This window comes from Oncorhynchus gorbuscha, linkage group LG02, assembly GCF_021184085.1.
Source record: "Oncorhynchus gorbuscha isolate QuinsamMale2020 ecotype Even-year linkage group LG02, OgorEven_v1.0, whole genome shotgun sequence".
In the NCBI taxonomy this organism is placed as follows: domain Eukaryota; kingdom Metazoa; phylum Chordata; class Actinopteri; order Salmoniformes; family Salmonidae; genus Oncorhynchus; species Oncorhynchus gorbuscha.
This window is the reverse complement of record NC_060174.1, coordinates 702,877-956,081: the sequence shown is the minus strand read 5'-3', so window position 1 is coordinate 956,081 and position 253,205 is coordinate 702,877. Positions and strand designations below refer to the sequence as shown.

General features: G+C 47.0%; 3 protein-coding genes across 4 annotated transcripts; 2 read left to right on the top strand and 1 right to left on the bottom strand.

The window, feature by feature from the left end:
- Nucleotides 1–10,678: 10,678 nt before the first annotated feature.
- Nucleotides 10,679–161,654, bottom strand: slc9a7 (solute carrier family 9 member 7). The gene is made up of 16 exons (XM_046299492.1): nt 161,316–161,654; nt 149,716–149,918; nt 146,461–146,538; nt 137,590–137,666; nt 137,402–137,514; nt 137,107–137,212; nt 127,832–127,973; nt 127,242–127,347; nt 124,329–124,417; nt 97,974–98,087; nt 84,392–84,503; nt 81,121–81,274; nt 42,143–42,206; nt 35,148–35,227; nt 32,207–32,312; nt 10,679–11,290 (listed from the first exon to the last, which is right to left on the bottom strand). Exons 1-16 carry the CDS (start codon nt 161,611–161,613, stop codon nt 11,072–11,074), a joined length of 2,061 nt encoding a protein of 686 aa, XP_046155448.1. The 5' UTR covers nt 161,614–161,654; the 3' UTR covers nt 10,679–11,071.
- A 4,723-nt stretch (nt 161,655–166,377) lies between these two features.
- rp2 (RP2 activator of ARL3 GTPase) lies at nt 166,378–190,695 on the top strand. 2 transcript variants are annotated; one of them, XM_046292149.1, is made up of 5 exons: nt 166,378–166,743; nt 177,464–178,132; nt 187,077–187,191; nt 187,634–187,719; nt 188,968–190,695. In XM_046292149.1, the coding sequence occupies exons 1-5, from the start codon at nt 166,576–166,578 to the stop codon at nt 189,049–189,051; spliced, it is 1,122 nt and encodes a 373-aa protein (XP_046148105.1). In that variant the 5' UTR covers nt 166,378–166,575; the 3' UTR covers nt 189,052–190,695. The 2 variants fall into 2 exon arrangements, with proteins under 2 accessions (XP_046148105.1, XP_046148114.1); XM_046292158.1 differs by lacking the exon at nt 166,378–166,743 and adding an exon at nt 176,504–176,633.
- Nucleotides 190,696–207,665: 16,970 nt separating this feature from the next.
- On the top strand, nt 207,666–238,090 carry jade3 (jade family PHD finger 3). The gene is made up of 11 exons (XM_046299480.1): nt 207,666–208,399; nt 217,389–217,448; nt 219,818–219,900; nt 220,068–220,225; nt 220,326–220,516; nt 221,640–221,851; nt 225,168–225,335; nt 227,923–228,039; nt 228,722–229,258; nt 235,489–235,606; nt 236,830–238,090. Exons 2-11 carry the CDS (start codon nt 217,400–217,402, stop codon nt 237,744–237,746), a joined length of 2,550 nt encoding a protein of 849 aa, XP_046155436.1. The 5' UTR covers nt 207,666–208,399; nt 217,389–217,399; the 3' UTR covers nt 237,747–238,090.
- The last annotated feature ends 15,115 nt before the right edge of the window (nt 238,091–253,205 follow it).

Below are 253,205 nucleotides of genomic sequence, written 5' to 3'. Positions count from 1 at the left end.
TGTATTACAACGTCATGACAGAGCCCATGACTGGAGACCAAATGTATTACAACGTCATACAGAGCCCATAGACTGAGACCAAATGTATTACAACGTCATGACAGAGCCCATAGACCAAATGTATTACAACGTCATGAGACCAAACTGTGTATTACAACGTCATGACAGAGCCCATAGACCAAATGTATTACAACGTCATGACAGAGCCCAAGACTGGAGACCAAATGTATTACAACGTCAGAGCCCATGACAGTAGCCAGAGCCCATAGACTGGAGACCAAATGTATTACAACGTCATGACAGAGCCCATAGACTGGAGACCAAATGTATTACAACGTCATGACAGAGCCCATAGACTGTATTACAACGAGACAGAGCAAATGTATTACAACGTCATGACAGAGCCCATAGACTGGTAGACCAAATGTATTACAACGTCATGACAAATGTAGCCAGAGCCCATAGACTGGAGACCAAATGTATTACAACGTCATGACAGAGCCCATAGACTGGAGACCAAATGTATTACAACGTCATGACAGAGCCCATAGACTGGAGACCAAATGTATTACAACGTCATGACAGAGCCCATAGACCAAATGTATTACAACGTCATGACAGAGCCCATAGACTGGAGACCAAATGTATTACAACGTCATGACAGAGCCCATAGACTGGAGACCAAATGTATTACAACGTCATGACAGAGCCCATAGACCAAATGTATTACAACGTCATGACAGAGCCCATAGACTGGACCAAGAGCCCATATTACAACGTCAACAGAGCCCATAGACTGGAGACCAAATGTATTACAACGTCATGACAGAGCCCATAGACTGGAGACCAAATGTATTACAACGTCATGACAGAGCCCATAGACTGGAGACCAAATGTATTACAACGTCATGACAGAGCCCATAGACTGGAGACCAAATGTATTACAACGTCATGACAGAGCCCATAGACTGGAGACAAATGTATTACAACGTCATGACAGAGCCCATAGACTGGAGACCAAATGTATTACAACGTCATGACAGAGCCCATAGACCAAATGTATTACAACGTCATGACAGAGCCCATAGACCAAATGTATTACAACGTCATGACAGAGCCCATAGACTGGAGACCAAATGTATTACAACGTCATGACAGAGCCCATAGACTGGAGACAAATGTATTACAACGTCATGACAGAGCCCATAGACTGGAGACCAAATGTATTACAACGTCATGACAGAGCCCATAGACTGGAGACCAAATGTATTACAACGTCATGACAGAGCCCATAGACTGGAGACAAATGTATTACAACGTCATGACAGAGCCCATAGACTGGAGACCAAATGTATTACAACGTCATGACAGAGCCCATAGACCCAAATGTATTACAACGACTGACCAAACTGAGACAGAGCCCATAGACCAAATGTATTACAACGTCATGACAGAGCCCATAGACTGTATTACAACGTCAGACAGAGCAAAATGTATTACAACGTGACAGAGCCCATAGACCAAATGTATTACAACGTCATGACAGAGCCCATAGACTGGAGACCAAATGTATTACAGACCAAATGTCAACGTCATGACAGAGCCCATGACAGACCAAATGCAACGTCATGACAGAGCCCATAGACTGGAGACCAAATGTATTACAACGTCATGACAGAGCCCATAGACTGGAGACCAAATGTATTACAACGTCATGACAGAGCCCATAGACTGGAGACCAAATGTATTACAACGTCATGACAGGGCAGAGCCCATAGACTGGAGACCAAATGTATTACAACGTCATGACAGAGCCCATAGACATGACAGAGCCCATAGACTGGAGACCAAATGTATTACAACGTCATGACAGAGCCCATAGACCAAATGTATTACAACGTCATGACAGAGCCCATAGACTGGAGACCAAATGTATTACAACGTCATGACAGAGCCCATAGACTGGAGACCAAATGTATTGACAACGACCAAATCATGACAGAGCCCATAGACTGGAGACCAAATGTATTACAACGTCATGACAGAGCCCATAGACTGGAGACCAAATGTATTACAACGTCATGACAGAGCCCATAGACTGGAGACCAAATGTATTACAACGTCATGACAGAGCCCATAGACTGGAGACCAAATGTATTACAACGTCATGACAGAGCCCATAGACTGGACAGAGCCCATAGACCAAATGTATTACAACGTCATGACAGAGCCCATAGACTGGAGACCAAATGTATTACAACGTCATGACAGAGCCCAGACTGGAGACCAAATGTATTACAACGTCATGACAGAGCCCATGTAGACATGACAGAGCCCATAGACTGGAGACCAAATGTATTACAACGTCATGACAGAGCCCATAGACTGGAGACCAAATGTATTACAACGTCATGACAGAGCCCAGAGCCAAATGTATTACAACGTCATGACAGAGCCCATAGACTGGAGACCAAATGTATTACAACGTCATGACAGAGCCCATAGACTGGAGACCAAATGTATTACAAATGACAGAGAGCCCATAGACCAAATGTATTACAACGTCATGACAGAGCCCATAGACTGGAGACCAAATGTATTACAACGTCATGACAGAGCCCATAGACTGGAGACCAAATGTATTACAACGTCATGACAGAGCCCATAGACTGGAGACCAAATGTATTACAACGTCATGACAGAGCCCATAGACTGGAGACCAAATGTATTACAACGTCAGACCAAATGTATTACAACGTCATGACAGAGCCCATAGACCAAATGTATTACAACGTCATGACAGAGCCCATAGACCAAATGTATTACAACGTCATGACAGAGCCCATAGACTGGAGACCAAATGTATTACAACGTTATGAGACACTTTCTAAATCATGAACTTAATGAGGAGACTGAAAGGCAAGAGGACAGATGTCAGATAGACGTCACCTTCGGAGTGGCTGTGACAAAATGAGAAAGAGGTGGACAGCAAATGGTGCTGAAAGTAATTACTTTCAACAATTGTCTTCATTTGAATTAGACTTCACCAACAAGAAGAGGGCTTGGTTCGACTCCCCCCCCCCCAAAAAGAGGTAGGCCTACCTGTTTGACCGACGCAATTATCCATAGATGTCAGTCTAGCCTTCCAATACAGTGACCATGCACTCCTTAAACACCTGTGTGTCTGGGAAGGGCTGGTGTTGAGTGAGGGCATGCCATTCACTTTGTTAACTAAAAAGGCTTGTTAGCTTTATATTCTGAAATAACTATTTGGATAACATAAAGTGTTCTAGAACAATGCTGAACTCTGATGCCTTATGCAAGAAACAAGCTTTAAAATGCCCAAAGACTCTGATGCCTTATGGGAATGTAAGGATTCGTCTCTATGACATTCTGATTGCTGAGCTGCGGCCTTCAATACTCCAGGAGATAAACAATTGTCTTTGCTATTCTAACCCTATTCATTTCTTTCTTTCTGAAAAGAGAACATGTTTAAACCCAGGCAGCTTTTAGGGAAGCACTGGTTTCTGGGTTAAGCAACGGACAAGTAGACAGCAGTTGAAGCTTTAAATTTTTCTGCGTCGGTCGAGCCTCTGTCTGGGTGGAAAGGTCACTTTTGAGTCCTATGTCATGTTTTGTCATTGATTATCATGTCTTGTCCCTGTGCTTCCCCTTCTATTCGTTTCCCTCTGCTGGTCTTATTAGGTTCTTTCCCTCTTTCTATCCCTCTCTCTCCCCCTCCCTCTCTCACTCTCTCGCTCTCTCTTCTCTCTATCGTTCCGTTCCTGCTCCCAGCTGTTCCTATTCCCCTAATCAATCATTTAGTCTTCCCACACCTGTTCCCGATCCTTTTGCCTGATTAGAGTCCCTATTTCTCTCCTTGTTTTCCGTTCCTGCCCTGTCGGATCCTTGTCTATTATTCACCGTGCTGTGTCTATGTATTGCCCTGTCGTGTCGTGTTTCCCTCAGATGCTGCGTGGTGAGCAGGTGTCTGAGTCTGCTACGTTCAAGTGCCTTCCCGAGGCAACCTGCAGTTCTTGATCAAGTCTCCAGTCTGTTCTCGTCATTACGAGTAGTATTATGCCTTTTGTTTGTAAAGTAACTTTACTGGATTAAAAACTCTGTTTTCGCCAAGTCGCTTTTGGGTCCTCATTCACCTGCATAACATCCTATGCTTAGATTCATCACGATGTATAATATTTCATTATTTGCAAAACAGCAACCGTTTTGTTGTAAACAAGACTCTGTAAAGGGGTGTGGGTAACTGGTGGCAGTGAAACAAGACTCTGTAAAAGGGTGTGTAACTGGTGGCAGTGAAACAAGACTCTGTAAAGGGGTGTGTAACTGGTGCCAGTGAAACAAGACTCTGTAAAGGCGTGTGTTGCAGTGAAACACGACTCTGTAAAGCGGTGTGTAACTGGTGGCAGTGAAACAAGACTCTGTAAAGGGGTGTGTTGCAGTGAAACAAGACTCTGTAAAGGGGTGTGTAACCAGTGGCAGTGAAACAAGACTCTGTAAAGGGGTGTGTAACTGGTGGCAGTGAAACAAGACTCTGTAAAGGGGTGTGATGCAGTGAAACACGACTCTGTAAAGGGGTGTGTAACTGGTGGCAGTGAAACAAGACTCTGTAAAGGGGTGTGTTGCAGTGAAACAAGACTCTGTAAAGGGGTGTGTTGCAGTGAAACAAGACTCTGTAAAGGGGTGTGTAACTGGTGGCAGTGAAACAAGACTCTGTAAAAGGGTGTGTAACTGGTGGCAGTGAAACAAGACTCTGTAAAGGGGTGTGTAACTGGTGGCAGTGAAACAAGACTCTGTAAAGGGGTGTGTTGCAGTGAAACAAGACTCTGTAAAGGGGTGTGTAACTGGTGGCAGTGAAACAAGACTCTGTAAAGGGGTGTGTAACTGGTGGCAGTGAAACAAGACTCTGTAAAAGGGTGTGTAACTGGTGGCAGTGAAACAAGACTCTGTAAAGGGGTGTGTAACTGGTGGCAGTGAAACAAGACTCTGTAAAGGGGTGTGTTGCAGTGAAACAAGACTCTGTAAAGGGGTGTGTAACTGGTGGCAGTGAAACAAGACTCTGTAAAGGGGTGTGTAACTGGTGGCAGTGAAACAAGACTCTGTAAAGGGGTGTGTTGCAGTGAAACAAGACTCTGTAAAGGGGTGTGTAACTGGTGGCAGTGAAACAAGACTCTGTAAAGGGGTGTGTAACTGGTGGCAGTGAAACAAGACTCTGTAAAAGGGTGTGTAACTGGTGGCAGTGAAACAAGACTCTGTAAAGGGGTGTGTAACTGGTGGCAGTGAAACAAGACTCTGTAAAGGGGTGTGTTGCAGTGAAACAAGACTCTGTAAAGGGTGTGTAACTGGTGGCAGTGAAACAAGACTCTGTAAAGGGGTGTGTAACTGGTGGCAGTGAAACAAGACTCTGTAAAAGGGTGTGTAACTGGTGGCAGTGAAACAAGACTCTGTAAAGGGGTGTGTAACTGGTGGCAGTGAAACAAGACTCTGTAAAGGGGTGTGTTGCAGTGAAACACGACTCTGTAAAGGGGTGTGTAACTGGTGGCAGTGAAACAAGACTCTGTAAAGGGGTGTGTAACTGGTGGCAGTGAAACAAGACTCTGTAAAGGGGTGTGTTGCAGTGAAACAAGACTCTGTAAAGGGGTGTGTAACTGGTGGCAGTGAAACAAGACTCTATAAAGGGGTGTGTTGCAGTGAAACAAGACTCTGTAAAGGGGTGTGTAACCGGTGGCAGTGAAACAAGACTCTGTAAAGGGGTGTGTAACTGGTGGCAGTGAAACAAGACTCTGTAAAGGGGTGTGTAACTGGTGGCAGTGAAACAAGACTCTGTAAAGGGGTGTGTAACAAGACTCTGTAAAGGGGTGGGTAACTGGTGGCAGTGAAACAAGACTCTGTAAAGGGGTGTGTAACTGGTGGCAGGGAAGTCAGCCGCAGGAGGGCAGAACTCGGTAATAACCAGGAGCAGTTTAATTTCAACGGCATAAAGAAATAACCAACATGGATACAAAACCCAGCGTGCACCAGTCAACATGTGCACAAGCACTTACAGCAAACAATCCCACACAAGGAAATGGGGGGAACAGAGGGTTAAATACACAACATGTAATGAGGGAATGAGAACCAGGTGTGTGGGAAAACAAGACAAAACAAATGGAAAATGAAAAGTGGATCGACGATGGCTAGAAGCCCGGTGACCCGACCGCCACCCGAACAAGGAGAGGAACCGACTTCGGGAGGAAGTCGTGACAGACACACTGTTTTCACATTTGAGAAATATGGCAAGGCCCGTTTCTCTGTCCATTCTTCCCTGAAACTTATATTTTCATAATTCACCTTTCTTTTGAGACTTTTTCATAGGACATTTTATCTTGATTGCAAGCTGTTTTTCCCCAATCAATGCACAAAGATATATAAAAAAAAAAAATTTAATATAGACATTAGTGATTTTATCAGTGTAATCAGAGTGAAAGTATTAGGATATGTTATTGACACTGGACTGATAATAGAGCCTACTAACCAGATGTGTTTACGTATTGTTTATTATGTAGCAGAGGCCTATGAATGGGCTGTTATTATGATGTAGCAGAGGCCTATGAATGGGCTGTTATTATGATGTAGCAGAGGCCTATGAATGGACTGTTATGATGTAGCAGAGGCCTATGAATGGGCTGTTATTATGATGTAGCAGAGGCCTATGAATGGGCTGTTATGATGTAGCAGAGGCCTATGAATGGGCTGTTATGATGTAGCAGAGGCCTATGAATGGGCTGTTATGATGTAGCAGAGGCCTATGAATGGGCTGTTATTATGTAGCAGAGGCCTATGAATGGGCTGTTATGATGATGTAGCAGAGGCCTATGAATGGGCTGTTATGATGTAGCAGAGGCCTATGAATGGGCTGTTATGATGATGTAGCAGAGGCCTATGAATGGGCTGTTATTATGTAACAGAGGCCTATGAATGGGCTGTTATGATGTAGCAGAGGCCTATGAATGGGCTGTTATTATGATGTAACAGAGGCCTATGAATGGGCTGTTATGATGTAGCAGAGGCCTATGAATGGGCTGTTATGATGTAGCAGAGGCCTATGAATGGGCTGTTATGATGATGTAGCAGAGGCCTATGAATGGGCTGTTATTATGTAACAGAGGCCTATGAATGGGCTGTTATGATGTATGAGGCCTATGAATGGGCTGTTAGCAGAGGCCTATGAATGGGCTGTTATGATGTAACAGAGGCCTATGAATGGGCTGTTATGATGATGTAACAGAGGCCTATGAATGGCTGTTATGATGTAGCAGAGGCCTATGAATGGGCTGTTATTATGATGTAACAGAGGCCTATGAATGGGCTGTTATGATGTAGCAGAGGCCTATGAATGGGCTGTTAATGGGGCCTATGAATGGGCTGTTATTATGATGTAACAGAGGCCTATGAATGGGCTGTTATGATGATGATGTAGCAGAGGCCTATGAATGGGCTGTTATGATGATGTAGCAGAATGGGCTGTTATGAGCCTATGAATGGGCTGTTATGATGATGTAACAGAGGCCTATGAATGGGCTGTTATGATGATGTAGCAGAGGCCTATGAATGGACTGTTATTATGATGTAGCAGAGGCCTATGAATGGGCTGTTATGATGTATGCAGAGGCCTATGAATGGACTGTTATTATGATGTAACAGAGGCCTATGAATGGGCTGTTATTATGATGTAGCAGAGGCCTATGAATGGGCTGTTGAATGGGCTGTTATGATGTAGCAGAGGCCTATGAATGGACTGTTATTATGATGTAACAGAGGCCTATGAATGGGCTGTTATTATGATGTAACAGAGGCCTATGAATGGGCTGTTATTATGATGTAGCAGAGGCCTATGAATGGGCTGTTATTATGATGTAACAGAGGCCTATGAATGGGCTGTTATGATGTAGCAGAGGCCTATGAATGGGCTGTTATGATGTAACAGAGGCCTATGAATGGGCTGTTATGATGTAGCAGAGGCCTATGAATGGGCTGTTATGATGTAGCAGAGGCCTATGAATGGGCTGTTATTATGATGTAGCAGAGGCCTATGAATGGGCTGTTATTATGTAGCAGAGGCCTATGAATGGGCTGTTATTATGTAGCAGAGGCCTATGAATGGGCTGTTATGATGAATGCAGAGGCCTATGAATGGGCTGTTATTATGTAGCAGAGGCCTATGAATGGGCTGTTATTATGATGTAGCAGAGGCCTATGAATGGGCTGTTATTATGATGTAGCAGAGGCCTATGAATGGGCTGTTATGATGATGTAGCAGAGGCCTATGAATGGGCTGTTATGATGATGTAGCAGAGGCCTATGAATGGACTGTTATGTTGTAGCAGAGGCCTATGAATGGGCTGTTATTATGTAGCAGAGGCCTATGAATGGGCTGTTATGATGTAGCAGAGGCCTATGAATGGGCTGTTATGATGTGAGGCCTATGAATGGGCTGTTATGATGTAGAGGCCTATGAATGGGCTGTTATGATGTAACAGAGGCCTATGAATGGGCTGTTATGATGAGAGGCCTATGAATGGGCTGCTGTTATGATGTAACAGAGGCCTATGAATGGTTATGATGTAGCAGAGGCCTATGAATGGGCTGTTAGATGTAGCAGAGGCCTATGAATGGGCTGTTATGAATGGGCTGTTATGATGATGTAGCAGAGGCCTATGAATGGGCTGTTATGATGTAGCATATGAATAGGCTGTTAGAGGCCTATGAATGGGCTGGGCTGTTATGATGTAGCAGAGGCCTATGAATGGGCTGTTATGATGATGTAGCAGAGGCCTATGAATGGGCTGTTATTATGTAACAGAGGCCTATGAATGGGCTGTTATGATGTAGCAGAGGCCTATGAATGGGCTGTTATTATGATGTAACAGAGGCCTATGAATGGGCTGTTATGATGTAGCAGAGGCCTATGAATGGGCTGTTATGATGTAGCAGAGGCCTATGAATGGGCTGCTATGATGATGTAGCAGAGGCCTATGAATGGGCTGTTATTATGTAACAGAGGCCTATGAATGGGCTGTTATGATGTAGCAGAGGCCTATGAATGGGCTGTTATTATGATGTAGCAGAGGCCTATGAATGGACTGTTATGATGATGTAACAGAGGCCTATGAATGGGCTGTTATGATGTAGCAGAGGCCTATGAATGGGCTGTTATGATGTAGCAGAGGCCTATGAATGAGCTGTTATGATGTAGCAGAGGCCTATGAATGGGCTGTTATTATGATGTAGCAGAGGCCTATGAATGAGCTGTTATGATGTAGCAGAGGCCTATGAATGGGCTGTTATTATGATGTAGCAGAGGCCTATGAATGGGCTGTTATTATGATGTAACAGAGGCCTATGAATGGGCTGTTATGATGTAGCAGAGGCCTATGAATGGGCTGTTATGATGATGTAGCAGAGGCCTATGAATGGGCTGTTATGATGATGTAGCAGAGGCCTATGAATGGGCTGTTATGATGATGTAGCAGAGGCCTATGAATGGGCTGTTATGATGATGTAGCAGAGGCCTATGAATGGGCTGTTATGATGATGTAGCAGAGGCCTATGAATGGACTGTTATTATGATGTAGCAGAGGCCTATGAATGGGCTGTTATGATGTAGCAGAGGCCTATGAATGGACTGTTATTATGATGTAACAGAGGCCTATGAATGGGCTGTTATTATGATGTAGCAGAGGCCTATGAATGGGCTGTTATGATGTAGCAGAGGCCTATGAATGGGCTGTTATGATGTAGCAGAGGCCTATGAATGGACTGTTATTATGATGTAACAGAGGCCTATGAATGGGCTGTTATGATGTAGCAGAGGCCTATGAATGGGCTGTTATGATGTAACAGAGGCCTATGAATGGGCTGTTATGATGTAGCAGAGGCCTATGAATGGGCTGCTATGATGTAGCAGAGGCCTATGAATGGGCTGTTATTATGATGTAGCAGAGGCCTATGAATGGGCTGTTATTATGTAGCAGAGGCCTATGAATGGGCTGTTATTATGTAGCAGAGGCCTATGAATGGGCTGTTATTATGTAGCAGAGGCCTATGAATGGGCTGTTATGATGTAGCAGAGGCCTATGAATGGGCTGTTATTATGTAGCAGAGGCCTATGAATGGGCTGTTATTATGATGTAGCAGAGGCCTATGAATGGGCTGTTATTATGATGTAGCAGAGGCCTATGAATGGGCTGTTATGATGATGTAGCAGAGGCCTATGAATGGGCTGTTATGATGATGTAGCAGAGGCCTATGAATGGACTGTTATGTTGTAGCAGAGGCCTATGAATGGGCTGTTATTATGTAGCAGAGGCCTATGAATGGGCTGTTATGATGTAGCAGAGGCCTATGAATGGGCTGCTATGATGTAGCAGAGGCCTATGAATGGGCTGTTATGATGTAGCAGAGGCCTATGAATGGGCTGTTATGATGTAACAGAGGCCTATGAATGGGCTGTTATGATGTAGCAGAGGCCTATGAATGGGCTGCTATTATGATGTAACAGAGGCCTATGAATGGGCTGTTATGATGTAGCAGAGGCCTATGAATGGGCTGTTATTATGATGAGAGGCCTATGAATGGGCTGTTATGATGTAGCAGAGGCCTATGAATGGGCTGTTATGATGTAGCAGAGGCCTATGAATGGGCTGTTATGATGTAGCAGAGGCCTATGAATGGGCTGTTATTATGATGTAGCAGAGGCCTATGAATGGGCTGTTATTATGATGTAGCAGAGGCCTATGAATGGGCTGCTATTATGTTGTTCTATGTTGACTATTAGCAGAGAAAAGGCCAAACCCATTGCAGACCCCTAAAACTATGCTTGTTTAGCTTCAATTTATTGTTTTGGGTGCATACACAGGAGGTCCCATACCAGGAAGTAATGACATCTAATATCAGCCCTGTTTTAAACAAAAAGCTTTCCTCCAACCCTCGCTCTCCTATTCTCCTCCTCTCCTCCCATAGTCTGGTGTGTGTGGGCTGGAGGGCGAGGGTTCACGGGGTCATGGTGTAGGGGTCAGGCGTTGTCTTCGATGGGAAAGACGAGGCGTGTGCTGCGGGACAGGAATTCCTGGTCCATCTCTCTCTTTAGTGCCTCTTCAGATGTGCTGCTGCTCCTCTTCCCGTTGACCCCCCAGCCCCCCGCCCCTCCACTGGATACTCCTTTAGCCGTGATGGCCGTGTCGTCGTCATTCAGGATCAGGTCGGAGTCGTCGTCTCTCAGCTGCTCATGGTTCTGGAAGATGGGAACAGAGACATGAATAGTTCGGCTATAAAAGTCAACTGACATTTACTCCTGAGGTGTTGACTTGTTGCACCCTCTACAACTACTGTGATTATTATTATTTGACCCTGCTGGTCATTTATGAACATTTGAACATCTTGGCCATGTTTTGTTATAATCTCCACCCGGCACAGCCAGAAGAGGACCGGCCACCCCTCAGAGCCTGGTTCCGCTCTAGGTTTCTAGGAGAGTGCTAGAGCAGAGCTAGAGCAGAGCTAGAGCAGAGCTAGAGCAGAGCTAGAGCAGAGCTAGAGCAGAGTTAGAGCAGAGTTAGAGCAGAGCTAGAGCAGAGCTAGAGCAGAGTTAGAGCAGAGTTAGAGCAGAGTTAGAGCAGAGTTAGAGCAGAGTTAGAGCAGAGTTAGAGCAGAGTTAGAGCAGAGTTAGAGCAGAGTTAGAGCAGAGCTAGAGCAGAGTTAGAGCAGAGCTAGAGCAGAGCTAGAGCAGAGCTAGAGCAGAGCTAGAGCAGAGCTAGTTCGTACGGAGAAAGCAACAGTCGATGTACACTGAGTTTACGAAACATTAGGAACACCTTCCTAATATTGAGTTGCACCCTTTGTCTTCAGAATAGCCTCCATTTGTCGGGGCATGGACTCTACGGGGTGTCCAGCGCTCCACAGGGATGCTGGTCCATGTGGACTCTACGGGGTGTCCAGCGCTCCACAGGGATGCTGGACCATGTTGACTCTACGGGGTGTCCAGCGCTCCACAGAGATGCTGGTCCATGTCGACTCCAATGCTTCCCACAGTTGTGTCAAGTTGTCTGGATGTCCTTTGGGTGGTGGACCATTCTTGATACACGCGGGAAACTGTTGAGTGTGAAAAACCCAGCAGCGTTGCAGTTCTTGACACAAACCGGTGCACCTGGCACCATACCCTGTTCAAAAGGCACTTAAATATTTTATCTTGCTATTCACCCTCTGAATGGCACACACACAATCCATGTGTAGTTGTCTCAAGGCTTAAAAAATCTTCTTTAACCTGTCTCCTCCCCTTCATCTACACTGATTGAAGTGGATTTAACAAGTGACATCAATAAGGGATCATATCTTTCACCTGGTCGGTCTGTCATGGAAAGAGCAGGTGTTCCCAATGTTTTGTCAATGTAGCTACATCGTAATGATCAATGTTTCCTTCCATCATACTGTGACATATAAAGCTCTGATCGGGTTGGACCGCCAATCAATGCCACTGGTCCCCAGGGTGTAGGGAGTGTGTGTGTGTGTGTGTTGAGTTTATATAGTGTCGGTGGACTCAGATTACAGCCTGGTGAAACGGATCAAAGTTAGTAATCGGGATTACATCATCTGGCGGCAGGGAAGCCTAGTGGTTAGAGCGTTGGACTAGTAACCGAAAGGTTGCAAGATCAAATCCCTGAGCTGACAAAGTACAAATCTGTCGTTCTACCCCAGAATAAGGTTCCCCTGTAGGCTGTCATTGAAAATAAGAATTTGTTCTTAACTGATTTGACTAGTTAAATAAAGGTTAAACAAAAAACAATCTGGATGAGTGACCGAATCAACATTTATCTGGAATGAGATAACCCTAAAGGAAAGCTCTACATCCACTGGTCAGTGGACAGGATGTACTAGGTATTTATCTGGAATGAGAGGAAAGCTCTACATCCAACAGTCAGTGACAGGATGTACTTGGTATTTATCTGGAATGAGAGGAAAGCTCTACATCCAACAGTCAGTGAACAGGATGTACTTGGGAATCAGTCAGTGGACAGGATGTACTTGGTATTTATCTGGAATGAGATAACCCTAAAGGAAAACTCTACATCCAACAGTCAGTGGACAGGATGTACTTGGTATTTATCTGGAATGAGATAACCCTAAAGGAAAGCTCTACATCCAACAGTCAGTGGACAGGATGTACTTGCTATTTATCTGGAATGAGAGGAAAGCTCTACATCCAACAGTCAGTGGACAGGATGTACTTGCTATTTATCTGGAATGAGAGGAAAGCTCTACATCCAACAGTCAGTGGACAGGATGTACTTGGTATTTATCTGGAATGAGAGGAAAGCTCTTACATCCCACAGTCAGTGGACAGGATGTACTTGGTATTTATCTGGAATGAGATAACCCTAAAGGAAAGCTCTACATCCCACAGTCAGTGGACAGGATGTACTTGGTATTTATCTGGAATGAGAGGAAAGCTCTACATCCCACAGTCAGTGGACAGGATGTACTTGCTATTTATCTGGAATGAGAGGAAAGCTCTACATCCCACAGTCAGTGGACAGGATGTACTTGCTATTTATCTGGAATGAGAGGAAAGCTCTACATCCAGTCAGTGGACAGGTTGTACTTGCTATTTATCTGGAATGAGAGGAAAGCTCTACATCCCACAGTCAGTGGACAGGATGTACTTGCTATTTATCTGGAATGAGATAACCCTAAAGGAAAGCTCTACATCCCACAGTCAGTGGACAGGATGTACTTGCTATTTATCTGGAATGAGAGGAAAGCTCTACATCCCACAGTCAGTGGACAGGATGTACTTGCTATTTATCTGGAATGAGAGGAAAGCTCTACATCCCACAGTCAGTGGACAGGATGTACTTGCTATTTATCTGGAATGAGAGGAAAGCTCTACATCCAGTCAGTGGACAGGTTGTACTTGCTATTTATCTGGAATGAGAGGAAAGCTCTACATCCCACAGTCAGTGGACAGGATGTACTTGGTATTTATCTGGAATGAGATAACCCTAAAGGAAAGCTCTACATCCAACAGTCAGTGGACAGGATGTACTTGGTATTTATCTGGAATGAGATAACCCTAAAGGAAAGCTCTACATCCCACAGTCAGTGGACAGGATGTACTTGGTATTTATCTGGAATGAGAGGAAAGCTCTACATCCCACAGTCAGTGGACAGGATGTACTTGCTATTTATCTGGAATGAGAGGAAAGCTCTACATCCCACAGTCAGTGGACAGGATGTACTTGCTATTTATCTGGAATGAGAGGAAAGCTCTACATCCCACAGTCAGTGGACAGGATGTACTTGCTATTTATCTGGAATGAGAGGAAAGCTCTACATCCCACAGTCAGTGGACAGGATGTACTTGCTATTTATCTGGAATGAGAGGAAAGCTCTACATCCAACAGTCAGTGGACAGGATGTACTTGGTATTTATCTGGAATGAGATAACCCTAAAGGAAAGCTCTACATGCCACAGTCAGTGGACAGGATGTACTTGGTATTTATCTGGAATGAGATAACCCTAAAGGAAAGCTCTACATCCAACAGTCAGTGGACAGGATGTACTTGGTATTTATCTGGAATGAGGTAACCCTAAAGGAAAGCTCTACATCAACAGTCAGTGGACAGGATGTACTTGGTATTTATCTGGAATGAGATAACCCTAAAGGAAAGCTCTACATCCAACAGTCAGTGGACAGGATGTACTTGGTATTTATCTGGAATGAGAGGAAAGCTCTACATCCCACAGTCAGTGGACAGGATGTACTTGGTATTTATCTGGAATGAGATAACCCTAAAGGAAAGCTCTACATCCAACAGTCAGTGGACAGGATGTACTTGGTATTTATCTGGAATGAGGTAACCCTAAAGGAAAGCTCTACATCAACAGTCAGTGGACAGGATGTACTTGGTATTTATCTGGAATGAGATAACCCTAAAGGAAAGCTCTACATCCAACAGTCAGTGGACAGGATGTACTTGGTATTTATCTGGAATGAGAGGAAAGCTCTACATCCCACAGTCAGTGGACAGGATGTACTTGGTATTTATCTGGAATGAGAGGAAAGCTCTACATCCCACAGTCAGTGGACAGGATGTACTTGGTATTTATCTGGAATGAGAGGAAAGCTCTACATCCAACAGTCAGTGGACAGGATGTACTTGGTATTTATCTGGAATGAGAGGAAAGCTCTACATCCCACAGTCAGTGGACAGGATGTACTTGGTATTTATCTGGAATGAGATAACCCTAAAGGAAAGCTCTACATCCAACAGTCAGTGGACAGGATGTACTTGGTATTTATCTGGAATGAGATAACCCTAAAGGAAAGCTCTACATCCCACAGTCAGTGGACAGGATGTACTTGGTATTTATCTGGAATGAGATAACCCTAAAGGAAAGCTCTACATCCCACAGTCAGTGGACAGGATGTACTTGGTATTTATCTGGAATGAGATAACCCTAAAGGAAAGCTCTACATCCCACAGTCAGTGGACAGGATGTACTTGGTATTTATCTGGAATGAGAGGAAAGCTCTACATCCAACAGTCAGTGGACAGGATGTACTTGCTATTTATCTGGAATGAGAGGAAAGCTCTACATCCCACAGTCAGTGGACAGGATGTACTTGCTATTTATCTGGAATGAGAGGAAAGCTCTACATCCAACAGTCAGTGGACAGGATGTACTTGGTATTTATCTGGAATGAGATAACCCTAAAGGAAAGCTCTACATCCAACAGTCAGTGGACAGGATGTACTTGGTATTTATCTGGAATGAGATAACCCTAAAGGAAAGCTCTACATCCAACAGTCAGTGGACAGGATGTACTTGGTTTTATCTGGAATGAGAGGAAAGCTCTACATCCCACAGTCAGTGGACAGGATGTACTTGCTATTTATCTGGAATGAGAGGAAAGCTCTACATCCAACAGTCAGTGGACAGGATGTACTTGGTATTTATCTGGAATGAGAGGAAAGCTCTACATCCCACAGTCAGTGGACAGGATGTACTTGGTATTTATCTGGAATGAGATAACCCTAAAGGAAAGCTCTACATCCAACAGTCAGTGGACAGGATGTACTTGGTATTTATCTGGAATGAGATAACCCTAAAGGAAAGCTCTACATCCCACAGTCAGTGGACAGGATGTACTTGGTATTTATCTGGAATGAGATAACCCTAAAGGAAAGCTCTACATCCCACAGTCAGTGGACAGGATGTACTTGGTATTTATCTGGAATGAGAGGAAAGCTCTACATCCCACAGTCAGTGGACAGGATGTACTTGGTATTTATCTGGAATGAGAGGAAAGCTCTACATCCCACAGTCAGTGGACAGGATGTACTTGGTATTTATCTGGAATGAGAGGAAAGCTCTACATCCCACAGTCAGTGGACAGGATGTACTTGGTATTTATCTGGAATGAGAACCCTAAAGGAAAGCTCTACATCCAACAGTCAGTGGACAGGATGTACTTGGTATTTATCTGGAATGAGAGGAAAGCTCTACATCCAACAGTCAGTGGACAGGATGTATTTGGTATTTATCTGGAATGAGATAACCCTAAAGGAAAGCTCTACATCCAACAGTCAGTGGACAGGATGTACTTGGTATTTATCTGGAATGAGAGGAAAGCTCTACATCCAACAGTCAGTGGACAGGATGTACTTGGTATTTATCTGGAATGAGAGGAAAGCTCTACATCCCACAGTCAGTGGACAGGATGTACTTGGTATTTATCTGGAATGAGATAACCCTAAAGGAAAGCTCTACATCCAACAGTCAGTGGACAGGATGTACTTGGTATTTATCTGGAATGAGATAACCCTAAAGGAAAGCTCTACATCCCACAGTCAGTGGACAGGATGTACTTGGTATTTATCTGGAATGAGATAACCCTAAAGGAAAGCTCTACATCCCACAGTCAGTGGACAGGATGTACTTGGTATTTATCTGGAATGAGAGGAAAGCTCTACATCCCACAGTCAGTGGACAGGATGTACTTGGTATTTATCTGGAATGAGATAACCCTAAAGGAAAGCTCTACATCCACAGTCAGTGGACAGGATGTACTTGGTATTTATCTGGAATGAGAGGAAAGCTCTACATCCCACAGTCAGTGGACAGGATGTACTTGGTATTTATCTGGAATGAGATAACCCTAAAGGAAAGCTCTACATCCAACAGTCAGTGGACAGGATGTACTTGGTATTTATCTGGAATGAGATAACCCTAAAGGAAAGCTCTACATCCAACAGTCAGTGGACAGGATGTACTTGGTATTTATCTGGAATGAGAGGAAAGCTCTACATCCCACAGTCAGTGGACAGGATGTACTTGGTATTTATCTGGAATGAGAGGAAAGCTCTACATCCCACAGTCAGTGGACAGGATGTACTTGGTATTTATCTGGAATGAGAGGAAAGCTCTACATCCCACAGTCAGTGGACAGGATGTACTTGGTATTTATCTGGAATGAGAACCCATCCCAAGTCAGTGGACAGGATGTACTCTTTATCTGGAATCCAACCCAGTCAGTGGACAGGATGTACTTGGTATTTATCTGGAATGAGAGGAAAGCTCTACATCCAACAGTCAGTGGACAGGATGTATTTGGTATTTATCTGGAATGAGATAACCCTAAAGGAAAGCTCTACATCCAACAGTCAGTGGACAGGATGTACTTGGTATTTATCTGGAATGAGAGGAAAGCTCTACATCCAACAGTCAGTGGACAGGATGTACTTGCTATTTATCTGGAATGAGAGGAAAGCTCTACATCCCAGTCAGTGGACAGGATGTACTTGGTATTTATCTGGAATGAGATAACCCTAAAGGAAAGCTCTACATCCCACAGTCAGTGGACAGGATGTACTTGGTATTTATCTGGAATGAGAGGAAAGCTCTACATCCACTGGTCAGTGGACAGGATGTACTTGGTATTTATCTGGAATGAGGTAACCCTAAAGGAAAGCTCTACATCAACCGGTTCTCCCCATTAAGCAGCGGGTCGGTGTCAGAGGCCGAGTCTTCTCTGGTCTCTACTCCTCCCGTTACGGGGTCTGAGACGCCGAAGCTTCCCACCATTAGCTCTGACAAATTGAAAACTCTAGTCATTGGCGACTCCATTACCCGCAGTATTAGACTTAAAGCGAATCATCCAGCGATCATACACTGTTTACCCGGGGGCAGGGCTACCGACGTTAAGGCTAATCTGAAGATGGTGCTGGCTAAAGCTAAAACTGGCGAGTGTAGAGAGTATAGAGATATTGTTATCCACGTTAGCACCAACGATGTTAGGATGAAACAGTCAGAGATCACCAAGCGCAACATAGCTTCTGCGTGCATATCAGCTAGAAAGATGTGTCGGCATCGAGTAATTGTCTCTGGCCCCTCCCAGTTAGGGGAGTGATGAGCTCTACAGCAGAGTCTCACAACTCAATCGCTGGTTGAAAACTGTTTTCTGCCCCTCCCAAAAGATAGAATTTGTAGATAATTGGCCCTCTTTCTGGGACTCGCCCACAAACAGGACCAAGCCTGACCTGCTGAGGAGTGACGGACTCCATCCTAGCTGGAGGGGTGCTCTCATCTTATCTGCCAACATAGACAGGGCTCTAACTCCTCTAGCTCCACAATGAAATAGGGTGCAGGCCAGGCAGCAGGCTATTAGCCAGCCTGCCAGCATAGTGGAGTCTGCCACTAGCATAGTTAGTGTAGTCAGCTTAGCTATCACCATTGAGACCGTGTCTGTGCCTCGACCTGGGTTGGGCAAAACTAAACATGGCGGTGTTTGCCTTAGCAATCTCACTAGGATAAAGACCACCTCCATTCCTGTCATTACTGAAAGAGATCATGATACCTCACATCTCAAAATAGGGCTACTTAATGTTAGATCCCTTACTTCAAAGGCAATTATAGTCAATGAACTAATCACTGATCATAATCTTGATGTGATTGGCCTGACTGAAACATGGCTTAAGCCTGATGAATTTACTGTGTTAAATGAGGCCTCACCTCCTGGCTACACTAGTGACCATATCCCCCGTGCATCCCGCAAAGGCGGAGGTGTTGCTAACATTTACGATAGCAAATTTCAATTTACAAAAAGAAAATGACGTTTCGTCTTTTGAGCTTCTAGTCATGAAATCTATGCAGCCTACTCAATCACTTTTTATAGCTACTGTTTACAGGCCTCCTGGGCCATATACAGCGTTTCTCACTGAGTTCCCTGAATTCCTATCAGACCTTGTAGTCATTGCAGATAATATTCTAATCTTTGGTGACTTTAATATTCACATGGAAAAGTCCACAGACCCACTCCAAAAGGCTTTTGGAGCCATCATCGACTCAGTGGGTTTTGTCCAACATGTCTCTGGACCCACTCACTCTCACAGTCATACGCTGGACCTAGTTTTGTCCCATGGAATAAATGTTGTGGATCTTAATGTTTTTCCTCATAATCCTGGACTATCAGACCACCATTTTATTACGTTTGCAATTGCAACAAATAATCTGCTCAGACCCCAACCAAGGAACATCAAAAGTCGTGCTATAAATTCACAGACAACACAAAGATTCCTTGATGCCCTTCCAGACTCCCTCTGCCTACCCAAGGACGCCAGAGGACAAAAATCCGTTAACCACCTAACTGAGGATCTCAATTTAACCTTGCGCAATACCCTAGATGCAGTTGCACCCCTAAAAACTAAAAAAATGTCTCATAAGAAACTAGCTCCATGGTACACAGAAAATACCCGAGCTCTGAAGCAAGCTTCCAGAAAATTGAACGGAAATGGCGCCACACCAAACTGGAAGTCTTCCGACTAGCTTGGAAGGATGGTACCGTGCAGTACCGAAGAGCCCTTACTGCTGCTCGATCGTCCTATTTTTCTAACTTAATTGAGGAAAATAAGAACAATCCGAAATTCCTTTTTGATACTGTGGCAAAGCTAACTAAAAAGCAGCATTCCCCAAGAGAGGATGACTTGCACTTTAGCAGTGATAAATTCATGAACTTCTTTGAGGAAAAGATTATGATTATTAGAAAGCAAATTACGGACTCCTCTTTAAACCTGCGTATTCCTCCAAACCTCAGTTGTCCTGAGTCTGCACAACTCTGCCAGGACCTAGGATCAAGAGAGACGCTCAAGTGTTTTAGTACTATATCTCTTGACACAATGATGAAAATAATCATGGCCTCTAAACCTTCAAGCTGTATACTGGACCCTATTCCAACTAAACTACTGAAAGAGCTGCTTCCTGTGCTTGGCCCTCCTATGTTGAACATAATAAACGGCTCTCTATCCACTGGATGTGTACCAAACTCACTAAAAGTGGCAGTAATAAAGCCTCTCTTGAAAAAGCCAAACCTTGACCCAGAAAATATAAAAAACTATCGGCCTATATCAAATCTTCCATTCCTCTCAAAGATTTTAGAGGGCTGTTGCGCAGCAACTCACTGCCTTCCTGAAGACAAACAATGTATACGAAATGCTTCAGTCTGGTTTTAGACCCCATCATAGCACTGAGACGGCACTTGTGAAGGTGGTAAATGACATTTTGATGGCATCGGACCGAGGCTCTGCATCTGTCCTCGTGCTCCTAGACCTTAGTGCTGCTTTTGATACCATCGATCACCACATTCTTTTGGAGAGATTGGAAACCCAAATTGGTCTACACGGACATGTTCTGGCCTGGTTTGGGTCTTATCTGTCGGAAAGATATCAGTTTGTCTCTGTGAATGGTTTGTCCTCTGACAAATCAACTGTACATTTCGGTGTTCCTCAAGGTTCTGTTTTAGGACCACTATTGTTTTCACTATATATTTTACCTCTTGGGGATGTTATTCGAAAACATAATGTAAACTTTCACTGCTATGCGGATGACACACAGCTGTACATTTCAATGAAACACGGTGAAGCACCAAAATTGCCCTCGCTAGAAGCATGTGTTTCAGACATAAGGAAGTGGATGGCTGCAAACTTTCTACTATTAAACTCGGACAAAACAGAGATGCTTGTTCTAGGTCCCAAGAAACAAAGAGATCTTCTGTTGAATCTGACAATTAATCTTAATGGTTGTACAGTCGTCTCAAATAAAACTGTGAAGGACCTCGGCGTTACTCTGGACCCTGATCTCTCTTTTGAAGAACATATCAAGACCATTTCGAGGACAGCTTTTTTCCATCTACGTAACATTGCAAAAATCAGAAACTTTCTGTCCAAAAATGATGCAGAAAAATTAATCCATGCTTTTGTCACTTCTAGGTTAGACTACTGCAATGCTCTATTTTCCGGCTACCCGGATAAAGCACTAAATAAACTTCAGTTAGTGCTAAATACGGCTGCTAGAATCCTGACTAGAACCAAAAAATTTGATCATATTACTCCAGTGCTAGCCTCTCTACACTGGCTTCCTGTCAAAGCAAGGGCTGATTTCAAGGTTTTACTGCTAACCTACAAAGCATTACATGGGCTTGCTCCTACCTACCTCTCTGATTTGGTCCTGCCGTACATACCTATACGTACGCTACGGTCACAAGACGCAGGCCTCCTAATTGTCCCTAGAATTTCTAAGCAAACAGCTGGAGGCAGGGCTTTCTCCTATAGAGCTCCATTTTTATGGAACGGTCTGCCTACCCATGTCAGAGACGCAAACTCGGTCTCAACCTTTAAGTCTTTACTGAAGACTCATCTCTTCAGTGGGTCATATGATTGAGTGTAGTCTGGCCCAGGAGTGGGAAGGTGAACGGAAAGGCTCTGGAGCAACGAACCGCCCTTGCTGTCTCTGCCTGGCCGGTTCCCCTTTTTCCACTGGGATTCTCTGCCTCTAACCCTGTTACGGGGGCTGAGTCACTGGCTTGCTGGGGCTCTCTCGTGCCGTCCCTGGGGGGGTGCGTCACCTGGGTGGGTTGATTCACTGTTGTGGTCGGCCTGTCTGGGTTTCCCCCTTTGGGTTGTACCGTGTCGGAGATCTTTGTGGGCTATACTCGGCCTTGTCTCAGGATGGTAAGTTGGTGGTTGTAGATTTCCCTCTAGTGGTGTGGGGGCTGTGCTTTGGCAAGTGGGTGGGGTTATATCCTTCCTGTTTGGCCCTGTCCGGGGGTGTCCTCGGATGGGGCCACAGTGTCTCCTGACCCCTCCTGTCTCAGCCTCCAGTATTTATGCTGCAGTAGTTTATGTGTCGGGGGGCTAGGGTCAGTTTGTTTATCTGGAGTACTTCTCCTGTCCTATTCGGTGTCCTGTGTAAATCTAAGTGTGCGTTCTCTAATTCTCTCCTTCTCTCCTTCTTTCTCTCTCTCGGAGGACCTGAGCCCTAGAACCATGCCCCAGGACTACCTGACATGATGACTCCTTGCTGTCCCCAGTCCACCTGGCCATGCTGCTGCTCCAGTTTCAACTGGCCTGGGCCCTAGGACCATGTCCCAGGACTACCTGACATGAGGACTCCTTGCTGTCCCCAGTCCACCTGGCCATGCTCCTGCTCCAGTTTCAACTGTTCTGCCTTACTATTATTCAACCATGCTGGTCATTTATGAACATTTGAACATCTTGGCCACGTTCTGTTATAATCTCCACCCGGCACAGCCAGAAGAGGACTGGCCACCCCACATATGCTCTCTCTAATTCTCTCTTTCTTTCTCTCTCTCGGAGGACCTGAGCCCTAGGACCGTGCCCCAGGACTACCTGACATGATGGCTCCTTGCTGTCCCCAGTCCACCTGACTGTGCTGCTGCTCCAGTTTCAACTGTTCTGCCTTATTATTATTTGACCATGCTGGTCATTTATGAACATTTGAACATCTTGGTCATTTTCTGTTATAATCTCTACCCGGCACAGCCAGAAGAGGACTGGCCACCCCACATAGCCCGGTTCCTCTCTAGGTTTCTTCCTAGGTTTTGGCCTTTCTAGGGAGTTTTTCCTAGCCACCGTGCTTTTACACCTGCATTGTTTGCTGTTTGGGGTTTTAGGCTGGGTTTCTGTACAGCACTTTGAGATATCAGCTGATGTACGAAGGGCTATATAAATAAATTTGATTTGATTTGATTTGGACAGGATGTACTTGGTATTTATCTGGAATGAGATAACCCTAAAGGAAAGCTCTACATCCCACAGTCAGTGGACAGGATGTACTTGGTATTTATCTGGAATGAGAGGAAAGCTCTACATCCAACAGTCAGTGGACAGGATGTACTTGCTATTTATCTGGAATGAGAGGAAAGCTCTACATCCAACAGTCAGTGGACAGGATGTACTTGGTATTTATCTGGAATGAGAGGAAAGCTCTACATCCCACAGTCAGTGGACAGGATGTACTTGGTATTTATCTGGAATGAGATAACCCTAAAGGAAAGCTCTACATCCAACAGTCAGTGGACAGGATGTACTTGGTATTTATCTGGAATGAGAGGAAAGCTCTTACATCCCACAGTCAGTGGACAGGATGTACTTGCTATTTATCTGGAATGAGAGGAAAGCTCTACATCCCACAGTCAGTAGACAGGATGTACTTGGTATTTATCTGGAATGAGAGGAAAGCTCTACATCCCACAGTCAGTGGACAGGATGTACTTGCTATTTATCTGGAATGAGAGGAAAGCTCTACATCCAACAGTCAGTGGACAGGATGTACTTGGGAATGATTTATCTGGAATGAGATTTATCTGGAATGAGCTCTACATCCCACAGTCAGTGGACAGGATGTACTTGGTATTTATCTGGAATGAGAGGAAAGCTCTACATCCCACAGTCAGTGGACAGGATGTACTTGCTATTTATCTGGAATGAGAGGAAAGCTCTACATCCCACAGTCAGTGGACAGGATGCACTTGGTATTTATCTGGAATGAGAGGAAAGCTCTACATCCCACAGTCAGTGGACAGGATGTACTTGGTATTTATCTGGAATGAGATAACCCTAAAGGAAAGCTCTACATCCCACAGTCAGTGGACAGGATGTACTTGGTATTTATCTGGAATGAAAGGAAAGCTCTACATCCCACAGTCAGTGGACAGGATGTACTTGCTATTTATCTGGAATGAGAGGAAAGCTCTACATCCCACAGTCAGTGGACAGGATGTACTTGGTATTTATCTGGAATGAGATAACCCTAAAGGAAAGCTCTACATCACACAGTCAGTGGACAGGATGTACTTGGTATTTATCTGGAATGAGAGGACAGCTCTACATCCACTGGTCAGTGGACAGGATGTACTTGCTATTTATCTGGAATGAGAGGAAAGCTCTACATCCCACAGTCAGTGGACAGGATGTACTTGCTATTTATCTGGAATGAGAGGAAAGCTCTACATCCCACAGTCAGTGGACAGGATGTACTTGCTATTTATCTGGAATGAGAGGAAAGCTCTACATCCCACAGTCAGTGGACAGGATGTACTTGGTATTTATCTGGAATGAGAACCCTAAAGGAAAGCTCTACATCCCACAGTCAGTGGACAGGATGTACTTGGTATTTATCTGGAATGAAAGGAAAGCTCTACATCCCACAGTCAGTGGACAGGATGTACTTGCTATTTATCTGGAATGAGAGGAAAGCTCTACATCCCACAGTCAGTGGACAGGATGTACTTGGTATTTATCTGGAATGAGATAACGCTAAAGGAAAGCTCTACATCCCACAGTCAGTGGACAGGATGTACTTGGTATTTATCTGGAATGAGAGGAAAGCTCTACCTGGCCATGCTCCCCTGCTCAGTTTCAACTGTTCATCCCACAGTCAGTGGACAGGATGTACTTGCTATTTATCTGGAATGAGAGGAAAGCTCTACATCCCACAGTCAGTGGACAGGATGTACTTGGTATTTATCTGGAATGAGAGGAAAGCTCTACATCCACTGGTCAGTGGACAGGATGTACTTGCTATTTATCTGGAATGAGAGGAAAGCTCTACATCCAACAGTCAGTGGACAGGATGTACTTGGTATTTATCTGGAATGAGAGGAAAGCGCTACATCCCACAGTCAGTGGACAGGATGTACTTGGTATTTATCTGGAATGAGAGGAAAGCTCTACATCCCACAGTCAGTGGACAGGATGTACTTGGTATTTATCTGGAATGAGAGGAAAGCTCTACATCCCACAGTCAGTGGACAGGATGTACTTGGTATTTATCTGGAATGAGAGGAAAGCTCTACATCCCACAGTCAGTGGACAGGATGTACTTGGTATTTATCTGGAATGAGAGGAAAGCTCTACATCCACTGGTCAGTGGACAGGATGTACTTGCTATTTATCTGGAATGAGAGGAAAGCTCTACATCCAACAGTCAGTGGACAGGATGTACTTGGTATTTATCTGGAATGAGAGGAAAGCTCTACATCCCACAGTCAGTGGACAGGATGTACTTGGTATTTATCTGGAATGAGAGGAAAGCTCTACATCCCACAGTCAGTGGACAGGATGTACTTGGTATTTATCTGGAATGAGAGGAAAGCTCTACATCCCACAGTCAGTGGACAGGATGTACTTGGTATTTATCTGGAATGAGAGGAAAGCTCTACATCCACTGGTCAGTGGACAGGATGTACTTGCTATTTATCTGGAATGAGAGGAAAGCTCTACATCCAACAGTCAGTGGACAGGATGTACTTGGTATTTATCTGGAATGAGAGGAAAGCTCTACATCCCACAGTCAGTGGACAGGATGTACTTGGTATTTATCTGGAATGAGAGGAAAGCTCTACATCCCACAGTCAGTGGACAGGATGTACTTGGTATTTATCTGGAATGAGAGGAAAGCTCTACATCCCACAGTCAGTGGACAGGATGTACTTGGTATTTATCTGGAATGAGAGGAAAGCTCTACATCCCACAGTCAGTGGACAGGATGTACTTGGTATTTATCTGGAATGAGAGGAAAGCTCTACATCCACTGGTCAGTGGACAGGATGTACTTGGTATTTATCTGGAATGAGAGGAAAGCTCTACATCCACTGGTCAGTGGACAGGATGTACTTGGTATTTATCTGGAATGAGAGGAAAGCTCTACATCCCACAGTCAGTGGACAGGATGTACTTGGTATTTATCATTCAGACGAACAGCAGAGAAGCAAAACACGACTTGTTTTGGATTTAACTGTTGATTGTTCCATTAATGTTAACAGTTAAATACTAACGATAATCTACAACATCTTGAGCATAAAAACATTATTAATAAGGACATTTCAGACGGTGTGAAAGGTAAAAACATTTAAAAAATCAAGGCTGTAGAAGTTGTAGAAGCTCTCCCATAGGTTATTTAGCTAAGGGAAGCAAAATGGGAGGGGTCCAGTACTGGCGTAATGCAGATTCTCTGGACCCCTCCCCACAAGGTCGGAGTTCGGGCAACTTCAGATACATGTTTATTGGTAGGCCTATTAGGTTGTCGATTCCGGGACTAAAATGACAGGTGTGGTGGTTTTTGCTCGTGCACATAACTACATTACCAGAGCTCCCCCCAATAAAACTTCTCATCCGAAAAAGGGCTTTAGTCTTGAATGATGCCGAGATATACCAGACAGAAGGGTCTGTTGATATTACAACCACACAACTCAAACACCGGTTCACCAGGATGAAGAAAATCTCAAAATGCTTTTTTTGAACCTTCATGAACGGTTGTTAGCTGAAGATGATCATCTGCCAATGTGTTGTCTGTCCAGTATCCAGTATGGTATGGTCCAGATAACCTGTCCCCAGAGATTCCTATACAGTTTCTCTCTATAACGTGTTGGGGCCGGCAATTAAGGAGAATGAGGCTCAATGTTACAGAACTACTGTATTTGAAGCATCACTCCCTTCTGCCCAGTTTCCCAGATATTACTGTAATACATTACTGTAAGTAATAACTGTACTGCGTACTGGTGGCAGAGAGGGCGCAGTGTATAATAAAAATCACCGTAAACAGAAACAATCAATACAATGGTTATAAAACCAGTCGCACGCCAGAATAAACAGCACAAGCACATACAATAAACAATTCCGGACATGGACATGGGGCGGGGGGGGGGCAGAGGGTTAAATACACAACATGTAATGATGGAATTGAAACCAGGTGTGTGGGAAGACAAGACAAAACAAATGGAAAATGAAAAATAGATCAATGATGGCTAGAAGACCGGCGACGCTGACCGCCACCCGAACAAGGAGAGGAACCAACTTTGGCGGAAGTCGTTACTACGGCAATCAAGCTGTTTTTACCATCCCTGTAACTGTTGCAGAGAAATAGGAAAAACTCAACTAAAACTCATAGAGGTACCTAAGATGGAAGCATTAGGCTCTGGGTGCGAGACTGGTATGTTCTGTTGAACACCTTAGTAAACTCCACTCACTGGCATCGTCCTTAACCACAGCATATCCCCTTACTTTCAATCAGTTGAGTTATTTATTTTCCTACAGATGAGAGGAGCCAGAACACTAGAGGGCTGATGGATACTAAAGCCCTGCTGATTCTATTGGGGAGACTAAGATAATAAATATCCCACAGCAGAGAGGAGCCAGAACAGTAAAGGATGTTGTTATGGTTGTTATGGTGATACTAGTTATCAAAGTGCAGCTGCCTCTACTCTTAAACCCCTAGATGGTGTTTTTCATAGAGCCCTTCATTTTATTACAGGAAACCTGAACAGGCCTGCCACTGTTGTGTCATCGGCAAATGTAATGATGGTGTTGGAGTCGTGCCTGGCCGTGCAGTCATGAGTGAACAGGGAGTACAGGAGGGGACTGAGCACGCACCCCGGGGGGGGCCCCAGTGTTGAGGATCAGCATGGCAGACGTGTTGTTGCCTACCCTTACCACCTGGGGGCGGCCCGTCAGGAAGTCCAGGATCCATGTGCAGAGGGAGGTGTTAAATCCCAGGGACCTTAAGCTTATTGATGAGCTTTGAGGGCACTATGGTGTTGAACGCTGAGCTGTAGTCAATGAAGCATTCTCACATAGGTGTTCCTTTTGTCCAGGTGGGAAAAGGCAGCGTGGAGTGCAATGGAGATTGTATCGTCTGTTAGACTACAAAGGGAAGCACAGCCGAGAGCCTAATGGTTTGCAAGCCGACGAGCGTCAGAGCCGGTGTAGTACGATTCAATCTTAGTCCTTTATTGACGCTTGGCCTCTTTGATGTTTCTGCAGAGAGCATAGAGGGATTTCTTATAAGCTTCCAGGTTAGAGTCTAGCCTTAAGCTCAGTGCGGATGTTGCCTGTAATCCATGGCTTCTGGTTGGGGTATGTACGTACACTCACTGTGGGGAAGAAGTCGTCGATGCACTTATTGATGAAGCCAGTGACTGATGTGATGTATTCCTCAATGTCATCGGAAGAATCCCGGAATCCAGTCTGTGCTGTAAAACAGTCCTGTAGCTTAGCATCTGCTTCATCTGACCACTTTTTTATAAACCAAGTAACTGGTGCTTCCTGCTTTAGTTTTTGCTTGTAAGCAGGAATCAGGAGAATATAATTATGGTCAGATTTGTCAAATGGAGGGCGAGGGAGAGCTTTGTATGCATCTCTGTGTGTGGCGTAAAGGTGATCTAGAATTGTTTTCCCTCTGGTTGCACATTTAACATGCTGATAGAAATTTGGTAAAATGGATTTAAGTTTCCCTGCATTAAAGTCCCTGGCTAGTAGGAGGGCCGCCTCTGGGTGAGCGGTTTCTTGTTTGCTTATGGAAGAATTCAGCTCATTCAATGCTGTCTTAGTACCAGCCTCTGGTCCTTCTGTAGCTCAGTTGGTAGAGCATGACGCTTGTAACGCCAGGGTAGTGGGTTCGATTCCCGGGACCACCCATACGTAGAATGTATGCACACATGACTGTAAGTCGCTTTGGATAAAAGCGTCTGCTAAATGGCATATATTATATATTACTGTGGTGGTATGTAAACAGCTACAAAGAATACAGATGAAAACTCTCTCGGTAGGTAGTGTGGTCTACAGAATATGATCTACATAATCAGTCTCTGGGTGTAAAATAAAAAGTGGTTCATGTGAACCTAACTCACAGCTAAAACATGTAAAGAAAGAAATCCAGTGTTATTTGTTGCCTAGACTTTACTGCAAACGACACTCAAGTCGCAGGAGGTACCACTGATTGAGTGCGCTGTGCACTAGGATTCAGTGGGTCCGCACCATGATACATGCTGGCGGTCTGACCCTTGGATCTGAGGTTCTGCCTCTCTCTACTGTTGCTCTGCACCGGTTCTTGATGGTAGCGCTGGACCAGTCTGCTTGACAGTCTCTGCTGCTGAGCCTAGTCTTGAAGCCACCGTGGCAGATTGTAGGGATTAAGGCTTTCGGAGTGTAGTTGACCCTTCAGCTGTAAGGACACTATGAAGCCACCGTGGCAGATAGTAGGGATTAAGGCTTTCGGAGTGTAGTTGACCCTTCAGCTGTAAGGACACTATGAAGCCACCGTGGCAGATAGTAGGGATTAAGGCTTTCGGAGTGTAGTTGACCCTTCAGCTGTAAGGACACTATGAAGCCATCTCGAAGATACTTCGGCAGCTTGCTGAGAAGTCTCAATATTAGAATAGCAGTTCAACTCATAGCAATAAGGACCTTCCAAGGATAGCAACATCCTTGAAAGCAGATGGACTCAGAGCAAAGCTCTGGAACCCTGACACGGAACACAAACCGGTTGTGCGCCATCGTGCATAAATGTTTTTTGTCCACCCCACACCAAACGCGATCACGACACGCAGGTTAAAATATCAAAATAAACTCTGAACCAATTATATTAATTTGGGGACAGGTCGAAAAGCATTAAATAGTTATGGCAATTTAGCTAGCTAGCAAATGCTATCTAATTTGTCTTTTTTAGCTAGCTTGCTGTTCCTAGCTAAATTGTCCTGGGATATAAACATTGAGGTGTTATTTTACCTGAAATGCAAAGTCCTCTACTCCACCAATTAATCCACACATAAAACGGTCAAACGAATCGTTTCTAGTCATCTCTCCTCCTTCCAGGCTTTTTCTTCTCTTGACTTCATGTTGCGATTGACAACTTTCATAAATTAGGTGCATTACCGGCACCGACCTCGTTCGTCTTTCAATCACCCAAGTGGGTATAACCAATGAGGAGTTGGCACGTAGGTACCTACTTCTATAAACCAATGAGGAGATGGGAGAGGCAGGACTTGCAGCGCGATCTGCGTCACAAATATAAATTATTTCTATTTTAGCCCTTGGCAACGCAGATGCTCGTTGGTGCGCGCGAGCATTGTGGGAGCAATAATTAAATAACATAGATTTCTAGATTTATTTTGCAAAGCTTGCGCACGGGACGCGAGCGGTGTTGTCAGGCTGTGAGAGTCACCAACCTTCACACCTTGGGCTCACTTTGAGCGAGCTGATGCAGTTTGACATACTGGAGCACCTGAATGATAGCTGTGTATTGAGTGAGCTGATGAGGTTGGCCATACTGGAGCCTGAATGATAGCTGTGTATTGAGTGAGCTGAAGAGGTTGGCCATACTGGAGCTTGAATGATAGCTATGTATTGAGTGAGCTGATGAGGTTGGCCATACTGGAGCCTGAATGATAGCTGTGTATTGAGTGAGCTGATGAGGTTGGCCATACTGGAGCACCTGAATGATAGCTGTGTATTGAGTGAGCTGATGAGGTTGGCCATACTGGAGCCTGAATGATAGCTGTGTATTGAGGGAGCTGATGAGGTTGGCCATACTGGAGCCTGAATGATAGCTGTGTATTGAGGGAGCTGATGAGGTTGGCCATACTGGAGCCTGAATGATAGCTGTGTATTGAGGGAGCTGATGAGGTTGGCCATACTAGAGCCTGAATGATAGCTGTGTATTGAGTGAGCTGATGAGGTTGGCCATACTGGAGCACCTGAATGATAGCTGTGTATTGAGTGAGCTGATGAGGTTGGCCATACTGGAGCACCTGAATGATAGCTGTGTATTGAGTGAGCTGATGAGGTTGGCCATACTGGAGCCTGAATGATAGCTGTGTATTGAGATCAATTCAAGTTTTGTTTGTCACATGTACAAATAATTAACCAACAATGTAGAGAAATAAACTAAAGTTTAAAAAAATATCGAATTAATCAAAAAGTAACAAGAAATGTACATAACAATAACGAGGCTATATACAGGGGGTACTGGTACCTAGTCAATATGCGGGGGTATCAAATCAAATTGTATTTGTCACATACACATGGTTAGCAGATGTTAATGTGAGTGTAGAGAAATGCTTGTGCTTCTAGTTCCGACAATGCAGTGATAACCAACAAGTAATCTAACTAACAATTCCAAAACTACTGTCTTATACACAGTGTAAGGGGATAAGGAACATGTACATAAGGATATATGAATGAGTGATGGTACAGAGCAGCATACAGTAGATGGTATCGAGTACAGTATATACATATGAGATGAGTGTGTAGACAAAGTAAACAAAGTGGCATAGTTAAAGTGGCTAGTGATACATGTATTACATAAGGATGCAGTCGATGATGTAGAGTACAGTATATACGTATGCATATGAGATGAATAATGTAGGGTAAGTAACATTATATAAGGTAGCATTGTTTAAAGTGGCTAGTGATATATTTTACATCATTTCCCATCAATTCCCATTATTAAAGTGGCTGGAGTTGGGTCAGTGTCAATGACAGTGTGTTGGCAGCAGCCACTCAATGTTAGTGGTGGCTGTTTAACAGTCTGATGGCCTTGAGATAGAAGCTGTTTTTCAGTCTCTGGTTAAAGGTCATTCGTGAAGTGACTAGATACTAAACAGTGAGTAGCAGCAGTGTAAAAACAAAGGGGGGGTTCAATATAAATAGTCCTGCTAGCCTGCTGTCCTGCACACTGAGCTGGTTAACTACCGACATTTAATCTTTTCATAACAAATAGGAGAATGAGTCAGGTGCTGATTGCATTAGTCACCGTAGATGTTGTAATGGTAATAACATGTGAAACCAGAGCGTGTGACATTTCTGCTTTGTTCCTCTTTGACAGTAAAGTATATATACATAAACAAATGCTGTTCGTACTCAATATATCTAAGTTGATTTGATAAGGGGCATGTAAACATTATGAGACTAGGTGGGGTACACTGTACATGCATTTGTTATGCATTTTTTGTGTGCGTGTTGCGTCTGTGAATGCATATGATTGTGATTGTATACACTGTGTGCAGTGTCCAGTACTCACCTCGTAGGCCTGAGGGCTGGTGAAGCATCGTGCCAGGGGACCACAGCAGGATGGCAGGGTCGTGGTGAGAGGAGGACCACTGTGAGTCAACATGGGCTTCAGGTAGCTGGCACCCTTAAGGAAGACAAAGACCTTTCCATACTGATATTACCCAAGAAACTCTAACAGTGATTTCTGGATTAGCTCGAGATTAATCTGAGAAGGTGTAAAAGTCTAGTGGGATGTCAGAATATCAGTTTTCACGTTGACAAATTGATAGTAGTTAGCATAATGAGGGCTGCGTGTGTTGCTGTGTAGGCAAGGCCTTCTGCTAAACCACTGGGTTCAGGGAGAGGAGGAGGGAGCGAGAGAGGAGGGGGGAGTGGGGGAGGAGGAGGAGGGAGCGAGAGAGGAGGGGGGGAGCGGGGGAGGAGGAGGAGGGAGCGAGAGAGGAGGGGGAGCGGGGGAGGAGGAGGAGGGAGCGAGAGAGGAGGGGGGAGCGGGGGGAGGAGGAGGAGGGAGCGAGAGAGGAGGAGGAGGGAGCGGGGAGAGGGGAGCGGGGAGGAGGCGGGAGCGGGGAGGAGGCGGGAGCGGGAGAGGAGCGGGAGAGGAGGCGGGAGCGGGAGAGGAGGCGGGAGCGGGAGAGGAGGTGGGAGCGGGAGAGGGGCGGGAGCGGGAGAGGGGGCGGGAGGGGGAGGAGGAGGGAGGGGAGGGAGGAGGAGGAGGGAGCGGGAGAGGAGGAGGAGGGAGCGGGAGAGGAGGAGGAGGGAGCGGGAGAGGAGGAGGAGGGAGCGGGAGAGGAGGAGGAGGGAGCGGGAGAGGAGGAGGAGGGAGCGGGAGAGGAGGAGGAGGGAGCGGGAGAGGAGGAGGAGGGAGCGGGAGAGGAGGAGGAGGGAGCGGGAGAGGAGGAGAAGGAAGGGGTAGAAGGGGAAGAAAGAGAACAAACCCACTCTGTTGTAACAGAAGGAAACACCTTGTCCCAGTGTGGGTATTTAAGAGTATCTCAGCGGTTACGGAAGGGTATTTAGCTAGCCCGTCTCAGCGGTTACGGAAGGGTATCTAGCTAGCCCGTCTCAGTGGGTATTGAAGGCTACTCAGCTAGCCTGTCTCAGTGGGTATTGAAGGCTACACAGCTAGCCTGTCTCAGTGGGTATTGAAGGCTACACAGCTAGCCTGTCTCAGTGGGTATTGAAGGCTCCACAGCTAGCCCGTCTCAGAGGGTATTGAAGGGTATAGTGGCTAGCACAGCCCACGGGTCTCCTATCCATGGACAAAGAGACAATGGGAGTGCGACAGGGAGGATAAAGGAAGTCTAATCAAATTTTACAGCAGGTGTAGTAGACCTTACAGTGAAATACTTACTTACAAGCACTTAACAAACAATGCAGTTAAGAAAAATAAGTGTTAAGTAAAAAATAGATGAGTAAAAAAAATAAAGTGAGAGGGGGGAGGAAGTGAGTAAAGACAAAAGGGAGGGAGGGGAGGAAGAGAGTGAAGACAAAAGTGGAGGGAGGGGAGGAAGAGAGTGAAGACAAAAGGGAGGGAGGGGAGGAAGAGAGTGAAGACAAAAAGGGAGGGAGGGGAGGAAGAGAGTGAAGACAAGGGAGGGAGGGGAGGGGGGGGATGGGAAGGAGAAGGGAGGGAGAGAGGGAGGGGAGGAAGAGAGTGAGGGGAGGAGGGGAGGAAGAGAGAGAGGGAGGAGAGGGAGTGAGAGAGGAGAGGGGGAGAGGGAGTGAGAGAGGGAGAGGAGGAGAGGGAGTGAGAGAGGGAGTGAGAGAGGGAGTGAGAGAGGGAGTGAGAGAGGAAGGGGAGGAGAGGGAGTGAGAGAGGAAGGGGAGGAGAGGGAGTGAGAGAGGAAGGGGAGGAGAGGGAGTGAGAGGGAGGGGAGGAGAGGGAGTGAGAGAGGGAGGGGAGGAGAGGGAGTGAGAGAGGGAGGGGAGGAGAGGGAGTGAGAGAGGGAGGGAGGGGAGGAGAGGGAGTGAGAGAGGGAGTGAGGGGATGAGGATTAAGGGAGTGAGAGAGGGAGGGGAGGAGAGGGAGAGGAGGAGAGGGAGGGGAGGAGAGGAGAGGGAGAGGAGGAGAGGGAGGGGAGGAGAGGGAGTGAGAGAGGGAGTGAGAGGGAGTGAGAGAGGGAGTGAGAGAGGGAGGGGAGGGAGTGAGAGAAGGGGTGAGGGAGGAGGGAATGAGGATTAAGGGAGTGAGAGAAGGGGTGAGGGAGGAGGGAATGAGGATTAAGGGAGTGAGAGAAGGGGTGAGGGAGGAGGGAATGAGGATTAAGGGAGTGAGAGGGAGGGGAGGAGAGGGAGGGGAGGAGAGGGAGGGGAGGAGAGGGAGGGGAGGGGAGGAGAGGGAGTGAGGGGAGGAGAGGGAGTGAGAGTGAGAGAGAGTGAGAGAGGGAGTGAGAGAGGGAGTGAGAGAGGGAGGGGAGGGAGTGAGAGAAGGGGTGAGGGAGGAGGGAATGAGGATTAAGGGAGTGAGAGAAGGGGTGAGGGAGGAGGGAATGAGGATTAAGGGAGTGAGAGAAGGGGTGAGGGAGGAGGGAATGAGGATTAAGGGAGTGAGAGAAGGGGTGAGGGAGGAGGGAATGAGGATTAAGGGAGTGAGAGAGGGGAGGAGAGGGAGGGGAGGAGAGGGAGTGAGAGAGGGAGTGAGAGAGGGAGTGAGAGGGGGAGTGAGAGAGGGAGTGAGAGGGAGTGAGAGAGGGAGTGAGAGAAGGTGTGAGGGAGGAGGGAATGAGGATTAAGGGATAGAGAGGGAGGGGAGGAGAGGGAGTGAGGATTAAGGGAGTGAGAGAAGGGGTGAGGGAGGAGGGAATGTTAATTTCAGCATTTGTCCCTCAAGTACCTCTCCACAGCCACAGAATTTCCCCCATATCAGCATAGTGGAAAGGTCAGAAAGTTGAGATCAACCAATCAGTGGAGTTCTCTGAGTGTCTTGGTGAAACAACATATTAAAAGGATACTTGTGATCGAAGGTGTACCACAGCCTGAAGAGCCAGGCGCTCTCCTGCTTGGTTTTACTGACTTCTGGCATGGTCCCGTCCTACAGAAAGACATTTACACAACATCCATCATGTTCACACCATCAACCACCATCCTGTGGATCAACTGGGGCCCTCAAATCCAACTCTGGCGCTCAAAGCCAGTTCCACTGCGTGTTTTTCATTCTTCCCCTCTAATCAGGGACTGATTTAGTAGATGCAATTATTTATCAGGAAGAACAAAAAAACCAGCAGGCTCTGGACCTTATAGGGTAAGAGTTGAATATCCCTGCACTTGTTGGAGTTGAATATCCCTGCACTTGTTGGAGTTGAATATCCCTGCACTTGTTGGAGTTGAATATCCCTGCACTTGTTGGAGTTGAATACCCCTGCACTTGTTGGAGTTGAATACCCCTGCACTTGTTGGAGTTGAATATCCCTGCACTTGTTGGAGTTGAATACCCCTGCACTTGTTGGAGTTGAATACCCCTGCACTTGTTGGAGTTGAATACCCCTGCACTTGTTGGAGTTGAATACCCCTGCACTTGTTGGAGTTGAATATCCCTGCACTTGTTGGAGTTGAATATCCCTGCACTTGTTGGAGTTGAATATCCCTGCACTTGTTGGAGTTGAATATCCCTGCACTTGTTGGATTTGAGAGTTGAATATCCCTGCACTTGTTGGATTTGAGAGTTGAATATCCCTGCACTTGTTGGATTTGAGAGTTGAATATCCCTGCACTTGTTGGATTTGAGTTGAATATCCCTGCACTTGTTGGATTTGAGAGTTGAATATCCCTGCACTTGTTGGATTTGAGAGTTGAATATCCCTGCACTTGTTGGATTTGAGAGTTGAATATCCCTGCACTTGTTGGATTTGAGAGTTGAATATCCCTGCACTTGTTGGATTTGAGAGTTGAATATCCCTGCACTTGTTGGATTTGAGAGTTGAATATCCCTGCACTTGTTGGATTTGAGAGTTGAATATCCCTGCACTTGTTGGATTTGAGAGTTGAATATCCCTGCACTTGTTGGATTTGAGAGTTGAATATCCCTGCACTTGTTGGATTTGAGAGTTGAATATCCCTGCACTTGTTGGATTTGAGAGTTGAATATCCCTGCACTTGTTGGATTTGAGAGTTGAATATCCCTGCACTTGTTGGATTTGAGAGTTGAATATCCCTGCACTTGTTGGATTTGAGAGTTGAATATCCCTGCACTTGTTGGATTTGAGAGTTGAATATCCCTGCACTTGTTGGATTTGAGAGTTGAATATCCCTGCACTTGTTGGATTTGAGAGTTGAATATCCCTGCACTTGTTGGATTTGAGAGTTGAATATCCCTGCACTTGTTGGATTTGAGAGTTGAATATCCCTGCACTTGTTGGATTTGAGAGTTGAATATCCCTGCACTTGTTGGATTTGAGAGTTGAATATCCCTGCACTTGTTGGATGGATCATCAGTGATCCTGAATCCATGACAATGTTGACAGTATTCACACCCCTCTTTCCGTTGTGGAAGACCACTTAGCAGAGGACAGGACACATTGAACAGGAGAGAATGGGAAGGGGTCAGTCTATTGGCAGGATGGTAAAGCAGAGAGAGGTGTTGTCCCAAATGACCAATACACCAGGGGTAGACAACCCTGTTCCTGGACCCTACACACCAGGGGTAGACAACCCTGTTCCTGGACCCTACACACCAGGGGTAGACAACCCTGTTCCTGGACCCTACACACCAGGGGTAGACAACCCTGTTCCTGGACCCTACACACCAGGGGTAGACAACCCTGTTCCTGGACCCTACACACCAGGGGTAGACAACCCTGTTCCTGGACCCTACACAGTGTTAAAGTGCTAGACAGTCGCCAATAGGCTGTACCCTGACACAGTTTTAGACAGTAGCCAATAGGCTGTACCCTGACACAGTTTTAGACAGTAGCCAATAGGCTGTACCCTGACAGTTTTAGACAGTAGCCAATAGGCTGTACCCTGACAGTTTTAGACAGTAGCCAATAGGCTGTACCCTGACAGTTTTAGACAGTAGCCAATAGGCTGTACCCTGACAGTTTTAGACAGTAGCCAATAGGCTGTACCCTGACAGTTTTAGACAGTAGCCAATAGGCTGTACCCTGACAGTTTTAGACAGTAGCCAATAGGCTGTACCCTGACAGTTTTAGACAGTAGCCAATAGGCTGTACCCTGACAGTTTTAGACAGTAGCCAATAGGCTGTACCCTGACAGTTTTAGACAGTAGCCAATAGGCTGTACCCTGACAGTTTTAGACAGTAGCCAATAGGCTGTACCCTGACAGTTTTAGACAGTAGCCAATAGGCTGTACCCTGACAGTTTTAGACAGTAGCCAATAGGCTGTACCCTGACAGTTTTAGACAGTAGCCAATAGGCTGTACCCTGACAGTTTTAGACAGTAGCCAATAGGCTGTACCCTGACAGTTTTAGACAGTAGCCAATAGGCTGTACCCTGACAGTTTTAGACAGTAGCCAATAGGCTGTACCCTGACAGTTTTAGACAGTAGCCAATAGGCTGTACCCTGACAGTTTTAGACAGTAGCCAATAGGCTGTACCCTGACAGTTTTAGACAGTAGCCAATAGGCTGTACCCTGACAGTTTAGACAGTAGCCAATAGGCTGTATCCTTACAGTGTTAGACAATAGCCAATAGGCTGTACCCTGACAGTTTTAGACAGTAACCAATAGGCTGTATCCTGACAGTGTTAGACAATAGCCAATAGGCTCTACCCTGACAGTTTAGACAGTAGCCAATAGGCTGTATCCTTACAGTGTTAGACAATAGCCAATAGGCTGTACCCTGACAGTTTTAGACAGTAGCCAATAGGCTGTACCCTGACAGTGTTAGACAATAGCCAATAGGCTCTACCCTGACAGTTTTAGACAGTAGCCAATAGGCTGTACCCTGACAGTTTTAGACAATAGCCAATAGGCTGTACCCTGACAGTGTTAGACAATAGCCAATAGGCTGTACCCTGACAGTTTTAGACAATAGCCAATAGGCTGTATCCTTACAGTGTTAGACAATAGCCAATAGGCTGTATCCTTACAGTGTTAGACAATAGCCAATAGGCTGTATCCTGACGGTGTTTAGACAGTAGCCAATAGGCTGTACCCTGACAGTGTTAGACAATAGCCAATAGGCTGTATCCTGACGGTGTTAAGACAGTAACCAATAGGCTGTATCCTTACAGTGTTAGACAATAGCCAATAGGCTGTACCCTGACAGTGTTAGACAGTAACCAATAGGCTGTATCCTTACAATGTTAGACAGTAGCCAATAGGCTATTTGAGCATAATGTAGGCCTACCAACAAAACCAATGGAGCAAATCCCATAACATTTTCACATGGAAATACATTTTGTGGCAATTCACATGTCCACACAAAGTGTTATGTTTGGGGCAAATCCAATACAACACATTACTGAGTACCACTCTCCAATACAACACTGAGTACCACTCTCCAATACAACACTGAGTATCAAATCAAATTTATTTATATAGCCCTTCGTACATCAGCTGATATCTCAAAGTGCTGTACAGAAACCCAGCCTAAAACCCCAAACAGCAAACAATGCAGGTGTAAAAGCACGGTGGCTAGGAAAAACTCCCTAGAAAGAGAGTACCACTCTCCAATACAACACATTACCGAGTACCACTCTCCATTACAACACATTACTGAGTACCACTCTCCATTACAACACTGAGTACCACTCTCCATTACAACACTGAGTACCACTCTCCATTACAACACATTACTGAGTACCACTCTTCAATACAACACATTACTGAGTACCACTCTTCAATACAACACATTACTGAGTACCACCTTCCAATACAACCCATTACTGAGTACCACTCTCCAATACAACACATTACTGAGTACCACTCTTCAATACAACACATTACTGAGTACCACCTTCCAATACAACCCATTACTGAGTACCACCCTCCAATACAACCCATTACTGAGTACCACTCTCCAATCCAATACAACCCATTACTGAGTACCACTCTCCAATCCAATACAACACATTACCGAGTACCACTCTCCAATCCAACACATTACAGAGTACCACTCTCCAATACAACCCATTACCGAGTACCACTCTCCAATACAACCCATTACCGAGTACCACTCTCCAATACAACCCATTACCGAGTACCACTCTCCAATACAACCCATTACAGAGTACCACTCTCCAATACAACCCATTACCGAGTACCACTCTCCAATACAACCCATTACCGAGTACCACTCTCCAATACAACCCATTACCGAGTACCACTCTCCAATACAACCCATTACCGAGTACCACTCTCCAATACAACCCATTACCGAGTACCACTCTCCAATACAACCCATTACCGAGTACCACTCTCCAATACAACCCATTACCGAGTACCACTCTCCAATACAACACATTACCGAGTACCACTCTCCAATACAACACATTACCGAGTACCACTCTTCAATACAACACATTACCGAGTACCACTCTTCAATACAACACATTACCGAGTACCACTCTCCAATACAACACATTACCGAGTACCACTCTCCAATACAACACATTACCGAGTACCACTCTCCATATTTTCAAGAACAGTGGTGGCTTCTCATGTTATGGGTATGCTTGTAATAGCTCCATTCCTTTTCTTTTTTTTATCCTGAAAAACTCACCAGTCGTTAACTAAGCACAGGATAAATCCTAGAGGAAAACCTGGTTCAGTCTGCTTTCCACCAGACACTGGGAGATTAATTCACCTTTCAACAGGACAATAAACTAAAACACAAGGCCGAATCTACACTGGAGTTGCTTAACAAGAAGACAGTGAATGTTCCCGAGTTTTGACTTAAATCTGCTTGAAAATCTATGGCAAGACTTGAAAATTGTTTTCTAGCAATGATCAACAACCAATCTGATTAACTGTTCAGCAGTCTTGGACCTAGTGCTTCGGTACCGCTTGAGGTAGCAGAGAGGACAGTCTATGACTTGGGTGACTGGAGTCCTTGACAATTTTTGGGCTTTCCTCTGACACTGCCTAGTATATATAGGTCCTGGACGGCAGGAAGTTTGTCCCCAGGGATGTACTGGGCAGTACGCACTACCCTCTGTAGCGCCTTAGTGTCAGTTGCCGAGCAGCTGCCATACCAGGCGGTGATGCAACCGGTCAGGATGCTCTCAATGGTGCAGCTGTAGAACCTTTTGAGGATCTGAGGACCCATGTCAAATCTTTTCAGTCTCCCGAGGGGGAATAGGTGTTGTCGTGCCCTCTTCACAACTGTCTTGGTGTGTTTGGACCATGATAGTTTGTTGGTGATGTGGACACCAAGGAACTTGGCCCCCATTAACATCGGTCGACGTCAATGGGGGCCTGCTTGGCCGCCCTCCTCCTATAGTCCACGATCAGCTCCTTTGTCTTGTAGTGAGTGTTTTGTAGTCGGAGGCGCTCCAGGGCTGTTGAAAGAGCCAAGACACACAGGAAACAACTTCGACTGGTTTCAGTCTTACCCTGATAGGCCATGAACCCTGAACCAACCACAACATCCGGCAACCAGTAGAAGAGGAAGTGACATCAAAGTTGACTGATGAAGAGGAGTCTCTTTCCCCTGATGCCAGAACAGTTTATATCTCTCCAGTGGAGGGCAGGGGAGAAGTCTTAAACTTCCTCTTGAGAGTTGTAATGGTAGAAAGCACAAGGTGATGCATCACCAGTTCCTCTTAGAGAGATATTTATAACTTGTCAGAAATGTCCAGATCAACCCGCCTACAGATCAGTTAGGTTTTTTTAGCACATAGATATTGTTGTATTTTTCTTGTCACTCAAATATCCCATGAATACACATGAGACAGGGCAAAAATGTATAGAATGCCAAGAAAATGTGCTTTAAAACAGAAAATTATTCTTTATATCACAATGACAAGATGTGTAGAATTGCAGAGGTAATAAACTTTAACAAAATGTTCTCCACCCAAAAAAAGGAAACAGATGTGTCAAGAACAGGGCTTGAATAACCAGAGGGAACAGGGCTTGAATAACCAGAGGGAACAGGGCTTGAATAACCAGAGGGAACAGGGCTTGAATAACCAGAGGGAACAGGGCTTGAATAACCAGAGGGAACAGGGCTTGAATAACCAGAGGGAACAGGGCTTGAATAACCAGAGGGAACAGGGCTTGAATAACCAGAGGGAACAGGGCTTGAATAACCAGAGGGAACAGGGCTTGAATAACCAGAGGGAACAGGGCTTGAATAACCAGAGGGAACAGGGCTTGAATAACCAGAGGGAACAGGGCTTGAATAACCAGAGGGAACAGGGCTTGAATAACCAGAGGGAACAGGGCTTGAATAACCAGAGGGAACAGGGCTTGAATAACCAGAGGGAACAGGGCTTGAATAACCAGAGGGAACAGGGCTTGAATAACCAGAGGGAACAATGGCTTGAATAACCAGAGGGAACAGGGCTTGAATAACCAGAGGGAACAGGGCTTGAATAACCAGAGGGAACAGGGCTTGAATAACCAGAGGGAACAGGGCTTGAATAACCAGAGGGAACAGGGCTTGAATAACCAGTAGAGGGGACAATGGGACACACAGAGATAAACAGATGGGCTCTGGTCTAAAGTAGTGCACTATAAAGGGAATAGGGTTCTGGTCTAAAGTAGTGCACTATATAGGGAATAGGGCTCTTGTCTAAAGTAGTGCACTATATAGGGAATAGGGCTCTGGTCTAAAGTAGTGCACTATATAGGGAATAGGGTTCTGGTCTAAAGTAGTGCACTATATAGGGAATAGGGCTCTGGTCAAACCATAGACTTACCCCTATAAAGAGAATAGGGTTCTGGTCTAAAGTAGTGCAGGTCTTGATCTGGAATAGGGCTCTGGTCTAAAGTAGGGCACTATATAGGGAATAGGGTGCCATTGAGGACAGAACCATAGACTTACCCCTTGAAAGAGCAGGAAGTTATCTCCACATTGTTGCAGGTCTTGATCTGGATCCACTCCGACCCTGTAAAGAGGTCAGGACAGGTTAAAGATATCCACTCTGACCCTGTAGAGAGGTCAGGACAGGTTAGGATATCCACTCAGACCCTGTAGAGGTCAGGACAGGTTAAAGATATCCACTCTGACCCTGTAGAGGTCAGGACAGGTTAGGATATCCACTCTGACCCTGTAGAGAGGTCAGGACAGGTTAAAGATATCCACTCCGACCCTGTAGAGGTCAGGACAGGTTAAAGATATCCACTCTGACCCTGTAGAGAGGTCAGGACAGGTCAAAGATATCCACTCTGACCCTGTAGAGAGGCCAGGACAGGTTAGGATATCCACTCTGACCCTGTAGAGAGGTCAGGACAGGTTAGGATATCCACTCCGACCCTGTAGAGAGTTCAGGACAGGTTAAAGATATCCACTCCGACCCTGTAGAGGTCAGGACAGGTCAAAGATATCCACTCTGACCCTGTAGAGAGGCCAGAACAGGTTAAAGATAGTTTGGAACCACCAAGACTCTTCCTAGAGTTGGCCTCCCGGCCAAACTGAGCAATTGGGGGAGAAGGGCCTTGGCCAGGGAGGTGACCAAGAACCCGATGGTCACTCTGACAGAGCTTCAGAGTTCCTCTGTGGAGATGGGAGAACCTTCCAGAAGGACAACCATCTCTGCAGTACTCCACCAATCAGGGCTTTATGGTAGTGGCCAGACAGAAGCCACTCAGTAAAAAGCACATGACAGCCCACTTAGAATTTGTCAAAAGGCACCTAAAGACCATGATAAACTACAGTCCAGTAGAGTCCAGTAGAGTCCAGTCCAGTAGAGTCCAGTCCAGTAGAGTCCAGTCCAGTCCAGTCCAGTCCAGTCCAGTCGAGTCCAGTAGAGTCTAGTCCAGTTCAGTAGTCCAGTCCAGTAGAGTCCAGTCCAGTCCTGTAGAGTCCAGTCCTGTAGAGTCCAGTCCTGTAGAGTCCAGTCCTGTAGAGTCCAGTCCTGTAGAGTCCAGTCCTGTAGAGTCCAGTCCTGTAGAGTCCAGTCCTGTAGAGTCCAGTCCTGTAGAGTCCAGTCCTGTAGAGTCCAGTCCTGTCCAGTCCTGTAGAGTCCTGTAGAGTCCAGTCCTGTAGAGTCCAGTCCAGTTGTCCAGTACAGTATAGTAGTCCAGTAGAGTCCAGTACATTAGTCCAGTCCAGTACAAAAGTCCAGTACAGTACAAAAGTCCAGTACAGTCCAGTACAGTATAGTCCAGTACAGTAGAGTCTAGTACAGTAGAGTCCAGTAAAGTCCAGTTCGGTACAGTCCAGTACAGTAGGAACCAGTCCAGTCGAGTAGCGACCAGTAGAGTAGCATTCAGTCCAGTAGAGTCCAGTCCAGTAGAGGCCGGTACATTACAGTAGGAACTAGTCCAGTACATTACAGTAGGAATCAGTCCAGTAGAGTCCAGCAGAGTCCAGTCCAGTAGAGGCTGGTACATTACAGTAGGAATCAGTCCAGTACAGTAGGAATTAGTCCAGTACAGTAGGAATTAGTCCAGTACAGTAGGAATCAGTCCAGTAGAGTCCAGCAGAGTCCAGTCTAGTAGAGTACATTAGGAATCAATACAGTCTAGTAGAGTAGAGTCCAGTACAGTAGGAGTGAGTCCAGTCCAGTAGAGTTTAGAATAGTCCCGTCCACTACAGTAGAGTACAGTAGAGTCCAGTTCAGTACAGTAGAAACCAGTACAGTCCAGTAGAGTAGAGTCCAGTACAGTAAGAGTCAGTTCAGTCCAGAAGAGTCCAGTCCAGTAGAGGCTGGTACATTACAGTAGGAATCAGTCCAGTATTGTACAGTCCAGTAGAGTCCAGTCCAGTCCAGTAGAGTACAGTAGGAATCAATACAGTCCAGTAGAGTCCAGTCCAGTTGTCCAGTCCAGTAGAGTCCAGTCCAGTCCAGTTGTCCAGTCCAGTAGAGTCCAGTCCAGTACAGTCCAGTAGAGTCCAGTCCAGCCCATATAAACCCAGTCACATCCCATATAAACCCAGTCACACTAACACATCTCATGTAAACCCAGTCACACTAACACATCTCATGTAAACCCAGTCACATCCCATATAAACCCAGTCACACTAACACATCTCATGTAAACCCAGTCACACTATCACATCCCATATAAACCCAGTCACACTAACACATCTCATGTAAACCCAGTCACACTAACACATCCCATATAAACCCAGTCACACTAACACATCCCATATAAACCCAGTCACACTAACACATCTCATGTAAACCCAGTCACAACCCAATATAAACCCAGTCACATCCCATATAAACCCAGTCACATCCCATATAAACCCAGTCACATCCCATATAAACCCAGTCACATCCCATATAAACCCAGTCACAGCCCATATAAACCCAGTCACACTAACACATCTCATGTAAACCCAGTCACATCCCATATAAACCCAGTCACATCCCATATAAACCCAGTCACATCCCATATAAACCCAGTCACACTAACACATCCCATATAAACCCAGTCACACTAACACATCCCATATAAACCCAGTCACACTAACACATCCCATATAAACCCAGTCACATCCCATATAAACCCAGTCACAGCCCATATAAACCCAGTCACATCCCATATAAACCCAGTCACAGCCCATATAAACCCAGTCACATCTCATATAAACCCAGTCACACTAACACATCTCATGTAAACCCAGTCACACTAACACATCCCATATAAACCCAGTCACATCCCATATAAACCCAGTCACATCCCATATAAACCCAGTCACACTATCACATCCCATATAAACCCAGTCACACTAACACATCTCATATAAACCCAGTCACACTATCACATCCCATATAAACCCAGTCACACTATCACATCCCATATAAACCCAGTCACATCTCATATAAACCCAGTCACATCCCATATAAACCCAGTCACAGCCCATATAAACCCAGTCACATCCCATATAAACCCAGTCACACTAACACATCCCATATAAACCCAGTCACACTAACACATCTCATATAAACCCAGTCACACTATCACATCCCATATAAACCCAGTCACATCCCATATAAACCCAGTCACAGCCCATATAAACCCAGTCACACTAACACATCCCATATAAACCCAGTCACACTAACACATCCCATATAAACCCAGTCACACTAACACTATCACATCCCATATAAACCCAGTCACACTATCACATCCCATATAAACCCAGTCACACTATCACATCCCATATAAACCCAGTCACACTAACACATCCCATATAAACCCAGTCACACTATCACATCCCATATAAACCCAGTCACACTATCACATCCCATATAAACCCAGTCACACTATCACATCCCATATAAACCCAGTCACACTATCACATCCCATATAAACCCAGTCACACTAACACATCCCATATAAACCCAGTCACACTATCACATCCCATATAAACCCAGTCACACTATCACATCCCATATAAACCCAGTCACACTATCACATCCCATATAAACCCAGTCACACTAACACATCTCATATAAACCCAGTCACACTATCACATCCCATATAAACCCAGTCACACTATCACATCCCATATAAACCTAGTCACATCCCATATAAACCCAGTCACATCCCATATAAACCCAGTCACACTATCACATCCCATATAAACCCAGTCACACTATCACATCCCATATAAACCCAGTCACATCTCATATAAACCCAGTCACATCTCATATAAACCCAGTCACAGCCCATATAAACCCAGTCACATCCCATATAAACCCAGTCACACTAACACATCCCATATAAACCCAGTCACACTAACACATCTCATATAAACCCAGTCACACTATCACATCCCATATAAACCCAGTCACATCCCATATAAACCCAGTCACAGCCCATATAAACCCAGTCACACTAACACATCCCATATAAACCCAGTCACACTAACACATCCCATATAAACCCAGTCACACTATCACATCCCATATAAACCCAGTCACACTATCACATCCCATATAAACCCAGTCACACTATCACATCCCATATAAACCCAGTCACACTAACACATCCCATATAAACCCAGTCACACTATCACATCCCATATAAACCCAGTCACACTATCACATCCCATATAAACCCAGTCACACTATCACATCCCATATAACCCAGTCACACTATCACATCCCATATAAACCCAGTCACACTAACACATCCCATATAAACCCAGTCACACTATCACATCCCATATAAACCCAGTCACACTATCACATCCCATATAAACCCAGTCACACTATCACATCCCATATAAACCCAGTCACACTAACACATCTCATATAAACCCAGTCACACTATCACATCCCATATAAACCCAGTCACACTATCACATCCCATATAAACCTAGTCACATCCCATATAAACCCAGTCACATCCCATATAAACCCAGTCACAGCCCATATAAACCCAGTCACACTAACACATCCCATATAAACCCATAACTGGCTGACTGACTGGTGTTAGTGGATATTATGCTCAGTGGGCAGACTGACTGACTGACTGGTGTTAGTAGATATTATGCTCAGTGGGTAGACTGACTGACTGACTGGTGGTAGTGGATATTATGCTCAGTGGGTAGACTGACTGACTGGTGTTAGTGGATATTATGCTCAGTGGGTAGACTGACTGACTGACTGGTGTTAGTGGATATTATGCTCAGTGGGTAGACTGACTGACTGACTGGTGTTAGTGGATATTATGCTCAGTGGGTAGACTGACTGACTGACTGGTGTTAGTGGATATTATGCTCAGTGGGGTAGACTGACTGACTGACTGGTGTTAGTGGATATTATGCTCAGTGGGTAGACTGACTGACTGGTGTTAGTGGATATTATGCTCAGTGGGTAGACTGACTGACTGGTGTTAGTGGATATTATGCTCAGTGGGTAGACTGACTGACTGGTGTTAGTGGATATTATGCTCAGTGGGTAGACTGACTGACTGGTGTTAGTGGATATTATGCTCAGTGGGTAGACTGACTGACTGGTGTTAGTGGATATTATGCTCAGTGGGTAGACTGACTGACTGGTGTTAGTGGATAGTATGCTCAGTGGGGTAGACTGACTGACTGGTGTTAGTGGATATTATGCTCAGTGGGGTAGACTGACTGACTGGTGTTAGTGGATATTATGCTCAGTGGGGTAGACTGACTGACTGGTGTTAGTGGATATTATGCTCAGTGGGTAGACTGACTGACTGGTGTTAGTGGATAGTATGCTCAGTGGGCAGACTGACTGACTGGTGTTAGTGGATATTATGCTCAGTGGGTAGACTGACTGACTGGTGTTAGTGGATATTATGCTCAGTGGGTAGACTGACTGACTGGTGTTAGTGGATAGTATGCTCAGTGGGTAGACTGACTGACTGACTGGTGTTAGTGGATAGTATGCTCAGTGGGTAGACTGACTGACTGGTGTTAGTGGATATTATGCTCAGTGGGTAGACTGACTGACTGGTGTTAGTGGATATTATGCTCAGTGGGTAGACTGACTGACTGACTGGTGTTAGTGGATATTATGCTCAGTGGGCAGACTGACTGACTGACTGGTGTTAGTAGATATTATGCTCAGTGGGTAGACTGACTGACTGACTGGTGGTAGTGGATATTATGCTCAGTGGGTAGACTGACTGACTGGTGTTAGTGGATATTATGCTCAGTGGGTAGACTGACTGACTGACTGGTGTTAGTGGATATTATGCTCAGTGGGTAGACTGACTGACTGACTGGTGTTAGTGGATATTATGCTCAGTGGGTAGACTGACTGACTGACTGGTGTTAGTGGATATTATGCTCAGTGGGGTAGACTGACTGACTGACTGGTGTTAGTGGATATTATGCTCAGTGGGTAGACTGACTGACTGGTGTTAGTGGATATTATGCTCAGTGGGTAGACTGACTGACTGGTGTTAGTGGATATTATGCTCAGTGGGTAGACTGACTGACTGGTGTTAGTGGATATTATGCTCAGTGGGTAGACTGACTGACTGGTGTTAGTGGATATTATGCTCAGTGGGTAGACTGACTGACTGGTGTTAGTGGATATTATGCTCAGTGGGTAGACTGACTGACTGGTGTTAGTGGATAGTATGCTCAGTGGGGTAGACTGACTGACTGGTGTTAGTGGATATTATGCTCAGTGGGTAGACTGACTGACTGGTGTTAGTGGATATTATGCTCAGTGGGTAGACTGACTGACTGGTGTTAGTGGATATTATGCTCAGTGGGTAGACTGACTGACTGGTGTTAGTGGATAGTATGCTCAGTGGGCAGACTGACTGACTGGTGTTAGTGGATATTATGCTCAGTGGGTAGACTGACTGACTGGTGTTAGTGGATATTATGCTCAGTGGGTAGACTGACTGACTGGTGTTAGTGGATAGTATGCTCAGTGGGTAGACTGACTGACTGACTGGTGTTAGTGGATAGTATGCTCAGTGGGTAGACTGACTGACTGGTGTTAGTGGATATTATGCTCAGTGGGTAGACTGACTGACTGGTGTTAGTGGATATTATGCTCAGTGGGCAGACTGACTGACTGGTGTTAGTGGATATTATGCTCAGTGGGTAGACTGACTGACTGACTGGTGTTAGTGGATATTATGCTCAGTGGGTAGACTGACTGACTGGTGTTAGTGGATAGTATGCTCAGTGGGTAGACTGACTGACTGGTGTTAGTGGATATTATGCTCAGTGGGTAGACTGACTGACTGGTGTTAGTGGATATTATGCTCAGTGGGCAGACTGACTGACTGGTGTTAGTGGATATTATGCTCAGTGGGTAGACTGACTGACTGACTGACTGGTGTTAGTGGATATTATGCTCAGTGGGTAGACTGACTGACTGGTGTTAGTGGATATTATGCTCAGTGGGTAGACTGACTGACTGGTGTTAGTGGATATTATGCTCAGTGGGTAGACTGACTGACTGGTGTTAGTGGATATTATGCTCAGTGGGTAGACTGACTGACTGGTGTTAGTGGATATTATGCTCAGTGGGTAGACTGACTGACTGGTGTTAGTGGATATTATGCTCAGTGGGTAGACTGACTGACTGGTGTTAGTGGATAGTATGCTCAGTGGGTAGACTGACTGACTGGTGTTAGTGGATATTATGCTCAGTGGGGTAGACTGACTGACTGGTGTTAGTGGATATTATGCTCAGTGGGTAGACTGACTGACTGGTGTTAGTGGATATTATGCTCAGTGGGTAGACTGACTGACTGGTGTTAGTGGATATTATGCTCAGTGGGCAGACTGACTGACTGGTGTTAGTGGATATTATGCTCAGTGGGGTAGACTGACTGACTGGTGTTAGTGGATATTATGCTCAGTGGGTAGACTGACTGACTGGTGGTAGTGGATAGTATGCTCAGTGGGTAGACTGACTGACTGACTGGTGTTAGTGGATATTATGCTCAGTGGGTAGACTGACTGACTGACTGGTGTTAGTGGATATTATGCTCAGTGGGTAGACTGACTGACTGGTGTTAGTGGATAGTATGCTCAGTGGGTAGACTGACTGACTGACTGGTGTTAGTGGATAGTATGCTCAGTGGGTAGACTGACTGACTGGTGTTAGTGGATATTATGCTCAGTGGGTAGACTGACTGACTGGTGTTAGTGGATATTATGCTCAGTGGGTAGACTGACTGACTGGTGTTAGTGGATATTATGCTCAGTGGGCAGACTGACTGACTGGTGTTAGTGGATATTATGCTCAGTGGGTAGACTGACTGACTGACTGGTGTTAGTGGATATTATGCTCAGTGGGTAGACTGACTGACTGACTGGTGTTAGTGGATATTATGCTCAGTGGGTAGACTGACTGACTGGTGTTAGTGGATATTATGCTCAGTGGGTAGACTGACTGACTGACTGGTGTTAGTGGATATTATGCTCAGTGGGTAGACTGACTGACTGGTGTTAGTGGATATTATGCTCAGTGGGTAGACTGACTGACTGGTGTTAGTGGATATTATGCTCAGTGGGTAGACTGACTGACTGGTGTTAGTGGATATTATGCTCAGTGGGTAGACTGACTGACTGGTGTTAGTGGATATTATGCTCAGTGGGTAGACTGACTGACTGACTGGTGTTAGTGGATATTATGCTCAGTGGGTAGACTGACTGACTGACTGACTGGTGTTAGTGGATATTATGCTCAGTGGGTAGACTGACTGACTGACTGGTGTTAGTGGATATTATGCTCAGTGGGTAGACTGACTGACTGGTGTTAGTGGATATTATGCTCAGTGGGTAGACTGACTGACTGACTGACTGGTGTTAGTGGATTTTATGCTCAGTGGGTAGACTGACTGACTGACTGGTGTTAGTGGATAGTATGCTCAGTGGGTAGACTGACTGACTGACTGGTGTTAGTGGATAGTATGCTCAGTGGGTAGACTGACTGACTGGTGTTAGTGGATATTATGCTCAGTGGGTAGACTGACTGACTGACTGACTGGTGTTAGTGGATAGTATGCTCAGTGGGGTAGACTGACTGACTGGTGTTAGTGGATAGTATGCTCAGTGGGTAGACTGACTGACTGACTGGTGTTAGTGGATAGTATGCTCAGTGGGTAGACTGACTGACTGACTGGTGTTAGTGGATAGTATGCTCAGTGGGTAGACTGACTGACTGACTGACTGGTGTTAGTGGATAGTATGCTCAGTGGGGTAGACTGACTGACTGGTGTTAGTGGATATTATGCTCAGTGGGTAGACTGACTGACTGGTGTTAGTGGATATTATGCTCAGTGGGCAGACTGACTGACTGGTGTTAGTGGATATTATGCTCAGTGGGTAGACTGACTGACTGACTGGTGTTAGTGGATATTATGCTCAGTGGGTAGACTGACTGACTGGTGTTAGTGGATATTATGCTCAGTGGGCAGACTGACTGACTGGTGTTAGTGGATATTATGCTCAGTGGGTAGACTGACTGACTGACTGGTGTTAGTGGATATTATGCTCAGTGGGTAGACTGACTGACTGGTGTTAGTGGATATTATGCTCAGTGGGTAGACTGACTGACTGACTGTGTTAGTGGATAGTATGCTCAGTGGGTAGACTGACTGACTGACTGGTGTTAGTGGATATTATGCTCAGTGGGTAGACTGACTGACTGACTGGTGTTAGTGGATATTATGCTCAGTGGGTAGACTGACTGACTGACTGTGTTAGTGGATATTATGCTCAGTGGGACTGACTGACTGACTGGTGTTAGTGGATAGTATGCTCAGTGGGTAGACTGACTGACTGACTGGTGTTAGACTGGACTATTATGCTCAGTGGGGGTAGACTGACTGACTGGTGTTAGTGGATATTATGCTCAGTGGGTAGACTGACTGACTGACTGGTGTTAGTGGATAGTATGCTCAGTGGGTAGACTGACTGACTGGTGTTAGTGGATAGTATGCTCAGTGGGTAGACTGACTGACTGACTGGTGTTAGTGGATAGTATGCTCAGTGGGTAGACTGACTGACTGACTGGTGTTAGTGGATAGTATGCTCAGTGGGTAGACTGACTGACTGACTGGTGTTAGTGGATAGTATGCTCAGTGGGGTAGACTGACTGACTGGTGTTAGTGGATAGTATGCTCAGTGGGTAGACTGACTGACTGACTGGTGTTAGTGGATAGTATGCTCAGTGGGTAGACTGACTGACTGGTGTTAGTGGATAGTATGCTCAGTGGGTAGACTGACTGACTGACTGACTGGTGTTAGTGGATATTATGCTCAGTGGGTAGACTGACTGACTGACTGGTGTTAGTGGATATTATGCTCAGTGGGTAGACTGACTGACTGACTGGTGTTAGTGGATATTATGCTCAGTGGGTAGACTGACTGACTGGTGTTAGTGGATATTATGCTCAGTGGGTAGACTGACTGACTGACTGGTGTTAGTGGATATTATGCTCAGTGGGTAGACTGACTGACTGGTGTTAGTGGATATTATGCTCAGTGGGTAGACTGACTGACTGACTGGTGTTAGTGGATATTATGCTCAGTGGGTAGACTGACTGACTGACTGGTGTTAGTGGATAGTATGCTCAGTGGGTAGACTGACTGACTGACTGACTGGTGTTAGTGGATATTATGCTCAGTGGGTAGACTGACTGACTGGTGTTAGTGGATATTATGCTCAGTGGGTAGACTGACTGACTGACTGGTGTTAGTGGATAGTATGCTCAGTGGGTAGACTGACTGACTGACTGGTGTTAGTGGATAGTATGCTCAGTGGGTAGACTGACTGACTGACTGGTGTTAGTGGATAGTATGCTCAGTGGGTAGACTGACTGACTGGTGTTAGTGGATATTATGCTCAGTGGGTAGACTGACTGACTGACTGACTGACTGGTGTTAGTGGATAGTATGCTCAGTGGGGTAGACTGACTGACTGGTGTTAGTGGATAGTATGCTCAGTGGGTAGACTGACTGACTGACTGTGGTGTAGTGGATAGTATGCTCAGTGGGTAGACTGACTGACTGGTGACTGGTGTTAGTGGATAGTATGCTCAGTGGGTAGACTGACTGACTGACTGGTGTTAGTGGATAGTATGCTCAGTGGGGTAGACTGACTGACTGGTGTTAGTGGATAGTATGCTCAGTGGGGTAGACTGACTGACTGACTGGTGTTAGTGGATAGTATGCTCAGTGGGGTAGACTGACTGACTGGTGTTAGTGGATAGTATGCTCAGTGGGTAGACTGACTGACTGACTGTGTTAGTGGATAGTATGCTCAGTGGGTAGACTGACTGACTGGTGTTAGTGGATAGTATGCTCAGTGGGTAGACTGACTGACTGGTGTTAGTGGATAGTATGCTCAGTGGGTAGACTGACTGACTGGTGTTGGTGTTAGTGGATATTATGCTCAGTGGGTAGACTGACTGACTGACTGGTGTTAGTGGATATTATGCTCAGTGGGTAGACTGACTGACTGGTGTTAGTGGATATTATGCTCAGTGGGTAGACTGACTGACTGGTGTTAGTGGATATTATGCTCAGTGGGTAGACTGACTGACTGGTGTTAGTGGATATTATGCTCAGTGGGTAGACTGACTGACTGGTGTTAGTGGATAGTATGCTCAGTGGGTAGACTGACTGACTGGTGTTAGTGGATATTATGCTCAGTGGGTAGACTGACTGACTGGTGTTAGTGGATATTATGCTCAGTGGGGTAGACTGACTGACTGGTGTTAGTGGATAGTATGCTCAGTGGGCAGACTGACTGACTGGTGTTAGTGGATATTATGCTCAGTGGGGTAGACTGACTGACTGGTGTTAGTGGATATTATGCTCAGTGGGTAGACTGACTGACTGGTGGTAGTGGATAGTATGCTCAGTGGGTAGACTGACTGACTGGTGTTAGTGGATATTATGCTCAGTGGGTAGACTGACTGACTGGTGTTAGTGGATATTATGCTCAGTGGGTAGACTGACTGACTGGTGTTAGTGGATAGTATGCTCAGTGGGTAGACTGACTGACTGGTGTTAGTGGATAGTATGCTCAGTGGGTAGACTGACTGACTGGTGTTAGTGGATAGTATGCTCAGTGGGTAGACTGACTGACTGACTGGTGTTAGTGGATAGTATGCTCAGTGGGTAGACTGACTGACTGGTGTTAGTGGATAGTATGCTCAGTGGGGTAGACTGACTGACTGGTGTTAGTGGATAGTATGCTCAGTGGGTAGACTGACTGACTGACTGGTGTTAGTGAATATTATGCTCAGTGGGGTAGACTGACTGACTGGTGTTAGTGGATATTATGCTCAGTGGGTAGACTGACTGACTGGTGTTAGTGGATATTATGCTCAGTGGGTAGACTGACTGACTGGTGTTAGTGGATATTATGCTCAGTGGGCAGACTGACTGACTGGTGTTAGTGGATATTATGCTCAGTGGGTAGACTGACTGACTGACTGACTGGTGTTAGTGGATATTATGCTCAGTGGGTAGACTGACTGACTGGTGTTAGTGGATATTATGCTCAGTGGGTAGACTGACTGACTGGTGTTAGTGGATATTATGCTCAGTGGGTAGACTGACTGACTGACTGGTGTTAGTGGATATTATGCTCAGTGGGTAGACTGACTGACTGACTGGTGTTAGTGGATATTATGCTCAGTGGGTAGACTGACTGACTGACTGGTGTTAGTGGATAGTATGCTCAGTGGGTAGACTGACTGACTGACTGGTGTTAGTGGATATTATGCTCAGTGGGTAGACTGACTGACTGACTGGTGTTAGTGGATAGTATGCTCAGTGGGTAGACTGACTGACTGGTGTTAGTGGATATTATGCTCAGTGGGTAGACTGACTGACTGACTGGTGTTAGTGGATATTATGCTCAGTGGGTAGACTGACTGACTGACTGACTGGTGTTAGTGGATATTATGCTCAGTGGGTAGACTGACTGACTGGTGTTAGTGGATATTATGCTCAGTGGGTAGACTGACTGACTGACTGGGTGTTAGTGGATTTTATGCTCAGTGGGTAGACTGACTGACTGACTGGTGTTAGTGGATAGTATGCTCAGTGGGTAGACTGACTGACTGGTGTTAGTGGATATTATGCTCAGTGGGTAGACTGACTGACTGGTGTTAGTGGATATTATGCTCAGTGGGTAGACTGACTGACTGACTGACTGGTGTTAGTGGATATTATGCTCAGTGGGTAGACTGACTGACTGACTGGTGTTAGTGGATAGTATGCTCAGTGGGTAGACTGACTGACTGACTGGTGTTAGTGGATAGTATGCTCAGTGGGTAGACTGACTGACTGGTGTTAGTGGATATTATGCTCAGTGGGTAGACTGACTGACTGGTGTTAGTGGATAGTATGCTCAGTGGGTAGACTGACTGACTGACTGGTGTTAGTGGATAGTATGCTCAGTGGGTAGACTGACTGACTGGTGTTAGTGGATAGTATGCTCAGTGGGTAGACTGACTGACTGACTGACTGGTGTTAGTGGATATTATGCTCAGTGGGTAGACTGACTGACTGACTGACTGGTGTTAGTGGATATTATGCTCAGTGGGGTAGACTGACTGACTGACTGGTGTTAGTGGATAGTATGCTCAGTGGGTAGACTGACTGACTGACTGGTGTTAGTGGATAGTATGCTCAGTGGGTAGACTGACTGACTGACTGACTGGTGTTAGTGGATAGTATGCTCAGTGGGGTAGACTGACTGACTGACTGGTGTTAGTGGATAGTATGCTCAGTGGGTAGACTGACTGACTGACTGGTGTTAGTGGATAGTATGCTCAGTGGGTAGACTGACTGACTGACTGACTGGTGTTAGTGGATAGTATGCTCAGTGGGTAGACTGACTGACTGGTGTTAGTGGATAGTATGCTCAGTGGGTAGACTGACTGACTGACTGACTGACGTTAGTGGATAGTATGCTCAGTGGGTAGACTGACTGACTGGTGTTAGTGGATATTATGCTCAGTGGGTAGACTGACTGACTGGTGTTAGTGGATATTATGCTCAGTGGGTAGACTGACTGACTGGTGTTAGTGGATATTATGCTCAGTGGGTAGACTGACTGACTGGTGTTAGTGGATATTATGCTCAGTGGGTAGACTGACTGACTGGTGTTAGTGGATATTATGCTCAGTGGGTAGACTGACTGACTGGTGTTAGTGGATAGTATGCTCAGTGGGTAGACTGACTGACTGGTGTTAGTGGATAGTATGCTCAGTGGGTAGACTGACTGACTGACTGGTGTTAGTGGATAGTATGCTCAGTGGGTAGACTGACTGACTGGTGTTAGTGGATAGTATGCTCAGTGGGGTAGACTGACTGACTGGTGTTAGTGGATAGTATGCTCAGTGGGTAGACTGACTGACTGACTGGTGTTAGTGAATATTATGCTCAGTGGGGTAGACTGACTGACTGAGTGGATATTATGCTCAGTGGGTTAGACTGGATGTTAGTGGATATATGCTCAGTGGGTAGACTGACTGACTGGTGTTAGTGGATATTATGCTCAGTGGGTAGACTGACTGACTGGGTGTTAGTGGATATTATGCTCAGTGGGCAGACTGACTGACTGGTGTTAGTGGATATTATGCTCAGTGGGTAGACTGACTGACTGACTGGTGTTAGTGGATATTATGCTCAGTGGGTAGACTGACTGACTGGTGTTAGTGGATATTATGCTCAGTGGGTAGACTGACTGACTGACTGGTGTTAGTGGATATTATGCTCAGTGGGTAGACTGACTGACTGACTGGTGTTAGTGGATATTATGCTCAGTGGGTAGACTGACTGACTGACTGGTGTTAGTGGATATTATGCTCAGTGGGTAGACTGACTGACTGACTGGTGTTAGTGGATATTATGCTCAGTGGGTAGACTGACTGACTGACTGGTGTTAGTGGATATATGCTCAGTGGGGACTAGACTGACTGACTGGTGTTAGTGGATAGTATGCTCAGTGGGTAGACTGACTGACTGACTGGTGTTAGTGGATATTATGCTCAGTGGGTAGACTGACTGACTGACTGGTGTTAGTGGATATTATGCTCAGTGGGTAGACTAGACTGACTGACTGGTGTTAGTGGATATTATGCTCAGTGGGTAGACTGACTGACTGGTGTTAGTGGATATTATGCTCAGTGGGTAGACTGACTGACTGACTGGGTGTTAGTGGATAGTATGCTGGGTAGACAGTGGGGTAGACTGACTGACTGGGTGTTAGTGGATAGTATGCTCAGTGGGTAGACTGACTGACTGGTGTTAGTGGATATTATGCTCAGTGGGTACTGACTGGTGTTAGTGGATAGTATGCTCAGTGGGTAGACTGACTGACTGACTGGTGTTAGTGGATAGTATGCTCAGTGGGTAGACTGACTGACTGACTGGTGTTAGTGGATAGTATGCTCAGTGGGTAGACTGACTGACTGACTGACTGGTGTTAGTGGATAGTATGCTCAGTGGGTAGACTGACTGACTGACTGGTGTTAGTGGATAGTATGCTCAGTGGGTAGACTGACTGACTGACTGGTGTTAGTGGATAGTATGCTCAGTGGGTAGACTGACTGGTGTTACTGACTGACTGGTGTTAGTGGATAGTATGCTCAGTGGGGTAGACTGACTGACTGACTGGTGTTAGTGGATAGTATGCTCAGTGGGTAGACTGACTGACTGACTGACTGGTGTTAGTGGATAGTATGCTCAGTGGGGTAGACTGACTGACTGACTGGTGTTAGTGGATAGTATGCTCAGTGGGTAGACTGACTGACTGACTGACTGGTGTTAGTGGATATTATGCTCAGTGGGTAGACTGACTGACTGACTGGTGTTAGTGGATATTATGCTCAGTGGGTAGACTGACTGACTGGTGTTAGTGGATATTATGCTCAGTGGGTAGACTGACTGACTGGTGTTAGTGGATATTATGCTCAGTGGGTAGACTGACTGACTGACTGGTGTTAGTGGATAGTATGCTCAGTGGGTAGACTGACTGACTGACTGGTGTTAGTGGATATTATGCTCAGTGGGTAGACTGACTGACTGGTGTTAGTGGATATTATGCTCAGTGGGTAGACTGACTGACTGGTGTTAGTGGATATTATGCTCAGTGGGTAGACTGACTGACTGACTGGTGTTAGTGGATAGTATGCTCAGTGGGTAGACTGACTGACTGACTGGTGTTAGTGGATAGTATGCTCAGTGGGTAGACTGACTGACTGGTGTTAGTGGATATTATGCTCAGTGGGTAGACTGACTGACTGGTGTTAGTGGATAGTATGCTCAGTGGGTAGACTGACTGACTGACTGGTGTTAGTGGATATTATGCTCAGTGGGTAGACTGACTGACTGGTGTTAGTGGATATTATGCTCAGTGGGTAGACTGACTGACTGGTGTTAGTGGATATTATGCTCAGTGGGTAGACTGACTGACTGACTGACTGGTGTTAGTGGATATTATGCTCAGTGGGTAGACTGACTGACTGGTGTTAGTGGATATTATGCTCAGTGGGTAGACTGACTGACTGACTGACTGGTGTTAGTGGATATTATGCTCAGTGGGTAGACTGACTGACTGGTGTTAGTGGATATATGCTCAGTGGGTAGACTGACTGACTGACTGGTGTTAGTGGATAGTATGCTCAGTGGGTAGACTGACTGACTGGTGTTAGTGGATATTATGCTCAGTGGGTAGACTGACTGACTGGTGTTAGTGGATAGTATGCTCAGTGGGTAGACTGACTGACTGACTGGTGTTAGTGGATATTATGCTCAGTGGGGTAGACTGACTGACTGGTGTTAGTGGATATTATGCTCAGTGGGTAGACTGACTGACTGGTGTTAGTGGATAGTATGCTCAGTGGGTAGACTGACTGACTGGTGTTAGTGGATATTATGCTCAGTGGGTAGACTGACTGACTGACTGGTGTTAGTGGATATTATGCTCAGTGGGTAGATAGACTGACTGACTGGTGTTAGTGGATATTATGCTCAGTGGGTAGACTGACTGACTGGTGTTAGTGGATATTATGCTCAGTGGGTAGACTGACTGACTGGTGTTAGTGGATATTATGCTCAGTGGGTAGACTGACTGACTGACTGGTGTTAGTGGATATTATGCTCAGTGGGTAGACTGACTGACTGGTGTTAGTGGATATTATGCTCAGTGGGTAGACTGACTGACTGGTGTTAGTGGATATTATGCTCAGTGGGTAGACTGACTGACTGACTGGTGTTAGTGGATATTATGCTCAGTGGGTAGACTGACTGACTGACTGGTGTTAGTGGATAGTATGCTCAGTGGGTAGACTGACTGACTGGTGGTGGATATTATGCTCAGTGGGTAGACTAGTGGATAGTATGCTCAGTGGGTAGACTGACTGACTGACTGGTGTTAGTGGATATTATGCTCAGTGGGTAGACTGACTGACTGGTGTTAGTGGATATTATGCTCAGTGGGTAGACTGACTGACTGGTGTTAGTGGATATTATGCTCAGTGGGTAGACTGACTGACTGGTGTTAGTGGATATTATGCTCAGTGGGTAGACTGACTGACTGACTGGTGTTAGTGGATATTATGCTCAGTGGGTAGACTGACTGGGTGTTAGTGGATAGTATGCTCAGTGGGTAGACTGACTGACTGGTGTTAGTGGATATTATGCTCAGTGGGTAGACTGACTGACTGACTGGGTGACTGACTGACTGGTGTTAGTGGATAGTATGCTCAGTGGGTAGACTGACTGACTGACTGACTGGTGTTAGTGGATAGTATGCTCAGTGGGTAGACTAGACTGACTGACTGGTGTTAGTGGATAGTATGCTCAGTGGGTAGACTGACTGACTGGTGTTAGTGGATATTATGCTCAGTGGGTAGACTGACTGACTGACTGTGTTAGTGGATATTATGCTCAGTGGGTAGACTGACTGACTGACTGGTGTTAGTGGATATTATGCTCAGTGGGTAGACTGACTGACTGACTGTTGTTAGTGGATATTATGCTCAGTGGGTAGACTGACTGACTGGTGTTAGTGGATAGTATGCTCAGTGGGTAGACTGACTGACTGGTGTTAGTGGATATTATGCTCAGTGGGTAGACTGACTGACTGGTGTTAGTGGATATTATGCTCAGTGGGTAGACTGACTGACTGACTGGTGTTAGTGGATATTATGCTCAGTGGGTAGACTGACTGACTGGTGTTAGTGGATATTATGCTCAGTGGGTAGACTGACTGACTGGTGCTTAGACTGACTGACTGGTGTGGATATTATGCTCAGTGGGTAGACTGACTGACTGACTGGTGTTAGTGGATATTATGCTCAGTGGGTAGACTGACTGACTGGTGAGTGGATATGACTGACTGTGTTAGTGGATAGTATGCTCAGTGGGTAGACTGACTGACTGGGTGTTAGTGGATATTATGCTCAGTGGGTAGACTGACTGACTGACTGGTGTTAGTGGATAGTATGCTCAGTGGGTAGACTGACTGACTGACTGACTGACTGGTGTTAGTGGATATTATGCTCAGTGGGGTAGACTGACTGACTGGTGTTAGTGGATAGTATGCTCAGTGGGTAGACTGACTGACTGACTGACTGGTGTTAGTGGATATTATGCTCAGTGGGTAGACTGACTGACTGGTGTTAGTGGATAGTATGCTCAGTGGGTAGACTGACTGACTGGTGTTAGTGGATATTATGCTCAGTGGGTAGACTGACTGACTGGTGTTAGTGGATAGTATGCTCAGTGGGTAGACTGACTGACTGGTGTTAGTGGATAGTATGCTCAGTGGGTAGACTGACTGACTGACTGACTGGTGTTAGTGGATATTATGCTCAGTGGGTAGACTGACTGACTGACTGGTGTTAGTGGATAGTATGCTCAGTGGGTAGACTGACTGACTGACTGGTGTTAGTGGATATTATGCTCAGTGGGTAGACTGACTGACTGGTGTTAGTGGATATTATGCTCAGTGGGTAGACTGACTGACTGGTGTTAGTGGATATTATGCTCAGTGGGTAGACTGACTGACTGACTGGGGTGTTAGTGGATATTATGCTCAGTGGGTAGACTGACTGACTGTTACTGGGGTGTTAGTGGATATTATGCTCAGTGGGTAGACTGACTGACTGGTGTTAGTGGATATTATGCTCAGTGGGTAGACTGACTGACTGGTGTTAGTGGATATTATGCTCAGTGGGTAGACTGACTGACTGGTGTTAGTGGATATTATGCTCAGTGGGTCTGACTGACTGACTGGATATTATGCTGACTGACTGACTGGTGTTAGTGGATATTATGCTCAGTGGGTAGACTGACTGACTGGTGTTAGTGGATATTATGCTCAGTGGGTAGACTGACTGACTGGTGTTAGTGGATATTATGCTCAGTGGGCAGACTGACTGGTGTTAGTGGATAGTATGCTCAGTGGGTAGACTGACTGACTGGTGTTAGTGGATATTATGCTCAGTGGGTAGACTGACTGACTGGTGTTAGTGGATATTATGCTCAGTGGGTAGACTGACTGACTGGTGTTAGTGGATATTATGCTCAGTGGGTAGACTGACTGACTGACTGACTGGTGTTAGTGGATATTATGCTCAGTGGGTAGACTGACTGACTGGTGTTAGTGGATATTATGCTCAGTGGGTAGACTGACTGACTGGTGTTAGTGGATAGTATGCTCAGTGGGTAGACTGACTGACTGACTGACTGTGTTAGTGGATATTATGCTCAGTGGGTAGACTGACTGACTGGTGTTAGTGGATATTATGCTCAGTGGGTAGACTGACTGACTGGTGTTAGTGGATATTATGCTCAGTGGGTAGACTGACTGACTGGTGTTAGTGGATATTATGCTCAGTGGGTAGACTGACTGACTGACTGGTGGTTAGTGGATAGTATGCTCAGTGGGTAGACTGACTGACTGACTGGTGTTAGTGGATATTATGCTCAGTGGGTAGACTGACTGACTGGTGTTAGTGGATATTATGCTCAGTGGGTAGACTGACTGACTGGTGTTAGTGGATATTATGCTCAGTGGGTAGACTGACTGACTGACTGGTGTTAGTGGATATTATGCTCAGTGGGTAGACTGACTGACTGACTGGTGTTAGTGGATATTATGCTCAGTGGGTAGACTGACTGACTGACTGGTGTTAGTGGATAGTATGCTCAGTGGGTAGACTGACTGACTGGTGTTAGTGGATATTATGCTCAGTGGGTAGACTGACTGACTGACTGGTGTTAGTGGATATTATGCTCAGTGGGTAGACTGACTGACTGACTGGTGTTAGTGGATATTATGCTCAGTGGGTAGACTGACTGACTGGGTGTTAGTGATATTATGCTGGGTAGACTGACTGACTGACTGGTGTTAGTGGATATTATGCTCAGTGGGTAGACTGACTGACTGGTGTTAGTGGATATTATGCTCAGTGGGTAGACTGACTGACTGGTGTTAGTGGATATTATGCTATGCTGACACTGACTGGGTTAGACTGTGGGTAGACTGACTGACTGGTGTTAGTGGATATTATGCTCAGTGGGTAGACTGACTGACTGGTGTTAGTGGATATTATGCTCAGTGGGTAGACTGACTGACTGACTGACTGTTAGTGGATATTATGCTCAGTGGGTAGACTGACTGACTGGTGTTAGTGGATATTATGCTCAGTGGGTAGACTGACTGACTGACTGGTGTTAGTGGATAGTATGCTCAGTGGGTAGACTGACTGACTGACTGGTGTTAGTGGATAGTATGCTCAGTGGGTAGACTGACTGACTGGTGTTAGTGGATAGTATGCTCAGTGGGTAGACTGACTGACTGGTGTTAGTGGATATGCTCAGTGGGTAGACTGTGGATGACTGGTGCTCAGTGGGTAGACTGAGACTGACTGACTGGTGTTAGTGGATAGATGCTCAGTGGGTGACTGACTGACTGACTGGTGTTAGTGGATAGATGCTCAGTGGGTAGACTGACTGACTGACTGTGTTAGTGGATATTATGCTCAGTGGGTAGACTGACTGACTGGTGTTAGTGGATAGTATGCTCAGTGGGTAGACTGACTGACTGGTGTTAGTGGATAGTATGCTCAGTGGGTAGACTGACTGACTGACTGGTGTTAGTGGATATTATGCTCAGTGGGTAGACTGACTGACTGTGGTGTTAGTGGATAGTATGCTCAGTGGGTAGACTGACTGACTGGTGTTAGTGGATATTATGCTCAGTGGGTAGACTGACTGACTGGTGTTAGTGGATATTATGCTCAGTGGGTAGACTGACTGACTGGGTGTTAGTGGATATTATGCTCAGTGGGTAGACTGACTGACTGGTGTTAGTGGATATTATGCTCAGTGGGTAGACTGACTGACTGGTGGTAGTGGATAGTATGCTCAGTGGGTAGACTGACTGACTGACTGGTGTTAGTGGATATTATGCTCAGTGGGTAGACTGACTGACTGGTGTTAGTGGATATTATGCTCAGTGGGTAGACTGACTGACTGGTGTTAGTGGATATTATGCTCAGTGGGTAGACTGACTGACTGGTGTTAGTGGATATTATGCTCAGTGGGTAGACTGACTGACTGGTGTTAGTGGATATTATGCTCAGTGGGTAGACTGACTGACTGGTGTTAGTGGATATTATGCTCAGTGGGTAGACTGACTGACTGGTGTTAGTGGATATTATGCTCAGTGGGTAGACTGACTGACTGGTGTTAGTGGATATTATGCTCAGTGGGTAGACTGACTGACTGGTGTTAGTGGATAGTATGCTCAGTGGGTAGACTGACTGACTGGTGTTAGTGGATATTATGCTCAGTGGGTAGACTGACTGACTGGTGTTAGTGGATAGTATGCTCAGTGGGTAGACTGACTGACTGGTGTTAGTGGATATTATGCTCAGTGGGTAGACTGACTGACTGGTGTTAGTGGATAGTATGCTCAGTGGGTAGACTGACTGACTGACTGACTGGTGTTAGTGGATATATTATGCTCAGTGGGTAGACTGACTGACTGGTGTTAGTGGATATTATGCTCAGTGGGTAGACTGACTGACTGGTGTTAGTGGATATTATGCTCAGTGGGTAGACTAGACTGACTGACTGGTGTTAGTGGATATTATGCTCAGTGGGTAGACTGACTGACTGGTGGTAGTGGATATTATGCTCAGTGGGTAGACTGACTGACTGGTGTTAGTGGATATTATGCTCAGTGGGTAGACTGACTGACTGGTGTTAGTGGATATTATGCTCAGTGGGTAGACTGACTGACTGGTGTTAGTGGATATTATGCTCAGTGGGTAGACTGACTGACTGACTGGTGTTAGTGGATATTATGCTCAGTGGGTAGACTGACTGACTGGTGTTAGTGGATATTATGCTCAGTGGGTAGACTGACTGACTGGTGTTAGTGGATATTATGCTCAGTGGGTAGACTGACTGACTGACTGGTGTTAGTGGATATTATGCTCAGTGGGTAGACTGACTGACTGGTGTTAGTGGATAGTATGCTCAGTGGGGTAGACTGACTGACTGGTGTTAGTGGATATTATGCTCAGTGGGTAGACTGACTGACTGGTGTTAGTGGATAGTATGCTCAGTGGGTAGACTGACTGACTGGTGTTAGTGGATATTATGCTCAGTGGGTAGACTGACTGACTGGTGTTAGTGGATATTATGCTCAGTGGGTAGACTGACTGACTGGTGTTAGTGGATAGTATGCTCAGTGGGTAGACTGACTGACTGGTGTTAGTGGATAGTATGCTCAGTGGGTAGACTGACTGACTGGTGTTAGTGGATAGTATGCTCAGTGGGTAGACTGACTGACTGACTGGTGTTAGTGGATAGTATGCTCAGTGGGTAGACTGACTGACTGGTGTTAGTGGATATTATGCTCAGTGGGTAGACTGACTGACTGGTGTTAGTGGATATTATGCTCAGTGGGTAGACTGACTGACTGACTGTGTTTAGTGGATAGTATGCTCAGTGGGTAGACTGACTGACTGGGTGTTAGTGGATAGTATGCTCAGTGGGTAGACTGACTGACTGGTGTTAGTGGATAGTATGCTCAGTGGGTAGACTGACTGACTGGTGTTAGTGGATATTATGCTCAGTGGGTAGACTGACTGACTGGTGTTAGTGGATATTATGCTCAGTGGGTAGACTGACTGACTGACTGACTGGTGTTAGTGGATATTATGCTCAGTGGGTAGACTGACTGACTGGTGTTAGTGGATATTATGCTCAGTGGGTAGACTGACTGACTGACTGGTGTTAGTGGATAGTATGCTCAGTGGGTAGACTGACTGACTGACTGGTGTTAGTGGATATTATGCTCAGTGGGTAGACTGACTGACTGGTGTTAGTGGATATTATGCTCAGTGGGTAGACTGACTGACTGGTGTTAGTGGATAGTATGCTCAGTGGGTAGACTGACTGACTGGTGTTAGTGGATATTATGCTCAGTGGGTAGACTGACTGACTGACTGTGTTAGTGGATATTATGCTCAGTGGGTAGACTGACTGACTGGTGTTAGTGGATATTATGCTCAGTGGGTAGACTGACTGACTGGTGTTAGTGGATATTATGCTCAGTGGGTAGACTGACTGACTGGTGTTAGTGGATATTATGCTCAGTGGGTAGACTGACTGACTGGTGTTAGTGGATATTATGCTCAGTGGGTAGACTGACTGACTGGTGTTAGTGGATATTATGCTCAGTGGGTAGACTGACTGACTGGTGTTAGTGGATATTATGCTCAGTGGGTAGACTGACTGACTGGTGTTAGTGGATATTATGCTCAGTGGGTAGACTGACTGACTGGTGTTAGTGGATATTATGCTCAGTGGGTAGACTGACTGACTGACTGTGTTAGTGGATATTATGCTCAGTGGGTAGACTGACTGACTGGTGTTAGTGGATATTATGCTCAGTGGGTAGACTGACTGACTGGTGTTAGTGGATAGTATGCTCAGTGGGTAGACTGACTGACTGGTGTTAGTGGATATTATGCTCAGTGGGGTAGACTGACTGACTGGTGTTAGTGGATATTATGCTCAGTGGGTAGACTGACTGACTGGTGTTAGTGGATAGTATGCTCAGTGGGTAGACTGACTGACTGACTGGTGTTAGTGGATAGTATGCTCAGTGGGTAGACTGACTGACTGACTGGTGTTAGTGGATAGTATGCTCAGTGGGTAGACTGACTGACTGGTGTTAGTGGATATTATGCTCAGTGGGTAGACTGACTGACTGACTGGTGTTAGTGGATATTATGCTCAGTGGGTAGACTGACTGACTGGTGTTAGTGGATATTATGCTCAGTGGGTAGACTGACTGACTGGTGTTAGTGGATATTATGCTCAGTGGGTAGACTGACTGACTGGTGTTAGTGGATATTATGCTCAGTGGGTAGACTGACTGACTGGTGTTAGTGGATATTATGCTCAGTGGGTAGACTGACTGACTGGTGTTAGTGGATATTATGCTCAGTGGGTAGACTGACTGACTGGTGTTAGTGGATATTATGCTCAGTGGGTAGACTGACTGACTGGTGTTAGTGGATATTATGCTCAGTGGGTAGACTGACTGACTGACTGGTGTTAGTGGATATTATGCTCAGTGGGTAGACTGACTGACTGGTGTTAGTGGATATTATGCTCAGTGGGTAGACTGACTGACTGGTGTTAGTGGATAGTATGCTCAGTGGGTAGACTGACTGACTGGTGTTAGTGGATATTATGCTCAGTGGGTAGACTGACTGACTGACTGGTGTTAGTGGATAGTATGCTCAGTGGGTAGACTGACTGACTGGTGTTAGTGGATATTATGCTCAGTGGGTAGACTGACTGACTGGTGTTAGTGGATATTATGCTCAGTGGGTAGACTGACTGACTGGTGTTAGTGGATATATGCTCAGTGGGTAGACTGACTGACTGGTGTTAGTGGATATTATGCTCAGTGGGTAGACTGACTGACTGGTGTTAGTGGATATTATGCTCAGTGGGTAGACTGACTGACTGGTGTTAGTGGATATTATGCTCAGTGGGTAGACTGACTGACTGACTGTGTTAGTGGATATTATGCTCAGTGGGTAGACTGACTGACTGGTGTTAGTGGATATTATGCTCAGTGGGGTAGACTGACTGACTGGTTAGTGGATATTATGCTCAGTGGGTAGACTGACTGACTGGTGTTAGTGGATATTATGCTCAGTGGGTAGACTGACTGACTGACTGATATTATGCTGACTGACTGACTGGTGTTAGTGGATATTATGCTCAGTGGGTAGACTGACTGACTGACTGGTGTTAGTGGATATTATGCTCAGTGGGTAGACTGACTGACTGGTGTTAGTGGATATTATGCTCAGTGGGTAGACTGACTGACTGGTGGTGTTAGTGGATATTATGCTCAGTGGGTAGACTGACTGACTGACTGGTGTTAGTGGATATTATGCTCATGGGTAGACTGACTGACTGGTGGTGGATAGCTCTGAGACTGACTGACTGGTGTTAGTGGATATTATGCTCAGTGGGTAGACTGACTGACTGGTGTTAGTGGATATTATGCTCAGTGGGTAGACTGACTGGTGTTAGTGGATAGTATGCTCAGTGGGTAGACTGACTGACTGGTGTTAGTGGATATTATGCTCAGTGGGTAGACTGACTGACTGGTGTTAGTGGATAGTATGCTCAGTGGGTAGACTGACTGACTGGTGTTAGTGGATAGTATGCTCAGTGGGTAGACTGACTGACTGGTGTTAGTGGATATTATGCTCAGTGGGTAGACTGACTGACTGGTGTTAGTGGATATTATGCTCAGTGGGTAGACTGACTGACTGGGTGTTAGTGGATAGTATGCTCAGTGGGTAGACTGACTGACTGACTGGTGTTAGTGGATATTATGCTCAGTGGGTAGACTGACTGACTGGGTGTTAGTGGATATTATGCTCAGTGGGTAGACTGACTGACTGGTGTTAGTGGATATTATGCTCAGTGGGTAGACTGACTGACTGACTGGTGTTAGTGGATATTATGCTCAGTGGGTAGACTGACTGACTGGTGTTAGTGGATATTATGCTCAGTGGGTAGACTGACTGACTGGTGTTAGTGGATATTATGCTCAGTGGGTAGACTGACTGACTGACTGGTGTTAGTGGATATATGCTCAGTGGGTAGACTGACTGACTGGTGTTAGTGGATAGTATGCTCAGTGGGTAGACTGACTGACTGGTGGTGTTAGTGGATAGTATGCTCAGTGGGTAGACTGACTGACTGACTGTGTTAGTGGATAGTATGCTCAGTGGGTAGACTGACTGACTGGTGTTAGTGGATATTATGCTCAGTGGGTAGACTGACTGACTGACTGGTGTTAGTGGATAGTATGCTCAGTGGGTAGACTGACTGACTGACTGGTGTTAGTGGATAGTATGCTCAGTGGGTAGACTGACTGACTGGTGTTAGTGGATAGTATGCTCAGTGGGACTAGACTGACTGACTGACTGTGTTAGTGGATATTATGCTCAGTGGGTAGACTGACTGACTGACTGGTGTTAGTGGATATTATGCTCAGTGGGTAGACTGACTGACTGGTGTTAGTGGATATTATGCTCAGTGGGTAGACTGACTGACTGACTGTGTTAGTGGATATTATGCTCAGTGGGTAGACTGACTGACTGGTGTTAGTGGATATTATGCTCAGTGGGTAGACTGACTGACTGGTGTTAGTGGATAGTATGCTCAGTGGGTAGACTGACTGACTGGTGTTAGTGGATAGTATGCTCAGTGGGTAGACTGACTGACTGACTGGTGTTAGTGGATAGTATGCTCAGTGGGTAGACTGACTGACTGGTGTTAGTGGATATTATGCTCAGTGGGTAGACTGACTGACTGGGTGTTAGTGGATATTATGCTCAGTGGGTAGACTGACTGACTGGTGTTAGTGGATATTATGCTCAGTGGGTAGACTGACTGACTGGTGTTAGTGGATATTATGCTCAGTGGGTAGACTGACTGACTGGTGTTAGTGGATATTATGCTCAGTGGGTAGACTGACTGACTGGTGTTAGTGGATATTATGCTCAGTGGGTAGACTGACTGACTGACTGGTGTTAGTGGATATTATGCTCAGTGGGTAGACTGACTGACTGGTGTTAGTGGATATTATGCTCAGTGGGTAGACTGACTGACTGGTGTTAGTGGATATTATGCTCAGTGGGTAGACTGACTGACTGGTGTTAGTGGATATTATGCTCAGTGGGTAGACTGACTGACTGACTGGTGTTAGTGGATATTATGCTCAGTGGGTAGACTAGACTGACTGACTGGTGTTAGTGGATATTATGCTCAGTGGGTAGACTGACTGACTGACTGGTGTTAGTGGATAGTATGCTCAGTGGGTAGACTGACTGACTGACTGGTGTTAGTGGATATTATGCTCAGTGGGTAGACTGACTGACTGACTGGTGTTAGTGGATATTATGCTCAGTGGGTAGACTGACTGACTGGTGTTAGTGGATATTATGCTCAGTGGGTAGACTGACTGACTGACTGGTGGTTTAGTGGATATTATGCTCAGTGGGTAGACTGACTGACTGGTGTTAGTGGATATTATGCTCAGTGGGTAGACTGACTGACTGGTGTTAGTGGATAGTATGCTCAGTGGGTAGACTGACTGACTGGTGTTAGTGGATATTATGCTCAGTGGGTAGACTGACTGACTGACTGGTGTTAGTGGATATTATGCTCAGTGGGTAGACTGACTGACTGGTGTTAGTGGATAGTATGCTCAGTGGGTAGACTGACTGACTGGTGTTAGTGGATATTATGCTCAGTGGGTAGACTGACTGACTGACTGGTGTTAGTGGATATTATGCTCAGTGGGTAGACTGACTGACTGGTGTTAGTGGATATTATGCTCAGTGGGTAGACTGACTGACTGACTGGTGTTAGTGGATATTATGCTCAGTGGGTAGACTGACTGACTGACTGGTGTTAGTGGATAGTATGCTCAGTGGGTAGACTGACTGACTGGTGTTAGTGGATAGTATGCTCAGTGGGTAGACTGACTGACTGGTGTTAGTGGATAGTATGCTCAGTGGGTAGACTGACTGACTGACTGGTGTTAGTGGATAGTATGCTCAGTGGGTAGACTGACTGACTGGTGTTAGTGGATAGTATGCTCAGTGGGTAGACTGACTGACTGACTGGTGTTAGTGGATATTATGCTCAGTGGGTAGACTGACTGACTGACTGGTGTTAGTGGATAGTATGCTCAGTGGGTAGACTGACTGACTGACTGACTGGTGTTAGTGGATAGTATGCTCAGTGGGTAGACTGAGACTGACTGACTGGTGTTAGTGGATAGTATGCTCAGTGGGTAGACTGACTGACTGGTGTTAGTGGATAGTATGCTCAGTGGGTAGACTGACTGACTGACTGGTGTTAGTGGATAGTATGCTCAGTGGGTAGACTGACTGACTGACTGGTGTTAGTGGATAGTATGCTCAGTGGGTAGACTGACTGACTGGTGTTAGTGGATATTATGCTCAGTGGGTAGACTGACTGACTGACTGACTGGTGTTAGTGGATAGTATGCTCAGTGGGTAGACTGACTGACTGACTGACTGGTGTTAGTGGATATTATGCTCAGTGGGTAGACTGACTGACTGGTGTTAGTGGATATTATGCTCAGTGGGTAGACTGACTGACTGGTGTTAGTGGATATTATGCTCAGTGGGTAGACTGACTGACTGGTGTTAGTGGATATTATGCTCAGTGGGTAGACTGACTGACTGGTGTTAGTGGATATTATGCTCAGTGGGTAGACTGACTGACTGGTGTTAGTGGATATTATGCTCAGTGGGTAGACTGACTGACTGGTGTTAGTGGATATTATGCTCAGTGGGTAGACTGACTGACTGACTGGTGTTAGTGGATATTATGCTCAGTGGGTAGACTGACTGACTGGTGTTAGTGGATATTATGCTCAGTGGGTAGACTGACTGACTGGTGTTAGTGGATATTATGCTCAGTGGGTAGACTGACTGACTGGTGTTAGTGGATATTATGCTCAGTGGGTAGACTGACTGACTGGTGTTAGTGGATATTATGCTCAGTGGGTAGACTGACTGACTGACTGGTGTTAGTGGATATTATGCTCAGTGGGTAGACTGACTGACTGGTGTTAGTGGATATTATGCTCAGTGGGTAGACTGACTGACTGGTGTTAGTGGATATTATGCTCAGTGGGTAGACTGACTGACTGGTGTTAGTGGATATTATGCTCAGTGGGTAGACTGACTGACTGGTGTTAGTGGATATTATGCTCAGTGGGTAGACTGACTGACTGGTGTTAGTGGATAGTATGCTCAGTGGGTAGACTGACTGACTGACTGGTGTTAGTGGATATTATGCTCAGTGGGTAGACTGACTGACTGGTGTTAGTGGATATTATGCTCAGTGGGTAGACTGACTGACTGGTGTTAGTGGATATTATGCTCAGTGGGTAGACTGACTGACTGGTGTTAGTGGATATTATGCTCAGTGGGGTAGACTGACTGACTGGTGTTAGTGGATATTATGCTCAGTGGGGTAGACTGACTGACTGGTGTTAGTGGATATTATGCTCAGTGGGTAGACTGACTGACTGACTGGTGTTAGTGGATAGTATGCTCAGTGGGGTAGACTGACTGACTGGTGTTAGTGGATATTATGCTCAGTGGGTAGACTGACTGACTGACTGACTGGTGTTAGTGGATATTATGCTCAGTGGGTAGACTGACTGACTGGTGTTAGTGGATATTATGCTCAGTGGGTAGACTGACTGACTGACTGTGTTAGTGGATATTATGCTCAGTGGGTAGACTGACTGACTGGTGTTAGTGGATATTATGCTCAGTGGGTAGACTGACTGACTGGTGTTAGTGGATATTATGCTCAGTGGGTAGACTGACTGACTGACTGGTGTTAGTGGATATTATGCTCAGTGGGTAGACTGACTGACTGGGTGTTAGTGGATATTATGCTCAGTGGGTAGACTGACTGACTGGTGTTAGTGGATATTATGCTCAGTGGGTAGACTGACTGACTGGTGTTAGTGGATATTATGCTCAGTGGGTAGACTGACTGACTGGTGTTAGTGGATATTATGCTCAGTGGGTAGACTGACTGACTGGTGTTAGTGGATATTATGCTCAGTGGGTAGACTGACTGACTGGTGTTAGTGGATATTATGCTCAGTGGGTAGACTGACTGACTGGTGTTAGTGGATATTATGCTCAGTGGGTAGACTGACTGACTGACTGGTGTTAGTGGATAGTATGCTCAGTGGGTAGACTGACTGACTGGTGTTAGTGGATATTATGCTCAGTGGGTAGACTGACTGACTGGTGTTAGTGGATATTATGCTCAGTGGGTAGACTGACTGACTGGTGTTAGTGGATATTATGCTGTGGGTAGACTGACTGACTGGTGTTAGTGGATATTATGCTCAGTGGGTAGACTGACTGACTGGTGTTAGTGGATATTATGCTCAGTGGGTAGACTGACTGACTGACTGGTGTTAGTGGATATTATGCTCAGTGGGTAGACTGACTGACTGGTGTTAGTGGATAGTATGCTCAGTGGGTAGACTGACTGACTGGTGTTAGTGGATATTATGCTCAGTGGGTAGACTGACTGACTGGTGTTAGTGGATATTATGCTCAGTGGGTAGACTGACTGACTGACTGTGTTAGTGGATATTATGCTCAGTGGGTAGACTGACTGACTGGTGTTAGTGGATATTATGCTCAGTGGGTAGACTGACTGACTGGTGTTAGTGGATATTATGCTCAGTGGGTAGACTGACTGACTGGTGTTAGTGGATATTATGCTCAGTGGGTAGACTGACTGACTGGTGTTAGTGGATATTATGCTCAGTGGGTAGACTGACTGACTGGTGTTAGTGGATATTATGCTCAGTGGGTAGACTGACTGACTGGTGTTAGTGGATATTATGCTCAGTGGGTAGACTGACTGACTGGTGTTAGTGGATATTATGCTCAGTGGGTAGACTGACTGACTGGTGTTAGTGGATATTATGCTGTGGGTAGACTGACTGACTGGTGTTAGTGGATATTATGCTCAGTGGGTAGACTGACTGACTGGTGTTAGTGGATATTATGCTCAGTGGGTAGACTGACTGACTGGTGTTAGTGGATATTATGCTCAGTGGGTAGACTGACTGACTGGTGTTAGTGGATATTATGCTCAGTGGGTAGACTGACTGACTGGTGTTAGTGGATATTATGCTCAGTGGGTAGACTGACTGACTGGTGTTAGTGGATATTATGCTCAGTGGGTAGACTGACTGACTGGGTGTTAGTGGATATTATGCTCAGTGGGTAGACTGACTGACTGGTGTTAGTGGATATTATGCTCAGTGGGTAGACTGACTGACTGGTGTTAGTGGATATTATGCTCAGTGGGTAGACTGACTGACTGGTGTTAGTGGATATTATGCTCAGTGGGTAGACTGACTGACTGGTGTTAGTGGATATTATGCTCAGTGGGTAGACTGACTGACTGACTGGTGTTAGTGGATATTATGCTCAGTGGGTAGACTGACTGACTGGTGTTAGTGGATATTATGCTCAGTGGGTAGACTGACTGACTGGTGTTAGTGGATATTATGCTCAGTGGGTAGACTGACTGACTGGTGTTAGTGGATATTATGCTGTGTGTGACTGGTGAGTGGATATTATGCTCAGTGGGTAGACTGACTGACTGGTGTTAGTGGATATTATGCTCAGTGGGTAGACTGACTGACTGGTGTTAGTGGATATTATGCTCAGTGGGTAGACTGACTGACTGGTGTTAGTGGATATTATGCTCAGTGGGTAGACTGACTGACTGGTGTTAGTGGATATTATGCTCAGTGGGTAGACTGACTGACTGGTGTTAGTGGATATTATGCTCAGTGGGTAGACTGACTGACTGGTGTTAGTGGATATTATGCTCAGTGGGTAGACTGACTGACTGGTGTTAGTGGATATTATGCTCAGTGGGTAGACTGACTGACTGGTGTTAGTGGATATTATGCTCAGTGGGTAGACTGACTGACTGACTGACTGTGTTAGTGGATATTATGCTCAGTGGGTAGACTGACTGACTGACTGGGGTGTTAGTGGATATTATGCTCAGTGGGTAGACTGACTGACTGGTGTTAGTGGATATTATGCTCAGTGGGTAGACTGACTGACTGGTGTTAGTGGATATTATGCTCAGTGGGTAGACTGACTGACTGGTGTTAGTGGATATTATGCTCAGTGGGTAGACTGACTGACTGGTGTTAGTGGATATTATGCTCAGTGGGTAGACTGACTGACTGGTGTTAGTGGATATTATGCTCAGTGGGTAGACTGACTGACTGGTGTTAGTGGATATTATGCTCAGTGGGTAGACTGACTGACTGGGTGTTAGTGGATATTATGCTCAGTGGGTAGACTGACTGACTGGTGTTAGTGGATATTATGCTCAGTGGGTAGACTGACTGACTGACTGGTGTTAGTGGATATTATGCTCAGTGGGTAGACTGACTGACTGGTGTTAGTGGATATTATGCTCAGTGGGTAGACTGACTGACTGACTGGTGTTAGTGGATATTATGCTCAGTGGGTAGACTGACTGACTGGTGTTAGTGGATATTATGCTCAGTGGGTAGACTGACTGACTGACTGGTGTTAGTGGATATTATGCTCAGTGGGTAGACTGACTGACTGGTGTTAGTGGATATTATGCTCAGTGGGTAGACTGACTGACTGACTGGTGTTAGTGGATATTATGCTCAGTGGGTAGACTGACTGACTGGTGTTAGTGGATATTATGCTCAGTGGGTAGACTGACTGACTGACTGGTGTTAGTGGATATTATGCTCAGTGGGTAGACTGACTGACTGACTGGTGTTAGTGGATATTATGCTCAGTGGGTAGACTGACTGGTGTTACTGTGGGTAGACTGACTGGTGTTAGTGGATATTATGCTCAGTGGGTAGACTGACTGACTGGTGTTAGTGGATATTATGCTCAGTGGGTAGACTGACTGACTGGTGTTTAGTGGATATTATGCTCAGTGGGTAGACTGACTGACTGGTGTTAGTGGATATTATGCTCAGTGGGTAGACTGACTGACTGGGTGTTAGTGGATATTATGCTCAGTGGGTACTGACTGACTGACTGGTGTTAGTGGATATTATGCTCAGTGGGTAGACTGACTGACTGGTGTTAGTGGATATTATGCTCAGTGGGTAGACTGACTGACTGACTGGTGTTAGTGGATATTATGCTCAGTGGGTAGACTGACTGACTGACTGACTGGTGTTAGTGGATATTATGCTCAGTGGGTAGACTGACTGACTGGTGTTAGTGGATATTATGCTCAGTGGGTAGACTGACTGACTGACTGGTGTTAGTGGATATTATGCTCAGTGGGTAGACTGACTGACTGGTGTTAGTGGATATTATGCTCAGTGGGTAGACTGACTGACTGACTGACTGGTGTTAGTGGATATTATGCTCAGTGGGTAGACTGACTGACTGGTGTTAGTGGATATTATGCTCAGTGGGTAGACTGACTGACTGACTGGTGTTAGTGGATATTATGCTCAGTGGGTAGACTGACTGACTGGTGTTACTGGACTGACTGACTGGTGTTAGTGGATATTATGCTCAGTGGGTAGACTGACTGACTGGGTGTTAGTGGATATTATGCTCAGTGGGTAGACTGACTGACTGGTGTTAGTGGATATTATGCTCAGTGGGTAGACTGACTGACTGGTGTTAGTGGATGCTCAGTGGGTAGACTGACTGACTGGTGTTAGTGGATATTATGCTCAGTGGGTAGACTGACTGACTGGTGTTAGTGGATATTATGCTCAGTGGGGTAGACTGACTGACTGACTGGTGTTAGTGGATATTATGCTCAGTGGGTAGACTGACTGACTGACTGACTGACTGGGTGTTAGTGGATATTATGCTCAGTGGGTAGACTGACTGACTGACTGACTGGTGTTAGTGGATATTATGCTCAGTGGGCAGACTGACTGACTGGTGTTAGTGGATATTATGCTCAGTGGGCAGACTGACTGACTGGTGTTAGTGGATATTATGCTCAGTGGGTAGACTGACTGACTGACTGGTATTAGTGGATATTATGCTCAGTGGGCAGACTGACTGACTGGTGTTAGTGGATAGTATGCTCAGTGGGTAGACTGACTGACTGGTGTTAGTGGATATTATGCTCAGTTAGCTGATGTGTAATAGTAATATAGAGAGACAGACAGACATGAGGGCCGACTGTGATGATGAAAGACAGAGAGCTATAATCTTTATAATCACTCAGCTTAGTAAAGCATTAATTGGCATCCCATCTCATATACATACGAGTTTGTGTTTTGGGTAGTGCACTACACATGCACTGATCCCATCCTGGCAGGAAGACAGACACAGCAGCTGGAGCTGACCTGAGGAGGACACTGAGAGGATCAGTCTGGTCGAGGCTACCCTAGGGACACGGCACTGCTGCCAGACCCTGAGCTCACCTAAATGATTTATTTTTATTTTTATAGTTATATCGTTCAATTTTGTTCGTTTTGTCTAAATCTAAGTGCGTCGTCGCAAGTTTAAAAGTGTATTGTTCGTGGCATGTGTGACGACCTTAATCCTAATCACTGTATTATGAAAACGTTAGAATCACTACCAGAGGTTGTATTGTATTACAACCTGTAATTAAAATGGATTTGGGGGGTTTTGTATCATTTGATTTACACAACATGCCTATCACTTTGAAGATGCATTTTTTATTATTATTATGAAACAAACGAGGAGAAGACAAAAAAACAGAAAACTTGAGCGTAACTATTCACCCCCCAAAGTCAATTATTTGCAGAGCCAACTTTTGCGGCAATTACAGCTGCACGTCTCTTGGTGTATAAGCTTGGCACCATCTGGCCACTGGCCACACTCCTTACCCCGAACCCTACCGACAGCAGACTCCCCTACCGACAGCAGACTCCCCTACCGACAGCAGACTCCCCTACCGACAGCAGACTCCCCTACCGACAGCAGACTCCCCTACCGACAGCAGACTCCCCTACCGACAGCAGACTCCCCTACCGACAGCAGACTCCCCTACCGACAGCAGACTCCCCTACCGACAGCAGACTCCCTACCGACAGCAGACTCCCTACCGACAGCAGACTCCCCTACCGACAGCAGACTCCCCCCTACCGACAGCAGACTCCCTACCGACAGCAGACTCCCCAACCGACAGCAGACTCCCCAACCCTACCGACAGCAGACTCCCCTACCCTACCGACAGCAGACTCCCCAACCCAACCCTACCGACAGCAGACTCCCCTACCCTACCGACAGCAGACTCCCCAACCCAACCCTACCGACAGCAGACTCCCCAACCCAACCCTACCGACAGCAGACTCCCCAACCCAACCCTACCGACAGCAGACTCCCCAACCCAACCCTACCGACAGCAGACTCCCCAACCCAACCCTACCGACAGCAGACTCCCCTACCCTACCGACAGCAGACTCCCCTACCCTACCGACAGCAGACTCCCTACCCTACCGACAGCAGACTCCCCCCTACCCTACCGACAGCAGACTCCCTACCCTACCGACAGCAGACTCCCCCTACCCTACCGACAGCAGACTCCCCAACCCAACCGACAGCAGACTCCCCAACCCAACCCTACCGACAGCAGACTCCCCAACCCTACCGACAGCAGACTCCCCAACCCTACCGACAGCAGACTCCCCAACCCTACCGACAGCAGACTCCCCTACCCTACCGACAGCAGACTCCCCAACCCAACCCTACCGACAGCAGACTCCCCAACCCAACCCTACCGACAGCAGACTCCCCAACCCTACCGACAGCAGACTCCCCTACCCTACCCTACCGACAGCAGACTCCCCTACCCTACCCTACCGACAGCAGACTCCCCTACCCTACCCTACCGACAGCAGACTCCCCTACCCTACCCTACCGACAGCAGACTCCCCAACCCTACCGACAGCAGACTCCCAACCCTACCGACAGCAGACTCCCCTACCCTACCGACAGCAGACTCCCCCTACCCTACCGACAGCAGACTCCCCAACCCTACCGACAGCAGACTCCCCTACCCTAGACAGCAGACTCCCTACCCTACCGACAGCAGACTCCCTACCCTACCGACAGCAGACTCCCTAACCGACAGCAGACTCCCCTACCCTACCGACAGCAGACTCCCCTACCCTACCGACAGCAGACTCCCCTACCCTACCGACAGCAGACTCCCCTACCCTACCGACAGCAGACTCCCCTACCCTACCCTACCGACAGCAGACTCCCCTACCCTACCCTACCGACAGCAGACTCCCCTACCCTACCCTACCGACAGCAGACTCCCTACTCCCTGGACCGACAGCAGACTCCCACCCTACCGACAGCAGACTCCCCTACCCTACCGGCAGACTCCCCTACCCTACCGACAGGTTTAGAAACTCCCCTACCCTACCGACAGCAGACTCCCCTACCCTACCGACAGCAGACTCCCCTACCCTACCGACAGCAGACTCCCCTACCCTACCGACAGCAGACTCCCTGCGTGTGACGAGAGGCAGGAGGCCTGCTATCAGTGACTGTCAAACACACACAGATCCATGACCCAGAACAGACTGGCTTCTCTCCTCCAAACACATGCTATAGTCCCTTTTGGCACGACTCTGGGCACTATAGTGATGGGTTTAAGTGAACCGGGTTAACCCTACAGACTTCTCAGATTAACCAAAAGACATTACAGTATGAATATAGGCTAAAACTACTTCTCCATTAGATGTTATGGCAAAGTTGGCTAGCTAAGCTCATGCCTAGAAACATCATTGGGTCTAGAGGTTGCCTCGCAACAAACTTCACATTTTGCAGGCCTTCAAATCAAAGGCACGGATGATAAAGTCGTTTTTAACGAAAAATGAAAATGTGTCAGTTTTACATTCACAAGCATGTTCAACTACTTAAGACATTTGCTCCAATCTAGGCCGTCTCTTTCGATTTCGAGAAAATGTATAACTCAGGAAGAATGATTGACTTCTCTCATGGACTTCTTAAAGTCCAAACCCCAGCCTGGTCTGTTTGACATGCCTTCTTGGGAGTCTCACCATGTTGCTCCTCTCAGGTTTAGAAACTGTGGATTAACCCCGTCTGTACACCACACAGAGACAGCATTAGTCATTCAAATGAGCAGCTGCCAACACACATCACTACCCATAATCCTCTTTACTCTGATCAATATGGACCAGGGCCTGGCCAGACCATACTGGATGACAGACATGCAGATAGTCATGTTAGATAAGCTCTTCAAACAACTCACTCTGACAGTGAGTTTGACATCACAGGTAGTATGTCCATTCCCAGAGCAGCAGGTAGAGTCACCTGGCCCGACATCCCTAATATTAGAAGATGGTACTACAGCCCTCTAGGTGGTGCTGCAGCCCTCTAGGTGGAGCTGCAGCCCTCTAGGTGGAGCTGCAGCCCTCTAGGTGGAGCTGCAGCCCTCTAGGTGGAGCTGCAGCCCTCTAGGTGGAGCTGCAGCCCTCTAGGTGGAGCTGCAGCCCTCTAGGTGGAGCTGCAGCCCTCTAGGTGGAGCTGCAGCCCTCTAGGTGGAGCTGCAGCCCTCTAGGTGGAGCTGCAGCCCTCTAGGTGGAGCTGCAGCCCTCTAGGTGGAGCTGCAGCCCTCTAGGTGGTGCTGCAGCCCTCTAGGTGGTGCTGCAGCCCTCTAGGTGGTGCTGCAGCCCTCTAGGTGGTGCTACAGCCCTCTAGGTGGTGCTACAGCCCTCTAGGTGGTGCTACAGCCCTCTAGGTGGTGCTACAGCCCTCTAGGTGGTGCTACAGCCCTCTAGGTGGTGCTACAGCCCTCTAGGTGGTACTACAGCCCTCTAGGTGGTACTACAGCCCTCTAGGTGGAGCTGCATTCAGGTATGACAGACTTCTGGCTGAACACTGTCCTGCACAGGAGCACCTTTCCACTCTCCCAGCAGTTCCCATGGTGACAGTTAGGGGGAACTACAGTGGTGGATGGATAAAGAGGTAAAGATTTGGGCCAATGTGTGAAGCTGCTGTAGGGCTCTCTGGCCCCACCTTCTGGGTAACACCACACAGACCGTCTCACCCTCACCAAACCACACCGACCGTCTCACCCTCACCAAACCACACAGACCGTCTAGTGCACTATAAAGGGAATAGGGCTCTGGTCTAAAGTAGTGCACTATAAAGGGAATAGGGCTCTGGTCTAAAGTAGTGCACTATAAAGGGAATAGGGCTCTGGTCTAAAGTAGTGCACTATAAAGGGAATAGGGCTCTGGTCTAAAGTAGTGCACTATAAAGGGAATAGGGCTCTGGTCTAAAGTAGTGCACTATAAAGGGAATAGGGCTCTGGTCTAAAGTAGTGCACTATAAAGGGAATAGGGCTCTGGTCTAAAGTAGTGCACTATAAAGGGAATAGGGCTCTGGTCTAAAGTAGTGCACTATATAGGGAATAGGGCTCTGGTCTAAAGCAGTGCACTACATAGGGAATAGGGCTCTGGTCTAAAGCAGTGCACTACATAGGGAATAGGGCTCTGGTCTAAAGTAGTGCACTACATAGGGAATAGGGCTCTGGTCTAAAGTAGTGCACTATATAGGGAATAGGGCTCTGGTCTAAAGCAGTGCACTACATAGGGAATAGGGCTCTGGTCTAAAGCAGTGCACTATAAAGGGAATAGGGCTCTGGTCTAAAGTAGTGCACTATATAGGGAATAGGGCTCTGGTCTAAAGTAGTGCACTATAAAGGGAATAGGGCTCTGGTCTAAAGTAGTGCACTATATAGGGAATAGGGCCCTGGTCTATAGTAGTGCACTATATAGGGAATAGAGCTCTGGTCTAAAGTAGTGCACTATATAGGGAATAGGGCTCTGGTCTAAAGTAGTGCACTATATAGGGAATAGGGCTCTGGTCTAAAGTAGTGTACTATATAGGGAATAGGGCTCTGGTCTAAAGTAGTGCACTATATAGGGAATAGGGCTCTGGTCTAAAGTAGTGCACTATATAGGAAATAGGGTTCTGGTCAAATGTAGTGCACTATATAGGGAATAGGGCTCTGGTCTAAAGTAGTGCACTATATAGGGAATAGGGTGCCATTTGGGACGCAGCTGGACAGGAATAGAAGTGAAGGAGAGAGGTTATTCTGTGTGTAGCCATGACAACGTGGGGGTGGTCCCTCCTCCAAACACACACATCTATCTAACCTTATGTGCAGCCATGACAACATGGGGGTGGTCCCTCCTCCAAACACCCAGACATCTAACTAACCTTATGTGTAGCCATGACAACATGGGGGTGGTCCCTCCTCCAAACACCCAGACGGTGAAGAAGACGATGAGGAGGGTGGTGGTGAACGTCATCTGACGGGCGTAGGTAGCTGTGTCCCGGATTGCCAGGGCAAACGCCATTGCCCCCCGCAGGCCTGGAGAGGAACACACAAGCAAATCACTCAATCAAGCGTATTTTTAAAGCCCCTTTATACATCAGCAGTTGTCAAAGTCCTTCAGAGTAAATCCACCTAGCTAGTGACGTCTGGAGAGGAACCCACGGTAGAACCACCTAGCTAGTGACGTCTGGAGAGGAACCCACAGTAAAACCACCTAGCTAGTGACGCCTGGAGAGGAACCCACGGTAGAACCACCTAGCTAGTGACGTCTGGAGAGGAACCCACAGTAAAACCACCTAGCTAGTGACGCCTGGAGAGGAACCCACGGTAGAACCACCTAGCTAGTGACGTCTGGAGAGGAACCCACAGTAAAACCACCTAGCTAGTGACGTCTGGAGAAGAACCCACAGTAAAACCACCTAGCTAGTGACGCCTGGAGAGGAACCCACGGTAGAACCACCTAGCTAGTGACGTCTGGAGAGGAACCCACAGTAAAACCACCTAGCTAGTGACGCCTGGAGAGGAACCCACGGTAGAACCACCTAGCTAGTGACGTCTGGAGAGGAACCCACAGTAAAACCACCTAGCTAGTGACGTCTGGAGAAGAACCCACAGTAAAACCACCTAGCTAGTGACGTCTGGAGAGGAACCCACAGTAAAACCACCTAGCTAGTGACGTCTGGAGAAGAACCCACAGTAAAACCACCTAGCTAGTGACGTCTGGAGAGGAACCCACGGTAAAACCACCTAGCTAGTGACGTCTGGAGAGGAACCCACGGTAGAACCACCTAGCTAGTGACGTCTGGAGAGGAACCCACAGTAAAACCACCTAGCTAGTGATGTCTGGAGAGGAACCCACAGTAAAACCACCTAGCTAGTGATGTCTGGAGAGGAACCCACAGTAAAACCACCTAGCTAGTGATGTCTGGAGAGGAACCCACAGTAAAACCACCTAGCTAGTGACGTCTGGAGAGGAACCCACGGTAAAACCACCTAGCTAGTGACGTCTGGAGAGGAACCCACAGTAAAACCACCTAGCTAGTGACGTCTGGAGAGGAACCCACGGTAGAACCACCTAGCTAGTGATGTCTGGAGAGGAACCCACGGTAAAACCACCTAGCTAGTGACGTCTGGAGAGGAACCCACGGTAGAACCACCTAGCTAGTGATGTCTGGAGAGGAACCCACGGTAACACCACCTAGCTAGTGACGTCTGGAGAGGAACCCACGGTAAAACCACCTAGCTAGGTGGAAAGGAACCCACAGTAAAACCACCTAGCTAGGTGGAGAGGAACCCACAGTAAAACCACCTAGCTAGTGACGTCTGGAGAGGAACCCACAGTAACACCACCTAGCTAGTGACGTCTGGAGAGGAACCCACGGTAAAACCACCTAGCTAGGTGGAGAGGAACCCACAGTAAAACCACCTAGCTAGTGACGTCTGGAGAGGAACCCACGGTAAAACCACCTAGCTAGTGATGTCTGGAGAGGAACCCACGGTAAAACCACCTAGCTAGTGACGTCTGGAGAGGAACCCACAGTAAAACCACCTAGCTATGTGGAGAGGAACCCACAGTAAAACCACCTAGCTAGTGACGTCTGGAGAGGAACCCACGGTAGAACCACCTAGCTAGTGATGTCTGGAGAGGAACCCACAGTAAAACCACCTAGCTAGTGACGTCTGGAGAGGAACCCACAGTAGAACCACCTAGCTAGTGACGTCTGGAGAGGAACCCACGGTAAAACCACCTAGCTAGTGACGTCTGGAGAGGAACCCACAGTAAAACCACCTAGCTAGTGACGTCTGGAGAGGAACCCACAGTAAAACCACCTAGCTAGGTGGAGAGGAACCCACAGTAAAACCACCTAGCTAGGTGGAGAGGAACCCACAGTAAAACCACCTAGCTAGTGACGTCTGGAGAGGAACCCACAGTAAAACCACCTAGCTAGTGACGTCTGGAGAGGAACCCACGGTAAAACCACCTAGCTAGTGATGTCTGGAGAGGAACCCACGGTAGAACCACCTAGCTAGTGACGTCTGGAGAGGAACCCACGGTAGAACCACCTAGCTAGTGACGTCTGGAGAGGAACCCACAGTAGAACCACCTAGCTAGTGACGTCTGGAGAGGAACCCACAGTAGAACCACCTAGCTAGTGACGTCTGGAGAGGAACCCACGGTAAAACCACCTAGCTAGTGAAGTCTGGAGAGGAACCCACAGTAAAACCACCTAGCTAGTGACGTCTGGAGAGGAACCCACAGTAAAACCACCTAGCTAGGTGGAGAGGAACCCACAGTAAAACCACCTAGCTAGTGACGTCTGGAGAGGAACCCACAGTAAAACCACCTAGCTAGGTGGAGAGGAACCCACAGTAAAACCACCTAGCTAGTGATGTCTGGAGAGGAACCCACAGTAAAACCACCTAGCTAGTGACGTCTGGAGAGGAACCCACAGTAAATCCACCTAGCTAGTGATATCTGGAGAGGAACCCACGGTAGAACCACCTAGCTAGTGACGTCTAGAGAGGAACCCAGGTCTAGATGTAGTGGGGCTAATATACTGTTTCCTCTCGGGGGAGGGGGGCAGGTCTAGATGTAGTGGGGCTAATATACTGTTTCCTCTCGGGGGGGGCAGCTCTAGATGTAGTGGGGCTAATATACTGTTTCCTCTCGGGGGGGGCAGGTCTAGATGTAGTGGGGCTAATATACTGCTTCCTCTCGGGGGGGGAAAAAATTCAGGTCTAGATGTAGTGGGCTAATATACTGTTTCCTCTCGGGGGGGCAGCTCTAGATGTAGTGGGGCTAATATACTGTTTCCTCTCGGGGTGGGGGCAGGTCTAGATGTAGTGGGGCTAATATACTGTTTCCTCTCTCTGGGGGGCAGGTCTAGATGTAGTGGGGCTAATATACTGTTTCCTCTCGGGGGGGGCAGGTCTAGATGTAGTGGGGCTAATATACTGTTTCCTCTCGGGGTGGGGGCAGGTCTAGATGTAGTGGGGCTAATATACTGTTTCCTCTCGGGGGGGGCAGCTCTAGATGTAGTGGGGCTAATATACTGTTTCCTCTCGGGGGGGGGGGGCAGCTCTAGATGTAGCCATCACTGGTCTACACCACAGAAATCACTGGTCTACACCACAGACATCACTGGTCTATACCTGCAAACATCATCATGTGTTGTAAGTTGCCCCTGATCTTGTGTCTGCGTCCCAGGTTGAGCAGGAAGGAGAGGGGGTAGATGTTGGAGGCACGGCCTATGAAGATGGCCAGCTGACGGACAGTGTTGAGGAAAGAAGTCGGTTTACATAAAGGACAAACTCTGTCACAACGTGAAGAACACCCCACAGCCCTGTTTACCTTGAACTAGCACCACTGACAGAACTATCCACTCTTAAAGGGGAATGGAAACACTATCCACTCTTAAAGGGGAATGGAAACACTATCCACTCTTAAAGGGGAATGGAAACACTATCCACTCTTAAAGGGGAATGGAAACACTATCCACTCTTAAAGGGGAATGGAAACACTATCCACTCTTAAAGGGGAATGGAAACACTATCCACTCTTAAAGGGGATGAAACCATCCTGTTACAATGGTAAGTATAAGGTCATACTGAAAACTAGCTCCCATGATGCAATTCCTTTGGCTTCCACAGGGTGTCAGCAGTCTATGTTCAAGGTTTCAGGCTTGTAACTTCAAAAATGAATAAGAAACATCAGTTTTAGAACAGGAACACGGTCTTGGAAATTCGTGTTGGCGTGCGCTATGAAGACAGGACCTGCTAAAATCAGTTTCCGTAAGAAATATTATAGTTTGATTACATTTTAGGGTATCTGAGGATTAATTGGAAACATATTTTGACTTGTTGAAACAAAGTTTATGGGTAGATTTTTTGATTCCTTTCTCTGAATGTTGAACGAGTGGATTACTCAAATCGATGGCGCAAACTAAACAGACTTTTTGGGATATAAAGAAGGATTTTATCTAACAAAACGACACTGCATGTTATAGCTGGGACCCTTTGGATGACAAATCAGAGGAAGATATTCAAAAAGTGAATATTTAAATCGCTATTTGTGAATTTATAAAACTTGTGCCGGTGGAAAAATATTTGATGTGGGGCGCCGTCCTCAAACAAATGCATGGCATGCATTCGCTGTAAAGCCTACTGTAAATCAGACAGTGCAGTTAGATTAACAAGCATTTAAGCCTTCAACTGATGAGACACTTCTATGTACCTAAATGTTTAATATCCATAATTGTTATGATTATTTATTTGAATTGTGCCCCCTCCAGTTTCCCCGGAAGTGGTCCCACTAGAGGGACGCCAATCCCTAAGAATTAAGAGGAAGGACGTGTCAGCTCGAGCTAGCAGGATCTGCAGCCAGCACTTTGTGGAGGAAGGGCACTTTTTATTTACAGATGCGGAAAACCTTTGTGCTTGGTGTGTTTGCAACAAGTTTCGGGAGTTTCCGAATGGAAAAATATGACTGCTTGCCCCTCCATTTTCACAGAGCCGAGAAGTTCGAGGGTTATGGTGTGTAGGGGACTTACCGAACCCCGACCATCAATATTAACGAATACGCTGACTTGGGAGTCATGCAAATTTATTGCATTTTCCGCCCGGACTGAACGGAGGCGATGACACGAGTCAATGGACGTTAAACCGGTCATGACTGTTGCTGACTGAACAGAGGCGATGACACGAGTCAATGGACGTACAAGCCCTAAACCGGTTTCATGACTGTTGCTGACTGAACAGAGGCGATGACACGAGTCAATGGACGTTAAACCGGTCATGACTTTCTTTGATCTGCTGACTGAACAGAGGCGATGACACGAGTCAATGGACGTTAAACCGGTCATGACTGTTGCTGACTGAACAGAGGCGATGACACGAGTCAATGGACGTCAAACCGGTCATGACTGTTGCTGACTGAACAGAGGCGATGACACGAGTCAATGGACGTTAAACCGGTCATGACTGTTGCTGACTGAACAGAGGCGATGACACGAGTCAATGGACGTCAAACCGGTCATGACTGTTGCTGAGCCCTCGGAGTGTGGTGTCAGGAAAATAACCTCACACTCAACGTCAACAAAACTAAGGAGATGATTGTGGACTTCAGGAAACAGCAGAGGGAACACCCCCCTATCCACATCGATGGAACAGTAGTGGAGAGGGTAGCTAGTTTTAAGTTCCTCGGCATACACATCACAGACAAACTGAATTGGTCCACTCACACTGACAGCGTCGTGAAGAAGGCGCAGCAGCGCCTATTCAACCTCAGGAGGCTGAAGAAATTCGGCTTGTCACCAAAAGCACTCACAAACTTCTACAGATGCACAATCGAGAGCATCCTGGCGGGCTGTATCACCGCCTGGTACGGCAACTGCTCCGCCCTCAACCGTAAGGCTCTCCAGAGGGTAGTGAGGACTGCACAACGCATCACCGGGGGCAAACTACCTGCCCTCCAGGACACCTACACCACCCGTTGTTACAGGAAGGCCATAAAGATCATCAAGGACATCAACCACCCGAACCACTGCCTGTTCACCCCGCTATCATCCAGAAGGCGAGGTCAGTACAGGTGCATCAAAGCTGGGACCGAGAGACTGAAAAACAGCTTCTATCTCAAGGCCATCAGACTGTTAAATAGCCACCACTAACATTGAGTGGCTGCTGCCAACACACTGTCATTGACACTGACCCAACTCCAGCCATTTTAATAATGGAAATTGATGGGAAATGATGTAAATATATCACTAGCCACTTTAAACAATGCTACCTTATATAATGTTACTTACCCTACATTATTCATCTCATATGCATATGTATATACTGTACTCTACAACATCGACTGCATCCTTATGTAACACATGTATCACTAGCCACTTTAACTATGCCACTTTGTTTACTTTGTCTACACACTCATCTCATATGTATATACTGTACTCGATACCATCTACTGTATGCTGCTCTGTACCATCACTCATTCATATATCCTTATGTACATGTTCCTTATCCCCTTACACTGTGTATAAGACAGTAGTTTTGGAATTGTTAGTTAGATTACTTGTTGGTTATCACTGCATTGTCGGAACTAGAAGCACAAGCATTTCGCTACACTCGCATTAACATCTGCTAACCATGTGTATGTGACAAATAAAATTTGATTTGATTTGATTTGACTGAACAGAGGCGATGACGCGAGTCAATGGACGTCAAACCGGTCATGACTGTTGTTGACTAGGCGTTAGACACTGAACATTTTTGTTGCAACTCTAGTTAAAGGTAACAAGCAAATTGTGTCTGATGTGTTTTGTGTAACACCTCAGTAACTAGCGTTAGCAAGCAACTGCAACTACAAATGCAACACAGTTCCTCCGTATAGCCCTGTTACTAGGTAGTCACTCTGTAGCCCTGTTACTAGGTAGTCACTCTGTAGCCCTGTTACTAGGTAGTCACTCTGTAGCCCTGTTACTAGGTAGTCACTCTGTAGCCCTGTTACTAGGTAGTCACTCTGTAGCCCTGTTACTAGGTAGTCACTCTGTAGCCCTGTTACTAGGTAGTCACTCTGTAGCCCTGTTACTAGGTAGTCACTCTGTAGCCCTGTTACTAGGTAGTCACTCTGTAGCCCTGTTACTAGGTAGTCACTCTGTAGCCCTGTTACTAGGTAGTCACTCTGTAGCCCTGTTACTAGGTAGTCACTCTGTAGCCCTGTTACTAGGTAGTCACTCTGTAGCCCTGTTACTAGGTAGTCACTCTGTAGCCCTGTTACTAGGTAGTCACTCTGTAGCCCTGTTACTAGGTAGTCACTCTGTAGCCCTGTTACTAGGTAGTCACTCTGTAGCCCTGTTACTAGGTAGTCACTCTGTAGCCCTGTTACTAGGTAGTCACTCTGTAGCCCTGTTACTAGGTAGTCACTCTGTAGCCCTGTTACTAGGTAGTCACTCTGTAGCCCTGTTACTAGGTAGTCACTCTGTAGCCCTGTTACTAGGTAGTCACTCTGTAGCCCTGTTACTAGGTAGTCACTCTGTAGCCCTGTTACTAGGTAGTCACTCTGTAGCCCTGTTACTAGGTAGTCACTCTGTAGCCCTGTTACTAGGTAATCACTCTGTAATACATTTTGTTTTAATGTTTTGTTAGCTCCACCTTACTTTGCTAGACTGAAGTTGACATAGCTAATGTTTACTGGAAAAAATAAATGTCCCTGTAATGACAACATATATTTGGGTTCAGTTGTTTTAACAAAACGTCTGTTTGTTTCCAGGCATCTTCATCCCTGGGGAGAATGTTCAGGAGGCAGAGGAGGTACAAGCATATCCCATGTTATTTCAAGACACAATCTGTCATCTCTGAGGCCATTTTGGATATAAACTGGACAATATACAGTGATTCTTGAAAATACCTATTGCCTAATAGATGCCTTAATTATTTACCAACAGGAAAGAAGGGTTAGTACAGCATTCCAAACGGACCCCTGGGTGCCAGAGTGTTACTGTGCTGCGTGGAGAAGAGCTCCACCGGGACCCTCACTAAACAGGTCCACCGGGAGCCTCACTAAACAGGTCCACCGGGACCCTCACTAAACAGGTCCACCGGGAGCCTCACTAAACAGGTCCACCGGGAGCCTCACTAAACAGGTCCACCGGGAGCCTCACTAAACAGGTCCACCGGGAGCCTCACTAAACAGGTCCACCGGGAGCCTCACTAAACAGGTCCACCGGGAGCCTCACTAAACAGGTCCACTAAAACAGGTCCACCGGGAGCCTCACTAAACAGGTCCACCGGGAGCCTCACTAAAGAGATCCACCGGGAGCCTCACTAAAGAGATCCACCGGGAGCCTCACTAAAGAGATCCACCGGGAGCCTCACTAAAGAGATCCACCGGGACCCTCACTAAACAGATCCACCGGGACCCTCACTAAACAGGTCCACCGGGACCCTCACTAAACAGGTCCACCGGGACCCTCACTAAACAGGTCCACCGGGACCCTCACTAAACAGGTCCACCGGGACCCTCACTAAACAGGTCCACCGGGACCCTCACTAAACAGGTCCACCGGGACCCTCACTAAACAGGTCCACCGGGACCCTCACTAAACAGGTCCACCGGGACCCTCACTAAACAGGTCCACCGGGACCCTCACTAAAGAGATCCACCGGGAGCCTCATTAAAGAGATCCACTGGGAGCCTCACTAAAGAGATCCACTGGGAGCCTCACTAAAGAGATCCACTGGGAGCCTCACTAAAGAGATCCACTGGGAGCCTCACTAAAGAGATCCACTGGGAGCCTCACTAAAGAGCTCGGGGCCCAGCCAGATTGATCTCACGACCATCAGTATACAACGGAGTCCTGCTAATATCCTCCATAGATGGAGCTGATGGAGAGAGAGATCAGTGACGACCAGAACTACACCGCAGATGGAAATGACGGAGAGAGAGATCAGTGAAGAACAGAACTACACCACAGATGGAGCTGATGGAGAGTGATCAGTGAAGAACAGAACTACACCACAGATGAAGCTGACGGAGAGAGAGATCAGTGAAGACCAGCACTACACCACAGATGGAGCTGATGGAGAGTGATCAGTGAAGAACAGAACTACACCACAGATGAAGCTGATGGAGAGAGAGATCAGTGAAGACCAGCACTACATCCACAGATGAAGCTGACGGAGAGAGAGATCAGTGAAGAACAGAACTACACCACAGATGGAGCTGATGGAGAGTGATCAGTGAAGAACAGAACTACACCACAGATGAAGCTGATGGAGAGAGAGATCAGTGAAGACCAGCACTACATCCACAGATGAAGCTGACGGAGAGAGAGATCAGTGAAGACCAGAACTACACCGCAGATGAAGCTGACGGAGAGAGAGATCAGTGAAGACCAGAGAGAGAGAACTCGCTGTAAAGAACCTGAGAGATCAGAATCAATCATCACAGTCTTAGCGAAGGTATATTATCGAAGAGAATGTGTAAAATTCTAAATGTGTAGTCTTTGATCGCAAGCTGAAGGAGTTGTTCAATGTCTGCCATGAGCCTGGATGTCGAGCAGGTGTGATCAGTTGAAAATAAATGGTTTTGCCATCACCAAGGAGACAGTGTGTTGTGGGCCACAGGAGGAAGTGGGAAGGTTGTTAGCAGGGAATCTGTTGGTGCCATCAGCGGTCTTCCTTACTGGCTGCTCATGAGCAGTGACCTGTGACCCATTGCCAAAGGTGTGAGGAAACAGCTGGTGGCCATCGGAAAACAAAACCATAAGAAAATTAGTCTGATACTGAAACTAAATGTCTGTAACCTTTATTTAACTAGGAAAGTCAGTAAAGAACAAATTCTTGTTTACAGTGACAGCCTACCTTGGGAACAGTGGGTTAACTGCCTCGTTCAGGGACAGATTTATACCTCGTCAGCTCGGGGATACGTTTTAGCAACCTATCGGTTACCGGCCCAATGCTCTAACCACTAGGCTACCTGCTGGTTACCTACCCAACGCTCTAACCACTAGGCTACCTGCTGGTTACCAGTCCAACGCTCTAACCACTAGGCTACCTGCTGGTTACCTAGTCCAACGCTCTAACCACTAGGCTACCTGCTGGTTACCAGTCCAACGCTCTAACCACTAGGCTACCTGCTGGTTACCAGTCCAACGCTCTAACCACTAGGCTACCTGCTGGTTACCGGTCCAACGCTCTAACCACTAGGCTACCTGCTGGTTACCTACCCAACGCTCTAACCACTCGGCTACCTGCTCTAACCACTCGGCTACCTGCTCTAACCACTCGGCTACCTGCTCTAACCACTCGGCTACCTGCTCTAACCACTCGGCTACCTGCTGGTTACCGGCCCAATGCTCTAACCACTAGGCTACCTGTTGGTTACTAACCCAATGCTCTAACCACTAGGCTACCTGCTGGTTACTGGCCCAATGCTCTAACCACTAGGCTACCTGCTAGTTACTGGCCCAACGCTCTAACCACTAGGCTACCTGCTAGTTCCTGGCCCAACGCTCTAACCACTAGGCTACCTGCTGGTTACTGGCCCAACGCTCTAACCACTAGGCTACCTGCTGGTTACCGGCCCAACGCTCTAACCACTAGGCTACCTGCTGGTTACCTACCCAACGCTCTAACCACTAGGCTACCTGCTGGTTACCTACCCAACGCTCTAACCACTAGGCTACCTGCTGGTTACCTACCCAACGCTCTAACCACTAGGCTACCTGCTCTAACCACTAGGCTACCTGCTCTAACCACTAGGCTACCTGCTGGTTACCGGCCCAATGCTCTAACCACTAGGCTACCTGCTGGTTACTGACCCAATGCTCTAACCACTAGGCTACCTGCTGGTTACTGACCCAAAGCTCTAACCACTAGGCTACCTGCTGGTTACTGGCCCAATTCTATAACCACTAGGCTACCTGCTCTAACCACTAGGCTACCTGCTGGTTACCGGCCCAATGTTCTAACCACTAGGCTACCTGCTCTAACCACTAGGCTACCTGCTCTAACCACTAGGCTACCTGCTGGTTACCGGCCCAATGCTCTAACCACTTCGGCTACCTGCTGGTTACCGGCCCAACGCTCTAACCACTAGGCTACCTGCTGGTTACTGGCCCAATGCTCTAACCACTAGGCTATCTGCTCTAACCACTAGGCTACCTGCTGGTTACCGGCCCAATACTCTAACCACTAGGCTACCGGCTGGTTACTGGCCCAAAGCTCTAACCACTAGATGACCTGCTGGTTACCGGCCCAATGCTCTAATCACTAGGCTACCTACTCTAACCACTAGGCTACCGGCTGGTTACTGGCCCAATGCTCAAACCACTAGGCTACCTGCTGGTTACCGGCCCAACGCTCTAACCACTAGGCTACCTGCTCTAACCATGAGGCTACCTGCTGGTTACCGGCCCAATGCTCTAACCACTAGGATACCTGCTATAACCACTAGGCTACCTGCTGGTTACCGGCCTAATGCTCTAACCACTAGGCTACCGGCTGGTTAGTGGCCCAATGCTCAAACCACTAGGCTACTTGCTGGTTACCGGCCCAACGCTCTAACCACTAGGCTACATGCTCTAACCATGCTGCTACCTGCTGGTTACCGGCCCAACGCTCTAACCACTAAGCTACCAGCTGGTTACCTACCCAACGCTCTAACCACTAGGCTACCTGCTGGTTACCGGCCCAACGCTCTAACCACTAGGCTACCTGCTGGTTACTGGCCCAATGCTCTAACCACTAGGCTATCTGCTCTAACCACTAGGCTACCTGCTGGTTACCGGCCCAATACTCTAACCACTAGGCTACCGGCTGGTTACTGGCCCAAAGCTCTAACCACTAGATGACCTGCTGGTTACCGGCCCAATGCTCTAATCACTAGGCTACCTACTCTAACCACTAGGCTACCGGCTGGTTACTTCCTAGCTAGTCCAACGGCCCAATGCTCAAACCACTAGGCTACCTGCTGGTTACCGGCCCAACGCTCTAACCACTAGGCTACCTGCTCTAACCATGAGGCTACCTGCTGGTTACCGGCCCAATGCTCTAACCACTAGGATACCTGCTATAACCACTAGGCTACCTGCTGGTTACCGGCCTAATGCTCTAACCACTAGGCTACCGGCTGGTTAGTGGCCCAATGCTCAAACCACTAGGCTACTTGCTGGTTACCGGCCCAACGCTCTAACCACTAGGCTACATGCTCTAACCATGCTGCTACCTGCTGGTTACCGGCCCAACGCTCTAACCACTAAGCTACCAGCTGGTTACCTACCCAACGCTCTAACCACTAGGCTACCTGCTGGTTACCGGCCCAACGCTCTAACCACTAGGCTACCTGCTGGTTACCTACCCAACGCTCTAACCACTAGGCTACCTGCTGGTTACTAGTCCAACGCTCTAACCACTAGGCTACCTGCTGGTTACTAGTCCAACGCTCTAACCACTAAGCTACCTGCTGGTTACCGGCCCAATGCTCTAACCACTAGGATACCTGCTATAACCACTAGGCTACCTGCTGGTTACCGGCCCAATGCTCTAACCACTAGGCTACCGGCTGGTTACTGGCCCAATGCTCAAACCACTAGGCTACTTGCTGGTTACCGGCCCAACGCTCTAACCACTAGGCTACCTGCTCTAACCATGCTGCTACCTGCTGGTTACCGGCCCAACGCTCTAACCACTAGGCTACCTGCTGGTTACCTACCCAACGCTCTAACCACTAGGCTACCTGCTGGTTACCGGCCCAACGGTCTAACCACTAGGCTACCTGCTGGTTACCTACCCAACGCTCTAACCACTAGGCTACCTGCTGGTTACTAGTCCAACGCTCTAACCACTAAGCTACCTAAGCTACCTGCTGGTTACCAGCCCAATGCTCTAACCACTAGGATACCTGCTATAACCACTAGGCTACCTGCTTGTTACCGGCCCACTGGCTACCGGCTGGTTACTGGCCCATGCTCAAACCACTAGGCTACTTGCTGGTTACCGGCCCAACGCTCTAACCACTAGGCTACCTGCTCTAACCATGCTGCTACCTGCTGGTTACCGGCCCAACGCTCTAACCACTAGGCTACCTGCTGGTTACCTACCCAACGCTCTAACCACTAGGCTACCTGCTGGTTACCGGCCCAACGCTCTAACCACTAGGCTACCTGCTGGTTACCTAGCCAACGCTCTAACCACTAGGCTACCTGCTGGTTACCTAGCCAACGCTCTAACCACTAGGCTACCTGCTGGTTACCTAGCCAACGCTCTAACCACTAGGCTACCTGCTGGTTACCGGCCCAACGCTCTAACCACTAGGCTACCTGCTGGTTACCTAGCCAACGCTCTAACCACTAGGCTACCTGCTGGTTACCTAGCCAACGCTCTAACCACTAGGCTACCTGCTGGTTACCTAGCCAACGCTCTAACCACTTCGGCTACCTGCTGGTTACCGGCCCAACGCTCTAACCACTTCGGCTACCTGCTGGTTACCGGCCCAACGCTCTAACCACTTCGGCTACCTGCTGGTTACCGGCCCAACGCTCTAACCACTTCGGCTACCTGCTGGTTACCGGCCCAACGCTCTAACCACTAGGCTACCTGCTGGTTACCGGCCCAACACACTAACCACTAGGCTACCTGCTGGTTACCGGCCCAACGCTCTAACCACTAGGCTACCTGCTGGTTACTGACACAACGCTCTAACCACTAGGCTACCTGCTGGTTACTAGTCCAACACACTAACCACTAGGCTACCTGCTGGTTACCGGCCCAATGCTCTAACCACTAGGCTACCTGCTGGTTACCGGCCCAATGCTCTAACCACTAGGCTACCTGCTGGTTACCGGCCCAACGCTCTAACCACTAGGCTATCTGCTCTAACCACTAGGCTACCTGCTCTAACCACTAGGCTACCTGCTGGTTACTGGCCCAATGCGCTAACCACTAGGCTACCTGCTGGTTACTGGCCCAAAGCTCATCACCATCCATCCATCCATCCAGACAGGATGTAATGCATCACCATCCATCCAGACAGGATGTAATGCATCACCATCCATCCAGACAGGATGTAATGCATCACCATCCATCCAGACAGGATGTAATGCATCACCATCCATCCAGACAGGATGTAATGCATCACCATCCATCCAGACAGGATGTAATGCATCACCATCCATCCAGACAGGATGTAATGCATCACCATCCATCCAGACAGGATGTAATGCATCACCATCCATCCAGACAGGATGTAATACATCACCATCCATCCAGACAGGATGTAATACATCACCATCCATCCAGACAGACAGACGGGATGTAATACATCACCATCCATCCAGACAGACAGACGGGATGTAATACATCACCATCCATCCAGACAGACGGGATGTAATACATCACCATCCATCCAGACAGACGGGATGTAATACATCACCATCCATCCAGACAGACGGGATGTAATACATCACCATCCATCCATCCATCCATCCAGACAGACAGACAGGATGTAATACATCACCATCCATCCATCCATCCATCCAGACAGACAGACAGGATGTAATGCATCACCATCCATCCAGACAGGATGTAATACATCACCATCCATCCAGACAGGATGTAATACATAACCATCCATCCAGACAGGATGTAATGCATCACCATCCATCCAGACAGGATGTAATGCATCACCATCCATCCAGACAGACAGACAGGATGTAGTACATCACCATCCATCCAGACAGGATGTAATGCATCACCATCCATCCAGACAGACAGACAGGATGTAATACATCACCATCCATCCAGACAGACAGACAGACAGACGGGATGTAATACATCACCATCCATCCAGACAGGATGTAATACATCACCATCCATCCAGACAGGATGTAATACATCACCATCCATCCAGACAGGATGTAATACATCACCATCCATCCAGACAGGATGTAATACATCACCATCCATCCAGACAGGATGTAATGCATCACCATCCATCCAGACAGGATGTAATGCATCACCATCCATCCAGACAGGATGTAATGCATCACCATCCATCCAGACAGGATGTAATGCATCACCATCCATCCAGACAGGATGTAATGCATCACCATCCATCCAGACAGGATGTAATGCATCACCATCCATCCAGACAGGATGTAATGCATCACCATCCATCCAGACAGGATGTAATGCATCACCATCCATCCAGACAGGATGTAATGCATCACCATCCATCCAGACAGGATGTAATGCATCACCATCCATCCAGACAGGATGTAATGCATCACCATCCATCCAGACAGGATGTAATGCATCACCATCCATCCAGACAGGATGTAATGCATCACCATCCATCCAGACAGGATGTAATGCATCACCATCCATCCAGACAGGATGTAATGCATCACCATCCATCCAGACAGGATGTAATGCATCACCATCCATCCATCCATCCATCCAGACAGACAGACGGGATGTAATACATCACCATCCATCCATCCATCCATCCATCCAGACAGACAGACAGACGGGATGTAATACATCACCATCCATCCATCCAGACAGACAGACAGACGGGATGTAATACATCACCATCCATCCATCCATCCAGACAGACAGACAGACAGACAGGATGTAATGCATCACCATCCATCCATCCATCCATCCATCCAGACAGACAGACAGACGGGATGTAATACATCACCATCCATCCATCCAGACAGACAGACAGACAGACAGGATGTAATACATCACCATCCATCCATCCATCCATCCATCCATCCAGACAGACGGGATGTAATACATCACCATCCATCCATCCAGACAGACAGACAGGATGTAATACATCACCATCCATCCATCCATCCAGACAGACAGACAGACGGGATGTAATACATCACCATCCATCCATCCATCCATCCAGACAGACAGACAGGATGTAATACATCACCATCCATCCATCCAGACAGACAGACAGGATGTAATACATCACCATCCAGACATCAAACACATCAACCTCATGCTCTAGCCATTACCTGGCAGCACAAAACGATCGGCTCAAACATGAACGGCTTCAGTAGGTTTATTGAAGCAACAATTTACAGTTAGTTGGCTGGCATTCTAAATCACAGTGTTTCCATTCCCCTTTGTCTCTTTTAAAGAGCAGCATCCTTTGCTGTCCCAGCATGCACGGGTGTTATTTATCCTCTCTGAGCTGGCTGTGGTGTGGTGGTGCGTTAGAGGTAAACAAAGCTCAACACAGGAAGGGAGGATAGAAGACACAGTCTTTAAAGTGCTTTGGAGGTCAGGATAAATCCAGATGAAGCCTCGTCTGTAGGAGGGGACAGAGCAGGTCTAAACAATGGCTAGCCAGGCAGATTTGAACCACTTTGACCCAAACAGAAACAATGGAAATGTATCAACGCATTAAGAAAAAAATACAATAGCCAAATATTGTGGAAGTATTAGGGAAGCTTTGAGGAGCAGTTGTACTAGTTGTCTGAAGTGTATCAATGTTAACAGTCTTGGACAACAAACAGTATAACTGATCAAAGCTTCCCTGATACTTCCACAATATCTGGCTATTGCATTATTTGCTTCAGCGCTGTCTGTAAAGCAGCTCTCTGTTAGCGTTACCTAGACTGACCGTGTGGAAGCAGCCGGGAGGTCACTGTTACCTATACTGACCGTGTGGAAGCAGCAGGGAGGTCACTGTTACCTAGACTGACCGTGTGGAAGCAGCAGGGAGGTTACTGTTACCTAGACTGACCGTGTGGAAGCAGCAGGGAGGTTACCTAGACTGACCGTATGGAAGCAGCAGGGAGGTCACTGTTACCTATACTGACCGTGTGGAAGCAGCAGGGAGGTCACTGTTACCTAGACTGACCGTGTAGAAGCAGCAGGGAGGTCACTGTTACCTAGACTGACCGTGTGGAAGCAGCAGGGAGGTTACCTAGACTGACCGTATGGAAGCAGCAGGGAGGTCACTGTTACCTATACTGACCGTGTGGAAGCAGCAGGGAGGTCACTGTTACCTAGACTGACCGTGTGGAAGCAGCAGGGAGGTCACTGTTACCTAGACTGACCGTGTAGAAGCAGCAGGGAGGTCACTGTTACCTAGACTGACCGTGTAGAAGCAGCAGGGAGGTCACTGTCACCTAAACTGACCGTGTGGAAGCAGCAGGGAGGAGGTGCTGGAGTTATAGAGTAGTCACTGTTCAGGGTTAAAGGATACGAAGGCCCCGGCGATGAAGATGGGGCTGAATACATGGTTCTGGAAGGTGAACAGAGCCAGGCCCATGTAGGAGAAGATGAAGTTCTCTGCTAGGAAGTGAAGGACCTCAAACAGCTGAAACACAGAGAGATTAATTCATTACATACTCACACACACATCCAAGTCAACAAAGCTGAGAAGGCTAATCTTTATGTTTAATCCCTTTTATATTCTGAGGTTTCTCCTCAACCAGGTAGCTTTAAAAGGATGCCAGTCAGTCAGTTAATACCAGGCCTAGCGAAAACAGAAACGTAAAACTTCCTCACACTCTTGCGAGTAGGGGAATGTGGTAAGATGGGTCACTCATAATATCAGAGAACCAGGGTTAAGCAAGAAACCGTAAGTTCTCTTTCAATGATTAGTTTAGACATCTCACAGTGGGGTATGGCCAGAGGCTCTCCGAAGCCAGACAGTCCAAACGTATCGACCCTCAGAGGCCCCGACACTGAGGACGTGCCAATGAAGGGACAGGGACGTCTGGTCAGTATGAGAGGATGCCAAACAAGCCGCATCGCAAATCTCCTGCAAGGAGATTCCCTTGAACATTGCCTAAGATGTAGCCATGGAGTGAGCCCTGCTTATAACCCCTTGCTGTTATAGGCCAATATTATAGCATCCACAATACAATGTGATAACTGTTGATGAGAAAGGGGCCTCCCCTTGCAGGGAGGCGCCCAGGACACAAAAAATTGGTCATTCGTCTGCAAAGCTCAACGCGCGTACTGGACACAAACAATGGAGATGCTCCACTACCACAGAATCTAAAGCAGAGATGTGATTGGTCACATACACGTGTTCAGCAGATGTGATTGGTCACATACACGTGTTCAGCAGATGTGATTGGTCACATACACGTGTTCAGCAGATGTGATTGGTCACATACACGTGTTCAGCAGATGTGATTGGTCACATACACGTGTTCAGCAGATGTGATTGGTCACATACACGTGTTCAGCAGATGTGATTGGTCACATACACGTGTTCAGCAGATGTGATTGGTCACATACACGTGTTCAGCAGATGTGATTGGTCACATACACGTGTTCAGCAGATGTTATTGCTGGTGTAGCTAAATGCTTGTGTTTCTTGCTCCAACAGTGCAGTAATATCGAACAAAAGACACAAATCTAAAGTAAAGAATATATAAATATTTGGACGAACAACGTCGGAGCGGCAGAGACTAAAATACAACACAGTATATATATATATATATATAGCCAGGGCTTTGTTATGGCCACTCCAATACCTTGACTTTGTTGTCCTTAAGTAATTTGCCACAACTTTGGAAGTATGCTTGTGGTCATTGTCCATTTGCAAGACCCATTTGCGACCAAGCTTCAACTTCCTGACTGATGTCTTGAAATGTTGCTTCAATATATCCACATCATTTTCCTGCCTCATGTGCCATCAAATTCTGTGAAGTGCACCAATCCCTCCAGCAGCAAAGCACCCCCACAACATGATGTTGCCACACCCGTGCTTCACGGTTGGGATGGTGTTCTTCGACTTGCAAGCCTCCCCCTTTTTCCTCCAAACATAACGATGGTCATTATGGCCAAACAGTTCTATTTTTGTTTCATCAGACCAGAGGACGTTTCTCCAAAAAGTACGATCTTTGTTTCAAACCGTAGTCTGGCTTTTTTATGGCGGTTTTGGAGCAGTGGCCTCTTCCTTGCTGACCGGCCTTTCAGGTTATGTCGATATAGGACTCATTTGACTGTGGATATAGCTACTTTTGTACCCGTTTCCTCCAGCATCTTAACAAGGTTTGCTGTTGATCTGGGATTGATTTGTACTTTTTGCACCAAAGTATGTTCATCTCTAGGAGACAGAATGAGTCTCCTTCCTGAGCGTTATGACGGCTGCGTGGTCCCATGGTGTTTATACTTGCGTACTATTGTTTGTACAGATGAACGTGGTACCTTCAGCCATTTGGAAATTGCCCCCAAGGTCTACAATTATTTTTCTGAGGTCTTGGCTGATTTCTTTTGATTTTCCCATGAGGTCAAGCAGAGGCACTAAGTTTGAAGGTAGGCCTTGAAATACATCCACAGGTACACCTCCAATTGACTCAAATGATGTCAATTAGCCTATCAGAAGCTTCTAAAGCCATCATTTTCTGGAATTGTCCAAGCTGTTTAAAGGCACAGTCAACTTAGTGTATGTGAACTTCTGACCCACTGGAATTGTGATACAGTGAATTATAAGTGAAATAATCTGTCTGTAAACAATTGTTGGAAAAATGACTTAGGACATCTACTTTGTGCATGACACAACTAACTTGCCAAAAGTATAGTTTGTTAAGATATTTGTGGAGTGGTTGAAAAACTAGTTTTAATGACTCCAACCTAAGTGTATGTAATCTTCCGACTTCAACTGTACGTGCGGGGTCATATGGGGAACACATCATGGATGCACTCATTAATGAAGCCAATGACTGATCTGACTCCTCAACGCCATCAGAGGAATCCCGGAACATATTCCAGTCTGGGAACACGTAAACATAAGTCTTCTTCTCCGTTAATGAAGCCAATGACTGATCTGACTCCTCAACGCCATCAGAGGAATCCCGAACATATTCCAGTCTGGGAACACGTAAACATAAGTCTTCTTCTCCGTTAATGAAGCCAATGACTGATCTGACTCCTCAACGCCATCAGAGGAATCCCGGAACATATTCCAGTCTGGGAACACGTAAACATAAGTCTTCTTCTCCGTTAATGAAGCCAATGACTGATCTGACTCCTCAACGCCATCAGAGGAATCCCGAACATATTCCAGTCTGGGAACACGTAAACATAAGTCTTCTTCTCCGTTAATGAAGCCAATGACTGATCTGACTCCTCAACGCCATCAGAGGAATCCCGGAACATATTCCAGTCTGGGAACACGTAAACATAAGTCTTCTTCTCCGTTAATGAAGCCAATGACTGATCTGACTCCTCAACGCCATCAGAGGAATCCGGAACATATTCCAGTCTGGGAACACGTAAACATAAGTCTTCTTCTCCGTTAATGAAGCCAATGACTGATCTGACTCCTCAACGCCATCAGAGGAATCCCGGAACATATTCCAGTCTGGGAACACGTAAACATAAGTCTTCTTCTCCGTTAATGAAGCCAATGACTGATCTGACTCCTCAACGCCATCAGAGGAATCCCGGAACATATTCCAGTCTGGGAACACGTAAACATAAGTCTTCTTCTCCGTTAATGAAGCCAATGACTGATCTGACTCCTCAACGCCATCAGAGGAATCCCGGAACATATTCCAGTCTGGGAACACGTAAACATAAGTCTTCTTCTCCGTTAATGAAGCCAATGACTGATCTGACTCCTCAACGCCATCAGAGGAATCCCGGAACATATTCCAGTCTGGGAACACGTAAACATAAGTCTTCTTCTCCGTTAATGAAGCCAATGACTGATCTGACTCCTCAACGCCATCAGAGGAATCCCGGAACATATTCCAGTCTGGGAACACGTAAACATAAGTCTTCTTCTCCGTTAATGAAGCCAATGACTGATCTGACTCCTCAACGCCATCAGAGGAATCCCGGAACATATTCCAGTCTGGGAACACGTAAACATAAGTCTTCTTCTCCGTTAATGAAGCCAATGACTGATCTGACTCCTCAACGCCATCAGAGGAATCCCGGAACATATTCCAGTCTGGGAACACGTAAACATAAGTCTTCTTCTCCGTTAATGAAGCCAATGACTGATCTGACTCCTCAACGCCATCAGAGGAATCCCGGAACATATTCCAGTCTGGGAACACGTAAACATAAGTCTTCTTCTCCGTTAATGAAGCCAATGACTGATCTGACTCCTCAACGCCATCAGAGGAATCCCGGAACATATTCCAGTCTGGGAACACGTAAACATAAGTCTTCTTCTCCGTTAATGAAGCCAATGACTGATCTGACTCCTCAACGCCATCAGAGGAATCCCGGAACATATTCCAGTCTGGGAACACGTAAACATAAGTCTTCTTCTCCGTTAATGAAGCCAATGACTGATCTGACTCCAGTCAAACGCCATCAGAGGAATCCCGAACATATTCCAGTCTGGGAACACGTAAACATAAGTCTTCTTCTCCGTTAATGAAGCCAATGACTGATCTGACTCCTCAACGCCATCAGAGGAATCCCGGAACATATTCCAGTCTGGGAACACGTAAACATAAGTCTTCTTCTCCGTTAATGAAGCCAATGACTGATCTGACTCCTCAACGCCATCAGAGGAATCCCGGAACATATTCCAGTCTGGGAACACGTAAACATAAGTCTTCTTCTCCGTTAATGAAGCCAATGACTGATCTGACTCCTCAACGCCATCAGAGGAATCCCGGAACATATTCCAGTCTGGGAACACGTAAACATAAGTCTTCTTCTCCGTTAATGAAGCCAATGACTGATCTGACTCCTCAACGCCATCAGAGGAATCCCGGAACATATTCCAGTCTGGGAACACGTAAACATAAGTCTTCTTCTCCGTTAATGAAGCCAATGACTGATCTGACTCCTCAACGCCATCAGAGGAATCCCGGAACATATTCCAGTCTGGGAACACGTAAACATAAGTCTTCTTCTCCGTTAATGAAGCCAATGACTGATCTGACTCCTCAACGCCATCAGAGGAATCCCGGAACATATTCCAGTCTGGGAACACGTAAACATAAGTCTTCTTCTCCGTTAATGAAGCCAATGACTGATCTGACTCCTCAACGCCATGATAAGTCTTCCATCAGAGGAATCCCGGAACATATTCCAGTCTGGGAACACGTAAACATAAGTCTTCTTCTCCGTTAATGAAGCCAATGACTGATCTGACTCCTCAACGCCATCAGAGGAATCCTCGAACATATTCCAGTCTGGGAACACGTAAACATAAGTCTTCTTCTCCGTTAATGAAGCCAATGACTGATCTGACTCCTCAACGCCATCAGAGGAATCCCGGAACATATTCCAGTCTGGGAACACGTAAACATAAGTCTTCTTCTCCGTTAATGAAGCCAATGACTGATCTGACTCCTCAACGCCATCAGAGGAATCCCGAACATATTCCAGTCTGGGAACACGTAAACATAAGTCTTCTTCTCCGTTAATGAAGCCAATGACTGATCTGACTCCTCAACGCCATCAGAGGAATCCCGGAACATATTCCAGTCTGGGAACACGTAAACATAAGTCTTCTTCTCCGTTAATGAAGCCAATGACTGATCTGACTCCTCAACGCCATCAGAGGAATCCCGGAACATATTCCAGTCTGGGAACACGTAAACATAAGTCTTCTTCTCCGTTAATGAAGCCAATGACTGATCTGACTCCTCAACGCCATCAGAGGAATCCCGGAACATATTCCAGTCTGGGAACACGTAAACATAAGTCTTCTTCTCCGTTAATGAAGCCAATGACTGATCTGACTCCTCAACGCCATCAGAGGAATCCCGGAACATATTCCAGTCTGGGAACACGTAAACATAAGTCTTCTTCTCCGTTAATGAAGCCAATGACTGATCTGACTCCTCAACGCCATCAGAGGAATCCCGAACATATTCCAGTCTGGGAACACGTAAACATAAGTCTTCTTCTCCGTTAATGAAGCCAATGACTGATCTGACTCCTCAACGCCATCAGAGGAATCCCGGAACATATTCCAGTCTGGGAACACGTAAACATAAGTCTTCTTCTCCGTTAATGAAGCCAATGACTGATCTGACTCCTCAACGCCATCAGAGGAATCCCGAACATATTCCAGTCTGGGAACACGTAAACATAAGTCTTCTTCTCCGTTAATGAAGCCAATGACTGATCTGACTCCTCAACGCCATCAGAGGAATCCCGGAACATATTCCAGTCTGGGAACACGTAAACATAAGTCTTCTTCTCCGTTAATGAAGCCAATGACTGATCTGACTCCTCAACGCCATCAGAGGAATCCCGAACATATTCCAGTCTGGGAACACGTAAACATAAGTCTTCTTCTCCGTTAATGAAGCCAATGACTGATCTGACTCCTCAACGCCATCAGAGGAATCCCGGAACATATTCCAGTCTGGGAACACGTAAACATAAGTCTTCTTCTCCGTTAATGAAGCCAATGACTGATCTGACTCCTCAACGCCATCAGAGGAATCCCGGAACATATTCCAGTCTGGGAACACGTAAACATAAGTCTTCTTCTCCGTTAATGAAGCCAATGACTGATCTGACTCCTCAACGCCATCAGAGGAATCCCGGAACATATTCCAGTCTGGGAACACGTAAACATAAGTCTTCTTCTCCGTTAATGAAGCCAATGACTGATCTGACTCCTCAACGCCATCAGAGGAATCCCGAACATATTCCAGTCTGGGAACACGTAAACATAAGTCTTCTTCTCCGTTAATGAAGCCAATGACTGATCTGACTCCTCAACGCCATCAGAGGAATCCCGGAACATATTCCAGTCTGGGAACACGTAAACATAAGTCTTCTTCTCCGTTAATGAAGCCAATGACTGATCTGACTCCTCAACGCCATCAGAGGAATCCCGAACATATTCCAGTCTGGGAACACGTAAACATAAGTCTTCTTCTCCGTTAATGAAGCCAATGACTGATCTGACTCCTCAACGCCATCAGAGGAATCCCGAACATATTCCAGTCTGGGAACACGTAAACATAAGTCTTCTTCTCCGTTAATGAAGCCAATGACTGATCTGACTCCTCAACGCCATCAGAGGAATCCCGGAACATATTCCAGTCTGGGAACACGTAAACATAAGTCTTCTTCTCCGTTAATGAAGCCAATGACTGATCTGACTCCTCAACGCCATCAGAGGAATCCCGGAACATATTCCAGTCTGGGAACACGTAAACATAAGTCTTCTTCTCCGTTAATGAAGCCAATGACTGATCTGACTCCTCAACGCCATCAGAGGAATCCCGGAACATATTCCAGTCTGGGAACACGTAAACATAAGTCTTCTTCTCCGTTAATGAAGCCAATGACTGATCTGACTCCTCAACGCCATCAGAGGAATCCCGGAACATATTCCAGTCTGGGAACACGTAAACATAAGTCTTCTTCTCCGTTAATGAAGCCAATGACTGATCTGACTCCTCAACGCCATCAGAGGAATCCCGGAACATATTCCAGTCTGGGAACACGTAAACATAAGTCTTCTTCTCCGTTAATGAAGCCAATGACTCTGACTCTGATCAGAGGAATCCTATTCAACGCCATCAGAGGAATCCTCAACGCCATCAGAACATATTCCAGTCTGGGAACACGTAAACATAAGTCTTCTTCTCCGTTAATGAAGCCAATGACTGATCTGACTCCTCAACGCCATCAGAGGAATCCCGGAACATATTCCAGTCTGGGAACACGTAAACATAAGTCTTCTTCTCCGTTAATGAAGCCAATGACTGATCTGACTCCTCAACGCCATCAGAGGAATCCCGGAACATATTCCAGTCTGGGAACACGTAAACATAAGTCTTCTTCTCCGTTAATGAAGCCAATGACTGATCTGACTCCTCAACGCCATCAGAGGAATCCCGGAACATATTCCAGTCTGGGAACACGTAAACATAAGTCTTCTTCTCCGTTAATGAAGCCAATGACTGATCTGACTCCTCAACGCCATCAGAGGAATCCCGGAACATATTCCAGTCTGGGAACACGTAAACATAAGTCTTCTTCTCCGTTAATGAAGCCAATGACTGATCTGACTCCTCAACGCCATCAGAGGAATCCCGGAACATATTCCAGTCTGGGAACACGTAAACATAAGTCTTCTTCTCCGTTAATGAAGCCAATGACTGATCTGACTCCTCAACGCCATCAGAGGAATCCCGAACATATTCCAGTCTGGGAACACGTAAACATAAGTCTTCTTCTCCGTTAATGAAGCCAATGACTGATCTGACTCCTCAACGCCATCAGAGGAATCCCGGAACATATTCCAGTCTGGGAACACGTAAACATAAGTCTTCTTCTCCGTTAATGAAGCCAATGACTGATCTGACTCCTCAACGCCATCAGAGGAATCCCGGAACATATTCCAGTCTGGGAACACGTAAACATAAGTCTTCTTCTCCGTTAATGAAGCCAATGACTGATCTGACTCCTCAACGCCATCAGAGGAATCCCGGAACATATTCCAGTCTGGGAACACGTAAACATAAGTCTTCTTCTCCGTTAATGAAGCCAATGACTGATCTGACTCCTCAACGCCATCAGAGGAATCCCGGAACATATTCCAGTCTGGGAACACGTAAACATAAGTCTTCTTCTCCGTTAATGAAGCCAATGACTGATCTGACTCCTCAACGCCATCAGAGGAATCCCGGAACATATTCCAGTCTGGGAACACGTAAACATAAGTCTTCTTCTCCGTTAATGAAGCCAATGACTGATCTGACTCCTCAACGCCATCAGAGGAATCCCGGAACATATTCCAGTCTGGGAACACGTAAACATAAGTCTTCTTCTCCGTTAATGAAGCCAATGACTGATCTGACTCCTCAACGCCATCAGAGGAATCCCGGAACATATTCCAGTCTGGGAACACGTAAACATAAGTCTTCTTCTCCGTTAATGAAGCCAATGACTGATCTGACTCCTCAACGCCATCAGAGGAATCCCGGAACATATTCCAGTCTGGGAACACGTAAACATAAGTCTTCTTCTCCGTTAATGAAGCCAATGACTGATCTGACTCCTCAACGCCATCAGAGGAATCCCGGAACATATTCCAGTCTGGGAACACGTAAACATAAGTCTTCTTCTCCGTTAATGAAGCCAATGACTGATCTGACTCCTCAACGCCATCAGAGGAATCCCGGAACATATTCCAGTCTGGGAACACGTAAACATAAGTCTTCTTCTCCGTTAATGAAGCCAATGACTGATCTGACTCCTCAACGCCATCAGAGGAATCCCGGAACATATTCCAGTCTGGGAACACGTAAACATAAGTCTTCTTCTCCGTTAATGAAGCCAATGACTGATCTGACTCCTCAACGCCATCAGAGGAATCCCGGAACATATTCCAGTCTGGGAACACGTAAACATAAGTCTTCTTCTCCGTTAATGAAGCCAATGACTGATCTGACTCCTCAACGCCATCAGAGGAATCCCGGAACATATTCCAGTCTGGGAACACGTAAACATAAGTCTTCTTCTCCGTTAATGAAGCCAATGACTGATCTGACTCCTCAACGCCATCAGAGGAATCCCGGAACATATTCCAGTCTGGGAACACGTAAACATAAGTCTTCTTCTCCGTTAATGAAGCCAATGACTGATCTGACTCCTCAACGCCATCAGAGGAATCCCGGAACATATTCCAGTCTGGGAACACGTAAACATAAGTCTTCTTCTCCGTTAATGAAGCCAATGACTGATCTGACTCCTCAACGCCATCAGAGGAATCCCGAACATATTCCAGTCTGGGAACACGTAAACATAAGTCTTCTTCTCCGTTAATGAAGCCAATGACTGATCTGACTCCTCAACGCCATCAGAGGAATCCCGAACATATTCCAGTCTGGGAACACGTAAACATAAGTCTTCTTCTCCGTTAATGAAGCCAATGACTGATCTGACTCCTCAACGCCATCAGAGGAATCCCGGAACATATTCCAGTCTGGGAACACGTAAACATAAGTCTTCTTCTCCGTTAATGAAGCCAATGACTGATCTGACTCCTCAACGCCATCAGAGGAATCCCGAACATATTCCAGTCTGGGAACACGTAAACATAAGTCTTCTTCTCCGTTAATGAAGCCAATGACTGATCTGACTCCTCAACGCCATCAGAGGAATCCCGAACATATTCCAGTCTGGGAACACGTAAACATAAGTCTTCTTCTCCGTTAATGAAGCCAATGACTGATCTGACTCCTCAACGCCATCAGAGGAATCCCGGAACATATTCCAGTCTGGGAACACGTAAACATAAGTCTTCTTCTCCGTTAATGAAGCCAATGACTGATCTGACTCCTCAACGCCATCAGAGGAATCCCGGAACATATTCCAGTCTGGGAACACGTAAACATAAGTCTTCTTCTCCGTTAATGAAGCCAATGACTGATCTGACTCCTCAACGCCATCAGAGGAATCCCGGAACATATTCCAGTCTGGGAACACGTAAACATAAGTCTTCTTCTCCGTTAATGAAATCCCGCCCAGTCTGACTGATCTGACTCCTCAACGCCATCAGAGGAATCCCGAACATATTCCAGTCTGGGAACACGTAAACATAAGTCTTCTTCTCCGTTAATGAAGCCAATGACTGATCTGACTCCTCAACGCCATCAGAGGAATCCCGGAACATATTCCAGTCTGGGAACACGTAAACATAAGTCTTCTTCTCCGTTAATGAAGCCAATGACTGATCTGACTCCTCAACGCCATCAGAGGAATCCGGAACATATTCCAGTCTGGGAACACGTAAACATAAGTCTTCTTCTCCGTTAATGAAGCCAATGACTGATCTGACTCCTCAACGCCATCAGAGGAATCCCGGAACATATTCCAGTCTGGGAACACGTAAACATAAGTCTTCTTCTCCGTTAATGAAGCCAATGACTGATCTGACTCCTCAACGCCATCAGAGGAATCCCGGAACATATTCCAGTCTGGGAACACGTAAACATAAGTCTTCTTCTCCGTTAATGAAGCCAATGACTGATCTGACTCCTCAACGCCATCAGAGGAATCCCGGAACATATTCCAGTCTGGGAACACGTAAACATAAGTCTTCTTCTCCGTTAATGAAGCCAATGACTGATCTGACTCCTCAACGCCATCAGAGGAATCCCGGAACATATTCCAGTCTGGGAACACGTAAACATAAGTCTTCTTCTCCGTTAATGAAGCCAATGACTGATCTGACTCCTCAACGCCATCAGAGGAATCCCGGAACATATTCCAGTCTGGGAACACGTAAACATAAGTCTTCTTCTCCGTTAATGAAGCCAATGACTGATCTGACTCCTCAACGCCATCAGAGGAATCCCGAACATATTCCAGTCTGGGAACACGTAAACATAAGTCTTCTTCTCCGTTAATGAAGCCAATGACTGATCTGACTCCTCAACGCCATCAGAGGAATCCCGGAACATATTCCAGTCTGGGAACACGTAAACATAAGTCTTCTTCTCCGTTAATGAAGCCAATGACTGATCTGACTCCTCAACGCCATCAGAGGAATCCCGGAACATATTCCAGTCTGGGAACACGTAAACATAAGTCTTCTTCTCCGTTAATGAAGCCAATGACTGATCTGACTCCTCAACGCCATCAGAGGAATCCCGGAACATATTCCAGTCTGGGAACACGTAAACATAAGTCTTCTTCTCCGTTAATGAAGCCAATGACTGATCTGACTCCTCAACGCCATCAGAGGAATCCCGGAACATATTCCAGTCTGGGAACACGTAAACATAAGTCTTCTTCTCCGTTAATGAAGCCAATGACTGATCTGACTCCTCAACGCCATCAGAGGAATCCCGGAACATATTCCAGTCTGGGAACACGTAAACATAAGTCTTCTTCTCCGTTAATGAAGCCAATGACTGATCTGACTCCTCAACGCCATCAGAGGAATCCCGGAACATATTCCAGTCTGGGAACACGTAAACATAAGTCTTCTTCTCCGTTAATGAAGCCAATGACTGATCTGACTCCTCAACGCCATCAGAGGAATCCCGGAACATATTCCAGTCTGGGAACACGTAAACATAAGTCTTCTTCTCCGTTAATGAAGCCAATGACTGATCTGACTCCTCAACGCCATCAGAGGAATCCCGGAACATATTCCAGTCTGGGAACACGTAAACATAAGTCTTCTTCTCCGTTAATGAAGCCAATGACTGATCTGACTCCTCAACGCCATCAGAGGAATCCCGGAACATATTCCAGTCTGGGAACACGTAAACATAAGTCTTCTTCTCCGTTAATGAAGCCAATGACTGATCTGACTCCTCAACGCCATCAGAGGAATCCCGAACATATTCCAGTCTGGGAACACGTAAACATAAGTCTTCTTCTCCGTTAATGAAGCCAATGACTGATCTGACTCCTCAACGCCATCAGAGGAATCCCGGAACATATTCCAGTCTGGGAACACGTAAACATAAGTCTTCTTCTCCGTTAATGAAGCCAATGACTGATCTGACTCCTCAACGCCATCAGAGGAATCCCGGAACATATTCCAGTCTGGGAACACGTAAACATAAGTCTTCTTCTCCGTTAATGAAGCCAATGACTGATCTGACTCCTCAACGCCATCAGAGGAATCCCGGAACATATTCCAGTCTGGGAACACGTAAACATAAGTCTTCTTCTCCGTTAATGAAGCCAATGACTGATCTGACTCCTCAACGCCATCAGAGGAATCCCGGAACATATTCCAGTCTGGGAACACGTAAACATAAGTCTTCTTCTCCGTTAATGAAGCCAATGACTGATCTGACTCCTCAACGCCATCAGAGGAATCCCGGAACATATTCCAGTCTGGGAACACGTAAACATAAGTCTTCTTCTCCGTTAATGAAGCCAATGACTGATCTGACTCCTCAACGCCATCAGAGGAATCCCGGAACATATTCCAGTCTGGGAACACGTAAACATAAGTCTTCTTCTCCGTTAATGAAGCCAATGACTGATCTGACTCTCAACGCCATCAGAGGAATCCCGGAACATATTCCAGTCTGGGAACACGTAAACATAAGTCTTCTTCTCCGTTAATGAAGCCAATGACTGATCTGACTCCTCAACGCCATCAGAGGAATCCCGAACATATTCCAGTCTGGGAACACGTAAACATAAGTCTTCTTCTCCGTTAATGAAGCCAATGACTGATCTGACTCCTCAACGCCATCAGAGGAATCCCGGAACATATTCCAGTCTGGGAACACGTAAACATAAGTCTTCTTCTCCGTTAATGAAGCCAATGACTGATCTGACTCCTCAACGCCATCAGAGGAATCCCGGAACATATTCCAGTCTGGGAACACGTAAACATAAGTCTTCTTCTCCGTTAATGAAGCCAATGACTGATCTGACTCCTCAACGCCATCAGAGGAATCCCGGAACATATTCCAGTCTGGGAACACGTAAACATAAGTCTTCTTCTCCGTTAATGAAGCCAATGACTGATCTGACTCCTCAACGCCATCAGAGGAATCCCGGAACATATTCCAGTCTGGGAACACGTAAACATAAGTCTTCTTCTCCGTTAATGAAGCCAATGACTGATCTGACTCCTCAACGCCATCAGAGGAATCCCGGAACATATTCCAGTCTGGGAACACGTAAACATAAGTCTTCTTCTCCGTTAATGAAGCCAATGACTGATCTGACTCCTCAACGCCATCAGAGGAATCCCGGAACATATTCCAGTCTGGGAACACGTAAACATAAGTCTTCTTCTCCGTTAATGAAGCCAATGACTGATCTGACTCCTCAACGCCATCAGAGGAATCCCGAACATATTCCAGTCTGGGAACACGTAAACATAAGTCTTCTTCTCCGTTAATGAAGCCAATGACTGATCTGACTCCTCAACGCCATCAGAGGAATCCCGAACATATTCCAGTCTGGGAACACGTAAACATAAGTCTTCTTCTCCGTTAATGAAGCCAATGACTGATCTGACTCCTCAACGCCATCAGAGGAATCCCGGAACATATTCCAGTCTGGGAACACGTAAACATAAGTCTTCTTCTCCGTTAATGAAGCCAATGACTGATCTGACTCCTCAACGCCATCAGAGGAATCCCGGAACATATTCCAGTCTGGGAACACGTAAACATAAGTCTTCTTCTCCCTCGTTAATGAAGCCAATGACTGATCTGACTCCTCAACGCCATCAGAGGAATCCCGGAACATATTCCAGTCTGGGAACACGTAAACATAAGTCTTCTTCTCCGTTAATGAAGCCAATGACTGATCTGACTCCTCAACGCCATCAGAGGAATCCCGGAACATATTCCAGTCTGGGAACACGTAAACATAAGTCTTCTTCTCCGTTAATGAAGCCAATGACTGATCTGACTCCTCAACGCCATCAGAGGAATCCCGGAACATATTCCAGTCTGGGAACACGTAAACATAAGTCTTCTTCTCCGTTAATGAAGCCAATGACTGATCTGACTCCTCAACGCCATCAGAGGAATCCCGGAACATATTCCAGTCTGGGAACACGTAAACATAAGTCTTCTTCTCCGTTAATGAAGCCAATGACTGATCTGACTCCTCAACGCCATCAGAGGAATCCCGGAACATATTCCAGTCTGGGAACACGTAAACATAAGTCTTCTTCTCCGTTAATGAAGCCAATGACTGATCTGACTCCTCAACGCCATCAGAGGAATCCCGGAACATATTCCAGTCTGGGAACACGTAAACATAAGTCTTCTTCTCCGTTAATGAAGCCAATGACTGATCTGACTCCTCAACGCCATCAGAGGAATCCCGGAACATATTCCAGTCTGGGAACACGTAAACATAAGTCTTCTTCTCCGTTAATGAAGCCAATGACTGATCTGACTCCTCAACGCCATCAGAGGAATCCCGGAACATATTCCAGTCTGGGAACACGTAAACATAAGTCTTCTTCTCCGTTAATGAAGCCAATGACTGATCTGACTCCTCAACGCCATCAGAGGAATCCCGGAACATATTCCAGTCTGGGAACACGTAAACATAAGTCTTCTTCTCCGTTAATGAAGCCAATGACTGATCTGACTCCTCAACGCCATCAGAGGAATCCCGGAACATATTCCAGTCTGGGAACACGTAAACATAAGTCTTCTTCTCCGTTAATGAAGCCAATGACTGATCTGACTCCTCAACGCCATCAGAGGAATCCCGGAACATATTCCAGTCTGGGAACACGTAAACATAAGTCTTCTTCTCCGTTAATGAAGCCAATGACTGATCTGACTCCTCAACGCCATCAGAGGAATCCCGGAACATATTCCAGTCTGGGAACACGTAAACATAAGTCTTCTTCTCCGTTAATGAAGCCAATGACTGATCTGACTCCTCAACGCCATCAGAGGAATCCCGGAACATATTCCAGTCTGGGAACACGTAAACATAAGTCTTCTTCTCCGTTAATGAAGCCAATGACTGATCTGACTCCTCAACGCCATCAGAGGAATCCCGGAACATATTCCAGTCTGGGAACACGTAAACATAAGTCTTCTTCTCCGTTAATGAAGCCAATGACTGATCTGACTCCTCAACGCCATCAGAGGAATCCCGAACATATTCCAGTCTGGGAACACGTAAACATAAGTCTTCTTCTCCGTTAATGAAGCCAATGACTGATCTGACTCCTCAACGCCATCAGAGGAATCCCGGAACATATTCCAGTCTGGGAACACGTAAACATAAGTCTTCTTCTCCGTTAATGAAGCCAATGACTGATCTGACTCCTCAACGCCATCAGAGGAATCCCGGAACATATTCCAGTCTGGGAACACGTAAACATAAGTCTTCTTCTCCGTTAATGAAGCCAATGACTGATCTGACTCCTCAACGCCATCAGAGGAATCCCGGAACATATTCCAGTCTGGGAACACGTAAACATAAGTCTTCTTCTCCGTTAATGAAGCCAATGACTGATCTGACTCCTCAACGCCATCAGAGGAATCCCGGAACATATTCCAGTCTGGGAACACGTAAACATAAGTCTTCTTCTCCGTTAATGAAGCCAATGACTGATCTGACTGCCATCAGAGGAATGAACATATTCCAGTCAACACGTAAACGCCATCAGAGGAATCCCGGAACATATTCCAGTCTGGGAACACGTAAACATAAGTCTTCTTCTCCGTTAATGAAGCCAATGACTGATCTGACTCCTCAACGCCATCAGAGGAATCCCGGAACATATTCCAGTCTGGGAACACGTAAACATAAGTCTTCTTCTCCGTTAATGAAGCCAATGACTGATCTGACTCCTCAACGCCATCAGAGGAATCCCGGAACATATTCCAGTCTGGGAACACGTAAACATAAGTCTTCTTCTCCGTTAATGAAGCCAATGACTGATCTGACTCCTCAACGCCATCAGAGGAATCCCGGAACATATTCCAGTCTGGGAACACGTAAACATAAGTCTTCTTCTCCGTTAATGAAGCCAATGACTGATCTGACTCCTCAACGCCATCAGAGGAATCCCGGAACATATTCCAGTCTGGGAACACGTAAACATAAGTCTTCTTCTCCGTTAATGAAGCCAATGACTGATCTGACTCCTCAACGCCATCAGAGGAATCCCGGAACATATTCCAGTCTGGGAACACGTAAACATAAGTCTTCTTCTCCGTTAATGAAGCCAATGACTGATCTGACTCCTCAACGCCATCAGAGGAATCCCGGAACATATTCCAGTCTGGGAACACGTAAACATAAGTCTTCTTCTCCGTTAATGAAGCCAATGACTGATCTGACTCCTCAACGCCATCAGAGGAATCCCGGAACATATTCCAGTCTGGGAACACGTAAACATAAGTCTTCTTCTCCGTTAATGAAGCCAATGACTGATCTGACTCCTCAACGCCATCAGAGGAATCCCGGAACATATTCCAGTCTGGGAACACGTAAACATAAGTCTTCTTCTCCGTTAATGAAGCCAATGACTGATCTGACTCCTCAACGCCATCAGAGGAATCCCGGAACATATTCCAGTCTGGGAACACGTAAACATAAGTCTTCTTCTCCGTTAATGAAGCCAATGACTGATCTGACTCCTCAACGCCATCAGAGGAATCCCGGAACATATTCCAGTCTGGGAACACGTAAACATAAGTCTTCTTCTCCGTTAATGAAGCCAATGACTGATCTGACTCCTCAACGCCATCAGAGGAATCCCGAACATATTCCAGTCTGGGAACACGTAAACATAAGTCTTCTTCTCCGTTAATGAAGCCAATGACTGATCTGACTCCTCAACGCCATCAGAGGAATCCCGAACATATTCCAGTCTGGGAACACGTAAACATAAGTCTTCTTCTCCGTTAATGAAGCCAATGACTGATCTGACTCCTCAACGCCATCAGAGGAATCCCGAACATATTCCAGTCTGGGAACACGTAAACATAAGTCTTCTTCTCCGTTAATGAAGCCAATGACTGATCTGACTCCTCAACGCCATCAGAGGAATCCCGAACATATTCCAGTCTGGGAACACGTAAACATAAGTCTTCTTCTCCGTTAATGAAGCCAATGACTGATCTGACTCCTCAACGCCATCAGAGGAATCCGGAACATATTCCAGTCTGGGAACACGTAAACATAAGTCTTCTTCTCCGTTAATGAAGCCAATGACTGATCTGACTCCTCAACGCCATCAGAGGAATCCCGGAACATATTCCAGTCTGGGAACACGTAAACATAAGTCTTCTTCTCCGTTAATGAAGCCAATGACTGATCTGACTCTCAACGCCATCAGAGGAATCCCGGAACATATTCCAGTCTGGGAACACGTAAACATAAGTCTTCTTCTCCGTTAATGAAGCCAATGACTGATCTGACTCCTCAACGCCATCAGAGGAATCCCGGAACATATTCCAGTCTGGGAACACGTAAACATAAGTCTTCTTCTCCGTTAATGAAGCCAATGACTGATCTGACTCCTCAACGCCATCAGAGGAATCCCGGAACATATTCCAGTCTGGGAACACGTAAACATAAGTCTTCTTCTCCGTTAATGAAGCCAATGACTGATCTGACTCCTCAACGCCATCAGAGGAATCCCGGAACATATTCCAGTCTGGGAACACGTAAACATAAGTCTTCTTCTCCGTTAATGAAGCCAATGACTGATCTGACTCTCAACGCCATCAGAGGAATCCCGGAACATATTCCAGTCTGGGAACACGTAAACATAAGTCTTCTTCTCCGTTAATGAAGCCAATGACTGATCTGACTCCTCAACGCCATCAGAGGAATCCCGGAACATATTCCAGTCTGGGAACACGTAAACATAAGTCTTCTTCTCCGTTAATGAAGCCAATGACTGATCTGACTCCTCAACGCCATCAGAGGAATCCCGGAACATATTCCAGTCTGGGAACACGTAAACATAAGTCTTCTTCTCCGTTAATGAAGCCAATGACTGATCTGACTCCTCAACGCCATCAGAGGAATCCCGGAACATATTCCAGTCTGGGAACACGTAAACATAAGTCTTCTTCTCCGTTAATGAAGCCAATGACTGATCTGACTCCTCAACGCCATCAGAGGAATCCCGGAACATATTCCAGTCTGGGAACACGTAAACATAAGTCTTCTTCTCCGTTAATGAAGCCAATGACTGATCTGACTCCTCAACGCCATCAGAGGAATCCCGGAACATATTCCAGTCTGGGAACACGTAAACATAAGTCTTCTTCTCCGTTAATGAAGCCAATGACTGATCTGACTCCTCAACGCCATCAGAGGAATCCCGAACATATTCCAGTCTGGGAACACGTAAACATAAGTCTTCTTCTCCGTTAATGAAGCCAATGACTGATCTGACTCCTCAACGCCATCAGAGGAATCCCGAACATATTCCAGTCTGGGAACACGTAAACATAAGTCTTCTTCTCCGTTAATGAAGCCAATGACTGATCTGACTCCTCAACGCCATCAGAGGAATCCCGGAACATATTCCAGTCTGGGAACACGTAAACATAAGTCTTCTTCTCCTTCGTTAATGAAGCCAATGACTGATCTGACTCTCAACGCCATCAGAGGAATCCCGGAACATATTCCAGTCTGGGAACACGTAAACATAAGTCTTCTTCTCCGTTAATGAAGCCAATGACTGATCTGACTCCTCAACGCCATCAGAGGAATCCCGGAACATATTCCAGTCTGGGAACACGTAAACATAAGTCTTCTTCTCCGTTAATGAAGCCAATGACTGATCTGACTCTCAACGCCATCAGAGGAATCCCGGAACATATTCCAGTCTGGGAACACGTAAACATAAGTCTTCTTCTCCGTTAATGAAGCCAATGACTGATCTGACTCCTCAACGCCATCAGAGGAATCCCGAACATATTCCAGTCTGGGAACACGTAAACATAAGTCTTCTTCTCCGTTAATGAAGCCAATGACTGATCTGACTCCTCAACGCCATCAGAGGAATCCCGGAACATATTCCAGTCTGGGAACACGTAAACATAAGTCTTCTTCTCCGTTAATGAAGCCAATGACTGATCTGACTCCTCAACGCCATCAGAGGAATCCCGAACATATTCCAGTCTGGGAACACGTAAACATAAGTCTTCTTCTCCGTTAATGAAGCATATTCCAATGACTGATCTGACTCTCAACGCCATCAGAGGAATCCCGGAACATATTCCAGTCTGGGAACACGTAAACATAAGTCTTCTTCTCCGTTAATGAAGCCAATGACTGATCTGACTCCTCAACGCCATCAGAGGAATCCCGAACATATTCCAGTCTGGGAACACGAAACATAAGTCTTCTTCTCCGTTAATGAAGCCAATGACTGATCTGACTCCTCAACGCCATCAGAGGAATCCCGGAACATATTCCAGTCTGGGAACACGTAAACATAAGTCTTCTTCTCCGTTAATGAAGCCAATGACTGATCTGACTCCTCAACGCCATCAGAGGAATCCCGGAACATATTCCAGTCTGGGAACACGTAAACATAAGTCTTCTTCTCCGTTAATGAAGCCAATGACTGATCTGACTCCTCAACGCCATCAGAGGAATCCCGGAACATATTCCAGTCTGGGAACACGTAAACATAAGTCTTCTTCTCCGTTAATGAAGCCAATGACTGATCTGACTCCTCAACGCCATCAGAGGAATCCCGGAACATATTCCAGTCTGGGAACACGTAAACATAAGTCTTCTTCTCCGTTAATGAAGCCAATGACTGATCTGACTCCTCAACGCCATCAGAGGAATCCCGGAACATATTCCAGTCTGGGAACACGTAAACATAAGTCTTCTTCTCCGTTAATGAAGCCAATGACTGATCTGACTCCTCAACGCCATCAGAGGAATCCCGGAACATATTCCAGTCTGGGAACACGTAAACATAAGTCTTCTTCTCCGTTAATGAAGCCAATGACTGATCTGACTCCTCAACGCCATCAGAGGAATCCCGGAACATATTCCAGTCTGGGAACACGTAAACATAAGTCTTCTTCTCCGTTAATGAAGCCAATGACTGATCTGACTCCTCAACGCCATCAGAGGAATCCCGAACATATTCCAGTCTGGGAACACGTAAACATAAGTCTTCTTCTCCGTTAATGAAGCCAATGACTGATCTGACTCCTCAACGCCATCAGAGGAATCCTGAACATATTCCAGTCTGGGAACACGTAAACATAAGTCTTCTTCTCCGTTAATGAAGCCAATGACTGATCTGACTCTCAACGCCATCAGAGGAATCCCGGAACATATTCCAGTCTGGGAACACGTAAACATAAGTCTTCTTCTCCGTTAATGAAGCCAATGACTGATCTGACTCCTCAACGCCATCAGAGGAATCCCGGAACATATTCCAGTCTGGGAACACGTAAACATAAGTCTTCTTCTCCGTTAATGAAGCCAATGACTGATCTGACTCTCAACGCCATCAGAGGAATCCCGGAACATATTCCAGTCTGGGAACACGTAAACATAAGTCTTCTTCTCCGTTAATGAAGCCAATGACTGATCTGACTCCTCAACGCCATCAGAGGAATCCCGGAACATATTCCAGTCTGGGAACACGTAAACATAAGTCTTCTTCTCCGTTAATGAAGCCAATGACTGATCTGACTCCTCAACGCCATCAGAGGAATCCCGGAACATATTCCAGTCTGGGAACACGTAAACATAAGTCTTCTTCTCCGTTAATGAAGCCAATGACTGATCTGACTCCTCAACGCCATCAGAGGAATCCCGGAACATATTCCAGTCTGGGAACACGTAAACATAAGTCTTCTTCTCCGTTAATGAAGCCAATGACTGATCTGACTCCTCAACGCCATCAGAGGAATCCCGGAACATATTCCAGTCTGGGAACACGTAAACATAAGTCTTCTTCTCCGTTAATGAAGCCAATGACTGATCTGACTCCTCAACGCCATCAGAGGAATCCCGGAACATATTCCAGTCTGGGAACACGTAAACATAAGTCTTCTTCTCCGTTAATGAAGCCAATGACTGATCTGACTCCTCAACGCCATCAGAGGAATCCCGGAACATATTCCAGTCTGGGAACACGTAAACATAAGTCTTCTTCTCCGTTAATGAAGCCAATGACTGATCTGACTCCTCAACGCCATCAGAGGAATCCCGGAACATATTCCAGTCTGGGAACACGTAAACATAAGTCTTCTTCTCCGTTAATGAAGCCAATGACTGATCTGACTCCTCAACGCCATCAGAGGAATCCCGGAACATATTCCAGTCTGGGAACACGTAAACATAAGTCTTCTTCTCCGTTAATGAAGCCAATGACTGATCTGACTCCTCAACGCCATCAGAGGAATCCCGGAACATATTCCAGTCTGGGAACACGTAAACATAAGTCTTCTTCTCCGTTAATGAAGCCAATGACTGATCTGACTCCTCAACGCCATCAGAGGAATCCCGGAACATATTCCAGTCTGGGAACACGTAAACATAAGTCTTCTTCTCCGTTAATGAAGCCAATGACTGATCTGACTCCTCAACGCCATCAGAGGAATCCCGGAACATATTCCAGTCTGGGAACACGTAAACATAAGTCTTCTTCTCCGTTAATGAAGCCAATGACTGATCTGACTCCTCAACGCCATCAGAGGAATCCCGAACATATTCCAGTCTGGGAACACGTAAACATAAGTCTTCTTCTCCGTTAATGAAGCCAATGACTGATCTGACTCCTCAACGCCATCAGAGGAATCCCGAACATATTCCAGTCTGGGAACACGTAAACATAAGTCTTCTTCTCCGTTAATGAAGCCAATGACTGATCTGACTCCTCAACGCCATCAGAGGAATCCCGGAACATATTCCAGTCTGGGAACACGTAAACATAAGTCTTCTTCTCCGTTAATGAAGCCAATGACTGATCTGACTCCTCAACGCCATCAGAGGAATCCCGAACATATTCCAGTCTGGGAACACGTAAACATAAGTCTTCTTCTCCGTTAATGAAGCCAATGACTGATCTGACTCCTCAACGCCATCAGAGGAATCCCGGAACATATTCCAGTCTGGGAACACGTAAACATAAGTCTTCTTCTCCGTTAATGAAGCCAATGACTGATCTGACTCCTCAACGCCATCAGAGGAATCCCGGAACATATTCCAGTCTGGGAACACGTAACATAAGTCTTCTTCTCCGTTAATGAAGCCAATGACTGATCTGACTCCTCAACGCCATCAGAGGAATCCCGGAACATATTCCAGTCTGGGAACACGTAAACATAAGTCTTCTTCTCCGTTAATGAAGCCAATGACTGATCTGACTCCTCAACGCCATCAGAGGAATCCCGGAACATATTCCAGTCTGGGAACACGTAAACATAAGTCTTCTTCTCCGTTAATGAAGCCAATGACTGATCTGACTCCTCAACGCCATCAGAGGAATCCCGGAACATATTCCAGTCTGGGAACACGTAAACATAAGTCTTCTTCTCCGTTAATGAAGCCAATGACTGATCTGACTCCTCAACGCCATCAGAGGAATCCCGGAACATATTCCAGTCTGGGAACACGTAAACATAAGTCTTCTTCTCCGTTAATGAAGCCAATGACTGATCTGACTCCTCAACGCCATCAGAGGAATCCCGGAACATATTCCAGTCTGGGAACACGTAAACATAAGTCTTCTTCTCCGTTAATGAAGCCAATGACTGATCTGACTCCTCAACGCCATCAGAGGAATCCCGGAACATATTCCAGTCTGGGAACACGTAAACATAAGTCTTCTTCTCCGTTAATGAAGCCAATGACTGATCTGACTCCTCAACGCCATCAGAGGAATCCCGGAACATATTCCAGTCTGGGAACACGTAAACATAAGTCTTCTTCTCCGTTAATGAAGCCAATGACTGATCTGACTCCTCAACGCCATCAGAGGAATCCCGGAACATATTCCAGTCTGGGAACACGTAAACATAAGTCTTCTTCTCCGTTAATGAAGCCAATGACTGATCTGACTCCTCAACGCCATCAGAGGAATCCCGGAACATATTCCAGTCTGGGAACACGTAAACATAAGTCTTCTTCTCCGTTAATGAAGCCAATGACTGATCTGACTCCTCAACGCCATCAGAGGAATCCCGGAACATATTCCAGTCTGGGAACACGTAAACATAAGTCTTCTTCTCCGTTAATGAAGCCAATGACTGATCTGACTCCTCAACGCCATCAGAGGAATCCCGGAACATATTCCAGTCTGGGAACACGTAAACATAAGTCTTCTTCTCCGTTAATGAAGCCAATGACTGATCTGACTCCTCAACGCCATCAGAGGAATCCCGGAACATATTCCAGTCTGGGAACACGTAAACATAAGTCTTCTTCTCCGTTAATGAAGCCAATGACTGATCTGACTCCTCAACGCCATCAGAGGAATCCCGGAACACGTAAACATAAGTCTTCTTCTCCGTTAATGAAGCCAATGACTGATCTGACTCCTCAACGCCATCAGAGGAATCCCGGAACATATTCCAGTCTGGGAACACGTAAACATAAGTCTTCTTCTCCGGCGCCATCTTAGTAATCGTACTACTGTTGTGTTGCCTACAAACTTAATGATGGTGTTGGAGTCGTGTTTGGCCACGCAGTCGTGGGTGAACAGGGAGTACAGGAGGGGACTGAGCACGCACCCCTGAGGGGCCCCAGTGTTGAGGATCAGCGTAGCAGACGTGTTGTTGCCTACCCTTACCACCTGGGGGCGGCCCGTCAGGATGTGCAGGATCCAGTTGCACAAGCTTAATGATGAGCTTGGAGGGAACTATGGTGTTGAATGCTGAGCTATAGTCAATGAACAGCATTCTTACATGGGTATTCCTCTTGTACAGGGCAGTGTGCAGTGTGGTGGCGATTGCATCATCTGTGGATCTATTGCGGCGGTAAGCAAATTGAAGTGGGTCTAGGGTGTCAGGTAGGGGGGAAGTTCTATGATCCTTGACTTGTCTCTCAAAGCACTTCATAATTACAGAAGTGAGTGCTACAGGGCGATAGTCATTTAGTTCAGTTACCTTTAACTTCTTGGGAACAGGAACAATGGTGGACATCTTGAAGCATGTGGGGACAGCAGACTGGGATAGGGAGAGATTGAATTTGTCCGTAAACACTCCAGCCAGCTGGTCAGTGCATGCTCTGAGGACACGGCTGGGGATGCAGTCTAGGCCGGCAGCCTTGCGTGGGTTAACACACTTTTTCCCCCTCACTCGGACGATGGGCAGTACGAGGCTTAGAGCAGAATAAGTTTTTCACGACTTGGGGATGGAGTCCCCAGTCTGAGTGGCCTTTACAGCTTATTGGACCATCTGTCCCAGTGCAGTTGGCTCTTTACAGCTTATTGGACCATCTGTCCCAGTGCAGTTGGCTCTTTACAGCTTATTGGACCATCTGTCCCCAGTGCAGTTGGCTCTTTACAGCTTATTGGACCATCTGTCCCCAGTGCAGTTGGCTCTTTACAGCTTATTGGACCATCTGCCCCAGTGCAGTTGGCTCTTTACAGCTTATTGGACCATCTGTCCCAGTGCAGTTGGCTCTTTACAGCTTATTGGACCATCTGTCCCAGTGCAGTTGGCTCTTTACAGCTTATTGGACCATCTGTCCCAGTGCAGTTGGCTCTTTACAGCTTATTGGACCATCTATGATAGGATCCAGGAACCCAAGTGATCTGGGTGGATCCTATCCTCTTTATAATGCTGTGTAAGGAACCAGGAACCCAAGTGATCTGGGTGGATCCTATCCTCTTTATAAAACAAGTTGTTTCCAGAAGGTATCAATATTGTCAATAAATGTTAAACCCACAGAGCTGCAATAGTTTTGTTATGGAGGGATAAAAAAAACCTTGGGTTGTGCCGTGGCGGAGATCTTTGTGGGCTATACTCGGCCTCGTCTCAGCATGGTAGGTTGGTGGTTGAAGATATCCCTCTAGTGGTGTGGGGGCTGTCCTTTGGCAAAGTGGGTGGGGTTATATCCTTCCTGTTTGGCCCTGTCCGGGGGTATCATATGGGGCCACAGTGTCTCCTGGCCCCTCCTGTCTCAGCCTCCAGTGTTTACGCTGCAGTAGTTTATGTGTCGGGGGGCTAGGGTCAGTCTGTTATATCTGGAGTACTTCTCCTGTCTTATCCGGTGTCCTGTGTGAATTTAAGTATGCTCCCTCTAATTCTCTCCCTATCCCCTCCTCTCAGAGGACCTGAGCCCTAGGACCATGCCTAAGGGCTACCTCGCCTGATGACTCCTGGCTGCCGCCAGTGCACCTGGTCGTGCTGCTGCTCCAGTTTCAACTGTTCTGCCTGCGGCTATGGAACCCTGACCTGTTCACCGGATGTGCTACCTGTCCCAGATCTGCTGATTTCAACTCTCTAGAGACAGCAGTATCGGTAGAGATGCTCTCAATGATCGGCTATGAAAAGACAACTGACATTTAGTCCTGAGGTGCTGACCTGTTGCACCCTCGACAACCACTGATTATTATTATTTGACCCTGCTGGTCATCTATGAACATTTGAACATCTTGGCCATTTTCTGTTATAATCTCCACCCGGCACAGCCATAAGAGGACTCGCCACCCCTCCTCATAGCCTGGTTCCTCTCTAGGTTTCTTCCTACGTCTTGGCCTTTCTAGGGAGTTTTTCCTAGCCACCGTGCTTCTACACCTGCATTGCTTGCTGTTTGGGGTTTTAGGCTGGGTTTCTGTACAGCACTTTGAGATATCAGCTGATGTAAGAAGGGCTTTATAAATACATTTGATTTGATTTAAAAGTCTGCTGAAATATTCAATGCCACGATTTAGGAGGGCAGAGGGACAGATATTATGGGGTGTTTGTTGGTGTCAAGTAGAGACCCAATCAGTTCTTTAAAATCAATCTTCAACTGTTCTGAGCTGTCCTTCACATTGTCATTGAATCCCACATGAACTATGATAGACTACATTTCCTGATGCTGGTTTAAAATGTTTGGGAGCAGCTTATTGATGTCCTGTGCTCTTGGACCGTTTTTGCGTCAGATTGAACCCTTTACAGCATGACAACCAGGAGAGGAGAGGGGCTGGAGAGGGTTAGTGGTAAGGTTTAGGGCTAGTGTTAGTGTGTAGTATGTAGGGTGTTACCTGCTTGGTGCGCTTGGTGGACTCCTCAGATAGGTTGTTGTATGTGTAGTGGGCCTGAGTGATCCCACAGAACAGCACCGCCACGACACCTGGGACAGAACACACAGAGATAGAACAGCCTAAGAATAACACAGCTAACACACCTGAGGATACAGTCTGCTTCCCACGTGGACCTCTCTGGTCAAAAGCAGTGCACTATAAATGGAACAGGGTGCCATATGGACAGTGCACTATCTAGGAAATAGGGTGCAATTGGGAACACAAATTGCTTATTCCAGTTACTTATAAGTAATAAGTATGCAGCCATTAACAAAATGACTAAAATATGTTAAATCCCCGTGGATTGATAAGGAATTAAAAATATTATGGTAATTACGGTTGACAGGGATAAGACAAAAGGCATTGAATTGCAAATAAGTCTGGCTGCATAACCGATTGGCAAATGTATTGCAAATTGAGAAATCATGTTACTAAACTGAATAAAAAGCATAAACTAAAACTATGAAACAAAGATAAATGACAAAGATTGATAGTTAAAAGATTTGGAGCACCTTAAACTACATTTTGGGCAAAAAGGCAAACTCAGCTCCATCATTCATTGAATCAGATGTCTCATTCACCAGTGATATTGGCAATTACTTAAATTATTTTTTTCATTGGCAAGATTAGCAAACTTAGTGTGAAGGCCCTGAATTTGTCTAAACAGTCTCAGTGCTTCTCCTGCCAATGGGCCGCTTCCCCTATAATTCCCAAATAGACAGCCTCAGCATCTGCTGCGCAAAAGTGGGTTGTGCAAAGAGGAAGTGTTAAACCTTCAGCTTAGAAGCTTGTTCAAACCCAGTTTGTTGTATTTAAAAGTGTGTAAAAGCCGTGTCACAGGATCAACCAGTCTATTGATCTACATGAGTCTATAGTCTATCTATCTATAGTCTATTGATCTACATTAGTCTATAGTCTATCTCTGTATCTACATGTAGTCTATCTATTGATCTACATGAGTCTATAGTCTATCTATCTGTAGTCTATTGATCTACATGAGTCTATAGTCTATCTATCTGTAGTCTATTGATCTACATTAGTCTATAGTCTATCTATCTGTAGTCTATTGATCTACATTAGTCTATAGTCTATCTATCTGTAGTCTATTGATCTACATTAGTCTATAGTCTATCTATCTGTAGTCTATTGATCTACATTAGTCTATAGTCTATCTGTAGTCTATTGATCTACATTAGTCTATAGTCTATCTATCTGTAGTCTATTGATCTACATTAGTCTATAGTCTATCTATCTGTAGTCTATTGATCTACATTAGTCTATAGTCTATCTATCTGTAGTCTATTGATCTACATTAGTCTATAGTCTATCTATCTGTAGTCTATTGATCTACATTAGTCTATAGTCTATCTATCTGTAGTCTATTGATCTACATTAGTCTATAGTCTATCTATCTGTAGTCTATTGATCTACATTACGTCTCCACCGTTACTCCTCCATCTCCTCGGCTGGAGATCTGTTGGCAGATTGGAAGTTCTGACTAGCATTTTTTTGGCAAACGGCATTTCCTTTTGTTTTGGTGTGATTTATAACGTGTTGGTTTGTGTGTTCAGTTGTAGCTGAAGATTTCTGATCCTCCATTGTGTGTGGAACAGATATTTATTGCATTCTGAGTGTATGAATGAGACCGGTTTTTACACGTCACTTTATGGAAGGAACAATTGCGTGACTATGGTCACTGAACTCATTTACCGGGCTGGACTCTTTTTAGGCCTGAGGTACGGGACTTTTGAGGAACCAGAGTTCATTGTGTTGTGACATTATTGCGTGTATTTATACATTTATTTTGGGAATACAGCCAACACAAAAAGAGTTCAAGTTATTTCCAATGTGTTCAGGGTTTATGAACAGTGTACGTCCATAATGACTACTGCGTGATTCCTTTGTATTGGTGTAGACGTGACGAACCAGACGGGACTCAATCCCTCAAACCAAAAGGACAAATCTATATTTTATTTGGTCGACCCTAAAAAACAACAACTCAGAACCGTTACATTAGGCATGACATGCCAGCAACAAACGCTGACACTACACATCCAAGTATAACTGATCAAATTATGGAAGACAAGCATTGTAATTGTAAATTCTGTAAAGTCATCGTGGAAAAGGTGAAAGAATCATTGTTGTCAATTAACAATAACAAGCCACAACTTGGATGGAAAATGACTGAGGATAATAGCAGATGATATTCCCACTCCTATTTGCCACATCTTCAATCTAAACCTACTAGAGAGAGTGTGGCCCTCAGGCCTGGAGGGAAGCGAAAGTCATTTATCCACCCAAGAATAGTAAAGCCTTTTCCTGGCTCAAATAGCCGACCTAAGAGTGTGCAAAGCTGTAAAAGGCAAAAGGTGGCTATTTGAAGAATCTCAAATGTAAAATATATTTTGATTTTATTTAACCCTTTTTTTTTTGGGTTACTACATGATTCCATGTGTGTTATTTGATAGTTTTGATTTCTTCACTATTATTCTACAATGTTAAAAATAAAGAAAAACCCTTGAATGAGTAGGTGTGTCCAAACTTTTGACTGGTAATGTACACATAAGACATGCACGCTCTACACATAGACGTATTGTAGATGTGTGATAGTGGAGCAGTGGCCTGCTAGGCCTAGCTGCGCAGCATCATAATCCTCCTATTCTTTTTCTCTGTGCTCTGCTCCATCTTTAGCAGAATCTGTAAAACATTTACTGCAACCTGTGTGCTGACCATACTGTGTATTCTTCCCAAACAGCACCCTATTCCCTACATAGTGCACTACTTTTGACCAGAGCCATATGCACTTTATAGGGAATAAGCTGCTATTTCGGATGCAAACAGAGCCCCTCGTAACCCCGCCAACCCGGTCCTGACCTGTGAACCCGCAGGCCTCAGCCAATAGGAAGGTGCTCCAGGACATGAGGAAGAAGAGGGCCGTCTCCAGCAGAGGGAAACAGTGCAGTTTGGTGAACTTGGTCACGTAGAGACAGAGTTAGAGAATCAGAACATTTCACAAACACTATTGCCATTGCTTCAGGGGACACTACAATACACTATTGCCATTGCTTCAGGGGACACTACAATACACTATTGCCATTGCTTCAGGGGACACTACAATACACTATTGCCATTGCTTCAGGGGACACTACAATACACTATTGCCATTGCTTCAGGGGACACTACAATACACTATTGCCATTGCTTCAGGGGACACTACAATACACTATTGCCATTGCTTCAGGGGACACTACAATACACTATTGCCAGTGTACTGAATACGCTGTTAGAAATGTAAACAAAAACAAGTTGTGGTAATCTTTCAGGTAAGGATGAGGGCAGTGACCACTTCAGACTAGCTAAAACATGACTCTTTCCACCCAACATCATAAACAAGCAGCACCCTTGTCAGTGATTTTAGTTACTGGATCCCCATGTTGTGTAGTGATGTTTCAGTAGAAGGATATGAGGGCAGTGACCACTCCAGTGATGGCTCCCATGGCGAAGGATCCACTGAAGATGCCCAGGAAAACCCCCACTGACTTGAAGAAGGCTGTGGCATCGAAGGTGTGTGTACTGGCTCCAGCCGGCTGATAGGCTACAATAGACCTGGAACAAAGAAACAGGACACACAACTTCCAGTCAACACTTTCATCCATCAAACGTATTGTGTCTACCATCCTTTCACAGACACACTACGTTTCACAGACACACTACGTTTCACAGACACAATACGTTTCACAGACACAATACGTTTCACAGACACACTACGTTTCACAGACACACTACGTTTCACAGACACACTACGTTTCACAGACACAATACGTTTCACAGACACAATACGTTTCACAGACACACTACGTTTCACAGACACACTACGTTTCACAGACACAATAAGTTTCGCAGGTGGTAGACAATACGTTTCACAGACACAATACGTTTCACAGACACAATACGTTTCACAGGTGGTAGACACAATACGTTTCACAGGTGGTAGACACAATACGTTTCACAGGTGGTAGACACAATACGTTCCACAGGTGGTAGACAATACGTTTCACAGGCAATACGTTTCACAGACAATACGTTTCACACACACAATACGTTTCACAGGGGGTAGACAATACGTTTCACAGGGGGTAGACAATACGTTTCACACACACAATACGTGTCACAGGTGGTAGACACAATACGTGTCACAGGTGGTAGACAATACGTGTCACAGGTGGTAGACAATACGTGTCACAGGTGGTAGACAATACGTGTCACAGGTGGTAGACAATACGTGTCACAGGTGAGACAATACGTGTCACAGGTGGTAGACGATACGTGTCACAGGTGGTAGACGATACGTGTCACAGGTGGTAGACGATACGTGTCACAGGTGGTAGACGATACGTGTCACAGGTGGTAGACGATACGTGTCACAGGTGGTAGACGATACGTGTCACAGGTGGTAGACGATACGTGTCACAGGTGGTAGACGATACGTGTCACAGGTGGTAGACGATACGTGTCACAGGTGGTAGACGATACGTGTCACAGGTGGTAGACGATACGTTTCACAGACACGATACGTTTCACAGACACGATACGTTTCACAGACACGATACGTTTCACAGACACGATACGTTTCACAGACACGATACGTTTCACAGACACGATACGCTTCACAGACACGATACGCTTCACAGACACGATACGTTTCACAGACACGATACGTTTCACAGACACGATACGTTTCACAGACACGATACGTTTCACAGACACGATACGTTTCACAGACACGATACGTTTCACAGACACGATATACGTTTCACAGACACGATACGTTTCACAGACACGATACGTTTCACAGACACGATACGTTTCACAGACACGATACGTTTCACAGACACGATACGTTTCACAGACACGATACGTTTCACAGACACGATACGTTTCACAGACACGATACGTTTCACAGACACGATACGTTTCACAGACACGATACGTTTCACAGACACGATACGTTTCACAGACACGATACGTTTCACAGACACGATACGTTTCACAGACACGATACGTTTCACAGACACGATACGTTTCACAGACACGATACGTTTCACAGACACGATACGTTTCACAGACACGATACGTTTCACAGACACAATACGTTTCACAGGTGGTAGACACAATACGTTACACAGACACAATACGTTTCACAGGTGGTAGACAATACGTTACACAGACACAATAGGTTTCACAGACACAATACGTTACAGACACAATACGTTTCACAGACACAATACGTTTCACAGACACAATACGTTTCACAGGTGGTAGACACAATACGTTACACAGACACAATACGTTTCACAGGTGGTAGACAATACGTTACACAGACACAATAGGTTTCACAGACACAATACGTTACAGACGCAATACGTTTCACAGACACAATACGTTTCACAGACACAATACGTTTCACAGGTGGTAGACACAATACGTTACACAGACACAATACGTTTCACAGGTGGTAGACACAATAAGTTTCACAGACACGATACGTTTCACAGGTGGTAGACACAATACGTTACAGACGCAATACGTTTCACAGACACAATACGTTTCACAGGTGGTAGACACAATACGTTACAGACGCAATACGTTTCACAGACACAATACGTTTCAGACGCAATACGTTTCACAGGTGGTAGACACAATACGTTACAGACGCAATACGTTTCACTGGTGGTAGACACAATACGTTTCACAGACAATACGTTTCACAGGTGGTAGACACGATACGTTACAGACACGATACGTTTCAGACACAATACGTTACACAGACACAATACGTTTCACAGACACAATACGTTTCACAGACACAATACGTTTCACAGACACAATACGTTTCACAGACACAATACGTTTCACAGGTGGTAGACACAATACGTTTCACAGACGCAATACGTTTCACAGGTGGTAGACACAATACGTTTCACAGACGCAATACGTTTCACAGGTGGTAGACACAATACGTTTCACAGACGCAATACGCTTCACAGGTGGTAGACGCAATACGCTTCACAGACGCAATACGCTTCACAGACGCAACGTTTCACAGACGCACACGCTTCACAGACGCAATACGTTTCACAGACGCAATACGTTTCACAGACGCAATACGTTTCACAGACACAATACGTTTCACAGACACACTACGTTTCACAGACACACTACGTTTCACAGACACAATACGTTTCACAGACACAATACGTTTCACAGACACAATACGTTTCACAGACACACTACGTTACTACGTCACATACTACACTGAACTAATATGAACACCTAACATGTACAGTTTTGGTCCCATGTTTCATGAGCTGAAATAAAAGATCCCAGACATGTTTTATAAGTACAAAAAGCTTATGATCATTCCTCCTCTGCCAAAATAATCCATCCACCTGACAGGTGTGGCATATCAAGAAGCTGATTAAAGCAGCATGACCATTACATAGGTGCACCTTGTTCTGGGGACAATAAAAGCCCACTTTAAAATGTGCCGTGGTGTCACACAACAGCTGTCTCAAGTTTTGACAGAGCGTGCAATTGGCATGCTGACTGCAGGAATGTCCACCAGAGCTGTTACCAAAGAACCTAATGTTAATTCTTATTATCATATACTGCCTCCAAAGTCGTTGAAGAAAATTTGGCAGCGCCCAACTGGCCTCAACTGCAGGCCTCGTGTAACTACACCAACCCAGGACCTCCACATCCGGCTCCTTCACCTCAGGCCTCGTGTAACCACGCCAACCCAGGACCTCCGCATCCGGCTCCTTCACCTCGGGCCTCGTGTAACCACGCCAACCCAGGACCTCCACAACCGGCTCCTTCACCTGCGGGATCGTCTGAGGAGTATTTCTGTCTGTAAAAGCCCTTTTGTTGGGGAAAAACTCCCACCCCTGTCCAGCCATGTGAAATCCATAGATTAGGTCCTAAATCATTTATTTACATTGGCTGATTTCTTAATATGAACTGTCACCCAGGAAAATATTTATTATTTCATGTTGCGTTCATATTTTTGTTCAGTATACTATGGCTGACCCAGTAAAACAATACATTACACTGCACCTATCATACTACTATGGCTGACCCAGTAAAACAATACATTTCACTGCACCTATCATACTACTATGGCTGACCCAGTAAAACAATACATTACACTGCACCTATCATACTACTATGGCTGACCCAGTAAAACAATACATTACACTGCACCTATCATACTACTATGGCTGACCCAGTAAAACAATACATTTCACTGCACCTATCATACTACTATGGCTGACCCAGTAAAACAATACATTACACTGCACCTATCATACTACTATGGCTGACCCAGTAAAACAATACATTACACTGCACCTATCATACTACTATGGCTGACCCAGTAAAACAATACATTACACTGCACCTATCATACTACTATGGCTGACCCAGTAAAACAATACATTTCACTGCATCATCCAACATGTGACAATAAAACCTTTTTTAATTGCATCATACACTCTTTCACATAACACCTGATGTGTCATTGCAGCTGCACCACACTAGGCCTTCCAGCAGGGGTAGTAGAGTGCCAGCTCTGTCTCAGCTCCACATCAACAACATTACTGATGTAACACTGTCACCTCAGTGAGGAATCTCTACAACATCAGGGAAAAGGAGGAGAAACTGAGGAACCCTCTGAGACAGACAGAGCGAGAGAGACAGACAGACACAGACAGAGCGCGAGAGACAGACACAGACAGAGCGCGAGAGACAGACACAGACAGAGCGCGAGAGACAGACACAGACAGAGCGCGAGAGACAGACACAGACAGAGCGCGAGAGACAGACACAGACAGAGCGCGAGAGACAGACACAGACAGAGCGCGAGAGACAGACACAGACAGAGCGCGAGAGACAGACACAGACAGAGCGCGAGAGACAGACACAGACAGAGCGCGAGAGACAGACACAGACAGAGCGCGAGAGACAGACACAGACAGAGCGCGAGAGACAGACACAGACAGAGCGCGAGAGACAGACACAGACAGAGCGCGAGAGACAGACACAGACAGAGCGCGAGAGACAGACACAGACAGAGCGCGAGAGACAGACACAGACAGAGCGCGAGAGACAGACACAGACAGAGCGCGAGAGACAGACACAGACAGAGCGCGAGAGACAGACACAGACAGAGCGCGAGAGACAGTACTTCAGTACTTCCAGCGCCGACTGAGATGGCCGCCTCGCTTCGCGTTCCTAGGAAACTATGCAGTTTTTTGTTTTTTTACGTGTTATTTCTTACATTAGTACCCCAGGTCATCTTAGGTTTCATTACATACAGTCGAGAAGAACTACTGAATATAAGATCAGCGTCAACTCACCATCAGTACGACCAAGAATATGTTTTCTGCGACGCGGATCCTGTGTTCTGCCTTACAAACAGGACAACGGAATGGATCGCATGCAGCGACCCAATGAAACGACTCCGAAAAAGAGGGAAACGCGGCGGTGTTCTGGTCAGACTCCGAAAAAGGGCACATCGCGCACCACTTCCCAGTATTCTTCTTGCCAATGTCCAGTCTCTCGACAACAAGGTTGATGAAATCCGAGCAAGGGTGGCATTCCAGAGGGATATCAGAGACTGCAACGTTCTCTGCTTTACGGAGACATGGCTTACTGGGAAAACGCTATCCAGGGCGGTACAGCCAACGGGTTTCTCCACGCATCGCGCCGACAGAAACAAACATCTCTCTGGTAAGAAGAGTGGAGGGGGCGTATGCCTCATGACTAACGGGACATGGTGTGATGAAGGAAACATACAGGAACTCAAATCCTTCTGTTCACCTGATTTAGAATTCCTCACAATCAAATGTAGACCGCATTATCTTCCAAGAGAATTCTCTTCGATTATAATCACAGCCGTATATATCCCCCCCAAGCAGACACATCGATGGCTCTGAACGAACTTTATTTAACTCTTTGCAAACTGGAAAACATTTATCCGGAGGCTGCATTCATTGTAGCTGGGGATTTTAACAAAGCCAATCTGAAAACAAGACTCCCTAAATTTTATCAGCATATCGATTGCGCAACCAGGGGTGGTAAAACCTTGGATCACTGTTACTCTAACTTCCGCGACGCATATAAGGCCCTGCCCCGCCCCTTCGGAAAAGCTGACCACGACTCCATTTTGCTGATCCCTGCCTACAGGCAGAAATTAAAACAAGAGGCTCCCACGCTGAGGTCTGTCCAACGCTGGTCAGACCAAGCTGACTCTACACTCCAAGACTGCTTCCATCACGTGGACTGGGACATGTTTCGTATTGCGTCAGATGGGAATATTGACGAATACGCTGATTCGGTGTGCGAGTTCATTAGAACGTGCGTCGAAGATGTCGTTCCCATAGCAACGATAAAAACATTCCCTAACCAGAAACCGTGGATTGATGGCAGCATTCGCGTGAAACTGAAAGCGAACCACTGCTTTTAATCAGGGCAAGGTGTCTGGCAACATGACTGAATACAAACAGTGCAGCTATTCCTCCGCAAGGCTATTAAACAAGCTAAGCGTCAGTACAGAGACAAAGTGGAATCTCAATTCAATGGCTCAGACACAAGAGGCATGTGGCAGGGTCTACAGTCAATCACGGACTACAAGATGAAATCCAGCCCAGTCACGGACCAGGATGTCTTGCTCCCAGGCAGACTAAATAACTTTTTGCCCGCTTTGAGGACAATACAGTGCCACTGACACGGCCTGCAACGGAAACATGCAGTCTCTCCTTCACTGCAGCCGAGGTGATTAAGACATTTAAACGTGTTAACCCTCGCAAGGCTGCAGGCCCAGACGGCATCCCCAGCCGCGCCCCTCCGAGCATGCGCAGACCAGCTGGCCGGTGTGTTTACGGACATATTCAATCAATCCCTATACCAGTCTGCTGTTCCCACATGCTTCAAGAGGGCCACCATTGTTCCTGTTCCCAAGAAAGCTAAGGTAACTGAGCTAAACGACTACCGCCCCGTAGCACTCACTTCCGTCATCATGAAGTGCTTTGAGAGACTAGTCAAGGACCATATCACCTCCACCCTACCTGACACCCTAGACCCACTCCAATTTGCTTACCGCCCAAATAGGTCCACAGACGATGCAATCTCAACCACACTGCACACTGCCCTAACCCACCTGGACAAGAGGAATACCTATGTGAGAATGCTGTTCATCGACTACAGCTCGGCATTCAACACCATAGTACCCTCCAAGCTCGTCATCAAGCTCGAGACCCTGGGTCTCGACCCCGCCCTGTGCAACTGGGTACTGGACTTCCTGACGGGCCGCCCCAGGTGGTGAGGGTAGGCAACAACATCTCCTCCCCGCTGATCCTCAACACGGGGGCCCCACAAGGGTGCGTTCTGAGCCCTCTCCTGTACTCCCTGTTCACCCACGACTGCGTGGCCACGCACGCCTCCAACTCAATCATCAAGTTTGCGGACGACACAACAGTGGTAGGCTTGATTACCAACAACGACGAGACGGCCTACAGGGAGGAGGTGAGGGCCCTTGGAGTGTGGTGTCAGGAAAATAACCTCACACTCAACGTCAACAAAACTAAGGAGATGATTGTGGACTTCAGGAAACAGCAGAGGGAACACCCCCTATCCACATCGATGGAACAGTAGTGGAGAGGGTAGCTAGTTTTAAGTTCCTCGGCATACACATCACAGACAAACTGAATTGGTCCACTCACACTGACAGCGTCGTGAAGAAGGCGCAGCAGCGCCTATTCAACCTCAGGAGGCTGAAGAAATTCGGCTTGTCACCAAAAGCACTCACAAACTTCTACAGATGCACAATCGAGAGCATCCTGGCGGGCTGTATCACCGCCTGGTACGGCAACTGCTCCGCCCTCAACCGTAAGGCTCTCCAGAGGGTAGTGAGGACTGCACAACGCATCACCGGGGGCAAACTACCTGCCCTCCAGGACACCTACACCACCCGTTGTTACAGGAAGGCCATAAAGATCATCAAGGACATCAACCACCCGAACCACTGCCTGTTCACCCCGCTATCATCCAGAAGGCGAGGTCAGTACAGGTGCATCAAAGCTGGGACCGAGAGACTGAAAAACAGCTTCTATCTCAAGGCCATCAGACTGTTAAATAGCCACCACTAACATTGAGTGGCTGCTGCCAACACACTGTCATTGACACTGACCCAACTCCAGCCATTTTAATAATGGGAATTGATGGGAAATGATGTAAATATATCACTAGCCACTTTAAACAATGCTACCTTATATAATGTTACTTACCCTACATTATTCATCTCATATACATATGTATATACTGTACTCTACAACATCGACTGCATCCTTATGTAACACATGTATCACTAGCCACTTTAACTATGCCACTTTGTTTACTTTGTCTACACACTCATCTCATATGTATATACTGTACTCGATACCATCTACTGTATGCTGCTCTGTACCATCACTCATTCATATATCCTTATGTACATGTTCCTTATCCCCTTACACTGTGTATAAGACTGTAGTTTTGGAATTGTTAGTTAGATTACTTGTTGGTTATCACTGCATTGTCGGAACTAGAAGCACAAGCATTTCGCTACACTCGCATTAACATCTGCTAACCATGTGTATGTGACAAATAAAATTTGATTTGATTTGATTTGAGACAGACAGAGCGCGAGAGACAGACAGACAGAGCGCGAGAGACAGACAGACAGAGCGCGAGAGACAGACAGACAGAGCGCGAGAGACAGACAGACAGAGCGCGAGAGACAGACAGACAGAGCGCGAGAGACAGACAGACAGAGCGCGAGAGACAGACAGACAGAGCGCGAGAGACAGACAGACAGAGCGCGAGAGACAGACAGAGCGCGAGAGACAGACAGAGCGCGAGAGACAGACAGAGACAGACAGAGAGAGACAGACAGAGCGCGAGAGACAGACAGAGCGCGAGAGACAGACAGAGCGCGAGAGACAGACAGAGCGAGAGAGACAGACAGAGCGAGAGAGACAGACAGAGCGAGAGAGACAGACAGAGCGAGAGAGACAGACAGAGCGAGAGAGACAGACAGAGCGAGAGAGACAGACAGAGCGAGAGAGACAGACAGAGCGAGAGAGACAGACAGAGCGAGAGAGACAGACAGAGCGAGAGAGACAGACAGAGCGAGAGAGACAGACAGAGCGAGAGAGACAGACAGAGCGAGAGAGACAGACAGAGCGAGAGAGACAGACAGAGCGAGAGAGACAGACAGAGCGAGAGAGACAGACAGAGCGAGAGAGACAGACAGAGCGAGAGAGACAGACAGAGCGAGAGAGACAGACAGAGCGAGAGAGACAGACAGAGCGAGAGAGACAGACAGAGCGAGAGAGACAGACAGAGCGAGAGAGACAGACAGAGCGAGAGAGACAGACAGAGCGAGAGAGACAGACAGAGCGAGAGAGACAGACAGAGCGAGAGAGACAGACAGAGCGAGAGAGACAGACAGAGCGAGAGAGACAGACAGAGCGAGAGAGACAGACAGAGCGAGAGAGACAGACAGAGCGAGAGAGACAGACAGAGCGAGAGAGACAGACAGAGCGAGAGAGACAGACAGAGCGAGAGAGACAGACAGAGCGAGAGAGACAGACAGAGCGAGAGAGTGCTGGGAGGAGAGAGGAGGAGCACGGTAACTTACGAGGAGAGGACGATGGCCACTGCGTCGTTCATGACACTCTCTCCAAACAGCAGGGCATAAAGATCCACATCTGCATGGAGCTCATTGAAGATGGCCAGCACAGTCACTGAAATACACACACACACACTTAAGAGAGTTGAGGAGCAACGTGTTGCTTGCTAGGATGTACCATGACCATCCTTGTAGTGAACTAGGAGGGATGATATGTTAAGGAAGGACTGCAGAGGTATGCTCCTGGAGACCTGTAGAGAGAGCCCTCCACTGGGATGAGGTGGTGAGGAGCTCCAGTGCCTACCTGGGTCAGTGGCAGAGATGATGGCTCCAAAGAAAAGACAGTCTGTGTAGTAGAACTTGTTAGTCAGCTGCCCTATGAACTGCATCAGCTTCACCACTCCATACATCAGGTTTCTGAAGAGAGGAGAGGACTAGAAGAGCTCCATACCAGACATGATCTAAATCAGTCCCAACAATACGCTGACTCACCCAATGACGAAGCATGAGATAGCTGTTCCTAGGAAGGCATAGGTTATGATGGAGCCCAGGTTCCTGAAGAAGTGTCTCTGGAAAAAGAGAAGGGATATTATAAATCGCTAGGCTACATCATAGAATGTAGAGAGGTCAGTGTGTGATCGACATGGGCATTAAATAAACACTTATTTCTGTGACATTGATGTCAGCCAGCCCCACAAGAGGGCCTCTGTGAGCAGGGAGAGGGTTGCCTGTCATCTCCCCTCACAAGAGGGCCTCTGTGTGCAGGGAGAGGGTTGCCTGTCATCTCCCCTCACAAGAGGGCCTCTGTGTGCAGGGAGAGGGTTGCCTGTCATCTCCCCTCACAAGAGGGCCTCTGTGTGCAGGGAGAGGGTTGCCTGTCATCTCCCCTCACAAGAGGGCCTCTGTGTGCAGGGAGAGGGTTGCCTGTCATCTCCCCTCACAAGAGGGCCTCTGTGTGCAGGGAGAGGGTTGCCTGTCATCTCCCCTCACAAGAGGGCCTCTGTGTGCAGGGAGAGGGTTGCCTGTCATCTCCCCTCACAAGAGGGCCTCTGTGTGCAGGGAGAGGGTTGCCTGTCATCTCCCCTCACAAGAGGGCCTCTGTGTGCAGGGAGAGGGTTGCCTGTCATCTCCCCTCACAAGAGGGCCTCTGTGTGCAGGGAGAGGGTTGCCTGTCATCTCCCCTCACAAGAGGGCCTCTGTGTGCAGGGAGAGGGTTGCCGGTCATCTCCCCTCACAAGAGGGCCTCGGTGAGCAGGGAGAGGGTTGCCTGTCATCTCCCCTCACAAGAGGGCCTCGGTGAGCAGGGAGAGGGTTGCCTGTCATCTCCCCTCACAAGAGGGCCTCGGTGTGCAGGGAGAGGGTTGCCGGTCATCTCCCCTCACAAGAGGGCCTCGGTGTGCAGGGAGAGGGTTGCCGGTCATCTCCCCTCACAAGAGGGCCTCGGTGTGCAGGGAGAGGGTTGCCTGTCATCTCCCCTCACAAGAGGGCCTCGGTGTGCAGGGAGAGGGTTGCCGGTCATCTCCCCTCACAAGAGGGCCTCTGTGTGCAGGGAGAGGGTTGCCGGTCATCTCCCCTCACAAGAGGGCCTCTGTGAGCAGGGAGAGGGTTGCCTGTCATCTCCCCTCACAAGAGGGCCTCTGTGAGCAGGGAGAGGGTTGCCTGTCATCTCCCCTCACAAGAGGGCCTCTGTGAGCAGGGAGAGGGTTGCCTGTCATCTCCTCACAAGAGGGCCTCTGTGAGCAGGGAGAGGGTTGCCTGTCATCTCCTCACAAGAGGGCCTCTGTGAGCAGGGAGAGGGTTGCCTGTCATCTCCCCTCACAAGAGGGCCTCTGTGAGCAGGGAGAGGGTTGCCTGTCATCTCCTCACAAGAGGGCCTCTGTGAGCAGGGAGAGGGTTGCCTGTCATCTCCCCTCACAAGAGGGCCTCTGTGAGCAGGGAGAGGGTTGCATCATCTCCCCTCACAAGAGGGCCTCTGTGTGCAGGGAGAGGGTTGCCGGTCATCTCCCTCACAAGAGGGCCTCTGTGTGCAGGGAGAGGGTTGCCGGTCATCTCCCCTCACAAGAGGGCCTCTGTGTGCAGGGAGAGGGTTGCCGGTCATCTCCCCTCACAAGAGGGCCTCTGTGAGCAGGGAGAGGGTTGCCTGTCATCTCCCCTCACAAGAGGGCCTCGGTGAGCAGGGAGAGGGTTGCCTGTCATCTCCCCTCACAAGAGGGCCTCGGTGAGCAGGGAGAGGGTTGCCTGTCATCTCCCCTCACAAGAGGGCCTCGGTGAGCAGGAGAGGGTTGCCTGTCATCTCCCCTCACAAGAGGGCCTCGGTGAGCAGGGAGAGGGTTGCCGGTCATCTCCCCTCACAAGAGGGCCTCGGTGAGCAGGGAGAGGGTTGCCGGTCATCTCCCCTCACAAGAGGGCCTCGGTGAGCAGGGAGAGGGTTGCCTGTCATCTCCCCTCACAAGAGGGCCTCGGTGAGCAGGGAGAGGGTTGCCTGTCATCTCCCCTCACAAGAGGGCCTCGGTGAGCAGGGAGAGGGTTGCCTGTCATCTCCCCTCACAAGAGGGCCTCGGTGAGCAGGGAGAGGGTTGCCTGTCATCTCCCCTCACAAGAGGGCCTCGGTGAGCAGGGAGAGGGTTGCCGGTCATCTCCCCTCACAAGAGGGCCTCGGTGAGCAGGGAGAGGGTTGCCGGTCATCTCCCCTCACAAGAGGGCCTCGGTGAGCAGGGAGAGGGTTGCCGGTCATCTCCCCTCACAAGAGGGCCTCGGTGAGCAGGGAGAGGGTTGCCGGTCATCTCCCCTCACAAGAGGGCCTCACAAGAGGGCCATCTCCCCTCACAAGAGGGCCTGAGCAGGGAGAGGGTTGCCGGTCATCTCCCCTCACAAGAGGGCCTCTGTGAGCAGGGAGAGGGTTGCCGGTCATCTCCCCTCACAAGAGGGCCTCGGTGAGCAGGAGAGGGTTGCCGGTCATCTCCCCTCACAAGAGGGCCTCGGTGAGCAGGGAGAGGGTTGCCGGTCATCTCCCCTCACAAGAGGGCCTCGGTGTGCAGGGAGAGGGTTGCCGGTCATCTCCCTCACAAGAGGGCCTCGGTGTGCAGGGAGAGGGTTGCCGGTCATCTCCCCTCACAAGAGGGCCTCGGTGTGCAGGGAGAGGGTTGCCGGTCATCTCCCCTCACAAGAGGGCCTCGGTGTGCAGGGAGAGGGTTGCCGGTCATCTCCCCTCACAAGAGGGCCTCGTGTGCAGGGAGAGGGTTGCCGGTCATCTCCCCTCACAAGAGGGCCTCTGTGTGCAGGGAGAGGGTTGCCGGTCATCTCCCCTCACAAGAGGGCCTCTGTGTGCAGGGAGAGGGTTGCCGGTCATCTCCCTCACAAGAGGGCCTCTGTGTGCAGGGAGAGGGTTGCCGGTCATCTCCCCTCACAAGAGGGCCTCTGTGTGCAGGGAGAGGGTTGCCGGTCATCTCCCCTCACAAGAGGGCCTCTGTGTGCAGGGAGAGGGTTGCCGGTCATCTCCCTCACAAGAGGGCCTCTGTGTGCAGGGAGAGGGTTGCATCTCCCCTCACAAGAGGGCCTCTGTGTGCAGGGAGAGGGTTGCCGGTCATCTCCCTCACAAGAGGGCCTCTGTGTGCAGGGAGAGGGTTGCCGGTCATCTCCCCTCACAAGAGGGCCTCTGTGTGCAGGGAGAGGGTTGCCGGTCATCTCCCCTCACAAGAGGGCCTCTGTGTGCAGGGAGAGGGTTGCCGGTCATCTCCCCTCACAAGAGGGCCTCTGTGTGCAGGGAGAGGGTTGCCGGTCATCTCCCCTCACAAGAGGGCCTCTGTGTGCAGGGAGAGGGTTGCCGGTCATCTCCCCTCACAAGAGGGCCTCGGTGAGCAGGGAGAGGGTTGCCGGTCATCTCCTCACAAGAGGGCCTCGGTGAGCAGGGAGAGGGTTGCCGGTCATCTCCCCTCACAAGAGGGCCTCGTGAGCAGGGAGAGGGTTGCCGGTCATCTCCCCTCACAAGAGGGCCTCTGTGTGCAGGGAGAGGGTTGCCGGTCATCTCCCCTCACAAGAGGGCCTCGGTGAGCAGGGAGAGGGTTGCCGGTCATCTCCCCTCACAAGAGGGCCTCGGTGTGCAGGGAGAGGGTTGCCGGTCATCTCCCCTCACAAGAGGGCCTCTGTGTGCAGGGAGAGGGTTGCCGGTCATCTCCCCTCACAAGAGGGCCTCTGTGTGCAGGGAGAGGGTTGCCGGTCATCTCCCCTCACAAGAGGGCCTCTGTGTGCAGGGAGAGGGTTGCCGGTCATCTCCCCTCACAAGAGGGCCTCTGTGTGCAGGGAGAGGGTTGCCGGTCATCTCCCCTCACAAGAGGGCCTCTGTGTGCAGGGAGAGGGTTGCCGGTCATCTCCCCTCACAAGAGGGCCTCTGTGTGCAGGGAGAGGGTTGCCATCTCCCCTCACAAGAGGGCCTCATCTCCTCCCCTCACAAGAGGGCCTCTGTGTGCAGGGAGAGGGTTGCCGGTCATCTCCCCTCACAAGAGGGCCTCTGTGTGCAGGGAGAGGGTTGCCGGTCATCTCCCCTCACAAGAGGGCCTCTGTGTGCAGGGAGAGGGTTGCCGGTCATCTCCCCTCACAAGAGGGCCTCTGTGTGCAGGGAGAGGGTTGCCGGTCATCTCCCCTCACAAGAGGGCCTCTGTGTGCAGGGAGAGGGTTGCCGGTCATCTCCCCTCACAAGAGGGCCTCTGTGTGCAGGGAGAGGGTTGCCGGTCATCTCCCCTCACAAGAGGGCCTCTGTGTGCAGGGAGAGGGTTGCCGGTCATCTCCCCTCACAAGAGGGCCTCTGTGTGCAGGGAGAGGGTTGCCGGTCATCTCCCCTCACAAGAGGGCCTCTGTGTGCAGGGAGAGGGTTGCCGGTCATCTCCCCTCACAAGAGGGCCTCTGTGTGCAGGGAGAGGGTTGCCGGTCATCTCCCCTCACAAGAGGGCCTCTGTGTGCAGGGAGAGGGTTGCCGGTCATCTCCCCTCACAAGAGGGCCTCTGTGTGCAGGGAGAGGGTTGCCGGTCATCTCCCCTCACAAGAGGGCCTCTGTGTGCAGGGAGAGGGTTCTCCCCTCACAAGCCTCTGTGTCATCTCCCCTCACAAGAGGGCCTCTGTGTGCAGGGAGAGGGTTGCCGGTCATCTCCCCTCACAAGAGGGCCTCTGTGTGCAGGGAGAGGGTTGCCGGTCATCTCCCCTCACAAGAGGGCCTCTGTGTGCAGGGAGAGGGTTGCCGGTCATCTCCCCTCACAAGAGGGCCTCTGTGTGCAGGGAGAGGGTTGCTCATCTCCCCTCACAAGAGGGCCTCTGTGTGCAGGGAGAGGGTTGCCGGTCATCTCCCCTCACAAGAGGGCCTCTGTGTGCAGGGAGAGGGTTGCCGGTCATCTCCCCTCACAAGAGGGCCTCTGTGTGCAGGGAGAGGGTTGCCGGTCATCTCCCCTCACAAGAGGGCCTCTGTGTGCAGGGAGAGGGTTGCCGGTCATCTCCCTCACAAGAGGGCCTCTGTGTGCAGGGAGAGGGTTGCCGGTCATCTCCCCTCACAAGAGGGCCTCTGTGTGCAGGGAGAGGGTTGCCGGTCATCTCCCTCACAAGAGGGCCTCTGTGTGCAGGGAGAGGGTTGCCGGTCATCTCCCCTCACAAGAGGGCCTCTGTGTGCAGGGAGAGGGTTGCCGGTCATCTCCCCTCACAAGAGGGCCTCAGGGAGAGGGTCTCTCCCCTCACAAGAGGGCCTCTGTGTGCAGGGAGAGGGTTGCCGGTCATCTCCCCTCACAAGAGGGCCTCTGTGTGCAGGGAGAGGGTTGCCGGTCATCTCCCCTCACAAGAGGGCCTCTGTGTGCAGGGAGAGGGTTGCCGGTCATCTCCCCTCACAAGAGGGCCTCTGTGTGCAGGGAGAGGGTTGCCGGTCATCTCCCCTCACAAGAGGGCCTCTGTGTGCAGGGAGAGGGTTGCCGGTCATCTCCCCTCACAAGAGGGCCTCTGTGAGCAGGGAGAGGGTTGCCTGTCATCTCCCCTCACAAGAGGGCCTCGGTGAACAGGGAGAGCGTTGCCTGTCATCTCCCCTCACAAGAGGGCCTTGGTGAGCAGGGTTGCCGGACTCCAATCAAGTTGTAGAAACATCTCAAGATGATCAATGGAAACAGGATGCAGCGGAGATCAATTTCGATTCTCATAGAAAAATATGTAAATACTTGTGCAAATAGGAACACATTAGTTTTCCTTTTTCCGCTTTGTGATTATTGGGTATTGTGATGTCATTATTGGGTATTGCGATGTCATTATTGGGTATTGCGATGTCATTATTGGGTATTGCGATGTCATTATTGGGTATTGCGATGTCATTATTGGATATTGTGATGTCATTATTGGGTATTGTGATGTCCATTAATGGGTATTGTGTGTAGATTGATGAGATTTTAGAATATTGAAAAAGGGGTCTAAATACATACCGAAGGCACTGTGTGGGATACATCGTCTAAGGAAATGCTTACTTGCAGGTTCCTTCTCAACAAGGCAACAATATAAAATAACACATGCACGCACAGTTAAAATCCTAGTAGAGTTAGCGGCAGGTGGATGAGCAATATGGATGAAACCTGACCTGGAATGTGAAGCTAACTGAAGCTGGCTAGCATTATAAAAGCCTGAGTAGATCTAGCTTGCTTTGCACTATACCACTCTGGTTGCTCTATGCTTGATCCTATATCCCTCTGAACTCTACAGGATGTCCTTTTATTGGGGGCTTGAGTTGGCACTACAGCTCTCAGAAAGGACTAACTAAACTCAAATCCAGCTACACTGGCGATAGCTAGAAGCAGGCTAGCTGGCGATAGCTAGAAGCAGGCGATAGCTAGAAGCAGGCGATAGCTAGAAGCAGGCGATAGCTAGAAGCAGGCTAGCTGGCGATAGCTAGAAGCAGGCTAGCTGGCGATAGCTAGAAGCAGGCGATAGCTAGAAGCAGGCTAGCTGGCGATAGCTAGAACTACGGGGAAATGTGTGCAGGCAAAGGAGAAGGTCGGAAATAGTGGGACTTTCAGTCGTGGTCTTTTTTATGTGCCATTTCCTGTTTTATGTCCTACAACTTGGACCACGTTGGAAATACCTGGTTTACACTGTGTCATTCTCTGGGTTTCTTGTACTCTTAAATACTGTTTTAAAAACTGTACAACTTGTTTAACCCCAAATAAAAAAATATAATCAACTATGGTTAGATTGGATATAGATCGATAGGCTGTTAGCCTAACTGGACAGACAGGCCACCGGGAGGTCGACAGACAGGCCACCGGGAGGTCGACAGACAATCCATCCACCTGACAGGTGTGGCCTATCTTGGTAAAGGAGAACTGCTCACTATCAGGGAGGGACACTCATTTGAGCCAAATAAGCTTTATGGAACATAATTCAAATCTTTCATTTCAGCTCATGATACCAACACTTTACATGTTGCATTTATATTTTTGGTTTTAAATAATGTTCTACAGCAATGACTTTGTACAAAAGTAGCGTATGTGTACTTCACAGCAGTCCCACAGGCCAGTATCAGAGAATACCAGTCTGACATGTGTCCTTCACAGCAGTCCCACAGGCCAGTATCAGAGAGTACCAGTCTGACATGTGTCCTTCACAGCAGTCCCACAGGCCAGTATCAGAGAATACCAGTCTGACATGTGTCCTTCACAGCAGTCCCACAGGCCAGTATCAGAGAATACCAGTCTGACATGTGCCCTTCACAGCCGTCCCACAGGCCAGTATCAGAGAGTACCAGTCTGACATGTGTCCTTCACAGCCGTCCCACAGGCCAGTATCAGAGAGTACCAGTCTGACATGTGTCCTTCACAGCCATCCCACAGGCCAGTATCAGAGAGTACCAGTCTGACATGTGCCCTTCACAGCAGTCCCATAGGTCAGTATCAGAGAGTACCAGTCTGACATGTGTCCTTCACAGCAGTCCCACAGGCCAGTATCAGAGAATACCAGTCTGACATGTGTCCTTCACAGCAGTCCCACAGGCCAGTATCAGAGAATACCAGTCTGACATGTGCCCTTCACAGCCGTCCCACAGGCCAGTATCAGAGAGTACCAGTCTGACATGTGTCCTTCACAGCCGTCCCACAGGCCAGTATCAGAGAGTACCAGTCTGACATGTGTCCTTCACAGCCGTCCCACAGGCCAGTATCAGAGAGTACCAGTCTGACATGTGCCCTTCACAGCAGTCCCATAGGTCAGTATCAGAGAGTACCAGTCTGACATGTGTCCTTCACAGCAGTCCCACAGGCCAGTATCAGAGAGTGTGTCAAGCAGGGTAACCTAAGACAGGAAATGGAAGTTTGCGTCCCAAATGGAACCCTATTGACTATATAGTGCTCTACTGTTGACCAGGGCCCCATAGGGGTAGTGTTGACCAGGGCCCCATAGGGGTAGTGTTGACCAGGGCCCCATAGGGGTAGTGTTGACCAGGGCCCCATAGGGGTAGTGTTGACCAGGGCCCCATAGGGGTAGTGTTGACCAGGGCCCCATAGGGGTAGTGTTGACCAGGGCCCATAGGGGTAGTGTTGACCAGGGCCCATAGGGGTAGTGTTGACCAGGGCCCATAGGGGTAGTGCACTACTGTTGACCAGGGCCCATAGGGGTAGTGCACTACTGTTGACCAGGGCCAGTAGGGGTAGTGTTGACCAGGGCCAGTAGGGGTAGTGTTGACCAGGGCCAGTAGGGGTAGTGTTGACCAGGGCCAGTAGGGGTAGTGTTGACCAGGGCCCATAGAGCTCTATTTAGGGAATAGGGTGCCATTTGGGATGCAGACAAAGACATGGGGTCTCGACTTCCTCCCAGAAGGGCGATACTCTAAAAGGCTGGCCAATGAGAGGGCTCCCCTGTCTACAGTATGTCCAATCAGAGATCTCGTTGTTGCTGCAGATCAGCCCATTCTGAACCACAGTAGATGACCAGATCATGTTGAGCGCCTTGCTGCAGTAGTTAACCCTTTAATATCCGTATGTCCCGAGTCAACTGAACACTGTTGCGATGTTGAGAAACCTGGACAGTTCTTACATGCTACTACCTAGGAGACAACTGGCCAATGTGAAGTCAGAAATTACACCAGAATAACGTGTTCCCGAGTGACGCAGCGGTCTAAGGCACTGCATCTCAGTGCTTGAGGCTCTGGTTCGATCACGGGCTGTATCACAACCGGCCGTGATCGGGAGTCCCATAGGGCGGCGCACAATTTTCCCAGCGTCGTCCGCATTAGGGGAGGGTTTGGCCGGGGTAGGCAGTCATTGTAAAATAAGAATGTGTTCTTAACTGACTTGCCAAGTGAAATAAAAAGGTTTTTTTTAAATACAGAATAAAAATGGTAAAGCTGTCACTTACCTTTTTGAGACTATATCCAGCATGGAAAATGATTGGAGGTAGCAGTATATTGAAGAATACTTCAGGGTCAAAGGTAACCTGTACATTTAGGAGAAAAACATGTTTAGGATTGATTTGTTTACATACAAGTTGCTATTAGCCAGCTAATACACTGCTGAGATGCAGACTGATGACAAAGAGGTTACATTGTAAAGCACTGCCAACAAGGGCTGCTTGTGATCAAATACTTAGCGAGCTGTACAGACAACTACAGATTCAGGATGCAGAGACTGACATGAAAATAGGTTGGACTGGATACTGGGGGGGTTATACATTTCAGTTGTGTTTAGTCAGTAGTTGGGGGGTTATACAGTTCAGTAGTGTTTAGTCAGTAGTTGGGGGGTTATACAGTTCAGTAGTGTTTAGTCAGTAGTTGGGGGGGGTTATACAGTTCAGTAGTGTTTAGTCAGTAGTTGGGGGGGGTTATACAGTTCAGTAGTTGGGGGTGGGGGTTATACAGTTCAGTAGTTGGGGGTGGGGGTTATACAGTTCAGTAGTTGGGGGGGGGGTTATACAGTTCAGTAGTTGGGGGGTTATACAGTTCAGTAGTTGGGGGGGTTATACAGTTCAGTAGTTGGGGGGGGGGGTTATACAGTTCAGTAGTGTTTAGTCAGTAGTTGGGGGGTATACAGTTCAGTAGTGTTTAGTCAGTAGTTGGGGGGTTATACAGTTCAGTAGTGTTTAGTCAGTAGTTGGGGGGGGTTATACAGTTCAGTAGTGTTTAGTCAGTAGTTGGGGGGGGGGTTATACAGTTCAGTAGTGTTTAGTCAGGAGTTGGGGGTTATACAGCTCAGTAGTTGTGTGGGGGGGTTATACAGTTCAGTAGTTGGGGGGGTTATACAGTTCAGTAGTTGTGTGGGGGGTTATACAGTTCAGTAGTTGGGGGGGGGGGGTACAGTTCAGTAGTCAGTAGTTGGGGGTTATACAGTTCAGTTGTGTTTAGTCAGTAGTTGGGGGGTTATACAGTTCAGTAGTATTTAGTCAGTAGTTGGGGGGTTATACAGTTCAGTAGTGTTTAGTCAGTAGTTGGGGGGTTATACAGTTCAGTAGTTGGGGGGTTATACAGTTCAGTTGTGTTTAGTCAGTAGTTGGGGGTGGTTATACAGTTCAGTTGTGTTTAGTCAGTAATTGGGGGGGGGTATACAGTTCAGTAGTGTTTAGTCAGTAGTTGGGGGTTTATACAGTTCAGTAGTGTTTAGTCAGTAGTTGGGGGGTTTATACAGTTCAGTAGTTGGGGGGGGTTATACAGTTCAGTAGTTGGGGGGTTTATACAGTTCAGTAGTTGGGGGAGGTTATACAGTTCAGTAGTTGGGGGGTTATACAGTTCAGTAGTTGGGGGGTTATACAGTTCAGTTGTGTTTAGTCAGTAGTTGGGGGGTGGTTATACAGTTCAGTTGTGTTTAGTCAGTAATTGGGGGGGGGTATACAGTTCAGTAGTGTTTAGTCAGTAGTTGGGGGGTTATACAGTTCAGTAGTGTTTAGTCAGTAGTTGGGGGGGGTTATACAGTTCAGGAGTGTTTAGTCAGTAGTTGGGGGGTTATACAGTTCAGTAGTGGTTAGTCAGTAGTTGGGGGGTTATACAGTTCAGTAGTGGTTAGTCAGTAGTTGGGGGGTTATACAGTTCAGTTGTGTTTAGTCAGTAGTTGGGGGCGAGGGGTTATACAGTTCAGTTGTGTTTAGTCAGTAGTTGGGGGGGGGTTATACAGTTCAGTAGTGTTTAGTCAGTAGTTGGGGGGGGGGTTATACAGTTCAGTAGTGTTTAGTCAGTAGTTGGGGGGGGTTATACAGTTCAGTAGTGTTTAGTCAGTAGTTGGGGGGTTATACAGTTAAGGTGTGTTTAGTCAGTAGTTGGGGGGGGGTTATACAGTTAAGGTGTGTTTAGTCAGTAGTTGGGGGGGGGGTCAGTAGGGTTATACAGTTAAGGTGTGTTTAGTCAGTAGTTGGGGGGGGTTATACAGTTAAGGTGTGTTTAGTCAGTAGTTGGGGGGGGGGTTATAGAGTTAAGGTGTGTTTAGTCAGTAGTTGGGGGGTTATAGAGTTAAGGTGTGTTTAGTCAGTAGTTGGGGGGGGTTATAGAGTTAAGGTGTGTTTAGTCAGTAGTTGGGGGGTTATAGAGTTAAGGTGTGTTTAGTCAGTAGTTGGGGGGGGGGTTATAGAGTTAAGGTGTGTTTAGTCAGTAGTTGGGGGGGGGGGGTTATAGAGTTAAGGTGTGTTTAGTCAGTAGTTGGGGGGGGTTATAGAGTTAAGGTGTGTTTAGTCAGTAGTTGGGGGGGGGGTTATACAGTTAAGGTGTGTTTAGTCAGTAGTTTAGAGGTTATCATAACTATATTATTGTGCAGCATGTCATTCTGTTCCAACAGTGTGTGTGTGTGTGTGTGTGTGTGTGTGTGTGTGTGTGTGTGTGTGTGTGTGTGTGTGTGTGTGTGTGTGTGTGTGTTAGTGTGATAGTGTGTGTGTGATAGTTACCTTACGCAGCATGTCATTCTGTTCCAACAGTGTGTGTGTGTGTGTTAGTGTGATAGTGTGTGTGTGATAGTTACCTTACGCAGCATGTCATTCTGTTCCAACAGTGTGTGTGTGTGTGTGAGATAGTGTGTGTGTGTGTGTGTGTGTGTGTGTGTGTGTGTGTGTGTGTGTGTGTGTGTGTGTGTGTGTGTGTGTGTGTGTGTTACCTTACGCAGCGTGTGTCATTCTGTTCCAACAGAGTGTGTGTGTGTGTGTGTGTGTGTGTGTGTGTGTGTGTGTGTGTGTGTGTGTGTGTGTGTGTGTGTGTGTGTGTGTGTGTGTGTGTGTGAGATAGTGTGTGTGTGTTAGTTACCTTACGCAGCATGTCATTCTGTTCCAACAGTGTGTGTGTGTGTGTGTGTGAGATAGTGTGTGTGTGTTAGTTACCTTACGCAGCATGTCATTCTGTTCCAACAGTGTGTGTGTGTGTGTGAGGTAGTGTGTGTGTGATAGTTACCTTACGCAGCATGTCATTCTGTTCCAACAGTGTGTGTGTGTGTGATAGTTACCTTACGCAGCATGTCATTCTGTTCCAACAGTGTGTGTGTGTGTGTGTGTGTGAGATAGTGTGTGTGTGATAGTTACCTTACGCAGCATGTCATTCTGTTCCAACAGTGTGTGTGTGTGTGTGTGTGAGATAGTGTGTGTGTGTTAGTTACCTTACGCAGCATGTCATTCTGTTCCAACAGTGTGTGTGTGTGTGATAGTTACCTTACGCAGCATGTCATTCTGCTCCACGTTGTTTATCTCCCTCGAGTTGATCTCTCCTTTCAGCGTGTACTCAAAGAACTTCCCAGTGACATTCAGTAGGAGCGTACTGACTGGCCCCTCCTCAAGAGAACAGCTGGGAGGAGTCTTTTTGTGGTAGCTGGTGGCTGGGATTCCATAACGCAGGATCACACCTACCAACAGTCCTGGGAAGGAGAGAGAGAGAGAGAGAGACTGAGGATAGAATATCTTCACACTGCCAAAATGTCTTAAACCTCGTTAGAGGCGGCTTATGGTAGTGAAATTGACATTCAATTCTCTGGCAACCGTTTTGGTGGACATTCCTGCACTCATCATGCCAATTGCACAATCCCTCAAAACGTCTTTGGCATTGTGTTGTGTGACGCCTTTTATTGTCCCCAGCACAAGGTGCACCTGTGTAATGATCATGTTGTTTAATCAGCTTCTTGATATGCCACACCTGTCAGGTGGATGGATTATCTTGGCAAAGGAGGAATGCTCACGGACAGGAATGTAAACTCATTTGAGCACAGAATTTGAGAGAAATAAGCTTTTTGGGCATATGGAACATTTCTGGGATATTTTATTTCAGCTTATTATTATTATTATTAATATTATTACTACTACATTATTATTACTAGCTACATTATTATTATTATTATTTTACTAGCTACATTATTGTTATTATTATCTACTAGCTACATTATTATTATTGTTATTACTGGTTACAGTATTATTATTATTAGCTACACCATTACTATTAATTATTTACTACTACTACTAGCTTCATTATTATTACTACCTACATTAGTATTAGCATTATTATTACCAGCTACATTATTATTAAATTAGTATTACTTCTACTAGCTACATTATTAATATTATTACTAACATTATTACTACTAACTACATTATTAATTATTATTGCTACTACTAGCTACATTATTACGAGCTACATTATTACTACTAATACCATTATTACTAACTACATTATTATTACTAGCTACACTATTATTATTACTACATTATCACATTAGCTAGCTACATTATTACTACTAATACCATTATTACTAACTACATTATTATTACTAGCTACACTATTATTATTACTACATTATCACATTAGCTAGCTACATTATTACTACTAATACCATTATTACTAACTGCATTATTATTACTAGCTACACTATTATTATTACTACATTATCACATTAGCTAGCTACATTATTATTATTACTACATTATCACATTAGCTAGCTACATTATTATTATTACTACATTATCACATTAGCTAGCTACATTATTATTATTACTACATTATCACATTAGCTAGCTACATTATTATTATTACTGCATTATCACATTAGCTAGCTACATTATTATTATTACTGCATTATCACATTAGCTATCTACATTATTATTATTACTGCATTATCACATTAGCTAGCTACATTATTATTATTACTACATTATCACATTAGCTAGCTACATTATTATTATTACTACATTATCACATTAGCTAGCTACATTATTACTATTACTACATTATCACATTAGCTAGCTACATTATTATTATTACTGCATTATCACATTAGCTAGCTACATTATTATTATTACTGTAGCTATCATTAATATTTTACTATTAATATTATTTTATTATTAATATTACTACATCAACATTATTACATTAGCTAGCTACTTTATTATTATTACTAGCTACATTATTATTGTATTTTTTTATTACTACTAGCTACATTATTATTACTGCTTAAGTCAGTATTAGGACATTAGCATAGAGTCAGTCATGTCTCAGCAACACACGGCAGCTGCGTCTGTCTGTCCTCCAGCTAAGACCAGCCGGGACGGTGTGCAGAGCATCTCAAAGAGGGCCAGGCTCACACAGACTACGCAGAGAGATAGACGGACAGATTCTGGTCCTCTAGACAACCCCAGCAGGCTGTGGCAACCTCCTACTAATGACACCGAAGAGGCATATGCCATGTGAAACGGTTTCTAACTGACAATATGTGTTATTATCCTGCAACATGGTGCTTGACAAGGACTGAAATAGGTGCTGGTGGTAATTTTAGCCAATGTTTTATCAGGCACTCAAGCAGTAGAAAATTGGATGTCCCGGGAACTCCGTTGTGGTGAGTTCCTGACTAAATAAAGCACCAATATTGTTCCTATGTCCACATAAGGATGCTATCACAGAACAGACTACAATTCACCTACAAATAGGCTTAGCAATGAGAGATGAGATGTAATTTTAACATTCAAATGAAGGGTATACCAGGTGACTTTCATGAGGTTTGGGTGCCTTGTATTGAACACAGTAAGACAGAAGGTGTAACTCTTAGGATGCTATGGTCTGGCCCTGGGGCTCTAACATCCTGTGGATTGTCGCTGTCCCTGGGGCTCTACTGTCCGTCCTGTGGATTGTCACTGGCTCTGGGGCTCTACCATCCTGTGGATTGTCACTGGCTCTGGGGCTCTACCATCCTGTGGATTGTCAATGACACTGGGGCTCTACCATCCTGTGGATTGTCACTGTCCCTAGAGCTCTACCATCCTGTGGATTGTCACTGGCTCTGGGGCTCTACCATCCTGTGGATTGTCAATGGCACTGGGGCTCTACCATCCTGTGGATTGTCACTGTCCCTGGGGCTCTACCATCCTGTGGATTGTCACTGTCCCTAGAGCTCTACCATCCTGTAGATTGTCACTGTCTCTGGGGCTCTTACCGTCCGTCCTGTGGATTGTCACTGTCCCTGGGGCTCTACCGTCCGTCCTGTGGATTGTCACTGTCCCTGGGGCTCTACCGTCCGTCCTGTGGATTGTCACTGTCCCTGGGGCTCTACCGTCCGTCCTGTGGATTGTCACTGTCCCTGGGGCTCTACCGTCCGTCCTGTGGATTGTCACTGTCCCTGGGGCACTACCAGCCTGTGGATTGTCACTGTCCCTGGGGCTCTACTGTCCGTCCTGTGGATTGTCACTGTCCCTGGGGCTCTACCGTCCGTCCTGTGGATTGTCACTGTCCCTGGGGCTCTACTGTCCGTCCTGTGGATTGTCACTGTCCCTGGGGCTCTACTGTCCGTCCTGTGGATTGTCACTGTCCCTGGGGCTCTACTGTCCGTCCTGTGGATTGTCACTGTCCCTGGGGCTCTACTGTCCGTCCTGTGGATTGTCACTGTCCCTGGGGCTCTACCAGCCTGTGGATTGTCACTGTCCCTGGGGCTCTACTGTACGTCCTGTGGATTGTCACTGTCCCTGGGGCTCTACCAGCCTGTGGATTGTCACTGTCCCTGGGGCTCTACCATCCTGTAGATTGTTAATGGCACTGGGGTTCTACCATCCTATGGATTGTCACTGTCCCTAGAGCTCTACCATCCTGTAGATTGTCACTGTCACTGGGGCTCTAGCGTCCGTCCTGTGGATTGTCACTGTCCCTGGGGCTCTACCGTCCGTCCTGTGGATTGTCACTGTCCCTGGGGCTCTACCGTCCGTCCTGTGGATTGTCACTGTCCCTGGGGCTCTTACCGTCCGTCCTGTGGATTGTCACTGTCCCTGGGGCTCTTACCGTCCGTCCTGTGGATTGTCACTGTCCCTGGGGCTCTTACCGTCCGTCCTGTGGATTGTCACTGTCCCTGGGGCTCTTACCGTCCGTCCTGTGGATTGTCACTGTCCCTGGGGCTCTTACCGTCCGTCCTGTGGATTGTCACTGTCCCTGGGGCTCTACCGTCCGTCCTGTGGATTGTCACTGTCCCTGGGGCTCTACCGTCCGTCCTGTGGATTGTCACTGTCCCTGGGGCTCTTACCGTCCGTCCTGTGGATTGTCACTGTCCCTGGGGCTCTTACCGTCCGTCCTGTGGATTGTCACTGTCCCTGGGGCTCTACCGTCCGTCCTGTGGATTGTCACTGTCCCTGGGGCTCTACCGTCCGTCCTGTGGATTGTCACTGTCCCTGGGGCTCTACCGTCCGTCCTGTGGATTGTCACTGTCCTTGGGGCACTACCAGCCTGTGGATTGTCACTGTCCCTGGGGCTCTACTGTCCGTCCTGTAGATTGTCACTGTCCCTGGGGCTCTACTGTCCGTCCTGTGGATTGTCACTGTCCCTGGGGCTCTACCGTCCGTGCTGTGGATTGTCACTGTCCCTGGGGCTCTACCGTCCGTCCTGTGGATTGTCACTGTCCCTGGGGCTCTACCGTCCGTGCTGTGGATTGTCACTGTCCCTGGGGCTCTACTGTAGGTCCTGTGGATTGTCACTGTCCCTGGGGCTCTACCAGCCTGTGGATTGTCACTGTCCCTGGGGCTCTACTGTCCGTCCTGTGGATTGTCACTGTCCCTGGGGCTCTACCGTCCTGTAGATTGTCAATGGCACTGGGGTTCTACCATCCTGTGGATTGTCACTGTCCCGAGAGCTCTTACCATCCTGTAGATTGTCAATGGCACTGGGGCTCTACCATCCTGTGGATTGTCACTGTCCCGAGAGCTCTTACCATCCTGTAGATTGTCAATGGCACTGGGGCTCTACCATCCTGTGGATTGTCACTGTCCCGAGAGCTCTTACCATCCTGTAGATTGTCAATGGCACTGGGGCTCTACCGACCTTCCTGTGGATTGTCACTGTCCCTGGGGCTCTACCGACCGTCCTGTGGATTGTCACTGTCCCTGGGGCTCTTACCGTCCTGTGGATTGTCACAGTCCCTGGGGCTCTTACCGTCCTGTGGATTGTCACAGTCCCTGGGGCTCTACCGTCCGTCCTGTGGATTGTCACTGACCCTGGGGCTCTACCGTCCGTCCTGTGGATTGTCACTGTCCCTGGGGCTCTTACCGTCCGTCCTGTGGATTGTCACTGTCCCTGGGGCTCTACCGTCCGTCCTGTGGATTGTCACTGTCCCTGGGGCTCTACCGTCCGTCCTGTGGATTGTCACTGTCCCTGGGGCTCTACCGTCCGTCCTGTGGATTGTCACTGTCCCTGGGGCTCTACCGTCCGTCCTGTGGATTGTCACTGTCCCTGGGGCTCTACCGTCCGTCCTGTGGATTGTCACTGTCCTTGGGGCACTACCAGCCTGTGGATTGTCACTGTCCCTGGGGCTCTACTGTCCGTCCTGTAGATTGTCACTGTCCCTGGGGCTCTACTGTCCGTCCTGTGGATTGTCACTGTCCCTGGGGCTCTACCGTCCGTGCTGTGGATTGTCACTGTCCCTGGGGCTCTACTGTCCGTCCTGTGGATTGTCACTGTCCCTGGGGCTCTACCGTCCGTGCTGTGGATTGTCACTGTCCCTGGGGCTCTACTGTAGGTCCTGTGGATTGTCACTGTCCCTGGGGCTCTACCAGCCTGTGGATTGTCACTGTCCCTGGGGCTCTACTGTCCGTCCTGTGGATTGTCACTGTCCCTGGGGCTCTACCGTCCTGTAGATTGTCAATGGCACTGGGGTTCTACCATCCTGTGGATTGTCACTGTCCCGAGAGCTCTTACCATCCTGTAGATTGTCAATGGCACTGGGGCTCTACCATCCTGTGGATTGTCACTGTCCCGAGAGCTCTTACCATCCTGTAGATTGTCAATGGCACTGGGGCTCTACCGACCTTCCTGTGGATTGTCACTGTCCCTGGGGCTCTACCGACCGTCCTGTGGATTGTCACTGTCCCTGGGGCTCTTACCGTCCTGTGGATTGTCACTGTCCCTGGGGCTCTACCGTCCGTCCTGTGGATTGTCACTGTCCCTGGGGCTCTACCGTCCGTCCTGTGGATTGTCACTGTCCCTGGGGCTCTACCGTCCGTCCTGTGGATTGTCACTGTCCCTGGGGCTCTACCGTCCGTCCTGTGGATTGTCACTGTCCCTGGGGCTCTACCGTCCGTCCTGTGGATTGTCACTGTCCCTGGGGTTCTACCGTCCGTCCTGTGGATACTCACTGTCCCTGGGGCTCTACCGTCCGTCCTGTGGATTGTCACTGTCCCTGGGGCTCTACCGTCCGTCCTGTGGATTGTCACTGTCCCTGGGGCTCTACCGTCCGTCCTGTGGATTGTCACTGTCCCTGGGGCTCTACCGTCCATCCTGTGGATTGTCACTGTCCCTGGGGCTCTACCGTCCGTCCTGTGGATTGTCACTGTCCCTGGGGCTCTACCGTCCGTCCTGTGGATTGTCACTGTCCCTGGGGCTCTACTGTCCGTCCTGTGGATTGTCACTGTCCCTGGGGCTCTACCAGCCTGTGGATTGTCACTGTCCCTGGGGCTCTACTGTCCGTCCTGTGGATTGTCACTGTCCCTGGGGCTCTACCGTCCGTCCTGTGGATTGTCACTGTCCCTGGGGCTCTACCAGCCTGTGGATTGTCACTGTCACTAGGGCTCTACCATCCTGTGGATTGTCACTGACCCTGGGGCTCTACCAGCCTGTGGATTGTCACTGTCACTAGGGCTCTACTGTCCTGTGGAAGAAAAAAAATTATACTCTGGGCACACTGCCTGCCCATCAAGACATCTACAGCATCTTGTGTCACAGAAAGGCCAGGAAGATCAAGGACCCCAACCACCCGAGCCACGGCGTGTTCACCCCGCTACCATCCATAAGGCGAGGTCAGTACAAGTGCATCAAAGCTGGGACTGAGAGACTGAAAAACAGCTTGTATCTCCATCTCATCAGACTGTTATACAGCCACTATTAGCCTGCCTCTGCCCTGAACTTAGTCACGGTTACTAGCTGGCTACCACCCGGTACTCTACCCTGCACTTTAGAAACTGTTGCCCTATGTACACAGACATTGAACACTGGTCACTTTAATAATGTTTACATACTGTTTAACCCACTGTATAATGTATATATTGTATTCTAGTCATGGTTCATCCTACACACAATACATTCTGAAAGTATTCAGTCCACTTTACTTTTTCAACAGTTACTTTTTGTAAAATTGATTTTTTTTTATTCCCTCTAATCTACACACAATACCCCATAATGACAAATAAAAACTGGTTTAGACATTTTTGTACATTTATAAAAACATTAAAACAGAAATATCACATTGACATAAGTATTCAGACCCTTTCCTCAGTACTTTGTTGAAGCGCCTTGGGCAGTGATTACAGCCATCAGTCTTCTTGGGTATGATGCTAAAAGCTTGGCACATCTGTATTTGGGGAGTTTCTCCCATTCTTCTCTGTAGATCCTCTCAAGCTCTGTCAGGTTGAATGGAAAGCGTCGCTGCACAGCTATTTTCAGGTCTCTCCAGAGATGTTCAAATCGGGTTCAAGTCAGGGCTTTGGCTGGGCCACAAAGACATTCAGAGACTTGTCCCGAAGCCACTCCTGCTTTGTCTTGGCTGTGTGCTTAGGGTCGTTGGACGGTGAATCTTCACCCCAGTCTGAGGTCCTGAGTGTTCTGGAGCAGGTTTTCATCAAGGATCTCTCTGTACTTTGGTCTGTTCATCTTTGCCTCGATCCTGACAATGGTATTGAGTTTTCCACCACAGTCATCGGCTTCATCAGTAAGTGCATTGACGTACATATTCCAACCAGAAGCCATGGATTACAGGCAACAACAAAAATATCCCCCTCAGCACTGCGCCAAAATGCAAACTCCTTCCGTTTGACTTCCGTTATAAAAAATGTTTTTTTATAACATCTCTTGGTAGATAGTGTGTTCTACAGCCTATCACGAGGTACTCTACCTCAGGCAAGCAATACCTCGAGACTACCTTAATATTTGACATTGCGCACCAGCTGTTATTAACAAATATAGACACCCCCCACCCCACCCCTCGTCTTACCGGAAATAGCTGTTCTGTCCTGTTGATGCCCGAAAACCCAGACAACTGTATATGATCCATGTTGTTCAGCCACGACTCAGTGAAACATAAGATATTACAGTTTAATGTCCCGTTGGTAAGAGTCTTGAACGGAGCTCATCCAGTTTATTCTCCATTGGCACGTTGGCCAATGGGACGGATGATAGAGGTGGGTTACCCACTCTCCGACAAATTCTCACAAGGCACCCTGATCTGCACCCACTGTATTTTCTTATTAAGAAATAACGGGGATTTAGGCCTTGTCTTGGAGCAACAAAAAACACACAAAATAGCACAATTGGTTAAGAGCTTGTAAAACGGCAGCCATTCTCAAGTGACTGCATGTTCGCCAACAGAACGGAGGGAAGAGAGTTTATCCGACGTAGTCTCGTCAGGTATCCCGCACACCAACCTCTACTCAACCGCCTCTTTGATATTTCAGTGTTGGGGATTTGGGCCTGGTTGAAGTAGAAATCCTCATTCATAATCAACTTCAGTGATCGCTGTTCTGATTTCCAGATACTATTTTCAGGTCATAGGAAATGATGGTGGAACCGTTAGGTAAAAAAATTATAATTACAATCTGCGCAAAAAAAAAACAACACAAAATTGCAGGATTGGTCAGAAGCTCGTAAAACAGCTGCTATGTCATCCAGCAACAGGGCTTTGGGAAATTGAAATACTCTTTTTTATTTTACCTTTATTTAACCAGGTAGGCTAGTTGAGAACACCTTTATTTAACCAGGTAGGCTAGTTGAGAACACCTTTATTTAACCAGGTAGGCTAGTTGAGAACACCTTTATTTAACCAGGTAGGCTAGTTGAGAACAAGTTCTCATTTGCAACTGCAACCTGGCCAAGATAAAGCAATTCGACACATACAACAACACAGAGTTACACATGGAGTAAACAAAACATAGTCAGTAATACAGTAGAACAAAGGAAAACAAAAAGTCTATATACAGTGAGTGCAAATGAGGTAAGTTAAGGAAATAAATAGGCCATGGTGGCGAAGTAATTACAATATAGCAATTAAACACTGGAATGGTAGATCGGCAGAAGATGAATGTGCAGGTAGAGATACTGGGGTGCAAAGGAGCTAAATAAATAAATAAATACCAGTATGGGGATGAGGTAGGTAGATAGATGGGCTGTTTACAGATGGGCTATGTACAGGTCCAGTGATCTGTGAGCTGCTCTGACAGCTGGTGCTTAAAGCTAGTGAGGGGAGATATGAGTATCCAGCTTCAGAGATTTTTGCAGTTCGTTCCAGTCATTGGCAGCAGAGAACTGGAAGGAGAGGCGACCAAAGGAAGAATTGGCTTTGGGGGTGACCAGTGAGATACCTGCTGGAGCGCGTGCTACGGGTGGTTGTTGCTATGGTGACCAGTGAGCTGAGATAAGGCGGGGCTTTACCTAGCAGAGACTTGTAGATGACCTGGAGCCAGTGGGTTTGGCGACGAGTATGAAGCGAGGGCCAGCCAACGAGAGCGTACAGGTCGCAATGGTGGGTAGTGTATGGGGCTTTGGTGACAAAACGGATGGCACTGTGACAGACTGCATCCAGTTTGTTGAGTAGAGTATTGGAGGCTATTTTATAGATGACATCACCGAAGTCGAGGATCGGTAGGATGGTCAGTTTTACGAGGGTATGTTTGGCAGCATGAGTGAAGGATGCTTTGTTGCGATATAGGAAGCCGATTCTAGATTTAATTTTGGATTGGAGATGCTTAATGTGAGTCTGGAAGGAGAGTTTAGTCTAACCAGACACCAAGGTATTTGTAGTTCTCCAGAGCCGTCCAGAGTAGTGATGCTGGACAGGCGAGCAGGTGCGGGCAGTGATCGATTGAATAGCATGCATTTAGTTTTACTTGTATTTAAGAGCCGTTGGAGGCCACGGAAGGAGAGTTGTATGGCATTGAAGCTTGCCTGGAGGTTAGTTAACACAGTGTCCAAAGAAGGGCCAGAAGTATACAGAATGGTGTTGTCTGTGTAGAGGTGGATCAGAGAATCACCAGCAGCAAGAGCAACATCATTGATGTATACAGAAAAGCGAGTCGGCCCGAGAATTGAATCCTGTGGCACCCCCATAGAGACTGTCAGAGGTCCGGACAACAGGCCCTCCGATTTCACACATTGAACTCGATCAGAGAAGTAGTTGGGCAACCAGGCGAGGCAGTCATTTGAGAAACCAAGGCTGTCGAGTCTGCTGATAAGAATGTGGTGATTGACAGAGTCGAAAGCCTTAGCCAGGTTGATGAATACGGTTGCACTGTAATGTCTCTTATCGATGGAGGTTATGATGTCGTTTAGGACCTTGAGCGTGGCTGAGGTGCACCAATGACCAGCTCGGAAACCAGATTACATAGCGGAGAAGGTCTGGTGGGATTCGAAATGGTCAGTAATCTGTTTGTTAACTTGGCTTTCGAAGACCTTAGAAAAACAGGGTAGGATAGATATAGGTCTGTAGCAGTTTGGGTCTAGAGTGTCACCCCCTTTGAAGAGGGGGATGACCGCGGCAGCCTTCCAATCTTTGGGAATCTCAGACGATACGAAAGAGAGGTTTAACAGGCTAGTAATAGGGGTTGCAACAATTTGGGCAGATAATTTTAGAAAGAGAGGGTCCAGATTGACGAGCCCGGCTGATTTGTAGGGGTCCAGATTTTGCAGCTCTTTCAGAACATCAGCTATCTGGATTTGGGTGAAGGAGAAATGGTGGGGGCTTTGGCGGGTTGCTGTGGAGGGTGCCGGGCAGTTGACAGGGGTAGCCATGTGGAAAGCATGGCCAGCCGTAGCGAAATGCTTATTGAAATTCTCAATTATAGTGGATTTATCGGTGGTGACAGTGTTTCCTAGCCTCAGAGCAGTGGGCAGCTGGGAGGAGGTGCTCTTATTCTCTAAGGGGGATAGGCTCTTGAATCACATCACATTGACATGTTTCGACTCAGCAGAGTGAGAAGCACATTTCAGAAACATCAGGCGACGTTTGTATTGTAGTTGCGCCACACTGACTGCATCCCATGGCAGATATGCAGATGTAGAGATTTAGAGATTGAAAGAGAGAGAGAAAGAGAGAGAAAGAGAGAGAGAAAGAGAGAGAGAAAGAGAGAGAAAGAGAGAGAGAAAGAGAGAGAGAAAGAGAGAGAGAAAGAGAAAGAGAGAGAGAGAGAAAAAGAGAGAAAGAGAGAGAGAGAGAGAGAGAGAAAAAAAGAGAGAGAGAAAAAGAGAGAGAGAAAAAGAGAGAGAGATTCCATCCATGATATGTAGCAGTTACTACAAGCTGCTATGGGTAATGAATGAGTCAACACAGTAGTTGTAAACCCAGGCCATGACGTTAAACAATTTATCTGCTAATATGTAAAGTAAAAATCATGATTAGGCCTACTAGCCAATAGTGCAATGTGATTCAGGCTATACCAATCAAGTCAAAGCTATAATATATTGTTATTTGTTGGTGGCATAGGAACATGGTTCTGTGGGTATCTATGCAGGACTGTGATGCCCAATCTAAATACTGTGTAGCACATTCCAGAGACTGTCACTCCCATCTGAACCAATTAGGACTGGGAATGAGCGCTGAATGGCGCATCATGTACGTAACATTTTAACTGTCTACAATGTATCTACAATATTGATCAATTGTAACTAACTCGTCATGATTCAATGTAGCAGTGACATAGAGCCGCACTAATAATCACCGACGTGAGTTGGCATCATTCATACGGGGATTAGGGGGTTGGGTTGGCAAAGTTACATGCGTTGCAAACGTCTGACAGATTAATGTGTCGAGTCTTACCGTATATCATTGCCAACCCGGTCTCATGGAGAAAACGAACTCTTCTGTGTTTGAAAAGCCAAATGGTCAGAATGGTTAATGTCAGCAGTAAAATAAATGTCAATAAATTCACACTGTCCTGTCGATGACTTTCTTCCGCCTCCTTCTCAGATGCCAGTTCCTCCATAACGCCGTCCTCGGCGTTCATTTTAGAAGCCTGGTTTATCAGCAGAATTAAAATGGGAAATAACATCAATTGCTTTTCCAAAGGAAAGAAGAATCTGCATAGCTTTGGTTTTTTGGCAACAGCAGCATCCATGGTACAGTTTGATGAGCCAAGCCTATGAGACCTATCAGACGTCTTCTTCTTGTTTAGTATTGTGTTGACGGCTCGCATCCAATTGAATGTGCATACACCGCCCCCTACTGTACTGGAGTGTGAGGCCATTCACGGAATACCCACATTAATTAACAAGAAAAGGAAAAAATTACCCTGAAAAGTATTAGCCCTTAGTAAAACACCACCCCATTCCACTATTTAACCTTCCCTAATCCTACTCCAGACCAACCGTCTGAGAGGACAGAGCACTACCACTCAACACCCCCTGCAAATGTTCAGCAGTAAACTCAGGATCCCCCACCCCGTACCCATCTTCCTCTACCACCCTCTTCTTCACTGCTTCGGCATACAACATTTTCTGTGCTGGGCCAGAATCATCCTTTACATCCTCGGACAGAGGCCCGATCTCGGCGGTCCTCACTGCAGGAATTTCATCCACACTATTGTCCGGTTCCATCTCTGAGCTACTTGAGAACGTATTCTGCTTTTTGCACTTGGCGCCAACCTTCCTCGACAGACTGCTTCCCTCTACACTCGTCTTCTTCTCAACAGTCATCACTGCACTCACCACCACATCTAATTCATTCTCACTCTCGTCACTCTCAGTTTCCTCAAGTTCTTCCAAACGGTTTTGTGAAATCCCTCATTCCATATTCCCTCGTAAACATTTCCAGTTTATTTTTCTTGTCCACCATCTTGTTCTTCCAGAAGGCCTGTGTAATCACCCACTCCATGTTTATTTATAATATGCTACACTTATTTCCTTTTCCTCCTTCTTCTCCTCCATCGTTTAATGGCGGTTGGTGTAACAGTATAACTTTAGACCGTCCCCTCGCACATACCCGGGCGCGAACCAGGGACCCTCTGCACACATCAACAACAGTCACCCACGAAGCACCCACGAAGCATTGTTTGATGGTTTTTCCAAGTTCAAAATGGTAATGTACTCAACTCATATTAACAACTTCACAACTGGTAATTACCACTTTCCCATTGAGTTATGAACATAGCTTAGAGCAGAGAAACCCTGAACTGTAGTTCAATGTTTTAAAGGAACACTGCACCTTTCTGAGGACACACTACAGCTAAAGACTCCCCTTGGATGAAAATCAAAATCCCCACGGTTCATTTGGGTTTAATAGGGAGAAGAATAAATAAACTCATACTCATCCATTTAATCCAGACATATTTTCACGAGACTTCACTGTTGTTTTATAGCTTATCAAACTTCCTAATCCTAGTGCTGCGGTTTGACAGTTCCACCACGTCACAAAACAGGAAATTTAGATTTCCCTTTGTCATTTCTTCTTAAAGGATGTTTTCCTTTAGAAAATGACAACTCATCAGATTTAGGGCTGAATAAGCAGTAGGTAGCTGGAACAAAGTTTCCAGTCCAATGAGTGTATGCCTCAGTTAAGTTTACTGTTGTGTTAAGTTTACTGTAGTTCTGTGTGTTCTTTTAAGTAAGTGGTGTCATTGCTGCATTGTATCTTGTTTTTTCACTTTCTGGTTACCTAATATAATGTACCCATCAGTGGTGTCATCAGTTGTGTACAGTACTTAAGTAAAAGTACTACTTAAGTAGTTTTTGGGTATCTGTACTTTACTTTACTATTTATATTTTTGGCAACTTTTACTTTTACTTCACTACATTCCTAAAGAAAATAATGTACTTTTTACTCCATACATTTTCCCTGACACCCAAAAGTACTCGTTACATTTTGACAGGAAAATGGTCCAATTCACTTATCAAGAGAACTTCCCTGGTTACTAATCTGGTAGCCTCTGCCATGTTAAGGCCTCTGTTTACCACATGGCCAACGACAATGGCCTTCATTAGACAAAACAGTTCCCTGCAATCTGCCTCCCTCCCTCTGGTGTAGGGCAGCTGCCTCTAAGGTATAGGGTTGATTAACCGGGTAGAAGCTGCCTAGAGATGGCTATTTAACAGTCTGATGGCCTTGAGATAGAAGCTGTTTTTCAGTCTCTCGGTCCCAGCTTTGATGCACCTGTACTGACCTCGCCTTCTGGATGATAGCGGGGTGAACATGCAGTGGTTCGGGTGTTTGATGTCCTTGATTATCTTTTTGGCCTTCCAGTGACATCGGGTGGTGTAGGTGTCCTGGAGGGAAGGCAGTGTGCCCCCGGTGATGCGTTGGACAGTCCGCACCACCCTCTGGAGAGCCCTGCGATTGCAGGCGGTGCAGCCCGACAGGATGCTGTCAATTGTGTATCTGTAAAAGCTTGTCTTTGGGGCCAAGACAAATTTATTCAGCCTATCGAGGTTGAAGAGGCGCTATTGCGCCTTCTTCACCACACTGTGTGGATGGACCATTTCAGACTGTCTGTGATGTGTACGCCAAGGAACGTGAAGCTTTCCACCTTCTCCACTGCGGTCCCTTCGATATGGATAGGGCCGTGCTCCCTCTGCTGTTTCCTGAAGTCCACGATCAGCTCCTTTGTTTTGTTGATGTTGAGGGAGGTTTCTTTCCAGGCACCACTTCGCCAGGGCCATCACCCCCTCCCTGTAGGGTGTCTTGTCATTGTTGGTAGTCATGCCCATTACTGTTGTGTCGTCTGCAAACTTAATGATTGAGTTGGAGGCGTACATGGCCACACAGTCATGGGTGAACAGAGAGTACAGGAGGGGGCTGAGCACACACCCTTGTGGGGCCCCAGTGTTGAGGATCAGCGAAGTGGAGGTGTTGTTTCCTACCTTCGCCACCTCGGGGCGGCCCGTCAGGAAGTCCAGGACCCAGTTGCACAGGGCTGGTTCAGACCCAGGGACTCAAGCTTAATGATGAGCTTGGAGGGTACTATGGTGTTGAATGCTGAGCTATAGTCAATGAACAGCACTCTTACATAGGTATTCCTCTTGTCCAGATTGGACAGAGCAGTGAGCAGGGTGTTGGCGATTGCATCGTCTGTGGATCTTTTGGGGCGGTAAGCAAATTGGAGTGGGTCTAGGGTATCAGGTAGGGTGGAGGTGATATGAACCTTAAATAGCCTCTCTAAGCACTTCATGATGACAGAATTGAGTCATTTAGTTCAGTTGCCTTCACTTTTTTGGGAACAGGGACAATGGTGGACATTTTGAAGCAAGCGTGGACAACAGACTGGGAGAGATTGAATATATGGTGACCAATTGTGGTTCCCACCATGTGAAATCAATTATCAATAACGAGTAGTCATTATGTAATGCTATCATGTATCATACAGTACATGTCATTTAAATGTTTATACTTTACAAACACACACTTTATTTCTGTAGTTCTCAAAATCCATATATAGTAGAATTATTATATTTTTTATCTATAGGTTTACCAAATGGTTAAGTGATTAAACCATTAAGCACAGTTGGATTAAGTGATGTTCAAATGTATTCAAACAAATGAGAAGAGAATCATATGAAAAGTATTGTGAGCGTTGCACTGTGAAAGGCAATTACTTTATATGAAAGGTATTGCTAGATGAAACACTCATTAGGTTTGGTGAGAAAGTTACTGTGTGATTTTGTGTGTTGTACATAGTCAATTGAAAATGTGCTTTCAGTTTTTGATGATCAAGTGAAATTTGACCACATACTTGTGAAGAATAGTACCAAAGTGATAAAAAATAACTAAATGTGATCATGTTCGGAACATGTGGTAGCCTGTACAGACACAGTACAGCAGGAGGTGTCGGAAACATGCTTCAAACCTGTTTGTTCTCTTGTAAATGTCGAACAGGCCTCCATACCAAATGATCATGTGAAATGTTCAGATTAGACAGAATAGCCTAGTTGTTTGTGACTGGAGCATGAATTAACGTTGTGTTACAGTGAGTGTGTATACATAGGCCGCAGCCTATAATTAGAATGGACAAGTAGCTTACGTTGTTAGCTAATAAGCATGTTGTTTTGTTTGACGCATAAATACAATTATATCATAACTGATCCACCCATGGATAGTACGTGAGGAAAGAGTGTAACAGACTGCATTGCATGATGCATCATCACGTGTCAAAATGCGACATTTACAACAAACAAACAGAAACGTACAATTGTATTAAAAATGTTTTACTTTATAGAATGTACGATATCTGGACGAATGTTTATTTTTATTACCAATGATTTCTAAACATCTGACGGAGTTCTATTAACCTGAACCGCGGTGTTCGGGTCTATGGCCCGGTGACGTGAACAGGAAAAAAACATTCTTCTCATGTCGAACAATAATCTGCGCCACTCAGTCATGTTGTCAACAGGGCAGCATGGTGCATCGTCCACAAACATACACTTTATATTTTATATAACATATACGTTCGAATGTTTTAACTAGTTTTAATTCGAGGCAGATTAAACGTAATTATCCAAAACGATCACTTTTGCACGTGAAAACACCATTTTAGTCATTACTCCACGTGCTTAATCTAGTCTAGACGACGAGACATTTGTTTTGAGATGATTTAGTTTTGGGGTTTGAACCGTCACCTTGCTCGTGCCCGGGAGGCAGCCGGTTCCAAAAGGAATGCAATCACCTTTCACCGAATTAACCGCTCTCACCGGCGGTAAACCGGGCCAGATAATCGAAACCCCTAACTGTTTACCACCCTGCATACTGAGCGCGGCTAAAACGACGCATAGCTCCCAAAAAGCAGAGCACTGATTTGATTGGCTGACATTGTCCACGTTGCCCCCTCCCAGACTGTTGTTGTACTGTGATTCGCTGTTACTAAGTAACGGATTGCAAAGTATTGATTGGCTGTTGAACTGTGTAAGGAAAGGGGAAGCTCAAACGAAAGACATGTTTACGAGTACGTGATAAGAAGCCAGAAACCGAGGAGGCAAGAAGACCGAAATACCTGTAGATGTTATACAAAGTAGGCGATAAATCTTCTGGGGACAGACTCTTATCATATTTTCCTATACACGTTTGATTGGTTTATTGTTAAAAGGACGAAATGGGTTGCTGGTTCTCCAAAAAATCCAAGAGAAAATCACCCGAAAAGGAACCTACTCCGAAAACGGTGGAAGATAAGGCGAACAGCAGCAACGCCAACAACATTGACCTCTGCAGCAATACAACAGAGGACCCACCTAAACAATACAGCTGGGACAAACGCGAAAAGGTATGGAGATGATGCATGCATGGCCAGGGAGACTAGCGGCGAGGATGCATGTATATGACCAGGGGGATCGCTAAGGATGCATGTATATGACCAGGGGGGATCGCTGAGGATGCATGCATGGCCAGGGAGACTAGCGGCGAGGATGCATGTATATGACCAGGGGGGATCGCTAAGGATGCATGTATATGACCAGGGGGGATCGCTGAGGATGCATGCGTATGACCAGGGGGGATCGCTGAGGATGCATGTATGACCAGGGGGATCGCTGAGGATGCATGTATATGACCAGGGGGATCGCTGAGGATGCATGTATATGACCAGGGGGATCGCTGAGGATGCATGTGTATGACCAGGGGGGATCGCTGAGGATGCATGTATGACCAGGGGGATCGCTGAGGATGCATGTATATGACCAGGGGGATAGCTGAGGATGCATGTATATGACCAGGGGGATCGCTGAGGATGCATGTATATGACCAGGGGGATCGCTGAGGATGCATGTATATGACCAGGGGGGATCGCTGAGGATGCATGTATATGACCAGGGGGATCGCTGAGGATGCATGTATATGACCAGAGGGGATCGCTGAGGATGCATGCATGGTTAGGGGGGATCGCTGAGGATGCATGTATATGACCAGGGGGGATAGCTGAGGATGCATGCATGGTTAGGGGGGATCGCTGAGGATGCATGTATATGACCAGGGGGGATCGCTGAGGATGCATGCATGGTTAGGGGGGATCGCTGAGGATGCATGTATATGACCAGGGGGGATCGCTGAGGATGCATGCATGGTTAGGAGGGATCGCTGAGGATGCATGCATGGTTAGGGGGATCGCTGAGGATGCATGCATGGTTAGGGATAGAACGAGTCAAAATTCACCCAAGGCTGAAAAACGGCCAAAAACGTTGGTTGAGAACGAACACTAGCGCCAGGCAATAGCAAATGAATTAACACGAACCTCTTCTGACTGGAATGATCCTTAGAATTCCCTTTCCCTAAATGGACCCAAACAAATTATACCTTTTTTATTTGACCACTACAGTCTGTTCATAGGAAGAAACTGAAAAATAACAACTCGTGTAGAAAGTAAACATCCGCACCTCGATAGTGCCAAGTGTGCTTATGTCTGTATAAGAGGAAGTCGGAAACAAATTGTAACTTGACTATTTCTGGTCTAGCGATCGATGAAAGCAGAGTACGCTGTTAACTCAACCTTGTGTCATTAGAAAGAGATGATTATCCTGATTATAATGGTGACTTAAAAAACATATATACACATTGTTGCGAAATATACCAGCATGCCTCTCTATAAGAAAACAAGGGGGAGCTCAGCGTTCCAAGGGAAACAAGTATTTCGGGGCGAGCGTTTGATGACAACGGAGTACGCTGCCCAGCATTACACAATTAGAAAGAGGAGCTTCTTGATTAAAATGGTGTCCGACTTGTAAAATTCAAATATACACACTGCGAGATATTATGTAAAAACAAACATACCTATATTTTCCCTATTGGAAACAATGGGATGACCTCAGAGTTCCATAAGTGTTTTGACGTTTTAGCTACCAGAAATTGGTAAACTCATTAGAAATAAGTTTATCCTGATTTAAAATGGTGTAGAACTTAAACCCATTAATGTGCTGTCGTTCAGCAGATGATGTGCTGTCGTTCAGCAGATGATGTGCTGTCGTTCAGCAGATGATGATGATGATGATGATGTGCTGTCGTTCAGCTGATGATGATGATGATGACGATGTGCTGTCGTTCAGCTGATGATGATGATGATGATGTGCTGTCGTTCAGCTGATAATGATGATGTGCTGTCGTTCAGCAGATGATGATGATGTGCTGTCGTTCAGCTGATGATGATGATGATGACGATGTGCTGTCGTTCAGCTGATGATGATGATGTGCTGTCGTTCAGCTGATGATGATGATGATGACGATGTGCTGTCGTTCAGCTGATGATGATGATGTGCTGTCGTTCAGCTGATGATGATGATGATGTGCTGTCGTTCAGCTGATGATGATGATGATGATGGTGATGATGTGCTGTCGTTCAGCTGATGATGATGATGATGTGCTGTCGTTCAGCTGATAATGATGATGTGCTGTCGTTCAGCAGATGATGATGATGTGCTGTCGTTCAGCTGATGATGATGATGTGCTGTCGTAGCTGATGATGATGATGATGATGATGTGCTGTCGTAGCTGATGATGATGATGATGATGAGCTGTCGTTCAGCAGATGATGATGATGTGCTGTCAGCCACTGACTTATCATTCCCACTCGCCATCACTCACTGCTGTCACCAACTGGACTCATGCTAGCTACCAGTTCTGACTGAGCTCACTGCTGTCACCAACTGGACTCATGCTAGCTACCAGTTCTGACTGAGCTCACTGCTGTCACCAACTGGACTCATGCTAGCTACCAGTTCTGACTGAGCTCACTGCTGTCACCAACTGGACTCATGCTAGCTACCAGTTCTGACTGAGCTCACTGCTGTCACCAACTGGACTCATGCTAGCTACCAGTTCTGACTGAGCTCACTGCTGTCACCAACTGGACTCATGCTAGCTACCAGTTCTGACTGAGCTCACTGCTGTCACCAACTGGACTCATGCTAGCTACCAGTTCTGACTGAGCTCACTGCTGTCACCAACTGGACTCATGCTAGCTACCAGTTCTGACTGAGCTCACTGCTGTCACCAACTGGACTCATGCTAGCTACCAGTTCTGACTGAGCTCACTGCTGTCACCAACTGGACTCATGCTAGCTACCAGTTCTGACTGAGCTCACTGCTGTCACCAACTGGACTCATGCTAGCTACCAGTTCTGACTGAGCTCAATTGTCAAACACAAGTACAGTGATGAGTTTCTCTCTTTTTAATACAAACTTTGAGAAGTAAGAAGGAGCGCCCACAATGTGTTTTGTGTGGGGAAGTGCTTAACGTTAGTAATGAGTCTCTCAAAGCGAACAAATGAATAAAACGCCACGTCTGACCAAACACCCACAGCGTGACGGTAAACCCAGGGAGGTCTTTCAGAACAGGGCAGAGTGCTTCCGACGGTGGAAAAGTAGGTCAACTAGCAAGACTTTTACAGATACAGGTATTCTGTGTGTGTGTTTCTTTTCTCTCCTTCTCCCCTCATCACAGGTGGCAATCATCATTCCCCAATCAGTCGCTAATCAGAAGACACACCTCCTGTTTCCATTACCCTATCACATTCCCTTTCCCTTGGTTTAAAAACCCTGTCTGTTGTTTGCTCTAGAGCTCAATCTCTCTGTCAATGCCATCTGTCTGTAGATCTCTCTGTCAATGCCATCTGTCTGTAGATCTCTCTGTCAATGCCATCTGTCTGTAGATCTCTCTGTCAATGCCATCTGTCTGTAGATCTCTCCGTCAATGCCATCTGTCTGTAGATCTCTCTGTCAATGCCATCTGTCTGTAGATCTCTCTGTCAATGCCATCTGTCTGTAGATCTCTCTGTCAATGCCATCTGTCTGTAGATCTCTCTGTCAATGCCATCTGTCTGTAGATCTCTCTGTAAATGGCAGCTGTCTGTAGATCTCTTATTTGGTTTTTGGCATCTACATGTCACTTTGTCCCCACCTGTGAGTATTGGTTTTGTTATGGTGTTTGTTTGACGGTGGGAAGAGGGTACCAAGATAAGTCAGCCATGGGCATACATTACCCGTAGGAATACTTTGTATAAAAACACTAGTTAGAACTGGGCGAACCACCCACTGTATTTTTGGTTATTTAGTTAGCTGTTGTTGAAATGGGCTAGTCTAGCTTAGGGGTGTGTTTGGTTAGTTAGTTAGCTGTTGGTGAAGTAGGCTAGTCTAGTGTAGGGGTGTGTTTGGTTAGCTGTTGGTGAAGTAGGCTAGTCTAGCTTAGGGGTGTGTTTGGTTAGCTGTTGGTGAAGTAGGCTAGTCTAACTTAGGGGTGTGTTTGGTTAGTTAGTTAGCTGTAGGTGAAGTAGGCTAGTCTAGAAGACAGTTAGTTAGCTGTTGGTGAAGTAGGCTAGTCTAGCGTAGGGGTGTGTTTGGTTAGTTAGTTAGCTGTTGGTGAAGTAGGCTAGTCTATCTTAGGGGTGTGTTTGGTTAGTTAGTTAGCTGTTGGTGAAGTAGGCTAGTCTAGCGTAGGGGTGTGTTTGGTTAGTTAGTTAGCTGTTGGTGAAGTAGGCTAGTCTAGCGTAGGGGTGTGTTTGGTTAGTTAGTTATCTGTTGGTGAAGTAGACTAGTCTAGCGTAGGGGTGTGTTTGGTTAGTTAGTTATCTGTTGGTGAAGTAGGCTAGTCTAGCGTAGGGGTGTGTTTGGTTAGTTAGTTAGCTGTTGGTGAAGTAGGCTAGTCTAGTGTAGGGGTGAGTTTGGTTAGTTAGTTATCTGTTGGTGAAGTAGGCTATCTGCGTCTGTGTTTGGTTAGTTAGTTATCTGTTGGTGAAGTAGGCTATCTGTCTGTAGGGGTGTGTTTGTTAGTTAGTTATCTGTTGGTGAAGTAGGCTAGTCTAGCGTAGGGGTGTGTTTGGTTAGTTAGTTATCTGTTGGTGAAGTAGGCTAGTCTAGTCTGTGTTTGGTTAGTTAGTTATCTGTTGGTGAAGTGGCATCTGTCTGTGTTTGGTTAGTTAGTTATCTGTTGGTGAAGTAGGCTATCTAGCGTAGATGTGTTTGTTAGTTAGTTATCTGTTGGTGAAGTAGGCTAGTCTAGCGTTGTGTTTGGTTAGTTAGTTATCTGTTGGTGAAGTAGGCTTTGTTAGGGGTGTGTTTGGATAGTTAGTTATCTGTTGGTGAAGTAGGCTAGTCTAGTGTAGGGGTGTGTTTGGTTAGTTAGTTAGTTAGCTGTTGGTGAAGTAGGCTAGTCTAGCGTAGGGGTGTGTTTGGTTAGTTAGTTATCTGTTGGTGAAGTAGGCTAGTCTAGCGTAGGGGTGTGTTTGGTTAGTTATCTGTTGGTGAAGTAGGCTAGTCTAGTGTAGGGGTGTGTTTGGTTAGTTAGTTAGTTAGCTGTTGGTGAAGTAGGCTAGTCTAGCGTAGGGGTGTGTTTGGTTAGTTAGTTATCTGTTGGTGAAGTAGGCTAGTCTAGCTTAGGGGTGTGTTTGGTTAGTTAGTTAGCTGTTGGTGAAGTAGGCTAGTCTAGCGTAGGGGTGTGTTTGGTTAGTTAGTTAGCTGTTGGTGAAGTAGGCTAGTCTAGCGTAGGGGTGTGTTTGGTTAGTTAGTTAGCTGTTGGTGAAGTAGGCTAGTCTAGTGTAGGGGTGTGTTTGGTTAGCTGTTGGTGAAGTAGGCTAGTCTAGCGTAGGGGTGTGTTTGGTTAGTTAGTTAGCTGTTGGTGAAGTAGGCTAGTCTAGTGTAGGGGTGTGTTTGGTTAGTTAGTTAGCTGTTGGTGAAGTAGGCTAGTCTAGCGTAGGGGTGTGTTTGGTTAGTTAGTTAGCTGTTGGTGAAGTAGGCTAGTCTAGCGTAGGGGTGTGTTTGGTTAGTTAGTTAGCTGTTGGTGAAGTAGTCTAGTGTAGGGGTGTGTTTGGTTAGCTGTTGGTGAAGTAGGCTAGTCTAGCGTAGGGGTGTGTTTGGTTAGTTAATTATCTGTTGGTGAAGTAGGCTAGTCTAGCGTAGGGGTGTGTTTGGTTAGTTAGTTATCTGTTGGTGAAGTAGGCTAGTCTAGCGTAGGGGTGTGTTTGGTTAGTTAATTATCTGTTGGTGAAGTAGGCTAGTCTAGCGTAGGGGTGTGTTTGGTTAGTTAGTTATCTGTTGGTGAAGTAGGCTAGTCTAGCGTAGGGGTGTGTTTGGTTAGTTAGTTAGCTGTTGGTGAAGTAGTCTAGTGTAGGGGTGTGTTTGGTTAGCTGTTGGTGAAGTAGGCTAGTCTAGCGTAGGGGTGTGTTTGGTTAGTTAGTTATCTGTTGGTGAAGTAGGCTAGTCTAGCGTAGGGGTGTGTTTGGTTAGTTAGTTATCTGTTGGTGAAGTAGGCTAGTCTAGCGTAGGGGTGTGTTTGGTTAGTTAGTTATCTGTTGGTGAAGTAGGCTAGTCTAGCGTAGGGGTGTGTTTGGTTAGTTAGTTATCTGTTGGTGAAGTAGGCTAGTCTAGCGTAGGGGTGTGTTTGGTTAGTTAGTTATCTGTTGGTGAAGTAGGCTAGTCTAGCGTAGGGGTGTGTTTGGTTAGTTAGTTATCTGTTGGTGAAGTAGGCTAGTCTAGCGTAGGGGTGTGTTTGGTTAGTTAGTTATCTGTTGGTGAAGTAGGCTAGTCTAGCTTAGGGGTGTGTTTGGTTAGTTAGTTATCTGTTGGTGAAGTAGGCTAGTCTAGCGTAGGGGTGTGTTTGGTTAGTTAGTTATCTGTTGGTGAAGTAGGCTAGTCTAGCGTAGGGGTGTGTTTGGTTAGTTAGTTAGCTGTTGGTGAAGTAGGCTAGTCTAGCGTAGGGGTGTGTTTGGTTAGTTAGTTAGCTGTTGGTGAAGTAGGCTAGTCTAGCGTAGGGGTGTGTTTGGTTAGTTAGTTATCTGTTGGTGAAGTAGGCTAGTCTAGCGTAGGGGTGTGTTTGGTTAGTTAGTTATCTGTTGGTGAAGTAGGCTAGTCTAGCGTAGGGGTGTGTTTGGTTAGTTAGTTATCTGTTGGTGAAGTAGGCTAGTCTAGCGTAGGGGTGTGTTTGGTTAGTTAGTTATCTGTTGGTGAAGTAGGCTAGTCTAGCGTAGGGGTGTGTTTGGTTAGTTAGTTAGCTGTTGGTGAAGTAGGCTAGTCTAGCGTAGGGGTGTGTTTGGTTAGTTAGTTAGCTGTTGGTGAAGTAGGCTAGTCTAGCGTAGGGGTGTGTTTGGTTAGTTAGTTAGCTGTTGGTGAAGTAGGCTAGTCTAGCGTAGGGGTGTGTTTGGTTAGTTAGTTAGCTGTTGGTGAAGTAGGCTAGTCTAGCGTAGGGGTGTGTTTGGTTAGTTAGTTATCTGTTGGTGAAGTAGGCTAGTCTAGCGTAGGGGTGTGTTTGGTTAGTTAGTTATCTGTTGGTGAAGTAGGCTAGTCTAGCGTAGGGGTGTGTTTGGTTAGTTAGTTATCTGTTGGTGAAGTAGGCTAGTCTAGCGTAGGGGTGTGTTTGGATAGTTAGTTATCTGTTGGTGAAGTAGGCTAGTCTAGCGTAGGGGTGTGTTTGGTTAGTTAGTTATCTGTTGGTGAAGTAGGCTAGTCTAGCGTAGGGGTGTGTTTGGTTAGTTAGTTATCTGTTGGTGAAGTAGGCTAGTCTAGCGTAGGGGTGTGTTTGGTTAGTTAGTTATCTGTTGGTGAAGTAGGCTAGTCTAGCGTAGGGGTGTGTTTGGTTAGTTAGTTATCTGTTGGTGAAGTAGGCTAGTCTAGCGTAGGGGTGTGTTTGGTTAGTTAGTTATCTGTTGGTGAAGTAGGCTAGTCTAGCGTAGGGGTGTGTTTGGTTAGTTAGTTATCTGTTGGTGAAGTAGGCTAGTCTAGCGTAGGGGTGTGTTTGGTTAGTTAGTTATCTGTTGGTGAAGTAGGCTAGTCTAGCGTAGGGGTGTGTTTGGTTAGTTAGTTATCTGTTGGTGAAGTAGGCTAGTCTAGCGTAGGGGTGTGTTTGGTTAGTTAGTTATCTGTTGGTGAAGTAGGCTAGTCTAGCGTAGGGGTGTGTTTGGTTAGTTAGTTATCTGTTGGTGAAGTAGGCTAGTCTAGCGTAGGGGTGTGTTTGGTTAGTTAGTTATCTGTTGGTGAAGTAGGCTAGTCTAGCGTAGGGGTGTGTTTGGTTAGTTAGTTATCTGTTGGTGAAGTAGGCTAGTCTAGCGTAGGGGTGTGTTTGGTTAGTTAGTTATCTGTTGGTGAAGTAGGCTAGTCTAGCGTAGGGGTGTGTTTGGTTAGTTAGTTATCTGTTGGTGAAGTAGGCTAGTCTAGCGTAGGGGTGTGTTTGGTTAGTTAGTTATCTGTTGGTGAAGTAGGCTAGTCTAGCGTAGGGGTGTGTTTGGTTAGTTAGTTATCTGTTGGTGAAGTAGGCTAGTCTAGCGTAGGGGTGTGTTTGGTTAGTTAGTTATCTGTTGGTGAAGTAGGCTAGTCTAGCGTAGGGGTGTGTTTGGTTAGTTAGTTATCTGTTGGTGAAGTAGGCTAGTCTAGCGTAGGGGTGTGTTTGGTTAGTTAGTTATCTGTTGGTGAAGTAGGCTAGTCTAGCGTAGGGGTGTGTTTGGTTAGTTAGTTATCTGTTGGTGAAGTAGGCTAGTCTAGCGTAGGGGTGTGTTTGGTTAGTTAGTTATCTGTTGGTGAAGTAGGCTAGTCTAGCGTAGGGGTGTGTTTGGTTAGTTAGTTATCTGTTGGTGAAGTAGGCTAGTCTAGCGTAGGGGTGTGTTTGGTTAGTTAGTTATCTGTTGGTGAAGTAGGCTAGTCTAGCGTAGGGGTGTGTTTGGTTAGTTAGTTATCTGTTGGTGAAGTAGGCTAGTCTAGCGTAGGGGTGTGTTTGGTTAGTTAGTTATCTGTTGGTGAAGTAGGCTAGTCTAGCGTAGGGGTGTGTTTGGTTAGTTAGTTATCTGTTGGTGAAGTAGTCTAGCGTAGGGGTGTGTTTGGTTAGTTAGTTATCTGTTGGTGAAGTAGTCTAGCGTAGGGGTGTGTTTGGTTAGTTAGTTATCTGTTGGTGAAGTAGGCTAGTCTAGCGCAGGGGTGTGTTTGGTTAGTTAGTTATCTGTTGGTGAAGTAGGCTAGTCTAGCGTAGGGGTGTGTTTGGTTAGTTAGTTATCTGTTGGTGAAGTAGGCTAGTCTAGCGTAGGGGTGTGTTTGGTTAGTTAGTTATCTGTTGGTGAAGTAGGCTAGTCTAGCGTAGGGGTGTGTTTGGTTAGTTAGTTATCTGTTGGTGAAGTAGGCTAGTCTAGCGTAGGGGTGTGTTTGGTTAGTTAGTTATCTGTTGGTGAAGTAGGCTAGTCTAGCGTAGGGGTGTGTTTGGTTAGTTAGTTATCTGTTGGTGAAGTAGGCTAGTCTAGCGTAGGGGTGTGTTTGGTTAGTTAGTTATCTGTTGGTGAAGTAGGCTAGTCTAGCTTAGGGGTGTGTTTGGTTAGTTAGTTATCTGTTGGTGAGGTAGGCTAGTCTAGCGTAGGGGTGTGTTTGGTTAGTTAGTTATCTGTTGGTGAAGTAGGCTAGTCTAGCGTAGGGGTGTGTTTGGATACTTCTTATTTCTTTCTTTGGGTCCAGCTCAGCCCCTTTTCCTGCTCCTCCCATTACCGTGTGTTTTCAAATAAACCACGAGTGTTTAACGGTGATTTAGTTGGGTTAGTTTAGTTGGGATACCCCCCCCTAGACTGCCGGGCCAAAGGGACTCGTAACAAAGACATGGTTGTGATTTTTATAACAGGTGATGTACAGCAGGCATAAGGGAGTACTAACTCTCATAGTAGTAGATGTTAGTTTCTCTTTAAAAAAAAAACGTGGTCCTTCTGTAGCTCAGTTGGTAGAGCATGGCGCTTGTAACGCCAGGGTAGTGGGTTCGATCCCCGGGACCACCCATACGTAGAATGTGACACATGACTGTAAGTCGCTTTGGATAAAAGCGTCTGCTAAATGGCATATATATATATATATATAATAGCTAATGATAGCCAAAGCAAGCTAGCTAGCTTCTGATAGTGCAACCCTAAGTAACAGTACAGATGAAACATGATCATGCCCACTTTACATCTTACTGTAGAAATTATTGTTGGAACTGTTTGTTAACTTGCAAGTAATAATTATTATTCTGAACTAGAATAAACTGTCTCAAAAAGCATCTTGCTTCAAACACACTCGCACAGTTCTGGGTTCTACAACAGGAAGTGGTCTCCTGCCTGACTCACACAGTTCTGGGTTCTACAGCAGGAAGTGGTCTCCTGCCTGACTGAGGAAGCAGTAGCTGTCCTGGTCCAGTTTGGCACCACATACAGTCCCAGACGGCAGGATTCTCAAGTACGGAAACGGTGTCATTGCTGAGTATGACCTCAGTGTTAAACTGTCAAACTGAGCCCAGAATAGACCTGCCTGTTGAGAACTTGAACCAGCCACAGACCTCTCATTAGGTGTGTGTGTGATCAATCTGTTCAGTTCAGAATAAAACCTATGTATTTTAACAGCAACATTTCAAACCTAGACTTTATTTTAACAATAATTTATACATTAGGATGTGCAGGAGGCGTCATCTGTAATGTTACTTAGTGTTGCACCATCATAAAGCCTTTGTTCTGTTATTCATCTGTGTTATGTGATCAATCTGTGTTTGCCAGTTCAGAATGAAACATGATTTATTGTATTTTAACAGCAACATTTCCAACCTAGACAGATATGTAATAGTGTTTTTAATGGGGGGAAATGAACATGAATATATATTTATACGAATATTTAATGTTTTTGTCTATATTGCATTTGTTTTAAGCATAAGGGTAATGAAATGTACCCATATTTACGTATATGGTTTCATCTTTTCCTAAGCTTGGGTCCCAGGAAAACACATTTCTCTTTTGGGTCCCGGGCTGAAAAAGTTTAAGAACCACTGCCCTAAGGAACTAATGTCTGTCTCTATGCAGATTGGCCCTAAGGAACTAATGTCTGTCTCTATGCAGATTGACCCTAAGGAACTAATGTTTGTCTCTATGCAGATTGACCCTAAGGAACTAATGTCTGTCTCTATGCAGATTGACCCTAAGGAACTAATGTCTGTCTCTATGCAGATTGACCCTAAGGAACTAATGTCTGTCTCTATGCAGATTGACCCTAAGGAACTAATGTCTGTCTCTATGCAGGTTGATCCTAAGGACTTCATGCTAACGGGGCTGAAGGATGCCACGGTGGGCCGTCTGCCAGGCAAGCTGAACGGACAGCAGTTTGTCATCCAGGACTGTGACAACTGTAAGATCTTCGTGTTGGACCACTCCGCCACCATCACCATCGACGACTGCACTAACTGCTGCATCGTTATGGGGCCAGTGAAGGGCAGTGTGTTCTTCAGGGACTGTAAGGACATCAAGTGTGTGGTGGCCTGCCAGCAGTTCAGGACCAGGGACTGTAAGAAGATGGAGGTTTTCCTGTGTTGCGCCACTCAGCCCATCATCGAGGCGTCCACGGGGATGAAGTTCGGCTGCTTCCAGTACTACTACCCCGAGCTGGCCTTCCACTTCAAGGACGCAGGCCTCAGCATCTTCAACAACAACTGGAGCAATGTCCATGACTTCACGCCCGTCTCAGGGGAGACCAACTGGAGCCTGCTGCCTGAGGACACTGTGGTGTTGGACCATGTTCCAGCCCCTGACCCGGAGTCAGAGTTTAAATCAGTCCGGATCTCAGCTGAGGCATCCCGCAGCATCGTGCCCATGACCAAAGGAGGCAGACGCAAGGAGAGTGACGAGTCCGGTCTGTTTGTGTTCTTCTCTGGGGACTACACCACTGCTAACGCCCGGAAACTCATTGATGAGGTGAGCAGGTAGAGGAGGTTGAGGAGGATAAGAGAGTGTGTTCAATGACTTAAAGTAATACAAAAAATGAGGGAAGGTTAGACACTTTGTCATGCAGTTAAAGGTCTCCTTCCCTTGCTGCAATGGTTTTATTTTTGGCCTTTCCATTAAGGTCCTTCTGATCTAAACTACTGGTCATCCTCCAGATGAGGAAGTGACTCAAGGTCCTTCTGGTGTTGGTGGGTCATTATTGTTTACTAGTCTGTTGGGGGGGTCATCATTGTTTACTAGTCTGTTGGTGGGTCATCATTGTTTACTAGTCTGTTGGTGTTGGGGGGTCGTCATTGTTTACTAGTCTGTTGGTGGGTCATCATTGTTTACTAGTCTGTTGGTGTTGGTGGGTCATCATTGTTTACTAGTCTGTTGGTGGGTCATCATTGTTTACTAGTCTGTTGGTGGGTCATCATTGTTTACTAGTCTGTTGGTGTTGGTGGGTCATCATTGTTTACTAGTCTGTTGGTGTTGGTGGGTCATCATTGTTTACAAGTCTGTTGGTGGGTCATCATTGTTTACTAGTCTGTTGGTGGGTCATCATTGTTTACTAGTCTGTTGGTGGGTCATCATTGTTTACTAGTCTGTTGGTGGGTCATCATTGTTTACTAGTCTGTTGGTGGGTCATCATTGTTTACTAGTCTGTTGGTGTTGGTGGGTCATCATTGTTTACTAGTCTGTTGGTGGGTCATCATTGTTTACTAGTCTGTTGGTGGGTCATCATTGTTTACTAGTCTGTTGGTGGGTCATCATTGTTTACTAGTCTGTTGGTGGGTCATCATTGTTTACTAGTCTGTTGGTGTGTCATCATTGTTTACTAGTCTGTTGGTGTTGGTGTGTCATCATTGTTTACTAGTCTGTTGGTGTTGGTGTGTCATCATTGTTTACTAGTCTGTTGGTGTTGGTGTGTCATCATTGTTTACTAGTCTGTTGGTGTTGGGGGGTCATCATTGTTTACTAGTCTGTTGGTGTGTCATCATTGTTTACTAGTCTGTTGGTGGGTCATCATTGTTTACTAGTCTGTTGTCTGGTCATCATTGTTTACTAGTCTGTTGGTGGGTCATCATTGTTTACTAGTCTGTTGGGGGGTCATCATTGTTTACTAGTCTGTTGGGGGGTCATCATTGTTTACTAGTCTGTTGGTGGGTCATCGTTGTTTACTAGTCTGTTGGTGTTGGGGGGGTCATCGTTGTTTACTAGTCTGTTGGTGTTGGGGGGGTCATCATTGTTTACTAGTCTGTTGGTGGGTCATCATTGTTTACTAGTCTGTTGGTGGGTCATCATTGTTTACTAGTCTGTTGGTGTTGGTGGGTCATCATTGTTTACAAGTCTGTTGGTGGGTCATCATTGTTTACTAGTCTGTTGGTGGGTCATCATTGTTTACTAGTCTGTTGGTGGGTCATCATTGTTTACTAGTCTGTTGGGGGGTCATCATTGTTTACTAGTCTGTTGGTGTTGGTGGGTCATCATTGTTTACTAGTCTGTTGGTGTTGGTGGGTCATCATTGTTTACTAGTCTGTTGGTGTTGGTGGGTCATCATTGTTTACTAGTCTGTTGGTGTGTCATCATTGTTTACTAGTCTGTTGGTGGGTCATCATTGTTTACTAGTCTATTGGTGGGTCATCATTGTTTACTAGTCTGTTGGGGGGTCATCATTGTTTACTAGTCTGTTGGGGGGTCATCATTGTTTACTAGTCTGTTGGTGGGTCATCATTGTTTACTAGTCTGTTGGTGTTGGTGGGTCATCATTGTTTACTAGTCTGTTGGGGGGTCATCATTGTTTACTAGTCTGTCGGGGGGTCATCATTGTTTACTAGTCTGTTGGTGGGTCATCATTGTTTACTAGTCTGTTGGTGTTGGTGGGTCATCATTGTTTACTAGTCTGTTGGTGTTGGGGGGTCATCATTGTTTACTAGTCTGTTGGGGGGTCATCATTGTTTACTAGTCTGTTACATTTACATTTTTTACATTTAAGTCATTTAGCAGACGCTCTTATCCAGAGCGACTTACAAATGGGTGCATTCACTTTATGTTGGTGGGTCATCATTGTTTACTAGTCTGTTGGTGTTGGTGGGTCATCATTGTTTACAAGTCTGTTGGTGGGTCATCATTGTTTACTAGTCTGTTGGTGGGTCATCATTGTTTACTAGTCTGTTGGTGGGTCATCATTGTTTACTAGTCTGTTGGGGGGGTCATCATTGTTTACTAGTCTGTTGGTGTTGGTGGGTCATCATTGTTTACTAGTCTGTCAACTATGTGTCGGTTTATCCCTGTTCTCTCCTCTCTGCACAGACCATACAAACGCTCCTCACCGCGTGGCCGCGGCCACCCTACTCTGGTGGTCCCAGCGCGCACGACCCACGTGGAGTTCCAGGTCTCCGGTAGCCTCTGGAACTGCCAATCTGCGGTCAACAAGGCAGAGTTCATCTCAGCCCATGCCTCCCTCCAGTCCCTCGACTTCTTGGCCCTGACGGAAACATGGATCACCACAGACAACACTGCTACTCCTACTGCTCTCTCTTCGTCCGCCCACGTGTTCTCGCACACCCCGAGAGCGTCTGGTCAGCGGGGTGGTGGCACCGGGATCCTCATCTCTCCCAAGTGGTCATTCTCTCTTTCTCCCCTTACCCATCTGTCTATCGCCTCCTTTGAATTCCATGCTGTCACAGTCACTAGCCCTTTCAAGCTTAACATCCTTATCATTTATCGCCCTCCAGGTTCCCTCGGAGAGTTCATCAATGAGCTTGATGCCTTGATAAGCTCCTTTCCTGAGGACGGCTCACCTCTCACAGTTCTGGGCGACTTTAACCTCCCCACGTCTACCTTTGACTCTTTCCTCTCTGCCTCCTTCTTTCCACTCCTCTCCTCTTTTGACCTCACCCTCTCACCTTCCCCCCCTACTCACAAGGCAGGCAATACGCTCGACCTCATCTTTACTAGATGCTGTTCTTCCACTAACCTCATTGCAACTCCCCTCCAAGTCTCCGACCACTGCCTTGTATCCTTTTCCCTCTCGCTCTCATCCAACACCTCCCACACTGCCCCTACTCGGATGGTATCGCGCCGTCCCAACCTTCGCTCTCTCTCCCCCGCTACTCAAATCAAATCAAATCACATTTATTTATATAGCCCTTCGTACATCAGCTGATATCTCAAAGTGCTGTACAGAAACCCAGCCTAAAACCCCAAACAGCAAACAATGCAGGTGTAAAAGCACGGTGGCTAGGAAAAACTCCCTAGAAAGGCCAAAACCTAGGAAGAAACCTAGAGAGGAACCGGGCTATGTGGGGTGGCCAGTCCTCTTCTGGCTGTGCCGGGTAGAGATTATAACAGAACATGACCAAGATGTTCAAATGTTCATAAATGACCAGCATGGTCAAATAATAATAAGGCAGAACAGTTGAAACTGGAGCAGCAGCACAGTCAGATGGACTGGGGACAGCAAGGAGCCATCATGTCAGGTAGTCCTGGGGCACGGTCCTAGGGCTCAGGTCCTCCGAGAGAGAGAAAGAAAGAGAGAATTAGAGAGAGCATATGTGGGGTGGCCAGTCCTCTTCTGGCTGTGCCAGGTGGAGATTATAACAGAACGTGGCCAAGATGTTCAAATGTTCATAAATGACCAGCATGGTTGAATAATAGTAAGGCAGAACAGTTGAAACTGGAGCAGGAGCATGGCCAGGTGGACTGGGGACAGCAAGGAGTCCTCATGTCAGGTAGTCCTGGGACATGGTCCTAGGGCCCAGGCCAGTTGAAACTGGAGCAGCAGCATGGCCAGGTGGACTGGGGACAGCAAGGAGTCATCATGTCAGGTAGTCCTGGGGCATGGTTCTAGGGCTCAGGTCCTCCGCTCAAACCTTCTCCCACCTATCTCCTGATTCTGCCTCCTCAACCCTCCTCTCCTCCCTCTCTGCATCCCTTGACTCTCTATGTCCCCTATCCTCCAGGCCGGCTCGGTCCTCCCCTCCCGCTCCGTGGCTCGATGACTCATTGCGAGCTCACAGAACAGGGCTCCGGGCAGCCGAGCGGAAATGGAGGAAAACTCGCCTCCCTGCGGACCTGGCATCCTTTCACTCCCTCCTCTCTACATTTTCCTCCTCTGTCTCTGCTGCTAAAGCCACTTTCTACCACGCTAAATTCCAAGCTTCTGCCTCTAACCCTAGGAAGCTCTTTGCCACCTTCTCCTCCCTCCTGAATCCTCCGCCCCCTCCCCCCTCCTCCCTCTCTGCAGATGACTTCGTCAACCATTTTGAAAAGAAGGTCGACGACATCCGATCCTCGTTTGCTAAGTCAAACGACACCGCTGGTTCTGCTCACACTGCCCTACCCTATGCTCTGACCTCTTTCTCCCCTCTCTCTCCAGATGAAATCTCGCGTCTTGTGACGGCCGGCCGCCCAACAACCTGCCCGCTTGACCCTATCCCCTCCTCTCTTCTCCAGACCATTTCCGGAGACCTTCTCCCTTACCTCACCTCGCTCATCAACTCATCCCTGACCGTTGGCTACGTCCCTTCCGTCTTCAAGAGAGCGAGAGTTGCACCCTTCTGAAAAAACCTACACTCGATCCCTCCGATGTCAACAATTACAGACCAGTATCCCTTCTTTCTTTTCTCTCCAAAACTCTTGAACGTGCCGTCCTTGGCCAGCTCTCCCGCTATCTCTCTCTGAATGACCTTCTTGATCCAAATCAGTCAGGTTTCAAGACTAGTCATTCAACTGAGACTGCTCTCCTCTGTATCACGGAGGCGCTCCGCACTGCTAAAGCTAACTCTCTCTCCTCTGCTCTCATCCTTCTAGATCTATCGGCTGCCTTCGATACTGTGAACCATCAGATCCTCCTCTCCACCCTCTCCGAGTTGGGCATCTCCGGCGCGGCCCACGCTTGGATTGCGTCCTACCTGACAGGTCGCTCCTACCAGGTGGCGTGGCGAGAATCTGTCTCCTCACCACGCGCTCTCACCACTGGTGTCCCCCAGGGCTCTGTTCTTGGCCCTCTCCTATTCTCGCTATACACCAAGTCACTTGGCTCTGTCATAACCTCACATGGTCTCTCTTATCATTGCTATGCAGACGACACACAATTAATCTTCTCCTTTCCCCCTTCTGATGACCAGGTGGCGAATCGCATCTCTGCATGTCTGGCAGACATATCAGTGTGGATGACGGATCACCACCTCAAGCTGAACCTCGGCAAGACGGAGCTGCTCTTCCTCCCGGGGAAGGACTGCCCGTTCCATGATCTCGCCATCACGGTTGACAACTCCACTGTGTCCTCCTCCCAGAGCGCCAAGAACCTTGGTGTGATCCTGGACAACACCCTGTCGTTCTCAACTAACATCAAGGCGGTGGCCCGTTCCTGTAGGTTCATGCTCTACAACATCCGCAGAGTACGACCCTGCCTCACACAGGAAGCGGCGCAGGTCCTAATCCAGGCACTTGTCATCTCCCGTCTGGATTACTGCAACTCGCTGTTGGCTGGGCTCCCTGCCTGTGCCATTAAACCCCTTCAACTCATCCAGAACGCCGCAGCCCGTCTGGTGTTCAACCTTCCCAAGTTCTCTCACGTCACCCCGCTCCTCCGTTCTCTCCACTGGCTTCCAGTTGAAGCTCGCATCCGCTACAAGACCATGGTGCTTGCCTACGGAGCTGTGAGGGGAACGGCACCTCAGTACCTCCAGGCTCTGATCAGGCCCTACACCCAAACAAGGGCACTGCGTTCATCCACCTCTGGCCTGCTCGCCTCCCTACCACTGAGGAAGTACAGCTCCCGCTCAGCCCAGTCAAAACTGTTCGCTGCCCTGGCCCCCAATGGTGGAACAAACTCCCTCACGACGCCAGGACAGCGGAGTCAATCACCACCTTCCGGAGACACCTGAAACCCCACCTCTTTAAGGAATACCTAGGATAGGTTAAGTAATCCCTCTCACCCCACCCCCCCTAAGTTTTAGATGCACTATTGTTAAGTGACTGTCCCACTGGATGTCATAAGGTGAATGCACCAATTTGTAAGTCGCTCTGGATAAGAGCGTCTGCTAAATGACTTAAATGTAATGTAATGTAATGTACTAGTCTGTTGGTGTTGGGGGGTCATCATTGTTTACTAGTCTGTTGGTGGGTCATCATTGTTTACTAGTCTGTTGGGGGGTCATCATTGTTTACTAGTCTGTTGGGGGGTCATCATTGTTTACTAGTCTGTTGGGGGGTCATCATTGTTTACCAGTCTGTTGGTGTTGGGGGGTCATCATTGTTTACCAGTCTGTTGGGTGGGGGTCATCATTGTTACTATGCAGCTGTGCTGCACCCAACTGGTTGATCTTATTAAGCTGTGCTGCACCCAACTGGTTGATCTTATTAAGCTGTGCTGCACCCAACTGGTTGATCTTATTAAGCTGTGCTGCACCCAACTGGTTGATCTTATTAAGCTGTGCTGCACCCAACTGGTTGATCTTATTAAGCTGTGCTGCACCCAACTGGTTGATCTTATTAAGCTGCTCTTCACCTCATCTGTAAAATACACAACAGCAGGTGATCCCAAACTGCTTACAGTCCCCTTCAAACATTCAACCTCCAGCTGTACCCCCTCTAGCACTAGGGTCAGCTGTACCCCCTCTAGCACTAGGGTCAGCTGTACCCCCTCTAGCACCAGGGTCAGCTGTACCCCCTCTAGCACCAGGGTCAGCGCACTCTCAAATGTTGTTTTTGGCATCATTGTAAGCCTGCCACACACACACACTATACAATACATTTATTAAACATAAGAATGAGGGGTTTTGTCACTACCCGGCTGAAGGGAAGTGACGAGCTCTTATAGGACCAGGGCACAAATGATAATAATCAACAATTATGCTCTTCATTTAACCATCTTACATAAAACCTTGTTTTTTTTCATTAAAAATGGTGAATAACTCACCACAGGTTAATGAGAAGGGTGTGAATAACTCACCACAGGTTAATGAGAAGGGTGTGAATAACTCACCACAGGTTAATGAGAAGGGTGTGAATAACTCACCACAGGTTAATGAGAAGGGTATGAATAACTCACCACAGGTTAATGAGAAGGGTGTGAATAACTCACCACAGGTTAATGAGAAGGGTGTGAATAACTCACCACAGGTTAATGAGAAGGGTGTGAATAACTCACCACAGGTTAATGAGAAAGGTGTGAATAACTCACCACAGGTTAATGAGAAAGGTGTGAATAACTCACCACAGGTTAATGAGAAGGGTGTGAGGAACTCACCACAGGTTAATGAGAAGGGTGTGAATAATTCACCACAGGTTAATGAGAAGGGTGTGAGGAACTCACCACAGGTTAATGAGAAGGGTGTGAGGAACTCACCACAGGTTAATGAGAAGGGTGTGAGGAACTCACCACAGGTTAATGAGAAGGGTGTGAGGAACTCACCACAGGTTAATGAGAAGGGCGTGCTTGAAAGGATTCACATAACTCTGCAATGTTGGGTTGTATTGGAGAGAGTCTCAGTCTTCATTTATTTTCTACACACAGTCTGTGCCTTTTTTTAGTTTTCATGCTTGTGGGGGCTGAGAATCCACTCTCACATAGGTACGTGGTTGCAAAAGGCATCAATGTCTTAACAGCATGATTTGCCAAGGCAGGATACTCTGAAATCTGGCAGTGGCTTCTGATGAGTCTTTCGATGAGACTCTCTTGTTCAGATATTGGTAAGTGGACTGGAGGCAGGGCATGAAAGGGATTAACGAATCCTGTTGGCAGCCGTTTCGGGAAAGTCAAATCAAATCAAATTATATTTGTCACATACACATGGTTAGCAGATGTTAATGCGAGTGTAGCGAAATGCTTGTGCTTCTAGTTCCGACAATGCAGTGATAACCAACAAGTAATCTAACTAACAATTCCAAAACTACTGTCTTATACACAGTGTAAGGGGATAAGGAATATGTACATAAGGATATATGAATGAGTGGTGGTACAGAGCAGCATACAGTAGATGGTATCGAGTACAGTATATACATATGAGATGAGTGTGTAGACAAAGTAAACAAAGTGGCATAGTTAAAGTGGCTAGTGATACATGTATTACATAAGGATGCAATCGATGATGTAGAGTACAGTATATACATATGCATATGAGATGAATAATGTAGGGTAAGTAACATTATATAAGGTAGCATTGTTTAAAGTGGCTAGTGATATATTTACATCATTTCCCATCAATTCCCATTATTAAAATGGCTGGAGTTGGGTCAGTGTCAATGACAGTGTGTTGGCAGCAGTCACTCAATGTTAGTGGTGGCTGTTTAACAGTCTGCTGGCCTTGAGATAGAAGCTGTTTTTCAGTCTCTCGGTCCCAGCTTTGATGCACCTGTACTGACCTCGCCTTCTGGATGATAGCGGGGTGAACAGGCAGTGGTTCGGGTGGTTGATGTCCTTGATGATCTTTATGGCCTTCCTGTAACATCGGGTGCCTGCGTAATTGCACACCCATCTCACTCAGGTGCTTCGCTATATCACATTTGACATTGTCCGTAAGCTTGAGTTCATTTGCACACAAAAAAGTCATACAATGATGGAAAGACCTGTGTGTTGTCCTTGATAATGCAGACAGAGAAGAACTCCAACTTTTATTCATAGCCTCAATTTTGTTCCCCACATTGAGTGTAGTTGGTCTCTGGGAAAGGGTTTAACGGTGTCATTGCTTCCTGTCTGTATTAACTCCAGGCCTCTGGGAAAGGGTTTAACGGTGTCATTGCTTCCTGTCTGTATTAACTCCAGGCCTCTGGGAAAGGGTTTAACGGTGTCATTGCTTCCTGTCTGTATTAACTCCAGGCCTCTGGGAAAGGGTTTAACGGTGTCATTGCTTCCTGTCTGTATTAACTCCAGGCCTCTGGGAAAGGGTTTAATGGTGTCATTGCTTCCTGTCTGTATTAACTCCAGGCCTCTGGGAAAGGGTTTGTGCTGATCCAGACTAAGGAAGTGTCCATGCGCCCCGAGGACGTCAGCAGAGTGTTCCAGAGCGATGCAGAGGGACTCCTGGAGTGGATCACCAACGGTAAGGAACACAGACTGTCCCTCCTTATTCTCTATACAGGGCACTACTTTTGACCAGGGCCTGCAGACAATCTGCATATCATCTGGGTTAATCGTTGGTTTGAGGCTAGGGCAGACATCGGTTTGAGGCTAGGGCAGACATCGGTTTGAGGCTAGGGCAGACATCGGTTTGAGGCTAGGGCAGACATCGGTTTGAGGCTAGGGCAGACATCGGTTTGAGGCTAGGGCAGACATCGGTTTGAGGCTAGGGCAGACATCGGTTTGAGGCTAGGGCAGACATCGGTTTGCTGTTTCTGGTTCTCTGTGATGTATGATGACCTTTGAACCAAGAGAAAGGGGGGATAAGATCCTCATAGTTGAAGGAAAGAATTGTGTTAATGAGTTGGTTTAGTGCTTATGATGATTAGGCAAGCATTTCTGAACTGCATCTCTTTTTGCCACAGGCCCAGTGACAGCTCTGGAGTTGAATGGGGACGGGGTAGTGGAGGCCTGCAAGAGCATTGCCAGTGAGATGTTCAGTGGAACCAAGGTAACAGCATTTCTGACATCTCTAGACAAAACATTTGTTGGGCCTACTGAGTGGCACAGTGGTCTAAGGCACTGCATCTCAGTGCTAGCTGTGTTACTGGTTCTAGTCCAGGTTCTGCCGCAGCCTGCCGCAACCGGGATACCCATGGGGCGGCGCACAATTGACCCAGCGTCGTCCGGGTTAGGGGAGGGTTTGGCCCAGCGTCGTCCGGGTTAGGGGAGGGTTTGGCCCAGCGTCGTCCGGGTTAGGGGAGGGTTTGGCCCAGCGTCGTCTGGGTTAGGGGAGGGTTTGGCCCAGCGTCGTCCGGGTTAGGGGAGGGTTTGGCTCAGCGTCGTCCGGGTTAGGGGAGGGTTTGGCCCAGCGTCCGGGTTAGGGGAGGGTTTGGCCCAGCGTCGTCCGGGATTAGGAGAGGGTTTGGCCCAGCGTCGTCCGGGATTAGGAGAGGGTTCGGCCCAGCGTCGTTAGGGGAGGGTTTGGCCCAGCGTCGTCTGGGTTAGGGAGGGTTTGGCTCAGCGTCGTCTGGGTTAGGGGAGGGTTTGGCTCAGCGTCGTCCGGGTTAGGGGAGGGTTTGGCCAGCGTCGTCCGGGTTAGGGGAGGGTTTGGCCCAGCGTCGTCCGGGATTAGGAGAGGGTTCGGCCCAGCGTCGTTAGGGGAGGGTTTGGCCCAGCGTCGTCCGGGTTAGGGGAGGGTTTGGCCCAGCGTCGTCCGGGTTAGGGGAGGGTTTGGCCCAGCGTCGTCCGGGTTAGGGGAGGGTACCGGGTTAGGGGAGGGTTTGGTCGGCAGGGATGTCCTTGTCCCATCGGGCACTAGCGACTCCTGTGGCGGACCGGGCGCAGTGCACGCTAACATGGTCGCCAGGTGCACGGCGTTTCCTCCGACACATTGGTGCGGCTGGCTTCTAGGTTAAGCTGGCATTGTGTCAAGAAGCAGTGCGACTTGGTCGGGTCGTGTTTCGGAGGACGCACGGCTCTCGACCTTCGCCTCTCCCGAGTCCGTACGGGAGTTGCAGCGATGAGACTGTAACTACCAGTTGGATAATACGAAATTGGGGAGAAAAAAGGGGTCATATATTCATTTATATATATTTTTTTACATTTATTGTTTTAATGTCAGTGAAACTAACCTGGTAAAATACCATTTTAAAAAGAGCTCAGGATTTTATCAATAGTACTGAAAGTGTTAGTCAGAACTGAACTAGCTAATAATATAGTACCTGTATGTGAAGTAACTCTGTCCTATTCCCTGCAGGTGTTTGTTTCAGACAACAGAAATACTTCCTCTCGAGATGTGGACAACTTCTTCAACTTCGCTGACATGCAGATGGGCTTGTGATTGAGTCACTGTATGACAATCAACTTACTACACAACCAAGGATTTTTTTTGTTATATTTTTATACTAGTAGGTAGCGGAGAAGGACAGGTTACTCAACATGGTAGTGGAGAAGGACAGGTTAATCAACATAGTGGAGAAGGACAGGTTAATCAACATAGTGGAGAAGGACAGGTTAATCAACATAGTGGAGAAGGACAGGTTACTCAACATAGTGGAGAAGGACAGGTTACTCAACATAGTGGAGAAGGACAGGTTATTCAACATAGTGATGGTAGGTAGCGGAGAAGGACAGGTTACTCAACATAGTGGAGAAGGACGGGTTACTCAACATAGTGATGGTAGGTAGTGGAGAAGGACAGGTTAATCAACATAGTGGAGAAGGACGGGTTACTCAACATAGTGGAGAAGGACAGGTTAATCAACATAGTGGAGAAGGACGGGTTACTCAACATAGTGGAGAGGGACAGGTTATTCAACATAGTGGAGAAGGACAGGTTCAGTAGTTATAACGAGCAGTCAGGGGGGGAAACGCTGTATTAGTTATTTGGCTATTTTCATTTCTTGAAAATCAAGAAAGTATTCTCTTGTTTATATTGTGGTTCTTCGCTGTTCCGTTCGGTAATTAGTGTGTGTGTGTGTGTGTGTGTGTGTGTGTGTGTGTGTGTGTGTGTGTGTGTGTGTGTGTGTGTGTGTGTGTGTGTGTGTGTGTGTGTGTGTGTGTGTGTGACACACATTGAAACCATTGTGGTGAATGATCGGTGTAGAGTGAAGTTGCCCCTAGATTCTGATCTTGAATCAGTTTTGCATTTCCTCCACTGTTTTATGTTGGGATTTGTGGAGGTGAAGAGCTGATCCAAAATCTGTTCCTAGGGGAAACTTTACCCTGTACATCATGTGTTTTCTCTTCGGTATTTGTTAGGGTCCTTGCTATTTGGGATGCTTGGGACGTCCCAACAATGTCATCCCATTCAAGTTTAAATTTAAACTAGTCTAGGTAAGGGTTAAGGTTCGGTTCGAGGTTAAGGGCTCAGACACAGCAGTAGTGTTTTCTGGCCCAGAGTACTTGGCCCCTCTGAACGTAATTTGTGAACCGAGTGCGCACAGATTTTACATGTAGAATCAGGTTAAATGTGTCTCTGGTCAGACGTCTATAAACGGTGGTCCCTAAAACACAGTGCGCTGAACGCTCGACAGACGAACGCTCGACAGACGAACGCTCGACAGACGAACGCTAAATCCCCATTCGGAGCCATATGTGCAAGCCTTTCAAGTTAGGTTTAGGGTAGGGATGTCCCAACCATTCCCAATAGCACTAACCCATTAGTTTGTGTGTTTGGTTGAGCAGCAAGACGCCGGGACTTCCCTAGTGGTAACCTGAGTTACCTGTGTTGTTTCCAGACACGTTGTCAGGGTGATACTGGTGTAAATAGCTGATTGGACGATGCTGTGATTGAGTACAGGGGTGTATTCACTAGGAAATAAACAGAAGCAAGCGGGACAAAATGGGGAGGAGACCTACCTAAAAAATGTTATGCTACAGTTGGTGTGCACAAATAGACACCTCAACACTGTGGTTACCAAATGGAGACTACACCTATTATGTAAATAATTATTTCACATATTTTAGTTCATGTTTTTTTTTTTTGGGGGGGGGGGTGAATTAAATAAATGTTCTTAGAAAGCATTTAGAATGTATTGAAGACAGGAAGAGATGTGGTAATGTTGTTTTATATGGGACCAGACAGGAAGAGAGGTGGTAATGTTGTTTTATATGGGACCAGACAGGAAGAGAGGTGGTAATGTTGTTTTCTATGGGACCAGACAGGAAGAGATGTGGTAATGTTGTTTTCTATGAGACCAGACAGGAAGAGATGTGGTAATGTTGTTTTCTATGGGACCAGACAGGAAGAGATGTGGTAATGTTGTTTTCTATGAGACCAGACAGGAAGAGATGTGGTAATGTTGTTTTCTATGGGACCAGACAGGAAGAGAGGTGGTAATGTTGTTTTATATGGGACCAGACAGGAAGAGAGGTGGTTATGTTTTTTTCTATGAGACCAGACAGGAAGAGAGATGGTAATGTTGTTTTCTATGGGACCAGACAGGAAGAGATGTGGTAATGTTGTTTTCTATGGGACCAGACAGGAAGAGATGTGGTAATGTTGTTTTCTATGGGACCAGAAAGCAAGAGATGGTATTGTTGTTTTCTTTGGGACAGAACCTCATCCCTGTGATGAAATTCCTGCTTCTCAAATGGTGCCTAGTCCTCTACTATTGACCAGGGTAGTGCACTATAAAAGGACTAGGGTGCCGTTTGGGAAGCACGGTATACTTTAACATTTTGTATTTGTTGAAGGAATGATCTGATTGGGACTTTGTATTGCTAAATGTTTCCTATTCCTATCTCTGTAGAATCAAATGAACATGTCATTACTAATATATTAAAGATCCATTTGTATGTGTTGCGTCTGAGATTTTACTGTGGGAGATGTTTCTGACTTACACTACCTTCTCAGTAGCTTGATTTCCATCCAATTGGCGATGTGATTTCTATGGGAATATTCTAGAATCCGCGTAATGAAAATATCCACATTTTCCCACCAGTGGAATGTTTTCACCTGATGGACTTGTTGCAGATCAAGAACTGTTCAAGACATCTGTTCAAGTCCTGTTCAAGTCATCTGTTCAAGTCCTGTTCAAGTCATCTGTTCAAGTCATCTGTTCAAGTCCTGTTCAAGTCCTGTTCAAGTCATCTGTTCAAGTCATCTGTTCAAGTCCTGTTCAAGACATCTGTTCAAGACATATGTTCACACAGTTTTAAAGTTTACATCTTGTCATTGTGATATAAAGAATAATTTGCTGTTTTAAAGCACATTTTCTTTGAATTCTATACATTTTTGCCCTGTCTCATGTGTATTCATGGGATATTTGAGTGACAAGAAAAATACAACAATATCTATGTACTAAAAAACTTAACTGATCTGTAGGCGGGTTGATCTGGACATTTCTTGACAAGTTATAAATATCTCTCTAAGAGGAACTGGTGATGCATCACCTTGTGCTTTCTACCATTACAACTCTCAAGAGGAAGTTTACAGCCGGACTGAGTTCCCCGCGGTTTGGGAACCACTGGGCTAATCTGCATGATGAGATTATTATGGATTTTAATATTTGTATTTGTCAAATGGCAGTAAAGCATCGATCACCACAATAAGAACCTCCATTTATTGGAGAAGAGCATCACTGTGCACTTCGTATCTGAAGTTGATCATTGATTTCATCTGTAATAAACTGCATGATTTCCTGAGTCGTGGTAGAACCCCATGTCATCGTGTGACTCCAACTTGACCTTGATATGCTGGTGATTATATCAATATTTCCTCATGAAGGCGTTTCCACCGCTATTTCTTGGGTAATACATTTTACCGACACTAAAAAGTCTCACCATGTCAAATGGACAAATTATCTGTCTGCATTTATAAAATTGTACCGAAACTTCCTGTTTCCAATATAGCTGTTATTTTTTTATACGGTATGACTACACTCCAAATCTGTGGATGGAAATGTGGTTTATGTTAAAAACTCTTGGTGAATGTTTTTTGTACAGTGTGGTAATTTATCACATCTTATCCAGAGCAATTAGGGCTAAGTGCCTTGCTCATGGGCACATTTACAGTTTTTTTTATTTTACCTAGTTGGCTTAAGGATTCAAACCAGCAACCTTTTGGTTTCTGGCTCAATGCTCTTAACCTCTAGGCTACCTGCTGCCCACAGGATGTGAGGACTTGGTGGACTGTAGGGTGCTTTATTTTACCAGGTAGGTTGACTGAGAACACATTCTCATTTACAGCAACCACCGAGGGGAATAGTTACAGGGGAGAGGAAAGAGCCAATTGTAAGCTGGGGTTTATTAGGTGGCCATGATGGTATGAGGGCCAGATTGGGAATTGAACCAGGACACCCCCTACAATAAGTGCCGTGATATCTTTAGTGACCACAGAGAGTCAGGACACACAAAAGATGGCACCCTACACAGGGCAATGTCCCCAATCACTGCCCTGGGGCATTGTGATATTTTATTTAGACCAAAGGAAAGAGTGCCTTCTACTGGCCCTCCAGCAGCATCTGGTCTTCCATCCAGGAACTGACGGGTTAGCTTCAGAGCGAGCCAGCAGTGGGATGCAGGTGGTATGCTGCTGGCTAGTGCTCTGAGAGGTTGCTAGGGGGCCGGACATCTGGCCACTCTCTGACTATACAGGCCACACAAAACTCAGTCTCCCTCAAGCAGTGGCAGAGAGCAACATGGGCACACAAAACTGTCAGTCTCCCTCAAGCAGTGGCAGAGAGCAACATAAAATCAAATGTATTTATAAAGCCCTTCATACATCAGCTGATATCTCAAAGTGCTGTACAGAAACCCAGCCTAAAACCCCAAACAGCAAGCAATGCAGGTGTAGAAGCACGGTGGCTAGGAAAAACTCCCTAGAAAGGCCAAAACCTAGGAAGAAACCTAGAGAGGAACCAGGCTATGTGGGGTGGCCAGTCCTCTTCTGGCTGTGCCGGGTGGAGATTATAACAGAACATGGCCAAGATGTTAAAATGTTCATAAATGACTAACATGGTCGAATAATAATAAGGCAGAACAGTTTAAACTGGAGCAGCAGCACGGCCAGGTGGACAGGGGACAGCAAGGAGTCATCATGTCAGGTAGTCCTGGGGCATGGTCCTAGGGCTCAGGTCCTCCGAGAGAGAGAAAGAAAGAAAGAGAGAAGGAGAGAATTAGAGAACGCACACTTAGATTCACACAGGACACCGAATAGGACAGGAGAAGTACTCCAGATATAACAAACTGACCCTAGCCCCCCGACACATAAACTACTGCAGTATAAATACTGGAGGCTGAGACAGGAGGGGGTCTGGAGACACTGTGGCCCCATCCGAGGACACCCCCGGACAGGGCCAAACAGAGGTCCTTCTGTAGCTCAGTTGGTAGAGCATGGTGCTTGTAACGCCAGGGTAGTGGGTTCGATCCCCGGGACCACCCATACGTAGAATGTATGCACACATGACTGTAAGTCGCTTTGGATAAAAGCGTCTGCTAAATGGCATATATTATTATTATTATTAAACAGGAAGGATATAACTCCACCCACTTTTCCAAAGCACAGCCCCCACATCACTAGAGGGATATCTTCAACCACCAATTTACCATCCTGAGACAAGGCTGAGTATAGCCCACAAAGATCTCCGCCATGGCACAACCCAAGGGGGGGGGCGCCAACCCAGAAAGGATGACCACATCAGTGAATCAACCCACTCAGGTGACACACCCCTTCCAGGGACGGCATGAGAGTGCCTCAGTAAGCCAGTGACTCAGACCCTGTAATAGGGTTAAAGGCAGAGAATCCCAGTGGAAAGAGGGGAACCGGCCAGGCAGAGACAGCAAGGGCGGTTCGTTGCTCCAGAGCCTTTCCGTTCACCTTCCCACTCCTGGGCCAGATTACACTCAATCATATGACCCACTGAAGAGATGAGTCTTCAGTAAAGACTTAAAGGTTGAGACCGAGTTTGCGTCTCAGACATGGGTAGGCAGACCGTTCCATAAAAATTGAGCTCTATAGGAGAAATCCCTGCCTCCAGCTGTTTGCTTAGAAATTCTAGGGACAATTAGGAGGCCTGCGTCTTGTGACCGTAGCGTACGTATAGGTATGCACGGCAGGACGAAATCAGAGAGATAGGTAGGAGCAAGCCCATGTAATGCTTTGTAGGTTAGCAGTAAAACCTTGAAATCAGCCCTTGCTTTGACAGGAAGCCAGTGTAGAGAGGCTAGCACTGGAGTAATATGATCACATTTTTGGATCTAGTCAGGATTCTAGCAGCCGTATTTAGCACCAACTGAAGTTTATTTAGTGCTTTATCCGGGTAGCCGGAAAGTAGAGCATTGCAGTAGTCTAACCTAGAAGTGACAAAAGCATGGATTAATTTTTCTGCATCATTTTTGGACAGAAAGTTTCTGAAGCTGTCCTTGAAATGGTCTTGATATGTTCTTCAAAAGAGAGATCAGGGTCCAGAGTAACGCCGAGGTCCTTCACAGTTTTATTTGAGACGACTGTACAACCATTAAGATTATTAACATGTCTCTGCCCATCAGCAACTGGACTCACTCATATCTCTGGACTTGTGGGATGGTGTGCATGCCCAAAGTGAGTTGTATGACGTACATATTGTTCTCAATACTTAGTTATTGCTTTATTTATGCTTCCTCTGTATAGCTTGTAACCCATAAACATGTTCAGGGATGATATGTCCTCTGTATTGTTCAGGGATGATATGTCCTCTGTATTGTTCAGGGATGATATGTCCTCTGTATAGCTTGTAACCTATAAACATGTTCAGGGATGTTATGTCCTCTGTATAGCTTGTAACCTATAAACATGTTCAGGGATGATATGTCCTCTGTATAGCTTGTAACCTATAAACATGTTCAGGAATGATATGTCCTCTGTATAGCTTGTAACCCGTAAACATGTTCAGGGATGATATGTCCTCTGTATAGCTTGTAACCCATAAACATGTTCAGGGATGATATGTCCTCTGTATTGTTCAGGGATGATATGTCCTCTGTATAGCTTGTAAGATATAAACATGTTCAGGGATGATATGTCCTCTGTATTGTTCAGGGATGTTATGTCCTCTGTATTGTTCAGGGATGTTATGTCCTCTGTATAGCTTGTAACCCGTAAACATGTTCAGGGATGATATGTCCTCTGTATAGCTTGTAACCTATAAACATGTTCAGGGATGATATGTCCTCTGTATAGCTTGTAACCCGTAAACATGTTCAGGGATGATATGTCCTCTGTATTGTTCAGGGATGATATGTCCTCTGTATTGTTCAGGGATGTTATGTCCTCTGTATAGCTTGTAACCTATAAACATGTTCAGGGATGATATGTCCTTTGTATAGCTTGTAACCTATAAACATGTTCAGGGATGATATGTCCTCTGTATAGCTTGTAACCTATAAACATGTTCAGGGATGATATGTCCTTTGTATAGCTTGTAACCTATAAACATGTTCAGGGATGATATGTCCTCTGTATAGCTTGTAACCTATAAACATGTTCAGGGATGATATGTCCTCTGTATAGCTTGTAACCTATAAACATGTTCAGGGATGATATGTCCTTTGTATAGCTTGTAACCTATAAACATGTTCAGGGATGATATGTCCTCTGTATAGCTTGTAACCCGTAAACATGTTCAGGGATGATATGTCCTCTGTATTGTTCAGGGATGATATGTCCTCTGTATAGCTTGTAACCTATAAACATGTTCAGGGATGATATGTCCTCTGTATTGTTCAGGGATGTTATGTCCTCTGTATTGTTCAGGGATGTTATGTCCTCTGTATTGTTCAGGGATGTTATGTCCTCTGTATAGCTTGTAACCTATAAACATGTTCAGGGATGATATGTCCTCTGTATAGCTTGTAACCTATAAACATGTTCAGGGATGATATGTCCTCTGTATAGCTTGTAACCCGTAAACATGTTCAGGGATGTTATGTCCTCTGTATAGCTTGTAACCTATAAACATGTTCAGGGATGATATGTCCTCTATTGTTCAGGGATGATATGTCCTTTGTATAGCTTGTAACCTATAAACATGTTCAGGGATGATATGTCCTCTGTATAGCTTGTAACCTATAAACATGTTCAGGGATGATATGTCCTCTGTATAGCTTGTAACCTATAAACATGTTCAGGGATGTTATGTCCTCTGTATAGCTTGTAACCTATAAACATGTTCAGGGATGTTATGTCCTCTGTATAGCTTGTAACCTATAAACATGTTCAGGGATGATATGTCCTCTATTGTTCAGGGATGATATGTCCTCTGTATAGCTTGTAACCCGTAAACATGTTCAGGGATGATATGTCCTTTATACAGTCCTTTATTACTGTTGGTACAGCTCTTGTCATATCGTATGTACAGTATATTCATATACAGTATGGTTCCTGTGTGTTAATTCTTGGGCTGCTTTATTTAACTCAGGAGATCATGCTTTCTAAGGATGTAACAGTGATGATGGCTATTGGGCTTCCTATCAAGCACTTTGAGAGGCAGTTAGTAGACAGACAGAATAGGTCTTAATGTTGTATAGCAAGCTTGGGCCCAACTAGTCAAGCAGCATGTTAAGTGGGGGAGTATAATAGATTTGAAGTACAGTTTTGCTACTTCTAGTCAAGCAATTTCGTATAAATCAGAAATTAGCTAGGTTGAATTTGGTTATTTGAATGACCTTTTTTTACATGCTTTTAAAAGAGAGGTTGGAATCAAGTATGATGCCAAGGTACTTAAAATCCATTTAAACTTCAGACCCAGTACAGACAGAAGGTAGATCATTAATGCACAGGCTGAACAGCAGGGGCCCCAGTATTGACCCTTGGGGCACGCCCATATCATAGCTAAGAGTGGGCGACAGCTCATTGCTCACTCTGACACACTGAGTTCTGCCTTCAAGGTATGATTTCATCCATCTCAAGGCATCAGGGGAAAAGTTGAGCTTGGACAATTTTTGATTAAAATCTCATGGTTAACAATATCAGAAGCCTTCCTTAGGTCCAGAAACACAGCCCCAACAACGCCCCCTTTGTACATATTGGACTTCACATTTTCCAGAAGAAAGCAGTTGGCCGTTTCTGTGGAGTGTTTCGCTCTGAAGCCAAACTGCATTGAGTGTAATGTGAAGGGGCTGTTGTTGAGGTGAGCAATCAGTTGTTCTGCTACACACTTTTCAGCAACCTTTGACACCACAAGTAGTATACTAATGGGCCTGTAGTTACTCACGTCAGCAGGGTCGCCTGATTTAAAGATGGCCGTTATTATGGCCGACTTCCATACCCTTGGAAACACCCCGAGACCAATAGATGACCGACTTCCATACCCATGGTGACCTTAGTAATGGGGCCAATGAGTGAGTCTTTGTAGTTTTTAAGAAAGGTAGAGTCCAGTCCAAACACATCTTTGGCTTTAGAGTTCCTTAGTGAGCTAATCACCTTTGTTCACCTTTGACTCAGAAACCTCCCTTATGATGAAGACAGGTTGAGTGTCATTCACTAGCACTGAGCCCAAGAAACCAGTGGAGGGGTTCTGTGTCAGTACCCTGCCAGAGTCAATAAAGTAGGAATTGAAGGCTGTTGCTATTTCGACTGCATCCTGTGTTAGATTGTTATTCACCATGATTTCTAGTCTTTTTGCAGTGTTACTATGGTCTTTCCCTGTTAACATTTTTAGATTCTCCCATATCAATTTAGAATTTCCCTTTGCTTCGCCAATTATGTTAATAAAAAAGTTTGCCTTGGCCTGTCTGATTTCTTTTATCACCTTATTTCTCAACATGGTAAACCTACGTCTGTCATGCTCTAATTTGAATCTTAGGGCTATTTTTAGAGCATAATCTCGTTCTTTCATCAATTTCCAGATTCTCCATTTAGCCAAGGAAGAGTGCTCTTTTGGCCAGTTTTGGATTTGATTTTCTTTAGGAAACCATTTATTGTAATCTGGATTGTGGATAGAAAAACCTGAAAACCTGAGCTTCCACATCTGTATAGAACAAGAGATCATTCCAGTTTATTCCCTTAATTGCGTTTTCAAAATAGTTTAATTCACTCTTAGGTATTCTGAGTTGATCCGGCTTTCTAACAGTAGAGAGGTTAAACCTGCTCTTAGAAAGCTTTCTGGCTATAAGTGTCAGATTATGATCAGACAGCCCAGTAACCATATTGAATGATTTTCATCACTCTCTCTGGTTTATTACTGAACACTAAATCAATCTGTGTTTTAGAGCAACAAGTCACCCTGGTTGGCCCTTTAACTAGCTGTGTAAGGTCAAAGGTATTAGTGATCCGTTTGAGGGTTTTCCTACAAGACTTGTCTTCATAATTAATATTAAAATCTCCCATTAAAATTACTTCTTTCCCAAAGTCACATTCCCTAAGCATATTATTAAACTGATCAAAAAACACACTTTAGTAACACAAATGAGTGATAAACGTCTAAAACATTCTATTAGGTTAATATTGAAGGCGAATCTGATGGAGTGGTATTCTTTACCACTGGGGCAGCCTCTGCTGAGGACTCACCATCTCCCCATAACGTTACAATGGCCGCTCCATCGGTTAGTCCGGGTAGTCGTCTTTTTGAACAGCAGAAAGAACTGCTTCTGTTACAGCTAGCGCATGATCGTGGGACGCTAGAGCATGATCGTGGGATGCTAGAGCATGATCGTGGGACGCTAGAGCATGATCGTGGGACGCTAGAGCACGATCGTGGGACGCTAGAGCACGATCGTGGGACGCTAGAGCACGATCGTGGGACGCTAGAGCACGATCGTGGGACGCTAGAGCACGATCGTGAGACGCTAGAGCACGATCGTGAGACGCTAGAGCACGATCGTGGGACGCAAGAGCACGATCGTGGGACGCAAGAGCACGATCGTGGGACGCAAGAGCACGATCGTGGGACGCTAGAGCACGATCATGGGACGCTAGAGCATGATTGTGGGAAGTATGAAAAGGAATTGGTGTATAAACAGGATTTGGAGCGTGCTAAAATCAAGCTGCAACAAGAACGGCTAGAGCTGGTTAGGGAAGGAAAGCTCTCAGGGGAGAGTTTGCTCTGGAAAGGTGACCCAGATTTACCTAGGGTTCGTTCCTCTTTTGGTCGTGCCCCGGACACATTTGATATTGTTGGGAACTTGAGGCAACGATTGTTACCTCAATTTAATGAAAAGGACCCTGATACATTATTTTTCGTTGTTTGAGCGTGTTGCTGACGCTAGGAGTTGGCCTGATTCTGACCACGCTTTAATGTTGCAGTGTGTGCTGACTGGTAAAGCGCAGGAAGCATATTCAGCTCTTAGTGTAGCCGACAGTGTCAGTTATGATAAGGTTAAAATGGCTGTTACAGATTTACCAACTGGTCCCTGAGGCTTACTGCCAACGATATGAACTGGTCCCTGAGGTTACTGCCAACGATATGAACTGGTCCCTGAGGCTTACTGCCAACGATATGAACTGGTTCCTGAGGTTACCTCCAACAATATGAACTGGTCCCTGAGGCTTACTGCCAATGATATGAACTGGTCCCTGAGGCTTACTGCCAACGATATGAACTGGTCCCTAAGGTTACCTCCAACAATATGAACTAGTTCCTGAGGTTACCTCCAACAATATGAACTGGTCCCTGAGGCTTACTGCCAACGATATGAACTGGTCCCTGAGGCTTACTTCCAACGATATGAACTGGTCCCTGAGGCTTACTGCCAACGATATGAACTGGTCCCTAAGGTTACCTCCAACAATATGAACTGGTTCCTGAGGTTACCTCCAACAATATGAACTGGTCCCTGAGGCTTACTGCCAACGATATGAACTGGTCCCTGAGGCTTACTGCCAACGATATGAACTGGTCCCTGAGGCTTACTGCCAACGATATGAACTGGTCCCTAAGGTTACCTCCAACAATATGAACTGGTCCCTGAGGCTTACTGCCAACGATATGAACTGGTCTCTGAGGCTTACTGCCAACGATATGAACTGGTCCCTGAGGCTACCTTCAACAATATGAACTGGTCCCTGAGGCTACCTCCAACGATATGAACTGGTCCCTGAGGCTTACTGTCAACGATATGAACTGGTCCCTGAGGCTTACTGTCAACGATATGAACTGGTCCCTGAGGCTTACTGCCAACGATATGAACTGGTCCCTGAGGCTTACTGTCAACGATATGAACTGGTCCCTGAGGCTTACTGCCAACGATATGAACTGGTCCCTGAGGCTTACTGCCAACGATATGAACTGGTCCCTGAGGTTACCTCCAACAATATGAACTGGTCCCTGAGGCTTACTGTCAACGATATGAACTGGTTCCTGAGGTTACCTCCAACAATATGAACTGGTTCCTGAGGTTACCTCCAACAATATGAACTGGTCCCTGAGGTTACCTCCAACAATATGAACTGGTTCCTGAGGTTACCTCCAACGATATGAACTGGTTCCTGAGGTTACCTCCAATGATATGAACTGGTTCCTGAGGCTACCTCCAACGATATGAACTGGTTCCTGAGGTTACCTCCAACAATATGAACTGGTTCCTGAGGCTACCTCCAACAATATGAACTGGTTCCTGAGGCTTACCGCCAACGATATGAACTGATTCCTGAGGTTACCTCCAACGATATGAACTGGTCCCTGAGACTTACAGCCAACGATATGAACTGGTTCCTGAGGCTTACTGCCAACGATATGAACTTGTTCCTGAGGTTACCTCCAACGATATGAACTGGTTCCTGAGGCTTACTGCGAACGATATGAACTGGTCCCTGAGGCTACCTCCAACGATATGAACTGGTCCCTGAGGCTTACTGCGAACGATATGAACTGGTCCCTGAGGCTACCTCCAACAATATGAACTGGTCCCTGAGGCTACCTTCAACAATATGAACTGGTCCCTGAGGCTACCTCCAACGATATGAACTGGTACCTGAGGCTTACTGACAACGATATGAACTGGTTCCCGAGGCTTACTGCCAACGATATCAACTGGTTCCTGAGACTTACCTCCAACGATATGAACTTTTAAATAGGGATAATAAACAGACTCATGTTGAGTTTGAGTGATAATTATTTTCAGTTTAATCGCTGGTGTTCTGCCTCTGCAGTTAACTTTCCAAGGGCTGTGTGATCTGATTATGTTAGAGCAATTTAAGGACACAATCCCTGATCGTATAGCCACGCACATTAACGAACGAAAACTGAAGACTGTCGCTGAAACGGCGGTGTCTTTGCAGAGCCGTATTCGGCGTGAGTGGGGGCGTTCGGTGAGATTTGGGTCTCGCTCACCGAGATACTTTAGTTTACAGGCAAAGTTTCATTCAACTGGGGTTGAGCCTGACTCCTGTGGTAAAGCTGACTTTGGTCAAGAGTGTCACTACTGTCAAGGTTCAGGTCATTGGAAAAACGAATGTCCGGTTCCCCGGGCTGGGGGTAAATTCAGTACGTGTGCTTACGTTAAATCTAAGCCTACGGCTTTAGCTGCACCTGTTCCACATCAGTTCACTCCTGACACATTGTCTCATGCCCAGGGGCATATGAAAGTCCATATTGACCCAGACTATTTACCTTTCATTACGGAGGGTTTTGTGTCTGTTAGGAAGTAAGAACCTAGTGCTAGTGAAGTTCCTGAGAGACACAGGTGCCTCTGAATCGTTTATGTTGGAGTCTGTTACCCTTCTCTGCTGAGACTGATTCGGGGAATAGTGTTCTAATTAGGGGAATAGGTTTGAACAGTCTGTCAGTTCCATTGTGTAAACTGATGTTGGATTCTGAACTGGTGAAAGGTGAGGTTGTTGTGGGGGTGCGTTCTTCATTGCCTATTGAGGGTATCGATGTTATCTTTGGGAATAACTTGGCAGGTGAGCGTGTATGGTCTGTCGTGTTTCCATCTCTAGTGGTTTCCACTAAGCTGTCATTTGTAGGGATTTCTGATTAGAGTGCGCAGAGTTCCCCAGAGGTTTTCTCTGCGTGTGCAGTAACGCATTTTATGAGCTGTGGCAACCTGGTCACTGCGCCAGCTAACGAGAATACCACAAAAAAAAGGTCTCTCACCGTTTTCACTGTTATCTCGTTATCTGTATCCCGCGCCGATCTAATCAATGCGCAACGGACTGACCCCACATTAGAAGAGCTGCGGGACCAAATTGTGCCTGTGGAACAGTTGGGAGATGTCGCCCATGGCTATTTTCTCCAAGAGGATGTCCTGATGAGAAAGTGGGTGTCTCATGGTAGTTGTTTTCTTGGGGAGGTGATTAGTCAGGTTGTTGTACCAGTTAAGCTTTGTGAGTTGGTGTTGACAACTTCCCACAACGACGTTGCTGGACATATGGGTGTGAGGAAACCCTACAATAGCAGATTAACATTTCTTTTGGACTAGGTTAAAGAGGGATGTTTCTGAGTTCATCAACTTGTCACACCTGTCAATTAACTGGTAAACCTAATCAAGCTATTAAGCTGGTACCACTGTTTCCTAATCCTATACCCAGCCAACCTTTTGAGTATCTGATTTGACTGTTGGTCCTCCTCCTCGTTCTAGAAAGGGTAGTAGTTACCAGTTCACTGTGATGTGTCAGACCACTAGGTTTCCTGCTGTCTATCTTCTCCGGTCTATCACGACAAAGTCTGTGCTAAAAGCTTTGACTCAGTTTCTCTTACTGTTTGGAATCCTTAAGGTCATTCAGAGTGATCAAGGATGTCATTTTACCTGTAATCTGTTTGGTCGTTCTCCAACAACTCTATATTAAACACAATTTGTCTAGCACCTATCACGCTCAAAGTCAAGGAGCACTGGAACGTTTCCATCAAACACTTAAGTATTTGAGAGCTTATTGTACTGAGATGGATAAGGATTGGAAGGAGTGGTTGCCTTGGTTACTGTTAGCCGCTAGGGAGGTTTCACAGGAGAGCATGGGTTTCAGTCCAAATGACATTGAGTTTGGACATAGGGTGTGTGGACTTCTATCTGTTCTCCAGGATGACTGGAAGTCTCCTGAGCCCCCTCAGTCCCTGCGATCTTATGTGTGATGCCTGTACACCGCTGGTGAAGTGGCTAAAGAGAAGCTATCATCTTCACAGGAGAGGATGAAGGGCATATCTGATCGGCGAACTGAGCCTCGTCACTTTAGTCCAGGTGACCAGGTTCTTGCTCTGCTGCCAATTGTTGGTTCTCCTGTTCAAGCCAAGTTTCAAGGTCCATATACGGTGGTGCGCCAGTACACTGAGCAAAATTATCTAGTTGCCACTCCAGAACGGAGGAAAGCACACCAGCTGTGCCATGTAAATGTGTTAACAGTACTATGCACGTTCCTCTGAGGCCGAACAGTGGGAGTCTACAGAGGACAACAAACCTGTTCTTTTGGCCGACACCGTTATTCCACTGGGTTCGTGCCATGCTAGTTCCGTGCATGGGGAGAAAGATGTTCCTGGTCCCGACGATCTGCATACTGCAGTGTAGATTGAAAAATTCAGAGACACTGGATATTTTAGACAGTCTTCTCACTCACCTACCTGTTGATGGGCGGAAAGAGACGGTTGGTCTGATTCAGAGATTTCCAGGTTTGTTTTCTGGTACGCGTACAAACTTAATAGAACATGATATTGACCTTGGAGATGCTGACCCCATTCGTCAGCGGTTCTATAGAGTTTCTTCAGAGAAACTACGTTGTCTGGATGCAGAGGTCAAGTACATGCTGGAGAGTAAGATAGCAGAGCCTTCTTTATCCAGTTGGGCTTCTCCCTGAATCTTGGTCAGTAAACCAAACAGATTCACTAAACCAGATTAATTTCCTCTTCCTCGGATGGAGGACTGCGTTGATCAGGTCGGAGCAGCTAAGTTTGTGACCTGTTAAAGGGCTGCAGGCAGGTGCCACTGACAGGTGCCACTGATGAGTAGGGCATGTGGCATCTCTGCCTTTATTACACCCTCTGGTCTGTATTTGGTTATGAGTTTCGGCCTGCGTAATGCTCCTGCCACTTTTCAGCGACTTATGAACAGGGTTGTCTCCTGTCTGGCCGGGTGCGCTGTTTATCTGGACGATGTAGTGAAATATGGAGATGCATGGGAGGAACATCTGTCCCGTATTCAAACCTTGTTCGATCACCTAGTCGCCTCACGATCAATCTGGCTAAATGTGAGTTTGCTCAAGTGACCGTTACATACCTTGGAAAGGTGGTTGGGCAGGGTGAAGTGCGTCCTGTTTGGGCTAAAGTGGTAGCTATTGATTCTTTTCCACCACCAACTACTAAAAAAGAACAGATACGCTTATTGGGAATGATTGGTTAGTTGTTGTAGTAACTTCTCTACTGTGGTCGCTCCCTTGACAGATATGCTGAAAGCTAAGGCTGTTTACGTCTGGTCTTCTCATTGTCAACAGGCTTTTGAAGACGCAAAGGGGTTTCTTACCTCAACTCCGGTACTGGCTGCTCCTCGTGTGGATTTGTCATTTACCTTGCAGGTGGATGCTAGTCATGTGGGGGCAGGTGCAGTTTTGCTGCAAGCAGATGTGTCTGGGTGTTGAGAGGCCTGCTAGTTTCTTTTCCAAAAAGTTTAACCATTATCAGTTAAACTACTTGGTCACTGAAAGAAGCACTAGCACTCATATGGGCGCTACAACACTTTGAGGTGTATGTCGGGACAGAAGTAGTACCTCTTGTGGTCCGACCATAACCCTCTCACCTTTTTGAGGTACATGTGTCCTAATCAGAGGATAATGAGATGGAATGCTTGTAAAAAATACTATCTTCTTTGCGGCACTTCCGGGGGACTGATAACGTCATTGCTAATGTGCTCTCTCGTGGGCCCAGTTCCTGAATGTCCACGTGACTGACCACTGTTATATTGTCTAAACACATGCATCATTTGTAAACTGTCTGACTGTGGATTGTGCCCCTGGCTATCCATAAAATAAAAAAATAAAAATGTGCTGTCGTCTGCTTTGTTTGAATATGAGAAATTTTAAATGATTCATACTTTGTTTTTTCTTGAGTGGTCAGGGGGCCGGAACATAATTGTTAGACTGCAAACTGACAGACAGATATATAATTTGACTAAAACATAATTATTTCAAACCTTGCTTATGAGTGGTAATACTTTGGAACATATTTCCAAAATTAAAATCACTTGGAGCTGATTTGATGTTTTTATAGTCATGTCCAATGGAGGGGCCAACTCACCACCGGGGGCCAGTTGGGAAACCCAGATCAGCCCTAAACTGGGCGAACTCTAGGACCCAACGGCTAGTTAGAAGGGGCAGTTGCATCCCAATATGCCGACCTGAGTTGGGTGAGACAAAATGAAAGTAGTGGGTGTGGAAAGGAGTGTGTGTTCAAAGCGCTCTGCTATAGGTTAGATGGTTTTGATTGAGTGGTGTTTTTCTCTCTTCAGTTTATTACCATGCAACTATCGTACAATGAGCTACTATACCACGAGAGATTGAGCCTCTGTTTTTCTGCCAGAGGATTAGTCTGTGACATTTTTCACTGTTAGTTCTACACAAATAATTATATACTGCAACAATCTAATTGATTTTACGTAGTTACAGTTCATTTAAAACTCAAGTCAGTTGAAATAAATAAATTAGGCCCTAATCTATGTAATTTCACACGGCTGGGAATACAGATATGCATCTGTTGGTCACAGGTACGTTAAAAAATGGGCCTCACAATGCGCCTCAGGATGTCACTATTTTTGTGCATTCAAATTGCCATCGATAAAATGCAAATGTGTTTGTAGCTTATACCTGCCCATTCCATAACCCCACCACTCTGTTCACAACATTGACATCAGGAAAAACCGCTCTCCTAAACAACGGCATACACGTGGCCTGCGGTTGTGAGGCCGGTTGGACCTACTGCCAAATTCTCTAAAACTACATTGGAGACGGCGTATGGTAGAGAAATTAACATAAAATGATCTGGCAACAGCTCTGGTGGACATTCCTGCAGTCAGCATGCCAATTGCAGGCTCCCTCAAAACTTGAGACATCTGTGGCATTGTGTTGTGGGACTAAACTGCACATTTAGAGTGGCCTTTTATTGTCCCCAGCACAAGCTGCACCTCTGTAACGATCATTCTATTTAATCAGCTTCTTGATATGCCACACCTGTCAGGTGGATGGATTATTTTGGCAGAGGAGGAATGATCATAAACTTTTTGTACTTATAAAACATGTCTGGGATCTTTTATTTCAGCTAATGAAACATGGGACCAACACTTCACATGTTGCATTTATATATCTGACGATTGTTATTTACTGTTGCTTCATGCCTGTGTTTACTGTGACTGCCACCCGGATATTGGCTACTTGGTTGCTACTTCCCCCGCCGTTGCCGGACAGTAGTGCTTGTCAAACAGTAGAGAAAGTGTTGCCGTTCATGCCCTCCCCATTGAGTAGTAGATTGTATGTTTCAAGTTAACATCTAGATGGTTATCAATATTAGTTATTTCTTGTGTAGGCTGCTATCCTACTTGAAATAAAATCGCGTGAGAGAAAAAAAAAATGCCAAGTTAGCTACCTCTAGCGACACGTTAGTGATACCACAGACAGAATAATTCGATATTTTACCGGATGTAGAAATGTGAAGCATCCGCTTGGAGTTTTCCACTCACTACCAAATATGGGACAACATACATTTGGGCCGATATTCTGCTAATATTCTCATCGATGAAACATTTTTATATCAATAGAGTTTTCTGATCACAAAACTATAATCTGTTACGAACAGAGTGGACTAAATTTTAGGTTGACTACCCTTTGGTCAAAGCTTTAAAAAATAAATGCGTTGTTTAGAAGGTGTGCAAAGGCAAATTGAATGCACATCAGAGTAGGCGTTCCCTAACTGAAATATGTAAATATTGGCTTAGAACGCACCAATGGGATCTTGCTACATCGTGCTTGGCTCTGCCCACTATGACTCATTTAGTTCCCATTTGAAACGACGGCCTGTGGTCTATCTTGGTTCTCTTCTACAGATCCTGGGTGGTATTCAGTAAGAGGAGCTTCATGTCGGCAGGCGGATACAACGCAGCCACAACAAACCCACTCTCCATTCTCTGGTCGCCATACTTGGATAGGGTGGTACCACAGATAGAACAATGAGACATATATTTCACTGGATGGATAAACGTGAAGCGAGGAAGCCTCTAGTGGCCGGCAGTGGGAGAAGATGGAACGAGATGGATTTTGGCCGATATTCTGCTAATTTTCTCACCGATTACACATTTGATCTCAATATAGTTTTCTGTTTCCAAAACGAAAATATGTCACGAACAAAGTGGACTACTTTATGTAGACTTTAGTCTTTGTCAAAGTTACGGGGGGAAAAAAATGCATTGTTTAGGAGTGCAAAGGTGAATTATTACACACGCGCACTACACACAGTAGGCGTTCCCTAATGGAAATATGCAAATGTTGGTTAGAACGCGCCAATAGGATCTCGCTAGCTCGGGCTTGGCTCTGCCCACTATGACTCATTCGTTCCCGTTTGAAACGACGGCCTGTGGTCTATCTTGGTTCTCTTCTACAGATCCTGGGTGGTATTCAATAGGGCTGTTGTGTGTTGGTGAGGAGAGATTGCAGCTGGCCCTGGGAAATATCCAGTGTGGAAAGAAGAAATAATAGAGGAACAAAACAAGTTTTACTAAGAGTGCCGTGTTTATATGTGAGGAATTTGGTGGAAGCATTCACCGTATCGCAATAAGCTGCATAATTTACCGCGGATCCCAAGGTAAGGTCGCTGAACAATCTGCTTGTGTTGTGTCTCAGTGTGGCAAGGCAATGCCCAGTATGTAGTCTACACGCCGGACTGGGGCCTGCTGCCTTCCTCTCACACAAGGACTTCAGCCTCGTATGTCGCTAAATTGACGAATGTGGTGCTCGGTCACATCCATACTGAAACCCCGTTCACGTCTCAATTCATTTTAGTCCTTGGAAAAAAATGTCTTCGACCACTAAATGAAGTGATATTTTTATCATAGCAAACAGACGCCACAGGGCTGTAATTCCCCAGCATGCAGCGAGGCTGGAGTTTGGCGCCAAGGCCGTCAGGATCTTGTCCCAGTCTACATGTGTGTTTTGTAATGGTGGACTATTGTTGCACATATGACCCACAGAGGAAACGCCACCACGAGGCAATATGCATGGTTTTATTATCATTACTATGTTATTGAGTGACAGAGGTTGGAGGTAGTTCTATCTAATTCAGCGACTAGAGTGAGCGGACTGGGAGTTCCAATAGTACATACAATTTCACGTTTTTAGATATAAAAAATACAAATTAAGCTGTAAGATTTAGCACCCACATAACCCCACTACACACGATAATCTGTGTAATTGTGGGCTATCCTTCGGGTGATGAAGAAACCAGTAGTTTTTAATAAATAAAAAACACATGACGTTGGAACTGCAGGTCGCCCACACTGTTCAACATTGGAAATGTAGAGTAAAAATAATATTGTTACTACATGTAATAGTAGCTAATAATGTAAACTTTCGCATGTATAATGTAATCATTTTCCAATAATGTAGCCTAATTAGTATACTGAATGTGTAACATAACGTTTATGCTCTTAATGTAATCATGAATCTCTGTTTGCTGAACTTGTACACTGAACACCTCCCTCTACACCTGTGGAGCTGTTGGAGCAGGATACCACCTGGAGTGGGTCTGCGGTCTGTGTGTCTGCCGTCTGTGTGTCTTACCTTACAACACATCTGTCTGTGTGTCTTACCTTACAACACGTCTGTCTGTGTCTTACCTTACAGCACGTCTGTCTGTGTCTTACCTTACAGCACGTCTGTCTGTGTCTTACCTTACAGCACGTCTGTCTGTGTCTTACCTTACAACACGTCTGTCTGTGTGTCTTACCTTACAACACGTCTGTCTGTGTCTTACCTTACAACAGCATCAGACATTTTTACTGTGGAATTATCAAATGTAAGTTTGTCACGTGCGCCGAATACAACAGGTGTAGTAGACCTCAGTGAAATGCTGAATACAACAGGTGTAGTAGACCTTACAGTGAAATGCTGAATACAACAGCTGTAGTAGACTTTACAGTGAAATGCTGAATACAACAGGTGTAGTAGACCTTACAGTGAAATGCTGAATACAACAGCTGTAGTAGACTTTACAGTGAAATGCTGAATACAACAGGTGTAGTAGACCTTACAGTGAAATGCTGAATACAACAGGTGTAGTAGACCTTACAGTGAAATGCTGAATACAACAGGTGTAGTAGACTTTACAGTGAAATGCTGAATACAACAGGTGTAGTAGACCTTACAGTGAAATGCTGAATACAACAGGTGTAGTAGACCTTACAGTGAAATGCTGAATACAACAGCTGTAGTAGACTTTACAGTGAAATGCTGAATACAACAGGTGTAGTAGACCTTACAGTGAAATGCTGAATACAACAGGTGTAGTAGACTTTACAGTGAAATACTGAATACAACAGGTGTAGTAGACCTCACAGTGAAATGCTGAATACAACAGGTGTAGACCTCACAGTGAAATGCTGAATACAACAGCTGTAGTAGACCTTACAGTGAAATGCTGAATACAACAGGTGTAGTAGACCTTACAGTGAAATGCTGAATACAACAGGTTTAGTAGACCTTACAGTGAAATGCTGAATACAACAGGTGTAGTAGACCTCACAGTGAAATGCTGAATACAACAGGTGTAGTAGACCTGACAGTGAAATGCTGAATACAACAGGTTTAGTAGACCTTACAGTGAAATGCTGAATACAACAGGTGTAGTAGACTTTACAGTGAAATGCTGAATACAACAGGTGTAGTAGACCTCACAGTGAAATGCTGAATACAACAGGTGTAGTAGACCTCACAGTGAAATGCTGAATACAACAGGTGTAGTAGACCTCACAGTGAAATGCTGAATACAACAGGTGTAGTAGACCTCACAGTGAAATGCTGAATACAACAGGTGTAGTAGACCTCACAGTGAAATGCTGAATACAACAGCTGTAGTAGACTTTACAGTGAAATGCTGAATACAACCGGTGTAGTTGACCTCACAGTGAAATGCTGAATACAACAGGTGTAGTAGACCTCACAGTGAAATGCTGAATACAACAGGTGTAGTAGACCTTACAGTGAAATGCTGAATACAACCGGTGTAGTAGACTTTACAGTGAAATGCTGAATACAACAGGTGTAGTAGACCTCACAGTGAAATGCTGAATACAACAGGTGTAGTAGACCTCACAGTGAAATGCTGAATACAACAGGTGTAGTAGACCTTACAGTGAAATGCTGAATACAACAGGTGTAGTAGACCTTACAGTGAAATGCTTACTTACAGGCTCTAACCAACAGGTGTAGTAGACCTTACAGTGAAATGCTGAATACAACACGTGTAGTAGACTTTACAGTGAAATGCTGAATACAACAGGTGTAGTAGACCTGACAGTGAAATGCTGAATACAACAGGTTTAGTAGACCTTACAGTGAAATGCTGAATACAACAGGTGTAGTAGACTTTACAGTGAAATGCTGAATACAACAGGTGTAGTAGACCTCACAGTGAAATGCTGAATACAACAGGTGTAGTAGACCTCACAGTGAAATGCTGAATACAACAGGTGTAGTAGACCTCACAGTGAAATGCTGAATACAACAGGTGTAGTAGACCTCACAGTGAAATGCTGAATACAACAGGTGTAGTAGACCTCACAGTGAAATGCTGAATACAACAGCTGTAGTAGACTTTACAGTGAAATGCTGAATACAACCGGTGTAGTTGACCTCACAGTGAAATGCTGAATACAACAGGTGTAGTAGACCTGACAGTGAAATGCTGAATACAACAGGTTTAGTAGACCTTACAGTGAAATGCTGAATACAACCGGTGTAGTAGACTTTACAGTGAAATGCTGAATACAACAGGTGTAGTAGACCTCACAGTGAAATGCTGAATACAACAGGTGTAGTAGACCTCACAGTGAAATGCTGAATACAACAGGTGTAGTAGACCTTACAGTGAAATGCTGAATACAACAGTAGACCTTACAGTGAAATGCTTACTTACAGGCTCTAACCAACAGGTGTAGTAGACCTTACAGTGAAATGCTTACTTACAGGCTCTAACCAATAGTGTGGCGAAAGTGTGTGTGTGTAAAGTAAAGAAATAAAACAGTAAAAAGACATTTGAAAAAAAGAGTAGCTAGGCTATATACAGACAGGCTGATTGAGGTAGTATGTACATGTAGATATGGTTAAAGTGACTGTGCATATATGATGAACAGAGAGTAGCAGTAGTGTAAAAGGGGGGGTAGGTGGGTGGTGGGACACAATGCAGATAGCCCAGTTAGCCAATGTGCGGGAACGCTGGTTGGTCGGGACAATTCAGGAAGTATGTACATGAATGTATAGTTAGTGACTGTGCATATATGATAAACAGAGAATAACAGCAGCGTAAGAGGGGGGTAGGGGGGGGGGCACACAATGCAAATAGTCCAGGTATCCATTTGATTACCTGTTCCGGAGTCTTATGGCTTGGGGGTAAAAACTGTTGAGAAGCCATTTTGTCCTAGACTTGGCACTTGGTACTGCTTGATATGCGGTAGTAGAGGGAACAGTCTATGACTGGGGTGGCTGGGTCTTTGACCATTTTTACGTCCTTCCTCTGACACTGCCTGGTGTAGAGGTCCTGGATGGCAGGAAGTTTAGCACCAGTGATGTACTGGGCCGTACGCACTAGCCTCTGTAGTACCTTGCGGTCGGAGGCCGAGCAGTTGCCGTACCAGGCAGTGATGCAACCAGTCAGGATGCTCTCCATGTTGCAGCTGTAGAACTTTTTAAGGATCTGAGGACCCATGCCAAATCTTTTTAGTTTCCTGAGGGGGGAAAGGATTTGTCGTGACCTCTTCACGACTGTCTTGGTGTGTTTGGACCATGTCAGTTTGTTGTTGATGTGGACACCAAGGAACTTGAAGCTCTCAACCTGCTCCACTACAGCCCAGTCAATGAGAATGGGGACGTGCTCGGTGCTCCTTTTCCTGTAGTCCACAATCATCTCCTCAGTCTTGGTTACTTACGTTGAGGGACAGGTTGTTATTCTGGCACAACCCGACCATGTCTCTAACCTCCTACCTTTTAGGCTGTCTCGTCGTTGTCGGTGATCAGGCCTACCACTGTTGTGTCATTGGCAAACTTAATAATGGTTTGGAGTCATGCCTGGCCATGCAGTTGTGGGCGAACATGGAGTACAGGAGGGGACTGAGCACGCACCGCTGAGGGGCCCCCGTGTTGAGGATCAGCGTGGCGGATGTGTTGTTACCTACCCTTGCCATCTGGGGTCGGCCCGTCAGGAAGTCCAGGATCCAGTTGCAGAGGGAGGTGTTTAGTCCCAGGGTCCTAAGCTTAGTGATGAGCTTTGAGGTCACTATGGTGTTGAACGCTGAGCTGTAGTCAATGAACAACATTCTCACATAGGTGTTCCTTTTGTCCAGGTGGGAAAGGGCAGTGTGTAGTGCAATAGAGATTGCATCATCTGTGGATCTGTTTGGGCGGTATACAAATTGAAGTGGGTCTAGGGTTTCTGGGATAATGGGTGTTGATGTGAGCCATTACCAACCTTTCAAAGCCCTTCATGGCTACGGACCTGAGTGCCACGGGTCTGTAGTCATTTAGGCAGGTTGCCTTTGTTTTTGGGCACAGGGACTATGGTGGTCTGCTTGACACATGTTGGTATGACTGATTCAATCAGGGACATGTTGAAAATGTCAGTGAAGACACCTGCCAGTTGGTCAGCACACATCCTGGTAATCCACCTGGCCCCGCAGCCTTGTGAATGTTAACCTGTTTTTGGTCTTGCTCACGTCGGCTGCGGAGAGTGTGATCACACAGTCGTCCTGAACAGCTGATGCTCTCATGCATGTTTCAGTGTTGCTTGCCTCGACGCGAGCATAGAAGTGATTTTGCTTGTCTGGTAGGCTGGTGTCACTGGGCAGCTCGCGGCTGTGCTTCCCTTTGTAGTCTGTAAAGGTTTGCAAGCCCTGCCACATCTGATGAACGTTGGACCCGGTGTAGTATGATTCAATCCTAGCCCTGTATTGATGCTTTGCCTGTTTGATGGTTCGTCAGAGGGCATCGCAGGATTTCTTATAAGCTTCCGGGTTAGAGTCCCGCACCTTGAAAGCAGCAGCTCTACCCTTTAGCTCAGTCCGAATGTTGCCTGTAATCCATGGCTTCTGGTTGGGGTATGTACGTACAGTCACTGTGGGGACGACGTCCTCAATGCACTTATTGATAAAGCCATTGACTGATGTGATGTATTCCTCAATGTCATCGGAAGAATCACGGAACATGTTCCAGTCTGTGATAGCAAAACAGTTCTGTAGCTTAGCATCTGCTTCATCTGACCACTTTATTATAGACCGAGTCACTGGTGCTTCCTGCTTTAATTTTTGCTTATAAGCAGGAATCAGGAGGATAGAGTTGTGGTCAGATTTACCAAATGGAGGGCGAGGGAGAGCTCTGTAATCATCTCTGTGTGTGGAGTAAAGGTGATCTAGAATTGTTTTCCCTCTGGTTGCACATTTAACATGTTGATAGATAGGTTCAACTGATTTAAGTTTCCCTGCATTAAAGTCTCTGGCCACTAGGAGCGCCGCCTCTGGGTGAGTGGTTTCCTGTTTTCTTATTTCCTTATGTTTATTGTACGGTCTTAGTGCCAGCATCTGTCTGTGGTGGTAAATAACCAGCCACGAAAAGTATAGCTGAGAACTCTCTAGGCAAGTAGTGTGGCCTGCAATTTATCATAATATACTCTACTTCAGGCGAGCAAAATCTAGAGACTTCCTTAGATTTCGTGCACCAGCTGTTTACAAATATGCACAGACCGCCCCCCCCCCTCGTCTAACCGGAGTGTGCTGTTCTGTCCTGCCGGTGCAGCATGTATCCCGCTAGCTGAATATCCATGTCGTCATTCAGCCACGATTCCGTGAAACATAAGATACTACAGTTTTTGATGTCCCGTTGGAAGGATATTCGTGATCTTACATTACATTACATTTAAGTCATTTAGCAGACGCTCTTATCCAGAGCGACTTACAAATTGGTGCATTCACCTTATGAGATCCAGTGGAACAGTCACTTTACAATAGTGCATCTAAATCTTAAAGGGGGGGGGGGGTGAGAGGGATTACTTATCCTATCCTAGGTATTCCTTAAAGAGGTGGGGTTTCAGGTGTCTCCGGAAGGTGGTGATTGACTCCGCTGTCCTGGCGTCGTGGGGGAGTTTGTTCCACCATTGGGGGGCCAGAGCAGCGAACAGTTTTGACTGGGCTGAGCGGGAATAGTGTACTGTAAAATAGTGTGATACTAATACTGTAGAATAGTGTGGAGTGCAGTTTATACATATGCGATCAGAAATGCAAGATACGGAAACATTATTAAAGTGGCTAGTGATCCATTTATAAATGTGGCCAGTGATTCTTAATCTATGTCTATAGGCAGCTGCCTCTGATGTCCTTGAGATAGAAGGTGTTTTTCAGTCTGATGGCCTTGAGATAGAAGCTGTTTTTCAGTCTCTTGGTCCCAGCTTTGATGCACCTGTACTGACCTCGCCTTCTGGATGATAGCGGGGTGAACAGGCAGTGGTTGATGGCATTGATATTTTGACCTTCCTATGGCATCGGGTGCTGTAGGTGTCCAGGAGGGCGTGAAGTTTGCCCCTGGTAATGTGTTGGCAGAACGCACCACCCTCTGGAGAGCCTTGCGGTTGCGGGCGGAGCAGTTGCCGTACCAGGCTGTGATCCAGCCCGACAGGATGCTCTCGATTGTGCATCTGTGAAAGTTAGCGTTTTAGGTTTTAAGCCAAATTTCTTCTGAGGTTGAACAGGCGGTGTTGTGCCTTCTTCACCACGCTGTCTGTGTGGGTGGACCATTTCAGTTTGTCAGTGATGTGTACGCCGAAGAACTTGAAGTTTTCCACCTTCTCCACTGCAGTCCCGTCGACGTGGATAGGGGGGATGTTCCCTCTGCTGTTTCCTGAAGTCCACAATTATCTCCTTTGTTTTGTTGACGTTGAGTGAGAGGTTATTTTCCTGCCCTCACCTCCTCCCTGTAGGCTGTCTCATCGTTGTTGGTAATTAAGTCTACCACTGTTGTCGTATACAAACTTGATGATTGAGTTGGAGGCGTACATGGCCACGCAGTCATGGGTGAACAGGGAGTACAGGAGGGGGCTGAGCACACACCCTTGTGGGGCCCCAGTGTTGAGGATCAGCGAAGTGGAGGTGTTGTTTCCTTCCTTCACCACCTAGGGGCGACCCGTCAGGAAGTCCAGGACCCAGTTGCACAGGGCTGGTTCAGACCCAGGGACTCAAGCTTAATGATGAGCTTGGAGGGTACTATGGTGTTGAATGCTGAGCTATAGTCAACGAAAAGCATTGTTACATAGATGTGCCTCATGTCGAATGGGACAGAGCACTGTGCAGTGTGATGGCAATTGCGTCGTCTGTGGATCTATTGGGGCGGTAAGCAAATTGAAGTGGGTTTCAGGTAAGGTGGAGGTGATATGATCCTTGACTAGTCTCTCAAAGCACTTCATGATGACAGAGTTATTAATTGCACTTTGGACATTGAATGTTCCTGAGTGGCCTAGTTAGTTGGCTTGAGAATCTATGGCTTGAGGAATGTAACGAATAATGTGCAAATATTGTACAATCCAGGTGTGCAAAGCTCTTAATGATGATGTATCACTGCCAAAGGTGATTCCAACATGGTGACTCGGTTGAATACTTCCCTAATCAAGATATATTAGTTTTTTTTATTTTTAATATTTTAGAATTTTTCTTCCACTTTGACAAAGAAATTACGAAAAATTACAAATTTAAATCCATTTTAATTCCACCTTGTAACAACAGAATGTGTTCAAAGTCGAGGGGTGTGACAACTTTCTGAAGGGACTGTATCTAATGCAGACATACGTTATGTAGACAAACGCCTCGACACCGACAGAGAGTCACTGCATTTTGGTACACCGGAAGTAAATACATTTACAATGGAATGTTGTGTGTCCTGCAGCGTGTGTCCTGCAGCGTGTGTCCTGCAGCGTGTGCCTTGCAGCGTGTGTCGTGCAGCGTGTGTCGTGCAGCGTGTGTCGTGCAGCGTGTGTCGTGCAGCGTGTGTCGTGCAGCGTGTGTCCTGCAGCGTGTGTCCTGCAGCGTGTGTCCTGCAGCGTGTGTCCTGCAGCGTGTGTCCTGCAGCGTGTGCCCTGCAGCGTGTGCCCTGCAGCGTGTGCCCTGCAGCGTGTGCCCTGCAGCGTGTGCCCTGCAGCGTGTGCCCTGCAGCGTGTGCCCTGCAGCGTGTGCCCTGTAGCGTGTGCCCTACAGCGTGTGCCCTGCAGCGTGTGCCCTGCAGCGTGTGCCTTGCAGAGCAGTTGCAGTATGTTCTGTGTGGTGCCAACGTTGCGTAAATCCAACCTATGACCTATGCATCAAACTGTATGTCTAGACTTGACAGAAATAGAATCAGAAGGTGAATGTTGAATTTTTGTTGCACATATCCATTATGTTGGAATACAAGTTTGACTGCAGAATTTTACGCTGCGGATCTGATGGAGGCCTAATGCTCCCCTGAATGTTTCTAAGTTGACACTAGTACAAAGGCCCCATTCTGCAAGCTATTGTGGCTCTTAGCTCTGTCATGTCTTCTGCCTCTGCTGTCTCCTCTTCTCCCTGTAGGATCCGTCAGGATGAAACGGCTCAGGTCTTCAAGCAGCAGTGACAGTTCTGACAATGAGAGTGAGTTCCAACTGTCTTTACGTCATGACATGATGAAACCCACGACAGTCATTGAGGATAACATGCTGTCTGTAAACAGAGAAAGGCTTTAAATGAACCGCTCTACCCCCCTCTTCCTCTCGCTAAAGCCTTCCGCGTACTTTATGTCGCCGAGTTCGGAGTGAACTGAACCAGTCACATACTCCCTTAAAAGACCTTCGCTTGAAAAATTATTTTAAACTGCAATAGTACTATTTGTCCATCTGGGGACGCCGTATCCAGTATACAAATTCTCAAAATAATCTGAATTAATCTAAATTATCTCAATAAATCTGTCATTCATTTTGAAGTTGTTGCCGAGCAGCTCTTAGTCATCAGATGTTTGGTTCAGTATTTCTCAAGTGGAAACGATTAGTGTCTCGTTGAAGGACCACACACTTCATTGGAGAGTCCCTCCTGTTAACCAATCACGAAGTGGTGTAGACTTTGAATACAGGCTGGGGGGAAAACTTTGCCGAAGACCAAATTGAATAAAAACATCACAATGTCATAATTGTATGAACTGTTCCAGATGGGAAGAAATGCCTTAAACCTCTCTCTACCCCCATCCCTCTACCTCTCTCTACCCCCATCCCTCTACCTCTCTCTACCCCCATCCCTCTACCTCTCTCTACCCCCATCCCTCTACCTCTCTCTACCCCCATCCCTCTACCTCTCTCTACCCCCATCCCTCTACCTCTCTCTACCCCCATCCCTCTACCTCTCTCTACCCCCATCCCTCTACCTCTCTCTACCCCCATCCCTCTACCTCTCTCTACCCCCATCCCTCTACCTCTCTCTACCCCCATCCCTCTACCTCTCTCTACCCCCATCCCTCTCTCTACCCCCATCCCTCTCTCTACCCCCATCCCTCTATCTACCCCCATCCCTCTACCTCTCTCTACCCCCATCCCTCTCTCTACCCCCATCCCTCTCTCTACCCCCATCCCTCTCTCTACCCCCATCCCTCTATCTGCCCCCATCCCTCTACCTCTCTCTACCCCATCCCTCTATCTGCCCCTCCTCCCTCCCTCTACCTCTCTCTACCCCCATCCCTCTATCTACCCCCATCCCTCTATCTACCCCCATCCCTCTATCTGCCCCATCCCTCTACCTGCCCCTCCTCCCTCCCTCTACCTCTCTCTACCCCCATCCCTCTCTACCCCATCCCTCTCTCTACCCCCATCCCTCTATCTCTATCTGCCCCCATCCCTCTACCTCTCTCTACCCCCATCCCTCTATCTCTATCTGCCCCTCCTCCCTCCCTCTACCTCTCTCTACCCCCATCCCTCTATCTGCCCCTCCTCCCTCCCTCTACCTCTCTCTACCCCCATCCCTCTATCTCTATCTGCCCCCATCCCTCTATCTCTATCTGCCCCCATCCCTCTATCTGCCCCCATCCCTCTATCTGCCCCTCCTCCCTCCCTCTACCTCTCTCTACCCCCATATCTCTATCTGCCCCCATCCCTCTATCTCTATCTGCCCCCATCCCTCTATCTCTATCTGCCCCCATCCCTCTATCTCTATCTGCCCCCATCCCTCTATCTCTATCTGCCCCCATCCCTCTATCTCTATCTGCCCCCATCCCTCTATCTCTATCTGCCCCCATCCCTCTATCTCTCTCTGCCCCCATCCCTCTATCTGCCCCCATCCCTCTATCTCTATCTGCCCCCATCCCTCTATCTGCCCCTCCTCCCTCCCTCTACCTCTCTCTACCCCCATCCCTCTCTCTATCTGCCCCCATCCCTCTATCTGCCCCTATCCCTCTCTCTATCTGCCCCCATCCCTCTCTCTATCTGCCCCTCCTCCCTCCCTCTACCTCTCTCTACCCCCATCCCTCTATCTCTATCTGCCCCTCCTCCCTCCCTCTACCTCTCTCTACCCCCATCCCTCTATCTGCCCCTCCTCCCTCCCTCTACCTCTCTCTACCCCCATCCCTCTATCTGCCCCTCCTCCCTCCCTCTACCTCTCTCTACCCCCATCCCTCTATCTGCCCCTCCTCCCTCCCTCTACCTCTCTCTACCCCCATCCCTCTATCTGCCCCTCCTCCCTCCCTCTACCTCTCTCTACCCCCATCCCTCTATCTGCCCCTCCTCCCTCCCTCTACCTCTCTCTACCCCATCCCTCTATCTGCCCCTCCCTCTACCTCTCTCTACCCCCATCCCTCTATCTGCCCCTCCTCCCTCCCTCTACCTCTCTCTACCCCATCCCTCTATCTGCCCCTCCTCCCTCCCTCTACCTCTCTCTACCCCCATCCCTCTATCTCTATCTGCCCCTCCTCCCTCCCTCTACCTCTCTAACCCTCCTACACCCCCCCTTCCCTCCCTCCCTCTCTACCTCCTACTCCCCAGGTCCTTCCACCTCCTTCTGCTCCTCTAACAAGTATGGAAGTAAACCTGGAACCCCTGCCTCCGTGCCCAAGAAACCAGCAGAGGTACGCCATGCTGCCGTTCCTGTCCTGCACACCTCACGTCAGCTTCCTGAGTGTCTTGTCCCAAATGGCACCCTATTCCCCACAGGGCTAGTAGTGGACTATGTAGGGAATAGGTTATCAATTGGGACACAGACAATGTAATGTGTGTATTTGCTCCTCCTCTCTAGGTGTTCAGGAAAGACCTGATTAGTGCCATGAAGCTGCCAGACTCTCACCATGTCTCCCCTGAAGACTATTACCTGCTGGGGGACACCTGGAGACAGGAGTGGGAGAAGGGGGTGCAGGTGCCGGCCTTCCCTGAAACCATCCCACAGCCCTCCATCAGGTAATCACGCCTCCACTAGTCTCTGTACCTCAGGATGCTGATTTCTCTGAGTAATAGCCACTGCTAGCCTCTCATTGTGTCTGTGTGCGTCTGTCTGTAGGAACATAGAGGAGAAGCCTAAGGAGGTGTTGTTCACCCTACAGAAGAGGTATATCCAGTGTTGGAGCCAGGCCTCTACAGAGACGGGTTACGTTAACATCAAGGAGCTGGCTGAGGCCATGTGCTCTTATGACCTGGATAACATGGACCTCTACTGGCTGCAGGCACTCAACGCTGAGCTGGAACACATGGGTAAGGACTCAACGCTGAGCTGGAACACATGGGTAAGGACTCAACGCTGAGCTGGGACACATGGGTAAGGACTCAACGCTGAGCTGGGACACATGGGTAAGAGCTAGGACAAATGGGTAAGGACTCAACGCTGAGCTGGAGCACATGGGTAAGGACTCAACGCTGAGCTGGAGCACATGGGTAAGGACTCAACGCTGAGCTGGAGCACATGGGTAAGGACTCAACGCTGAGCTGGGACACATGGGTAAGGACTCAACGCTGAGCTGGAGCACATGGGTAAGGACTCAACGCTGAGCTGGAGCACATGGGTAAGGACTCAACGCTGAGCTGGGACACATGGGTAAGGACTCAACGCTGAGCTGGGACACATGGGTAAGGACTCAACGCTCAGCTGGAACACATGGGTAAGGACTCAACGCTCAGCTGGAACACATGGGTAAGGACTCCGATCAGGATTATTTGTGAGGATAACATCAAGGAGAGTAGCCTTGTCTGGGGGCTTGGAGTCATACCTTGTGGGATTGGTGATAATCTGAGAAAGATTTAGGGAGTCCCATTGGTTTAGGACTTGGTCATATGGTTTAAGCATGTCCCAATTTAGGTCACCAATCATGTCCAATCAATTGCATTTACCACAGGTGGACTCCCAAGTTGTAGAAACATCTCAAGGATGATCAATGGAAACAGGATGCACCTGAGCTCAGTTTTGAGTCTCATATCAAATGGTCTAAATACTTATGTAAATAAGTAATTTGTTTATTTTATTTTTAATACATTTGTAAAACTTTCTAATAACCTGTTTTGGCTGTGTCATTATGGGCTATTGTGATGTCATTATGGGCTATTGTGATGTCATTATGGGCTATTGTGATGTCATTATGGGCTATTGTGATGTCATTATGGGCTATTGTGTGTAGATTGACGGAAAACATTTAATACATTTAGAATAAGGCCTGTCTATATGAGGCTGTAATGTAACAAAATGTGGAAAAGGTCAAGTGCACTGTGTGGCCTTAGAGAAAAGAGGGATGTTTGGAACTCTCGCAACAGTGTTCTGACTGGGTCTATTCCCAAGAACTGTAGAGGAGCTATGTTTTGATTGGTGTATTATTCTGTCTCCCAGGGGAAGCGCCTGTGGACGAGTTGACGCTGGAGCGCACCATGGAGGCGTTGGAGCGTCAGTGCCATGACAACATGAACCACGCCATCGACACCGTAGAAGGGCTGGGCATCGAGTATGACGAGGATGTCATCTGTGACGTGTGTCGCTCCCCCGACAGCGAGGAAGGCAACGACATGGTCTTCTGTGACAAATGTAACATCTGTGTTCATCAGGTAGGAACCTGACCACCTGATGACTATAGAAATGTAATACTAATGATAAACTGGGTGGTCCCTGAATGCTGATTGGCTGACAGCCATGGTATATCAGACCGTATACCACAGTTATGAACATGTAACATCTGTGTTCACCAGGTAGGAACCTGACCACCTGATGACTATAGAAATATCGGTGTGCAGAATTGTAATTGGGTCACTGTGTACTCTCTTTTTAGGGCCAAATGGCATTCTAGTTTGCTCTGTTTCTTTGGTAAATTCTTTCCAATGTGTCAGAGTCATTATCGTTTTGTTTTCTCATGATTTGGTTGGGTCTAATTGTGTTGCTATCCTGGAGCTCTGTGGGGTCTCTTTGTGAACAGAGTCTCAGGACCAGCTTGCTTAGGGGACTCTTCTCCAGGTTCATCTCTCTGTAGGTGATGGCTTTGTTATGGAAGGTTTGGGAATCACTTCCTTTTAGGTGGTTGTAGAATTTAACAGCTCTAGTAGTATCGGCATAATTCTGCTCTGCATGCATTATTTTGTGTTTTCCGTTGTACACAGAGGATATTTTTGCAGAATCTCAATTTGGTGAATTCTTGATTGGTGAGTGGACCCCAGACTTAACAACCATAAAAGACAATGGGTTCTGATTAAAGTATTTTTAGCCACATTCCTAATTACTATGTTGAAATGTTGTTCCTTTTGATGGCATAGGAGGCCCTTCTTGCCTTGTCTCTCAGATGGTTCACAGCTTTGTGGAAGTTACCTGTGGCGCTGATGTTTAGGCCGAGGTATGTATAGTTTGTTGTGTGCTCTAGGGCAACGGTGTCCAGATGGAATTTGTATTTATTGTCTTTGCAGCTACCCTTTTATGGAACACCATTATTTTTGTCTTAGAGATTTACAGTCAGGGCCCAGGTCTGTCAGGGCCCAGGTCTGTCAGGGCCCAGGTCTGTCAGGGCCCAGGTCTGTCAGGGCCCAGGTCTGTCAGGGCCCAGGTCTGTCAGAATCTGTACAGAAGATCGAGGTGCTGCTGTAGGTCCTCCTTGGTTGGAGACAGAAGCACCAGATCATCAGCAAACGTTTGACTTCAGATTCTAGTAGAGTGAGGCCGGGGGCTGCAGTTCTAGTAGGGTGAGGCCGGGGGCTGCAGTTCTAGTAGGGTGAGGCCGGGGGCTGCAGTTCTAGTAGAGTGAGGCCGGGGCTGCAGTTCTAGTAGAGTGAGGCCGGGGCTGCAGTTCTAGTAGGGTGAGGCCGGGGCTGCAGTTCTAGTAGAGTGAGGCCGGGGCTGCAGTTCTAGTAGAGTGAGGCCGGGGCTGCAGTTCTAGTAGGGTGAGGCCGGGGGCTGCAGTTCTAGTAGAGTGAGGCCGGGGGCTGCAGTTCTAGTAGGGTGAGGCCGGGGCTGCAGTTCTAGTAGAGTGAGGCCGGGGCTGCAGTTCTAGTAGGGTGAGGCCGGGGGCTGCAGTTCTAGTAGGGTGAGGCCGGGGGCTGCAGTTCTAGTAGAGTGAGTCCGGGGCTGCAGTTCTAGTAGGGTGAGGCCGGGGGCTGCAGTTCTAGTAGGGTGAGGCCGGGGCTGCAGTTCTAGTAGGGTGAGGCCGGGGGCTGCAGTTCTAGTAGAGTGAGGCCGGGGCTGCAGTTCTAGTAGGGTGAGGCCGGGGGCTGCAGTTCTAGTAGGGTGAGGCCGGGGCTGCAGTTCTAGTAGGGTGAGGCCGGGGCTGCAGTTCTAGTAGGGTGAGGCCGGGGCTGCAGTTCTAGTAGAGTGAGGCCGGGGCTGCAGTTCTAGTAGAGTGAGGCCGGGGCTGCAGTTCTAGTAGGGTGAGGCCGGGGCTGCAGTTCTAGTAGAGTGAGGCCGGGGGCTGCAGTTCTAGTAGGGTGAGGCCGGGGGCTGCAGTTCTAGTAGGGTGAGGCCGGGGCTGCAGTTCTAGTAGGGTGAGGCCGGGGGCTGCAGTTCTAGTAGGGTGAGGCCGGGGGCTGCAGTTCTAGTAGGGTGAGGCCGGGGCTGCAGTTCTAGTAGGGTGAGGCCGGGGCTGCAGTTCTAGTAGGGTGAGGCCGGGGGCTGCAGTTCGAGTCGGGTGGGGCCGGGGGCTGCAGTTCGAGTCGGGTGGGGCCGGGGGCTGCAGTTCGAGTCGGGTGGGGCCGGGGGCTGCAGTTCGAGTCGGGTGGGGCCGGGGGCTGCAGTTCGAGTCGGGTGAGGCCGGGGGCTGCAGTTCGAGTCGGGTGAGGCCGGGGGCTGCAGTTCGAGTCGGGTGAGGCCGGGGGCTGCAGTTCGAGTCGGGTGAGGCCGGGGGCTGCAGTTCGAGTCGGGTGAGGCCGGGGGCTGCAGTTCGAGTCGGGTGAGGCCGGGGGCTGCAGTTCGAGTCGGGTGAGGCCGGGGGCTGCAGTTCGAGTCGGGTGAGGCCGGGGGCTGCAGTTCGAGTGCCCTTGCCAAAATCGTTGATATATGTTGAAGCGGGTGGGGCTTAAGCTTAATCTCTTTCACCCCACGGCCCTGTGGAAAGAAATGTTTGTTTTCCCAAATTTAACCGCACTCTTGTTTGTGTACGTATGTTTTGCCCCAACACCACTTTCCTTCACTTTGTATAGCAGACCCTCCAAATTGAGTCAAAAGCCTTTTTGAGATCAGCAATGTATGAGAATACCTTTGGCTTTGGTTTGTTTCTTTGATTTGACATTTGCTCAGTGCATTGTTTTCACTGAGGAAATGTACGAGTCTGCTGTTCATGATAATGCAGATCATTTTCCCAAGGTTGCTGTTGACGCATATTCCACGCTAGTTAATGGGGTCAAATTTGTCTCCACTTTTGTGGATTGGGGTGATCCGTCCTTGGTTCCAAATATTGGGGAAGAAGCCAGAGCTGAGGACGATGTTAAGGAGTTTAAGTTTAGCCAATTGGAATTTGTTGTCTGTATATTTGATCATTTCATTGAGGATACCATCAACACCACAGGCCTTTTTGGGTTGTAGGGTTTTTATTTTGTCCTGTAGTTCATTTCAATGTAATTAGAGAATCCAGTGGAATCTGGTAGTCTATAATAGTTGATTCTTCTAAGATTTGCATTTGATCATGTCTATGTTTTTGCTGTTTGTTCTTTGTTATAGGGCCAAAGTGGTTTATCCATATGTCTATGTTTTGGATAGATAACTCCTCGTGTTTTAGTGTTTTCCATCCAATTTTCCCAGAAGTGGTAGTCTATGGATTCTTCAATTACATTGAGCTGTGTAATCCCCCCCTGCCCAGGCGTGTTATGATATAGTGAAGGTACCATGTGTAGTCCTAACTCTCTCTCTCTCTCTCTCTCTCTCTCCCCCTGCCCACCCCCCCCTACCCAGGCGTGTTATGGTATAGTGAAGGTGCCAGATGGTAACTGGCTGTGCAGGACGTGTGTCTTGGGCATCGACCCCCAGTGTCAGCTGTGCCCCATCAAGGGAGGGGCGATGAAGGCTACGAGGGCAGGCACCAAGTGGGCACACGTCAGCTGTGCTCTGTGGATCCCTGAAGTAAACATTAACACCTTTTTATGCATTCGTCTGTCAGAATGTGGTGTTAAAACAGTAAAGCTGACTGACGGTCCCGTGTGTCTCTAGCTGACTGACGGTCCCGTGTGTCTCTAGCTGACTGACGGTCCCGTGTGTCTCTAGCTGACTGACGGTCCCGTGTGTCTCTAGCTGACTGACGGTCCCGTGTGTCTCTAGCTGACTGACGGTCCCGTGTGTCTCTAGCTGACTGACGGTCCCGTGTGTCTCTAGCTGACTGACTGTCCCGTGTGTCTCTAGCTGACTGACTAACGGTCCCGTGTGTCTCTAGGTGACTGACGGCCCCGTGTGTCTCTAGCTGACTGACTAACGGTCCCGTGTGTCTCTAGCTGACTGACTGACGGTCCCGTGTGTCTCTAGCTGACTGACTGACGGTCCCGTGTGTCTCTAGCTGACTAACGGTCCCGTGTGTCTCTAGCTGACTGACTGACGGTCCCGTGTGTCTCTAGCTGACTAACGGTCCCGTGTGTCTCTAGCTGACTAACGGTCCCGTGTGTCTCTAGCTGACTGACTGACGGTCCCGTGTGTCTCTAGCTGACTGACTGACGGTCCCGTGTGTCTCTAGCTGACTGACTGACGGTCCCGTGTGTCTCTAGCTGACTGACTGACGGTCCCGTGTGTCTCTAGGTGACTGACTGACGGTCCCGTGTGTCTCTAGCTGACTGACTGACGGTCCCGTGTGTCTCTAGCTGACTGACTGACGGTCCCGTGTGTCTAGCTGACTAACGGTCCCGTGTGTCTCTAGCTGACTGACTGACGGTCCCGTGTGTCTCTAGCTGACTGACTGACGGTCCCGTGTGTCTCTAGCTGACTGACTGACGGTCCCGTGTGTCTCTAGCTGACTGACTGACGGTCCCGTGTGTCTCTAGCTGACTGACTGACGGTCCCGTGTGTCTCTAGCTGACTGACTGACGGTCCCGTGTGTCTCTAGCTGACTGACTGACGGTCCCGTGTGTCTCTAGCTGACTGACTGACGGTCCCGTGTGTCTCTAGCTGACTGACGGTCCCGTGTGTCTCTAGCTGACTGACGGTCCCGTGTGTCTCTAGCTGACTGACGGTCCCGTGTGTCTCTAGCTGACTAACGGTCCCGTGTGTCTCTAGCTGACTGACGGTCCCGTGTGTCTCTAGCTGACTAACGGTCCCGTGTGTCTCTAGCTGACTGACGGACGGTCCCGTGTGTCTCTAGCTGACTGACTGACGGTCCCGTGTGTCTCTAGCTGACTGACTGACGGTCCCGTGTGTCTCTAGCTGACTGACGGACGGTCCCGTGTGTCTCTAGCTGACTGACGGACGGTCCCGTGTGTCTCTAGCTGACTGACGGACGGTCCCGTGTGTCTCTAGCTGACTGACTGACGGTCCCGTGTGTCTCTAGCTGACTGACTGACGGTCCCGTGTGTCTCTAGCTGACTGACGGACGGTCCCGTGTGTCTCTAGCTGACTGACGGACGGTCCCGTGTGTCTCTAGCTGACTGACGGACGGTCCCGTGTGTCTCTAGCTGACTGACGGACGGTCCCGTGTGTCTCTAGCTGACTGACTGACGGTCCCGTGTGTCTCTAGCTGACTGACTGACGGTCCCGTGTGTCTCTAGCTGACTGACTGACGGTCCCGTGTGTCTCTAGCTGACTGACTGACGGTCCCGTGTGTCTCTAGCTGACTGACGGTCCCGTGTATCTCTAGCTGACTGACGGTCCCGTGTGTCTCTAGCTGACTGACGGTCCCGTGTGTCTCTAGCTGACTGACGGTCCCGTGTGTCTCTAGCTGACTGACTGTCCCGTGTGTCTCTAGCTGACTAACGGTCCCGTGTGTCTCTAGCTGACTGACGGTCCCGTGTGTCTCTAGCTGACTGACGGACGGTCCCGTGTGTCTCTAGCTGACTGACGGTCCCGTGTGTCTCTAGCTGACTGACTGACGGTCCCGTGTGTCTCTAGCTGACTGACGGTCCCGTGTGTCTCTAGGTGACTGACGGTCCCGTGTGTCTCTAGGTGACTGACGGTCCCGTGTGTCTCTAGGTGACTGACGGTCCCGTGTGTCTCTAGCTGACTGACGGTCCCGTGTGTCTCTAGCTGACTAACGGTCCTGTGTGTCTCTAGCTGACTGACTGACGGTCCCGTGTGTCTCTAGCTGACTAACGGTCCCGTGTGTCTCTAGCTGACTGACTGACGGTCCCGTGTGTCTCTAGCTGACTGACGGTCCCGTGTGTCTCTAGCTGACTGACTGACGGTCCCGTGTGTCTCTAGCTGACTGACGGTCCCGTGTGTCTCTAGCTGACTGACGGTCCCGTGTGTCTCTAGCTGACTGACGGTCCCGTGTGTCTCTAGCTGACTGACTGACGGTCCCGTGTGTCTCTAGCTGACTGACTGACGGTCCCGTGTGTCTCTAGCTGACTGACTGACGGTCCCGTGTGTCTCTAGCTGACTGACTGACGGTCCCGTGTGTCTCTAGCTGACTGACGGTCCCGTGTGTCTCTAGCTGACTGACGGTCCCGTGTGTCTCTAGCTGACTGACGGTCCCGTGTGTCTCTAGGTGACTGACGGTCCCGTGTGTCTCTAGGTTAGCATCGCGTGTCCAGAGAGGATGGAGCCCATCACCAAAGTGTCTCACATCCCCCCCTCCCGCTGGTCTCTCATCTGCAGCCTCTGTAAACTGAAGACTGGTGCCTGTATACAGGTGAGTATGTTGGTTGGACTGTGTATTTCTGAACATATGTAGGTGACTAGATATCACACGTCTCTTGGTTTGTTCACACTCGTCGTGTTTTAGTTGGTAGTATAGTGTGGTTTATCTTTTGTATTGGCTCGTGAAGTGTGTATTAATTAACACCGGGGTTCTCAAACTTTTAGAGACTCCTTCTGTGATAGTTAATTAATCAGGGACCCCCCTCATAATGAGAACACAACTGCAGTGAGATATAAGATAAGGAGTGCCACTGGCAGTGCATGGCGAGAACTATTGAGTTGAAAAATGTGTAATTGTTGGGGTACTGTGGATATCAATATCTGTGTGAGCCCCCAAGGCCCATGTTGCTCTGAGGTAAGAACAGACATTATAGTTGAATAATATGCCATTGTATCACAACCTCTAACCTCTAACCTCTAACCTCGGCCAAAATGAGTTTCATTGTTTAGTAATATTCATTAAAAATTACATGCAAAAAAAAAGTGATATATATTTTGAAATCTGCCTGAGGACCTCCTGCAGGAGTCCACTTTGACAACCCCTGAGTTAATGAACCTTGACCTCCTGCAGGACCCCACTTTGACAACCCCTGAGTTAATGAACCTTGACCTCCTGCAGGACCCCACTTTGACAACCCCTGAGTTAATGAACCTTGTCCTCCTGCATTCCTCAGTGCTCAGTGAAGAACTGCACCATTCCGTTCCATGTGACGTGTGCCTTCGAGCACAGCCTGGAGATGAAGACTGTCCTGGATGAAGGAGATGAGGTGAAGTTCAGGTCCTACTGCCTGAAGCACAGTAAGCCCAAGAACCAGGCCTCCTCCGACCCACCAGCCCCCGGCCTCAGCCCCTGTCAACCAGCCCACAGCAAGCAGTCCAAGGCAGGGGAGCCAGGCTCCGGTCTCAGTCCGGCCCGGCCCAAACCCCCCGTAGACCCAGAGAGGGGGGGCCTGAGGGCCCAGAGGTTGCTAGAACTAGAGGAGGAGTTTTCTACTCTGATTCACCCCGAGGAGCTGGCCCTGAACCTGGGCCTCCCTCCCAGCCTGCTGGACTTCATCTACCAATACTGGAAACTGAAGAGGAAGAGCAACTTCAACCGTGCTCTGCTGCCCCCTAGTGAGGAGGAGGGTAACCTGCTGCTGTTGCCTCATGAAGACAGCATCCACACACGGATGAGGATGTTCATGCACCTCCGACAGGACTTAGAGAGGGTTAGTATTACTTATATTGTATTTAATATAGATATACACTGAGTATACAAGCATAAATAACACCTGCTCTTTCCATGACATACCGACCAGGTGAATCCAGGTGGAAGATATGATCCCTTATTTACATTTACATTTAAGTCATTTAGCAGACGCTCTTATCCAGAGCGACTTACAAATTGGTGCATTCACCTTATGACATCCAGTGGGACAGTCACTAAACAATAGTCCTTATTGATGTCTCTTGTTAATTCCACTTCGGTGTAGATGAAGGGGAGGAGACAGGTTGAAGAAGGATTATTGATGTCTCTTGTTAATTCCACTTCAGTGTAGATGAAGGGGAGGAGACAGGTTGAAGAAGGATTATTGATGTCACTTGTTAATTCCACTTCAGTGTAGATGAAGGGGAGGAGACAGGTTGAAGAAGGATTATTGATGTCTCTTGTTAATTCCACTTCGGTGTAGATGAAGGGGAGGAGACAGGTTGAAGAAGGATTATTGATGTCACTTGTTAATTCCACTTCGGTGTAGATGAAGGGGAGGAGACAGGTTGAAGAAGGATTATTGATGTCACTTGTTAATTCCACTTCAGTGTAGATGAAGGGGAGGAGACAGGTTGAAGAAGGATTATTGATGTCTCTTGTTAATTCCACTTCAGTGTAGATGAAGGGGAGGAGACAGGTTGAAGAAGGATGTTTAAGCTTTGAGACAGTTGAAACATGGTTTGTGTACACACTACCGTTCTAAAGTTTGGTCACTTATAAATGGAATTGTTTTTGAAAGAAAAGCAAATTGTCCATTAAAATATCATCAAATTGATCAGAAATACAGTGTAGACATTGTTAATGTTGTAAATTACTATTGTAGCTGGAAACGGCAAATTTTTATGGAATATCTACATTGGAGTACAGAGGCCCATTATCAGCAACCATCACTCCTGTGTTCCAATGGCACGTTGTGTTAGCTAATCCAAGTACAGAGGCCCATTATCAGCAACCATCACTCCTGTGTTACAATGGCACGTTGTGTTAGCTAATCCAAGTACAGAGGCCCATTAATCAGCAACCATCACTCCTGTGTTACAATGGCACGTTGTGTTAGCTAATCCAAGTTTATCATTTTAAAAGGCTAATTGATCATTAGAAAACCCTTTTGCAATTATGTTAGTAAAGCTGAAAACAGTTGTTCTGATTAAAGAAGCGATAAAACTGTCATTCTTTAGACTAGTTGAGTATCTGGAGCATCAGCATTTGTGGGTTCGATTACAGGCTCAAAATGGCCAAAAACAAAGACCTTTCTTCTGAAACTCGTCAGTCTATTCTTGTTCTGAGAAATGAAGGCTATTCCATGTGATGTGGATTAGCACAACGTGCCATTGGAACAGAGGAGTTATGGTTGCGGACAGGTATGTAATATCTATCTACATCTATGTAGATATTCCATTAAAAATCAGCCGTTTCCAACAATAGTTATTTTAATGGACCAAAAATATGCTTTTCTTTCAAAAGGACATTTGTAAGTGACCCCAAACTTTAGAACGGTAAAGTATGAATGGACAAGACAAAATATTTAAGTGCCTTTGAACGGGGAATGGTAGCAGGCGCCAGGCGCACTGGTTTGTGTCTAGAACTGCAATGCTGCTGGGTTTTTCACACTCAACCCTTTCCCATGTGTATCAAGGATGGTCCACCACCTAAAGGAAATCAAGCCAACTTGACACAACTGTGGGAAGCATTGGAGTCGACATCCTGTGTTACGATTTACCGCCTTGTGGAGTCCATGCCGCGACGAATTGAGGCTCTTCTGAGGGCTAATGGGGTGGGGGGCAACTCTATTTTTTAGAAGACGTTATCCACACATACGGATGGATGGTCATGCACCCCAGACGATACTTTTATATACGTTGTAAATTATACTCCACTGAACCCAAATATAAACGCAATATGTGAAGTGTTGAAATTAAAGATACCAGAAATGTTCCATACACACAAAAGATGTCGCTAAAATTGTGGATGAGTTAGTTTACATCCATTTGCCAAGATAAACCATTCACCTGACAGGTGTGGCATATCAACAAGCTGATTTAACAGCATGATCATTTACATAGGTGCACCTTATGTTGGGGACAATAAAGAACACTCTAAAATGGGCAGTTTAGTCCCACAACACAATGCCACAGATGTCTCAAGTTTTGAGGGAGGGTGCAATTGGCATGCTGACTGCAGGAATGTCCACCAGAGCTGTTGCCAGAGAATTGAATGTTCATTTCTCTACCATAAGCTGCCTCCCAACGTCATTTTAGAGAATTTGGCAGTATGTCCAACCCCAGGACATCCACATCTGGCTTCTTCTCCTGCGGGATCGTCTGAGACCAGCCACCCAGACAGTTGATGAAACTGAGGAGTATTTCTGTCTGTAATACAGCCCTTTAGTGATGGAAAACCCCATTCTGATTGGCTGGGCCTGGCTCCCCAGTGGGTGGGCCTATGCCTTCCCAGGCCCACCCATGTGAAACCCATAGATTAGAGCCTTATTTATTTCAATTGACTGATACCCATATACAGTACGTTCTAAATTATTCCGACCCCTTTCCCTTTTTCCACATTTTGTTACGTTACAGACTTTATTCACATTTTTTTTTATCTTCATCAATCTACACTCAGTACCACATAATGACAAAGCAAAAAACAGGTTTTTAGAAATTTGTGTAAATTTATCTTAAACAGAAACGGTATTTACATAAGTATTCAGACCCTTTGGTACGAGACTCGAAATTGAGCTCAGGTGCCTCCTGTTTCCATTGATCATCCTATGTAATGACCCACAGTTGACAGTGCATTTCAGCATTGAAGGTCCCCAAGAACACAGTGGCCTCCATTCTTAAATAGAAGAGGTTTGGAACCACCAAGTCACCGAATCAGGGGAGAAGGGCCTTGGTCAGGGAGGTGAGCAAGAACCCCAATGGTCTCTCGGACAGCTCCAGAGTTTATCTGTGGAAATGGGAGAACCTTCCAGAAGGACAACCATCTCTGCAGTAGTCCCCCAATCAGGCTTTTATGGTAGAGTGTCCAGATGGAAGCAACTCGGTAAAAGGCACATGACAGCCTACTTGGAGTTTGCCAAAAGGCACCTAAAGGACTCTCAGATTATGAGAAACGAGATTCTCTGGTCTGAAACCAAGATTGAACTATTTGGCCTGAATGCCAAGTGTCACGTCTGGAGGAAACCTGGCACCATCTCTACTGTGAAACGTGTTGGTGGCAACACCGACATGCTGTGGGGGTGTTTTTCAACGGCAGGGACTGGGAGACTAGTCAGGATCGAGGGAAAGATGAACGGAGCAAAGTACAGAGGTCCTTGATGAAAACCTGCTCCAGAGCGCTCAGGACCTCAGACTGGGGTGAAGGTTCACCTTCCAACAGGACAATGACCCTAAGCACACAGCCAAGACAACGCAGGAGTGGCTTTGGAAAAAGTCTCTGAATATCCTTGATTGGCCAGACTTGAACCCTATCGAACATCTCTGGAGAGACCTGAAAATCACTGTACAGCAACACTCCCCATCCAACCTGACAGGGCTTGAGAGGATCTGCAGAGAAGAATGGGAGAAACTCTCCAAATACAGATGTGCCAAGCTTGTAGCGTCAAACCCAAGAAGACTGATGGCTGTAATCACTGCCCAAGGCGCTTCAACAAAGTACTGAGGAAAGGGTCTGAATACTTCTGTCAATGTCATATTTCCGTTTTTTATATTGAATAAATTTGCAAGAAATGTTTACCTGTATTTGCTTTGTCATTATGGGGTGTTGTGTGTAGATTGACAAGGGGAAAACATTGTATTTAATCCATTTTAGAATAAGGCTGTAATGTAACAAAATGTGGAAAAAGAAAAGGGGTCTGAAACTTTCCGAATGAATTGTTACATGTTGAGTTTCTATTTTTGTTCAGTGTAGTTCTATGAACTCCGAGCTCTGTCATATCAAGATCTGAGTTGGGTGCTTCTATGGGATGGCAGGTAGCCAGGGGTTGCCGGTTCCAATCCAGGGTCTTACAGGACGAATCTGTCACCGTGTTGTTCCCTGCAGGAGAGGTATTCGGTTATGGGCCCGTACATAATATAACCTTCCCTTCAGAATGTAAAAAGTTAAGCAAGGAATGGGAGTAGGCTACCTGCCATCGTAACAGGGAGGGGGAGGGTTAAAGGTGAGGAGGGGGAGGGTTACGGTGAGGAGGGGAGGGTTACGAGGGGGAGGGGGGTTACGGTGGGGAGGGGGAGGTTAAAGGGGGGGGGTTAAAGGTGGGGGGGTTACGGTGAGGAGGGGAGGGTTACGAGGGGGAGGGTTACGGTGGGGAGGGGGGGTTACGGTGGGGAGGGGGTGGGGAGGTTACGGTGGGGTGGGGGAGGTTACGGTGGGAAGGGGGTGAGGGGGGGAGGGTTACGGTGGGAAGGGGGGGGGGTTTACGGTGGGGTGGGGGGAGTTTACGGTGAGGAGGGGAGGGTTACGGTGGGGAGGGGGGGTTACGGTGGGGAGGGGAAGGGTTACGGTGGGGAGGGGAAGGGTTACGGTGGGGTGGGGGGTTACGGTGAGGAGGGGAGGGTTACGGTGGGGAGGGGAGGGTTACGGTGGGGAGGGGAAGGGTTACGGTGGGGAGGGGAAGGGTTACGGTGGGGAGGCGGAAGGGTTACGGTGGGGGAGGTTACGGTGAGGAGGCGGAGGGTTACGGTGAGGCGGAGGGTTACGTGGAGGCGGAGGGTTACGTTGAGGCGGAGGGTTACGTTGAGGCGGAGGGTTACGTTGAGGCGGAGGGTTACGTTGAGGCGGTGGGGAGGGGGAGGGTTGCGGTGGGGAGGGTTGCGGTGGGGAGGGGAGGGTTACGGTGGGGAGGGGGGGGTTACGGTGGGGGAGGGTGGGGAGGGGAGGGTTACGGGGAGGGGGGTTACGGTGGGGAGGGGGAGGGTTACGGTGGGGAGGGGGAGGGTTACGGTGAGGAGGGGAGGGTTACGGTGAGGAGGGGGGGGTTACGGTGGGGAGGGGGAGTTTACGGTGGGGGGGGAGGGTTACGGGGGGGGGAGGTTACGGTGAGGAGGGGAGGGTTACGGTGGGGAGGTGGAGGGTTACGGTGGGGAGGGGAGGGTTACGGTGGGGAGGGGAGGGTTACGGTGGGGAGGGGAGGGTTACGGTGGGGAGGGGAAGGGTTACGGTGGGGAGGGGAGGGTTGCGTTGGGGAGAGGAGGGGTTGCGGTGGGGAGGGGGAGGGTTGCGGTGGGGAGGGTTAGGGGGGAGGGTTACGGTGGGGAGGGGGAGGGTTGCGGTGAGGGAGGGTTACGGTGGGGAGGGGGAGGGTTACGGTGGGGAGGGGGAGGGTTACGGTGGGGAGGGGGAGGGTTACGGTGGGGAGGGGGAGGGTTACGGTGAGGAGGGGGGGGTTACGGTGAGGAGGGGGAGGGTTACGGTGAGGAGGGGAGGGTTACGGTGGGGAGGTGGAGGGTTACGGTGGGGAGGGGAAGGGTTACGGTGAGGAGGCGGAGGGTTACGGTGGGGAATGTTACGGTGAGGAGGCGGAGGGTTACGTTGAGGGGGAGAGTTGCGGTGGGGAGGGGGAGAGTTGCGGTGGGGAGGGGGAGGGTTGCGGTGGGGAGGGGGAGGGTTGCGGTGGGGAGGGGAGGGTTGCGGTGGGGAGGGGGTTGCGGTGGGGAGGGGGAGGGTTGCGGTGGGGAGGGGGAGGGTTACAGTGGGGGAGGGTTACGGTGGGGAGTTACGGTGTTGGGGAGGGTGACACAGGGTAGGGCTCAGGTCTCTGGTATGGTTAGGGGTCAGGCCTGGGGGCCAAAGAGGTTAGGGTGTATAAAAGTGCTTCAAAAAGCAGGAATATTGGGGGAATAAGTGCAAATCAGAAGAGCTCAAATCTCTTGAGGGAAGAAAACAAATTCAGTTCCTGTAGATATTCCCTCAAATTTAAGCTAAAAGGGCAAATGAAGAATTGTTTCCATCACACAAGTTTTACTAGATCCACACAAGTAATCAAATGTGAAAATAATTATACGAGGATCCAACCAAAAAGATTAATAATCATGACAGGTACAATAGATCTGTAGCTTGACCTTTAAATCAATTCATTTATCCCAGGGGAGATGGAAACTATAAAACAGCCACCAGATGGAGACAGATTGCTGGGTGGCTTAGGGTGAGTGTTTGTTAGCTCACCTGACGGCCATGTTGTGTCCCCTACAGGTGAGGAACCTGTGTTACATGGTGAGTCGGAGGGAGAAGCTGAAACTGTCTCAGAGCAAGGCCCAGGAGCAGATCTTCAACCTCCACGTCAAACTGCTCAGCCAGGAGATCTCCGCTGGTAAGATTTGTGTGGGGCCGTATCCGAATAACCATACTTGCATTCTAAATAATAGGTATTTTGGATGTGTGAAAAAAATAATGTTTTATAGTATGTGAAATTAGTTTTAAAGGCCAGGATGTCATACTCATTTATGCATTTACAAATTATTTAAAAAATGTAAACTAGGCAAGTCATTTTAAGAACAAATTCTTATTTTCAATGACGGCCTACCACGGCCAAACCTGGACGACGCTCGGCCAATTGAGAGCCACCCGATGGGGCACCCAATCACGGCCGGATGTGATACAGCCTGGATTCAATCCAGGGACTGTATTTACGCCTCTTGCACTGAGATGCAGTGCCTTAGACCGCTGCGCTACTCGGGAGCAATATCCCTATGGGGCTAGTTAGTGACCATCAGTAAATTAAAGTACATGGGACAATATTATAAAGTGTCAAAGGCTCCAAATTTCAATGACTTAACCTCAAACCAACTATAAATAGTAAAAAATCGTATTAACAAGACAACTGAAAGATGCGCCACATGAAAATATCTTCCCATTGTGTAATGTATTGACGGCCCCTAACTAGCCCCAGAGCGAGGCTACTCTAATTGACTCTCGTTTGTAGTCAGTCATGGCCACTGCATTTCTTTCTGATTGGCTCTCATGGTGTGGGAGGAGTTGGGGACTAACCCATAATTCTGATTGGCCCTAATGGTCTTTTCTCTCCAGTTTAATGTTCTATCCTAGGGTGTGGGAGGAGTTGGGGACTAACCCATAATTCTGATTGGCCCTCATGGTCTTTTCTCTCCAGGTTAATGTTCTATCCTAGGGTGTGGGAGGAGTTGGGGACTAACCCATAATTCTGATTGGCCCTCATGGTATTTTCTCTCCAGGTTAATGTTCTATCCTAGGGTGTGGGAGGAGTTGGGGACTAACCCATCATTCTGATTGGCCCTCATGGTATTTTCTCTCCAGGTTAATGTTCTATCCTAGGGTGTGGGAGGAGTTGGGGACTAACCCATCATTCTGATTGGCCCTCATGGTGTGGGAGGAGTTGGGGACTAAGCCATCATTCTGATTGGCCCTCATGGTCTTTTCTCTCCAGGTTAATGTTCTATACTAGGGTGTGGGAGGAGTTGGGGACTAACCCATCATTATGATTGGCCCTCATGGTGTGGGAGGAGTTGGGGACTAACCCATTATTCTGATTGGCCCTCATGGTGTTTGTCTCTCCAGGTCTGCCGGTGGACAGCATGTTGTTCCGGCCTCCTCCCAGAATCACCCTGACGCTGAAGATGCCCAAAGTGTCGCTGGGTAACGGGAAGACCGGCTCCAAGTCAGTCAACGGCCCCCTGTGTCCAGATAACAGCGGGAACGTTCACCAACGCAGTGGGGGAGGGAAGGGGCTAGGGAAGGGTGGGGGGAAGGGTAAGGGGGGAGGGTTAGGTAAAGGAGGAGGGAAGCCTCAGCTCCATGGGCGAGGCAAGAGAGAGGAGTGCTCCAATGGCAGCCTGCTGTCTGCTTCAGGTCAGTCACGTAGGGAGGGGAGTAATGCCACTGGACCAACACTGACTAACCGTTCTGCCAGGGGCTCAGCCCTGACCATTAAACAGACTGGCAAGCCTCTAATGGTTAAACCGTTGACGCTCCACCCTTCCAATGGAAACGGCAAACTGGACCAAGAGCGGACAGGCCCCGTCCCTAGACCCAACGGCGTGATGGAGAAGACGGTGGGCGTGGCCCAGAAGGACAGCTCTTGTCAGACCCCCAGCGAACAGGAAACCAGCGAGGGTTCAGGGGTCAAGGCCAGCCAATCAGTCAGCTTCAGTGATTCCACCATGGAGCACTTCAGCCGGTCGTTCAAGGAGGCAACGGTCAGCTTGGTGCGGACCACTGAGGACCTGCGGGGGGACAAGGTGTCCCAGGGGGGTAGAGGCTCCAGATCAGCCCAGGACCGACCCTGGGCCAAACCAGTTCCCGGAGTCCCCCAGGGACTCGGTGGTACCAGATCACCACCCTACAAGGAGACGGATGGATACTGCCCTGACCTGGAACTCAGTGACTCAGAGCCAGAGGCTAAAGGTCAGAGGTTGAGGCAGGGTAGGGTAAAGCAGAGCCTGGGGGGGTCCAGTAGGACCTCAGTACAGAGGTGACAGCCATGACATGACCTTTGCCCGGGCTCTGTCTGAGCGAGCAGCTCTCTGGTCATGGGGCAGCGCCAGAGCCCCTACAATGGCCGGGCCATCTATCTATTGTACACAGGGACAGGAGCACAGGACTGCTGCATGACAGGCGTCCTGACCCAGATCATCACCTCAGTGGGCCTCTAAGCCACATGTCGTCTTTAATGTATTTTTGTTCTCTCTCCCTCTGTGCTCGGTGTGAACGGAAGGCCCTTGGACTGTCCCCTTATTAAACGACTTGTCTGTTTATTTCTGTCTTCTTAGCTCTGGCTAGAAATGATTAGAGCCTGAATGATGGGGGTTTCTTTTTTTTTGGGGGGCAACTTACTGATGTTGATTCGAGTGTTTTACATCGGAGAAATTAAGGTGTCATTTTTCCACACTGAAGTCTCGTAAATTGCCATCCAAAATTAGCAATTGTCCAATAAAATATGTTTCAAATGTTGATTTTCATCCTATCGGTCGTGCTCTATAAATTATTTTCTGTTCTGTACTCAACCTCCCAATCTAGGTTAACATCTACATAATAGGTGAATCTACTCAACCTCCCTCTCCTTTTCTCTAGCTCTTTTGCGATCTCTTGAACTGCTAGCATTAGCATCTCTTGAACTGCTAGCATTAGCATCTCTTGAACTGCTAGCATTAGCATCTCTTGAACTGCCAGCATTAGCATCTCTTGAACTGCCAGCATTAGCATCTCTTGAACTGCCAGCATTAGCATCTCTTGAACTGCCAGCATTAGCGTCTCTTGAACTGCCAGCATTAGCGTCTCTTGAACTGCCAGCATTAGCGTCTCTTGAACTGCTAGCATTAGCATCTCTTGAACTGCCAGCATTAGCATCTCTTGAACTGCCAGCATTAGCATCTCTTGAACTGCCAGCATTAGCATCTCTTGAACTGCTAGCATTAGCATCTCTTGAACTGCCAGCATTAGCGTCTCTTGAACTGCTAGCATTAGCATCTCTTGAACTGCCAGCATTAGCGTCTCTTGAACTGCTACCTATCATTTCAGATGAGGAGACTGTCGTTCAACAGCCAGTTCTTCTGTTAGTCTCCATTTCCAGAGTTGGACAGAGGGAGTCTCTTTAAGTGAATCATTGTGTTCAATAGCGCACATGTTTTTGATATGTATGAATATGAAATTCACTGACTGTATTGGTATGATTTTGTATCCTTTTTACTAGGGAATAAATAGTATATTTAATCACATTTGATATTTGGTGATATTTTTGACCCCTGGAACAGAAGAGCTGCAGGGTTATGGAACCTGATGCTATGGTGTACGACTGGTGGGGGTGTATGTTCTGACTGGTGGGGGTGGAGGGTCTGGCTGGTGGGGGTGTATGTTCTGACTGGTGGGGGTGGAGGGTCTGGCTGGTGGGGGTGTATGTTCTGACTGGTGGGGGTGGAGGGTCTGACTGGAGGTGGGGGTGGAGGGTTCTGACTGGTGGGGGTGGAGTGGTGGTGGAGGGTCTGAGGGGTGGAGGGTCTGACTGGTAGTGGTGGTGGTGGTGGAGGGTCTGACTGGTGGGGTGGAGGGTCTGACTGGTGGGGGTGGAGGGTCTGACTGGTGGGGGTGGTGGTGGTGGGGGCTGATAGGTGGTGGTGACTGGTGGTGGGGTGGAGGGTCTGACTGGTGGAGGGTCTGACTGGTGGTGGTGGTGGAGGGTCTGACTGGTGGTGGGGGTGGAGGGTCTGACTGGTGGGGGTGGAGGGTCTGACTGGTGGGGGTGGTGGGGTGGAGGGTCTGACTGGTGGGGGTGGTGGTGGTGGAGGGTCTGACTGGTAGTGGGGTGGGGGTGGAGGGTCTGACTGGTGGTGGTGGAGGGTCTGACTTGGGGTGGAGGGTCTGACTGGTGGGGGTGGTGGTGGTGGAGGGTCTGACTTGGGGTGGAGGGTCTGATGGGTGGGGGTGGAGGGTCTGACTGGTGGGGGTGGTGGTGGTGGGGGCTGATAGTCTGATTGGGGGGAGGGTGACTGGTGGTGGTGGATGGTCTGACTGGTGGTGGGGTGGAGGGTCTGACTGGTGGTGGGGGTGGAGGGTCTGACTGGTGGGGGGGTGGAGGGTCTGACTGGTGGTGGGGGGAGGGTCTGACTGGTGGTGGAGGGAGGGTCTGACTGGTGGTGGAGGGAGGGTCTGACTGGTGGTGGGGTGGAGGGTCTGGGTGGTGGTGGAGGGTCTGGTGGTGGGGGTGGAGGGTCTGACTGGGGGTGGAGGGAGGGTCTGACTGGTGGTGGAGGGAGGGTCTGACTGGTGGGGTGGAGGGTCTGGGTGGTGGTGGAGGGTCTGACTGGTGGTGGGGGTGGAGGGTCTGACTGGGGTGGAGGGTCTGGGTGGTGGTGGAGGGTCTGACTGATGGTGGGGGTGGAGGGTCTGACTGGGGGTGGAGGGTCTGACTGGTGGGGGTGGAGGGTCTGACTGGTGGTGGGGGTATAGGGTCTGACTGGTGGTGGGGGAGGGTCTGACTGGTGGGGGTGGAGGGTCTGGCTGGTGGTGGGGGTGGGTGGGTCTGACTGGGGGTGGTGGAGGGTCTGACTGGTGGGGGTGGAGGGTCTGACTGGTGGTGGGGGTGGAGGGTCTGACTGGGGGTGGAGGGTCTGGGGGTGGTGGGGGTCTGACTGGTGGTGGGGGTGGAGGGTCTGACTGGTGGTGGAGGGTCTGACGTGGTGGGGGTGGAGGGTCTGACTGGGGGTGGAGGGTCTGGGTGGTGGTGGAGGGTCTGACTGGTGGTGGGGGTGGAGGGTCTGACTGGGGTGGGGGTGGAGGGTCTGACTGGTGGGAGTGGAGGGTCTGACTGGTGGTGGGGGTATAGGGTCTGACTGGTGGTGGGGGTATAGGGTCTGACTGGTGGTGGGGGAGGGTCTGACTGGTGGTGGAGGGTCTGACTGGTGGTGGGGGTATAGGGTCTGACTGGTGGTGGAGGGTCTGACTGGTTGGGGTGGAGGGTCTGACTGGTGGTGGGGGTATAGGGTCTGACTGGTGGTGGAGGTTCTGACGTGGTGGGGGTGGAGGGTCTGACTGGTGGTGATGGTGGTGGTGGTGGAGGGTCTGACTGGTGGTGGAGGTATAGGGTCTGACTGGTGGTGGAGGTATAGGGTCTGACTGGTGGTGGAGGTATAGGGTCTGACTGGTGGTGGAGGTATAGGGTCTGACTGGTGGTGGAGGTATAGGGTCTGACTGGTGGTGGAGGTTCTGATGTGGTGGGGGTGGAGGGTCTGACTGGTGGTGATGGTGGTGGAGGGTCTGACTGGTGGTGATGGTGGTGGGGGTGGAGGGTCTGACTATAACCAGTCACAGCCCAGTCCTCCTCCTTCCTACTGGCCTCCACTATAACCAGTCACAGCCCAGTCCTCCTTCCTACTGGCCTCCACTATAACCAGTCACAGCCCAGTCCTCCTCCTTCCTACTGGCCTCCACTATAACCAGTCACAGCCCAGTCCTCCTCCTTCCTACTAGCCTCCACTATAACCAGTCACAGCCCAGTCCTCCTCCTTCCTACTGGCCTCCACTATAACCAGTCACAGCCCAGTCCTCCTTCCTACTGGCCTCCACTATAACCAGTCACAGCCCAGGCCTCCTTCCTACTGGCCTCCACTATAACCAGTCACAGCCCAGTCCTCCTTCCTACTGGCCTCCACTATAACCAGTCACAGCCCAGTCCTCCTTCCTACTGGCCTCCACTATAACCAGTCACAGCCCAGTCCTCTTTCCTACTGGCCTCCACTATAACCTCTACTATAACCAGTCACAGCCCAGTCCTCTTTCCTACTGGCCTCCACTATAATCTCCACTATAACCTCCACTATAACCAGTCACAGCCCAGTCCTCTTTCCTACTGGCCTCCACTATAACCTCCACCATAACTAGTCACAGCCCAGTGTGAAGTACATATGATAGGCTTAAGGTTTCCATGCAACAGCTTGTTTGGGTAACGTTGTCATGACGTGGCCCTCTTTGACTATAACAAGCACCAACTTTCTCTCTCTTCCCCCTACACCCAGGCTCTGAAATCTCAGGTCGTAAATTCCTGGAGGAAATTCTCTTCCCGACCATGCAGTATAGAGAGAGGGTTCACAGTAGAACAAAGGATCTTCTTCTACCTCACAGAACTTGATAACTGAACTCCATGTTTTGGAGAATGTGTAAATGGTCGGTGGCGAATCCAGCTATGACCCGGGCCATTTTGTTTTATGATTGTGACATTTCCATAACTCTGTTTATACAGGAGCCTCTGTTCTGAGGCTTGCATCTAATTATTGTATAAAATGAATGAGTAAAGATTAAACTATTTGTGAAATTATGTAATGTGATTTTAGACTGTTTAATGAAAGAGAATCCAATTCCCTTTAAAGTTTCACTAAGTCATTGGCCCGCCCCCATGAGCACAGGCATCGATCTGGCGTCATGGGTCAGCCTTTTCTGCTGTTCGAATCACTGTAATTGGCCCGCCCCCGTGAGCACAGGCATCGATCTGGCGTCATGGGTCAGCCTTTTCTGCTGTTCAAAATATAACCCGACCTGGAGAATCCCACTTCAGACCAAGCGTACCTTGATTACCAAGAGGGCTAAGGTTTGAGTAGAGCCCAAGCGTACCTCGATTACCAAGAGGGCTAAGGTTTGAGTAGAGCCCAAGCGTACCTCGATTACCAAGAGGGCTAAGGTTTGAGTAGAGCCCATGCGTACCTCGATTACCAAGAGGGCTAAGGTTTGAGTAGAGCCCATGCGTACCTCGATTACCAAGAGGGCTAAGGTTTGAGTAGAGCCCATGCGTACCTCGATTACCAAGAGGGCTAAGGTTTGAGTAGAGCCCAAGCGTACCTCGATTACCAAGAGGGCTAAGGTTTGAGTAGAGCCCAAGCGTACCTCGATTACCAAGAGGGCTAAGGTTTGAGTAGAGCCCATGCGTACCTCGATTACCAAGAGGGCTAAGGTTTGAGTAGAGCCCAAGCGTACCTCGATTACCAAGAGGGCTAAGGTTTGAGTAGAGCCCATGCGTACCTCGATTACCAAGAGGGCTAAGGTTTGAGTAGAGCCCAAGCGTACCTCGATCCAAGAGGGCTAAGGTTACGATTACCAAGAGGGCTAAGGTTTGAGTAGAGCCCAAGCGTACCTCGATTACCAAGAGGGCTAAGGTTTGAGTAGAGCCCAAGCGTTACCTCGATTACCAAGAGGGCTAAGGTTTGAGTAGAGCCCATGCGTACCTCGATTAATAAGAGGGCTAAATTTGAATAGCCCAAGCGTAATTACCAAGAGGGCTAGTTTGCAGCTAGAGAATTATGTACCTCGATTACCAAGAGGGCTAAGGTTTGAGTAGAGCCAATTCCTCGATTACCAAGAGGGTAGACCCAGGTCCTCGTGTAAAGAGGGCTAAACTAGACCCATGGTCCTCGATTACCAAGAGGGCTAAAGTAGAGCCCAGCGTACCTCGATAAACTACCAAGGTCGGTAAAAGTAGACCCAGGTACCTCCGACAGAATAAGTAAATCTTCAATACTAGACCAGGTCTGCAGCTGTAAATTATGTACCCAACGGTCGGACCAACAAACTAGACCAGGTCGGTGTAAACATCTATTCTAAACTAGACCCAACATTGTAAACTAGACCAATTCCCCAGGTTTAAACTAGACCAGGTCGGTGTAAACTAGACTAGACCAGGTCGGTGTAAACTAAACTAGACCCAGGTCGGTGTAAACTAGACCCAGGTCGGTGTAAACTAGACCCAGGTCGGTGTAAACTAGACCCAGGTCGGTGTAAACTAGACCCAGGTCGGTGTAAACTAGACCCAGGTCGGTGTAAACTAGACCCAGGTCGGTGTAAACTAGACCAGGTCGGTGTAAACTAGACCAGGTCGGTGTAAACTAGACCAGGTCGGTGTAAACTAGACCAGGTCGGTGTAAACTAGACCCAGGTCGGTGTAAACTAGACCCAGGTCGGTGTAAACTAGACCCAGGTCGGTGTAAACTAGACCCTAGACCAGGTCGGTGTAAACTAGACCAGGTCGGTGTGTAAACTAAACTAGACCAGGTCGGTGTAAACTAGACCCAGGTCGGTGTAAACTAGACCAAACTAGACCAGGTCGGTGTAAACTAGACCAGGTCGGTGTAAACTAGACCCAGGTCGGTGTAAACTAGACCAGGTCGGTGTAAACTAGACCCAGGTCGGTGTAAACTAGACCCAGGTCGGTGTAAACTAGACCCAGGTCGGTGTAAACTAGACCCAGGTCGGTGTAAACTAGACCCAGGTCGGTGTAAAGACCCAGGTCGGTGTAAACTACCCAGGTAGACCAGGTCGGTGTAAACTAGACCCAGGTCGGTGTAAACTAGACCCAGGTCGGTGTAAACTAGACCAGGTCGGTGTAAACTAAACTAGACCCAGGTCGGTGTAAACTAGACCAGGTCGGTGTAAACTAGACCCAGGTCGGTGTAAACTAGACCAGGTCGGTGTAAACTAGACCAGGTCGGTGTAAACTAGACCAGGTCGGTGTAAACTAGAGGTCGGTGTGTAAACTAGACCAGGTCGGTGTAAACTAGACCCAGGTCGGTGTAAACTAGACCCAGGTCGGTGTAAACTAGACCCAGGTCGGTGTAAACTAGACCCAGGTCGGTGTAAACTAGACCAGGTCGGTGTAAACTAGACCCAGGTCGGTGTAAACTAGACCCAGGTCGGTGTAAACTAAACTAGACCAGGTCGGTAAACTAGACCCAGGTCGGTGTAAACTAGACCCAGGTCGGTGTAAACTAGACCCAGGTCGGTGACCCAGGTCGGTAAACTAGACCCAGGTCGGTAAACTAGACCCAGGTCGGTGTAAACTAAACTAGACCCAGGTCGGTGTAAACTAGACCCAGGTCGGTAAACTAGTAAACTAGACCCAGGTCGGTGTAAACTAGACCCAGGTCGGTGTAAACTAGACCAGGTCGGTGTAAACTAGACCCAGGTCGGTGTAAACTAGACCCAGGTCGGTGTAAACTAGACCCAGGTCGGTGTAAACTAGACCCAGGTCGGTGTAAACTAAACTAGACCAGGTCGGTGTAAACTAAACTAGACCAGGTCGGTGTAAACTAAACTAGACCAGGTCGGTGTAAACTAAACTAGACCAGGTCGGTGTAAACTAGACCAGGTCGGTGTAAACTAGACCCAGGTCGGTGTAAACTAGACCCAGGTCGGTGTAAACTAGACCCAGGTCGGTGTAAACTAGACCCAGGTCGGTGTAAACTAGACCCAGGTCGGTGTAAACTAGACCCAGGTCGGTGTAAACCAGGTCGGTGTAAACTAGACCCAGGTCGGTGTAAACTAGACCCAGGTCGGTGTAAACTAGACCCAGGTCGGTGTAAACTAGACCCAGGTCGGTGTAAACTAGACCCAGGTCGGTGTAAACTAAACTAGACCCAGGTCGGTGTAAACTAGACCCAGGTCGGTGTAAACTAGACCCAGGTCGGTGTAACTAGACCCAGGTCGGTGTAAACTAGACCCAGGTCGGTGTAAACTAGACCCAGGTCGGTGTAAACTAGACCCAGGTCGGTGTAAACTAGACCCAGGTCGGTGTAAACTAGACCCAGGTCGGTGTAAACTAGACCCAGGTCGGTGTAAACTAGACCAGGTCGGTGTAAACTAGACCCAGGTCGGTGTAAACTAGACCCAGGTCGGTGTAAACTAGACCCAGGTCGGTGTAAACTAGACCCAGGTCGGTGTAAACTAGACCCAGGTCGGTGTAAACTAGACCCAGGTCGGTGTAAACTAGACCCAGGTCGGTGTAAACTAGACCCAGGTCGGTAAACTAGACCCAGGTCGGTGTAAACTAGACCCAGGTCGGTGTAAACTAGACCCAGGTCGGTGTAAACTAGACCCAGGTCGGTGTAAACTAGACCCAGGTCGGTGTAAACTAGACCCAGGTCGGTGTAAACTAGACCCAGGTCGGTGTAAACTAGACCCAGGTCGGTGTAAACTAAACTAGACCCAGGTCGGTGTAAACTAGACCCAGGTCGGTGTAAACTAGACCCAGGTCGGTGTAAACTAGACCCAGGTCGGTGTAAACTAGACCAGGTCGGTGTAAACTAGACCCAGGTCGGTAAACTAGTAAACTAGACCCAGGTCGGTGTAAACTAGACCCAGGTCGGTGTAAACTAGACCCAGGTCGGTGTAAACTAGACCCAGGTCGGTGTAAACTAGACCCAGGTCGGTGTAAACTAGACCCAGGTCGGTGACCAGGTAAACTAGACCCAGGTCGGTGTAAACTAGACCCAGGTCGGTGTAAACTAGACCCAGGTCGGTGTAAACTAGACCCAGGTCGGTGTAAACTAGACCCAGGTCGGTGTAAACTAGACCCAGGTCGGTGTAAACTAGACCCAGGTCGGTGTAAACTAGACCCAGGTCGGTGTAAACTAGACCCAGGTCGGTGTAAACTAGACCCAGGTCGGTGTAAACTAGACCCAGGTCGGTGTAAACTAGACCCAGGTCGGTGTAAACTAGACCAGGTCGGTGTAAACTAGACCAGGTCGGTGTAAACTAGACCAGGTCGGTGTAAACTAGACCCAGGTCGGTGTAAACTAGACCCAGGTCGGTGTAAACTAGACCCAGGTCGGTAAACTAGACCAGGTAAACTAGACCAGGTCGGTGTAAACTAGACCCAGGTCGGTGTAAACTAGACCCAGGTCGGTGTAAACTAGACCCAGGTCGGTGTAAACTAGACCCAGGTCGGTGTAACCAGACCCAGGTCGGTGTAAACTAGACCCAGGTCGGTGTAAACTAGACCCAGGTCGGTGTAAACTAGACCCAGGTCGGTGTAAACTAAACTAGACCAGGTCGGTGTAAACTAGACCAGGTCGGTGTAAACTAGACCCAGGTCGGTGTAAACTAGACCCAGGTCGGTGTAAACTAGACCCAGGTCGGTGTAAACTAGACCCAGGTCGGTGTAAACTAGACCCAGGTCGGTGTAAACTAAACTAGACCCAGGTCGGTGTAAACTAAACTAGACCAGGTCGGTGTAAACTAGACCCAGGTCGGTGTAAACTAGACCCAGGTCGGTGTAAACTAGACCCAGGTCGGTGTAAACTAGACCCAGGTCGGTGTAAACTAGACCCAGGTCGGTGTAAACTAGACCCAGGTCGGTGTAAACTAGACCCAGGTCGGTGTAAACTAGACCCAGGTCGGGTGTAAACTAGACCCAGGTCGGTAAACTAAAACTAGACCCAGGTCGGTGTAAACTAGACCCAGGTCGGTAAACTAGACCCAGGTCGGTGTAAACTAGACCCAGGTCGGTGTAAACTAAACTAGACCAGGTCGGTGTAAACTAAACCAGACCAGGTCGGTGTAAACTAAACTAGACCAGGTCGGTGTAAACTAAAGGTCGGTGTAAACTAGACCAGGTCGGTGTAAACTAGACCCAGGTCGGTGTAAACTAGACCCAGGTCGGTGTAAACTAGACCCAGGTCGGTGTAAACTAGACCCAGGTCGGTGTAAACTAGACCCAGGTCGGTGTAAACTAGACCCAGGTCGGTGTAAACTAAACTAGACCAGGTCGGTGTAAACTAGACCCAGGTCGGTGTAAACTAGACCCAGGTCGGTGTAAACTAGACCCAGGTCGGTGTAAACTAGACCCAGGTCGGTGTAAACTAGACCAGGTCGGTGTAAACTATAACACGTGTGGTGGTACTGAAATATTAATTACATACTGTAGTGTTTAATTAGACCTACTATGCAGTTTTACTGAGAGAATTGTCTTTTGTTAGTATTTTTACTGATACAGGATGGTCATACTGATACAGTGTAGACTTTACATTTGAAATGCTTACTCACAAGCCCTTAACCAACAGTGTAGACTTTACATTTGAAATGCTTACTCACAAGCCCTTAACCAACAGTGTAGACTTTACATTTGAAATGCTTACTCACAAGCCCTTAACCAACAGTGTAGACTTTACATTTGAAATGCTTACTCACAAGCCCTTAACCAACAGTGTAGACTTTACATTTGAAATGCTTACTCACAAGCCCTTAACCAACAGTGTAGACTTTACATTTGAAATGCTTACTCACAAGCCCTTAACCAACAGTGTAGACTTTACATTTGAAATGCTTACTCACAAGCCCTTAACCAACAGTGTAGACTTTACATTTGAAATGCTTACTCACAAGCCCTTAACCAACAGTGTAGACTTTACATTTGAAATGCTTACTCACAAGCCCTTAACCAACAGTGTAGACTTTACATTTGAAATGCTTACTCACAAGCCCTTAACCAACAGTGTAGACTTTACATTTGAAATGCTTACTCACAAGCCCTTAACCAACAGTGTAGACTTTACATTTGAAATGCTTACTCACAAGCCCTTAACCAACAGTGTAGACTTTACATTTGAAATGCTTACTCACAAGCCCTTAACCAACAGTGTAGACTTTACATTTGAAATGCTTACTCACAAGCCCTTAACCAACAGTGTAGACTTTACATTTGAAATGCTTACTCACAAGCCCTTAACCAACAGTGTAGACTTTACATTTGAAATGCTTACTCACAAGCCCTTAACCAACAGTGTAGACTTTACATTTGAAATGCTTACTCACAAGCCCTTAACCAACAGTGTAGACTTTACATTTGAAATGCTTACTCACAAGCCCTTAACCAACAGTGTAGACTTTACATTTGAAATGCTTACTCACAAGCCCTTAACCAACAGTGTAGACTTTACATTTGAAATGCTTACTCACAAGCCCTTAACCAACAGTGTAGACTTTACATTTGAAATGCTTACTCACAAGCCCTTAACCAACAGTGTAGACTTTACATTTGAAATGCTTACTCACAAGCCCTTAACCAACAGTGTAGACTTTACATTTGAAATGCTTACTCACAAGCCCTTAACCAACAGTGTAGACTTTACATTTGAAATGCTTACTCACAAGCCCTTAACCAACAGTGTAGACTTTACATTTGAAATGCTTACTCACAAGCCCTTAACCAACAGTGTAGACTTTACATTTGAAATGCTTACTCACAAGCCCTTAACCAACAGTGTAGACTTTACATTTGAAATGCTTACTCACAAGCCCTTAACCAACAGTGTAGACTTTACATTTGAAATGCTTACTCACAAGCCCTTAACCAACAGTGTAGACTTTACATTTGAAATGCTTACTCACAAGCCCTTAACCAACAGTGTAGACTTTACATTTGAAATGCTTACTCACAAGCCCTTAACCAACAGTGTAGACTTTACATTTGAAATGCTTACTCACAAGCCCTTAACCAACAGTGTAGACTTTACATTTGAAATGCTTACTCACAAGCCCTTAACCAACAGTGTAGACTTTACATTTGAAATGCTTACTCACAAGCCCTTAACCAACAGTGTAGACTTTACATTTGAAATGCTTACTCACAAGCCCTTAACCAACAGTGTAGACTTTACATTTGAAATGCTTACTCACAAGCCCTTAACCAACAGTGTAGACTTTACATTTGAAATGCTTACTCACAAGCCCTTAACCAACAGTGTAGACTTTACATTTGAAATGCTTACTCACAAGCCCTTAACCAACAGTGTAGACTTTACATTTGAAATGCTTACTCACAAGCCCTTAACCAACAGTGTAGACTTTACATTTGAAATGCTTACTCACAAGCCCTTAACCAACAGTGTAGACTTTACATTTGAAATGCTTACTCACAAGCCCTTAACCAACAGTGTAGACTTTACATTTGAAATGCTTACTCACAAGCCCTTAACCAACAGTGTAGACTTTACATTTGAAATGCTTACTCACAAGCCCTTAACCAACAGTGTAGACTTTACATTTGAAATGCTTACTCACAAGCCCTTAACCAACAGTGTAGACTTTACATTTGAAATGCTTACTCACAAGCCCTTAACCAACAGTGTAGACTTTACATTTGAAATGCTTACTCACAAGCCCTTAACCAACAGTGTAGACTTTACATTTGAAATGCTTACTCACAAGCCCTTAACCAACAGTGTAGACTTTACATTTGAAATGCTTACTCACAAGCCCTTAACCAACAGTGTAGACTTTACATTTGAAATGCTTACTCACAAGCCCTTAACCAACAGTGTAGACTTTACATTTGAAATGCTTACTCACAAGCCCTTAACCAACAGTGTAGACTTTACATTTGAAATGCTTACTCACAAGCCCTTAACCAACAGTGTAGACTTTACATTTGAAATGCTTACTCACAAGCCCTTAACCAACAGTGTAGACTTTACATTTGAAATGCTTTCTCACAAGCCCTTAACCAACAGTGTAGACTTTACATTTGAAATGCTTACTCACAAGCCCTTAACCAACAGTGTAGACTTTACATTTGAAATGCTTACTCACAAGCCCTTAACCAACAGTGTAGACTTTACATTTGAAATGCTTACTCACAAGCCCTTAACCAACAGTGTAGACTTTACATTTGAAATGCTTACTCACAAGCCCTTAACCAACAGTGTAGACTTTACATTTGAAATGCTTACTCACAAGCCCTTAACCAACAGTGTAGACTTTACATTTGAAATGCTTACTCACAAGCCCTTAACCAACAGTGTAGACTTTACATTTGAAATGCTTACTCACAAGCCCTTAACCAACAGTGTAGACTTTACATTTGAAATGCTTACTCACAAGCCCTTAACCAACAGTGTAGACTTTACATTTGAAATGCTTACTCACAAGCCCTTAACCAACAGTGCAGTTCAAGAAGAGTTTAGAAAATATTTACCAAATAAACTAAAGTAAAATGTACCACAATCACGAGGCGATATGTACCGAGTCTGTGTACGGCGGTACAGGTCAGAGGTAAGTTGTACAGGTAGGTAGGGGTGACCAGCTAAATCAGCTTTTACACACCATGTTCCGTCCCTGTTTCCAACCATCTGCTAAACTGCCACGTAGACAAAAAGAGGTTGTACTTTTCTATAAGTGGAGAGAGACAATTCTGTTCGTTGAGCTTTCCTAACGATGCACTGATTTAGTGCTTACTATTGAGTGCTTCATTTTTGCAAATCTTATAATAAAGTTGTTTTGCAGAATAGTTTCTCCCTTTTGGTTAGAATTACCACCACACATGTCAACAGATACTAGACCATCAAAAATAAAGAAGGACCAAGGAACTCTTGATATATTTCATTAACATGCCTTTATTTGTATGGTATGTTCAATGGAAACCAAGTTTAAAAACTCTGCTTTTCAGCTGCATGGCCTTCATCAGAGAGTACACAGATATGATAATACAATGTCCATATCTCCATTTAAACCAGGGTACTTAGTGGCCTGTAGTTTGTAAATCCATATCTCCATTTAAACCAGGGTACTTAGTGGCCTGTAGTTTGTAAATCCATATCTTCATTTAAACCAGGGTACTTAGTGGCCTGTAGTTTGTAAATCCATATCTCCATTTAAACCAGGGTACTTAGTGGCCTGTAGTTTGTAAATCCATATCTCCATTTAAACCAGGGTACTTAGTGGCCTGTAGTTTGTAAATCCATATCTAAACCAGGGTACTTAGTGGCCTGTAGTTTGTAAATCCATATCTTCATTTAAACCAGGGTACTTAGTGGCCTGTAGTTTGTAAATCCATATCTCCATTTAAACCAGGGTACTTAGTGGCCTGTAGTTTGTAAATCCATATCTTCATTTAAACCAGGGTACTTAGTGGCCTGTAGTTTGTAAATCCATATCTCCATTTAAACCAGGGTACTTAGTGGCCTGTAGTTTGTAAATCCCAAAACTTTCACTTTGGTTTAGCTGTTTAAGATGGCCCCCTTTTCTAATTGAGGCTGGAACATAGTTCATATCAACTGGGCCATGTTCATATCAACTGGGCCATGTCCATATCAACTGTCCATATCAACTGGGCCATGTCCATATCAACTGTTCATATCAACTGGGCCATGTCCATATCAACTGTTCATATCAACTGGGCCATGTCCATATCAACTGTTCATATCAACTGGGCCATGTCCATATCAACTGTTCATATCAACTGGGCCATGTCCATATCAACTGTTCATATCAACTGGGCCATGTCCATATCAACTGTCCATATCAACTGGGCCATGTCCATATCAACTGTTCATATCAACTGGGCCATGTCCATATCAACTGGGCCATGTCCATATCAACTGTTCATATCAACTGGGCCATGTTCATATCAACTGGGCCATGTCCATATCAACTGTTCATATCAACTGGGCCATGTTCATATCAACTGGGCCATGTCCATATCAACTGTCCATATCAACTGGGCCATGTCCATATCAACTGTTCATATCAACTGGGCCATGTCCATATCAACTGTTCATATCAACTGGGCCATGTCCATATCAACTGTAGCAAGTCAATTCTAAACTATACCAAGTCAATATCAATTAGAAAGTGTGTCTGGGAGGAGGGGTGGGAGAGAGACAGAGTGTCCGGTACAAGGTAGCACGTCTGGTCAACAGGTCAGGGTTCAATAGCCGCAGGCAGAACAGCAGAAACTGTATCAGCAGCACGACCAGGTGGACTGGGTACGGGGACAGCCAGGAGTCATCAGGCCAGGTAGTCCTGAGGCATGATCCTAGGGCTGAGAGAGAAGTTCACACAGGACACCAGATAAGACTTTCACAACATTGGACAGACTGACCCTGGCACATGGACTGTTGCAGCATAGATTGGAATGAGCTGTTCTACGGTTAGGTGTCCATACTTTTGGCCATGGAGTGTAGGTAGGAGCAAGTGTAATGCTTTATAGGTTAGCAGTAGAACCTTGAAATCAGCACTAGCCTCAACAGGAAGCCAGTGTAGAGATACATTTTGGGGAGTTTTCGGCCAAGATTCTAGCAGCCGCTGAGTTCGAGTCCAGGCTTTGTCGCAGCCGGCCGCGCCCGGGAGACTCATGGGGTGGGGTGCAATTGGCCCAGCTTCGTCGGGGTTAGGGAGGGTTTGGCCGGCAGGGATGTCCCTTGGTCTCAACCCCCGCCCTGTGCAACTGGGTACTGGACTTCCTGACGGGCCACCCCCAGGTGGTAAGGGTAGGTAACAACATCTCCACCCCGCTGATCCTCAACACTGTGGCCCCACAAGGGTGCTTTCTGAGCCCTCTCCTGTACTCCCTGTTCACCCATGACGGCGTGGCCATGCACACCTCCAACTGAATCATCAAGTTTGCGGACGACACAACAGTAGTGGGCTTGATTACCAACAACGACGAGACGGCCTACAGGGAGGAAGTGAGGGCCCTCAGGGTGTGGTGTCAGGAAAAAAAACCTCACACTCAACATCAACAAAACAAAGGAGATGATTGTGGACTTCAGGAAACAGCAGAGGGAACACCCCCCTATCCACATCGATGGAACAGTAGTGGAGAGGGTAGCAAGTTTTAAGTTCCTCGGCATACACATCACTGACAAACTGAATTGGTCCACCCACACAGACAGCGTGGTGAA

Bases quoted from the DNA above. Each gene is read 5' to 3' on its own strand.
- slc9a7 (XM_046299492.1), bottom strand. From the start codon at position 161,613: ATGGATGCTGCTGTTGCCAAAAAACCAAAGCTATGCAGATTCTTCTTT. The intron at 146,539-149,715 runs GTAACTATCACA...CTAAATGTACAG, and splicing joins AGAATGACATGCTGCGTAAG to GTTACCTTTGACCCTGAAGT. The intron at 35,228-42,142 runs GTAAGTCTATGG...GTCTTTCTGTAG, and splicing joins ACTTCCTGCTCTTTCAAGGG to GACGGGACCATGCCAGAAGT.
- rp2 (XM_046292149.1), top strand. From the start codon at position 166,576: ATGGGTTGCTGGTTCTCCAAAAAATCCAAGAGAAAATCACCCGAAAAG. The intron at 166,744-177,463 runs GTATGGAGATGA...GTCTCTATGCAG, and splicing joins GCTGGGACAAACGCGAAAAG to GTTGATCCTAAGGACTTCAT. The intron at 187,720-188,967 runs GTAACAGCATTT...TATTCCCTGCAG, and splicing joins AGATGTTCAGTGGAACCAAG to GTGTTTGTTTCAGACAACAG.
- jade3 (XM_046299480.1), top strand. From the start codon at position 217,400: ATGAAACGGCTCAGGTCTTCAAGCAGCAGTGACAGTTCTGACAATGAG. The intron at 221,852-225,167 runs GTAGGAACCTGA...CCCCCTACCCAG, and splicing joins GTAACATCTGTGTTCATCAG to GCGTGTTATGGTATAGTGAA. The intron at 235,607-236,829 runs GTAAGATTTGTG...TTGTCTCTCCAG, and splicing joins CAGCCAGGAGATCTCCGCTG to GTCTGCCGGTGGACAGCATG.